At 38.5% G+C, this 288358-nt stretch overlaps 4 protein-coding genes and 1 long non-coding RNA gene across 13 annotated transcripts in view; 4 read left to right on the forward strand and 1 right to left on the reverse strand.

Annotated features, from left to right (window-relative positions):
* The first annotated feature begins 11667 nt into the window (after positions 1-11667).
* Positions 11668-13116, forward strand: LOC100027836 (ribosomal biogenesis protein LAS1L-like). Its single transcript, XM_016425505.2, has one exon. The coding sequence runs from the start codon at positions 11668-11670 to the stop codon at positions 13114-13116; it is 1449 nt and encodes a 482-aa protein (XP_016280991.2).
* Positions 13117-18983: 5867 nt separating this feature from the next.
* Positions 18984-59020, forward strand: GTPBP10 (GTP binding protein 10). Its single transcript, XM_007504992.3, has 10 exons — positions 18984-19370; positions 23158-23351; positions 25369-25460; positions 31543-31687; positions 47964-48037; positions 49663-49715; positions 52526-52633; positions 53458-53535; positions 54150-54273; positions 58548-59020. Exons 1-10 carry the CDS (start codon positions 19338-19340, stop codon positions 58802-58804), a joined length of 1158 nt encoding a protein of 385 aa, XP_007505054.1. The 5' UTR covers positions 18984-19337; the 3' UTR covers positions 58805-59020.
* A 6497-nt stretch (positions 59021-65517) lies between these two features.
* CLDN12 (claudin 12) lies at positions 65518-99148 on the forward strand. 6 transcript variants are annotated; one of them, XR_001625224.2, is made up of 4 exons: positions 65559-66318; positions 69997-70051; positions 72790-72881; positions 94179-95122. XR_001625224.2 is itself a non-coding variant. In XM_016426396.2 (4 exons), exon 4 carries the CDS (start codon positions 80183-80185, stop codon positions 80915-80917), a length of 735 nt encoding a protein of 244 aa, XP_016281882.2. In that variant the 5' UTR covers positions 65672-66318; positions 69997-70051; positions 72790-72881; positions 80137-80182; the 3' UTR covers positions 80918-84574. The 6 variants fall into 6 exon arrangements, 5 of the variants coding, with proteins under 5 accessions (XP_007505055.2, XP_016281885.2, XP_056656158.1 ...); XM_016426396.2 differs by lacking the exon at positions 94179-95122 and adding an exon at positions 80137-84574 and having other exon boundaries at positions 65672-66318; XM_007504993.3 differs by lacking the exons at positions 69997-70051; positions 94179-95122 and adding an exon at positions 80137-84574 and having other exon boundaries at positions 65518-66318.
* On the reverse strand, positions 96160-125844 carry LOC103102010 (uncharacterized). Its single transcript, XR_473498.3, has 3 exons — positions 125632-125844; positions 112068-112213; positions 96160-96582 (listed from the first exon to the last, which is right to left on the reverse strand). It is a non-coding gene; the product is annotated as an uncharacterized LOC103102010 (long non-coding RNA).
* An 87402-nt stretch (positions 125845-213246) lies between these two features.
* The window catches only part of CDK14 (cyclin dependent kinase 14), a 648447-nt gene continuing 573335 nt past the window's right edge, over positions 213247-288358 (forward strand). For all 4 annotated transcript variants that reach the window (XR_008912449.1, XM_056800182.1, XM_056800184.1 and 1 more), the window contains exons 1-2: positions 213247-215208; positions 223311-223342. Coding sequence is in view for 3 of the 4 variants with exons in the window: in XM_056800182.1 (XP_056656160.1) it covers positions 215118-215208; positions 223311-223342 (123 nt within the window). In the remaining variant the exon portion in view is untranslated. The remainder of the gene's footprint in view (positions 215209-223310; positions 223343-288358) is intronic.

Below are 288358 nucleotides of genomic sequence, written 5' to 3' on the forward strand. Positions count from 1 at the left end.
CCATGGTCTTCTGTCTTCTTGGGATTTTCCAAAACTCCTAAGCATAACTTCCTTTAGATTTGTGTTAAGAAAATAAAATCAGTATTTATATAAACTTCGTTCTTTTTCCAATGTAATAGATTCTTTAGGGATATACAGGCAGGGTCTCTTTGTGCCTAATTCTTTGTGCAGGTCCAACATGTTATACATTGACTCAACCTCCATCCCAGGGGAAATTTCTTCTTCTCTAGATTTAGATGTTAAATCATTTGTCTCTCATATTATAGTCATTTAATTAGAAGAGGAAAAAAAACATGATCATCTCAAGAAGTATCAAGAAATAGGTAATATAACAGGATTATCATTTACATTTTAAATGACCAAATCTTCTCCTCTTCCTTCCGAGGCTAGACTCCACTATCTTTCCACACTCTCCACTCCTTTGCTCCAAAATGGACTCCAACATGTTCTCCAGTTCCTACTTCTCCATCTCACAATCTGGAATCTACTTCCTCTCTCCTTGTTCTGTGCTAGAGTAGGTGAACTAGTCAGTCATTCAAAGGAGTCTTTCAGGTAGGTAGGAGACTGTTTGGAATTTCACTGACCATTCTCTGTGTCTCAGATGACCATGGAATCCATGACTACCACACACTGGCTCTTTGAGCTGCATTTATTGTTCTTGTTTGGTGAGACGGGAACAATGCTCTTCCTCCCAGCCCCCAGCTACCATGATGCCTCCTAGTTTTCAGAGAAACAGCACTGCCCTCTCCATCCTTGCTTGATGGAAGAATACTCTATGCAGCCATTATCTTTCTCTATTTCCATATCTTTTTCTTTATGTCCTTATAAAAACCTCTACTACTATCAGTTTATTCATTCAAGAGTTGATGTCCCTTAAGGTGCCAAATATCCCAGGAGGAAAGGGCAAATTAAATTATGTCAAAGTATCGAGGTTCTAGTAAAGTACCAGAATATGCATCTTATTGCCCGAAATAAAAACCAACTAAGCTGTATGAGAAGAAAAACCCTTCATCACAGATATACATTGAAAATATTGAACACTAGCATTACATATGTTATATATACCACAGAATCTGAAATGACTGAAAGATTGAGTGTATGCAGTGTTCTAGTTCCAAGTATCTGACTCTTCCTAAAGGGGAGGTTTTAAAAATGGTGGCCTATGGGAGCAGCTGGGTAGCTCAGTGGATTGAGAGCCAGGCCTAGAGATGGGAGGTCCTAGGTTCAAATCTGACCTCAGACACTTTCCAGCTGTGTGACCCTGGGCAAGTCACTTGACCCCCATTGCCTAGTCCTTACCACTCTTCTGCCTTGGAGCCAATACACAGTATTGACTCCAAGACGGAAGGTAAAGGTTTTAAATTTAAAAAAAAAAAAAATTTTAATGGTGGCCTTCATGAGTCTGGGGCTGCTGTTGGCAGATGGTCTAAAACAAGGGTCCCCAAACTATAGTCCGTGGGTCACATGTGGCTCCCTGAGGCCATTTATCTGGCCCCCACTGCACTTCCAGAAGGGGCACCTCTTTCATCGGTGGTCAGTGAGAGTACAGTACTACTTCCAGTGACATCATCCCCTGTGTATCCTGCTGCCCAGTATAGTGGTGGTGGTGGAGCCTGCGGTAAAAGTGGAGTTCCACCAATATGGCCACTAGTGAGGCTGAAGTAATGTGGACTGGGAAGGCTGCACTGATGAGCAGTGAAGTCTGTATGCCTCTGTGTGGGCAAAACTATTGTTGGTATGTTGTTTTTGTAGGGTTGTATATAGATAGATAGGTATTGCTATTTCACTAATAGCCATTTGGAATCCCTAGGGAAACAATGATGTCAAGAGAGAAAAATTGACTCGGATTGTAGAACAGTGGACTTATGATTACTTTTTCATGCAGTACAAGGAAAGAGCTGTGTGTTTGATATGCCAGCAAATATAGTGTCTGTGTTCAAAGAATACAATTTGCATCGACACTATCAAACTCAACATAAAGATAAATATGATTGGTTGGAGATGTGAGAAAAGATAAAATATTAAAACTTAAAAATACATTGACAACTCAGAAAAATAGTTTTGTGAAGCAGAAGCAGCTAAATATTTTGTCACTGTGAGCAAGTTTTCAAGTTGCCAAGCTAAAAGCGTGCACTAGCAGATCATTCATGGAGGGAGAATTTGTTAAAGAGTGCCTTCTTTCTGTTGCCAAAGAGATGTGTCCAGAAAAGGCAGACTTATTTAGTCTTTCAGGATCTACAATTACACAAAGGATTGAAGAAATGGGAGACTATTTGCATCAGCATTTGCAAAACTCCACAAGAAAACTTTTCTATTTTTCCTTGGCACTCAACGAGAGCAATGATGCTCATGATTCTGCACAACTTCTAATTTTTATTTGTGGGATGAATGACAATTTCAAAGTTACAGATGAGCTTGCTGTGCTGCAAAGCATCAAAGAAACAAGAACAGGAGAGGATGTCTATGAAAAGGTTTCCCAAACTGTGAAGAATTTGGAACTGGACTGTGCTAAACTAGCCAGTGTGACAAGTGATGGTGCTCCTAGCATGGTGGGGTCTAAGAAAGGAGCAATTGCTTGCATTAACCAAGAGATGGACAAACGTAACCATTCTCATTCAATAGCCATACACTGCCTCATCCACCAACAAGCAACAATTTCAAGAAAAAGGGAAGCTCATCTGTGATATGCATTTGAAGTAAAATTAGGCCTCCTTATCAAACAAGTAAAGGAGGAAAATTTCTGCCATCTCCCCTTACCTCAAAACCTGTTAGCAGAAAAACCCTTGATTGCATTCCCAAAAGAAACACGTGTGGATTCCCTGGAAAAGTTGCAAAAGGAATTCCAATTCAGATTTTTAAAGTTTCATCTCCATGAACAGGACATACAGCTTTTCCATAACCCATTTTCTATTGACATTGAAAATGTGGGTACAATTTGCCAAATGGCTGAACTGCAGAATTATACCTCAAAGTCAAGCAGCTTGCCTAATTTCTATGAATCTCTCCCCTCTGAGACATATCCTAATCTCAGGAACCATGCACTCAAAATGGCAACCATCTTTGGTAGCACTTATGTCTGTGAACAGACTTTTTCCAGAATGAAACATCTGAAATCTTCAACCAGGTCTAGACTGATGCACACTTGTTATGGCTAGCAGTGACAAATATGGAACTGGACATTGACCATCTCATTAGCCAAAAGCAGGTCTATAGTTCCCATTGAAATACTGGTCAATTTGTTGATTTAAATTTACTTGTTCTTTATTTTAAATATTGTATTTGTTCCCATTTTTTTTTACTTTAAAATAAGATATGTGCCATGTGCATAGGGATTTGTTCACAGTTGTTTTTTTTATAGTCGGCCCTCCAACGGCCTAAGTGACAGTGAACTGGCCCTCTGTGTAAAAAGTTTGGGACCCCCTGGTCTAAAAGGACAATTCAGCATGCTTTATTCCTAAAGGAACCAAAACATCCTGTTTTTATGCTCCATCCAATTCACCTGTAATGCTGCATAGATAACTTCTCAGCAACTTTTTATAGGCTGCCTTTGTAGCCTTTCATGGTAGAGTATTTAAGGATATAAATGTGACAATTAGCCGATGATATCGAAGACCCTATGAATAAGTGCTGGGTGTTCTCACTGATACTTCAATGTACACTTGGGAGTCTGTATGTGCAAGTAATCTGTGACTATTCTGTCTCTTTACCATGTAGTGGGAAAAGGGGGGGAGGGGGGAAGGCTTTCTGGTACTGAGTCAAAATTGGATATGCTTGCAAAAGGCTACATGCCAGGCTGATAGACCTCTCTTTCCAGGCAGTGCTTGAGGCAACGAATGCTGTCTCTTGGTAGTAGTCGTAATAGCATCAGTTTTACTGCTTCTAGCAGCCCATCTCCCCATCGTGCCCTGAACATAACACCTCTTTTGTGAATATACACTGATGATAGAACACACTAGATTATTATTTTGTGAGATCTGGAAATATCTGGGAACTAGAGCCCCCATACCAGAATTTGCACAGCCAAGTCTAGGGAGAAGAGTCCAACAATCTAGATAGCCATGAATTAAATTAGCAGCTTGGATGTCAGTTTTGTAAGCAATAGAATAATTTTATCCATTAACCATGTAGCACTTGAAAGACTACTCATTATGTTTGAACTCATCTTACTGTAGGAACTGGTTGTATAGAGAGAGTACCCCCCCCCCAACCCTTTATAGAGGTAGGAAGTGTTTTTGCTCTACTTTCTCAGTAAAATATCCATTAAAAAAAAAACTTTCTTCCATCTTAGAAGGGATATCAAGTAATAGCAGAAAAGTGATGAGGGCTAGGCAATTGGGGTTAAGTGACTTGCCCAGGTCACATTGCTAAGAAGTGTCTGAGATAATATTTGAACTCAGAACCTCTCTTCTTTATGCCTGACTCTCTATCCACTAAGCCATCTAGCTGTCCCTAAAATATCCATTCATAAAAATCCAATTGAATAAAATGTCAATTGGTTAAATGATCCTGGAACAGTAATAATTGAATTAATAAGTAATAAAGTAAAGTAATAAGTACTTGAAGTACATTGAAAGCAGCATTAATATTTTGATCCTGAAGGATACGTTTACCATATCTATAAGCTTTAATATATATGCTTAACCCCAAAATTTGAGACTATAGAAACCTGCAAGCATTTGTTTAACCTCATGGGACTAATGTGAGTGTCTGATTGCAGAAGAAGGGATTGCAATGGAGACATTGCACTTTGCCAGAAAACCCAAGATCTAGAGAGACCTAAAATCCATAAGAGATGGATAGATGTCACTTGCTAATGTCTTATTGGAGGTAAAAGGAGGCAGTGTTTTGATTCCCTCAAACAGAGGACCGCCTGATACCAAAGTTCCAAACAAATCTTTATGTGACTGGCATCTTGACTTCAATGTTCCTAAGACTGCATAATCAGACTAAGGGAAAGACTTCCCTCTCAACTCAAACTACAGTCCTTTCTTTTGATTTAAAGGTCTGGCAATATCCTACAGTCCTGGCTGAGTATGGGTAAAATGCTATATTAATGCACCTGTCAAACAGGACTGTGGACTGATATCACATTAATTCAGGATCACTTGTGAGTTAAGGTCATTATACACACACACACACACACACACACACACATAATTGGTCTTACATAAACTTTTTAATTTACTTTTGCTATTTGATTTAAAATTCATTTTTTATTTTTCTTTTACTTTTGATATATTTATTGTTGTTTTGTTTAGTTTATAATTCCTTTTTACTATTATACACTCTCATCTTAATTTTTAAACAAAAAGGGGGATATGTAGCATCCCAGGTATATTCTCATTTTGAAAGTATTACTGATGTATTGATTTTGTACCCTAAGGGCTCATATACCAGACACATGGTTACTTATTGGTCATTGTATTTCCAAATCTTCAGTCCAAAGGTCAAAAGAATTCCCAGGCAGGGTGTTAGCTGCCACAGGGTCCTAACCACCTCCTTGTCAGACCACATTCCTTACCAAGTCACATGTTTGATTAACCTCCTCCTCTATGATTACATGATTGTCAATTGAACCAAAGTTAAATCCTATGCCATGTCACATGTTCATTAGCTACATCCCACAATTCTCCAAGAAAAGTTTGGGGACATGTTCAGATCCCTCTCTCTCAATATCATCAGAGGAGCAAGCACCATGGAACCCATGTTTTTTAACTTCTTGTCTCTGAGTCTTTATTCCTTTGTCTCTTTCCCTCTCTCCCCTTTACCCATTTTCCCTCAGTTTCCAATCCCCTTCTCAGGTGTCCACCCACGACTATATTAATAAGTGGTTGCAGGCAACCCCTATGTAATAAGTAATATTAATTATATATATAATATAAATATATATATAAAATATAAAATAACCATAATTGGTCATTAACATATTAGAGAAAACACATCAGAATGGAGCCTTGAGCTAATAGAATTAAAAAGACACTCCCACTGCCCCATCAGAGGAACTCCTAGAACCCTGAAAGGGAGCTAAAGCTAGCCAGTTTAGCTCTGGAGGATCCAGCTTATCAGTATGAGTTTGAGTTGTGACAAGGAATCCCTGAGCTTATAAAGTGGTTTTTACTTTTCCTCCTCTTCTTTTTCTGTAGGTTTTTTTGTGGATAATTTCTAGACACCTCATTTTCTTGATCTGCTTCGGAATAAAGATGACACTGTTTCTTTAAAAAACAAAACACAAAATACCTTTCAAAATGTCTTAGATGGTAAAATGAGTACTACCAAGACAGTTCAAGCCCCAATGTTTCTTTTCTGAGATGACATTTCCTGTCACAAAGAATATTTTCCCTAATGAGGAGATTTAATCATTCTTAGCTGTCAGAGAGACAATTTGCATAGCAGAGCGAAGCAAATGTACTTTGAAATTAATGGCACACAGGAAAAGAGCCTAACACTAAGCTAGAAGCCAATATGGCTTTAATAAAGGGACTAGAACTTATCACAAAAGAAAAAAAAAGATTCTATTTGAGAAAAAACAGGGAAAAGAGCTAGAGGAAACAGTTTGAAAGTAAATCTCCCAGCGATGGAATTAGAATAGTTATAAGAAGAGGAAAAGAAAAAAAAAACTTCATCAATTACCCTTACCTAGAGAGATGCTTATCAAATTAAGTGAACAGAAATTATAGAAGTTTCTGATCATCTAAGGAAGCATCTAACATCAATAGAAAAATAGAAGTTTTTAGGGCAGCTAGAGGATAGTGTGCCCAACCCAGAGTCAGACATTTACTACCCCTGTGACCCTGGGCATGTCACTTAATCCTTACCTGTTTACTCTGCAAAAATGTTTATTTTGTCTGAAGGGGGGTTAAAGAGAGCTACCCTAATTTGCAGGTGTCATTTCTGACCCTGGTGTGAGATCCTTATTGGGATATCCTAATACCCTTATCTTGTCTCTGCTTTCCCTTCCGAAGAGGGTCTCCCACTTAAGCCACAGGATCATCATTTCCATAAGGGTGCCAAATAAAAGATTCTACTACTTCCAGCACTGAATGTCCCATTTAATTCTTCTATGAAACTCTTTCAGTTCCAAAAGACTGTGACAACTAGTTGTCTAACTTTGGGCAAGTATTTTGCCAGGAGATGAGAGCCTCTCTGAGGTTTTCTCTTTATCTTAAAAACCAAGATGGTGAACTATATAATCTCTAAGGAATTCACCAAACATCCTCAGCCTAATATAATCATGTTTTCCAGGTCTATTCTCTCATCTGAGCTCTAGTTCCATATCTTTACTTGCTAATCAGATGTCTCACTTAATTCATATATTAAGAAGTTCATTTTTGGATTTAGCGTTTTCCTTCCAAAACCATTTCCTTCTTTTCTTTCCCCCTATAACTGTCAAATACAATTCCTGCACTTGAAATATTAGTCATTTTTGACTTCTCCTTCATCTTCCCTACCTAATTAATTGGTCACTATCAAGTTCTATCAATTCTTCCCTTTGAAATGTTTCAAAACCCTTACTTTCCACTTAGAATCAATACCATGTATTGGTTCCAAGGCAGAAAAGTGGTAAGGGCTAGGCAATGGTGATTAAGTGACTTGCCCAGGGTCACACAGCTGGGAAGTGTCTGAAGCCAGATTTGAATCTAGGCCCTCCTGTCTCTAGGCCCTGACTCTCTCTATTCACTGAGCCACCCAGCTGCCCACTTCTCTTCCCTTTTTACCATATTACCCTAGTTTGATCTCTTAGCATTACGTATCTATCCATACCCAACAACAACTTTTTTAGTTGGCCTTGATTCTAGTGTCTGCCTCCTTTCATCCAACCTACATACCATATCTAGACAAATATTCCTTAAAATTTGCTTTCATCATATTATGATCCTGCTCAAAATCCTTCAATGTCTCACTGTTTCTTTTGTATTCATATGAAGTTCATCATCTCCATAATTTCATATAGTTTTTCCTATTGGCTAAGATACCTTTCACCTATCCAAAGCTTATCCATCCCAAGACTCAGGTCAAGTTCCATCCCACCATCCTTGACTACTTCCATAGTAGAATTTAAAATGTTAGGACTCAGAGGAACTTTAGAGATCCTCTAGTTCAGAGGTTCTTAATCTAGAAGGGGTGAATGGTTGTAAATTTTTAAGGGTGTAAATTTTTAATACTTCAATAACTATTTCAATGTAACTAATTTCCTTTGTAATCTTAGCTATTTTATGTTTTTCATCTCAAAAGAATATAATAGAAGGGGTCCTTAGGCTTCAACAGGTTGCCAAAGGGTCCATGACAAAAAAAAGGGGGGGGGGCTAAAAACCTACACAGAAGTCAAATTCCCTGATTTTGCAGAAAAGGAAAGAGGTCTGGAAAGAGCAAGTCACTTGCCCCTGGCTCCACAGGTAGCCATTGCCAGAACTGGAATCCACCCCTCTTAATTTCCAATCATCAAATGATTTCCGAACTGTACCAAACTCCTTCATTGATCTTTTCCACCTCTAACATCCCACAGCACTAGCAGCTTTAATTCTCCAGGTCTTTCCCCAGTCTCTGCCCCAGTTGGGGTTTTTCTCCCCCTCCCCAAACCACCTTTTATTTTCCAGTCTATGTACATGTGGCCCTCAGTAAAATGCTCTCTCTGAAGGCAGGCATTTTGTATTTCTCTCTGCATCCCCAGCATCTCAGAGGCATAATGGTGCCTTGCAGTCGTGAACACTTCATATTTCAATGGAGTTTATTTGAATATAGTCTTATTTTGTTTGCTGCTGTTTCACATGTGAAGTGAGAGGATTGGGCTGTATTTCAAAGGAAGAAATTCAAGAGAAGATAAATCTAAGTTCTTATATTTGGGTATAAAAACCTTCATTTCACCAGAACAAGATGGGGGGAGGCATTATTATCAGGTTGGAAAATATCTGGGGTTTTAGAACGCTGAAATCTTGCAGTGAGTCAACATGTGATGTGGCAGTCAGAAAAGCTCCTGTCATCTTGGACTCGGGGCTGTGCTGAGAGGCCCTTTTCAGGGTTGCTAGGCAACGCGCTGAGGCTAGAGCTAGCCTGCAGGCAGGAAGATTTGAGTTCAAATTTTATCTCAGGCACGAGCTGTGGGACTGGACAAGTCCTTTAATCTCAGTTTCCTCAGCTATAAAATGAGAATAGTAGCTTCTAAGGTTATTGTGAGAATAGAAAGATAACATTTGTAAAGCATCTTGCCTTAAAAACACTATACAAATGCTAATTAAAACAATATGCAATCAGGTTGGTAAAAGCCCTAGAGTTCAAGCCAAATGAAAATTAATTAAAGAAGGTGGGTGAGTGTAGCCTGAAGAAGGGAAGATGGGAAGGGGAGTCACAATGGGTACATTCAAAGGGAGAAGGGGCTGTCACCTGGAGCAAAGATTAGCGGGACTTGCTTGGCCAATGGGCGGGGCTGGGGGGGAGGAAGAGTGTGGGGGGAAGCTCACTCAGGCTGCCCAGCCAATCACATGTCTTGCCCCTCCCTTGCCCCACCCCCTCCCGCCCCCTCCCGCCCAACGGAATTACGTGGAGGCGCTTCCGCTCTTTGTCTGACTGCTCTGCAGTGCGGGGTTGGCGGCAGGCTGGATGGTTCTCTCTCAGCTGGCTCCTCGCATTCGGCGGTTCTCGGGCTCCTGACTGACCGTGTTGGACAGAGACAGGCACAGTTCCTGGTGGAGACAGTGGCGTGAAACAGCTGCAGCAGCTGAGGCGGCGGTGGTGGTGTCCCAGCGGTGGTGGCGTTGGCAGCAGCAGTGGGCGGCAGCGTCCCTGAGGCGGTGGCCGGTGTCGGGCGGGGGTCTGCGGCAGAGGCAGCTGGCGAGAAGTGCCGCAGTGTACAGTAAGAGCTCCAACCACAAGGGGGCTCCCGTGTCCTAGTCTTCCCTCCTCCCTCCTCCCAGCCCCGCCCATCGCCCCTCGGGCCTGGTCCAGAGTGTAACCAGCTAGGCCTATCCATCCCTCCCGCTACCGCTTACAGCGGGAGCGGGCTGGGCGCCTTGGGCGGAGGGAGCGGTAACAGCGGCGGCGGGCGGACCCCGGCCAGCGGCAGCCACGGCAGCGGGCGGACGGCCCCGGCAGCGGTGTTTGGAGGCGGCGTTGGCGGAGACGGAGGCGGCTGCAGCCTCCCGGAGCAGGTGGCCGGCAGCGGCGGGCGGACCGCCGGGGCAGCGGCGGCGGTGTTGGCGGAGGCGGCGGCGGCAGTGGCGGCCGCGACCAAACAGCTACCCTGCTAGAGGGATCTGGTACTGGCGGCGGCGGCTGAGGCGGCAGCGGGTGGAGGGCCCGGGCGGTAGTGGCGTGTGGCTTTGGCGGCGGCTGGACGGCCCGGGTAGTGGAGTGTGGCATTGGCGGCGGCGGCGGCCGAGGCGGCTGTGGGCAGACGGCCCGGGTAGCGGAGTGTGGCATTGGCGGCGGCGGCGGAGACGGTCCCCTTTGGCCGGCGGACCTCGGCGGCGGCGGCAGGTGAACAGTCCCCGGCGAGGGAACAGCCCAGGCCCAGGGCGGATGAATAGTCCCGGTGGAGGAGGCGGTGGGGGCAGTGGTGGCGGTGGTGGAGGCCCGCGGCAACTCAACAGTCCTCGGCGGGGGAACAGCCCGGGCAGTAGCAGCAGCGGAGGTGCCGAGGGTGGTGGTGGTGGCAGCAGTAGTGGCAGCAGTGGCTCCCAGCGTGGGAGAGCCAGGCAGCGGCCCCCCACTGTGATGACCAGGGGCTCTAAGGTAGGGCCACGCCCCCGAGCTACAGCAGGTTCTCGGGCTGGGGTTCGCCCCAGGGAGGCAGCAGGTGCAACAGCGACTCGTCCTCGTCCAGCTGCTCGTCCTCGGCCCCCGGTGGTGACAGAAGCAGCTCCTCCGACAGTTCCCCCAGCAGCGGAGACTCCGCTCCCGGTTTCTCCCCAGGTGGCCAGTTCGCCAGTGACCAGTTCAAAGGCCAGCATGGACATAAAAGACGACTTCTGGGCCCAAGCACGCCGCCGCCGGAAGAAGGTGAGGGCACCAGCTCCCACAGCACCAGCCCCTCCTCCGAAAGCCCCACCAGCTCCCTCTCCGGCACTAGCAGAGGCACGGGCACCACCAGCACCTCCAGTACAAAGCCCGGCACCAGCCCCACTGGTACAGTCACAGGTGGCCCCAAAACCTGAACGGTCGCCTACAGTGTCAGTTATCCGGTCAGCCACAGTGTCGGTTATCCGGTCAACTAAACAGACGCCTGCGAACCCCACACCAGCACCAGCACCAACACCAACACCAACACCAACACCAACACCAACACCAACACCAACACCAGCACCAGCACCAGCACCAAGGCCCCAGACTAGGGAGCCTGAGCCTGAGGCCACCAGGAGCCGCAGTGTGGTGCCTTGGCGTAGCAAGGCGGAGTGGGACCAGGTAATGGCCTACTTCTTCTCCTCTGACCCGAAACTGCAACAGCATGCTCTGGACCGAGTGACAGCCTGGAAGAGCCGTTGCGGCAACAACCTTCCCCTGGCTGTGGCCTGCACAGCAGATCTGGTAAGATGCAAAGTCATGGAAGCCAACAACACTGTGGGCTCCCAAGAACTGGTCTTTCTCTATGGCATGGCGCTGGTCCGGTTTGTGAATCTCATAACTGAGCCCAAACAGAAGCTCGTCAATATCCCCTTGAGACGTCTGGCACATGACATGGACATCCCTGAGTGGATCGTGAACCTTCGCCATGACTTCACACACAGGAAACTTCCCAGGCTGAATACTTGTCGAAGAGGCTGTGACTTTGTCTTGGACTGGCTTCGGCGAACCTACTGGTGCCGCCAATTAGGGAATGATCTCTCTGAGCCCTGGGACTCAGAAATGGATTTCCATGAGACAGAGACAGATGGGGAAGAGCGGGCAGAGCCTCACGTGGAGGATCACCTCTCTAAAGAGGCCAGGAGAGAAAGAGAACTTCATGAGAAGATACGGAGGGTGCTAGTATCCTTCGAAGAAGAGCAATTTAGAGTGCTCCGAGAGGTGAGACAGCTGCCCAAGGCCATCAAAGTTTGGGGAAACTCATCCACTGAGGTGGAGTGGATAGTGTCAAAAATGAAGAAGCTGACCCAGGACCACGGGACTGTTGTGGTGGACATTCTGCTCAGTGATGGTTTCCTCATTCCCACAGCAGAGCAGCTGGAAACTTTGCAGATTCAGCAAACAAGAACCGTGAATCTGAACAACCTTACATTGGCCCGGTCCTTTTCCCACTTCTGGCAGCCTCTTTTGAAGGGCTTAGAATCCCAGCCCTTCACCCAAGCTATCTTGGAGAAGATGCTATCATTGCTTCCAGAATCTGGGGACACAGGGATCCGGCCAGCCTACCTCATCAGTTGGATAAATGAACTGCTAATAGTCTATGGCTCCTGTGTAGACCACTTCACTTCTAGCCAGCGTGCCATCAGGAAAACATGGAAGGTTGTATGCCACAACTTCTCCTTGGATTGGTCCCAAGTGCTTGATGTCTGCCTGGATTGTGCCTGCTGGGCTACTCTCCCTATCCTTCAACTGCTCCTCAAAACTATGGAGCCAGCCTTCCCCCTGGAAACTCAGGAGAACCTGCTGTGTCTCTGTACCATCTACACCCAGGGCGGCAACCCCAATACCAACCCCAGGTCCAGGGACGGCTCTTTGCCTATGAGGAGGCCTGTCTACACTTTGGAAGATCTGCAGTGGCAAGTGAGGCAGACTATGCTGGCTGACCGGAGAAGCAGTTGCAAACCAGGGGAAGAGAAGGAGATAGACACTGAGTTGCAAGAGCTTTATTCCAAGACAGACTATGACCCAAAATCGGTACGGAGGTCCCGCATGAGGGAGAGACCTGAGGTTCTAGCTGAAAAGCAGGCTGCATTGAAGGGTTCTGCTTGGCAGCTTTGCACAGATGATGTAGACTGGAGTAAATATCCGCTGGGCAGGGTTCCAGGTCAGACAGATGACCCCAATGAACTCATGCTCAACAACTACACTATGATGTCTGCTGTGAACCAACCTACAGTCCAGGAGAATGACAATCTTAACTCTGCAGCAACCCACAGCAGTGAAAACTTACTGTGGACCCAGGGTGAACTACATCGCATTAAAAACAACATCAAGTTCTTCTAACTTTGGGGCGGGAAGGGTATTGTTCTCCTTTCTGTAAATACCCCCCCTCCCTTCTCCCCATAAGCATTGGAAACAAAGGTACCCCCTCAGTGGCTTTTGGTGTAGCATCACAGATGCTATCTAGTATTTCTGAGCCCTTTCCCACACCTTACCTAGTCTGAGGTCTCCCTTTAGACCCCAGGCAGCAGCCAAAACCTTCACTAGTTTATCCTAGTGTCCCCTTACACCAGGGCAAGTGTTATTCTGGCTCTGGTTGTTAGCACTGAACCATGACTAGTGCCAACCACTTGGATAAAAAATTTAATCTCTGATCCAGAGGAAAAACAAATGAAAAAAGCTTGAAGTCATATGAGTGGCAATGACTGAAAGATGAAACAAATTTTAACTGTCTTATCTAAAAAAAAATTTGTCACTCTAAAAGAATTTTCCAGCCCTTGGAGCCACCATTCTTTTGTTGACCACCCTTCATCCTTGGCTCCCTTCCTTTTTTCATCTTTTAATTGCTTTCTAGTAGCCTTGGCGTAATGCCATCTTCATAATCTCCACCTTTTATCAAAAATTTTAAAATATCATTCTGCCCAAATTCTTATTGCTGTCAATTGCTGACCTCTGGGCAATTGGGGAAGAATTCTCCCAACTTTCTCCATTTCCTTTTTTTTTAACGTTTTAAATTCATTTTTCTTTTCAGTTCTGAATTCTCTCCCTCCATCATCTACCCCTATTCATTAAAAAGGAAAAAAAAAATTGCAAATATATATATAGTCATGCAAAACAAACTCCCACATTAGCCATGTTTAAAAAAAAAGAAAAAAAAAAGAAAATGTGCTTTAGTCTTCACTGTGAGTCCATCAGCTCTTTATCTGGAGATGAATAGCATACTATCATGAGTCATTTGGAACTGTGGCTTTGTTCAAAGTGCTCAAGTCTTTAAAAATTGTTTGTCATTACAATATTGTTATTGTGTAAATTGTTTTAATTTTGCTCACTTCATTTTACCTCAGTTCATAAAGTCTTCTCAGGATTTTCTGAAACTATCCCTTTGATCATTTCCTACACACAAGTGTGCCATCACATTCACCTATCCTAACTTTTCCTCAGCTATTCCCCAGATGATGGTTATCCTCTCAGTTTCCAATGCTTTGCCATTACTGAAAGAGCTACTATACATATTCTTGTATGAATGGGCCTTTAACCTCTTCCTAGTAGAGGAATTGCTGGGTTAAAGGATGTGTAGAGTTTGATACCTTTGGGAGAATAGTTCCATTTTGCTTTGTAGAATATGTAATTGGGCAAGTTCATAACTCCACCAACAATGTATTAGTGTGCTTCTTTTCCTGTAGCCCCTCCAACACATTATTTTTCCCTTTTTTGGTTATCTTAGGCAATCTCATGGGTGTGAGGTGGTACCTCAGAGTTGCCTTAATTTGTATTTCTCTAGTTAGTGATTTAGAGCAGTTTTTTTATATGGCTATTGATAGATCTCTTCTTCTGAAAACTGTATTCATATCTGACCATTATCAATTGGGGAATGGTTCCTTTTCTTGAAAACCTGACAGTTCTATTTTAGAAAAAAAATTTACCAGAAAAACTTGCTACAAAGATCCCCCCCTCCCCCAAATTTTCTTGCTCTTCTAATTTAAATGCACTGGCTTTGTTTGTGCAAAAACTTTAATTTTATATAATCAAAATTTTCCATTTTACCCTCTGTGAACTTCTTGCCTGGTCATGAACTTTTCCCTTTTCCATAGATCTGACAGGTAATTTCCATACTCTACTACTTGCTTATGATATCACTCTATATCCAAATCATATATCCATTTTGTGCTTATCTTGGTATATGATAAGAGATGTTGGTCTGTACCTAGTTTCTGCCATACTGTTTTCCATGTTTTCTAACAATTTTTGTTGAATAGTGAGCCCTTGTCCCAATAGATGTGATCTTTTGATTTATTAAACACCAGGTAATTGTATTCATTTGTATTTTTCCTATATATTATATAATATGTTCCACTGATCAACCCTTTATTTCTTATCCAGTACCAAATTGTTTTGATGATTACATCTTTATTGTGTAGTTTGAGATTTGATACTGGTAGGCCCTTTTCCTTCCCATTTTCTTTGATTCCCTTGATATTCTTAATTTTTTGTTCTTCAAGATAAAGTTTATTATTTTTCCAGCTCTATAAAGTAATTCTTTGGTAGTTTGGTATGGCATTGAATAAGTTAATTTAGGTAATATCATTTTTATCATTTTGGCTCAGCCTACCCTTGAGCAATTAGTATTTTCCCCATTTATTTAGATCTGCCTTTATTTGTGTGAAGAATGTTTTGTAATTGTGTTCACATAGTTCTTGTGTGAGTCTTAATAGGAAGACTCCTAAATATTTATATTGTTATATTAAGTGGAATTTCGTTTTCTATATCTATCTGGATTTTGTTGTAATATGCAGAAATGCTGATGATTTGTGTGTGTATATTTTATATTCTTCAATTTTGTTAAAGTTAATTGTTTCAATTAGCTTTTAGTTGGTTCTCTAGGTAAACCATCAATATCATCTGCAAAGAGTGATAATTTTGTTTCTTCTTTTTGCCTATATGTATTTCTTTAATTTTTTTTCTTGTCTTATTGGTATAGCTAGCATTTCTAGTACAATACTAAAAATAATAACGGTGATAATAGTCATCCTTGCTTCACCCTGATCTTATTGGAAAAGCTTCTAGCTTAACCTTATTACCGATAATGCTGGCTCTTGATTTTAGATAGATTCTATTTATCATTTTAAGGAAGACTCCATTTATTCCTGTGCTTTATAATATTTTTAACAGGAATGTTTTTTTTTTTTGGTCAAACACTTTTTCTGCATCTATTGAAATAAATGTGATTTTTGTTGGTTTTGTTATTAATATGGTCAATTATGCCTATAATTTTCCTAATATTGAACCAGCCCTACATTCCTGGTATAAATCTATACTGGTCATAGTGTATGATCTTTGTGATATATTGATGTAATCTTGCTGGTATTTTATTTAAAAATTTTGTATCACTATTCATTAGGGAAATTGGTCTATAGTTTTCTTTCTCTATTTTGACTCTTTAAGTATTGAGACCATATTTGTATTATAGAAGGAATTTGGTAGAACTCCTTCTTTACCTTTTTTTTTCCAAAAGTATATGTAGTATTGGAATTAATTGTTCTTTAAATGTTTGGTAGAATTCACTTGTAAGTCCATCTGGTCCTGGGGTTTTTGTCTTACGGAGTTCATTTAAGGCTTATTCAATATCTTTTTTCTAAGACAGGATCATTTAAGTATTCTGTTTCCTGTTCTGTTAATCTGGGCAATTTATAATGTTGCAAATATTCGTCTATTTCATTTAGCTGATTTCTAATTGGGCAAAATAATTTCTGATAATAGTGTTTGAAGTCACCTTTTTCATTTTTGATACTGATAATTTGGTTACCTTTTTAAAATCAAATTAGCCAATGACTTATCTGTTTTGTTTTCCAAGAAAACATGTCTTAGTTTTATTTATTAGTTCCATTTTTTTGGTTTTTTACTCTAAATTTTTCTATTTTTGTGTTTAGGCATTTTTCATTTTTGTTTTTGTTCTTAGTTGTATGCCCAATTCCTTAGTCTACTTTTTTCTTTTATTTGAGCATTTACAGATACAAATTTTACCTTAAGTACTGCTTTGACAAAATCTCACAAATTTTGCTGAATTATTTCATTGTTGTCACTTTCTTTAAAGAAATTTTTGTTTCTTTGCTTTGTTCTTTGCCCCACCTATTTTTTAGGATTAAGTTATTGTTTCCAATTAGTTTTCATCTATGCTTCAAAGGTCCTTTATTAAATGTATGTTTATTGCATCATTATCAGAAAAATGTGCATTTATTATTTTTGTTTTTCTCTTGTTTGTGAGGTTTTCATGCCCTAATACAGAGTTATCAAATTCATGGCCTGCAAAACTCCTGAGTACAGCCCTAACCAGACTAAAATGTAATTGGGAAATGTCTTAACAAAATAAATAAAAATACATACAACATAGATAATGTTAATTTGTGATTTTCTAAGTCAATATGCTATTGGAGTTCTGTTTTTATTTTACTTTGACACCACTGCCCAAATATATGATCAAATTTTGGAAGGTCCCATCCACATCTAAGAAACAGGCAGATTTCTTTCTCCTTAACTTGAAAATTAAGGTTCTCCACTTCGAGTTTTATTTTCGATTTCTTCCTATAATTCACATAAGTTTTTCTTTAAGAATCTAGATATTAGGGGCAGCTAGATGGCCGAGTAGATAAAGAGCCAGGCCTGGAGACAGGAGATCTTGGTTTCAAATGTGGCCTCAGACACTATCTAGATTTGTGACTTTGGGCAAGTCACTTGAACCTCATCTAGCCCTTACCACTCTTCTGCCTTGGAACCAGTACACAGTAATGAGTCTAAGATAAGGGTTTCAAACAAACAAGAAGATATCTGAGAGAATTTGGAAATCAGATTCCATGATCCACAGTTTAAAAAGAAAAACAAAAGCATCCTAAGCATCCTTTCTTGCTAGAGTCCTTTGTTCATTTGGCTTCTTGTTACTATGAAGCTGCTAGTTTTTTGTTGATTTGCCCAATCATTGATGTTCCACAATTATTTTGCATTTATTCCCTATCTATCCATAATTGCCTTATCAATAAACAGGTTCTCTCCAGTAGAATGTAAGCTCTTGAAAGCAAGAGTTGTTTTGCTTGTTTGTTTTTGGTCTTTGTAACTCCAGAACCTAGTCTGGTACCCAGCACACAGTCAATGATTACTGATAGATTGATAAATAACTATTAAGAGAGCACACAATATTATAAAAGTGCATTAGAGTTTCAAAAGAAAATGCTTATAAAGGATATCAAGGGAAAAATGTTTTCATCTAAGGGGATCATGGAAGACTTCATGGAGAAAACAGGATCTGACTTGAGCTTTAGAAGATGAAAAGGGGGCAACTAGGTGGCTTAGCGAGTTGAGAATTAGGCCTGGAGACAGGAGGTCATGTGTTCAAATTTGGCCTCATATACTCCCTAGCTCTGTGACCCTAGACAAGTCACATAAACCCAGTTACCTACCCCTGTACTGCTCTTTTGCCCTGGAACTCAATTCTAAGACAAAGTAAGGGTTTAAGGAGGAAGGAAAAAAATCTAGATGCTGTGCCTTTAGTACATGTGCGTACATTCATTGTCTTTGGTACCTTCTAACAAAATTTAGCTCCTCTACCTCTCAATTCTTTTTTTCCATTTGCTTTATCTGAGGTCATGATTGCTACCCCTGCCATTTTTACTTCAGCAGAATCATTTTGCTCTAGCCCCTAATTTTAGCTGTTTCAATCATGTTTCTTATAAAGGACATTTTTGGATTCTAGTTTCTAACCCATTCCCTTATGCCATTTTATGGGTAGGTTCATCCAATTTACATTCACAATTATATTTGCTAACTGTGTATTTACCTCTGTTCTCTAACTTATTCTCATTTTTACTCTTCCCTTGGTAAGAGTACTTTTTGCTTCTCACCACTGCCTCCATTAATTAACCTTTTTTTTTGTAAACCCTTACCTTCCATTTTAGAATTAACACTAAGTTATCAGTTCCAAGGCAGAAGAGCAGTAAAGCCTAGGCAGTTGGAGTTAAAAGACTTGCCCAAGGTCACACAGCCTGGCTATCCATTGAGCCCCTTCCCTCCTTATTCTCATCTCCACTTCCCATTTTTTTCTCTTAACTTTTTTCCAAATCAAAGCGATGGGCAGCCCAAGGTGGGGAATTATGTTGGAACTTAATATCAATATATTCGAATTTTAATAACCTTTCGAATGTTTTTTATGTTTCCAGCATTGGAGACTTTGAGGACACCGGTCCAAAGGGAATCTAGACAAGCACACCCAAGTGGGGTGCGGGGGGGGGAGGAATAGGGAACAAAGGCTCCGCGCAGGAGAGGGTACGGGAAAGAGGACCACGGGGAGGTCACAGGGTCCGCTTCTCACCCGCAAGTTCACCGAGCCCCGCCCGCTGCCAAAGGAGGACACGTGACCCGCACAGATTCTTCCGCGCCTGCGCCATGAAGGCACCAGCCAACCAGGCAGCCGGCCGTAGGAATTTAGGAGAACCGAGTTCCGGGCAAGATTGGACGGGCATCTGCCAGAGCTGAGCTGCGCTTCCCTAGCCCTGGGGACCCCAACCTCCGCCGCCACCATGGTACGCTGCAGCTGCTCCTTCCTGAGGAAGGTAGGTTCCTGGGCCTGACGCTGCCCTCTCCCTCTTCCTTCCCTCAGTTGACTCCCCCACCTCACTTCCGCTCCCCTAGGCAGTCCCTTTCCCCCTCCTTCCATTCCTTTGGACCCTTTCCCCCTCCCTGAACCTCCTAGAGAAACGAAGGATGTCTTCCCAGAACCCTCCTAGTTTGGGTCCTTTTAGTTTAGCGGAAGGGTTATGGTTGTAGAGGGAAAGGTTGGACTTCGACGTATTTGTGACCAAGTGATCTCTCTCCGTGGCTTGAGAGCTCTTTCGTTTTTGTCACTGTGGATACCCACAGGCCTGGCACACGGTGGATGGTTAATGAAATCTTATTGATTGAAAAGCTAGGGGCTAGACATTTCCTACATTAAAACTTTGGAATTTGGCTTTTTAGTACTGTTTTTTTTTTGTTGTTGTTAAATCTTCACTCGCATCTCGATCTTGGTGACACCATTTAGGGTTTTTTGGGCAGAGATACTGGAGTGGTTTGGTATTTCCTTCTCCAGCTCATTTTACAGATAAAGAAACTGAGGCAAACGGTGAAATAACTTGCCCAGCGAAACACTGTTAATAAGTGTCTGAGGTCACCTGGCTGCCCTAATGAGATTTTTACTCCCCTGGAGCAAATGCTCTAGTCTAGGGTAACCCATTAACTGTTATTCCCAGGGTTATCTTGTCTGTGGGATTCTATCCTCCCAATCGTAATTTTAGATTCAACTCTAGGTCAGAGGACTCTAAACATTTTGCTAGTTATTGCTAAAAATGTGCATTCTTAATTCACATAGTAGGTTGATTTGACTATATGAAGAAAAGTAGTCCAGTCTCATTGTTGTATATAGTACAAGATTTAAAAATCACCACAGATTAAATCAGCACTGCTTTAAAAAAATGTGTTGCATTAATGAAGAGACTTGTTTTAAAGATAATTCTGCCTTTTGGAAGTTGGGAGAGCTGAATGCTAATTCTGATTTCTTCTGAGCATGTGATCTGGAGCAAATCTCTTCAACTCTCTAAGCCTCAGTTTACCTCTTCTGTAAAATGAAGTTTTGCAGTAGATTGTCCTTACAATCTCTAAAGTTCTTGCATCATCACCTTTTGAACACTACCTTGACTTTAAGGTCTAGCATAAAAATTTAACTGTTGGTAATGAGTTTTCTAATTCTGAATTTGTTGTACTACACAGACTAGCAAGGGACATATTTTGAATTTAAGGACTTTAAAAGGCAGGCACTTTCTTTACATAGGGCAAGTTGAGATCAATGAATTTGTTAATGTCCCTAGAAGAGATTCTTTTCCCCAAGACTGTATAGCTCAATTTGAATCAACAGAGTAATGTGGTTATCAAAAATCAAGAATTCAGTGTTGTAGAACATTAAAGAAGAAAACCTTTTACTGTCATATTTTTGAATTGCTCTGTCTTCTTACTTATGTCAGTTCCCCCATGAAGGATGCAGATCACAAAGTATCCAGACTGCCTTATTCTGTGATATTCTTATCTGTGTCTTTCTCCCATGAATTCTCCACATTATAAATCCATATATATCACTCAGTTTGTAGATAGGAAGAGTTTTCCTTTAGTTCTCTTGGCATTACACTTTCATCAATGGAGCACTCATACTGTCTGGGGTTATCTTCTGCTCTCTGACCAGCCCATGTACTTTTCTTATCATAAATAGCTCTGAAATTTTTTACAATGACTTTTATGCACAATACTGCTCAAACCCCTCCATTTGCCCTTTGGATGACTGTCAGCTTTAATTAATTTGAAACTGCCATTCCATAATTCAGAACCATGTAGTGTAACTGAAGTTCTTTGGCTTGAGATTAAAGCTTAGTATTGGAGAGAAATGTGACCAGAAAAAGAAGTGTGGTACTTAAAAATAGGCATGATATATATTGAGTCTTAAAGTGAAGGCATAAAGGAAAGCACACCTCCTCCCTCTTTCCTCCCTATACCGGGTGGATCCTCTCTGGAGAATTTATGGGAAACTGTAGGCTTCATAGGAAAAAGCTTCATAACTTATAATACCTATGGAGAAAGTATCCACATTGATGAGATCAGATCCATCAAAGTATTCAGTATGTGTATATCTGTAGTAGGAATTTGGAGGGCATCTTGATATAGCAAGGTGCATCCCCCCTAATCACTCACATAATCAGAGAGGCCAGGAGAAGATGCAGACATATGAGGCTTTATTGTTTATCATGCAAAGGCTGGGGACATTGTGCTTAAGTCAAATAGATACAACCCAAAGATACAAATGAATTCCCCAATTTATAGGAAACTAATACAATACCCTCCACCTATGCAAAAGAGCCCCAATAAAAGGTGTATGTGAAAGACCGGGAAGGGGATGGGTAAAGGGAGATTTAAAAAAAAATAACCTCTACTTGGAGTTTCTATTTCTAGCAAGAAATACATTAAGAATGTGTCAACGTGAATTTTTGGATGACTCATTTTACCCTTATTTTTGAGTAATCTCAGTGCCAAGTACCCCTATTTTGGTATGAATGTTACGTACCTTTTTGTTTTAGAGGCTTCTCTCTTGGATGAAAGTTTTCCTCTCATGAATTCCAGTTTTTTAGACCTTTGCCTTTTAATTTGTTACAGCTGACTGTTCCCTAACACCATAGCTTTTAACTTCAAAGAGGTTTACGCACCTGTTTGTGGTTAGTCACTGTAGGCTTCCCAAAAGGGTATAAAGAGACTCTCAGGTTCAGTATCTCTTTGAAGTTGGCACTAAGAGTTGTGCCTTCTCCCAAAAGGAGAAAACATCTAGTATGTTTTCTCCCAGGGTAGAGTGGGTACTTAGCACTGCTTTTCTCCCAGGGATACAGTTCCCAGAGTCTCAAGGTCTTTGGTTTTGTATGGTGTTTAGAGTTTGACTCTGTGAAGTGACTAAATACTTAAACCATATCCCTAACCCTTATTAAAGAGTGGGTTTTCAGACTACCTGGTAGTTCTGTATTTATTTCCAAGTTATAAAATAATACACTAATGTCACTCCATACATGAATAAGTGGAACTTCTCTGTGAAGATACAGTATTATGGGCATTGGGAGGAAAGGTCAAACCAGGAGATAAGAGATTTGTATACTCATGTCCTCTATAGATTTGTAAAACTATTTATCAAAATGTGCCCACAAATGTTATGATAATACATCATCACCTATGATAACTAATTAAAATTTTTGACTAGCCTCTACCCTCAACACTGTAGATGAGGAAAAGATTTCATTGTGTTGTAATTTACTCCAGGTCCACTTCTTTGAACCTTTGTTAGAAAGAAAACAATCCCTGATACATTGTTATTGGATAGAATTTCTTTGAGAAAGGCTTTTACAAAGATGTATATGCATTAGACTTGAGGTATAATTTGGAAGACAGGAGATGTTAAAAAGAAAGAGAACTTTTATCTTTCCGAATCCAATTTGTTTTTAGCATTCTTGTTTGAAAGGGGGAAAAGATAGTTATCATGCAGGAGCTTACAGATCAGATTATGATTTAGAGTTAGCACTTGGAGCCAGAAGGTGCCTTAGAAATTATCTAATCCAAACTACCTCATTTTATTGATCAGAAAACTAAGGTTCAGAGTGGATAAGTGATGACCCTCAGATCACACTAGCTTTGTTGTTAATTAGCAGAGACCAACCTGAACTGTTATCTTTTGTTCCACTACACTATTATTTCTGTAAATTTGTTTCATATACAAATTTAGTATCCCAATTTGCAAAATCCTTTGTATCCAATAAATCCAAACTTTTTTTTTTAAACTAGTATGGAAACTTCATGGACAACCTAAGACTCTTTACAAAAGGAGGAGCTGGTGGAATGGGTTATCCTCGATTAGGCGGAGAAGGAGGAAAAGGTGGTGATGTCTGGATTGTAGCCAAAAAGAGAGTGAACTTAAAACAAATTAAGGATAAATATCCCCAGAAACGGTTTGTAGCAGGAGATGGAGCAAATAGTCGGTAAGTACTTATTACATGATTTGGACTTGTATAACATTGGACATCTATGCTTTTAACAAAAATGAACCAAGCTTTTTCCCCCCCTCAAAAATTATTTGTAGTTATATAACAAAAATGCTACAGCTTCTGTGTATCTGACTCAGTAGGACTTATCCTAGCAAAATTACACTCCTAGAAGTTTGTTCTCAACCATACTCCTTAGCTTTTCCCCCACCTTGTATGCCTTTCCCCCTCTAGATAGGCCCATCTTCCTTTTCCTGGAGGCCTTAATCTCTTCTGTATCCCCTTCCCCTGAAAATAAGGGAGAATGTTATAACAGTTCTTTACCCTTGAAGACTTACTGAAAACTTATTTATCTAAAGTCTTATTAAAGCCAGTCATTCTCATTTCATTATTCCTATAATTAAATAATGAAAGATTACTTCCTCAACTGAAGCTGAAGAAGCTCTCCCTTTGCTAGCCTCTCCTAAGTCATAGAGTCCACTCTGCTCTAGCACAAATCTGCTACAAGAATATTTGTTCCAACACACTAATAGAGGCCCAGGATTTAGAGAGCTAGAGAGGTTATACCAAATTGTCAAAGGGGTCCATGATACAAAAAAAGGTCAAGGTCATCTCCAAGGGCCTTTCCTGCTCTTTACATTTGTTGTTGATCCTTTGGATCAGTTGTGTCTAGACTCTCTGTGAACCTCATGGGATTTTCATGACAAAGATACTGGAGTAGTTGACCATTTCCTTCTCTCCCACTCATTTGACAGATGAAGAACTTTTTAAAGACCAAGTGCCTAAACTGCAACCCTCAAGACACATGTGAACTCCCTGCTTTACCCCAGATAGGGGAGAAAGTGCTCCTATTAGGCTGCTAGGCAGAGGGGTCCTCGGGTGCCTGTGGAGAGGGGAGCAGCCCCTCTGGCATGTGTGCCAAAGGTTTGCCAACATGGATCTAGCCTATCTTCGTTCAGATCTAAGTGGATGTGTTTTGATCCACCTCCTTGTGGACCCTTCCAGCTTCAGTAGGGCTGGCTGCCTAGACTGGCAAGACTTTGAACCAAGTTGAGTCTTGACTCAAAAGTATTTTTTTCTTATTATACTACAGTGCCATCTCCAAACATATGTTTTCTTTGCTCTTTCTCTCTTCCAGTACCTGGTGAAATTATCTGCGGTGGTGCCCCCCCCCCCCCCCATGTAGATAAGAAAAATGGCAGCTGTTGAGATTTCATTAGAAACTTAAGTTCCTAAAAGAAACCACTGATATCAACCCCTACAATCCTTGAAAATATAGATGTCTCCAATTACTTCATCTTCTCTAATTAAATTAACTTAAGAACCAGAATTTAAGCTAAATATAAAGCTATTTTATTCATTTTTTAAAAATTTTATTTAATTTCTAATAAGTGTATGTATGTGTAACTCATTATATATGTTCGATATTTCAACTATATACATTGGAATGGAATCAAATGACCATCTATAACATTTGTTTCTCTTCAAATTAATTCAACAAACATTAAGTATTTACTGGCTGCAGAGAACTGTTCTGAGAGCTAAGGGCATTCAAAGATGAATAAAGCTATGTATTGCTTTCATGGAACTTACAGCCAGCAAGATTGTGTATTTCTCAAAGGGTAAGGACTGTCTTGTTCTTATCTTTGTATCCCTAGTTCCTGACACATGAGTGGTTAAAGAAATGAGTACTATGACACTAAAAAGAATGAGTGTACAAGAGAGAAACAGTACTCGAAGACCTCAGAAAAGATATTTTTTAGCTTATGGGGAATAGGAATCTAGAGAAAGCTGTTTGCTATAAGGAAATATATTCAGTTCAAATGACTGACTTAAAAAACATGGTAAAAATTGCAGGCATCATTTCAAAAGTGCCTTCAGTAAAAATGAGCCTGAATACATATGCATGATTAAATCTTGTTTGTAAACTAGAATGCCTACTTGAAGTTTAGTTTACTTGATTTGATTTCATTTTTTTTAATTTGGGACATTTATGTCTGTTTTTGCCTTTCAGAATCAGTGCTTTAAAGGGAGAAAAAGGCCTCGATTGTGAAATTTCTGCACCGGTGGGCATCATAGTAACTGACGAGAGAGGCCAAATTATAGGTGATTGTCCTTGTTTAAGTTTTTGTAAATATTTGAGATATGAACATTTCTAGAAATGATTAGGTGTTATTTTTCCCCTCACAGTCTCTGCCTCTCAGGGGAAAAGAATCTAAAAATTTAGATTAGATGCACTGTCAAGGAATAACTCTTCATTGATTTTGTTTGCATGTAGAAATGGGGAACATACACTAACTTCATTATGGCCTCTCTGTTGGATTCTATCTTTAAGTGTATGATATAGGTTCAAGTCAGATGTTGGATTCCTTAACTAAGAATCAACTTATAATGGACATACTCCCTACTATTTTCATCACTAGTCACCTTTTCCATTTGAGAACAAACAATTCCTTGCACCTTCATGCTGCATACTGGATAGCTTGTCCAGTTAATTCATTGATTCTCTTGCCTATTCAATGCACATTTTTCTTGACCTTTTGTATACTTAGGGACAGCTTTCAACCCATCAGCCGGTCTTCTGTGGGTCAATACCAAACATCTGGCAGTCCTTCCCCAGCCATTATTTTCCAGTGGATACTCATCTTAGAATGTGTCTGCTCCCTGAAGGCTCCATCTCTGGAGGGAACACCCATATGAAATCATCTTCATTTTCTTTTATTCCCTTTAGAAGTTACCTAAATTATAGACACAAATATTCTTTTTAAGGCCTTTCCATGACTCAGTACCTAAATAATCTCAGCCTCCTCACCTTTAGTCCTTGAATCTGTAATATAATATGCTCTCTTGGTTTTCATGCAAAATATGGTGTGGAGGGCTCCCAATGGAGCATGCCAAGCATCCCATCATCTAAGAAAGATGCTTTTAACCATTGTTGTGTTATGGACCTCTTTGGCAAACTAGTGAAACCTACATAACCCTTTTTAAGACTAATAGTTTAGGGGTCAGCTGGGTGGTTCAGTGGATTGAAAGCCTAGAGATGGGAGGTCCTAGGTTCAAATCTTGCCTCAGACATTTCCTAGCTGTGTGACCCTGGAAAAGTCACTTAACTCCTCCATTGCCTAGCCCTTACCACTCTTCTGCCTTAGAACCAATACATAGTATTGATTCTAAGGTGGAAGGAAGGGGTTAAAAAAAAGTAATAGTTTAAAGGAATGCAAATTAATATAATTGAGGTTCTGCCTCACATTTATATTGCCTAGTAAGACAAAAAGAAAAATGATAAATTTGGAAGGAATGGGAAAATTGGGACACTGATGCATTATTGATAGACTTATGAACTGATCCAACTATTCTGGAGAACAATTTGGAACTGTGCAAAAGTGCTATAAAACTGCATAACTCTTTGATCCAGCGTTACCTGCTCCAAGATCTTTCTCAAAAAGATTTTTTTTAAAAGGAAAAGGACCCATGTGTACAAAACTAATTTATAATAGCTCTTTGTGGTCACAAAGGATGGAAATTGAGACAATTCCCATCAGCTGGAGAATGACTGAACAAGATGTAGTATATGATTGTGATGGAATACTATTGAGGTATAAAAAACGATGAGCAGGATGTTTCAGAAAAGTGAAGTGAGCAGAACCAGGAGAACATTGTACACAGTTAACAATATTGTACTATGATCAATTATGAGTGATTTAGCTATTTTCAGCAATACAATGATCCAATGCAGTTCCAAAGGACTTAATAAAAAATACTATCCACTCTGAATTCAGATCGAAGCATACTTTTTAAAAAACTTTATTTTTCTCCTTTTTTTAAAATTATTGTTTTTTGCTACAAAATGTTTTGCATGAGTGCACATGTATAATCAAATTGTTTGCCTTCTCAATGTAGGAGAGGAAAGAGGGAAAGAATTGAATTAAGAACTCAAAATTGTTAAAAATTGTTATTACACATAATTGAGGAAAAAAGATTTGGTCCTCTCCCCCAAAATAATATTTTTAAATGCATAAAATACATAGAATTAAAAGTGAAATCAAATACTAGCGAAAGTAAAGATATTATTCTTTTCCCCTATCCAAGTTCCCCTATCCAAGACCCCTTGAAGTCTATCTATGGACTTGTGGAACTGAGGTAAACTATCTCTGGGGATGTCTTAACATTGCATAAATACCAGTAGAACACATGGACTATCCATTACTTATTCCTTTCTCTTGCAACATGACAGACCCTAACTCCTTCTCTGCTCATATACTTCTTTTATAGTATAATTGGTATATTGGTACAGTTCTGCAGCTCACTCATGTTAACTATGTGTCTTCATTGTCCTTTTGGTGATTTGTAATTATAATTCTTTGGAGGTGGTGGTAATCTATGTTTTATAACCATATATCATCAGAAGAAGTAAGTATATTAATGTTAGGAAATGGGCATTTGATTCAAAGATGAGATTAGGATCAAAATCTTCCTCACCTGTCCTTTTTTTTTTTTAACCCTTCTGTCTTGGAATCAGTATTGTGTATTGGCTCTAAGGCAGAAGAGTGGTAAGGGCTGGGCAATGGGGGTCAAGTGACTTGCCCAGGGTCACACAGCTGGGAAGTATCTGAGGCCAGATTTGAACCTAGGACCTCCCATCTCTAGGCCTGGCTCTCAATCCATTGAGCCATCCAGCTGCCCCTCACCTGTCCTTTTTATTTTTTTAATTTTTAAAAAATTTTATTTAGTCAATTTAGAACATTATTCCTTGGTTACAGGAATCATTCCTTCCCTCCCTCCCTTCTCCCCACCTTTCCTGTAGCCAGCGTGAAATTCCACTGGGTATTACATGTGTCTTTGATCAGAACCTATTTCCATGTTGTTGATGCTTTGCATTAGGGTGTTCACTTAGAGTCTAAATCCCCAATCGTATCCCCCTCGATCCATGTAATGGACCAGTTATTTTTCTTCTGTGTTTTTACTCCCACAGTTTTTCCTCTGAATGTGGATAGTGTTCTGTCTTGTAGATCTCTCCAAGTTGTTCAGGGTCATTGCATTGTCACTGATGGAGAAGTTCGTTACATTCAATTGTACAATAGTGTATCAGTCTCTGTGTATAATGTTCTCCTGGTTCTGCTCCTCTCATTCTGCATCACTTCCTGGAGGTTGTTCCAGTCTCCATGGAATTCCTCCACTTTATTATTCCTTTTAGCACAATAGTATTCCATCACCAACAGATACCACAATTTGTTCAGCCATTCCCCAATTGATGGGCATCCCCTCGTTTTCCAATTTTTGGCCACCACAAAGAGCAGCTATGAATATTCTTGTACATGTCTTTTTCCTTATTACCTCTGGGTTACAAACCCAGTAGTGCTATGGCTGGATCAAAAGGCAGACAGTCTTGTAGCGCCCTTTGGGCATAGTTTCAAATTGTCCTCCAGAATGGTTGGATCAGTTCACAACTCCACCAGCAATGAATTAATGTCCCGACTTTGCCACATCCCCTCCAGCATTCATTCTTTCTTGCTGTTATGTTAGCCAATCTGCTAGGTGTGAGGTGATACCTCAGAGTTGTTTTGATTTGCATTTCTCTGATTATAAGAGATTTAGAACACTTTTTCATGTGCTTATTAATAGTTTTGATTTCTTTAACTGAAAATTGCCTATTCATGTCCCTTGCCCATTATCAATTGGAGATTGGCTTGATTTTTGTACAATTGATTTAGCTCTTTATAAATTTGAGTAATTAGACCTTTGTCAGAGGTTTTTATTTTGAAGATTTTTTCCCCAATTTGTTGCTTCCCTTCTAATTTTGGTTGCATTGGTTTTGTTTGTACAAAACCTTTTTAATTTAATGTAATCAAAATTATTTATTTTACATTTTGTGATTTTTTTCTAACTCTTGTTTGGTATTAAAATCTTTCCTTTCCCAAAGATCTGACATGTTTACTATTCTGTGTTCACCTAATTTACTTATAGTTTCTTTCTTTATATTCAAGTTATTCACCCATTCTGAGTTTATCTTGGTGTAGGGTGTGAGATGTTAATCCAAACCTAATCTCTTCATACTGTTTTCCAGTTTTACCAGCAGTTTTTATCAAATTTTTGGTCCCACAAGCTGGGAACTTTGGGCTTATCATAGACTATCTTGCTGAGGTCACTTACCCCAAGTCTATTCCACTGATCCTCCTTTCCTCCTTTCTGTCTCTTAGCCAGTACCAAATTGTTTTGATGACCACTGCTTTATAGTATTGTTTGAGATCTGGGACTGCAAGGCCACCTTCCTTTGCATTTTTTTTTCATTATTTCCCTGGGTATCCTTGATCTTCTGTTCTTCCAAATGAACTTTGTTATGGTTTTTTCGAATTCAGTAAAAAAATTTTTGGTATTTCAATGGGTATAGCACTAAATAAGTAATCACCTATCCTTTTTAAATGATGTGAGTAACATTGGTTACATGGAAAAGAAGAGAACAAATATTTATTAAGCACCTACTATGTGCCAGACACTGTAAAGGACATTTACAAATTTTATCTTGTTTTAAACTCTCAACTCTGAGGTTATATTTTTATTCCCATTTTAGAATTGAGGGCACTGAAGTAAATCAGAGGTGAAGTGACTTGCTGAAGGTCATTCAGCAAAAAGGAGTTTAAACTTGGGTTTGAACCAGGTGTTCCTGACTTCAGGCCTACCTCTATTTTCATTGCTTTTTGCTGCATCAATAAATTTATCCTACCTGTTGCCATAAATTTCATTGACTTCCATATGCATAATCCTTCTAGCATCCCAATTTTGTAATTATTTGACCACAGTTCCATTGACTTGCATTTTTACTTTACTTTTGTCATTCATAAGGACATTATCACCTTAGAAAAGTTCTGTGAACAAAGTTTCATATCTGTTAGTCTAGTTTCAGCCACTCTACTTTTTTTTACTTCTCTACTCGAACTAAATGTTGTCCTAATCTACTAATACATCCCTTTACCTTTGACCTTTCTCTCTCTTATTTCTTACATTTCTTTCGCTGCCAGATTTCTAAAAGGCATTGTCTACAACTTGTTCCTGCAACAGCCTCTTGACCATTTAACTGTTCCTTTTGCATTTTGACTTCTGTTTTCAATTCTCTCTGAAGTCATGAAGACCTTCTAGTCAGTCTTCATTCTTATTGCCCTCACTGCTCTATTTGATATTTTGATTGTGCTCACCTTCAAATTCCTTTCTCTCTTAGCACCCATGCCACTGCAATCTCTTGGTTCTTCTACGTCTACCATGGTAGATCGTTTACAATCTGACTCCACTCTACTTCTTTCAATCACCTGATAAATTTCCATAACTTAAAAATTCTTCTAGGAGCCAAACTTCTAGTAATTTATATCTCCAGATTTGTCTGTATGCTGAGTTTGTCACAACATTCATGCTAGAAGAGTAGCTTTATAGGACTTGTCAAACCTTTGTTATCCACTGGAATAGCCTTCAATACCAATGATTACTGGAGCAAGATTTTTATAGAGATTTTGTTGAACAACATTTAAAATTAAGTATATTCAATTTAGATTATTTAATTCTTTTAATTAAAGCAGCTTCAGATTTCACATGACCTAAGTTCCAGGAGAATTCCTTTTTTTCCTTTAGGTGTTAGTCAAGGGCTTACTAAAGTTTAATTTGGGCCATGTTGGTTTCATTTAATTTTTTTTAGTCTAGGCATATAACTGATATATTTAGATGTGATCAAAATGTATATCAGCTTGGATGGTTTTGTTATTGTAAGATTAAAAAATTAATATCCAAATACCTCAAGTATTACATTCTTATAAGAATTTATTAATTAATAACTTGAAGAAAAATGAAAATGATAGTATTTGCAAAGAGAGAGTTGCCTGGACCACCAAAAGCAGGAAGAGAGCCAGGAGGAGAGCACAGGAAGAAGAGTTAAAGGGTTGGGTTATGTACAATACATAAGGATGCTATGTGGATGAAGGGAAAAGGATTCTGGGAGATGAAGTCCAAGGATTCAAGATCTCTAATTCCACATTATCCATGTTTGTTTTCAAACTCTCCCTAGCAACCATATGCTGATAACAATTCCTTCAGTTCTAGGAATTGAGATTTATAGTTACAGATTTATGATAAATGAAAATGTGTCATTACTAGTAAAACTTAATATTGATCCTGACTATAAAAATATATTTTGTTTTCTTTTTAGGAGAACTCAATAAAGAGGATGACAAAATTTTAATAGCACAAGGAGGACTTGGGGGTAATTTGCTTTCAAATTTCTTGCCATCCAAGGGCCAGAAAAGAATAATTCATCTTGATCTAAAACTTATAGCTGACATAGGCCTAGTAGGGTGAGTAACATCTTTTAAAATATAAACCTGGGGGGAAATTGTGAGAATGAAAAATGAATGATGATTCCTAGTTGGAATTATTGTATTTAGTAGTTTTCCATGACACAGATTGGAGTCTCGCAAAGCATATTCTTATATTGGAAAAGATACCTGAAATTAGAAGGTCATTTGTAGTACAGACCTAGTTTAGGAGAACAGGAGCAAATCCTAATTTAGACTAGATATAGGACCTGTGAATAGTGAATTAGTTTTTTCTTTTGGTGAATAAATCCAGAGTCCAAGGAGAGTCAGGTGAAATGCATAATCATATCAGGCAAGCATAATCGGTAATAAGAGCAAAGAAAGGAGGGAAACAAGCTTGCAGTAAGGTTAGGTCCTGTACTGAGCACTTTACGTATATTATCTCATTTGATTATCACAAGAACCTAGTGAGGCAAATGCTATTATCACCCTTATTTTAAATAGGGAAAAACTGAGACAAATAGGTTATATGACTTGCCCACAGTCACCCAGCTAGTATAAGTATCTGAGGCCAGATTTGAATTCAGATCTTCCTGACTCCAAGCCCAGTGCTGTGTATGATGTTATCTAAGGACACAGTTACAGTTTATTGGAGGGAGATGTGTTGTACATAGAAAAATCAGGTTCAAATTCAGTGTGATAAAAGCAAAGATCCAAAGTTGTTTAGAAAAATTTTAATTTTGGAAGAAATATACACTTCATCTGATTGGAGAAGGCATCAGAGTCCAAAAATGAGAGAGGACCTAGACTGGGCCTTTAAAAGAAGAGAAAGATTTGGGGGAAATTAATTTCAAATGGGTGGCAAAGACCAGAGAGAGATGGTATGGGAAGAGATCAGGGAATAACTAACTAATAACCCAGTTTGTATAGAACACAGACTGCTTGAAAGTTAATAAAAAAAAGGCTAGGAAGGTAAGTTAATCTCAGATTGTGGAAGGTTTTTAATGCCTAGCTAAGGAATTAATATTTTATTCTGCAAATATTATTAGAGGGACTTATTAAAGGTATCATGTGAACATCTAGATGTAAAAATTAAAATTATCTCTTAATAAAAAATATTATATTTTAGGAGGTTTATTAAATGATCATTAGAAATCAAGGAATAAAGAGGATACAAAATAAAAACCACGTGCCCATGGCTGATTAACGATTTCAAAATCCCCACCCCACCTTACCACCATCACCTCTGGCTGCATACCAAAAGAGGAGACAGAGCCTCAATGCCAACTCACTTTAACCCTTGTCTACAGGAAGCATTTAATGACAGGAAGTCAGTGGGCTCTCGGGATATGTAGTTCTTTTTTAGGGTAACAGATTTTCAATTATACATAGAGAAGGAAACAAGGATCCAGAATCATTTTACATGTAAGAACACATCTTACCAGACTAACCTCATTTACTTTTTTTTGATAATAGATTAAATAAATGTCTTGGAGATAGTCTGCCTAGTTTTTTACCAAAGTATTTGACAAAGCCCCATCTGTTGTGCTTATAGAGAGGCATGAACTAGACACTAGTGCGCTATTCAGGAGTGACAGACTTGGCTGCATTCAATGAGGAAGTAGAGGTCTTCTGTGAAGTGCCTTGAGCCCATGGCTCATGTAGAAGGAATGGAGATCAGATATTCTGATGTCACAGAGTCAGGCAGGGTGGCTAACATGCTGAATAAAGGAGTTAGGAGACTGACACTAGAATAGTAGACCAATTTGAGTCATTTGGAATTGTAAGATTTTGTAAAGGGAAAATGGGGGTTAAATTATAAAAAGGTTGGGCTGGATCATTCAAAATTAGGGTCACTAGGAATTTAATTAATTCCAAAGAGATTTCTTTTCAAAATATAGAAAGAGTGAAGTTAGAGAAGTGAGAGAGAAGATAATAGGGTAAGATATCTAGCCTAAGCACTAGATATTTTGCTCCAACCCCTGGCTCAAAACAGGCAGGGGAGTTTAGTCCTTAGCTGGAGAGTCTTCGACCCTTGTAGCCGAGGACATGGGGATACAGGGAGCCTCTCTCAAAAGGATAGGTCTCTCCTGAGGCTAGTCTCTTCAGAAAATTCAGGAAAGGAGTCAGCCTTCTTCACTCACCACATGTCAGTCCAAAGGGGAGAGATTCAAGAACAGTCTCACCACGTACAGGGTTTCAGGTCCATTCAGCAGATTCTTCACCAGCCTCCAACTTGATCTCAGAAGAAGTTGAAGTTTCCGAAGATCTCTCTAAAGATCTCTCGCGATTCTCTTTGAAGATCTTGGGCCAATATCAGATAAATCTCCACAGGAAGTTGTAACTCCCTTTTAAAGACACTTTCTTTTGCATCACTTCCTGTGCCTTCCTCCCATTTTTACATCTACCATTTACTGTTGAAACTTTGCTTTAGGACTGCCCAAGGGGCAGTCAGTTTGATTCTGATTTGTCCCTCGCTATTCCACACATGGGTCACAAACCTTCCACACTCAGATGTAAATGAGGTTTTTACATTTCTGGTGATTAAATCTAAAAATGGGCAGGGAAGTTAATTTCATTTTCACAATCAGGAGAGAGATTTAATCTTCACAATTTCATATTTATGTCTATTCACTTGCCTTCAAAAGTTACATGTACAAATTGGGGGAAGTGCAAGAAATTTGAAAAAGATCTTGAAATTCCAGTGTACTGCAAGTTGAGAATTGTAAAATTTTAATTAATATCAATAACAATAACAACTCCAGGTTCTTATTTTTCCATAGTTTTATTAATAACCACTAAAGATAGAGGAAACAGATTAAAGCCTAATATAACCTAACTGACCACCATCTGGCTCTCATGTTCCCCAGCCATGTTCTGGGAAACAGAGAGGGGGCAGTGCCACACCAAAACTTTTATCCTCTGTCCCTCCACTCACATGCGTTCATGTCCATCCATTCACATAGCATAAGCACACAAATGGGATGCTGGGTAAGAAGAGCTGGGTCAGACAATCTTTGTGGAGAGAATCATATCTACACAACCCCCTCTGTGATTCTTTGGGAGATGACCATGTTGAGATCTCCCAGATTTACATGCCTAGTCTCCCCAATGAATCATTTCACATAACCATTTATATCTCTAAAGATCTCTTACTAGAGGTACATATAATATTGCACTTTCTAAGGGGAAATTATAATTTGGGGATAAAAGGTAAATAAGAGAGAGAGCAAAACCAGTGGTTGGTAGACACATTACAAAAAGCCAATTAAGAATTTACATTTAGAGTAAATATATTCAACCCCCCTTAGTTTAATTTACTGCATCCCAAAGTTCATTCTGGATCTTTTGATGCAGCATGTGGTTTCTTTATAATGCCTTCTCCAAACAGTTTACTTTCTTGATTCAGGGAGTTAGTGAGTTTCTTTTCCTGAAATTACTCTCAAAACAAAAACAAAATTTTTTTATCTTTAATTTGATGAAAATTAAAAAACAAAAAACCCTGAGGAGAGTGTTGACCAACACCCAGATCAACTCAAGATACATGTCTGAGTTACAGGATATATAAATCAATTTTCAAAAGAAAAACCAAAAGCATTTTAAAAAATAGAAAAAAGGGAAAAGAAAAAATATATCAAAATTGTATATTAAAATTCTGAGTAAACAAGAATAAGCATGTAACAGATCCGTGAATCAGGGCCCAATGACATTTATATCCCACAAGCTTGTAGAACAATTGCAACAATTATTCATTTACCCAATCAGCCAGGACTACAGAATATTGCCATTCTATAAAAGAGAAAAAAAGGGACTAGACTTTGAAGTAAAAGGGAAGTATCATTCCCTGGTCTGATTTTTACCTTCACTTTCAAGGAGAAGGGAACCAAAATGGCAGTCAAACTGAGGTACTTGTCAGAAATCTGGCACAAGGGAATCCTGTATCTGACGTCAAACAGCTGCTTTCTCTAACCTCAAACAAGTTCTTTGTCTTGGTGCAGATTCTCATAAATCCCACCAGGATTGGTTGGTCTCCTTGAGCTTATGCTTCTTGGCACTGTACAATAGCTCTTTTGTGATCCCTTTTTCTGAAATCAGACAGTTATTGGTCAAAGTCCCATAATATTTAACAATCAGTGGCAGGTTTCTATAGTCTAAAGCTTTTGGGCATGTTAAGATATTAGGGCTAATAGATATTGTAAACATCCTTCAAAATAAAAAAACATTAATACTGATTCTATGTACTTCAAGTACAAGAAAAAAGATAGGGGGCAATAAAGCATATATCCCATTGCAAATATAAAGAAAAACAATAATAATAAAAAAATCATAAATTCATAGTTCATTCTATGTTACAATGTGTTAGCCAAGCAGAGACACGACACAAAGGTTTCTCACTCAAAAATAAGGTCTGTTTCCCTTTTAATTTGGCCATGATCCACAGTATGATTGTACATAATTTTTTTAAAAACAGTAATACAATAACTAATGCACATTCTCAGAAGTACCAAAATCATAAGAGCCCATTTGATGACAACTGCAGACAAACACACTATCATTAGGATTCACATGAGTCTCTATTGCCACTTGCTGTATGTCATTTAAAAGCCTTTGAAGCTCATGGATATTTTGTCTATTTACATAAGAACAAGAAGACTGATGTCCTGTAGGAAAGAGATGACCGTAGTAGTTTGGATGGCTTGAGCTGTGTCAAGAGCTAATGTTTTTAATAGTCTATTACTGCCATCATTCCAAAATTTGGCAGGAGAGCCCAGAAAAACCTCTGTACTATTGATGAAGGTCTATTGGGTCTAAAATGTCACTAGGAATCTAGATTACCATCTTGGTGGAAGGGTAGAGGAAGCTGAAGAGTTACAAATATAAAACCATCCAGGAACCACTAAGCTCCATGAGAAATCCTCCCTCTGAGAGCCATCCAGGAGTCCCTAAGACCCATGGGAAATCCTTCTCACCTCCAGGATGAGATTGTAACAGCCATAAGAGGCGTAGATTTATATATCCCATACATTGCAAATGAGGAATATAATAGTGCTCTTACATTTCACTGTGTCACCCATGTACTTACCACTTAAATTGATCCTTCTCTTGTTCCACACAAGTCAAAGGTAGGTGAATGATCAGTCAGAGGTAGTGGCACTCCTAGATATCTAAAAATCACTTCTGAAGATGCTTTAAATCAATTGAGATTTTTAGCTCATTAAATTCTTCAAAGGTAACTGATACAGGTTGTAACCAGTTTGCTGGAGTCAATCCATCATCATCTATGTGACAAAGGAACAGAAGGCCATTTAGGCACCATGTGACCTCGATGGATCTAGTGACAAACCCAGAATTCATAAGGACCTACGGCTTTGCCACAGAAGGGTTTGTCCAACTTGTCTATGAACTTTATAATGCTATTTTCTCCAGTCCAGTCATGGGAGGGCACAAATAAAGACAGTGTAACAGAACATATAGCTAATGGCCAAAACATGGTAACTGAAAGTGACAGTGTAATGGAATATAGCAGATTAGGAGGGGCTGGGGCAGGGGAGGAAGAAGAAGCAGGGTAAAGAGAGATCAAGCATGGGTAGAAGAAGAAAGGAGGATGGGGAGAAGGAGCCAGGGACTGGGCCAGCAGGGAAAGGAGGGGGGGGGGGAGTTGAGCAAGGGGGGGAAATGGGGTTGGGTTTGGATCGTGGGCGGTTAAAAGCTGAGCAAGGTGAGAGAAAAGGTGGTCAGGGTAAGGCAGGGGCTAGGTAGGCTTGGATGGAGAGGAATCTCCCTTCTGAATCTTGTTATTACTCAAGCTTTTCTCAAGGCGTTCTGTCTGATCAGGCTAACTTGAGGAGAAATAGAGAAACTGCAATGTATCCTGTTAATGATAGCATACCCAGGAACAGTAATTAAACAAAGCCATTCTGAAACTGTGAGCTGTTTGAACTCAGTAAAGTTCTCCAGGAACAGGAGCTATTTCAGATAGGCAGGAAACTGTTCTTTCAGAGTTTGGGCCATGCCTTTCAGCCCCATACTTAGACATGCCTATTTGTTGTGAGTACAGGCATACCCTACTTAACTGGCTTTTGATTGGAGGGCAGCTAGGCTTAGTTAGACACTAAATTTGGGAGAGAAGGCAAGAAAAAGAAAAAGCTTTCTATTTTAGGCATAATAAAACACACTTTCTTGAAGGTGAAAACCCTCCAGGGTATAGCCAATGTACTGAGTTCAGCTAATACTTTTGGAAGAGTTTTCTTCCTTCCCCTCCCCCTTAGGGGTAATGCTTCTGGGGGGGGGGATAGGCTAGGGGGTGCCTAACTGCCAGACTCTCAATCCATTGAGCTACTTAGACGCCCCCTGCTGTGCTGAGTGGGTTCAGGGTCTAGAAGGTAGCACTGGAGATCACCGGTGTGGGCTAACACCTCAGTCCCCATCCTCACAGCCAGGAGTGTGGAAGCCCCCAGAATTAGTTAAAAATAGGCTTGGAGGCTAGACTTGGGGGAGGGGAGGGCGGTGTGGAAGGAGCCCAGGATCTCCTGCTCACCACTGCTGGTCTAAAAGCTGTCTTAGCTCCAAGCTAGAATTCTGTAGCTCCCTAAAGGGAGGAAGGGGTGAGGACACCAACAAGGGGATCAATCATTGTCTGGTCTGGGGTTAGGTTTCTGGACTCAGCTCTAAGCTGGAAGTTTATAGCTCCCCGCAATGGGGAGGGAACCAGGGACACTGTAGAGCAGCTAGCACACACTTGAGACCCACTTGAGGGTAGTTGTTGGCTTTGGGAAAGGGGTTCAATCTCACCCTCTCCACAGGACTCTCAGGGGATCAGCAGTGCTCTAGAGGCAGTAGCAAAAGCCTCGGGAGGGAAATTGGTGCAGGCAAAGCAGCGGGAGGCTTGTCTTGAAGCTAATCTGCCCTTTTATCTATTACAAAAAGAAAAAAACTGCTCTACGATTTAGAGAGGAGTAAGTTTAGACTCCTGGTCTCCAAAAATGTAAAACTTAATATCAATAACAATAAAATTCCAGGTTCTTATTTTTCCATAGAGTTTTATTAATAATCACTAAAGTGAGCGGGAGCAGATTAAAACCTAATCTAACCTGGCGGCAGCTGGATGGCTCAGTGGAGTGAGAGTTGGGCCCAGAGATGGAAGGTCCTGGGTCCAAATCTGGCCTCAGACACTTCCCAACTGTGTGATCCTGGGCAAGTCACTTGACCCCCATTGCCTAGCCCTTACTACTCTTTTGCCTTGGAGCCAATACACAGCATTGATTCCAAGACAGAAGGTAAGGGTTATTAAAAAAAAAAAGCCTAATCTAACCTAACTGACCACCACCTGACTCTCAGCCAAGCTCCCCAACCACATTCGGGGAAACAGAGAGAGGGGGCAGTGTCACACAAAAACTTTTATCTTCCATTCCCCCCCCCCCCCCGACCCCCGCTCAACAGGTTCATTCAGGCAGGGCTTGCATTATGAGAGAGAGACCTGGGGAGGTCCTGGGCTTTCTTTCTGTCCTACCCTGGGAAGGCCACCTGAGGCACACTTTTAAAGGACATCAATGTGCTAGAGAGAGTCTTGAGGGGCTGGGATCAGAAATATAGAAGCTTTGTTCCCTGCCATATGTGGATTGGTTGAAGGAATTGGAGGTGGTTAGTCCAAAGAAAAGAAGTCTGATGTTAGGGGAATTGTAATAGTTATCAAATATCTGTCATAGAAAAGAGAGACTAGACCTCATCTTGGGCCCAAAGAAGATAACTAGAATCAGTAGGTGAAAGTTTCAGAAGCAAAGTTAAGCTTGACATAATAGTCATGTAAATAGATGACATTTATATAATGCTTTAAAGATGGTACTTTAAATGTATTATCTCAGTTGAGCCTCATAACTCTGTGAGGCAGGTGCTTCAGATAATAATATCCCCATTTTGGAGATAAGGAAAAACTTTCAAAGCAACTAAAGCTAACCCAAAATAGAATGGACATTCTAGGGGCATAGGAATCTCCTTGCTAGAGCTCTTCTGGCAATAGCCATAGTACAGTTTAGAGGGGATGCTTGTTCACAGATGGTTTGGGTGAGAGGACCTTCAAAGGCCCCTCCTTCACTTAGAGTTTCAAACTTGGTGGTAACATGGGCAGACTTGTACCTCAGGTAGAGAAATGTGCCAGCTCTTTGACAGGGACAATCAGGTAATGAGGTCTGAATTAAATCTCTGTGAGTAAAGGTGAAGAATGGGGTGGTATGAGGAGTGACGAAGAAGAAAAGTGAGCAAACACTTTTTGGCTATAACCCTGGGGGAAGAATTGTGCCTCTTAGAGAAAGGAAAAAGTAGGAGACACTAATATGTTGGTAGAACTGTGAACTGATCCAGCTATTTTTTTTTTAAATTTATTTAGTCAATTTAGAACATTATTCCTTGGTTACAATAATTACATTATTTCCCTCCCTCCCCTCCACTCACCCTTCCCACAGCTGACACACAATTTCATTGGGTATTACTTGTGTCCTTGATCAGAACCTATTTCCATGTTGTTGGTGTTTGCATTAGGATGTTCATTTAGAGTCCCCAATCATACCCCCTCTACCCATGTATTCAAGCAATTGTTTTTCTTTTGTGTTTCTACTTCCACAGTTTTTCCTCTGAATGTGGATAATGTTTTCTCATAGATTCCTCCAAGTTGTTTAGGATTAATGCAGTGCCACTAATGGAGAAGTCCATTACATTTGATTGTACCACAGTGTATCAGTCTCTGTGTACAATGTTTTCCTGGTTCTGCTCATCTCACTCTGCATCAATTCCTGGATGTTGTTTCAGTTCCCATGGAATTCCTCCACTTTATTATTCCATCACCAACAGATACCACAGTTTGTTCAGCCATTCCCCAATCAGAGGGCATCCCCTCATTTTCCAATGTTTTGCCACCACAAGAGCACAGCTATGAATATTTTTGTACATGTCTTTTTCCTTATTATCTCTTTGGGTTACAAACCCAGCAGTGCTATGGCTGTGATCCAGCTATTTTGGAGAACAATCTAGAATTATGCTCAAAGAGTTATAAAACCGTATACCTTTTGACTCTGAAGTACTGTAAGATTTAAAATTGGGTTTGACTCAATATGAGAGTGATAAAAGTGAGATTATAGTCACCATTTATAAAATATTAGCCCTTAAATCAAAAATGTTAGCAGCTTTTATTTACAGCAAGGTAGAGATATTGAAAGTGGGAAATGTAGGAAGGAGACAGAGCCTTCTAGCCTACTAGCCTAAGTGCTGCTCTGGTGAAGTCTGGCTCAACCCCCGGCAGAGGCTCCCTCAAGTCCCAATCTCCACGTGGAAGTCTCAGTGGCATCTTCAGCCAGAAATCCACCAACACAAGCCTCTTCTTTCAGCCTGAATCACTTATTCAGCAATCCTCTCCATTGTAGGACAGTGTTAACTGCATCCAAAAAGAATCTCCCTTCGGCTCAGCTCACTGAGGCAGAGTGCATGAATCAGTCCTTGGGCTTGGCCTGTTATACCCTTTTTTCCACATCAGTTCCTTTCTCTCCCTCTCTTTACAGGAACCAATTGCAGTTTCTCAATTTACCTAGTACTGCCCAAGGTGGGGCAGTGCTTGTGGCCTTTGGGGGTGTGAACTAGTAAGTGACTTGTGAGCTCTCTTACCTACTGATGTAAAATTTAAAATTAAATCTCAATAATAAAATATTATATTTTAGGAGATTTATTAATGATCATTATAAATCAAGGAATAAAGAGGATACAAAATAAAGACCCATGTGCCCATGACTAATCAGCCATTTCAAAATCCACTCACCACCATTGTGGTGCCAAGGTGCCAAAGAGGGTGGGACCCTCCATGTCCCTGCCTAATATCCCCTGGCTACAGGAAGTATGTAATGACAGGAAGTCAGTGGGCTCCCAGGAAATGTAATTCTTTTTAGGGTAACAGATTTTCAATTATACAGTGACCTACCACTTGCTAAGTAGGGGCACTTCAAGTTCTTGATTTGATGAACTTAAAATAGATAAAGGGAGGTTAATTCTATCTTCATAGTACCACTATTGGGTTTATATCCCAAGGGGATCAGGGAAAAAGGAAAAGAACCTATATGTTCTAAAATATTTATAGCAGCTCTTTTGTGGTGACAAAGAACTGGGCATTGAAGGAATTCCCATTAATTGGGGAATGACTGAACAAATTGTGGTAAGATTGTGATGGAATATTACTGTGACATAAGTAATGATGAGCAGATTCATTAAAAAACCTGGAAAGACCCATATGAAATTATGAAGAGTGGACTAAGCAGACCCAAGAGAATATTATACACAGCAACAGAAATATTGTTTGAAGAATGGCTTGTGTATGTATGAGGATAAACGAGATAAATTCTTGATGGAGATGGACACATCTTATATGATATGCCCCCATGCCTCTTGGGTGGAAGTGACCAGCAGGGATGGGAAATGGAGCAAACTCAGATGAGAAATCAGGGTAGCAAATTGTTTCTGGAGTCATGTGCAACTGTGGCATGGCCCACTAGGACTGGAGTCAGGAAGACTCGATTTCAGATCTTGCCTCTGATGCTGAGTGGCTGCATGACCCTGGGAAAAACACTTATCCTCTTCTTCAGTTTCCTAATCTGTAAAATGAGAATAATATCATGGGACTGTGGTAAGACTCAAATAAGTTAACATGTAAACCTCTATCCTAGCTACTGTTATTTGTTATTGTTGTGAACACGACAGATTTTAGCAGTTTAGAGAAGAAAATGTAGGATTTTATATCTAGAAGTTTGGTAGTGAATGGGAGAAGAGATGGTAATAAAATATGTCACAAGCTCTACAGAGGAGTTTTTGTTTTGTTTTTCAAAAATAAAGTCCTTACCTATCCTAAAATCAGACCTACATACCCTGGCTTAGGGAGACCTGCTTTATTCAGAGCAAATTAGGAAGGAGCCAGTTTTCAAAAGAAATTGAAGGCTAAAAGAGGTAGGATAGGGATGGATACAATTGATACAGTTAGGTTTGGCAAGAGGTAGGGCCATGCCATTCTTTTAGGTGGGAGATGAAGCTGTTTAGATGGACTCAATAAGTTCTGAGGTTTCAGAAATCATAAACTAGGTAAATTATAAGGACAGGTTTCTGGGGAAAGATAAGTTCCATTTTGGATGTGAAGGAATAAAACATTTATTAAATACTATATGCAGAGTCCTGTGGTAACTGCTGAGGATAGACCCGGCTCCTGAGGATAGACCCGGCTCCCAAGGAGCCGATACATATTCTCTTGGGTAAGGAAGATTTCAACTGCAGGAGTCAGGTGGAAATGACCTGTGGCCCTTGGGATTCAGTGTCAATGCAGAGATTAGTGCTTTTCCTTTAATGTCCTTATTTACGGTCTCTATTCCCAGGGCCAGTGGGGTCAAGTTCTTTTCTGTCCCCATCTATCTGAGGGAAGATGACGGTCAGAGCAGTGGTGGGTGTGCCTGGTGGCCCATGCTGCCTCCTGGGCTTTCCTTGCCACTTTACCTAGGCTGGTTGCTTGCCAGGATGCTGCAGAAAGTACCGATGGCTGACTGCTTCTCCCAGGAGCTGTTTCTGAGGGTGAAGGCATTGAGGAGTGAGCTGGAAGCAGGGCCAGGCGTCTGGGGGTGCTCCCACTCCCAGGGCAGTTGGGCTTCTCTGCCTCTTGGGAGCAGTTGGTGGTGATGCTGATGAGGAAGAGGGGCTCCTTTTCCATGGTTTTTCGCCCTCGGTGATGGCTATGGGGACTGAGCTGAAAGCGAGTCTGCTGGTTTGGGGCCCTGCTGTTCTCAGGCCCTTTGAGTCAGGTCCTAGGCTGCTCTCATGTAAACTTCAGTGATGTTAGAATTTGAGGAAAAGATTCAGAAGGGGGTTAGATGGTGAGGGGCCAGGGCTGGAGACTTAATTCAGCAAACATATATTAAGTTCCTACCGTCTTTAACCCTATCTGGTGCTGACGATAGACACCAAACAATGCCTGTGCTGTAACGATTAAAATTTAGGGAATATGGGGAGGCTGAGGCAGGTAGAAATTAGTTTCTCTCTGCAAGGAGTATTATATTTTTTAGAGGTTTATTAAGGATTAAGGATTAAAGAATATACAAGTAAGAAACATGTGCCTAGACCAGAGGCCTAGACAAAATAACCACACATCATGGAAGAGACGCCTCAGCTCCAAAACGGAAGTCCAAAAGAGAGACCCCAAAAACCTTTGCCACCAGCTTAAATCCTTCCTCAATCTCGGCCCACCTCAGAATTCCCGTGAGATTACAAAGCATTTTGGGGAAGTGGAGCAAAGGCTTGTGGGGATTGTAGTCCTGTATTCGAGTCTATTTTTTACAGTGCTCTTCCCCTGGGAAGACCCAAGATGTGTACCAACATGTACAACATGAGGAAAACAGAGGAGGGACAGAGTGCTAACCAGCAGAGAGAACCAGGAAGGCTTTGTCCAAGAGGCAATTCCTCGAGAAAAACAAGGATCAGGAGAGGCAGGAGGAAACTGATCCTTGTTGTGGGCAAATGCTCAAACTGGTACAAAAGACCAGAATAGAGTGTCCTGAAAACAAGTTGTAGGCCGGTTTGTCTGGAGTGGCAGGATATTAAGAGGAGCGACTGCCAGAGGAGCCTGATGGTCAGAGAGACCTGAGAGTCAATGAGGCCCAGAGGCAGAGATGTCACATGCCTTCTTGGTCTAGCAGTTGTGGAAGGGGAGATATTGAAAGCCAGGAACATGTTAAAGGGGGCAGAAGGTGATGGAAGAAACCACTGCATTAGCAGAAAAGGCAGGCAAGAAGAGAAAAGCAGACCAGAGAGAATGACCTGTGCAGCAGGACTCGCCTCAGGAGCAGAGAAGTAGTGAAGAAAACCAGAAAGGATTTTTTCCAGCCTTCTAGCTCTTCACCTCCTGGGCAGGGCCTCTTCACAGTCCTCCCTGCTCACCCTTACCTCTTAGAACACCCTCCTTTCCTCTAAAGCTCAGCTCAGACTCTTATCTCTTCTGAGGCCTTGACAGATTTTTCCTCAGCTGCTCCTGCTTCCCCCACACAATTCCCTTGTATTTATTCTGGGCACAAGCAACTTGTTATAGTGGATAAGCAACCTTGATGTGAGGCTCTGCCCCCAACATTGCTGATTGTGTGACCCCTTTGATGGTCTAAGACTTTATGGTAAAGAAAGGCCTGTGTTGGTAAAATTCCCTGAGCCCATGAAATCCAGGTTTAGCCCAGCTCTTATTTATTTTTACAAACTTAAACATGTACAGGCCTCCCCACCAAGAGATTTCAGGCTTCTTGAGGGCAAGGACTATTTGCATTTTGTCTTTGATTTGGTGATTATCTTCATAATTGAAGCTATGAAAAGGAAGTAGTTCTTGGAAGAGGACATTAGGAGAGAAAAAAGTGAAAGAAATGAACCTCGGGGTTAATCTTAGGAGACAAAGTGATGGGAGAGCCAGGAGAGTGTGGTAAGACAGGAATGACCCAAAGGGTGTGACCAGTGCTAAACAGTCGTACTAGTGCCAGAGGTTCAGGAGAGAGGACTGGGAAGAGCCATTGGCAATTTGAAAGTCTTTGATCTGTGAGAAAGCAGTTTCAGTAGAAATAGTGGAAACAAGGCAAATTACAAAGGATTGAAAAGTTGAATAAAAAGCAAGTAAGGTAAGAGCCTTTTTGTCAGTCAGTGAGCATTCATTCTGGTTATGCCTGGTTGCCTAGCACTATACTGACAGGAATACAAATACAAAAAAAATGAAATCATCTCAGACCTCAGACATTTAACATTCTGTTGGTGGAGAAATGACCAATACTGGAAATATAAATAAGGGAAATATACAAAGAGAGGAAAAGAAAAGAGAATAAGAATACTATGTACTATGATTACATGTTTGTTTTTTTTAAGCCAAAAAAATCAAGAGAAGAAAGTTTTAAAGTAAAACAAATCCAAAGGAACTTAAAAAGCAGAGAATATTTTTATTAGCACACATATGGAATTCACATATTTTTAAACAAATTGTAAACAGTGTAGAGTTTGTAGTTTTTTATATTTTTTTGCATTTGTTTAAATGTTTTTTGTTGATGATCATTAAGTATATAATGAAATGTTCAAAACAACCTATTGTTGGAAACAACATTTACACAAAAGTATATGCAAGGTAATTTCAGTGGAACTTGAATGGGCCTCACAGAACTGGGAAGGACATGTATGTAACAGTTATAATTAGAGGGCCAAGCTGTGGCAGGTAGAAATTAGTTTCCCTCAAGAAGTATTGTATTTTTAGAGGTTTATTTAAAATAAGGAATTTAGGAAAATACAAGTAAGAAAGGCACGTGCTAGGCCCAGAGAGCCTATTCACCGCGTGTACTCCAAAGCGGAAGTAGTGAAAGTGCCCAGTAGCCTTTACAGCCAGGTTAAATAGAAATTCTTGACCTCACCCAGGTGGAAATCTCAGTGAGATTAGAGGGCATTCTGGGAGCGAGCAAGGACTCCTGGGGATTGGAGTCCTGGATTCAAATCTCCATTTTTACATGTAGTAGTAGTGTTGAGTAGAACTACCACCATGAATACTGGCAGAACTGCCAGTCCTTAAATGATAGAAACATTCTATAGTTAGCAGAATCTTCTGATTCATGAAATCTGACCTATTTCAGCCACTAGTGCTTCAAAGTAGGTAGTTTTCTTTTTTCTCTTTAAAAACCCTTACCTTCCTGATGCAGAGGGAAAGGAGCAGAACCAGGAGAACATTGTATAAATTATGGCACAATCGATTGTAATAGACTTTTCTTCCAGCAGCATTGCAATGACCCAGGACAATCCAGAGGAACTTAGGAGAAAGAATGCTATTCACATCTAGAGAAAGAAGTGTGGACACAAAAATGCATTAGAAAAACATATGATCAATCACATAGTTCAATAGGGATATGATTGGGGTTTTGATGGTAAAAGATCACTCTACTGCAAATGTGAATAACATGGAAATAGGTTTTGAACAATGGTACATGCATAACCCAGTGGATCTGCTTGTCAGCTTGAGGTGGTGGTGGTGGTGGTGGGGATCATGAATCATGTAACCATGGAAAAATATTCTAAATTGAAAAGGCGGGTGGGGGGGGGGGACACCTTTCCTTCCATCTTCAAATTGATGCTAAGTATTGGTTCCATGACAAAAGAGAGATAAGGGCTTGGCAGTTGGGATTAAGTGACCTGCCTGGAGTCACACAGCTAGGAAGTGTAGCCACCTACTTGCCCCCAAACTCCGTAGCTTTCAAACAATTTCTTTCAACTGTCTACCTTGAAAATTTTTTTTCTAAACTTCTTAAAGTTGCAAACTTTAGTTAAAAAACAAACTAATCTGTTCTTTGGACTTAACGGATAGTATTACTTTTGCTTCTCCCTGGGTATGACTTCTTGATCATTGAACATAGAAGAACTTTAATTTTTAAAACTAAAAACCTTGAGTAATAAAGTTATTTTAGAAGTGCTTTAAAGTTAAGCTGTGTACTGTGATATGCAAGAGAAGTTCTGATTCGATCTTCAGCGGTCATTGAGCCTACCATATGACAATGGAATAAAATAATATACTTCTTAGAGGAATAAAAAAGTGGCTTGGAGAAAAATGTTTTTAGTACTTCTACGTTCAACAGAAAAGATTTATTTTCTTCAGGATCGCAGAAAAGTTGAGAAATGGCTAAATTTAAACCTACAGAAATGAACTTTAGGATACCTTTCAGAAATCCAAATTAATATTACCAAAAATGTATAATTTGCTTTTTTTTACTATTTAAAATTCAGGGCGTTTCTAGATTTGAAGTGACTTTTAATTAAGAGGCAGCAAGTGGCTCTAAAGTTTAGAGTTCTGGGTTCGAATTCTGCCTCTGGTGCCTACTCTGTTACCTTGGGCAAATCACTTGACTTTTCTTGGCCTTCATTTAATCATCTCCAAAATGAAGGAATTAAATGAAATGGTGACTCAGACTCTGTCCATTCAAGATCTATGATCCTAGAATTAATTTTGAAGGCCTGAACATTGTAGCTAAATGGTTAGACAAAAAGGTAGGGAGATGATAAAATGTTCGGTTGTTAGTTTGTTTTCTGAATTCCTAAAATTGCAGCATTTTCTAGCATGATTTAGGATAGTCCGTGATTTTTGTTTCATTGTTTTTTATTTTATTACCAACTGTACTGTTATCTAGCTCATGAGTAATGCTCAAGAAGAAAAGCTTTTCTTCTTAAATCACTTGAAATTCAGAATTAAAATAGAATTAATGAAGCTAATATTTACTACACTGGTAATTTTACTTTCCCATTTCAGATTTCCAAATGCTGGAAAATCTTCTTTACTAAGTAAAATTTCCCATGCAAAACCTGACATTGCAGATTATGCATGTAAGTATGTTTTCTTGTTTTTGTTTTTTGGTTTTTTTACTATGTTTGAATTTAAATTTAAAATGAGTTAAAGGTCTGTGGGTCTGATAAATAAGCTGTTGTCATATTTTAATCTTTTCTCTGGGAAGACTTCTTGGGTTTAATTGACAAACTGTCATTAATTGGTTTTTTGCTATCCAACTTCTAGGAAAATTAATTAGCTCAGCTGTAGCTTAAAGGCAGAAGAATTGAGCCAGATAAGAGTACTTATCTCTGACCCCATTGTTTATCTCTAGTCTCCTGGAGTCATCTCTAACTTTGACCAGGAAGTAATCCATCTGGAGAACTTAGAAGATAGTAGAATTCAAGAATAATTACAGGAAAGAGTTAATGGGAAGGAAATTGTTGGAAGAGTAGATAGAGCAGAAGAAATAAAATGGGGATGAAGTGACTGAAAGGGGAATGTAGAATCATCTACAAAAGGTATCCTGTACAATGGACAAAATTTTCTATAGCACAATTAATTTTTTTTAAATAGTAATTTGACCTTGATTGTATGTTAGTTTAAAATGTCATGTTTTCTTATAATAGCCAAATATTTCAGGGCAGACAGGGTACTGCTCTCATTTGGGGACTGCTTCCCAACAGGCTATGTTGAAAATATTCTTTTTTCCCCCAATATTGAATAAGTAGGGCACTGAACTATAGTTAGGAGATAGGAGTAAATTATAAGACTGTAGAAGAAAGCAAAATGGAGTGGAGTCAAGTCAAATATTAAGTCTAACAGTACCAAAGAATAGTCCAGATTCTTTTGTTGAGCTCTTTTTTTATTATATCAAATATTGCTTGATTAAAATGCTTTGGAGCTTGGAGATCTCTTGTACTCTACAGAAATTTTTGTTTTTAATGGGATTAAGATGAGAAAATGGAGATGTATCATTTAGAAAAAGGAAGCAAAATTCAAGTCTCCAAGCAGTTGAACTTTACAGAGAGAAAAAGACCAAAGTGAAGTTGAGGAACACAGAAGAACACCTGGAAATAAGAGAGAATATAAATTGGATTTTGCTGTTCTGAACCTTTATTTTCCTTAATGTTTTTAATTTTTAAATGAAATTGAGATTTGTGGCCATTTGTGCTATTAGACATTCTGCTGAAGGTTTAGCTAATTTATGTAAAGAATGGCATATATAAAACATACATGTTAGATTTACTATTATCCTGTAAGAAAACTAGACCTTCAATTTAGAGTTTACAACAGGTACTCACTCTTTCAACCTACTGTTCCAAAATATTCTTGCTACAGAGACATCTGGGAGTATACTCCATTAAATTGGGTGGAAAATATACCTATTGCTACATAAATTACCAGTAGTCTCATTTGTCTTTGCTCCAAATGTTCATCAAAAAATAAATTATAAGAGTTTGCCTTTAATCAGTTTACAAAGCTCTTTTTACAAAGCTCTTTCCTTGCAGCCCTAAGTTGTATAGTGAAAATAAAATCTTGTGAAATAAAAAACAAGAGTTAACCTGTTCACAGGAAATGCTCTTTCCTTTATTCAAAGACAAGTAAAAGGAAAATTTTCAGAATTACAGAATTAAAGCCGAAAATTCTTATTAATAATTTAAATTTACTTTTTCTTATTTAGTTACAACAATAAGACCTCAGTTGGGAAAGATTATGTATAATGATTTAAAACAGGTGAGTATATATAGAAAGATACATTTAATGATTTTTAAATTACATATTTGGTTACCTATAGTTTCTTTGGGCATTTCCTCTATAAACACAGATCTGTAATTCTAGTAAATAGTATTTGAGAGCTGCTATGACCATAAAAACCTGCCCTCTTTGCTAGGCTGGTCCTTGGATTAAAGACAGTCTGAGCATATAGTAGAAGCCTTTTCAGTTTTATTATAAACTACCACAACTTAAAATTTTTTTTAATAATCCAATGATATTTTCATACCACTAGAAAACATCAGAGTAAGGTGGGATCAATATCTTACATATAATAAAAAATGTAAAACCAAAGGCAGGAGTATCCATGCCTTAGAAGGAAGTGATGTAATCTGAATGCCAATTGAAGCATACCATTCTTCATTTTATTTCCTCCGTGAAATTTTCTCTTATGTGAGTGATATATATCACATGAAATCATATATTGCATGATAGTACATATACAACCTATAACATAATACCTGCTATCTCAGGGAGAAAAGTGGGGTGGGAAGGAGGGAGAGAACATGGATTACAAAATGTTGGAAGGTGATTTTAAAAATTGTATCTACATGTATGTAATCTGGATAAAAAATATTAAAAAACAAAAATTCAGAATATCAAAACAAAAGTCAGCTGGGTGGTGGGCCTGAAGTTGGGAAAACTCATCTTGTTGAAATCTGGCCTTAGACTCTCATTAGCTGCATGTCATTGGGCAAGTCAGTTAACTCTGTTTATCTTAATTTCCTCATCTGAAAATGAGCTGGAGAAGGAAATGCCAAACCACTCCAGAATCTCTGCCAAGGAAAACCAAAAGGAATTCATGAAAAGTTAAACATGACCAAAACGAAAATAACATATGAAAGAATGCTCCCAAATCATGACTAACATGAAAAAATGCTCCCAAATAATTTAATAATGAGAAAATGCAAATTAAAACACTTTCATAGACTTTTTTCCCCTCACATCCATCAGATTGACAAATATGTGAAATAATGAAAATTGTAAATTTTGGAGAGACCATAGAAGACAGGCACACAAATTAACTGTAAGTGGAAATGAGCATTGATCTAATAGCCATTTTAGAAAACAATATGCAGTTCTCTTGAAGTCACTAAACTATTGGACATTCATCCAAAGAAAGGCAAAGACAGATCCTATGTATAAAAAATATTTGTAGTCACCCTTTTTGTAGCAGCAAAGAATTAGAAACAAAATGAATGACCGTTGTTTGGGGACTGAGTGAACAACTTGTGGAATATGGTCATATTGGAATATTACATTAAACAGAGTGACTGAAAATTCAGAGGACCTTGGAAAGGCTTGAATAAACTGATGTGGAACTATAAGAAAAATGTAGGTTATGACCACACTATGTGAGGAAACAGCATTGAAAGAAATCAAAATTCTAATCAGTGAGGTCTTGACTCCAGAGAAATTCTAAGCATCCCTCCCTCTTTTTGACAGAGATGATGGAGTAGAGCTGTGAAATGTCTGCATTGTTGGCATAGCCATTATATTGTTTTGATTTCCATGGTGTTAGCTTCTTTCTTATAGGGGAGAACTGAGAGGTCAGAGAGCGAGCCATTGAACATGACTGTTATGTTTGGAAGAAATAAATATCAATAAAACATGTGTAAAAAGCAGAACCACCTTGAGTAATAATCCGATAAGGGTTATAACTACCCTACTTTATAGGACTGACTATTGTAAAGAACAAATTTTTTGTTATTCAGTCATTTAGTCATGCATGTCCCCATGGACTATCGCTATCAGGGTTTTCTTGGTAAGGATACTGAAATGGTTTGCCATTCTCTTTTCCAGTGGAGCTTTTTTGTCAGGCAATCTGAGGTTAAGTGACTTGCCCAAGATCATAAAGCTAGGGCGTGTCTGAGACCAGATTTGAACTCATCTTTCTGCCTCCAGAATCCAGCACTATCCCAAGAGCTTCTTACATATATACGAACAAAGAAATTCATATATGTATGTAAATATTTTTTAAATTATCAAGCATTATACTAGTATAAATTGTTATTCTCCAAGAATATCTTGAGATAAGGTACTTGAAACCTACATAATAGTAGAAGTCTGTCCCTCAATGAGAATTTCTACTCCAAACACAGTTCATTTTGCATAAAAGTCCAGTTGTTTTGCACAATTTTAATATTAGAGCTCAAAAGAGAATCAGCAAGAGTGCACCTGATCCAGTGCCTGATCTATATTTCTGCCTAACTAAAAAAAGCTTAGCTAAGAATGAGAGCAGGAAGCAGTGCCGACTAGCAGAGAAAACACTGAGTGTGGAGTCAGAGAGTATTAGTCATGCCTCTGCCACTTACTACCTTATCTCCCTGGGCTTCATTTCTCTCATTTGTCAAATGAGGGAATTTAGACTAGATGGCCTCTTGAGCTCCTGTCCAGCTTTCAATCTGGGGTCCTTTGTGAGTCTCCCTCTGGGTGTGCATTTGAAGAGCCAAAGTTACCATCCCATGCACTTAAAGACTATTCTAAATATTTACTCATCCTCCTTTTGTAGCATGGGAAGTGCGTGAGAAGTAAAACCCACTAAGTAGTAACAAATCAGGTTATTATATAGAATGCTTATACTATAGATTTGTATCCAGTAATTAAATCTGTTAAATGAACATATTTTTATTCCTATCAAAAACTATAGAGGTCTGTGGTTTAAACTCTAAATGTTTTAAAGTTAGGTTATGTGAAAGAATTTATGATCATTGAAATAAAAAAAATTAATTCAATAATCAAATTTATAGAATTATTTAAATTTTTATTAGGTATCTGTAGCTGATCTTCCAGGTTTAATAGAAGGAGCACATCTGAACAAAGGAATGGGACATAAATTCCTCAAGCACATAGAAAGAACCAAACAGCTTCTTTTTGTTGTAAGTAGACACCTAACTTTTAACAGGTCATACAAACTTAGTTATCAGGTAATATCTCAGATATGAAATCTTATGAAACTAATCTTCATAGAAATTTCATCATGAGATTTAGGAAGCATTAAATTGCAAGTTAGCAACCATCCTCTTTCTCTACAGATTCTAGATGACTTCTCTTTTTCACTTTGCTAAACTGTTGAAGCTTTAAAGGAATAGTTTTGAAGTTTACTAAATCAGATGTTACCTTGAGATTTCCTTAGATAGAATTCATTAAGACATTTGATACATTCTATTCCATTGAATATTGTTTTTCTTCATTGGTTGCTTTAAGGAACATCTGAGACTTTCTATACTGAAAATTTTGTAAATTATTTTTCTATACTTTTGGTGGTTGTGTGTTGGTTCCTGTCATTTTTTAAGGATTTTACATAACCCTTGCTTTCTGACTTAGAATCAATATTGTGTTTTGGTTTTAAGGCAGAAGAGCAATAAGGACTAAGCAGTGGAGCATAAATGACATGCCTAGGATCACATAGATAGGAAGTGTCTGAGGTCTGATTTGAACCCAGGACCTCCTGTCTCCAGGCTGACTACACTGAGCCATCTCAGTCCCCCATGAAATTATGGGCGGGGGGGGGGGGGAGTGTCATCATATTCTCCTATTCTCCTGTACCCCCAGCCCCCAAAAAAGCAGATATCATTGCATGCTAAAGTTCTCCGTTGAATTCCGGCATTCTTAATTGCACCACACAATAACTTGTTCAAAGAATCAGAGTTCTTCAGAAAGCAAATCTATAATTGTAAATGTCATTCCATTCCTTTTTTAGGTTGATATCACTGGATTTCAGCTTTCTTCAAAAACTAAATTCAGATCTGCCTTTGAAACTGTAATATTGCTTACAAAGGTAAGTTTGCTGTCCTTTCCCTAAATTCTGAAAAGGAATAAAATAAAAAAAAATAAAATAAAACTTACTGTGTGCTAGTTAGGGTTTAGTATGTAAGTATGGTGGAAGACTAACTGAAATTAAGTTGTAGTTATATTTATTACATAAACTACACTAACAAAATTAGTATTCCTGTAGTAAATTGTCCATCTGGACTTCAGAAGTCTTTATGGAGGAATATATAATATAAGTAATAACTAAGAAGAGACCTGGGTATCTTTAGAAGTAGTAATATTGGTTAAATGCCCCAGAATAGTCATGGTCCTTGGCAAGAGAGGCAACATGGAGTAGATGATGGATAGCTCACTAGACTTGGGGTCAGGAAAACTGGGTTTGAAATCCACTCAAGATAATACTTAGTTTTGTGATCCTGAGTGAACACCTTAACCTCTCCCAGCCTCGCTATCTCCATACCTGCCACACTAATTCTTATTCATGTTAATAGATTTAAGCTTATAATATGGTTCATCAATAATTTAACGAGTAATGTCAATGAGAAGATGTAATATATAGCAAATAGGATTTTTCAGAAAAAGTATTTCATAGAAGTAATCTTTCACTTCATTTTTGTAAAGGAACTAGAGCTTTACAAAGAGGATCTTATGATGAAACCTTCACTACTTGCAGTTAATAAAATGGATTTACCAGATGCAAAAGACAAATTCAGTGAACTTGTGAAGCAACTACAGAATCCTAAAGGTAAATTAAGTCAATTCATTATTCATCATGCATTTATTGAAGGCTAATTCCATGCTTTTAAGAGACAAAATAGAAATATAATAAGTAAGACACATTGTCCTTAAAAGACTTAGGAGTTAAGATTTATTCACATGAAACATAAATTATGGAATAAGGCAGTATATAACTAAATAACAAAATGAATGATAGGGGAAAGTACTAATTTGGGGCTGAAAAGTTGTCCTTGGGAGATAGCTGATTCATCCAGGTTTGTAAGAGCACCTTGGGTTTAGACAGATTCCTGACTGCACAGTGAATTATAGCTTGAGGAATGGCAGAGAGGAGAGCTTTCCCAGGGAATCTCTTGCTTATAGATTCAAGAGAGGCCAGACATCCTGAAGATGTTCTCTTTAAACATGCTTTTATCCTTGTCTGTCCTTGAGAGGGAGGAAACAGGAGTTGTATATAGATCTCTTGATTTCTTTTACCCTGGTAATAATGGTTCATTCTGTGTAGTTTGGTCACTACACCCTCATGATGATAGGCCAAGTCCATATATCAGCAGATGGGAATGTTAAGACAGCATACGGTTATGGGCAGGTTGCACAATGGGAAATCTGAGGATCTGTGCCCTATCTAGTGTAAGGGGGAAATGAGGTTAATTTTTAAAGGGGTTGGACTTGATTATTTAAGAGTGTGGTTGCCAGGAATTTAATTCCAGAGAGATTTTATTTACAATTTATTTACAAAATGTAGAAAGAGTGAAGCAAGAAATCAGAGGATAAGGTAAGATATCTAACCTGAGCACTAAGTAATTTACTCCTGGCCCTTCCAGGCAGGAAGAATTAGTTTCAGCTGGCCTTGGCAAAGCCAAGAGACTGGGAAATGTCTCTCAAGAGTAGGTCTCTCCAGAGGATAGTTTTTTGTTTTTTTAAGAAAAATCCAGCAGTTAAGAGGCAGCCTTTCACTCACCATATGTCAGTCCAGTCAGCAGATTCTTCTGCCCCTCTTCACCAGCCTCAACTCAAAAGCATGAAGAATTGAATTCTCACAGGAAGTAACAGCTCTTTTTAAAGACCTTCTTTGGCATCACTTCCTGTGTCTTCCTCTAATTCTACATCTACCAATCATAGTTGATGCTCTGCTCTAGGACTGCGCAGAAGGCAGTCAGCTGATTCTGATTTGTCACCCACTACTGCACACGTGGTTCACAGACCTCCCCCACTCAAGTGTGAATGGGGTATTTGTACCTTTGGTGATAAAATCTAAAATGGGTAGATCTTCATACTTAATTTTTAAGTAGGGTGTTTACACTTTGGGGTATTAAATCTAAAAATAGATTTACAGGGGTTACAATCAGAGGAGAGTTAAGTATTTTCATTGTTATAATCAGGTGAGAGTTAAATTTAATCTTCACACTAGCCTTTGTTTTTGTGGGATGAGGGGTAGGAATCAGAAGCCACTCAGGAGTTCCCTGGTTGTTATAAGGGGTATATGAGAGTACAGAGGACACAGAGATTGATTATTTGGGCCTAAGGTTGTAAGGGTAAAAATTAGGGTTATTGACTAAATATATTATACTAGTGGTTGCTGGGGATTAAATTTCAATCCCAATAAAATACTCAAGTCAGTTTGGGATTTTTATGGTGGTTTAATCACAATAGAAGGAAAAAATTAAGAGAGAGAGGAAAGAGAATTGGACTGCTATGGCAAGTCAGATAGGGGTTAGAGGTCAAGGAAAAGAGGAATCAGCCTAAACCACTCAACAAACACACTAAGAGCTCCCAACACTGAAAAGAGCCCAACATCTCCGCAAGAGTGAGAGAGCAGAGAGAGGAAGTAATGCGAAATATATAAACAGTTCTTTTCTTTACATCACTTCCTGCGTCTCACATGTACCAGTGTAGCTTAAACTTGACTTAGGACAGCCCAGGGGGTCTGTCAGTTGTTTCTTAATTGTCCCTTACTAGCAAATGTTGGTCATAGGCCATCTTCCTCAACACTTAATTCTTAAGTATGGGTGTATACATTCCTGGTTGCTAGAATTCTAAGACTAAGCAGGGTGGAGGAAATCTAAAATTCACAAGGTGGGTCAAAAAAGGCTTCCTAGAAGAAGAGGGAGACCAAAATATAGATCCACATTTTGGAGACAAGAACTCACTATTTGGCAAAAATTGTTGGGACAATTGGAAAGCAGTTTGACAGAAACTAGGTAGAGACCAATATCTTACACCATTCACTAAGAAGCTCAAAATGGATCTATGATCTAGAAATAAAGGGAGATATAAGCAAATTAGAAGAACAAGGAACATATTACCCAACAGATTTATGAATAGAAGAGGGATTTATGAGTAAACAAGAGATGGAGGGAGAGCATTGTCAGATGTAAAATGAATAATTTTTATTAACATTAAGTTTTTATACAAATAAAACTAATGTAGCCAAGATTAGAAATAAAAGCAGAAATTTGGAGGGGAATTTTATGGATAGTTTCTTGGAAAGAGGTCTCATATTTAAAACGTAGAGAGAATTTTGTCCAAATTATTAGAATGAGAGCCATACCCCCCAATTGGTAAAAGGGTAAAAGATAGGAACAATTTTTGGTTGAAGAGGTCAAAGCCATATATATAGGTATGTGAATAAAATGAGTTAAATCACTACTGATTAGAGAAATGCAAATCAAAACAATTCTAAGATATCTCACATATCAGATTGGTTAAAATGACAATTGTTAGAGGAGATGTAGGAAAATGGAGACACCAATACACTGTTGGTGAAACTGAACTGATCCAACCATTTTGGAGAATAATTTGGAATTATTCCCAGAGAACTATGAAACTGTATGTAGGAGATCAGGAAAAAAGGGAAAGAACTTATATGTTCCAGAACATCTATAGCAGCTCTCCTTTTGGTGACAGAAGTGGAAATCAAGGAGATATCCCTCATTTGGGGAATGGTTAAACAAATTGTGATATATAATTGTGATGGAATACTACGCACTATAAGAAACAATAAATAATTTTTTTTAACTAAGAAAGGATTGTATGGCATAATGAAAAGTAAAACAAGTAGAACCAAAAGAACATTACATACAGGTACAGAAATATTGCTTAAAGAATGATTTGTGGATGTCTACTTCCAGAGAAAGAAAAATGAAAACAGAAGCATGAAAGACAATCTTTCTCTCTATATAAAAATCTTTTGTCAGGTGATACCTTCTATGATGTAGGGAGACAAGGAAGGGGCCAAGATATCTGGGAATAAATTCTATTAAATTTTTTAAATGAAGAAGAGGAAGGATTTGAACTCTAGATGGTTAAGCTTTGGCAAAAAAGGAAGAAGGCAACATTGTGATTTGTTACACTTTATCTCCACAGTATCCTGAGCTTCTCATTTTTCCTTTGCTTCCCGTTAATTAGGAAAGATTGAATGGCTATCTCAGATTACATAGAGAGTAAGTAGCAGAATCAAGTTTCAGGCCTAGGCTCTCTGACTCCTTTTTATAGTACCAAACTTCCTTTTCTTAAATCTAGTTCGCAAGGGCAGGAACCTTTAGACTCTCATCCATCACTTCATGGATCAGAGATTTTTCCTTGACCAGTGCAGTGAGAGCCTGTATAAATAAATGTTCATAAATCAGTATATCAGTTAGGATAAAGCTGAAACAATTTATACATAGGGACTGCAGATTTTCTCCTTGTTCTCCCACAAATCTTCTATAGCAGGATGTGTTGGAAACTCCTCTTCAAGGTCTTTTTATATTTTCTGTTCATCTATACTCACATTAAAATGACCATCCTAGATATTTTCCTGATTGTACATTTATTTATTAATACTGTTTCTTATAAGTCTTCATTAAAAATGCACTCTATTCTTACATGTCCCACCCTGTGTTCTTCCATCAGATTAAAGGTCCCATGCAATTCTGATTCATTAAAAGCTGTGGTATTCTAGGAATTACAACCACACAGCATTGTGATTAAGAGATGGCTTTGTGTGTTAGAGAGCAGGGAAACTTACAGTTTTCCAATTCCACCATAAATAATAAGCCAGAAACTCAGGTAATAAAATTTTATATGCTTTTTTGAAGAGTATTGAAAAAGGGATTGAAAACTGCATGTAATTAAAATGGTGTCAATGACATTTTTCCACTATTGTTAGGAAAGTAGAAACTAGCTACTTGGAGGCTCTTTGGGTATATTGAGAAGATTTTAAATGTTTGGTTCTGCAATTAAGTGTTCATAAATCATTGTATCAGTTAGGAACAGTGAAAACAAACTTTTTGTTCATTTCAGATTTTTCACATCTCTTTGGAAAAGATGAAATTCCAGGGAAAAATATGGAGTTTCAGCATATCATCCCAATATCTGCACAAACAGGAGAAGGGATTGAAGAACTAAAGAACTGTCTAAGAATCTCTCTAGATGAACAATCCAATCAGGAAAAGGAAAAGTTCTCTGAAAAACAATTGCTTAATTTACGAAATTCAAATTTGTTATATAGTGATCTATCATCGAAATATGCTAATGTGGAAATAACTGAATTTCATTAAATATAATTAAAACATTATACTATTAGTTATGTTAGATTAAACCGAAGATTCCTTCCCACTCAATATGTGACAATTTTGTGACACCGATTATTTTTATGAATGGCACATGAAAGTGTCTTTCCAATTCTTCTGTTCTTTTCACGTGTCATCTTTAAGAACCTTGCCTTTTATAGCACAATTTGCAATGACAAGAAATAAATTAAGGTATTCAAGAAATGAATCATAATGAAATACAATAAAAACATTAAAGCGCACCATTAGACACTACCAACCTCTCCAGATTGTAAAATCAAATATTTTAAATACTTGTAAATCACATTTTACAGTTTTTATTATATCATTATGTTTACATATTATATTACATTACAGGGTCATCAGTTGTTACTCTCTAGAACGGGAGTTTTTAATCTGGAGTTGTGAACTTAATTTTAAAATATTTTATTAACTATATTTCAGAATAATACTTTGTATTGTATGTCTTTAAAAATGATTATAAGGGCAGCGGGGTGGCTCTGTGAATTGAGAGCCAGACCTAGAGGTGGGAGGTTCCTGGGTTCAAATCTGGCCTCAGATATGTCCTGAGCAAAACACTTAAAATCCCATGTGCCTGGCCCTTACTACTTCTGCCTCAGAACCAATTCACAGTATTGATTCTTCTAAGATATAAGATAAAGGCTTTAAAAAAACTACAACACTTCTGAGAAGGGCCATGTACAAGTTACGAAATCCTATTCTAATTGTATGTAGTCAGCATAACAAGTGTTCCTCCTTGTCCTTGACAACCTTCATAAATCTGGAATTGAACCTTTAAGTCATTGTTGATAAACTTTTATGACCATATCAGAATTCTACTTGGGGGAAATTGAGTTTTTGTTAACAAACAAGTGAATGATCTTAATTCTTAATCGTTTTTTTAGAGCTAAAATTGACCTGAGAAGTTGCTGATTCCAATCCTTTCATTTTATAAATGGGGAAACTAAGTCTCTTTCTTCATGGAGACTAAGTATTGGGTCTCCATGCAGACAAAGTGTGAGGAAAATGGAGAAAAGAATGGAAATGAGGAAGAGTGACCAAGTCTATAGGACAGAGTGGCAGGAGATTGCCATTGACACCTCAAAACAAACAGTCTAACAGGTAGAGAACTTAAAGATGAATGGCTCGGGGCTTCCATCTACCCCAGAATGGTGGGTGGTACCTTCATCATCTATCCGATGTTTCTCTTCCATCAGAATTCTTCAGATGAAGTCCTAAGAAGGGATGTCTCTATGGGTGTCTGTCTGATGACAAAGGCCCTCAAAAGGCCAAATGCAAGGCTATACCATACGCCACTGTTAGGTGGGGCATGTTATTTGAAATACTTGGACTCTAAACCATGATAAAGGCAATGAAGCAAACCTTGTTTCATACAAAAAATTGCATTGATAGTTTTACAAATATCTCATTTGATCCTCCTGAGAACCCTGGGAGGTAGGTGTTAATGTTATCTTTATTGGACAATTGGGGGAACTGAGGTAGAGAGGTTAGTGACCTCCCCTAGTCACACAGCTAGTAAAAGGTCAAATTTGAACTTGGGTCTTTCAAACTTCGAATCCAGCACTCAATCCACTGCACTCCCTAACTTACAACATGATTGCCTTGTGCTATTTTACCAGTCAGGGCATTTGGGTCCCCTGAAAGTTTAAAAGTTTCTATTACATGGGCTATTCCTCCCTCACATGACTAATGGTTTCTGCCAGTGCTTTGTTTATTATTGGAACACTATAATTACTAACACTTCTGTACCAAAACAAAATCGACTTCATTTTCCAGTGGTTGAAAAAACAATCATAGAGCCCAAGACCTACCCTTGGTGTTGCATGTTCACCATGAGCTCCCAGGCAGAAGACCCCGAAGTATGTGTGCAACTAAGGACAAATTGGCCACAAAAGCTTATTGGAATGGAGGGACTGGAGGCATAATGACGGCATGCAACCTCCGGACAACTGACATTTAATGGAATAAGTCCAAGAACTGGAATCTACAAACCTGGTTGCTGAAAACAAATACCTTTCCCTGAACCAAGGCCCTTCTTGGGATGACTTGGTTGGCCCTCCAGGCCTTTGGGGTGGGGGTGGGGGGTAAAAAGCCATCTACAAAGCCCTACTGATGCCCTTAAAACCTCCTCCCAGTGAAATCCAAATCCCAACCCTAGAAAGGGAAATGCCATCTGTGTAAATGTTTTAAAACCACCTGAGTGCAAGCTTAGGGTAGGCCCTTCTGAGGGATTGGTAGGCCAATTCCTTTGTTACGTTATTCCTTAATGCAGTTTGGGGAAGAGGTAGGAGACCCAGAGCAAAAGTCCAGCCTCCTATACTAGGGCTGTGACCCTGGGCAAGTCCTTTTAATTCCAGTTGCCTAATCTTTTACCCTTCTTTGGCCTTAGAATGGAAGGCCACCCCAAGGTAAGGGTTAAAAAAAATTAACTAAAACCACTGAGGGAGAAATGAGTGTGTTTAAGCAGGGGCAGAGCAGTTCCCAGATCAAGCCCCATGGGCCAAGGATAAGTATTGGGAAATTAGAGGAGGTCGGATAAATAGAACTGAACAGCAATCTGAGGGCTGACAAAGCCAGACGGGTTCATTTTCCCTCCATGCATTCATTCTGTGCTGCCACCCACACTGAACTCCACTCAGTGGAACAGCCCACACCTTCCCCAGCCTCACATCTGCCCGGAGCCAGCTCGGATTCCCTTCCAAGACCCCCTCGGGCATCCCCGAAGCTTCCTCTGAGCCTCCCTGGGGTTCCTGCCCTCTCCTTCCAGTTCTGCTCATGCCTATCCTCCAGGAATGGAGTCATGGAATGTGTGGAGCCCCAGCACCGGCCCCATTCTTCCCATTGGTCAACCATGGCCGAATTGCTGTGATTCGGAGAAAAGTGGCCACCTAGGCCATCCCTGGGCGCACACCGGGACCCAGATCGGCTTTTAAAAGGCCCTGTTGGACCCTAAGAAGGAATAACATAACAAAAGAATTGGTCTTTTGTTTTTTTGAGAGGAAGGGTCTGCCTAAGCTCCTCACACTCACATGGTCTTAGAACTCTTTTCCCGTGACATCATTTCCCTTTTTAAAGAGAAATCTTCCCTAAGGTTAGATTGTGGTTGGGACCCATCTGAGATGTGCTGAGCCCCCACGCTATCTGCTCTCTGGGATACAGAAGCAAAACTGATCAAGGAATTAATTGTCCCCTCCCCTGCCCCTTGACCCTAAGAAGGGAGGCTTAAAAACACACATCTACCTTGTCAGAAGTGCTGCCCACTCTTCCTCTCACTCGATTTTAATCTATTTTTAATTTTTTTACATTTTAATTTAATCTCATTTTAGTTTTTGTTAGAAGTAACAATTAATCCACTGGATGCCTTATAAAGCTGCTGCTGGATTTACTGTATGTAAAATAAATCAGTTATAAGTTCCTGACAAACGTTTAAATGGAACTGCAGCCTATTACTAAGGACCTGGCACATACCAATTTAATTTTTAAATTATCTGATGATTCAAAATAATTTAATTCAAAGAGTTAACAAGAGGAAATCCTTGTATTCTTCAATTGGCCAGATTAATAGCCAGTTGGTTTCCTCTAATGAATAACCCAAGGCAAGAGATAAGAAGCTGTGAGCACGGGGCAGCTAGTTAGGGGGTTCAGTGGATTTAGAGACAGGAGGTCCTGGTTTCAAATTTGGCCTCAGACACTTCCTAGCTAAGTGACCCTGGACAAGTCACTTAACCCTTATTGCCTAACCCTCACTGCTCTTCTGCCTTGGAACCAATAATACTCAGTATTCTAAGGCAGAAAATAAGGTTTAAACAAACAAACAATAAACAATCATTTAAAATGGGAAGATAAAAGGACAGGGATCTAATTAATTAAAATTAAGGGACTGGGGGGGTGAAAAGTTAAGGTTAGAGAGAAAGCTACAAATCATCAAGAGAGATGTGTTAATGTGTTAAATAAATTTAAGGGAATAAATGCAGAAAGAGAAATCCTCTTAATGCTTATAACACAGAGGTAGGAAGAAACAGAAAAGATAGCAAAAGAAAGAAATGAAGGAGGAGCAATCAGGAAAATACCAAGGAAGTGAAGAAGGCAAAATAGTCAAATGCCAAATGGAAAGAGGGTTGAGGAAGATACTAAGAAAAAAAACAAAACCCTTTGGATTTAGCCAAAAGAGAGGCATTGATGACCTCTTGAAATTGGTGAAATTGAATAATTGAATATGAAATTGAATAATTTCAATAGAGTTATGGGGGCAGAAGTCAGCAGGAAATATAAATGTATTTTTAAAAGAACTTTAAGATATTCCTTCAGATAATGAGTGACCATATTTATTTGGGGAAAGAAACAAACACACCCCAAACCAGGATCACTGAGGTAGAGCCTAATAGAAAGAACTTTTGAGAATGGCACTGCCCCAAATCTAGCTACCACTTTATGCCCAATAGATATGTTCTAAAATTAAAAGTAGCTAAGTAGCTGAGTGGATAAAGTGTTGGACCTGGAGTTAGGAAGTTCTGAGTTTAAATTCCAGCCTTAGGCACTCACTTAGCTGTGTGACCTTGGGTGAGTCACTTAATCTCTGCCTCAGTTTCCTCATCTGTAAAATGAGCTGGAGAAGGAAATAAACCACTTCAGCATCTTTGCCAAGAAATCCCCATACTGGGTCAGAAAGAGTCAGACCTGGTTGAACAACAAATGTTTTAAGGTTACTCTTCATGATGTGCTAAATTCTGTGCCCTAATTTTGGCATGGAGTCCAAGAGATGAGACTTTAGTGTTTTTAGGTTTGCTGCTAAAGAATCTGCACTTAATTTTTCTAAGTAAAGCTCTATAATTTCTCTCGTAGATGATTTCTCCAAGCAGCGCAACATGGAAAAGGATAGGAAAAGAATGCTTGAATAAATAAAGAGTTTAGAGGAGGAAGAATCAAAGAACCCAAACTCTGCCATCTGAGAGTCATTCATTCATTTAACAGGCTCTTAGAACATGTGAGCTCTGTGTTGAATTCTTAGGATACAAAGACCAAAAAAAAAATCAAATCTCAAACTGTTCCCATCTTTAGGAACTTCTAGTCTCCTCAAGAAGAAACAACCATAAAAAGACCTACATCATCTAGATAACTCACATTATTAGTAAATATATTGTCTTTTATTTTCACCTACTGTAAAAAAATATAATAAATTTTTTATTAAAAAAAGAAGAAACAGACAACTCAATACTATATATATATATATGTATGTATATATATATATATATATATATATATATATAAGTTGTTTGAGGAAGAAGAATATTAACAAATGGACCAGGGAATATGGAAAGGTCTTGTAGGAAGTGAGAAGCCAAGAAGGAAGTTAGACTAAGATTTGGAAGTCGTGGACTTCAGGCATGGGAACAAATCTGAGCAGCTAGAAATGAAATATCACTCGTGATGCAGTGGCAGGAGGTAGCAAGTAGGTCCCTTTGGCTATGACAGAATTCATGAAGGGGAGTAATTTGAAATCATTTTGGAAAGATAGTTTGGAGACGAAAGGGCATTAAATATCAGAGGTATTTAGAATTTCCATATCCTAGAAGTAATAGGGAGCCATTGAAACTTCTAGAGCAAGAGTGTCATGGTCACTGCCAGTTTGGCAGCTAGTTGGAAAACTGGAGAAGGGAAAGATGAGAGACCAATTAGGCTGTTGTCATAGTCCAGGCAAGTGAACATGTTGATTTGAACGAGGGTAGCTGGATGTGAGACTGAAGAGAATGGAATAGGTAGAACAGAAAGAATCCACAGGACTTGGTAACTAATTAGATACTGGAGTGAGGTGGGGTGAAATCAAGGGACTGGAAGAATAGTTATGACCTCAGCAGAAACAGAAAAATGAGGGAAAAGGTGGAATAATAATGAAGTAATCTTTTTTTTAGTCACTGATGCAATATGGAGTAGTGGATCATATACTGAACTTGAAGTCAGACAGAACTGAGTTCAAATCCTGCCTCTGAAACTGGCCAGCTGGGTTACCACCAGCCAGTTACTTACCATCTCTGTGCCTCGATTTCCTCATCTGCAGGTACCAAAGATGGCATGCAGAGTGCTCTCTGTCAGCACTTGGCTGCCTCCCTGCCCCACCCCCCAGTTCCTTACTAGAAAGGCTGAGAGCCCCTGAAGGAGCTGTTCCCCTTCCTCTCTCTACACTGGCTGATGATATTCCTCACCTCACCTGTCTCTTTGCTCAGCAGCCCAATAGGAGCACTTTCTCCCTCCTCTGTGTGGGGTAAGGGGTGGGGGCAGGGTCCACCTGGCATTGGCGGGAGGGGCAAGTCACGTGGCTGGGGTAGGGGCGGGGCAGGACTGGGATGGCACTCCATCTCTAAAAGGTTTGCCATCACTGGCCTAGCCCTTACTGCTCTTTTGCAAATTTTTTTAAACCTTTACTTCCCCCTTAGAACTAAAAAGTAATAAGGACAAAAGCTTTATTCTTTAAACTTGTGAAAAGTCTAGTTCGTGTATGTATGTGTATCCACATACGGCTATGCATATATTGGGTGTGTACATAAATGTATATAGGTACTGTCTGTGTGTGTTTAGTCCTATATGACACTTCAGGACTCCACTGGGGCTTTTGGCAAGGCTATCGGCGGTTTGCCGTTGCCTTCTCGAGCTCATTTTACAAACAGGATTAAATGCCTTGCTCCGAATCACGCAGCTAGTAAGTGTCTGAGTCCGAATTTGAACTCGGGTCTCTTCCTGGCTCCAAGCCCTGCTGTGCCACCGCGGTGCCCTTCATCTGTACTGTGTACCCGTGTACTCAGACATGTGGGTGTTCCTGATCCTGGTCCTCGAATCAACCACCTGTCTGAAAGGGAATTTTAAAATAACAAATGAGAACTAATTCAAATTGGGCCGCTCTGTGTCCCTTCCACCAGTTTAAATGATGCCGTTCTCAGCCTCATTCATTCCGGCTAGGTCCGCTGCTTCCCCATCTTCTTTATTCTTTGCTGACCTCTCGGAGGCACGGAGCTGTGCACGGAACGAGGGGCTGTGCTTTTGGGGCAGGGATACGCTTGGAGACCCCGCAGGCACCAGCCCAGACGCGTTTACCCGGGGAACGAGCGCGCCCCGCGTAACGGAGCTGTCCACTCGACTGATTCCGAACGTGGTGGGAGAAGATCCGAAGGGAAAGCCGAGCCAAAGGAGGTCAGGCTTCTTCCGGGGCATCCTGGGAATTGTAGTCCCCAGTGTGCCAGGGATTCCACGCCCCGGGAAGAACTTGACTACGGTCCCCGAAAGCCTCCAGGCTTTCAGCTGGTGGGAGCAGCACTTCCTGAAACAGCTCGGGCTCAGCGGGAACCGACGCCGCAGCAGCAATCCAGGCAGCCGCGGCAGAAACCGCGGCAGCTGCCCAGGGCGATCTCCTCTCTTTGGGCCACTGCGGGACCCAGGCCGTGGGAGGCCCGTTTGGAGGAGAGCCATTCCGACGCCGCAGATCTTTTGGAGTGAGTCGCTTTAACCCTTTCTCTTCACCCCCGGAGGGGAATGGGGGGGGGGGATTCTCGGCGGGATGTCTCCCTTAGGCTACTGGCCATGCCCTCTGCAGGCTGCCGGACGCCGCGGGATGCGGGCCCCGAGGCAGCCCCCTGAGGAAGCTGGGAAGGCAGGGTATTCGCAGCCCCTGGGGGGTGGGGGTGGGGGACTGAGTTAGCCCCTGGTAGTTCGGTCTGACTGAGCCGGGCGGGTCAGGATGCGCACCCCGCCCCAGGCCACCTCTCTCCATGCCTGGAGGGGACTCGCAGGTGGGCCTCTGCCCCGAGGCTGCAGCTTCCCTCCCTGCCCTGGAGTTTACCTTCTGCTGCGAGTTTATGTGGGGGCGGCTAGCCCTGAAGGCGCCTGGGGTGGAATACCCGGCAGCCTTCGCTCTGGGTGACCCCTTTGGCAAAAAATGGTGCCCATTGTGTTACTTAATTGTGAAATGATCACTGGCTTGTTGGAAGAGAACCACCATGTCTGATAAGCATCTTTTCCAAATGCCATCCTCCTGGCTGGCATGCCGACCCATATCTGGTATCACAACAATCGTGCCATTAATGATAGTCATTTCATCTGAGCACCCTGTAATCTAGGGATCTGGGTGCTTTACAAGCTTTTAATCCCACAATACCCGTTTCTGGTGGGTATTATTTACCTAACAAAAGCCCGAATTGGTCATTGACATGGGAGTACTCCCTTCGCAATCCTCAACTTCCTTGTGTGGCTATAAATTTCTTTTTAAAAAAATGTTTTTTAACTCTTACTTTCTGCTTTAGTAACTCATTAAGTCAAAACAGCCAAGGCTAGGCAGACAGGGTTTAAGTGACTTTTTCCAGGGCCACACTGCTAGGAAGTATCTGGAGTTGGATTTGAACCCAGAACCTTTCCCCTGTGTTTCCTAGCTGCCTCCTGGGGCTATACATTTCTGCATCCTGTTGCAAGCAGTCATGAATGGAGGAAAGAGTCTGGTATCCAAGAACCTGAGCTCAAATGCCACCCCTGATACTTCCTGTGTGACCTTTGGGAAATCATTCAAATCCTTCTGTTTCTCTGTTCCTCATCTGTAAAATGGGAACGTTGGACTAAAAGATATCTGAACTCTGCTCTCTCTTCCAGCCTTAGATCTCTTAGCCTGTCAATTGACTACCTGTGTGACTTTTCACAAGTCAGTTTTTCCAGACCCTGCTGTGATGCAGCCAGGTTACTGGAACACTACTAAGCGTCATGGGAGGTAGTATTTATGGGTGACCAGAGGTCAATGACTCTAAGGGTGCTGGGTGAGTCTTGGGTGGCTAGGCCTGGCTGAGTCACTTAACTCCCATTCTCTAGCCCTTACTGATTTTCTCCCTTGGAACCAATACTTACTCTCCATTCTAAGACAGAAGGAAAGGGTTTGGGTTTTATTATTATTATTATTATTATTATTATTATTATTATTATTATTATTATAAGACCCTTTAAACTTATTGAGAAGTTGTATGGCTTATTGTCAAGAGAAAAATGAGGAACAAGGAACAGTCATTTATTAAGCACCTACTATGTGCTGGGCACTGAGGACATAAAAATTAAAATGAAATATTTCCCTTTTCAAGGAGCCGTGAAGACCTGGGTTCAAACCCTGCCACTGATCCATTCTGGCTTCATGTTACGACCTTCCCTCTATTGATTATCTCCACTTTATCCTGTGTAGAACTTGTCTATACTCAGTTATTTTCACGTTGTCTCTTCTATTAGACTCTAAACCTCTTGAGAGCAGAGATTTGTCTTTTGCCTTTCTTTTTAGGTCCAGCACCCAGTACAATGCCTGACGCATAGTAGATGCTTCATAAATGCTCACTGACTGCCTAGCTGTGTGATCCTGGTTAAGTACTCCCCAGTGCTTTAGATCAGTGGGGTCAAACTGCGATAGAAAGAGAGACCCCAGGGGCAGCTAGGAAGCACATTGGATAAAGTACCAAGTTTGGAGGTCGAGAGGAATTGGATTCAGATCTGTTCTGTTTTACTTCATTTTTATTTACTTTGTTAAATATTTCATTTACAATTTTTAAGTTTTATTTCATTGGACCATGCTTAGCAGGATTTTAATCTGGTTGGGCTTTTCTAGAGGGTGGGGAGTCCAAATCCAGGCTCACTGCTGTGTCTGAGACCCCTGCACTGGGCTTCTCCCCAATCATAGAAAAGATGCTGACCTGCATTCAAAGCAAGAGTTCCCTGGTAGCAATGAAATTACAGGTGTAGTCCCAACACTATGATTTTGGTAACAATCATTGCTACAGTAATTAATTCATAGTAGAGGCTTAATAAATACTTTGGGACCCAATGATTAACCAGCTCTGTGACTCCACCCAAAGTGCTTCAGTATCCTTATCTATTAAATGAAGGGTATCCTTTTCATTATTTTTCTGCTCTTCAGAAGAACCTCTACCCTCACTAGGAAGCAAAGTGGATAGAGCACAGTGCCTGGAATCAGAAAGATCTGAGTTCAAATTTGGCCTCAGACACTTACTAGCTGAGTGACCAGGTTATTTAACCTTGTTTGCCTCAGTTTCCTCATCTGTCAAAGGAGTTGGAGAAGGAAATGGCAAATCACTCTATCTTTTACTAAGAAAACTCCAAATGAAGTCATGACAAGTGGCAGACCACTGAAACGAGTGAACAACAACCATCACTTTTAGTGTATGTTCTCCCTTTTTACTTGGATGAGAAATCTGCCACCATCCACCATGGAATCTACCCTTCTTTTCCTTAGAACCTTGGATTTCTCCTAGGACTGAGCATCTGAGTTAATGCCCTTCTCTTCATTTTGCAGATAAGGAAAGCTAGCCTTCCAAGAATAACTTGCCCAAGGTTATAATAGCAGAGCTTAGACTCCAATCTAAATCCTCTGATTCTAAATCCATTTGCAAGGGTGGGGTTTCAATTCTTTTCCTGCCCCACTTAAAAATCCTTACCTTTGTTAGGTAAGAACAAGGGATCAAATCTGTAAGAATCGCCTGTGAGCTGATCCACTTTCTTGAATCAGTCACAGCCACTGTTTGATTTGGGTGAGATTTGATCTAGGCCTGAAAAATGTGTATAAAAAATCAGGTAGCAATTCCAGTGATTCTTTCTAACTAAAGAGGAAGGCATGGGGTCAAAGGAAACTGAGTCAGAAAGAATTGGCAACTTAGGAGTAAGGAAAGAAAGGAGGAAGAGAAGGTGGTGTTGTGACTTAATACTGTTTTTGACCCATTTGGGATTTTCTTAGCAAAGACACTGGAGTGGTTTGCCATTTCCTTCTCCAGCTCATTTGACAGAAGAGGAAACTGAGGCATACAGGGTTAAGTGACTTGTCCAGGGTCACCTGGCTAGTAAGTGTCTGAGGCCAGATTTGAACTCAGGGAGAGGAGTCTTCTTGGCTTTAGGCTCAACCTGCACCATCTAGCTTCCTTGGTGCTATTCCAAAGATGGGAGATAATAACCAGTGTGCTTACAAGCATCTCAAAGCAGAAGACTCTGGCTGATACCACCTCCCTGATATGCCCACCTACTTAAGGACTAAGGGACGTCCTCCTCCCCCAAAAAAGTCTGTTCTTGCCCCAGCTTCCTCTCTCAGTGTCTGACTTTCCATAGTTACTAATATAATCTGATGCTTTTATTCTTTTCAGAAACCCAAATCTTGCCTCAGCCTCCAAGAAGCTAGATATAGAGATAGATATAAATGTAAGTTATATACCTCTTGCAGTTGTGGGGAGATGTATTTTGAACCAAATAGTCTTTAGAAACAATGATAAAAGATAAAATTAATAACTTTGATTACATGAAGCTGAAAAGCTTCTCCACAGACAAAATTAATGCATCTAGGATAGGGGAAATGATCAAATGGGGGAGGAGGGGAATCTTTGTATCAAATTTCTCTGATAAGAGTTTGGGATGTAAGATATAAAAAGCATTATTACAAACATATATAAAACTAATATCCATTTCCCAATAGATGTAATCCTAGGTTGTGAAAGTTCTCAAAAGAAGAATTATAATGTCAAAAACTGTCCAATAAGACTGGAAATACAGGTTGGAGAAAATTAATATAGTGCTTCTAGAGCTAAATATGGGAGTTTGTATTTTATCCTAAAGATGATAGGAAGTCAGTGGAATTGGCACAATATAGTTGGCACGCAGTCAGATATTTGCTTCAGGAAAAATCACTTTGATAATACTATTTAAAATATATTGTAGTATAGCAAAACTTGAGGCAAAGGACTAATTAGGAGGCTTGCAATAATGTATGCAAGAAGTGATATTAAATTGAAGTTTTAGAAATGAGTTAAATATTTTTAAAATACTATTTCTAAATCTGTTGATATAACCAATAAATACAGTGAAAATTTTGGATTTATTCTTGCAATTCAAATATGTCAACAGCAAAAATAAATTATTAAATTAATAAAGAAATGTATTAAAAATAATTGTACAATATTTACAACCGCATGAAAGAATGCTTAAAATCACCAATAATAAAAGAAATGTAAATTGAAACAATACTAAGTTTTCACCTTATACCTTGAAAATCAGCAGATGACAGAAATTGACAGCAGTCAGTGTTGGAGGGGATAGTGTGGAATGATAGGCACACTAATACATTATTGCTAGAGCTGTGAAATGATACTACCATTTTGGAATTATGGAAGTAAAATGTCTTTAAAATGTCCTTCCTTTTGAACCAGAGACTCCACTACTGGAGTAGCTTAATGGATATTACTTATTTCCCAAGGAAGCTGATGAAAAGAGGAAAATTTATTTTTTGCTCTGAATACTATACATTAATATATTGCATATGCTGTACTCTAAAATATTTATAACAGCACTTTTTGTGATAACAAAGAATTGGCAAAAAAGTGGATGTGCATCAATTGGGGAATGGATAACAAATTGTGGTACATGAGTATAATGGGAACATTACTGTGCTGCAAGAAGTGATATACATATATAATGAATACAGAGAAGAATAGGAAGATTTATATGAACTAATACAGATGAAGTCAGCAGATCCAAGAAACAATGTATTCAATAACTACAACAACATAAAAGGAAACCAAAACCACACACAAGGAAAGAAAAGTGAATAACAATGAAAATCAAGCATGATTTCAATGATTTCAATTTCATGAGAGGCAACCTCAAACCCATTCCTTTGTCCATATGTGTTACATGTTTCATGTGTTTGGGGATTTTTTTCAATGTGTTGATTAGTTGTGCTGATTTTCCCCCCATCTTTAAAAAATGTAGGGTAAAGCTCTCTTAAAAAGGGAACCTAGGGAAAACTATCATGATGTAAAAAACAAGACGCCAACAAAAATTTTTTTTAAAAAAAGAGATAAGATTAAAGGGCAAAGAGTCAAATCTGCCTAAATGTTAGAAATCTTCTAACTAAGGTCTTAGAGCAATTGTACTTTTATTCATTACTTTCTGTCTAAATAAACCTCATCAATCTACAGAGAAGAGAATCACATGGATCTTAGGAGTTATCCTATTACTCTAAGCTTAACTTGATCTAGTTTTTAAACAATGATATATTTTTTTACCAGTTGCATGTAAAAATAATTTTTAACATTCTTTTTTGAAATTTTAGGTTCCAAACACTCTTTCACTCCCTCCCCCCTCACTGAGAAGACAAACAATTTGATATAGATAATATAAGAGCAGTCATGTAAAACATTATTTCTATATTAGTCATGCTGTGGAAGAAAAGAGGAAAAAAGTAAAGAAAGTGAAAAAATAGTCTGCTTCAATCTGCACTCAGACTCTTAAGAGTTCTTTATTTGGAGCTGGATAGTGTTTTTCATCTTGAGTCCTTTAGAGTTACCTTGGATCAGTGGCTCAGTCATTCTCAGATGATCATTGTGCAGAATAGCCATTGCTGTGTGTAGCAGTTAAAATTAATTTCTCTGCTAAAAGTATTATATTTTTAGAGGTTTGTTTAAGATTAAGAATTTAAGAAAATACAAGTAAGAAAGCACGTGCCTAGGAGGGCTGAAAGGCCCATTCAGTTTCACTTACATCATGAGAGATGTGTCTGCTTGGAAGCGAAAGTAAGAAGAGAGCCCAGTAGGCTTTTACAGCCAGTTAAATAGAAATTTTGATCTCACCCAGGTGAGGATCTCAGTGAGATTAGAGGGCATCCTGGGAACTAGAGCAAGGACTTCTGGGGATTGAAGTCTGGGGTTTGAATCTCCATTTTTACATGTATACGGTGTTCTCCTGGTTCTGAAATTGAGCTAATTTTTATATCGATGATACATACCACTCCTTTCATTGTGAAGAAAATTATTTGGAAACTGAAACACCAAATAAATGTGAGCTGCTGATATTAATTACAACTTCACTTTCTGATACGAAACTTTGTTATTATATGTGAAAAAATGAAGTTCCACATAAGGGAAAACAAACTAATTTTTTTTCAGGTCCAGTTCATCTCATCTGTTCATGTAGATTTACTACAATTTCTCCCCATTTGACAAAGGCATTTTTAAACTTCCCAGGCAAACCTCCAACGGTAAGTACCAGACTTCTTTGGTTATCTTTTATTGACCATCGTTTTCTCTCCTAACCTATGTCACACAGTAGTAACCAATGACAGCCATTTTCTTTCTTTTGGAGTAAGAAGTAAATAAGATAGATTTCATTTTTGTGTATAATTCATGCTTGGTTTGTTATTTCTAAAACCAGTCAAATTAAATCAACTGCCTCTGGAAGTTATTACATTCTAAGTGAAGCAGGGGATAGAATGCCAGACCTGAGTTCAAATGTGACCTCACTTGCAGTGATCCTGGAAAATCATTTAACCTGTTTGCCTCAGTCTTCTCATCTGTGAAATGAACTGGAGAGGGAAATGGCAAATCATTCCAATATTGATCTTTGCCAAGAAAATCCTAAATGGAGTCATAGAGTCAAACAGGAGTGGACAAGGACAAAAATCAGTTGCCAAACAGACAACAATGGCTGAATGTCCAGTTTAGTGTTGGGATAGGGTACACCAAGTCTTCAGTGAACTACCCGCCTCACCCAGTACAGTCATTGATGTCTCTAACCCATATTCATGACCACTTGCTACTTCAGTAAATCTTAGGAAGCTTGTTATACTGGAAAAGGCATTAGATTTTGAGTGTGAGGGACTCAGGTTTGAATTCTGACTTTCCTACTGAGCTAACTCGGGAGCAGAGGACAAATAGTACATCAACTTTCTGCACTTTGTTCCTCATCTGAATAATGAAGGGCTCACGAGTCATTAAGGTCCCAGAACTTGAAGTACCAAGTCACTGTGTGGACCTCAGTTTTCTCATCATGTAACATGGCAGTTGAACTCCATGATCTCTAAAATCCCCTTCATCCCCAAGTCCGTGATCCCACCCATGGCTCATGGCATTCACTACAAGTTACATAAGATATGCCATTTTGAAAACTGACTTTTTGATTCAGAATATTTGGTCATCCCTCAACACCTTGGACAATCATCCCAAAACAGACAAAAGATACCGAGACTTAAGTTGTGACAGATTCTTTATTTTGTTTGAGCAATAAGCACTCCAAATAGAGGCATAGTCTTTCAGAGTTGTAGGGCTGTAAGTGGAAATTTAGTTTATTACTGATATTCCATGAGAAAAGATACTTCTATGGAAGACAAGACTGATATAAGCAGCCAAGGCAATTGAAAAAAAAATGTATGTATTCCAGGCAATATCAACCTAAAGTTAGTAGATTTTCCCTTTATTGAAACTTGTTTCCAAACTAATATTTTTACATTTTGGGGCAGGTAGTGTAAAAATAAATTGTCAAGCTATAAAAATAAAATATTTAGATGGAAAAACTGTTCCAATATAGGTTCAAAACTGTTTGGATACTATTGATAGATGTAATCAAAAGTATCCTCAGTGGTGAAGTGAAGCTCAAATGTGAACTGACCTTCAGGGCTGGGCGCAAGGATGCTAAAGAGACTCTTATTATAAACATAAAATGTTTATTGAAATATATAAGGATAAATAAAGGATTTCTAATTCTAAGGGATTCTAAATTCACCCAAATAAACTCCCAAGTTTCTCAAGGAACCGCTTCTTCTGTGTTTCACAGGCTACACTACTCCTCCCTGATCTGACTAGCCCAAATTTATACTATATCTAAATAAAAACTACCACTATTATCCTTAATAGGCCAGGTTTTTCTTTGATCTTCTCAGAGTTAAGCAATCTATAAAAATCACAATAGATAGTCAATAGTGTTTCCCAATTTGGGGAAGGCACACACTGAGCTCCTTCAGATCTTTCCCTCAGACACAGAGAGAGAAGCAAAGATGTTCCCTCCTCCAGCCCTGAGAGAGAGTCTCTGAGAGTGTGTCTCTGCCAACTGCCGGAGACCAACAACCAACTGCCAGAGAGAGTAATTGACATAAAAAACCAATTATAACTGTCACATCTGAAATCAACACACTCTCTCAGCTCTGCTTCAAACTCCAGTTCTTTTTCTCAAGCAGCCACTTTACTTCTTATCCCTAAACTAATAAAACAATACTTATTTTCTAATATGATCCTTATAGTAGGTGGTATAATGGATAAAGCTTTAGGCTTGAAGTCAGGATAACTCATCTCCCTGAATTCAAATCTGATCTCAGATGCTTACTAGCTGTGTGATCCTGGGCAAGTCATTTAACCTTGTTTGCCTCAGTTTCTCCTTGGTCAAATGAGCGAGAGAAGGAAATGGCAAACCACTCCAGTATCTTTTGCTAAGAAATCCCAAACGGGGGCAGGAAGAGTCAGGCGGGACTGAAAATGACTCGACAACAAATAGTTTATTTAAAAATCCCAGGTCAGCAGCTCTTAATGCTCAAAAGGGTATTTCTTTTTTAAAACCCTTACTTTTTGTCTCAGTGACAACACTTAAGACGGAAGGCAAGAGCTAGGCAAATGGGTTTAAGTGACTTGCCCGGGGTCACACAGATAGAAAGTGTCTGACGCCAGAGTTAAACCAAGATCCTCCTGATTTGGCCCGTTTTGAACTTTTAAAGAAAGAGCTTTGAAAACGAAAGCGTGAGCACAAATATAAATGGTTACTTTGCCAAGTAAACCAGCACTACCATTTCCATCTGACAGTCTCATTACTGAAGAGAAGGACCATCGGTTGAACAAACTGCAGGGGAGAAGAGAGGAATTGGCTCGGTCACAATCTCCCGCTTTGCTAATAGCTGTTGGACAACTTCATTCATGATGTTTGTCTGGACAGTCACCTACATGTCGTCATGCCTATACAGGCATCCTTTGCCTAGTCTAAGTTTTAAAAGAGAGACTGAGCTAGTCTTTGAAAGTTGTGAGAGAAAAGGAGGCGTGGGGACAGCCGAGAGGAATCCTGGTTGTGTCAGCAGCCTGGAGCGGTCAGAGCTAGTCAGTGTCCTCCTCGGTGACCCTCGCAATTTCCTGCGACTGCCAGTTACCTGTGATACTGTGTGCTGGGCTCTAGGCCAATCATTTGACAGATAGTCTCGTTTGATCTTCGTGACACTGAGAGGTGGGGGCTGTTATTATCCCCATGTTACAGGTGAGGCAACTGAGGCAAGTAACTTGCCCAGATTACATAGCTAGGAAGAGTCTGAGGGCAGGTTTGAACTCAGGCCTTTCTGACTCTAGGCCAAGTGCTCTATTCGCTGTGCCACTCTGCTGCCTCAGATAGAATTGCTGCAGAACATTTAAACATTGCTTCCAGTTCAAATGAAGATGTTTTGTCCCTCTTTATCACTTTCATTGTTTTCTTACTAAGAATGCAATTACAGATTTGTTCAGGGTTTATAATAAGCCACATTTTTCAAGGGGTAGGAATTAGAGTATCCGGATCAATACAACATTTCTCTCTCCTTCAATCAAAAAAAGGCCCTCGCCCCTCCCTAGAGTGGCATAGCCCATCTATTGATTCATCAGCTCCTAAAAAGGTGCAAGCAGCATTAGGAACAGGGCGTAAGAGCTGCTGTCATTGGGAAGCATTGTCGGAGAACTAGAATAGCATTACCATACAGGGGGTTGGAATTTTCCTAGAGAGCTGAGGTTAACAGCCTTTCTCTTGTGGAAGATGCTTGGGTATCTTGACTTATTCCAAATTTTGTGGTCTGTAGCATCTCAGGGTCTTTTAAATCCCTGGTGCCCAAAAGAAGGATAGTTCTGGAATAACCAAGCCGAAGAAGGATAGAGTGAAAAAAAGGAAGAGAACTTCAAGTATTTGGATCGAGAGTCCTGGGTCTCCAAGAAGGCTCCAATCCCTGGCTCCTTCCTTTCAGACAGATGAATCATTCTGGTTTCATGAATGAGGGGGTAATGTCTAGGGAGGGAAACTTGCCCAAGATGATGTGGCTACAAGTGGGGAGAGTGTGTCAGCCCTGACTGCACCTATTTCTAACTTTAGACAGTGCTGGGAGATTGTGTAAAGAGTAGAACAAGGCCGTGGTTTGTTCTGTTGTTTTGTTTTTAAACCTTTACCTTCTGTCTTAGGATCGATTGATTCCAAAACAGAAGAGTGGTAAAGGCTAGGTAATTGGGATTGAGTGACTTTCAGCCCAGGGTCCCATAGCTAGGAAGTGTCTGAGGCCAGATTGGAACCCAGGACCTCCTATCTCCAGGTTGGTCTATCCACTGAGCCACCCGGCTACCTCTACAATGCCATGTTTTGAGTCATATTAAATTAGCCCAGATTGATTTATTTAGCCTGCTTATTCTTGATGATTCAGGTAAAGTGTACTAAAAAGTAGATTTAGTTAGACCATTCTCAATGGATTTTCACTAAACTAGCCACAGTAGAAAGGTTTACATGGGACTATTTTATGGGAAGTAGGGGTGGAGCAGGACTGACTTCTGTTTGCTTTCATCTAGATTTCTTTCTTCTATAAAAATGAAGGGATTAGAAAAGATTATTGTTTCCTAACCTTTTTTGTTCTCAGGACCTCTTTACACTCTTAAAGATTATTTGTATGGATTTATAGCTATCAGTCTTTATTAGAAACTCGTACATCATAGTATCACTGTGAAAATTGTTTTGACTTCACAGATTCCCCAAAAGCACCTTGGGGGACCCAGGGATCCCTCAACTACTCTTTGAGAATTGCTGGAGTAGATAAATTCTAAAGATATTCCTAACTCCAACAATACTATATTTTGGCATAATCTGTACCTGGAAAAAGTGACTCTTTTTAAGGCTGTGTGGTGTAGAAGACAAGGCATTGGCCTTGTCTGGAAAACCTGGGTTCAAATTCTACTTCAGATGCTTCACTTACTAGTGTGGTGACTGAGTGAGTCACTTGATTTCTCTGTGTTTTACTTGCCATGACTATATAAGGGGTTTGAGATCACCAACCTCCAAAGGCCCTGCCAGCTTTGAGTCTGAGACACTATCTTATTCTCTAACAAGAAAGGTTAAAATACCTGCTAAATATTTGGCCTTTGTTCATTCAGCATTGTTTGTAATCCAGGGGCTTAAGGTTCTGACTAAGCTGTGCACCCATCTTATTTTAGGTATCTTGCCTCCCTGTAGGCACTAATTAGTCATGGAGATATTAATTTATTCTATTTTTTAAATATTCTGAATCCCAGAAATTATCTGTATAGTAGAACATGCATGGGAATTATAAATGAAGCTTACAGTGCAGGCCTTGCTTTGAAAATAGGGAGGAAAAGGGTAAGACAAAGGAGAGCACCAGGCCTGGAATTGGGAGGTCCTGGGTCCAAATTTGGCCTCAGGTACTTTCTAGCTATGTGATCCTGGGCAAATCCCTTAATCCAAATTGCCCAGCCTATACCACCCTTCTGCCTTACTGATATTCAGTAATTCTAAGTCAGAAGGTAAGGGTTTGTTTTTTTTTTTCATTTTTTATTTTTTATTTCATTATTTTTTTAAATTTAATTTAATTTAATTTTTTTGATTACAGTACTCACTTTATTTCCCTCCCTCCCTTCCACCCACCCTTCCCACAGCCGACATGCAATTTCATTGGGTATTACTTGTGTCCTTGATCAGAACCTATTTCCATGTTGTTGTTTGCACTAGGGTGAGGTATGGGTTTTAAAAAGAAAAGAAAAAGCCCTGACATGGTAGTCAAAAGAACTTGTTTTCAAATCCCAGCTCTGAAACTCAGTCATTCTGAGGACAAATTATTTTAGCTTTGGTTTTCTCTTTAGTATCTGAATTTTACAAATAATCAATGTACATTTTTATTGTTGTTTTCTCTATTGCATTTTTTTTTTTGGCAGAGGTAGCTCAAATATTGCTTGGAACTAGAAAGGACAACAAACCCACAGAATCACACTGTTCTCTACCCAGAAATCAAAATATTTTCTCTCTCTATTCTCACATCATGTTCTTGATGGGAGGAAAAAAAAAGGAAATGGACTGGTTGGTCATTTCTGACATGCTTTTCTCTTTCCCTGCTAATTGGTTATCCGAGGTCCATCAGTCATACATTTACTGAGTGCTGGCCATGTAACCACTATTATTGTAACTTGTTATGACAGAGTGCTGTGATGGGCTCAGCAATTAGATTTCCAGGGAATGGGGCCGAGATAAAGATCTTTGGTTTTGTCCTGCCTGTAAATTGCAAGTTCTTTTGAGTAAATCTGTGTTATATGAAGTCCCGGTTCTTTGTTAATGTGTTTTCTATCACAGAAAATGTATTTAATTTGGGACAGGGAGAGGTCTGGAAACTATAGGAACATGTTTTTCTTTTTGTTAGAACATCATTAATATAGCAGTTGGGATTGAAGTGATTGTTTACCACAAAAATGGCTGTTTCACTGATGTGAATGAGTATGATTCATTTTTCCTCGAATTTCGCTTGGAATATCTTGAATCACCCAAGAAGTTATCAGTAGTTGATCATTAGCCTATCAATTCCTTTTTCTTTTTTGTTGTATTTTTTCCAGATTACACGTAGAAACAATTTTAATAATCATTCTATCTTTTTTCCTAATGAATTTAGGAGGAATCAACTTTTGACTGATTGTTGTACATTCCCTCGTTAACCATGCATTGTGTTTTCCCTCTTAAGATATTTTTTTCATTTTCCCTAGTAATACCAGGAGTAACTTCTCAGAGTAACTCCAATGGTTTAGCTGTCCCAATTCTCTTGAGAACCCTTGCCACTCCCCCCATATTTCTACCAACATGATTATTCATCTTGAAGTACAAATTGAATATTTAAAGCTCCGTAATGTACTGCTTTCATTTCCCATCACAAAAAGATAATTCATCAATATGCTATTGCATGTTTTCATTGCACAGTCATTTTTTAAAAAGTAAGAATGTAATTCTTAAGATCATTTGAAGGCAAAGTAATTTCTGCTCTTTCTCGCTAGAATGTAAGGAAATTCCTATGAGAGCATCCCTAGCCAAAAGCTTTGGTTGTCATGGTAATCAGACCTCTGATGTCTGAGAATGTGAATGATCATTTATATGCAGACATATTTAAGTGTGATACTTTCAGAAAGAGCCCTGGGTTTGGAGTCATAGGACCTGGCTCAAGTTCCAGCTCTGGTCCTTACTATTTAGATGACCTTAGGAAAGTCATCCCTCTGGCCTCAGTTTCCCCCTTTGCAAATGAGAGGTTTGGACCAATAAGAACACTAAACAGAAGAGCTGTAAATCTAAGTAACTTACCCTTTTTTTGTATTGTCTCCAGATTTTTATTCTGAAATTCATGCTAGCAATTGTTAATGGGTTTGCCCTTCCTATTCTGCCCTTAAGGTTTATTTCCTAAAGGTTTGTTCTCTCGTATTTTCTGTCTCTAGTATTTTTCTGACCCAGAGTGATTGCTCAGGCCCTCCCCTGCCTGCCATGGGTTGTCGGGATGTCCATGCAGCAACGGTGCTCTCCTTCCTGTGCGGCATCGCCTCCGTGGCGGGGCTCTTTGCCGGGACGATGCTTCCCAACTGGAGGAAACTGAGACTGATCACGTTCAACAAGAATGAGAAGAACCTGACGGTCTACACGGGGCTGTGGGTGAAGTGTGCGCGCTATGACCGGAGCAGCGACTGCCTGATGTATGATACCAAGTGGTATTCGTCCGTGGACCAGTTGGACCTGCGAGTGCTTCAATTCGCCCTCCCTCTGAGCATCCTCATCGCCGTGTCCGCACTCATACTGTGTCTCATTGGGATGTGTAACACGGCCTTCAGGTCATCCGTGCCCAACATCAAGCTGGCCAAGTGTCTGGTCAATAGTGCGGGCTGCCACTTGGTGGCCGGCCTCCTGTTCTTCTCTGCCGGCGTGGTGAGCCTCACCCCGTCCATCTGGGTCATCTTCTATAACCACCACCTGAACAGGAAGTTCGAGCCCGTGTTCACGTACGACTATGCCGTGTACGTCACCGCGGCCAGCTCCGGGGGCCTGTTCCTGACGGCGCTCTTGCTCTTCCTGTGGTACTGTGCATGCAAGGCCCTGCCTTCCCCTCTGTGGCAGCCCCTGTACTCCCACACCCCCAGCATGCACAGCTATTCTCAGCCCTACTCGGCCAGATCTCGCCTCTCAGCCATCGAGATAGACATCCCTGTGGTGAGCCACGCCACCTAATGGGGAACGAGCTTGTTTTTAAGGAAAAAACCTTTACAAAAAGCAGTGTCTGCACCCGCACACGTGTTAGCTTGTCTTCGACCAAGCGGGGTTGCCATGTTTTCACAGATCAGTCCAATGAAGTAACTATGGCTAGGTAATTTTCCTAAAAAGTACATTTTATTTTTTAACTAAAGTTTTTTCTCTTGACTAGCTACATTCCTTTGATAGTCACCCTGGAAATTTCCCCCCCTTCTACAGTGTCGATATTTGGTTCAACACACACACGCACACACACACACACACACACACGCACACACACACACACACACACACACACTCTCTCTCTCTCTCACTGATTTCATGTTGACACGCATTTAAATTGCCCTTCTTTCAGGAAGACCTTACGCAAGGCGCATGGGAACGTGTGTGATCACATACTAGTGTACTTTTCTTTGAGCCACATGGCCTGTTTTACAATGATCTGATCTTCCTACTTGAAGATGTAGAAGCTCTTGTTACTTCTCTCCACTCTATAATCATTGTGTTCTTGTAGGATTAAATGTTTTAAAGATTACATTCAAGAATTCTTTTTATCTATGTTCCATTTCATCTCATGGTTTCTTTAAGGCTAAGATTTCATTTAAGTGATATCAGATAGAATAGGCTTACAATGTTTTTTTTTAAAGAATTGTCAGCCCTAATAATCTGCTTCAGATTTTATTGAAAATTGCTTTGTTGGAATTAACTATGTACAGTTGAAAATATGATGGTCCACATACTCCCATTGGCAACAAGGTTTTTTTCTTCCCTAAGACAGTTAGAAAATAGTATTGCTGACCACAGTATACAAATATATATAGAAAGAGATGGTAGACATGGGTAGTTTATCTTCTTTTTTTTTTAACCCTTCCCTTCCATCTTAGAATCAGTACTGTGTATTGCTTCCAAGGCAGAAGAGCTGTAAAGGTTAGGCAGTGGGGTTAAGTGACTTGCCCAGGATCACACAGCAAGTCTATCTTTTCACAATAATGGTTTTGCTGGGGGCAGGAATCACTATACTGAACTTGTAGACAACAATAAAATATGATCCCTGGGGTCAAGCTCCTGGAATGGGAAAATGGTGAGGGAGGTAAACGTTTCAGCAGCTTCCTATCATGCTCTTCTTTGTCCTGGATTGCTGCTTACCTTTGACACCAAGGTACTGGGGGCCATTAAGCCTCCGCACCAGGGGGGTTACAAGGGACTATGTCGCTTTGCCAGCCATAAAAAGAGGGAGTTAGACGAAGTCATTTCTAACAGGGTTTCTTAGTCTAGGTCTATGAACCTCCTGCCTCTCAAGGAGTCCATGAGTATATTTCAGAAGATCCATGAATTTGGAGGGAAAAAAAATGCATCTTTATTTTTCACTAACATTAGCTGAAATTTAACATTTCCTTCAATTGTTTGAAAACATGATTCTGAGAAGGGGTCCATGGGCTTCACCAGACTACTGAAGGGAGTCCAGGACACAAAAAGATTAAGGACCCATAGTCCATCTCTTTGAGTTCTATGATACCCCCTCTGCTTTCAAAAAAGTTTTGGCTGAACTGCTAGGAGCAGCACAGAAAACTGGGAAATAGCCTGGGTTTATGGATCCCCTTGGCCAGTGAGTCTTAATGATCAGATAATAGTGGTGTCATTACATTAGAAGAGCACCTTACAGATTTTCAAAGCACTTTCATGAATATCTAATTAGATGAAAAGTGATGGAGTGAGAATGTGGTATAAAAGGAATTCAATGGACGTAGAGTCAAAACAACCTGGGTTCCAATCCTGGTTCTGCTCTTTTTACTGTGTGACCTTGGGCAAGAACCACACCTTTCTGGACCTCAGTTTCCTAATCTGTAAAATGAGGGAATTGGATCCAATAATCTCTATGACCCTCTGCCGAGGGACTTGACACCCAAAGCCATTAGTTCATCTAGTTTTAGATAGGCTTAAAATTCTAGTCACTTTCAGTATCTTGGAGACCAGATATTGAAGTCCCACTAAGTGAAGGCTATTACTTCTAGTGACTATTAATAAATCTTATAAAATATAATATTTGAAATTATTGTATATCAATTTAATTTTTACACAGGCCAGATGTGTGTGGAGTGGGGATGGGTTAAAAGTTAATAGAGGAGTTGGAATCCAGTCTTGGAAAAATGGTAAGACACTTAGCAGAGTGAAAAGTTTAAAATCCAAGAGATTCTTGGATACTTTTCTTACAAATCAGCCATGTGATCAAAGTAGAAAAATTCAGGGATGTTGGTTCATTCAGGATGCTTGAATTTGTCACTATGACAAATGACTACTGTATTCAGAAGGAGTTTGTAGTACTACCTATGTCTTATTTCACAGAAAACTAGGTACGGTGTACACAAACAATTATATCTTTGTGAGAATTTGGGTATAATTTTGGCAAGGTTTTTTTTTTTTAAAGCCCAGCTGTATTTTGTATAAATATATATAGTATATAGTAGAGAAATGCAAACATGTAGCTTTTTGAAGTACTGTCATTTAAAAAAACAAAAAAGCATGTTAAGCTGTTGTTCTCAGGTGATAGCGTCTGACTTTCAATTCCACCCCTGTCTGCTCTTTTGGGGAATGGCCAACTCTTAATCATCCATACTGCTGACATTGGTGCAATCAGAATAATTGAAATTTTGAGCTAATTCTAAACTCATTTTGAACACCTTCTTTGTGTCCAACACCTTGCTAGGTTTTGGTGGGGAGGGAGAAGAATGGGTTGCATTGGGGAAAGTTACAGCTAATTGAGGGGACCTGACAAAAATGGCATTTAAGGCAATAGTAGGAGCCCCCAGCTTTTTGGGCATAGATGTAAATTCTTTTACTTTAAGGTCCATGGCACCTTAAATGTGTGCTGAAAGTCCCCTCTGATCTCTTTCTGCATTCTCTGCTGCTGCCTTCCATTGCTGTTTACTCTGGAGCCACAAAGCAGAGGCAGCAGCTGTTTCCCTTGTTGTTTCTTTATTTCTGAATATTCTGAATTTGCCAGTGAATGTTTCCCAAGCCAGGATCATCAATGTCTCTTCTTCCTTGAAGCCATCTCAAAAAAGTGAGCTTTTGGGCAGCTCCTCCCTTCCTCCCTCCCTCCCTCCTTTCCCTCCCTCCTTTCCCTCCTTCCTTCCTTCCTTCCTTCCTTCCTTCCTTCCTTCCTTCCTTCCTTCCTTCCTTCCTTCCTTCCTTCCTTCCTTCCTTCCTTCCTTCCTTCCTTCCTTCCTTCCTTCCTTCCTTCCTCCCTCCCTCCCTCCCTCCCTCCCTTCTTTTTCCTTCCCTCCCTCCTTTCCTTCTTTTCTTCTTCCCTTCTTTCCTTCCTTCTCTTCTGAGAATTCTCATTAGATTATCATTGTGATTTGGAGGAAGGGGGAAGTTATCTTTTTTTCTGTGCTAAAAGCCTATTGATGTTGCTACTGTGCTATCTGTCACAGAAGCCAGCTTGGAAAACTACCTTGAATGTTTCCTACTGTGCCAGGTTTGATTTGTTCTTCTATGGAGAATTTTCTTGCAAATATTTGTAAATGTAAAATAAAAGTGTACTTTTTTCTGTAAACTGTGAGTTGACTTCTAGATACACCTAATCCTGAGCCCTATTTCTGTATGTTTATTAAAAGATGTATTTTTACAATCTTCCGCACTGATTCTAGTTCTTCCTTTACGTTTAAATGTGAATATTTGGGAATATTTAAATAAATATTATCTAAGTCGGCTTGGCCTAATGCAAAAGGGACAGTCTTTCAGATTTTCTACAATGAAAATTGGGAAACTTATCTTTGCTAATATGAATGGATCTCAATCTACTGGTGGGGACCCCAATTATAGATAATGGAAAAGTTTTCTTTAAAAAATTTTTTAGATTCTTATTTTCTGCCTTAGGAACAACACTGACAGAAGAATAGTAAGGGCTAGACAAATAGGGGTTAAGTGGCTTGCTCAGGGTCACATAGCTAGGAAGTGCATGAGGCTACTTTTGAACCCAGGTCCTTCCAACTCCAAGCTTCACTCTCTATCTGCCATACCATCTAGCTATCCTTGAAAAGTTTTCATCACCCAATGACCTGGAAGACTAAGTACCTTGGAGACGCTTACTACTTAGCCTCCCCCATTGCAAAGCTGGTAAAGGTCTAAGCCGGTGATGGTGAACCAATTTTTGATGACATGGGGCCGCATGCCGAGAAGGATGTTTTTTCCCCAAAGTGATTCACTACCCCAGTTATGCTCAGTTTTTTTGGCAAATTTTGACATACCAAGCTCAAAAGGTTGCCCATCACTGATCTAAGCCAAAGCTTTGTCCCATTGACAGCAAATGGTGCTGTTATTGAACACGTTAGCATCTAATTGGCCAGTCATCAGCAGCCATGCAGTGTTTCTCCCTTTTGAAATGGCCTTTGTAATTAATATCCAGGGATGCATTGATAATCCTGGTGCTTAGCACAGTGCCGGACACATAGTAAATGGAGCCAGTAAATGTTCACTCATTCACTCATTCATAGGAGTAGTTAGTTCTCCAGACTCTACAATAGCCTATGTAGAATAGTCTGTAAGATCAACCGCACTCCGATTTCAGGCTTCCCAAACAACCGTCAGTTCTAATTTTGCTTCTCGGGTATCTTGATACGCCATCGGGATTATTCTAGACAAGTGACTTTTTTCTCCCTCTTCACCTATGTCTCACTGACGGCATTACAAAAACAACAAAAAACAAAAACCTTTTTAAGTGACATTTTTCACATCACTATCTCAACTGCCATTGAGATGGAAGCGCGGTGAAAGTTCGGTGAATCTAATCCAGAGTTCTAGTCTCCAATCTGAGGAAGGTGAACCGGCTGCAGGTAGGGCTTGGTTTGAAAGGGGTTGAGAACTGCAGACTGTGGGAGCTGGATCCTTGTTTTCAGCATGCCTCCTCCCCTACATTCAATTGGGAGCTTTTAAAAAAAATCCTTACTTGCCATCTTAGAATCAATAGTGTGTATTGGCAATACACGGAGCTCCCCTAGAGCACGGAGTGTCTTGCCTTTCTACTTTTATCTCTAGGACTGCACATGTAGTAAGCATTTAATAAATGATTTATCATTCATTCAGCACCTACCTATTCTGGACATAAGCTTCCCCATCCTCAAAACTGAACCCTCCCTTGTTCCAAAGAAAAACAATGAAGGAAAAAAAATCAGACAGTGCAATAGTGTCTGACCATTGGTACAATATTCTGCCCTTCCAGCCCTATTTCTGTCCACAGAGAGGGAGACAACATTTGATTTGTTCCTTAGGACATTCTGTTTTTCAGTTAACTCAGTATGATTCACTTTTGGTGATCTTCTCATTTGTGTTTTATTCATTGGACATCTCATTCTTCCATCAGTTCCTCTCACCTTCTACCAGTTCTCCAGGCTCTACAATAGCCTATGTAGAATAGTTCATACAACCTTTCCATCATTCTCCGAATTTATTAGATTCTGCATCTGTTTGTTTTTTGGGTTTTTTTTGGAAGACGTATTGGATGATGGAGCTCTCTGAGGGAATATATAGATAAGACAGGGAATTTCAGGCTGGGTGTCAGGGGAAAGCTGTATCTTTCGGGATCAGCAAGCTCCAAGCTCTTGGATTTGAAGGTTCATATGAAGAAACAAAGCCTGGAAAATCATTACTTCTGTCAAAATGTAAACTAGTTTACAATGAGAAATGCTAACTTCCCAGTGATCTGAATAAATTTGATTCCTTATCACAGTATTTGAGAGACTTGAATTAATAATATTAAGGTTGTTTCATAAGCCTAAAATCAGAATGGAGTTGATCATACAGATTATTTTATGTAGATCCCATTTCCTTTGCTCTTGCCCTTCTGTCTTAGAGTTGCTAACGAGATATAAAGTTATGGTTTTAAAAAAAGAGATAGGAAATTCATTATTATAATATTGGGGGAGCAGGAGGGGAAGGAAATTAGCATGTGGTATTTTCCCTATCTTTGAATAAATAAATATTTATTAAGTACTTGCTATATGTCAAGCTCTATGCTAAGCTTTGGGAATACAAATACAAGCAAGAAAAATTCCTCAAGAAATTTGCTTTCTAATGAGGATCTTAGTGGAAAATAGGTTGCACATATGATGCCATGATTTGAAATGGAGGAGGATTCTAGACGATATAAAATGAAAGTTCATTTATCAGAGACAAGAATCTCAGGGACAGAATCCAAACTCCATTATGAGGAAGAATGTTTTAAAAGTGGACAAGAAAAACTATTAATCTAATACATAGAATATTCATAGCCAGTAGTTTTACAGTTCCTCTTGTCTCCCTGTTATGCTCTTTCTGTAACATACACACAGTGTTGGATAAATACAAGTTTTTACCATCATACTTTTCATTTTTGTTATTTTATCAATAACATGTTCTATATTATTTCATGTTATAGTGTCTAAGCTTATCATTTATTTTCTAGATTTTTTTGGCTTTCTGAGATTTTAGAAAGTCATTTTAACTTTTTTAGTAACACAAACTTTATTTTGAATATGGTTGTTTGTGGAAAGATGCCTACAGGTTGCCAATTTTATCCATTTTTTTAACTTTAAAATTTTTCTTTTAATTACATGTCAAAAATTTTTAACAATTGTTATCTGACATTTTCAGTTTCCTCTGACCACTCCCCTAGGCAGTAAGTATTCTGACATAGGTTATACCAGTGCTTTCATGCAATACACCTTTCTTTTTTTAATTAAAAAAATTTATTATTTTAAAAGTATTTTTCCATTGTTACATGATTCATGTTCTCTCCCTCCCCTCTTTCCTCCCATCTCCCAGACCTGACAAACAATTCCACTGGGTTATACTTGCAATACATCTTTCTATATTCCTCATGTCTCTAAAGGAAGACACCTATCACATATACAAGAAAACACTCATGAAGGAGATAAAGTAAAAATGGAATGCTTTGATCTGCAATCAGATTCCAATAGTTCCTTTTGTGGCTGTGAATAGCATTTTTTAGCATGAGTCCCTTGAGGTTATTATCTTATTCGTTATTTGTAGAGTCTGATACCTTCTGCCTATATTAGGGGTGTAGCTTATATGCCCCTACTTTTGTCATCATTTATGAGATAAGTCAACACTATCCATACTGTAAGATTAAAATTAATATCCAATAACTCCAAGCATTATATTTTATATGTTTTATTAATAATCACTTGAAGTAGAGGAAAAGTATAGCCTGAGTAAAGACAAGTTTACCAGACCACAAAAGCTGGAGAAGAGAGAGAGGGTGGGCTTACAGAAACTTATCTACAAAACTTATGGAAGTAACATGAGGATGAAAGTAGGATTCTGGGAAACAGTCCTGTAGTACAAAATTCTAAATATACAATCCCCCCTGTGATTCCCATGGAAAACGAGCATGTAGAAATCTCCCAGATTTACATGCCTAGTTTCCCTATGGAATCAACACATAACCAACTTAAAGATCTTCAACTAGAGGTACATACAACATTGCATTTTCTAAGGGGAAATTACAATAATTTGGGTATGAGAAGGAAACAAAAGAGAAAAAGAACAAAACCAATGATTGCTACATTGACAAAAAAACAATTTGGGGGCAACTGCCCCTTTGGCATAAGAGTGTACATTTCAAAACAAATACATTCAAACCCCTCCACAGTTCAAATCACCACATCCCAAAGTTCACTCTGGATCTTTTGGTGCAGTGTGTGGTCTCTGCAGGCAAATTCATGGCGCCTTCTCCAAATAGCTCACTTTCTGAATTCGGGGAGTAGGCAATTTTCATATCCTAAAATTACTCTCAAAAGAATTTAAACTTTGCATTATAGGATAATAAAACCCCACTGAGGAGGGTGTTGACTGACACATGGATCATCCAGGGATACATGACGAATCAATTGTCAAAAGAAAATAAAAAACATTTTAAAAATCCAAATAAAAGAGAAAAAATAATTTCTGAGTGAAATATAAAATATCAAAGTCTTATGTGAAAAAATTTGAAATAAGAAAAAATAAACCTCTAACAGGTCCTTGAATCAGGGCCTGATTGAAGTGATTTATGTTCCACAAGCCTATAGTTGCAATTATGCACTTATCTAATCAACAGCCAGGACTACAGAAAATTGCCACACTATGAAAGAGAGAAAAAAGGGACTAGATTTTGAAGCAGATGGGAAATAGCATTCCTTGGTCTTATTTTACCTTTTCTCTCAGGAATGGGGGAGCCAGGATGGTAGCCAAACTTCGTTACTTTTCAGAATATGGCATGGGGAAGACCTGCATCTGACCTATGTCAAACTGCCGCAACCTTGAACCTCAAACAAGTTCAAGTTCTATGTCTTGGCTCAGAATCTCATCAAACCTACCAAGATTGGTTGGTCTCCTTGACCTTGTGCTCCTTGTCACTGTATAGTGGCTCTTTAGTGATCCCTTCTCCTAGAATCAGATACAGTCCTTAATAAAAGTCCCATAATATTTAATAATCAATGTCAGGTTTCCAGAGTAGAAAGTTTTGGGGTATGCATTGACATTAAGGCTAATGGACATTTTAAACTTACCCTAGTGCAAAATAAACCCATTAATACTGTAAAAATGGAGATTTTTACAGGAAAAGAAGGAAGAGACCTTTTCATACAAGAACTTACAAGCATGGGGTATTTAAAAGGATATCTTTTGACTGTTCTGGTAATTTCATTGATTTTACCTGTGTGCCAGGGGAAAAATTTAGCTTCCTGCAACTCTTTAGCTGATTTTGAAATTCCTAAAATCCACTCTTACTATGGGGAGGAAACTCAGTGGCTCAATGAATTGAGAGCCAGGCATAGAGATGGGAGGTCCTGGGTTGGAATCTGGCCTCAGACATTTGCTGGCGGTGTGGCCCTGAGTGGGTTGCTTAAACCCCATTGCCTAGCCCATAACAATCTTCTGCCTTCTGATAATAGGCATCTAAATGGATAAAAACACAAGGAACTTTAAAGAGACTGGAGATTATATTTTTAAGGCATTTCAAGACTCCAATGTTTTATAAAGATCTCTGTATTCTATTGCATTTACTGATTGCTTTGTTTAAGATTTAACTTTGTGATTTTAAGTTCATATATTACTGCATTCAATATTATTATGTTATACTGTTCTTTCATTTTAATGTACTGAGTTTTAACTACTGTTATATTCTGTTGCTTTTCTCCTATAACCATACTGAACAAACAAACATTGAGTAAGCCCATATAAAAAAAAACAACAACAGCTTTTCTATTTTGACTTTGTAAATTGTCACATAGAGAATAGATGGACTCCATCAGAAAAATTGCTATAACAACTTTTGGAAAATTTACTGTGCTGAATATCTCAATTGATTTTAAGGGTTCTTTAGACATGATTTTAGAAATTTTTCTTAACAATCTCTGGTCATTTTTGCCTGCCCCTAACATGAGGTAAGGCCCATTCTAGTAGCTGAAGTGAAATACAATTATAACCCCCAACCTTCCCACATTTCTAAAAATGTGAATGGAAGTTGGGCAGTTAATCCCAGGGCATGTACCCCTAGAAGCCTCTCAAAAGAAAAAAAAAAAGGGAGCATCTCTCATTTATACTCTTCAGCTCATTTTACTTCCACCAGAATGATATCTAGAATTCTTGATGTTCAAAACCAAAAATAAGTTTTACTTTGTTTAAAAATATGTTTACCAAGGTTGACCTGTCTGTGAAAATTGTGACAAATATCCCTCAGTTCATAGGCTTTTAAAAATGCCATACAGCAACTTATGTGAAATATGATAGTGTGTTTGTTTGCTATTGTAATTAATCAGGCTATTGAGAATTTTGGGGATACTGATTCCTAAATATTTGTACTACTGTTCTTTAAAAATGAAAAATGTTACCTTGTTCAATTCATTTGCTTGCACTCACAGTGGATCATGGCCAGATATGAAGAGGAAATGGATCTCATTTTTGGTGAGAAAGCCTTGTGTTCTATATTTTCTTAGCTGACACAGTGTGGCAATGATTATAAGCTATATTTTTGAATTTTAAAACTCTTTTATTATATTTTTCTTGCATGTGCAATATACTATTTCAGTCTTATTTATTTTTTCTCTCCTTTTTATATTTGAAGCACATGTCACCAGTATTAAGATTTTCTTTAACTTTTTGATTTAGCAATAATATAAGTTTAAAATACATTTGCTATAATGCTAATGCATGCCCCCAAAGCTTGAGACTATAAAAATGATGCCACTAATTGTTTTAAAAAAATTATGGGACTTTGCTTAATACTTCTGTCTGATTCCAGGACAAGATATATACAAGAGCCATTGCATAGGGCCAAAGATAAACCAATCCAGGATAGATTGATGCACTTCTAAGCCAATACAAAGGTCTTGAATCTAGTGTGAAGACTCGAGGTTGCTATGTTTAACATTTGTTATGACATAGGCCTTCCTTGTGTCCACCCTCACTCTGAAAATACTTACAGACGAGTATCCCCAAACTTGGCTCCTACTTGGCTCCTATAATCTGGTCCCTTTTCTGTCTTTCATAGTGTGGCAAAACTTTCTGTAGTTCTGGCTACTGACTGGGTAAATGCATCATTGCTTAGATCATTTTAATTGGGCCCTGATTCAAGTACCTGTTATAGATTTATTTTTCTTTTACTTAGAATTTTTACATATAAGACTTTGATAGTCTATATTTTCTTCCAGAAATTATCTTTTTTATTTGGATTTTTCTGATGTCTTTTTAATTTCTCTTGCCAATTGATTCATATACCTCTTAACTCAGCCATGGATCCCTAAGTGATCTTCTATTTTTCCAATCACCCTTTTAAAGGGGAAGTGTAAAAAAAATATTATTATTTTAAATTGCAAAGTTTAAATTCCTTTTGAGAAGAATTTTAGGTAAAGAAACATGATACCTCTCCAAAGGTTGTATACAAGTTGTAACCAGTTTGATGGAGTTCATCCATCATCATCTATGTGACAACAAAAGCAAGAATGAACAAAAGGCCAGTTAGGCAACGTGATCTTGATGGATCTGGTGACAAATCCAGCATCCATCAGGATCTATGGTTTTGCCATGGAAAAGGGTTTGTGCAAGTTGTTTATGGACTTTTACAATGGTGTTTTCTCCAGTCCAGTCATATGGGAAGGCACAAATAAAGACAATGTAGTAGCACATATAGCTAATGACCCAAACACAGTAACTTAAAATCACTTAGTGAAATGGAACATAATAGATTAGATTAATATGTGAACTTAACAAATAAAATGAAATCCTAAAACCATCAGGAAATACAATATATGTGACAAGATATAGGCACTGAATTCAAGAGTACTTTTCCCCAGTTCCAATAGTTGTGTTACAGACTTCTTCACTATTTGGAGGGGAACAAACTCAAACAGTTAACATCAATAAAACAATGGGCTCTGAAAAGGCTTAAAAATTCACCTCCAGAATCTTTAAGGTTCCTTCCCCTCCAGAGTATCATCATCCATTTAGAGTCCTTTGGTCACACCTCTGGTGTTCCCCATACCCACACTGAACATAGTGTGGATGAACCCCATATTGGATGTGTTGCAGAGATTGGGTATAGAGTTTCCCTTCTGCATCTTGAGATTGCTCCAGATATATTTCCTTTTTGGGGGAAGAATGGATAAATTTCAGAGTATCCAATCAGTACCAGTACTCCCAGGAACAGTAGTAAAAAAAGACATCCTAAAGCTGTAATGCATTGCTCTTTCATAGAGTTGTCCATGCTTGCAATCCTACTTATTAAATTGGTTGCAAATCTACTTCCTATCTGTAGGTGATGCTACCCTAGTATGTACTGCCTAAGAGTAAAAGCCTCACAAGGAATGTTTGGGAGAAGAGTTCTATCCCTTACCCTACACAGGGGTAAAACCAGTGGCCATGTGATACCTCAATACCCACCCCCATAGCCAGGAGCATGGAAGCCCTCTTGGGTTAGCCAGGCTGGGGTTGGGGTGAATAGTGTGGATTTGCTGCTCCATGCTGTTTCCCTGCTAAAAAGCAGCTAGCACAGCCTTGAGACCCATGTTGGGTGGGTAGGGATGGGATTTATACTTCACCCTCCATGCAGAATATCAAGGTGCTTCTAAACAGCTCTCAAACCCTTGGGCAATTGGGCATGGACTGTAGTAGTTTTCAGACAGCAGAAGAGGCAAGAAGTGGATTATCTTTTTTGGCCAGAAGCGCCGGTGAAAAAAGGGGGCAAAAAAAACACAGCATGGGGAAAAGCAGCTTATCAGAAAGAGAAAAATTTATCTGCTCCTTATCCTTTACTGAAAAGCTTTCTTTAAAAAAATTGAGAATTCTTTTCCTAACTTCACTGGGTATCATAAATGTAAGATTAAAATATTCAGTATTTCCAATTTTATAAGTTTTATTAATAATCACTTGAAGTAGAGAAAAAGTATAGACTGAGTAAAGACAAGTTTACTGGACTGTGAAAGTGGGAGAAGAGAGAGAGAGAAGGTGGGTTTACAGAAATTTATCCACTGTGAAGATTGGATTTAGCTATCTCCTAATTATAACAATGAAGATACTTAGCTCTTCCTTTATTGGGAAGATTAAATTGTAATCCCCTGATTGTAACAATGAAGGTACTTAGCTCTTCCTTTATTGGGAAGCTTGAATTGTAATCCACAGTCTATTTTTAGATTTTAATCTACAAAAAGGTGGCAATGCAGTATTTGAAGTATATCTATTCATTTTAACTACAAAAAGGTATTAACTAACTATGAAAGGTGAACTAACCAAGAAAGGTGTTAAGTAACCAAAAAAAGGTATAATCTAACCAAAGAAGGTGTGAGCTAAAGAGTGGACAGTCCTGGAGAAAAGCGTCTGCTATGATTGGTAGATGTGAAATTTAGGGGAGGTGTGTAAAATTGAGATTTTAACTCTGGACTTCAATCCCCACAAGCCCTTGCTCCACTTCCCCAAAATGCTTTGTAATCTCATGGAATTCTGAGGTGGGCGAGATCAAGAAGGTATTTAACCTGATTGCAAGGCTTTTGTGCTCTCTTTTTGGACTTCCGTTTTGGAGCAGACGTGGCTCTTTCCATAATGTAGGTGAGGTCTTGTCTAGGCCTCTGGCCTAGGCACATTTTCCTTATCCTGTATTTTCTTTAATCCTTAATCCTTAATAAATCTCTAAAAAAATATAATACCCCTTGCAGAGAGAAACTAATTTCTACCTGCCTCAGTCTCCCCTAAATTTTAATCTTTACAGGTGACACAAGAAAAAAAGATCTTTAAAAAGAGAATCAGAGGCCAGAAGAAGATATATTTGATTCGAAATTTGAGTTGGATGGAGGATTCTCTGACTTGGAGTTGGACTGGAAGAACTGGACCCCTGGAAGAACTCATGCAGGAGATCTCAGACTGCTTTTCCATTTTAGACTGTCACCGCTGGTGAGTGAAAGGCTGATTTAGTGACCCTGCCTTTCTCGAAGGTGTAAAAAAAATTTAACACTCCAAAATGTAAGGACATAATGTGAGGATGAAAGTAGGATTCTGGGAAACATAGTCCTGGGGTACAAAATTCTAATTACACAATATGAATAGTCCATATAGGGGGAAACATACCAGGAACCCCTTAATAAACTGTAATAACTATCAATTATAAATTACTGATATTAAAATAAATAAATATTTACTTTCATTATTTTAAACATATTTCATAAACATCATAAACAGTTTTCAACTTAGTAACCATTGACAAAGTTGGTAAATTGCTGGGACTTAATTTGATCTTCTCCAGATTTTTGCTTGCAAATGAAAATAGATACCTTTTGCCACCATCTTTCTTTGGGCAAACTTGGTTGAAAGTGCTGGAAAAACACAATGATATACATCCTGAGGTAGTGAGATTGGAGGTGATATCATATTTCAACTTCTTGCATAGCCGACCAGGATATCTTCTAAATTTTCGTGGATCCATTTGACAATATTCTAGAAAGTCCAATGTCTTTCAAAGATGCAGGTGGAAGAAAGGAAGGAAAAACCCAACACAAATGCTCGAAAAGGAAAGATGGTATTGCTCAGGAAATTGTACTTACTAGTAAATAAATAAGTTTGGACTGAACTGGTCCCAACGGTTCCCAACACCCATAGTTAGTGTCACAATAAGCATCCAAGTATTTCTACGAGAAGTGTGGGGTAATGGTAAAAGGAAGGTGTTGTTGTTGGGGGGGATAGAGTAGAGGGGGAGGTAAAAGAAAGATAAGGCATGAAAGAATTGACCCAGATATTATGGTATGCAGACGCTTCCACACTCCGTAACATTTGTAGGGGGGCTGTAATTATGCTTTTTCATTGTCCATCAAAATTCTCTACCAAAAATGGAAGCTACATTAATTCTTCAGGGCTTTGCTCTATAGAGAGAAAGCACAACTTAATTAAAGAAAATAGGTTTTGGCACTTCTTCCATCCAAGGTTTTATCCAGTTGCCACTGCTTGAGGCTTTCTGCCAGCAGTTTCATAAAATTCTTATAGGACAGAGTAATAGCAAAAAGAGAAAAATATGTGAAGTGTAATTACATTTCTTAATGATACCATGATGAAGCTATTCTAGGCAATTGGATACAGACATATTTCCCCATTTAACATTCAACAGTTCCTAAAAACCCCGTTAGGATGAAATAGTATTATGGAGAATGGCAGATACTTCATTGGAACAGTATTATCTAGTTTTAAGAAATGTATGGGTTGCATTTGTATAATTCCCCCGAGTTATTTCCTTCAAATAGATAAAGGAGCATCTCCTTAATGTTCAACTCACTAGATCAAGGGCACTTACCCTGGATGTCAGGTTAGATTTCAGGAGATGGGTTAATATGAATGGGGAAAACTGGCATCTTTATTTTTTACCAACCTCTAGCTGAAATATAGCATCTCCTTCCTTTGCGAATTTAAACTTAGTAGAAGTGGAACTTGAACAGGGACCTCTGATTGCTTTTGCCTTTAGACTAGTGTAAGCCATAAAAGAAGAGGCGAATGACTCAGCCTCCAGGTCTGGCGGGGAGCAGTGCCTACATCTTTAGGGTGCTAGCAGTCCCATCTCCTTATACCTCTGTTACAGCTACACCAGATTGCTTCCTCTCCTCCTTACCCAGCTCAAACCCCTTCCCCAAGGGTAAAAGGAAGCTACAGAGGGAAGACTGTTGTTATAAATACATCAAGAATCACCTACAAAATATAATCACCAACAATGATTGTTATCACATTCATAATTGATTATGATTTTTTGCCACAGGTATTTGTAGCTATTACTGACATTTCAGAGGAAGTGGTTTTTGTTTCAAATACCCATTTTGACTGTCCAGCCAAATGGGATAACAATATCATTCTCAGCTGTTGTTCTTTTGTATAGATCATCATGGTCCAGTCAGTTTCAAAGTCAGAGAGTCAGTGCTTAGCCACAGAGAAAATGGCAGCACCCAAAAGGATGATCCTTGCCTCCAAGGTACCAGACTAAGGCCTTATCCAGCTCTAGTGTCCCTGTAATTCCAGGGCTGACCAAAGCAGAGCTCTGAAGTTCTCTCCTCTTCTTGATGTCCGCTGAACTCCATTCACACTTTCCAGCAACATCTCGTTTCGGATGGATGCTTGTTCTCATCTAGCAGTCGAATAATCTGAAGGAAAAACAAAACAAAACCTGGTAAGGTTTAAAAAATACCACTCCCTCCTCCAATTCTGCATTCTCATTTTAACAGAAAAGTCCAGAAAATGGAAGACCCCAACATCTAAAGGGATAAGACTTGAATCAGAGGATTTTTAGACACTATGATAGAAAGTATGAGAAGTTTGGGGCAGTTCTTTCAAGTCCTATTCCCTGAGCAGTCATCTTTGACTCTTTATTAGGCCTCCAGTGCTAAGGCAAAGTGGAAATAGTGGAAAGAATATTAGCTTTTAGAGTCAGAGGGTCTGAGCTCAAAGCGGACTCCATGACCTTGGGCAAGTCAATTAACTTCCCCGAGTCTCATTCTTCAGCTGTAAATGAGCAGGGGGTGGATAGCCTCAAGAGTCTCTAGATCTAGGATTGTAGTCAGAACCGTTGAAATTTAGGACAAAACTGCAAGCAGGCTCACAAGAACTAGTCTTTTCCTGAGGAAAAAAATTGTTTTGGAAGAAATCATTTGGAGATCAGGATTCCTCTTTTGCAAGACTCTCCATAATTAGATTGTTGGTATTGCAGAACAGTCCATTTCAAAAATTTCCCTTAGTGTAGTTACTCCCATCAGCATTTTTAAGCTTCATTAATTAGGAATGAGGACCATTGGGCAAGAGCAGCGGATAAATCCCTTCCAGCTCTAAGGCACTGTGTGGGTCTGTGACCCCCCTGAAGCCTGAAGTTCTATTCTGTGGAATGATGGGGACATCTAACGGCCAATTCAGGTAATTCCAGGGGACTATCCACAGGTCCTTTATTTGAACTACAGGACCATGAATTTAGATCTGGAAAGCATCTTGGAGTCCAATCCATCAAGTCTAAACTTCTCATTTTCACAAATGAAGAAACTGAAACCTAGAGAACGTAAATTATTGGTCCAGCTAAGCATCAGAGGTAGGATCCAAACTCAGCTCTCTGACTTCCAACCCTCTCTCAAACATTAGTTCATCTTTGCCAAAGAGCACTGTTGTTGTTCAATTGGGTCCAACTCTTTGTGACCCTATTTGGAGTTTTCTTGACAAAGATGCTCACATGCTTTGATATTTCCTTCTCCATTATTTTAAAGTTGAGGAAACTGAGGCAGATAGAGTGAAGTGACTTGCCCAGAGTCATAGAGTAAGTTTCTGAGGCCAGATTTCAACTCGAGAATATGAATCTTCCTGATTCCAGGCTCAATATTCTATCTACTGTGCCACCTGATTGCTGCCAAAGAGCAAGGTAAAATGCTTCAGATAGAATTTTCTGTGCTTTTAGTTGGTTTCAGGAATTTTTTGAAAAGTCTGTACTTCCTTCCCCCTTACCTATTGACTCCTCTCCTTTTACCTTTCTTTGATACATAGAAGTTAATTCATTGGACATTATTTTGGAATTAAACCCAATGAAAATTGTATAATTTAGGATAATTCCTGGTAAAACAATTAAAAAGACTTCCAGTTACTTCTGGTCATTCCATTGACTTTCCATGTGATAATAGACCTTAGGTTATTTTTTTCAATGAATGAATGATATGTTATCAATGTTTTATGAGTGTAGTGGAGGTCTGGTAAGTGTATAGACCTCCTTAAGTTTGATAAAATGCTTTGTTATCTACATAGAGACGACTTAGGAGCTGCTCCTGAGAGAATCCTGGGGACTAGAGCCTGCATGTGTATTCTGTCTCAGTGGTTCCCTTTGTCCTACCAGTTGGTGGGAAGGAACCATTTGCCATTGACTGTTTAGCTATAAATGATGGCTTCTTCAAAAGTTATCAAGTTCTATGACTTTGCTCCATTTGTGACTGAAGGGATGAGATGATCTCTTTACTAATGGCTTCCAGTCTGAGAACCAAAGCTGTAAAGTGAAGAGTCCTGAGCTGTCTCTCCCACTCTGCCTTGTGAAGATTGGATTTAGCTATCTCCTTATGGTAACAATGAAGATACTTAGCTCTTTCTTAATAGTGAAGCTAGAATTGTAAGCTATAATCTATTTTTAGATTTTAACTACAAAAAGATGTCAAGTAACTACAAAAGGTGAACTTAACAAAAGAGGATTTAAGTAACCCAAAAAGATAAAATCTAACCAAAGAAGATGAGAATTAAAGAATGGACAGTACTGGAAAAAAATCTAACCAAAGAAGGTGAGAACTAAAGAATGGGCAGTCCTGGAGAAAAGCATCTGCTGTGATTGGTAGATGGGAAAATTTAGAGGAGGTGACACAAGAGAAAAAGGTCTTTAAATAGAGGGGAAAAAGACTGAAGAGGACAATCAGTCAGTCACCCGAGCTTGGAGTAAAGAATGGAGGAGCAACTGGAAGACCTACACTCAGACTTCTTTTAGATTGTCACCCTTGGTGAGTAAAAGTTGATTTAGTGATCCACCTTTCTGGAGGCATGAAGCCTCCAGGTAAGGCTCATCTTCTTGAGACTCTTTTCTCCTGGCTGGGGCTTAGAAATCCTAACTGATATCAGAAGAAGCCAGATTTTTTTTTCTCTCTCTCTCTCATTCCTTAATATCTTCCTTCTATTGTAAATAAACTACCATAAATTCCATTTACTTTAGTAATTCATTTTGGGATTTAGAAATTAAATCTCTGGTGACCACATAATTAATATATTTCAGAGTCCAACCACAATTTAAAATTTAACAGCCTCAGGACATATCAACCTAATGGGCCTGGGCCTTTGACCTTTATGTTCTTTATTTTACATGCTAGGTACAGGGAATGGAGACTGATCTGGGGCAGGAATCTTGAAAACCAGGCTGGGTGATTACAGCTTTGGTGACCTGAGGAGTAAGGGTCCAGCACTCTAGACCCACAGAGGTTGGTGGTGATACTAGCTTTGGATATCAACATGGTGGGACCAATACTATATAGAACAGAACTAAATTGTAAGCCCAATCCCTTCCCAGAGACTGTGGTGGTTTGTGAACTGTGCCCCAGAGATGTTGGGGAAAATGTTTGCATGTTTGTTCCCTTTGTATTTGTGAAGTGACTATCCTTTTGCAAAACCTGGTTGATGATAAATGGTAAAAAGAAACTGGATCACTTGTCACTGACCACTTAACAATAAGAAGAAACCCAGTCATCAGGGGCTCAAATCTATAGCAAACAATAGAAATTCTTTCAAATTTTAGGACAACCTGAAACCCTAGTGGGGAGATGTTGCAAGCCTGACCCTGAGAGAGAATGAGTCAGAGCATACATGTTCATACTTGTGGGTTTTTAAATTAATATTCAATAACTAAAATAGTATATTTTATAAGTTAACAACTAGAGTAAAAGCTACCTAAACCACCCAGTCCACTCATGAAAGAAGAAAGAGAGGAGTGAGGAGCCACAGAACTTATAAAACAATCACATGACCATGCAACCGTGGAGGTACAGGAAAAGGAAAAAGGATTCTAGGTAATACAGAAAGGAATTTTGGGTAATGTAGTTTTAGGGGTTCAGGAATTTCCAACTATACATACTCACGTACCATGAACAATAATCAGGCCAATGTTTTGCTAATATATATTAAAGCTTTGGGGTCCTGAAAGGGAGAGAGTGATGTTGGTTTGCTCAGTCACAAAGCAAGTATGCCTTACAGGAACAACTCAGACCCAGGTCTTCATGACTTTGAAGCCAGCTGCCTCCCATCTCTCCCTTCTTTTCTTTAGACTCTGTATTTGAGCCAGGATCAGAGAACAAGAAATGTTTGGGTAAAAGAAAGAAGTATAGAAATATTATAGTGCCTGCCACTTCCCAGGAATTGAGAAGAAAATTTTGAGAATGATGAGATCTTTTTATTTTATTTTTAAAATGTTTTTTTATTTTAAAAATATTGTTTACGTGATTTATTTCCCCCCCTCTCCTCTTCCCTCCCACTCCCAGAGCCAACATGCAGTTCCACTGGGTTATGCAAATGTTATCACTTGATACCTATTTCCATGGTATTCATTTTTGCAATAGAGCAATCATATACTCATATAAACAAGTGATAAGTCATATGTTTTTCATCTGCATTTCTACTCCCACAGTTCTTTCTCTAGATGTGGATAACATTCTTTTTCATAAGTCCCTCAGGATTGTTCTGGATCATTGCATTGCTACTAGTAACAACGTCCATTACTTTCTGTGTGCAATGCCCTCCTGGTTCTGTTTATTTCACTCTGCATCAGTTCATGAAGGTTCTTTCAGTTCACATAGAAATCCTCCAGTTCATCATTCCTTACAGCACAATAGTATTACATCACCATCATAAACCACACTTTGCTCAGCCATTCCCCAATCAGTGGGCATCCCCTCATTTTGCAGTTTTTTGCCATCACAAAGAGCGCAGCTATGAATTTTTTTTTGAACAACCCTCTTTTATCATCTCTTTGGGGGCACAAACCTAGTACTGGTATTGCTGGATCAAAGGGCATGCATTCTTTTAAAGCCCTTTGGACATAAGAATAGGTCTTTTTAGATATTTCCCTCAGTTCAAGACTTCTTTTCTAAGAGGCCTGAAGAAGACCAATGGCTCATCTTAGGAGCTTCTATCTTTGTTGCAGCTTTGTCTTCCTTTCAGCTTCTCTTTTTGGTTTCTCCTTTCACTTTCTTCTGGTTACCATTGCTTTCTAGTTTGACTTGTTAGGTTCCAGGAAGAGCTAAATTACATGGTTTTCCTGATCCTTCCTCCTGTCTTCCTTCTTAAAAGTTATGTATTCTTCTTTTAAAACTTTCGGCTGAAAGATCACAGCAATTAAAATGGATCTAAGAGCTCCCAGAGATTGTGTATCCCCATGAATTTACAAATCTCAGAATTCCAGTAAGATTTTCAAACACAAGTGAAATAAGAAAAGCCCTACTCCCAATTCTCTAGTTCTGAAGCCATGAATTGTGATCAAATCAATAATGCATTCTTCCTGGAAGGGGCATGTCAATTCCCTTATGGCCTCACTCACCATCCCAATAACTTTTCACACCAAAATGGCCCTCCCTGCCCACTACTTCATTGTACCATTATGAGTGTTGTCCTTTGATTGCAATATAAGCTCTTACAGAGCAGGAACTTATTTTGCTTTTGTATTTGTATTCTTCTTTTTGGTTAGCACAGTGCTTCTTATTTACCAAATGCTTAATAAATACTTTTTCATATACATATTCATTGCAGATGAATGAGAAGAGAAAGATGAGGTAGTAATCGAAAGGGATACAATGGTTAAAGCCTTTGAAAAATATTTAATGTCAAAATAATGTCTCTCCTTTCTCTTTCTCTTTCTTCCTTCTTTCCTTCCTTCCTTCCTTTTTTCTTTCTTTCTTTCTTTCTTTCTTTCTTTCTTTCTTTCTTTCTTTCTTTCTTTCTTTCTTTCTTTCTTTCTTTCTTTCTTCCTTCCTTCCTTCCTTCCTTCCTTCCTTCCTTCCTTCCTTCCTTCCTTCCTTCCTTTCTTTCTTCCTTTCTTCCTTTCTTTCTTTCTTTCTTTCTTTCTTTCTTTCTTTCTTTCTTTCTTTCTTTCTTTCTTTCTTTCTTTCTTTCTTTCTTTCTTTCTTTCTTTCTTTCTTTCTTTCTTTCTTTCTTTCTTTCTTTCTTTCTTTCTTTCTTTCTTTCTCTGGATGATGTTTCTAGGAGAGGCAAGCAAAGAGGGATAGACTAAATATGCATAAGGGATTAGGGAGAAAAGATTAATAAAACAAAGAGCTGGGGAGGAAGCAAAGGAAAGTTTGCAAAACTATTCCCACCTGGAGATTATTTCTACTTTGCTGCTGAATTTACCTAAGTCAAAATAATAGATTTATAAATTAATACAAAAGTGGGAATATTATGAACCACTTATGGGAGGCCTTTTTCAATGTGTGCGGATGTTTGCTCAGATTTGTTTTTTTAGGAAGACAAAGTGTGCCTATAATTTAAAGTCCTAGATTTTCACTTGAAACTGACATTCTTAGTTTATAGTCATCCCTTATAGTCTCTCAGCCCTCAGTAATTAGAATAATAATTTAATTTTTTCATTACATCAAAAATAAGTCTAAATTTGTAGAGCATCTAATTAAGAGGTTTAGGGATTATTTAGATATTTTATCTTGAAAACAATTATATACACACATTTTTAGCATTGATGTTTGATCTGCTCAGTGAGTTCACTCTGATGAAAGAAATTAGCCAAATTTCTCTAATTAAGCAGTTAAATTTCTTTAATTTAACCACTTCCCTTAACTATTTCTCCTGAAAAAAGCAATAGACATCCTGTGCCCCCAAGCAAATATTTGAGAAATTGTCTCTTCTCTCCAACCTTGAAAAGCAACCTTTCTTCTTCTCCCCACTCCCCCCAACTTCTATCCTAACCAAGAGACTGTCAGTACAGCAGCAGCCATAAGGAATAATAGCTTTGACTGCCCTCCACTTTATGACATTCAGTACTGACCTGAACAAGCTCATTTTATGTGGGGCTTTATAGCTTCCAGACCACTTTACATACCTTATTTTATTTTATCCTCACAACAACGCTGTAAGGTAGGTAGTTGCAGGTGTTATTATTCCCTTTTTGGACATAATGAAACTGAAACTCTTTCTAAGTGACTTGGGCAACGTCACACAGATATTAAGTGGCTTGAACCCAGGTGCCCAGACTTCAGATCTAATTATTCTTCCTCTAAGCTAGGCTGCCTCTCCTAGATTAAACTGAAATCTTAATAAGTTTCTAAAATGTTGCTAGAAAGGAATTTTAGTACCAGGCTAAGTATTACGTTAAATAGATTTCCAACATGATACTCTATAAGCAAATGAACATAATTTGGCTTTGATGTATAATCTGCAGCTGTCTTGAAGACACAGAGCTTGGAATTGTTTGGGTTATAGACAAATCCTACTCTTGCTCTGTACCTCCAAGGATTTTCTTTAGTCTTGGGGAATGTCTTGATGGCATTCCAAAATACAGAGTGGGGAAAAGTTTTGAATATTTTTATTTTCCAAAGAGCACATTGATACAATGAGACCTGCTGAAAGGAAACTGATTTCATGAAAATGACTTACAGATGTGAATGAAAGTATAGAAAAAGTTCTTTGCTTTTTTCGTCTTTCAGTAGCCATATATGTCCAACAAAAAAATTACTGAATTTGGAATCAAAAGATCTGGGATCAAGGGATGCCCACCAATTCGGGAATGGCTAAATAAGTTATAGTATATGATTGTGTTGGAACACTACTGCATTGTAAGAAATGATGAGCAGGTTGATTTTAGCAAAACATGGGAAGCAGCAGAGAGGTGTGGATAGAGAGCCAGACATGGAGATAGGAGGACCTGGGTTCAAATGTGACCTCAGACACTTCCTAGTTGTGTGACCTGGGCAAGTCATTTAACCTCCATTGCCTAGCCCTTATCACTCTTCTGCCTTGGAGCCAATACACAGTATTGTATAAATGGAGATTTCGAACCCTAGACTTCATTACAAAAATGTGGCAGAGGAGTCTAAGAAAAAACCAAACGTTTGTACTGTTGATGTTGGGTAAAGTGAGAGATATAATTTAATTTTTACAGTATTGATTCTAAGATAGGAGATAAGGATTTTTTTTAAGAGGAAGAAAAATATGGGACATCTTGCATGAAATAATGAAGATCAAAACATACAGAACCAAGAGAATGTTGTATAGAGCAAAAGGAATACTATTTGAAGAATAACTGTGAATGTCCATCTCCAGAAAAAGAGCTGATAAATAAAAGTATACAGGATATGCTTTATACACACACACACCTTGTCAAATAGCATCTTCTCAAGTGCAGGGGATGGGGGAGAGAGAGACAGCTCATAACTTAAAATGTAACAAAAAATAAAAAATAGAAAAGGCCTGGGTTTGAAGTCTAGCTCTGCCAATATCTTCCTGTATGCCCTTGAGCAAGTTATCTAAAATCTTTCAGCATCAGTTTCTTCATCTGAAAATGAGAAAGCTATACTAGATTGCCTCCAAGATCCCTTTGAGCTCAAAGTCTATGAGTCCAGCAACAGAATTTGCTTCTAAAAAGAAGAAAATGTGGAGGCCTATGAATGATTCAATTTAGTGAACATTTACTAAGCTCTGCATTGTTTTCAAGGAAGCATTCAGTCATTCCAGTTGCATCTGACTCTGTGTCCCTATTGGGATCTTTCTTTTTTTTTTTTAATTTACTAAGTAAAATTTATTGTCTGTATTTTTAAATTTATTTAGTCAATTTAGAACATTATTCCTAAGTTACAATAATCACTTTATTTCCCTCCCTCCCCTCCACCCACCCTTCCTGTAACTGACGCGCAATTTCACTGGGTATTACATGTGTCCTTGATCAAAACCTATTTCCATGCTGTTGATGTTTGCACTAGGATGTTCATTTAGAGTCTACATCCCCAATCATATCCCTATTGTCCCATGTGATCAAGCAGTTGTTTTTCTTCTGTGTTTCTACTCCCACAGTTTTTCCTCTGAATGTGAATAGTGTTTTTTTCTCATAGATCCCTCCCATTTGGAGCTTTCTTGGCAAAGATACTGGAGTGGTTTGCTATTTCCTTCTCCAGCTTATTTTACAGATGAGAAACGGAGGCAAACAGGGTTCAGTGACTTGTCCAGGGTCACACAGCTAGTAAGTGTCTGAGGTCAGATTTGGACTGAGGAAGATGAGCCTTCCCGACTCCAGGATCTGTATGACCTAACTGTCTAAATCTCCTCATATAGTCCCCCTTTCCCTTCAAGCACAGCTCAAATGCCACCTTTTACAAGATAGCCTGATCTGAGCCCTCTAATTATTAGCACCTTCCATTCTAAACTAGTTTGTATTGAACAACCTTGTACTTATTTATTTACTTACATTTTTAATTAAAAAAAAAAAAAAGCTCGGGGACAGCTGGGTAGCTCAGTGGATTGAGAGTCAGACCTAGAGACGGGAAGTCCTAGGTTCAAATCTGGCCTCAGACACTTCCCAGCTGTGTGACCTTGGGCAAGTCACTTGACCCCCATTGCCTAGCCCTTACCCCTCTTCTGCCTTGGAGCCAATATACAGTATTGACTCCAAGACAGAAGGTAAGGGTTTAAAAAAAAAAAAAGCTCTTACTTCTGTCTTTAGAATCTGTAGTTAGTATTATTTCCAAGGCAGAAGAGCAATAAGGGCTAGACTATGGGGGTTAAATGATTTTCCCAAAATCACACAGCTAGGAAGTATCTGAGGTCATATTTGAACCCAGGACCTCCCATCTCCAGGCCTGGCTTTATTTTTAATTTATTCTGTATACACCTATAGATATGAATGTCATCATTCCCAAAAGAATATAAGCTACTTAATAGTAGAGATTATTTCATTTGGAGGCATTCACATCTAGAACAGGGCCTGTCACACAGTAGGATCTTGTTGATTGATTGATTCTTGTTGATTGATTGATCAGGGGGAAAACATTTCTAGGCATCTTCCTGGTCACCTTGAATCCTAGATATATCAAATATAGAGTTTTGCATTTATTTACCTCTGATAGATGGGGATACACCACAGAAGAAACTTCAAGCTCAGCTTTCAGTACTCTCAGGGTACCTCTGTACTTGGGATATTACAATACAAACTCAACCCTCTCTGGGATGTAAAACCAGTAAGAGTATTAAATGGCAAAAACTACTCACTGACAGGGTGAAAATTCTGCCACTGAGTTCTGATTACAGCTATCTTCAGTACACCTGAAAAAAAAATCCCTTTCATCTCAGGCTCTAAAATAATTAGACGGTTATAGCTGCTCTTCAATAATTAAGTATACCATCTGTCCAAGCCCAAATGTTGACCTTTCACCCAGAGCCAGTCCCCCTCTTCTAGAGTTTCCACCATCGGCACATGTGATATCAGAAATCCGTTGCTATTTTTCCTTTGAAATTCTAGAGGTGCTGACTTATAGCAGCTGTTTTTGAGCACCCAGATTTAACTGAAATGTGAGTTTTTAAAAGCACTTGGCCTGTCATTTTGAGTTACCTTGCTTGGATCACAAATTTCAGCATAATATAATTCAACCACAGCCTGAAACTCAATACAGTGAGACATTTGCTGAACAAGGCACTTAGCAATAATCAACTAGTAGGTATGATTTCCACTTGGGGACTCTTTTGCTGAGACAACTAACAGATGACGAACTTCCCTTTTTCTGCAGCATCCAGGCTAATATGGAAAGTTTCCATCTTTCTTTTTCTTCCCCCTGTGAGTATCCCATTTGGGAAAAAAATAGATCCAAGGTAACTTTGACCATTGCCTTAAATTAGGATAGAAACACAGCATTGTAGAGTTAAAAGGGTCCTCAGAGGCAAGTAGTCCACTTCTTTCTTTTGCAGATGACAAACTGGTGCCCAGGGAAGTTCAATGACTTGCCCTAGAGCATCACAGGAAGTGGAATTTGAACAGATGTCATCTGTCTCCCAAGTAAATGATCTTTCTACTATATACCATGATGTATTCCTTAAGTATATTATATTGTAACCATTATTCAGCTCCATTAAAGTAGTGATAGGATTCATCTAATCCAGCTATTAAATGACAACAATAGAAATACAAGCTACAAATGATTCATGCCATTATATTATGGTCCTAATAATCAAGGACGATCAAGAAGCAGCACGGCATAGTGGTTAGAAAACGGACAGAATCTGGAAGACTTAGATTTAAGTCCTTCTTCTATCGGTGGCCATGGACCCAATGGTAACCCATGCAACTCTCTAACAATAATAACATTCATGAAAGTCCAACCATCCAGTAACCCTACTTCTAGATTTGTGTTTAGGAGTTATCAACATCAGACATCAGACAAAGCTAAATCAGTCACTGTCATTCTCTTTTAAATATGGCTTCACCAAAAGATTTCTGGGGAAATGGTAGAGGATGAAGTCACAAGAAAGCCCTAACTCTTTAATCTCTCTCTCTCTCTCTCTCTCTCTCTCTCTCTCTCTCTCTCTCTCTCTCTCTCTCTCTCTCTCTCTCTCTCTCTCTCTCTCTCTCTCTCTCTCTTCTCTCTCTCTCTCTCTCTCTCTCCCTCTCTCTCTCTCTCTCTCCCTCTCTCTCCTTCTCTCTCTCTCTCTCTGTCTCTCTCTCTGTCTCTGTCTCTCTCTGTCTCTGTCTCTGTCTCTCTCTCTCTCACTCTCTCAGAAAAAATTGCAATAAGGAAAGATAACAGAAATCCTAAAAATTGTTGGGAAAGAAAAGCCACTCATACAAATGAGTACAATAAAAATATAGATTAAATGAAAATTTAAAAAGAAACAGAAGCATTAAAGCTAAAACTAGGATTTTTCTCAAGTTTTGGGTTTTTTTAAGGTTAATAGTCACACTGATGGAAATGAAGGAAGAAGAGAGGAATACATTGATTTGGGGTACCTCTGAAAAAGAATGAGAGGAGAAAAAATAGAGAGCAAAAGGGGAAAGGAATTAGCTGTCTTATCTCAAACATGGAAGAAATATGGAAGTTGAATATGGGAAAAATTTATAGGGCTTCTTATTATACCTTATGACTATGTAAACAACAATAATAGCAAAAAACTAAATCATTATATAATAGACAAACAAGTTCAGAATGGGACAGAGAGACTGTGGTAGGAGCAACATTTACTAGTAATCTGGTTATGTCTCATGCTGTTAGGACCTTGTCGAAAAGCTGGGAATTCACTAGGGTTGGAGTAAAAAGCCTGGAGGGTCCCTCCCAAATAGACAGTGAAACAATTCTTGAGATATCATTTAAATAGAAGGCTAAGGCTCAAACCACTAATGTACCTCCACTGTAGCCTAGAGCATAAAAATCCAGCAGGGAAGTAGTCAAGGCTGCTTAGGGCTTCACAGACATCCCAGTTATCCTTTCCATGCTATTGTTGGGTAAATTTCCTTTTGGTAAAGGCTATGGTTTATGAGCATCTCATTTCATTCCATTTCTGAGCTTGTACCACTATATTGGCCTGAGACAGGGCTGGTCGAGAAAAGGGAACAAAAAAGTCATGTAATTACATTTGAAGAAATGATATAAGCAAATGGAACTTAGTGGAAGTTCATAGTTTCTTGCTCATTTTAAGGAATTCTTCTCTTTGTTAGGTTACTAAATTTATAATAAAGGCAAGATAAATTTACGCTACTTCTGTATCTGTATATACACGTGTATGAGTTATTAGATAGTGAAATTCTATCTCAGTGATGAGCAGAGGTATTTAATAATTAAAGCGGACTATTTAATCATTGAAATAAAGCCAAGCTGCTTAGTCATTTAGTGCCAAAATTCAGACTGTTTATATGCATACCGTCTCATGAGTAATTCCCTGCCTGTATGTGGAGAGCATCGAATGACTTTCCGCTTGGTCCCCAGAGTATTCGACTCTGTTGATCACCAGACTATGTGGGTGCTATTGATCAGTTGCAAAAGCATTTTGTAAAAAGCATGAAAACAATGTAAAACAAAAAAGAGGGAGTATGGCCAAGCCATTCTTTGTCCTCCATGCACAAAGGGATGCTTCTCCTTATAGGCTTAAGGGGAAATATAATCAAACTCAGCCTCAACTTTTCAATAATTCATTCAGCATATTGGGAGAGTCACTTCTGAATCTATGACCCTATTGGTAAAAAAAATTGAGGATTCAATGCTATTTGTCTCACAGGCTTTTGTGGCAGCCTTTTCGGGAGGCAGTATATTTGCAAAGCCTCTTTCTTGGCTTAGTTCCAGGACATCAAGATTCCATGGGGACTTCACACACACAGGGACAGGGGGTCAGGGTTTGCAATTTTAATACTTCTACACATAGTCCCCTGTCCATCTCTCTGGTATAACCGTGATCCACAGCTCTTTTCTCCTTTCTTCCTCCCTCCCTCCTTTCCTCCCTTCCTTCCATCCTTCCTTCCTTCCTTCCTTCCTTCCTTCCTTCCTTCCTCCTTCCTTCCTTCCTTCCTTCCTTCCTTCCTTCCTTCCTTCCTTCCTTCCTTCCTTTCTTTCTTTCTTTCTTTCTTTCTCTTCTTTCTTTCTTTCTTTCTTTCTTCTTTCTTTCTTTCTTTCTTTCTTTCTTTCTTTCTTTCTTTCTTTCTTTCTTTCTTTCTTTCTTTCTTTCTTTCTTTCTTTCTTTCTTTCTTTCTTTCTTTCTTTCTTTCTTTCTTTCTTTCTTTCTTCCTCCCTTCCTCCCTTCCTCCCTTCCTCCCTTCCTCCCCTTCCTCCCTTCCTCCCTTCCTCCCTTCCTCCCTTCCTCCCTTCCTCCCTTCCTCCCTTCCTCTCTTTCTTCTTTCTTTCTTTCTTTCTTTCTTTCTTTCTTTCTTTCTTTCTTTCTTTCTTTCTTTCTTTCTTTCTTTCTTTCTTTCTTTCTTTCTTTCTTTCTTTCCTTTCTTTCTTCTTTCTCTTTCTTTTTTTTTTATAAACCCTTACCTTCCATCTTGAAGTCAATACTGTGTATTGGCTCCAAGGCAGAAGAGTGGTAAGGGCTAGGCAATGGGGGTCCAAGTGACTTGCCCAGGGTCACACAGCTGGGAAGTGTTTGAGGCCAGATTTGAACCTAGGACCTCCCATCTCTAGACCTGACTCTCTCATCCCACTGAGCTAACCAGCTGCCCCCCATTCTCTTTCTTTCCTTTCTCTCTCTCTTTTTCTTTCTCGTTCTCTCTCTCTCTCCTCCTCATCACCTTTTCTTCAGTTCTTACTTTGCCAAGAGATATCATGTATTGCCTCTTATACATATGTCACAACTAGATATAAACTGTATCTTTCTTGTGCCCACTCTATTACCTTTGGGCCACCCACAACTTTAATTCTTAGGAGAGTATGGTGGATGTTAAAGGACTTGCAACTCTATCACCACTGGAAGAAAGTGCATGTATGTACATGAATGCGCATGCACATCTGTTAAAATACAGATTTCACAGCCTGGTATTTAAAGCCTTGATAATCTGGCTCCTACCTACCATTCCAGTGGCTTCATATTATATTTCCTTTGTGTACTCCCTTTCTAGTTATATTGGCCTGCTATATGTTCCCCCCCAACCCTCCGCTGACCACCACACAGCAAGCCATCTAGCATCATCTACCATCTCTATGCCCTTTCTTTTCCTCTTCTTCTCTTCCTCCTCTTCCTCCTCCTACTCTTCTTTCTCTTTCTCCCTCTTTCTCCTCCTCTTCTACTTCACCTTCACCTTATCTTCTGTCTTAAACTGCTAAGGTAAGATCTAAAAACAAAGTGATTTATACAAAATAAATTTACCTCTTTAAAAAAAACCAAACATTCCTTCTGTAATCTCGTCTGAGCTTGCTGGGCCTGAGTTTTTGAAACTTTAGAAGTTATTTAGCATAGATTTCATCAAATTAAAAATCAGAGTGACTGGTCATGGGCAATGAGCTACATAGGGAAGGAAGATCCTCTTACCTTGTGCTCTGGGGTGCATATTGTTATTTGTAAAGAATCACCCAAAGGAGCAATGAAGTGGCTCAGTAGATAGAGAGAGAGCTAGGCCTGGAGATGGAAGGTCCTGGGTTCAAATGTGGTCTCAGACACTTCCTAGCTTTGTGATCCTTGGCTAATCACTTATAAGACAGAAGATAAGGTGTTGTTTTTTTTTTTCAAAGAAAAGTTTGGTTTAATGGGCTAAGAGTTTATCATTTGGGACTATTTAAAATAGGGGTATTGCTTTTAATGCAAGAGATCCTGGGCTCATATCCTGAATGAGTTTTTTTTTTAATATTTATTTTTTTACATATATATTTGGAAAAGTGTGTCAATTGTAGTTCTCATTCATTAGTCTACTTTTTAAACAATGATACATTAATATAACTTTCTAAAGGAACACTTACATGGCCATGAGGGTAGATTACAATTTTTGTCCAGATTGTTGAAAAATTGGCTAGTATTATTGATGCCGTTAAAGTCAAGGAGACACAAAATAGGGACACGATGATAACAATGTTTTATATTAACACTGCATTTTTAGCTTTTCAAAGTGGTTTTATACGTATTATCAGATTAAATGAATGTTAAGAAAATGGGACCCAACAAATATCCTGGAAACTTATTGTTTCAAAAATCTTATTTGTTAGACCTTCAACCAAAGGGTTTAGTTAGTGGCATTCCCAATGGAGCTCATTAAGTGGCACTTATATCTGCCAGAAAATCCCACAGCATGGATTCCCAAGGTCTGCTTTATAGCAAGGCACCAGAGGAATTTAATTTCCAAAGAGATTCATGAAAGAAAAGAAGTGAGCTGGAGTAAAGATGGGGGGAGGGCAGCATCATTTATTTTGGCTTCTACTTGTATATACTAACCTCTCTCCTGTCTTCACAGAAACCAGAAGACCCTATAAAGGGCATAGATTCATAGAAGGGACCCTAAAAGCTACCCTGTCCAATCCTCTTATTTTATAGATAAAGAAAATGAAGCCTGTGGAGGTTACGTGACTTGCTCAGTCATACGGGAGATAGGTGTCAGAACCAGGGCAATGTTCTTTCCTCAGTACCATCTTGCTCTTCTATTGCAGTAAGAAAAAATCAGTTAGATTGCTCTCACCTCTTTAGGTCCCTCTGAAAAATCTTCTCCTGTTGTTTCAACCACTCAAGTGAGGATCTTGTAGATATCTCCTGCCCTAATCTTGGTAGAAGATGGTCTCTTCTTTTTCTTACTCCTCAGTTTGCCGGTTCTCTCTCTTTGTGTTCCTTTGGAAATAAGTGGAGAGGGGAATTATTCTGGCTCTAACAGCTCTCTCAAGCACATTTGTAGGACTTGAAGATAAATATATGAGACTTGAACTCAAGAGAGAAAATTCCTAAGAGACATTAAGATCCCAGGAGGGACAGTGGAGAGAGTCAAGTCAGCTTAAAAAAAAAAACACTTATCTTGTCTTAGAATAGATATTAAGTAACAGTTTCAAGGCAGGAGATCAGTAAGGACAGGGTAATTGGGATTAAGTGACTTGCCCAGGGTCCCAGGGATAGGAACAGTGAGACCACATTTGAATCCAGGACCTCCCTTCTCCAGACCTAGCTCTCTATCCACTAAGCCACCTAGCTGCACCTCAAATCATCTTTTTTTTTTTAAACCCTTATCTTCCATCTTGGAATCAATACTGTTTATTGGCTCCAAGGCAGAAGAGTGGTAAGGGCTAGGCAATGAGGGTCAAGTGACTTGCCCAGGGTCACACAGCTGGGAAGTATCTGAGTCAAATCATCTCTTAAATCCACCTGATCCACTAATCTTTCTTGTGTCAGATCTGAAAGAGTATGGTACATCTTTAAGAAAGACAATACAGAGAGCAATGGAAAGGGACCAAGAGTTAGCTTTTACCTTGGTCCCAGGCTGCTTCACCAATTTGGGGTGTATAAAACATATTCTGACATCTAGAGAGCAAGGAAAGAAACAAAAACTCAAAAGCAGAAGCAAAAAACTAAAAAAAAAAAACTTTAAGCAACTTGAGACTATTTAGTGGAAACCTTGAGAGATCTTCATTCCATTACAACACAGAATAATGGTGATAAAGGTGCATAATGATCCTAGAATATCAGAATTTGAAAAGATGTTAGAGATTATCCTGCCCAACCCCCTTAATTTAAAGATAAGGGAACTAAGTTTGAGAATCTAAAAGCTATGTGTACAAGGCCATGTAACTAATGTCAAAGTTGGGACTTTAACACAGATCTCTTGATTCTCCCTCAAATGTTGTTTCTACTATTCCATAAGTCATCAGGAAAATGTATATTCAGTATATTCCAAGAAGACATAGAAGAATGCAATTATTTTAGAAAGATTTCTAGTATGATAGGATAATCAATTGTTACGTGCCAGGCAGTATATGTCACACCAAGGATATGAATAAGAAAAAGAAAGTTCTTGCCCTCATGAAAATTAGGGTACTTGGTGTGGGAGGCCATGATGAAGAAGATAGTAGAGTTGAAACCAAGCAGAGCAACTGGTGGCAAAATTAGTTGTTTTTTTTTTTAATGTTTTGGTGAGCAGAGAGTTAAAACCTCAGCTATCTTGAATACTTGACTATCTAGAATTATTTATTCCTTAAGAATTTTAGAGATGTCCGGTCAAGATGGCAGCTTAGAGAAAAGCTAAAGTTCAGAGCTCCAGAGCTCCAGAAACCCTTCCTTACCGATCTCAAACTGAATGCTCCTAGGGCACCGGAATTCAAAATAAACAACATAATAGACCCTGGGAACACTCCTCTTGGACCTGGATCAAAAGGTACGGCCCCCCTAAAGTCAGAACCCAAGATCACTTGGATCTATCCCAGGACCCATCCCCCCCAACTCAGAGCGCTAAATCCGAGGCAGCAGCAGGAACCTCAGGGCAGGCAAAAGGGCCTCAGGAGCCAGCTATTCTGAAGGCCACATCCTGAAAACAACCTGAGCCAGTCGAGGAAGCACCCAGACAGTAGGGAAACAGAGAGAGATGGGGGAGCCTGTAGCCCCCTGACGAGATCCTTTCATCTGAGTCTCAACAAAGGTCCCTGCCTCAGGGCATACTCAGTCTGAGGTTAACCCTATCACCAGCCCTTGAAGCTCCGGGAAGCCACGGCCTCTCAGAGTACAGGCTCCTCTGGCCAGAAAAGGCATTGAAATACATCTGAAAGTGTCAAGCCAGGCACAGAGCATAGAAGTAAGGCAACAGAGAAGCATCGGGAGGGAACTGAAGAGGGTAGTAACACTGAAACACCAGCAATTCTAGGCTTCCTGGGGAAGACAGACAATTTGCCTGGGGCTAAAGCCACTGAACACCAGACAGATAACAGAAGAGCCAGCCCCCCTCACTCAGATAGAGATAGCAAACAGCACAGAAACAAAAAAAGCCTCAAAACAACAGGAAAAACAAGAAGGGGGCAACTATGGACACATTTTATGGAGCAAAAATACAAAATACAGAGGAGATAGAAGAGGAAACACAAGCAAATGCGCCAAAACCTTCCAAAGGAAATGGAAACTCTCCACAAACTTTTGAAGAATTTGAATTGAAAATGATCAAAAAGATGGAAGCCTTCTGGCAGGAAAAGTGGGAATTAATGTAAAAGAATTTCACGCAACTACAAAACCGGTTTGACCAAACTGAAAAGGAAAACCAGGCTTTAAAGGTCAGAATTAGGCAACTGGAAGACAACGAGCAGGTAAAAGAGCAAGAATCAATAAAGTGAAACCAAAAGATCAAGAAATTAGAAGAGAGCATAAAATATCTCACTGACAAGGTGACAGACTTGGAAAATAGAGGAAGAAGAGATAATTTAAGAATAATTGGACTACCAGAAAATCCAGAAATAAACAGCAAACTCGACATCGTGATATAATCAAAGATATAATCAAAGAAAATTGCCCAGAGATTCTAGAACAAGGGGGCAATACAGCCACTGAAAGAGCTCACAGAACACCCTCTACACTAAATCCCCAAAAGACAACTCCCAGGAATGTAATTGCCAAATTCCAAAGCTCTCAAACAAAAGAAAAAATCTTAAAAGAAGCCAGAAAAAGACAATTTCGGTATAAAGGAATGCCAATCAGGGTCACACAAGACCTTGCAAGTTCCACTCTGAATGATCATAAGGCATGGAACATGATTTTCAGAAAGGCAAGAGAGCTGGGTCTTCAACCAAGAATCAGCTATCCAGCAAAACTGACTATATACTTCCAAGGGAAAGTATGGGCATTCAACAAAATAGAAGATTTCCAACGTTTTGCAAAGAAAAGACCAGAGCTCTGTGGAAAGTTTGATATCGAAAAACAAAGAGCAAGGAATACCTGAAAAGGTAAATATGATGGAAAGGGAAAAGGAGAAATTTGTTATCTTTTCATTTATTCAAACTCTCTTCTATAAGGACTACATTTATATCAATCTATATATATTAATATATGGAAAATGTAATGTGTAAATAGGGGGAAAAGAAAAATCAAACAGAATAATCTTTCTCACACAAAGATTCACACAGGAGGGGGAGGGGAAGAAAATTCCTATAAGAAGGAGACGAAGAGAGTTTTTACTTAAACCTTACTCTCAGGGAAATCAACTCTGAGAGGGAAAAAACATCCAGATCCATTGGGATCTTGAATTCTATCTTACCCAACAAGGGTAGGGAGAAGAGAAAACCAAGGGGGGTAAGGGGGAGGGAACACAAAAAGGGAGGGAAGGAGAGGGGGGGAGGGGGAGGGAACAAAAAGGGAGGGGCTAGAAAGGGAAACATATCAAGGGAGGGGACAAGGGGGACTGATTTAAAGTAAATCACTGGATTAAAAGGTTAGAGCTAAAGAAGAAAGGTTAGAATTAGGGAAGGCTATCAAAATGCCAGAGAATTCACAAGTCACAATCATAACTTTGAACGTGAATGGGTTGAACTCACCCATAAAACGTAGACGAATAGCAGAATGGATTAGAATCCAAAACCCTACCATATGTTGTCTTCAAGAAACACACATGAGGCGGGTAGACACCCACAAGGTCAGAATTAAAGGATGGAGTAAGACCTTCTGGGCCTCAACTGACAGAAAGAAGGCAGGAGTAGTAATCATGATATCTGATAAAGCCAAAGCAAAAATAGACCTGATCAAAAGGGATAGGGAAGGTAATTATATTTTGTTAAAAGGGACTTTAGATAATGAGGAAATATCACTAATCAACATCTATGCACCAAATAATATAGCACCCAAATTTCTAATGGAGAAACTAGGAGAATTGAAGGAAGAAATAGACAGTAAAACCATATTAGTGGGAGACTTAAACCAACCATTATCAAATTTAGATAAATCAAATCAAAAATTAAATAAGAAAGAGGTAAAAGAAGCGAATAAAATCTTAGAAAAATTAGAATTAATAGACATATGGAGAAAAATAAATAGGGATAAAAAGGAATACACCTTCTTCTCAGCACCACATGGCACATTCACGAAGATTGACCATGCATTAGGTCACAGAAACATAGCACACAAATGCAGAAAAGCAGAAATAATAAATGCAGCCTTTTCCGATCACAAGGCAATAAAAATAATAATCAGTAACAGTACGTGGAAAACCAAATCAAAAATTAATTGGAAATTAAACAATATGGTACTCCAAGATCGTTTAGTTAGAGAAGAAATCACAGAAACAATAATTTCATCAAGGAAAATGACAATGGCGAGACATCCTTTCAAACCTTTTGGGATGCAGCCAAAGCAGTAATCAGAGATAAATTCATATCCCTGAGTGCATATATTAACAAACTAGGGAGAGCAGAAATCAATCAATTGGAAATGCAAATAAAAAAACTCAAAAGCGATCAAATTAAAAACCCCCAGCAGAAAACCAAACTAGAAATCCTAAAAATTAAGGAAGAAATTAATAAAATCGAAAGTGATAGAACTATTGAGCTAATAAACATGACTAGAAGCTGGTACTTTGAAAAAACAGACAAAATAGACAAATTACTGGTCAATCTAATTAAAAAAAGGAAAGAAGAAAAGCAAATTAACAGCATCAAAGACAAAAAGGGGGACATCACTTCCAATGAAGAGGAAATCAAGGGAATCATTAAAAATTACTTTGCCCAATTATATGGCAATAAATACATCAATCTAGGTGATATGGATGAGTATATACAAAAATACAAACTGCCTAGACTAACAGAAGAGGAAATAGAATTCTTAAATAATCCCATATCAGAAATTGAAATCCATCAAGCCATCAAAGAACTTCCTAAGAAAAAAGCCCCAAGGCCCAACAGATTCACAAGTGAATTCTATCAAACATTCAGAGAACAGTTAATCCCAATACTATACAAACTATTTGACATAATAAGCAAAGAGGGAATTCTACCAAACTCCTTTTATGACACAAACATGGTACTGATTCCAAAACCAGGCAGATCAAAAACAGAGAAAGAAAATTATAGACCAATCTCCCTAATGAATATAGATGCAAAAATCTTAAATAGGATACTAGCAAAAAGACTCCAGCAAGTGATCAGAAGGGTCATCCACCATGATCAAGTAGGATTTATACCAGGGATGCAGGGCTGGTTCAATATTAGGAAAACTATCCACATAATCGACCATATCAACAAGCAAACCAACAAAAATCACATGATTATTTCACTAGATGCAGAAAAAGCCTTTGATAAAATACAACATCCATTCCTATTGAAAACACTAGAAAGCATAGGAATAGGAGGGTCATTCCTAAAAATAATAAACAGTATATATCTAAAACCATCAGCCAATATCATCTGCAATGGGGATAAACTAAATGCATTCCCAATAAGATCAGGAGTGAAACAAGGATGCCCATTATCACCTCTACTATTTGACATTGTACTAGAAACACTAGCAGTAGCAATTAGAGAAGAAAAAGAAATTGAAGGCATCAAAATAGGCAAGAAGGAGACTAAGCTATCGCTCTTTGCAGATGACATGGTCTACTTAAAGAATCCTAGAGATTCAACCAAAAAGCTAATTGAAATAATCAACAACTTTAGCAAAGTTGCAGGATACAAAATAAACCCGCATAAGTCATCAGCATTTCTATACATCTCCAACATAGTTCAGCAGCAAAAACTAGAAAGAGAAATCCCATTCAAAATCACCTTAGACAAAATAAAATACCTAGGAATCTACCTCCCGAGACAAACACAGGAACTATATGAAGACAACTACAAAACACTCTCCACACAACTAAAAGTAGACTTGAGCAATTGGAAAAAACATTAACTGTTCATGGGTAGGACGAGCCAATATAGTAAAAATGACCATCCTACCCAAACTTATCTATCTATTTAGTGCCATACCCATAGAATTTCCAAAAAATTTCTTTACTGATTTAGAAAAAACCATAACAAAGTTCATTTGGAATAACAAAGGATCAAGGATATCCAGGGAAATAATGAAAAAAAAATACAAAGGAAGGGGGCCTTGCAGTCCCAGATCTCAAACTATATTACAAAGTAGCAGTCATCAAAACAATTTGGTACTGGCTAAGAGACAGAAAGGAGGATCAGTGGAATGGACTTGGGGCAAGTGACCTCAGCAAGACAATATATGATAAACCCAAAGATCCCAGCTTTCGGGTCAAAAATCCACTATTCGATAAAAACTGCTGGGAAAACTGGAAGACAGTGTGGGAGAGATTAGGATTAGATCAACACCTCACACCCTACACCAAGATAAATTCAAAATGAGTGAGTGACTTAAACATAAAGAAGGAAACCATAAGTAAATTGGGTAAACACAGAATAGTATACATGTCAGACCTTTGGGAGGGGAAAGACTTTAAAACCAAGCAAGACATAGAAAGAGTCACAAAATGTAAAATAAATAATTTTGACTACATCAAATTAAAAAACTTTTGTACAAATAAAACCAATGTAACCAAAATCAGAAGGGAAACAACAAATTGGGAAGCAATCTTCATAAAAACCTCTGACAAAGGTTTAATTACTCAAATTTACAAAGAGCTAAATCAATTGTACAAAAAATCAAGTCATTCTCCAATTGATAAATGGGCAAGGGACATGAACAGGCAGTTCTCAGCCAAAAAAATCAAAATTATTAATAAGCACATGAAAAAGTGTTCTAAATCTCTTATAATCAGAGAGATGCAAATCAAAACAACTCTGAGGTATCACCTCACACCTAGCAGATTAGCTAACATGACAGCTATGGAAAGTAGTGAATGCTGGAGGGGATGCGGCCAAGTAGGGACATTAATTCATTGCTGGTGGAGTTGTGGACTGATCCAACCATTCTGGAGGGCAATTTGTAACTATGCCCAAAGGACGATAAAAGATTGTCTGCCCTTTGATCCAGCCATAGCACTGCTGGGTTTGTACCCAAAAAAGATAATAAGGAAAAAGACTTGTACAAGAATATTCATAGCTGCACTCTTTGTGGTGGCCAAAAATTGGAAAACGAGGGGATGCCCTTCAATTGGGAGTGGCTGAACAAATTGTGACATATGTTGGTGATGGAATACTCTTGTGGAAAAAGGAATAATAAAGTGGAGGAATTCCATGGAGACTGGAACAATCTCCAGGAAGTGATGCAGAGTGAAAGGAGCAGAACCAGGAGAACATTGTACACAGAGACGGATACACTGTGGTACAATCGAATGTAATGGACTTCTCCATTAGTGGTGGTGTAATGTCCCTGAACAATCTGCAGGGATCTAAAAAACACCATCCACAAGCAGAGGATAAACTATAGGAGTAAAAACACTGATGAAGAACAACTGCTTGACTACAGGGGTGAGAGGAAATGACTGAGGAGAGACTCTAATTGAACACTGTAGTGCAAATACCAACAACATGGAAATGGGTTCGAACCAAGAACACATGTGAAACCCAGTGGAATTGTGCGCTGGCTATGGGAAAAGTGGTGGGACGGGGAGCGGGGGGAGGAAAAGATAATGATCATTGTTTCCAATGAATAATGTTTGTAAATAACCAAATAAAATAATGTTTAAAAAGTCAAAAAAAAAAGAATTTTAGAACTCTAGACCAAAATTTCATTTTACTTAGAAAAAAAAAATAAACCAAATAGACTTGTCTACTAATGCATATTATATGTCTAGTTCCATATGTGTGTGTTCTAACTGCACAATTAGATGGCAAGTTTCTTCTGGTTAGGGATTATGTCTCATACTTAAAAAAACAACAACCCTTATTTTCTTTCTTAGTAACAACTCTAAGATCAGAAGCCAAAGGCTAGGCAGTTGGGGTTAAGTGATTTGCCCAGGTTCACACAGCTAAGAAGTGTCTAATGACAAATTTGAACCTACGTCCTCTCAGCTCCAGTCCTGACTCTTTTTACTGTGCCATGTAGCTGCCCCTCATACTTTTTAAATATCAGCATAGCACTTAGCCCATTGGTAGGTGTTTAATCCAATAGGCACTCAGAAAATAATTTTTGTTTGATTAATTGATTGGCCAGTTTGGGGGGGGGGTGTTTTAAAAGAAGTTGGAATTTTATTGACCTGAAGGAGGACAATTGAGGCAACACAGCCCCAAGGTTTTGCCAGGGTGGTAATGGTAAAATTATCAGGAGCATGCTATAAAGACTCTATAAGGACAAGTGTGCATAACCCAAGAGCCATCAGGAGGCTCTGATGGGAGAGAAGAGTGCCAGTAGGGTTGTGATTATGAGCCTTTAACAAATAACTCTTGGGGAGAGGGTAGGAAGTTTGAGTTCAAACCTGGCCTCATACACTTCTGCTTTGGGACCAACACACTCTATTGATTCTAAGATGGAAGGTAAGGATTTAACAAAAAGAATTCTTGGAAAAACTGGGCATGGCACACTTTTCAATGTAGTACCAACATTTTCTTCTTTGCTTTCTTAAATCTAGACAGCCAATAAAACAAAAAAATCAATTGGCAATTTGTAGAATATTGATTGCTGAAGTGCAAATGCTCACACTCAAAATTTAACAATCGGCTCCCATTTGAACTGCCTTCAGTCTACCCTTAGATATCAGTCAAGGAACTGGGAGGAGATAATGGGAATTTGAACTGGAACAAAAGTCAGAAATCATCTAGTGCCTCAGATTCCTCAAAGAGGAAGTTGAGACCCAAAGATTAAAGGGATTTGTTCAAAGTCAAAACAGAGGCAGAAAAGCTTCAGGTAGACAATTGGTCCCTTAGCTGAGGAAGATGAGCTTTGTTCCCCTGGGTCTCTCCCAATACTAAATTGACCTTTTAAAAGTCGTTTCCATCTGGAACATCATGTTTTGCTTCTCCAGTCTTTTTTTCATTAATATTATACTATCACTCCGGATGGCTTTTGGAGCAAAAATCCTATAAAAATATAATTTAAATATTTTCTTATTAAGCTTTATTATGTTAATCTATTGTATTTTAAATAAGTAACAACTTGATAATTGAGTTTTTCATGGAAAGGGAAAAAAGTGTAAATGAAAAGAAAAGCCTTGAATAAGAACACTCAATAGAATTTGAACAAATGTTTCATAAGTTGTTTTTTTTTTTTTGCATAGAATCAGTGCAGAAGACAGAAGGAACTTGAATAAGACATCATCTGTGCCCTTTAAGGAGCAAGGAAATAAGCAGAAAAGCAAATAATTATAATATATAAATGCTGTGTGGAGGGGCCAGAGTACAAGATGAGGAAGGGAGAATGTCATTCCTCAATGTCAAAAGATAGTAATAATAAGTTAACATTTATGTAGTGCTTACGATGTACCAAGAATTGTGCTAAGCACTTTATAATTATTATCTCATAACAGCCCTGGGAGGTAAGGTACTCTTATTATCCCCATTTTACAAATGAGGAAACCGAGGTAAATGGAGGTTAAATGACTTGCCCATAGTCACAAAGCTAAAAAGTGTCTGAGCAGATTTGAACTTGGGTTTTCTTGACTCCAGTGCTCTATCCACTGGGAAACCTAGCTGTATTTTTTCTAGATACCTATAGATAGAAAATATGATTTCCATTTGTAAAAAATAGGTAGGATTCAATTCAATAAACATTTATTAAGTGCCTACTTTGGGGCAGCTAGGTGGCACAGTAGATAGAGCTCAACTTTGTGAGTTCAAATCTGGCCCCAGGACATTTATTAGCTATTAGACAAGTCCCTTAACTCTGTTTGCCTCAGTTTCCTCATCTATAAAATGAACTGGATATAGTAGTAGTCTCTCGGTAACCGAGGATGACGATTGTCTTTGTGCGTTTTCATCTATAGTGTATAGATGAGTGTGCACAAAAACACTTGTGCATGAAGGAGATTTAAGTGGAAAAGTCAGTGCACAGAGACAGTCCCACTCTCTCGGCGTTGGAAGCCTGGGTCCAGTGGCACAAAAAATCATTACACCTGGAGACTTCCTCAGCTGCATTGGATGGCCGTGTTGTCCTTTGTGCTCCAACACACCCTAAGCACTCCCCAGTGCTTTGCTGTGTTGCCCTCTCAGCCATTGAACCTTCTTATTGGTTTCTTCCGTCTGTTCAGCCAAAGCAGTCTTCACATGCTGGGTTTGACCATTTATCCATTGGGGAATGACTTGGATTCTTATAAATTTTACTTAGTTCTTTATATACTTGAGAAATGAGACCTTTAGTAGATAAATTTGTTATAAAATTTTTTCTCAGTTTGTTGCTCTCCCTCTAATCGTAATTGCATTGGTTTTGTTTGTACAAAAACCTTTTAATATAATCAAATTTATTCATTTTACATCTTGCAATGTTCTCTGTCTCTTGTTTGGTCACAAATTCTTCCCTTATCCATATATCTGACAGGTAAACTTCTACATTCCATTAATTTACTCATGATATCATTCTTTATGTTTAAATTATATACCGATTTTGACCTTATTTTGGTATAGGGTGTGAGATGTTGATCTAAACCTAACCTTTGTCATATTTTTTTCAAATTTCCCCAGCAGTTTCTGTCAAATAGTGGATTTTTATCCCCAAAACTGGGATCCTTGAGTTCATCAAACTCTAGATTGCTGAGATCATTTACCCCTACTCTAGTCTATTGATCCACCCTTCTATTTCTTAGCCAGTATTAGATTGTTTTGATGATTACTGCATTATAGTACAGTTTAATATCTAATACTGCTAGGCCACTATCCTTCACATTTTTTATTAGTGTCCTTGATATTTTTGACATTTTTTTCCAGATGAATTTTGTTATTATTTTTCCTAGATCTATAAAATAGTATTTTTGGTAGCTTGATAGGCATGGCACTGGAGAAATTAATTTAGGTAGGACCATCATTATTATTATTACATTAACTTCACCTACCCATGAGCAATTAATGTTTTTCCAGTTATTTAGATCTAATTTTATTTGGGTGAAAAGTATTTTGTAATTTGCCAGTGTTTGTCTTGGCAAATAGATTCCCAACATTAATGATTTTTGAGAATACTTTTTATATGACTGATAATAGTTTCCAATTCTTCTTTTGAAAACTACTTTTTCATCTCCTTTGACTTCTTATCTCTTGGGGAACGGCTTTGACCTTAAATATTTTTGTTAATTATTATAATGGTTAAATTGGAATTTTGACTAAATAAGAGAGTTATAAAAAGTGGTTGCCAATTATTATCACTTAAGTCTGGAAAACTGTTAGCAGCTTTTAACAATTTTGTTTACTTTGAATATTAGTAAAAATAGGGAAATGTGGAAGGGAATGAGGTAAAGAGACTGCCTAGCCTACCCTAAATGCTGATCTGGTGAAATGAAGCTCACTTCCTGACAGAGTTCCAGTCTTTACGTGGTCACTAGTGGTCACTAGTCACTCACCAGCAAGCTGGGCAGGATCCAAGCAAGGTCCCAATGCAGAAAAAACCCTCATGAGCTAAGTTCACCAAGGCAGCAGTGAATCTAACAAGAAAGTCCCCAACTCCAAGAAGCTCCAAAGCTGAAAGTTGAAGTCCCAAAGCCAAAAATTCCAGTTGAAAGGCACAAAACTCCAAGTTGAAGTTAAAGTCTAAAAGCCCCAAGGAGCCTTCCTCCAAAGAAAAAGATCCAAGGAGCAGAGACTCCAAAGACAAACCTCAAAGGAGAAGTCCTGAGGACAGGAAGTTCTGGACTTTTTATAGTCCTTTTCCCACATCACTTCCTCTCCCTTCCCCTCTTCACAGGTGCCAATCACAGCTTTCAAAATACCCAGGGGGGCTGTATCTGTGGGATCCACCCCTCGTCCTCTGAGGGTATAAACACTTATCAAAGGATTCACAAGTTTCTGACTGATTGAGTTAAAAGGGTGGAGCTCTCTAAGTAAATGACTTGTGAATTCTCTTACTTGATGGCTAACAGTGTTAAGTAGGGGTTTCTGAATTGATTAACTCAAAATAGACAAAGAGAATAAAGAATTCCCTTTCACAATCCCCTCTGTGATTCTTTGGGAGACTAGTCTCCCCAATGAATCATTTAACATAACCAAGTTATACCTCTAAAGATCTTCTAGCTAAAAGTGCATACAATATTGCAATTTCTAAAAGGAAATTATAATAGTTGAAGATAAGAGGGAAATAAGAGAGACAGAACAAAATCAATGATTTGTAGGTACATTGACAAAAAGCCAATTAGGAGGCAATCTATGGACATGGCAAACCACTCTAGCATCTCTGCCAAGAAAGCCCCAAATGGGGTCAGGGAGAGTTGGATACAACTGAAAAATTATTAAATAAAATTAAAATTATTTTTAAAAATTAAATTATTAAATCAAATAATAAAAATTAAATAATTAAATTGTTAAATAGTAGAATATTAAATGATTAAATAATTGTAAATAAACCTTTGGACTGGGCACTGGTGTTACAAACAAACAAACAAATGAATAAATGAGTAAACAAACAAATAAATAAGTAAGTAAATAAAAGACAGTCCCTGCCCTCAAGGATCTTGATGGGGAAAGATGACTCACAAAAGGAAACTGGAAAGGGTATAAGGAATATTACATGGCTGTTCCATCTTGTGTCATAGAGTCAAAACCGGATAGAGCAGCAAATGGAGAGTGGAGTGACTTGGACGTCCAATTTCTGCCCTCTATAAAGAAAAAATTTGGGAAGGGTTTAGCCCTCCATCCTCCAGCCCTCCATTCAGAAGGGAGTGGAGGCTGAACAAGGTGATCTCCAAGTCTTGAGTTAGCAGTATGATGATGAGGGAGGCTGGGAGGTCCTCTAGAACAAGCATTATTTTTGTTCTGTTTGTGCATCCACAGCAGAAAGCCTAGAGTGCAACTGGCACTTAGTAATACCTGACTAGATGTCGGACTGATCGACAAATATAATTGAAGACAACATATATTTTGTTCAAGAAGGAATTTAACTTTTACTAAATGTTTTGAAATGTAAGTTAACCCAACATGTGAATTTATTCTTAAAAAATAGAGTTTTTGGTCAATCGTTTCTTTTTCTCTTTTTTTAAATTATGGGCTTAACAGATAGTAATATTTTCCATAAAATTTGACCTCTCTCCCATCTGTTCATACTTCTGGGGCATTAAGTTGTTCATGTAACTGCCCTCTGATACTTATAGGATAATGATAGAGATTGCATTTGCCTGGTTTTTGGATACAGGTAGGAGCAGAAGGTAGGAACAGAGACATCAGAGGGATGTGCTAGAATAATCAAAGAGTGCTTAAAAGAAGAGAAAATGGCACCTTGTTTATAAGAGCCAGCAGCTTCCTTCTTCTGATTGCATTGGCAAAACAGTGATAGCCAGGCGGTTTATTCCCAGTGGGGAAATTCTCTTCAGATGTGCCCAGTTTGAAAGGAAGAAAAAGGCAATTAAGGTCAGGGAAGTCTATTAAGAAATATAAGTGGAACTGCTGGAAAATGAAACTGCATCTACTGCCAGGTTGCCCTTCCCTTCAGTGAAGACAAGCCTAGAACTCTGAGTTCCTTTATTACATCAAAGAACTGGATGTTCTTCGACTGGAGTTTTTAGCATGAGTTAAAAAAACAAAACCAAAATAAACCTCTTGCCAGCTCCCAATGGGAATGGGTGGCATAGGGAAAAAGAGGATTTAGCTTTCTTTCTTCTCTCTTTTTTCTTCCTTTCTCCCTCCCTCCCTTCCTTTCTTTTTTCTCTCTTTCTTTCTTTGTTCCTCTTTCTTTCTTTCTTTCTTTCTTTCTTTCTTTCTTTCTTTCTTTCTTTCTTTCTTTCTTTCTTTCTTTCTTTCTTTCTTTCTTTCTTTCTTTCTTTCTTTCTTTCTTTCTTTCTTTCTTTCTTTCTTTCTTTCTTTCTTTCTTTCTTTCTTTCTTTCTTTCTTTCTTTCTTTCTCTCTCCCTTCCTTCCTTTCTTTTTCTTCCTTCCTCTCTCTCTCTCTCTGTCTCTGTCTGTCTGTCTGTCTGTCTGTCTCTCTCTATCTCTTCTTTTTTTTTATCTGCTGAAGTGGGGTTTGATGCGTGACCTTAAAAACATTAGGGCAGGGATAAGGTTCAATCCTTAAAACATACATCTGGTGAGATAATGAATGAGAAGAAGCTGAGAACCAAGATTTTATTGGATAATCTGTACAAAAGTGATATTATCCACAAAGGACCATAGTTAAGGACTGTAGTTTTTGAGAGCTAGGGAGAGTTCACCAGCCTCTGCTGTTGGGTATTATGCGTGACAATTTTGAATGAATGGCTGTTACTTGGCCTTTACTACTAAATAAAGGTACAAATAATAGATTATATGTCTAAGTCTATCACCAGTCTGGGTAAGTTCTGGTAGGACCATCCATCACCAGATTGGTTACAGAATAACACTTTGTTTTGCCATCCAAGGTTCTGAAAATTGTCTACAGTTATTAGAAAATAATGAAATTGTAGCTCCCTAAAATACTGACTTGGAGAACAGAAGGTAGCCACTAAGACTCTACTTAGGGAAAAGCTAGATGGCTCAGTGTTATAGAGGCTGGCACTAGAGAAAAAGTGCCAGACTGAAGAGTATGTGAAATATGTGAAATTGATCACCTCGATCGGGGGGGGGGGGGGGCAGGGATGAATTTTCTGAGAAGAGAAGACTGGCTGGAGAGCAGTGAGGGTCTCTCCATCTTGAGACATTGAAGAGAGAAGGTGGATAAAGACTTTCTCCTGAGGGTTACCCACTTTTCCTGCTAGTGACTGGAAATCTTTCTCCCCAACACTTCCCAATTAAAGGGACTTTTGAAGAGAAACCTGAGCAGACTACCTCAGCTCCTGTTGCCCAGGGGTGAGTCAACCTGACTTTCTTGGGGGGGGGGGAGTCAGGCTGCCAAAGCCTGACTCCCCCCCAAACTCGAGGAAGGAGGGAAAGGGTTTAGATAGAGACAGGGACCCCCTTTTCCCACTTTCCTTTTCCCATTCTTCCATGCCTGTTATTTCCCTTTGTAGTACCTGATTGGGTTAACATTGAAAAGTTATCTGTTCCCCAAGCTGAATGTGAGTGAATGGATCAAGGAGAGACCTTTTGGGTCTCAAGTAGTGGAGGGGGGACAAGAGGGACAAGAGCAAATTGGGGAGAGCAGCTTTAGCTAAGGAGGGAAGGCAGAAGAGGGAAAATCTTCAAACCCCCATTCTTCTCTCTGAGCTAACCCGTTATATCTGCTGTCTCCCCTGAACCCCGCTTTGCAGAAAGTAGAGAGTTTTCTCTCTCTTTCCTTCTCCCACTCCATACCTCAGGGTCCAAGTCCCTCGTCAGAGTACATCCCTTCCCTCTTTTCTATTTTTTTAAAACACAGTTGGCACCCCAGATTAATAAGGACCCCATTTATTTAAGAAATAATAACCTTTAGTGACTAACTGTCACCAACTGCCATTAACTGTCAGTTGTGAAGTTGTTGTCAATTATAACTCCTGAGGCAAGCCGCCTTTGTCACTGACTCTGCCTAGCAGTTTCCATATAAGATCAAAAGCATCTTGATTCCTTGTAGGGGGGAGAATAAGTCAGTTACCAACTGCCGCTCTGGTCAGTTACAAAACTCAGAGAGAGTCTATTGTAAAAGGGCAACTGTACTATCTAGGTAGATGCAAAGCTTGTGGGGCCAACAACCATTTTCTAACTATGAACTCCTGGCAGCTAGAGCCTAAAAAAAATCTAATGGGGAACATGTTGCAACTAATACTTTGGTGGACTGTGCTAGGAATAATTACCATTTATTGGGGCTACTGTATCATTTATAACACAGTGGCAGGGATGATAGACAATGTTCTGGAGACATTAACCAGTATGACTATGGGATGGACACAGTTGCCAATGAATTATGTAGATGTAAATTACCTCTGGCATATCATACCCCAAGTCTATGTTGTGTTCATGGCAGGGACAAACATCTTAAAAGAATATCAAAGCTTTTGCCACCCTGATCTTCCCAAAGAAAACTGTACATGCTCTAGTCATTGATAATAGATTAGAGACATTGCTTGGTCAGATCCCTATTATAATTGAAATATACCAGGATTATATGCAGAGAAAACAAAGCATGGGTAAGGGAAACGATGAGGAGACTGGGGACGTGATGGGACAGACCAATAAGGACGAAGTAGTTACTAATACTAATACTGGGGACACCATTAGGTGCATTAGGGGGAAATGACCTTGCCAATAACATACAGGCACCAGTTAATGCATCTGCTAATAATCTTGCAAATGCATCAAAGGCTCAAAAGATTATGCCTTTGCATGATGTAGCTAAGGTCACTGATAACTCTGACATTTTACATGCAAAGGTTCATAAGTCATTCACCACCCATGACTTAGAGTCTTTACGTAAATGTATGTCTAAATTTTTATTAGAGCCGCATCTCACAATTAAAGAACTTAAAAAAGCATTTCGCCTATATGAACCAGATTTTGAGGATGTAGAAATTCTTATATCTGAACTTTTTATGTCCCAGTAACATAAAAATTTTATTGAGCAAACTAGAAAAGATTCTTCACTCACAAGCTGGCTGGAAGTTTTTGAAGATCTGGATTTTTCTAATCCAAGATCAATGGCTTATCTAAGAAAATGCCACAAGGATCTATTGCAGGGAATGAAGCAATTGTCAGAAAGACCCAATGCATGGGGAAAATTTGACAGATTATCCCAAGAAAAAAATGAACACCCAAGTACATTTATCAATCTCCTTATTGAAAAAAGTGAGGGACTGTTTGGTTTTAGCCCTGATTCAAAAGAAGCAGAAGTACACATGAGGAGGCAATTTCTCAAGGGCTGTGATAAGCACTTGAGGGATTTCTTCAGGAATTATTGCCCTAAATTTAACACCACCTCACTTAATTAACTTAGAGACATTGACACCTATCTTCATGATAATGAGGTAGATCAAGAAAGAGAAAATAATGATCTAAAGAAAAATCTCTGAGACCTCCAAAATATTAAGGCCGAAAGTGTTATAGGAGGTTAAAAACCTGGCTACAATTAAGACATTTAACAAATGAACTACACAGTACAAACACCCCAAAGTCAATAGAGGGTGCAAAGAGATACTAGGACTTGCTTTCTGTGTTCTCGTCAAGGACACATAGTAAGAAACTGCCCGATGAAACATCGCTATGAACAGGGCCAAAATAAGAGAGATGGGAAAGGTTGATATGCATATTATCAGGGAAAAGTATATAACAAAAACTATGGGAGACAGAACTCTAATAGCAAGCAGTGTTGCTCTCACTGCAGACTTAGAGAACAGGAGACCCCAGACCTGAAATCGATGGAAGCAGCAATAGTTTCTGGAGCAAAACCCCATTATTCAGAAGTTGTAGTGAGAAATAAGCATTATACTGCAGGATGCCGGGCTCTAGCATTATCTAGTAAAACAGAGATGAATTTGGAAGGTACATGAGGGAGGAAACATGAGGGCATAAGCATAAAGGGAAAAAAGGGAGATGGTAAAAAGGAAAATGAAAACTTTAAAATATTAGTGAATATTTTCCCCCTTCTGCCTTCCCTCCTTAGCTAAAGCTGCTCTCCCCAATTCGCTCTTGTCCCTCTTGTCCCCCCTCCACTACTTGAGACCCAAAAGGTCTCTCCTTGATCCATTCACTCACACTCAGCTTGAGGAACAGATAACTTTTTAATGTTAACCCAACCAGGTACTACAAAAGGAAATAACAGGCAGGGAAGAATGGGAAAAGGAAAGTATTAGAAAATAATGAAATTGTAGCTCCCTAAAATGCTGACTTGTAGAACAGAAGGAAGCCACTAAGACTCTACTTAGGGAAAAGCTAGATGGCTCAGTGAATTGAAAGCCTTGCCTAGAGGTGGGAAATCTTGGATTCAAATCTGACCTCAGACATTTTCTAGCTGGGTGAACCTGCCCAAGTCACTTAACCCTCACTGTCCAGCCCTTATCACTCTTCTGACTTGGAACCAGTACATGGTATTGACTCTAAGGTGGAAGGTTAGAGTTAAAAAAAAAGAGATTCCTCTCAAATAATGAGTCTCCCTCTGATATATTTAGTGATATAGAACTTTTTTTGACAAATTAGACTTGGATGAAAACTTTTGTTCAATGATGCTCACTGAGTATTGACAACAAAGAAAGCATTAAGAGAGAGATGTCTCCTGAAGCATTTGCCGGCGCCATGTAAGCTATACCATGGAGAACCCATACAAAGTGTTTTCTTGCTGTGAGAGTTGCCACATTCTGTCCCTGCCTGCAAGAAGCTTACAATATTAGCGGGGGAAGAAGATACACAAAAGGACACTGGGAGAGACACTAGGAGAGTACTGCAGAACTATTTTGTCTTGTTCCAGGGAGTCCAATTTCTGCCCTTTGGGGAGGGTTTAGCCCTTCAGCCTCCAGCCCTCCATTCAGAAGGGAGAGGAGGCTGAGCGAGGTTGTCTCCAAGGCTCGAGTTAGCAGTGAGGTGATGCTGTCCAATGGGAAGTAAGTGAAGACATTCCCTGCCTGATTTCAGTTCTTAGTGACCATGTGGATGACTCAGGAATTGTATTATGTGAGGAACACATCTTCTGATTGGCTGCAGATCCAAAAGAACTGAGGACTCTGGGGTTGCTGCTCCTAAAATCAGGAGGTAGAAAGGGGTGGCCTGCTCAATAGCTCTCCCTTTATTTGTAGCTGGAAGCTAGGCAGGGCTCCTTTGAACTTGTCCTGAGAGTCAGGCTAGGGAAAGCAGCTGAGTGCACATCACCATCTCCTTGCGTTTATTCATTTTTTAAGGTCAACCCTAACTTTCTGACTTAGAATCTAAGGATTGATTTTAAGGTAGAAGAGCAGTCAGGGGTAGGCAATGAGGGTTAAGTGACTTGACCAGAGTCACACAGCTAGGAGATGTCAGACAAGAGATTTGAACTCAGATTTTTTGGGTTTCCAAAGTCAGCACACTGGCCATTCCACCATGTAGCCTCTCCATATTTGTATTATGTTCCATAAATGTGTTTACAATTTTGACTTTGAATACTTCACGTTGGCCAGGGATCATTTGGTAATTGCAGAGACTGAGTTGTTCAGAGGGTTTTTACAAAGTTCAATATTCCTTTAAAAGCAAATTTTGCCTTCCTTTTGTAGCAAACAACCGAAATGATTTGAGGAGCTTAATCATATTAAGGAAAGAAACTAAGAACCAAAGCATGCAGTCATAGCCATTAGATTGTAGCTTCCTCCCTTGGGTTCTGCTATGATGTAGGAAACAACGCAGCCCTTGACAAAGAGAGACAAATCGTTCAGACAAGGAATATAAAGGTGAAGTTAGAAGAACATAACCAAACTGTATTCCCATTTCTCTTGTGAAATATAATTTACATTTTATTCACTTTCTTGTTGTAAAATACACATCTTTTAGACCCGATGTACTCATACTTTCCTAAAAACACAGTCATCTGCTGAGGCAGAACAGCCCAGAGTTTGCTGTCCAGCAATAGAGTTGATTATTAATTTTTAAAAAACCTTATCTTCCATCTCAGACTCAATATTGTGTATGTGTTCCAAGGCAAAAGAGCAATAAGGGCTCGGCAATGGGGCTAAGGGACTCACCCAGGGTTACATAACTAGCACCCAGAACTTCCCACCTCTAGGTCTGGCTCTCTATTGTAAAAATGGAGATTTGAACCCCCGACTCCAATCCCTAGAAGTCCTTGGTATTTCCCAGAATTCCCTATAATCTCACCTGAGTCTCCACCTGGGCGAGATCACAATTTAGTATTTAAGGGGTTCTCTGCCTCCCAAGAGCCTCTTCCTCTACTGGGAAATTGCAACATGGAGTAAATAGACTGTGAATGGGCTAATCAGCCCTAGGCACGTGGTTTATTATTTTGTATCCTTGATTTCTAATAATCTTCATAATAAACTTCATAAAATATAATACTTTTATTACTAGAAACTAATTTAATTTTTACACTATCCACTGAGCCCCGATAATTTTTTAAAACGTGGTTGTGTTGATGCTGCTTGTTTTTTCATCACAGGTATTTCCAAATATTATTACCACCCCATCCCCACTCTGACTTCCCATTCTCTGGAATGGAGCCTTCCTTTGTAACCAAGAAAAACAGTTGAGTAAAAGCAATCAGCCTAGGGACCCAATCTGATGATGTTTGCCACATCTCGTCCCTGGATTCTCCATATCTTTGACCAAAAAAAAAGGGGTGTGTGTGTGATATATTATGTTATAGTGTTATTTGGGACCATGAGTGGTTACTAAAATTACTCAGAGCTCAGAGTCTTTTTGCACTTTTTTCATTCACATTATTGTCTTTCAGTGATTTTTACATAATATGCCTGAAAGACATAACCAATGACAAAGAAGGCAGTGGGAAATACTGTTTAAGCCTTTGAAAAACACTGGTGTCAGAATCAATGGGATTCCTTACCTAATTTACCCAATTATCAGTTCATATTTTGACCTTTGCACTTTTTTCTACAACTCTAAAATGGCGATAGTGCTGATTTTTTGTACTCCAAAACTTAGAGCTCCTTTCATGAGAAATTTGCTCAGGTGTAGGATTTGTTGATTATTCAGTACTCTTTCAACCTACCAGCTTTCTTAGTATACAGGTTCCTGGTCAAAAAAATTGACAGAGATGTCTCCATTAGGTAGGAGTGTGGACGAGAGAACCTGCAAGGCTCCTTCCACCTTAGAGACTCAGCGATGAATAGAAATTTATTTCTAAATCACATTAATTCCAAAAATTGTAGGTGTCAGAACAATTGAACAATGAGCAATTCAAAGCCGATTTTATTTCTCTCCACTGCTTTCTGATAGACATAGGCTTTTAAACTGCATATTAAGCAGACCAGAGCCTAATAAGAAAATTGCTACAGAAAATTATGGAGAGGGGAGATTTAACCTGCTGCTTCCTTCTGACAGAAGAGAGTCACACTGAAGGAGGAGAGGGTGAGTGGCAGAATGACAATGGCTTTGTTAACCTGGCTCTGTAGATTCAATGATCATGCCTGAAATGTCATCCCTGGTTGGCTTGAACGAAATGCCTTTTTCTCATTTCAGGCACCAGCTTTTCTCTCTCCATTTAAATGGTAATTACACATTTATAATGCATTGCATCTCTCTCTCTCTCTCTCTCTCTCTCTCTCTCTCTCTCTCTCCCCTCTTTTTTTCTCCGTCTCTTCCCTTTGGGAATACCAGAAGATGCCATTGTAATAATAATAATAATAATATACTCATTTTGAATTGTTTCTTTAATTGGGGAATATTCTCAAAACTCTTATATTTATGTAAGAAAACCCTGTGGTTCCCCTTAAGTCATACATGTTACTGGAAATTTTCATAATGTACTTGGGAGAAATTTGAGCCATATAGATATTAACATATAGGTATTAACAGTGACTGCAGTTTTGAACACTTGGTGTGGAAAGTCCCTCCGGAGATGCAGATAGGCAACTCTTCTGTAGCTTGAATCCCAAGAGTTTCCTGGGACATGGGACATAAATGAAAGATTAAATCTCAGTCAGAGTGAGTACTCAAACTCAGGTCCTCTTGACATTGAGGCTGGCCCTCTCTCCATTTTCTCACATTATCTCTTGGGTTGCAGTTATGCATGGAATCACAATCATCGCTTCAAAAACTCTTATCCAAGAGAATAACTGAATCTTCACATTTTTACTTCCAAAGAGAAGGATTCTGAGAAATGCATTGGAGATTATATCTTAGAGCTCCATTCAGGTCTAAGAATGAATTTCCCTATGATATCCTCTCATTTTCCCCATTCGTTTTTATATATGGTATTTAGTTAATATTCATCTCCCCTATCAGTAACTACTCACTCTGCTCAATGGAGAAGATTCATCCTGACCTTTAAAATTATTTGAGAGCAGGGCATTTCTGTCTCTTATCAACTGATTCAGTTTAAGTTGGTAATGACATATTTTTGAAGTTGCTGAAGGAAGAAATAAGAAATTCATATTTTTTCCTGTAATAGAAACACTACACAAAGCTTAAAAATCCATCTGGACAAATTCATGTTATATGACAAATAAGAACCCCAAATTCCTCATGTAGAATGGTTGGGTCCACATATGTCTCTAGTGCAAAATCCGGACATTTGTCTTGTTTGAAGTATTGATCAACTCAAATTAGAGTAGTTAAAGGCTGGGATCCCTCCTGGATGGATGAAAATCCAGCATCTGAGGCAAAATAAGCATCAGGAACGCACCCAGGTGTGTTTACATTTTTGAATTTTGAAATATGCTGATGTAATCATAATGGCTCACATTTATGTGCTGTTTCGATTCCCAGTTCACAATGAGATTTCTTCCCGAGCTACCTATGAGGCAAGTGGTTTATGTATTATTGTCCTCTAGTTTACATCTGAGGGCATTGAGGGAAATAAGACTGGAGCATGTAAATGGAAGAGTCCTATCCCAAACCCATCCAGCTGATGTTCTTTTCATTACATCACTCCACGAAGTCATCCCAGAGAAGCAATATTTATCATGAAGGTAGTTAGAATTGATTTTACGAAGGACAAGAGTTGGCCATTAGTCAATGTAGGCATAAATTTCTGTTAGAGAGGTGATAAGATTTCACTCTTCTCAAAGTGTCTTAAGTGGGGTACCGCTGGATAAAGAGTGTTTTGAGCAGAACATCAGATCGTCTTGTAAGAGAGAAATCTGGAAACTTTGGGAATAAACCTGGAAGAGCTGCAAGAACCCTGCAAGCAGTGAAAGGGGATGGGCAGAAAGGAACTTGGAACCTTAGAGAGAGAGAGAAAAAAAACTGATCCAGGCAATTGGAAACTGAGTCCTGGCCGAGACTACCTGAGCAGAGGGTTTGGATTCTGACTGAATCTCAAAGTCAGTGACTTTTCTCTCCCTGAATTCCTGATCCCAGATCCTCCCAAACCCCAGCCAGTGGACAAAGACTTTGAGAGACAAGCAGTCCACAAAGAAGATCTTTACAACTCCCTTTGAACCTTGAACTTGGGAACATTTGCTGTGCCAACAAAGAAATCAGGGTTGCTCTACTCTGAACCCCTCAGGGGTTCAGGTCATCAGACCTGAGCTGGCTAACTTGGGGGGGAAGAGTGTTAATTAGATAAGGACCCCCCCTCTCTCTTTCCCTCCTGAATCTCTATCCTTACCCTTCATCAGCCCTGTCCCTTTTTTGCTTCCCTTGAATAAACTCAGTTATTGATACCCAGTACTGATTCCAGCTTTATTAGAAGACAGCCTGAATTGAGGGGGAAGAGAAGTGGTCTCTCTCTCTCTCCAGGAGAAAGAGGCTCAACACCTGAAACCTCTTTCAATAAAGATCCCAGAGAGCCTGGCAGTAGGAGTTGAAGGCAGCCATAGTGAGGGGGTCTAGTCAGAGAGGGCTGAGGTGGGGGGAGACAAAATCCATCCTTCTTCTCTTTGCTGGCTAACAACAACACCTCTTCTCACTCTGTCCTTGCCTAGAAGAAAGATCTTTTCTTCCTTTATTATAAATCTCTCCCCTTTTCCCCCTTTTATTACACTCTCCAACTTACAGGAATTTTTGAGCCATATTCTCCCTCTTTTTGAAATATATCTACATATACCATTCTAGAATGTTCGAATTTAGAAATCATCTAGTCTAGTCAGTTTTTATAAAAACTTCCAAATGGATCCCCTTATTTTTTATTATACTGTCCCTGTTCTCTAGCCCATCTTTCCCACTTGGGTATCACTTGTGGAAAGGAAAACTGTGAATCAAGCTTTTGCATTTCTGCCCACTGAGGTTCAAATTCATCTTTGATTCCATAGTTGACTAATTTGTACATTTATTAGAATTCCTAGCCTCTTGGACCTTTAGTAAATAAAGGTAAACTGGGAAGTCCTTTTATAATTAGAAAAATTTGGACTCCATCTCCTAGAATTCTTTTCTTGTCCCAAGAATCCATTTCTGTTTATGTGTGTTCTTGCATTGTTGTATATAAGTTTTTGTAACTGCTCCCTCCCTCCCTCTCTCCTCTCTCTCTCTCTCTCTCTCTCTCTCTCTCTCTCTCTCTCTCTCTCCACGTGCAAGGCTGGTGAGCTCTCTCTGTTTCTCTAGCCTTTATTTTTCCTTTTGCTTCAAGTTTTATTATTAATAAATCTTATAAATCTAATATTTGGAGTATAGGGTATTCATTTTTAAAGTCTACATCCTCCTCCTCCTGCAGTAAGCCCTACCACCTAAATTCTCAAGGATCACTGGAGGTCATTGAACATGAATGGCTTGGTTTCATTCACTACAAATGTACACATTTAACTTCAGTTGGACCCTCGCTACTGCCCAATACTCCCGTTCTTCCCTTAGTGTCCCCTTTTGTGTTCTGCAGTATCCATTTGAAACCTATTCTTCTCTCCTTATATCCCAAGTGATGCTCTGACCTTCCCATTCCATACTTAAAGCAAATGTCTTTATTTTTTACTTCACTGAGAAAATTGTGGCCATTCACCTTGAGGTCCTTTAACCTATTTTTTTATTCTTCGAACTTCTCAACTTCATCACTGTTTCTTCCTTACACAGGGTTCCAGAAGAGTGGGTATCTTGATGGAGTCTGAATGCAGACTGAGACATGCTACATTTCACTTTACTTCTTTACTTTTTTTTTTTTGGTTTGAGTTCTTTTTCACAAAACTATTACTGTGGAAAGATGTTTTACACTATTACACATGTAAAAATCTATTGATTGCTTTCCATCTCAGGGAGGGGAGAGGAGAAGAAAGGGAGGAGGGAGGGTGAGAATTTGGCTCAAAGTTTTTTTAAAAATTAAGGATAAATTTTTTTTTCATGTAATTGAGCAAAAAAAAAAGACAGAAAACAAAAGAATATGTATCCCTTCTTTTCAATAAGGCTAATAGCTTCACCTACATTCTTGACCTTTATTTCTTCCCTTAACCTCTAGGACCTTGTTCTCATGACTGTAAGGATAAAAATTCCCAAGACTGTTAAGGGCAAATTTAGGGTTGAGACTGAATATAAATTTTAGTTAGTTGCCAGGGATTTAAATTCTAAATCTCAATGAAATACTCAAGTCAGAATGGAATTTTATGGTTACAATAGAAGGAAGAAATTAAGAATGAGAGAGAAAGAGGAAAGGGAATTAAAACTGCTCCAGCCCAGCTGAGCCAGGCAGGAGTTCAGAGGCCTCAGCCAAGGGGCCTCTCCAGAAAGCCAAGGGAAAGGGGAGTCAATCTAATCACTCACCATGTGTCCATCTAAAAAGAAGCAGTCTGAGGAGCTCCTCCAGGCTCTCCAGGGTTTCCACCAAAGCTCTCTCCTCACAGGAAGTGACTTGAAATATAAAGACAGTTCTTTACATCACTTCCTGTGTCTCAGATGTGCCAACGGTGGCTTAAGCTTGGCTTAGGACAGCCCAGGGGGTCAGTCAGTTGTTTCTGATTTGTCACTTGCTAGCACATGCAGGCCACAGACCTTCCTCCCCAACACTTAACCCTTAAGTGGGGGGTGTATACATTCCTGGTTGCTAGAATTCTAAAAACTAAGCAGGGTTAAGTAAAGCTAAAATTCACATAATCATCCTTTGGATTTTATGTATCTTCCCTCCCTTTCCACTGTGCTCTCATCTGCCCACAAGTACTTCAGGTCTCCTTAATCCTTTAAAAAATATTTCAGGGTGGGAAGCGGATAGATGACAGAAAAAAACAAGTGCTTATTAATGGGGGGGGGGGGAGGAATTAGCTTAAAAAAAACAGGGTTTTATTTACTTAAAAACTATTCCAGCCCCTGTCTTATTTCTTATCTTTCACAGTTAAGCTTCTTGAAAAAAGTAATTCTTACCTTCCACCTTAGAATCAATACTGTGTATTGGTTCTAAGGCAGAAGAGTAGTAAGGGCTAAACAATGGGGATTAAGTGACTTTCCCAGGGTCACACAGTTAGGAAGTAACTGAGGCTAGATTTGAAACTAGGACCTCTCTTCTCTAACTGAGCTATCCAACTACCCCCCAAAAGTAATTTTTTTTAATATATTTTATTTGATCATTTCCAAGCATTATTCGTTAAAGACATAGATCATTTTCTTTTCCTCCCCCCTACCCCCCATAGCCGACGCGTAAGTCCACTGGGCATTAGATGTTTTCTTGATTTGAACCCATTGCTTTGTTGATAGTATTTGCATTAGAGTGTTCATTTAGAGTCTGTCCTCTGTCATGTCCCCTCAACCTCTGTATTCAGGCAGTTGCTTTTTCTCGGTGTTTCTACTCCCACAGTTTATCCTTTGCTTATGAATGGTGTTTTTTTCTCCTGGATCCCTGCAAGTTGTTCAGGGACATTACACCGCCACTAATGGAGAAGTCCATTACGTTCGATTATACCACAGTGTATTAGTCTCTGTGTACAATGTTCTCCTGGTTCTGCTCCTCTCGCTCTGCATCACTGCCTGGAGGTTGTTCCAGTCTCCATGGAACTTCTCCACTTTATTATTCCTTTTAGCACAATAGTACTCCATCACCAACATATACCACAGTTTGTTCAGCCATTCCCCAATTGATGGGCATCCCCTCGTTTTCCAGTTTTGGGCCACCACAAAGAGCGCAGCTATGAATATTTTTGTACAAGTCTTTGTGTCCATTATCTCTTTGGGGTACAGACCCAGCAGTGCTATGGCTGGGTCAAAGGGTAGATATTCTCCAAAAGTAATTTTTATATTAAAAAAAAAGAGTCTAAGTAAGATGCTGTCTTTACTTCCTTATAACCTGGCTTCTATTCCAGCTACTTTATTGAAACTCAAAAGTCACTAATGAGTTTTCATTGGTTGGCCACTCATTTTCATGTCCAAGAGAATAGTAGTGTCTTTAGCCAAAATAGGAAAGTGGGGAAGGCTATGTGGTTTATTTGTAGATATATTAAATGTGAGATGACGATGTGGGGAGAGAACCTGAATAAGGACTGGTCTTGTGATTCCATTGATGTAGAGAACTCCCAGATGAGTAGTCACATCAGTCACCACCTTGCCCCCTCTGCAACTTATATTTTTAGAGAGAGGAAGATGGGGCATCCAGATAGAAAGATCTCCAATATGTAATTAAGATTATGGAGATTGGAGGCAGGCATGAGCCTGTAGTGTGAGAGTCATCCACTTAGAATGATGAGTGGAAGTAAAGATGCTGAAATCTTTAACAAGTCTATTATACTTTTTTTAAAAGTGCGCCTGATAAATCTTATATAAAACAAATGTAGATCAATAAAAGGAACTCTTCATTATGGCTCTCTTGGGCAGTTTAGATATCTTTGTTGCTGTTCCATGGCAGCAGGGTGCAGAGGAGAGCTATTGAGAAATTCTGAGTAGTAAAAAACAAAAAGCATCAATAATCCTTTAAAATGGAAAACTTGATAGTGAATCCTTTGATATATCCTTAGGGCTCCTGGGCCTTGCTGCTTCATTCTTTGATAACTTTAGTTACCCTGAGTTGAACTTTCTTTTATGTGTTCTTCCTCAATTAGAGTATGAAATCCTGGTGACCAGGACAGTTTTTAATTTACTCTTTGTATCCCCAGAAATGAGCATAGCACTTGACACATAGAAAGCACTTAATAAATGCTTTTATTTTCTTTCTTAAAATGTCATTTCATTCTATATTGAGGGTGTTTTTTTTTTAAGTGGGGCTTATCTGAATAAGAATACATATAACTGTGGAATACTCAACTAAAAGGTCTTTGGGAATCCTGCTCTCCTTATCCCAGGCTGTATCTATTTGCTGGCTATTTATGCTGTTTTTGCTGGGCTTTGTCATCCTTGGGAGATTCTGTTCTATATCATAGCCACTGCACCAATCCAATCAATTCAACACAATTGTTTGTAGAGCTAAGATTGAGCCAACCTAATCTTCAAGAAAAGCATTGTTAGAGTGGGACATAGTCTAGAAATGTTCCTCTTTATTGGATATCCTGGTCTTGGAACAGTTGTTGGTCAATGCTTTTGTTTCTCGGCATAACATTAACTTTCTTCCTAAGGAAGAAATAAATCTTATTCTGGGATCAAGGGTTATTGAAAAACTCCAACTGGAAGAGACGAGTCCCTTTTCATTTCTCATTTGCCACAGTATATGCAGCCTGACTATTAGAATAACCCATGTATAATTTTTTAAGGGTTGGGACAGAAGTGAAAAGTATTAAATTTCAGGGAAATTGACTTAATAGGTCTCAGACTTGAACTTTTCCATCAAAACATGAAAGATGGAAATGAATGTTAGATTAAATTGCTAATGACTGTAATATCTTTTTATTCTTCTAGGCCTCTTGGAATTCTGATCCTTCTTACAGCCTCTTTGAGAATGATTGGAGAAGGATGAAATATTCTCAAACGCTGAAATTTTAAAATCTACTGATCCTTTTTTATTTCAATAATTTTTTTAGATTACAACTTGTATTTTGAGATCATGAGTTAAAAAAATCTTTTAACATGGCTTTTATGATTGAATTTAAGGAAAAAATATTTCATCGTGGGCTTTAGAATTCTCGCTTTTCTAACTATTCACACAATCTTGTCATGTTTTTTTTCAATTATTAAATAGAGTAGCGTAAATATACAACTTTTATTTGATATAAAGACTTCAGGCTGTTCCCTTAATTCTATGTCAATATCATCTTTTATCATTGATAGTAATTACCAAGAAAATATGTTTATGACCATTTAAATTTTTCTAAGAAAGGTTTATCCTTTTGTTGTCATAATCCTTAATACAGAATCTTTGCTAAAATATTAAAGAAGAAATGTATGTCATTATGTCAACATATGTGGATAAAATATTATATCAGTGTTCGTTTTTCTTTCAAAATTGCATTTATTTCATTTTCATTATTGGGTGAGGTATCTGTAAAACTTTACCCCTAGGGGAAAAAGTTAACTGTGGCTTATGCAAGAAAAAACAAGCATGCAATACTATTCCAGCCTGTTATTAGCATAATGTGTCTTCAGTTTCTTTTATAGAGTTCAGAAAAGTAATAGTCAAGACAAAGATTGAGAGCCCAAAGTGCCTTTTAGATATCATGGAGTTCAACTTTCTGTTTACAAGTCAAAGGAGGAGACTGATGGCCAGAAAGTTGAAGGCATTTGCCCAAGTCAGATGGATACCAAACATTTCAACTGGGAAGACTGGATTTAGCTAGCTCCTGATTGTAACAATAAAGGAAGAGCTAAGTACCTTCATTGTTACAATCTGGAGATACCTAAATCCAATCTTCACACAACCAAGAGCTCTTCTTTTACAAATAGCACCTAGCATTGACCAACATAAAGTGAATCCATCTGTTTTGGGAGAGTAGATAAAGATCTTTTCTGTTTCTAACTCTTAATTAATGTACTCTGCTACAAAGCCTTTATAGCTATAGGGAAGGCAAGAAGCATGGGCAGAAACCACTGCAGAGATGGGTAAAGTTATTAGTGATGAGTTTAGCTGTGTATGGTTTGTTTTCAAAGCATTTATTTCTCCTGATCTGCCATGGCTGCCTGTTAATGTCCAGAGACTACAAATTCACTAAAAAAATCTTTACTTTTTATCTTAGTAACAACTCTAAGACAGAAGGACAAGGGCTTGGCAAGCGTGGTTAAGTTTGGTCACCCAATTCTATACACTGCGCCTCCTAGCTGTCCCCCCCCCCCCATTCATTCTTTATTAGACAAAGAAACCATTTGTCTACCAGTAGCTGAGAAGAATGCCAGATTTCTTGAGAAGCTCACCAATTAGCCAAAGATAATCTAGTACTTTGAAGGAGATTTGTGATTCCCTCCCTTGTTTCTTTTAGCCATTGCCAAGAAGCTGGGATACCAGGCTCTGATAGGTGAGCTTTATGCCTTCTCTTGTCTAAAAGCAGACTTCCCTCTCTGACTTCTCTTGGTCATCTCTACACCATGCTTCTTACACTCCAGCCATCATCCTCATTTCCCCCTGAACAGAAACTTAAAAGGGAACTCTGGACTCTGATAGGGGCACTTTTACATTCCCAGCCATCTCATGGCATACTCTTTTGCCTCTTTCTAGTTTCCCTATATACATTGTCTTCCTCCATTAGAAGGTAAGATCCTTATGGGCTAGGATTGCCTTATTTGTATTTGTATCTGTGACCTTTAATGTAGTGTTTGACACATCATTCTTAATAAATATATTGTCTGCTAATCTCTCTCCCTCCCTCCCTCTCTTACACTCTCTCCCCCATCAAAATCGTTATCCATCCATCCATCCATCCATCCATCCATCCATCCATCCATCCATCCATCTTTCCAGCCACCCTTCTGTCTAGCCATCTAACTACTAGCTATCTAACTTTCTATCATTTATTTTCCACCCCAAGCATACCACCTTCAGTCGAGGGGCTCTGCAATTGGGCAAATAAGACATCAGCTTAGAGAGAGGTGATATTTGTCCTCTTTGCTTTAGTAGGATCTGAAGTCTTCCTTTCTACTCATCTAGATCTCAATTCTGTCTTGCCTCACCTTTCAGTCCTGAGTTATTTCTCTCCATCTTCATCCGGATGATCCAACTTCCTAATTATTCTGGAATTTTATGACTCATTTTTGGAGTTCTACTCTGGAAAGGCATTTTTCTTGAGGAACTTCAAGAGCTTTTTTGGTGTCTGTTCTACAAAAAAACTTTTTTGGTTTGAAAGCTATCTTTTTTTGCTGTTTTTGTGGAAATTTTTTATGTGTATACATGAAATGGGATGGACAGGATAGCTGTGAAACAACTCATCAGTGACAGTTGTAATTAAATGTGGTTACATTTTTAAAAATTTAACTTAAAATTTTTTTCATCAATTCTGGCTCAAGTTTGTATCAGTAAAAGGAAATGTTAGATAAAAATAGAAATTATTCTTCATTAAGTATTAAGAAGAATAGTTGCCAGGTTTAAGAATTGTATTTCTTAGTCCCTTTTATCAGAAAAACATAGGGGGTGGCTCAGTGGATTGAGAGCCAGGCCTAGATATGGGAGGTCCTGGGTTCAAATCTAGCCTCAGACACTTCCTAGCTGTGTAACCCTGGGCAAGTCACTTGACCTCCATTGCCTAGTCCTTACCACTCTTCTACCTTGGAACCAATACATAGCATTGATTCTAAGATAAAAGGCAAAGGTTTCTTTAAAAAAAAAAAAAGAACCCATCTTATACCTCAAAAGTATGCCCCCATTTTCATGCTATTAAAAACAAAAACTTCCTTCCAGTTCTGTTCCTCACACATACTCAGGTGTGTATAGATGTATATATACATGTTCACATCCTCAACCACCATTTAAAATATCATGGATTTAAATGGAAAGAAATCACTTTGTTCTTGGGAAGATGAACCTCCTTTCCCCCCAGATCTCATTTAACAATTTTCAATTTGGGAAAAATTCAGTGGCACATGTGTTGTCTCGATAGAATTTTAATTACCTCCATAAGTTAAAGAAAATCATTCTTTCTATGATACAGGATAGCTTTTAGTTTGTAATGTTCTAAGAAATTTCTCAGTCAGTACTAAAGGGAGCAAAATATTATGGTTTGATAACAAATTTGCTTTTTATTTTAGTTTCAGGACTGGCTATATCTTTCCTACTTGGAAGGTGACCCTAATTCCCAGGTTTTATTTTATAATCCACATACCGGTTTGTGGTCTCTAGCTTTTATTTTCTTTTAGAATCAGAAGTTATTATAGCTTGTCAGATTAAACAGCTGTAATCCATCTTAATTCCAGTATGCTTACATTTAGTGCCTTGGGAATTGTGTACTATTAAAAGAAATTATTAATAACTTTGCTCTTAGTAGCATCAGTAATCCCAAAGAGTAAGGTACAACTCAGTGGGAGGCTTTTGAAGAATAACGATTTGTGATAAGAGTAAGTTGATAGTGCCTAACTAAGACCTAGAGATGGCTTCCCCAGGAGATGCTTTATGTAAAAATTATGGAGGTCTGCCCATCACAGCACAATGAATACTGACATTTTTGACTTAATAGGAAAACATTTATCTTTTGCACCTGCTACAATATATGAATAGATGTCATGTACTCTAACAAGAGGGGGGAAATGCTGTCAGACTGATTTAGAAAATATGCAGGGGCTTAAGAAGCAGCAAAATATTGTGAGGGGTTCAAACTGTTTTTCTTCCTATACCATACCCGGATTCTAAATGCCAATAGTTCAATTTAAGTCAATGATAGTCAAAAATATATGTTAAATAAGAGGGTTTTTTAAAAATTAAATTCATCAGTTTGGGATTCAACATTAAGGTAAGTTAATTCAAGTGAATGTGTTTGCATTAATTATTCTTCAGTATTTCTGTGTATCCATGTTTTCATCAATGCAGCCATTCACTCAAATAGTACAGATTGCTACCTATCCAAAAAACATGGGTAGGTTGTATCTTATTCCTTTATAACCTCTCAAGGCCAGGGGCTGATTTCTTTTTTGTCTCTCTATTTCTGGCACAATCTGAAATATTTGTTGAATTGATTTCTCATCCTATGCAATTCTTACCTATAATCTCCCATAAATTCACTAGAAGTATACACGTGTCCAGTGAGTCTTCTTTGAGTTCTTTTAATACTTGTAGTTACCAGTGTAACACTCAAGCTACTCATCCACAATCCCCTGCTGACTGCATGATTAAAGTACTTTTCTCAATCAATCACTTCTTGGTCCCAATAATTTATGCCACTTATTTAATGTAATTAATCTGTAGCCTCTGACTCTCCATTGTGCTTTGGGCCAGTTATGACTGATTTTCTGGATCTGTCCAAATTTGTAGCCATATGCCATCACTAGAAGAATATAAGCATTAAAAACAGATGAGCTTGGTGTCAGGGAGAGACCTGGGATCATTTAAAAGTGATGCTCCTCAATGCAATGATCCAGGACAATTCTGAGGGACTTACAAGAAGAAAGAATGCTATCCACATCCAGAGAAAGAACTGTGGGAGTAGAAATGCAGAAGAAAAACATATAATTGATGACATGGTTTGATGAGGATATGATTGGGGATGTAGACTCTAAATGATCACTTTATTGCAAATATTAATAATATGGAAATAGGTTTTGAACAATGATACATGTAAAACCCAGTGGAATTGCTTGTCAGCTCTGGGAAGGGGGAGGGAAGAGGGGTGGAAAAAGTCATGCATCATTTAACTTTGGAAAAATATTATAATTTAATTAATTAAATAAATAAATTTTAAAAAAAGTTTAAGTGATGCTCCTTTTCCCAAATGCCACCCCGTTCTCTCTTCCTATTCAGTTCTGGGCCCAGTTGTCTATTTGCAGTGCCCATTCAAAAAACATACTATTGGGCTAATCCAATGAGCTACCCATCCAGCCTCATGCCATCATTTGAACAATAAGGATATCAGTTATGACCTCAACACTTACTTTGGAAAATGCTCTTTCATTTGGACTCTCTGGAGGACATCCTCCGTGACAGAGGCAGTTTTGGTGAGCCTAGAGCATAAATTCATTGAGGGTAGAGACTGGTATTTTTGTTTTCAGATACCTGGTGACTTGCACAGAGTAGGCGCTTAAATGTTTGTGGACTCAAACACACCTCCCTACTTTGTTTATATTTTGCTATATACTTCATACTGATAATCAGACATCTTTTGAACAAAGTTACCTAAAGTGGCATCTTTCAAGGAATCCAGTATGCCTTAACATATGCATGGGAGAATTTTTGCTAGAAGAGAGCATTTGATATTACAATTTGGGAATCAAATACTTTTAAATAAGAAAAAAATTGTATTTTCTAAAATTTTGCAACTATAGTTTTTATGGAAAATACTGTATAAGAGCCTGAATATGAATGTGATACTGGGACAAAGTGAAATATTAGTTATTTTATGAGACTATTAAACCCATTGTTGAATATAAAAAGAGAAATACCCTCAATAAAATTAAAATGCAACTTTAAGGCTATTTCAGTGAAATATCAATGAAACACCAAATGGAAATTTTGTAAAATTAAACTTGTAAAATTTAAGCGCTGAATAGGATCAGTAAAAGGTTCACCTCCATTTCATAGATAAGAAAATTGATCTGACTGGCATCATTAATAAATAGAAGATGTGCATAAAAAAAACCCGAAATTCAATTCAACAAACATAGTGTCTACCATGGGAACACAAACATTATAATGTAACAGTGCCTGCCCTCAAGGAGATTATGTTCCTTTAAAAAAAAAAAAAAACCTTTACCTTCTGCTCTAGAATTGATATTAAATATCAGTTCTAAGATGGATTGCTGGAGCTCGCATTCTAATGGAGGAAACTTCATACTAGAATCTGGAATTCCCAACAATGGGATAGAAATGAGCAAAGCAAAGAGAGATTTCCAATATTCCCTTGTTAGGATGGTAACTATGTCTCCAGGACCATCCAAAGGGTTAAGAAATCTCTGCAATAATACAGCCCTTTCCTCCAGTACTGCATTCCCCCACATTACCTGCTTTATTGGGTAAAATTATGCTGAGATCTTGTCAGCTCTCTTTTATATTTATGTATTCACCGCAGTTGTTTTGTATCCTGGCATTTTACATACTGATTTCCCCTCAGCTGCAGACTCCCGCAGCCACCATCCCCCCACCCCAATCTTTGCCTTCCTCTAAGCTTTCTGAAAGAGACATTGCACAGGAAATGGAGATGTGGACATAATATACAGCTGTTCCAAAAGTCCAAGTATGGCTTAAGCTTTAAGTTTTATATTTTAAAATTTATTCAAGATCAAACAATCAATAAGCATAAAACACCTACGTACCAGACACTGTGCAAAGAACCGCACAGAGACTTTTGGGACACCCCATATAATTGATACATATATGTGTGTGTATATGTATATATACATATGTTATATATATGTTATATATGTGTATATATACATATACACACATATATATGTTATATATGTGTATATATACATATACACACATACCCATATATATGCATATATAAAACATCAATATATGACACAAATATGTTATACAGTGTCCAAAAAGTCTTCATGCTGTTTGGATGTGTGGATGGATGGATAGATAGATAGATAGATAGATAGATAGATAGATAGATAGATAGATGGATGGATGGATAGAGAGAGGGAGAGAGAGAGAGATGTAGACATATCAGAATTAGAAGAGAAGCAATTAATGGGGGAAATATTTATAGAAAATTTCTCTAATACAGATTAGATTTCCCACATAGATGTGGAATTAACACAAATAGAGCAACAAGAGTCATTCCCCAATAGATAAATAGTCAAAGAAAATGCATAGGTATTTCTCAAGGGCAGAAGTCCAAGCTATTGGTAACCTTATTCGTGAAATGATCCAAATCATACTTAGAAAGGAAAAGCAAATTAAAATAATTCTAAGGATCCACTTTTCACCTGCCAGATTGTGAAAAAAAGAAAATGACAATCGTGAAAGGAGAAGTTCACGAATGCACTAGTGGTGGAGCTATGAAATGGTACAGCCATTCTGGAAAGCAATTTGTAACTCTACTTCAAACTAAACGGTGTCTCTCATCTGAAGTAGAAATACCACTACCCCAAAGAGGTCAAAGAGAGAGGATTCATGAATGCAAAAATATTTATCGCCACCTTTTTTGTTTTTAGCAACAAATTGGATGCTGAACCATAAGGAAATAACTGGACAAGTCTTGGTGTATGAAGGTAATGGAATTTTATAGTTCTGTGAGTAACGGCAGAGGAGGAAGATAGATTCAGAGAAATTCAGGAAGGTTTTTGTGAGATCACAACATTGTAAAGGAAGACTTAGAAATTCAGTTGTTATTGTACAGTAATGTCCAAGTCTCTGTGACCCTATTTGGGGTTTTCTTTTTTTTAATTGAAATTTTTTATTTAATTAATTAATTTAGAATATTTTTCCATGGTTACATGACTCAGGTTCTTTCCCTTCCCTCCTCTCACCCCCCACCCCCCGCCACCATAGCTGACACGCAATTCCATTGGGTTTTACATGTGTCACTGACCAAGACCTATTTCCATATTATTGATATTTGCACTAGGGTGATTGCTTAGAGTCTACATCCCCAATCATAGCCCCATGTGATCAAGCAGTTGTTTTTCTTCTGCATTTCTACTCCCACAGTTCTTCCTCTGAATGTGGATGGCATTCTTTCGCATAAGCCTTGGGGTTTTCTTGACAGACTGACTGGAGTGGTTTGCCATTTTCTTCTCCAGCTAATTTGACAGATGAGGAACTGAAGTAAACAGGGTTAAGTGTCTTTGTAAAACTTAGACATCTTAACAATGCAATCATAGACTTGATGAAACATGCTTCCCAACTCTTGGTGAAGAGGTGAGGGATCGTGGATGAAGAATGAGACATAAATTTACAGACAATCATAGCACAAATATGTGTTTCTTGCCTGCATTTGTTATAAAGAAGGATTTTTTTTTTTGGAGGAGTAGATGTAGCAGAGGACAGAGTGCCAGGCTTGGAGTCAGGCACTTTGACTGACTCCATCTTTGTGATGAGTCTCAAAAACTAGCAGTGTGACCTTGGGCAAGTCATTTAACCCTGTTTGCTTGAGTTTCCTCATCTGTCAAATGAACTGGAGGAGAAACTACTCTAGTTATCTCTGCTAAGATAACCCCAAATGGGATCAAAAGAGTTGAACACTACTGAACAACAACAGCTGAAACAAGGCAGAGAATAGTGATAGTGATTTTAAAAAAATGAAAAGAAAACATCAATAAAATATTTGTGGAATATAAAGTAGAGAGCACCAGGACATTGAAGAGGCAGAGAAGTGGGACAATGTTGACAGTACCACATTAAATTTGCTATATATTTTAAAAGGCAAAGCTATATGTGATAGATGGACTGTTTTATATTCTAAAAGAAAGTTTTAGATTCTATCTAAATCTATCCTGCCAATGTGAAAATATTTGGTTTGTTATTATTTAATTTATTATTTTCAAAACATTATTTTTTTAAATATATTTTATTTGATCATTTCCAAGCATTATTCGTTAAAGACATAGATCATTTTCTTTTCCTCCCCCCCCCCCACCCCCCATAGCCGACGCGTAAGTCCACTGGGCATTAGATGTTTTCTTGATTTGAACCCATTGCTTTGTTGATAGTATTTGCATTAGAGTGTTCATTTAGAGTCTATCCTCTGTCATGTCCCCTAAACCTCTGTATTCAGGCAGTTGCTTTTTCTCGGTGTTTCCACTCCCATAGTTTATCCTTTGCTTATGAATGGTGTTTTTTTCTCCTGGATCCCTGCAAGTTGTTCAGGGACATTACACCGCCACTAATGGAGAAGTCCATTACGTTCGATTATACCACAGTGTATTAGTCTCTGTGTACAATGTTCTCCTGGTTCTGCTCCTCTCGCTCTGCATCACTTCCTGGAGGTTGTTCCAGTCTCCATGGAACTTCTCCACTTTATTATTCCTTTTAGCACAATAGTATTCCATCACCAACATATACCACAGTTTGTTCAGCCATTCCCCAATTGATGGGCATCCCCTCCTTTTCCAGTTCAAAACATTATTTTTAAAGACGACAATTTCTCAAACATTTGCTGGTCTACTTTGGTAGATGGAATGTTCCTTGGAAAGTTTCCTTTTCCAATGAAATCACAGGTCCAATTTGAAAAAACAACCAAAACACTTCTTAAACCACTATTTATATTTAAATTAATTTCAACGAAAAAAGTTTCCTAACATTTTTTAGTCTCTCTTGATCATCAAGATACTTTGCTCATTCATTCTCATTCACTTTCCTTAGCGATAATTTTTTGGAACTTCTGTAGAAATTGCTTTCGAATTCTGTAGCATTTTTTTAAAGTGACTTTGATGATGGAAAATCATTATGCTTTATAGAATTAAATTTTGGGAGTAGCTGAGGAAAAAGCAGCATATTATATAGTAAGTAGAGAGCTGGCTTCAGAGTCAGAAAGATCTGGATCCAAGTCTTGCCTCTGACTTACCTGCTGTGGGACTGAGCAAATCCCTTACCAGTGCCTCAATTAACTTTCTGAGACTAGAAATACAGAACTGGGGCAGATCTATGGTAATAGATGTTCATCACTGGGAGCTCCATAAGTGAATAAAAGCCTAGTGAGGATTGGGCTGAACCCCTGAATTCTACTTTGCAGTTGAAGTGGAGAGAGAGATTGAACCTGTAAGTTCATTGGAATAAGAAACTCCAAGGTGGGAAAATTCCCTCTACTAATGTAGGTTGTAGGTTGATGTCTCTGTGTCTTAGTAAGTGGATAATTGTGTTTTACTTGTAGCCTGCAAGTCCCAAGCAGCTGGCCAAACTCCTGAGCAACTTGGGAACCAGATTAAAATGTAATTGAGAAATGTTTAACAAAACAAAAATACCATACAACATAGACAATGCTAATTTGTAGTTTTCTATGTCAATGTGTGGCCAACAGAGACTGTTTCTATTTGATTGTGAATACATTGGAAAGGACATCTAGAGAGGACATTGAGAGAGTCCTTCTACTCACTTGGTCAGTGTACAGCAAAGGTTTTTACATATATACATTAGGGACAGGACTTGAACCCAGGTCTTGCTGGACGAGAAGCTGACTTTCTATTTACTATTCTATATTGACACTTCAGTCAAAAGTAAAGTGAAAATGGATTCAAAGAAGACATAGAAGAAGGCATCCTTTCCCCCCATCTCCACCTGTCTTTGCAGGGGTGGCAGGCTCTGGGTGTGGAATACTTTCTATAATTTCAGACTTTTTTCAATATGTTGGTTACTTTTGCTTCTTTATTCTTTGTTATAAGGTGTTTGGCTGTGTTTGGTAGATGTGGGGTGAGGTACCCTGGGAAAATGTAAATCTAAAAACAAAAGACGTCAATAAAGAAGTTTTTAAAGTACCTATGATTTACTTAAATTGTTTATAATTTAAGTAGAAAGATTAGTTGTGAGGCATATTAACTGACTCAGAATTCTGAGTCATTCTGAAAATTCTGTTTTCTCTATTCTGAACAATTCTGAATTTTTTATTCTGAAATAATTCTGGAAAACTGTTTAGAGAACCAAGAGGTTGTGAGTATCTTCCATAAAATAGTGTAAAGAATTAAAATTTAGGGGAGACTGAGCAGGTAGAAATTAGTTTCTCTCTGCAAGGAGTATTATATTTTTTAGAGGTTTATTAGAGATTAAGGATTAAAGAAAATACAGAATAAGGAAAACGTGCCTAGGCCAGGGAGGCCTAGACAAGACCTCCCCTACATTATGGAAAGAGCCACGTCTGCCCTGAAACGGAAGTCCAAAAGAGAGAGAGAGAGCCTCAAAAGCCTTTGCAATCAGCTTAAGTACCTTCTCGATCTTGCCCACCTCAGAATTCTGTGAGATTACAAAGCATTTTGGGGAAGTGGAGCAAGGGCTTGTGGGGATTGAAGTCCAGAGTTCAAATCTCAATTTTACAATAGTACAGAAGTAGTATAAAGAAGAAGTATAAAGGTAGAAGAGAATGAAAACTTGAGGACGATGGGAATCGGAAAATAAAGCTATTGGGGCAACTAGATGATTCAATGGATAGAGAGCCAGGCCTGGAGAAGGGAGGTCCTGGGTAAAATTCCTATTGACTATGAAGATATGAGATTTATAGATGAGCAGATTATCTTGCCAACTATGCCAAATGTAAGGGGGAAGATGTGTTCTGTACCAATTATCCTCTGAAAGAATATGGAGATAACAAAGAAAGAGCGGTTCATGCTAGCTTGGTGATCAATAGGCTTAGATTTTATTAGGGATAATTAGTTTCACCTGGGTTCATTGGGGGAGCTAAATTCTGCTGGACAGCAGCAGGACAAAGTAACATGGTGGATCTTCATACCAACCCCAGGTCAGATCAACTATTTTCTAGAACGAAGAAGGCACAGCTCCAGAGTCACATGTAATTTTCCCATGGGATAGTTAGAGTTTCTTTTGCTGTTTACATTTGCTCAATGTAGTTTATATTCTCGGTGGAGTCACATTCTCACTCTATCATCTTATAGGAAATCCTCCCAATATGAAGGGCCTCCCTTCCAGCTAGGCAGGCTTTTTTATATCAAAAATTTTGGTCTAGAATCTGAACCTTAATTCCCTAAATCAATCAAATCTCAAGGACAGTTTCATTTTCTTTTAGGAAAAAATTAGCCATAGATGCATAAGAGGAAACATTTGGTCCACCTCACAGTGGTGAGGAAGTAGAACTAAATTCTGGCAGATAATAAGAAGTGTCGACCAAGAAGACGGGATGACTTTCAAGAAGTTCTAAAAAGGGGCATCCTGCATGCAATGAAAATACCAGAACTTCTTAGGAGATGAAGAATCATGACATCATAGAACCTCCTTGTTGTAAAGGACCTCAGATGTCCTCTGGTCCGACTCTAATGGAGATCCTTCTCCAAGTCTGACAGATGATTGATCACCCAACCTTCACTTGAACACTTCCATTAAAGTTGTGAGGAGCTGTAATCCACTTTTGAATTTACTAGGAAATTTTGCTTATAATAAATTGAAATCTACCTCTGAACTTAGCTGAGCCCTTATCCTGGTTCTGCTGTCTGCACCTGAGTAGAAATTGAATCCTCCTCACTTAATTCTTCAAACAGAAAGTTAGGTCCACTTCTAACTTAGAAGTCATAGTATAGAGATTAGCAGGACCCCTGAGCAACTGGCTTCTGGGGAGGGGGGGAGAACAAACACAAAACCCAAGTGTCTAGACCTTGCTTCTAATCTCCAGAGATCTGAAGGTCAAATAGATGAAGGGGACCCAAGTTTCCTATCACCACACAAAGTGAAGAGGGAAGTGTTTGGGATGGATTTGGTCATGGAGAGAAGAAATGTAGGAAATAAGTGGAGAGAGAAGAAACCCAGATTGTATGGGAATGTGATGCCAATGTGTTGGGTAGGAGAAAAGACACTAGACTTGGACAGAGGAAATCTAGTAAATCCGGCCCCAAAACTAACCAGCTCTCTGACATGGGCTATCCACATTTTCTCTGGACTTCATTTTCTTTGTTTGTTAAAATGGAGGGTTGAGGGGCAGGTAGGTGACTCAAAGGATGGAGCGCCATGTCTGGAAACATGAGGTCCTGGGTTCAAATTTGACCTTGGACACTTTCTAGTTATGTGTCCCTGGGCAAATCACTTAACCTCAATTGCCTAGCCCCTACCATTATTCTGCCTTGGAACCAACACTTAGTATTGATTCCAAGACAAAAGATAACTGTTTAGAAAAAATGGTGTGTTGGCCTAGGTGATCTCTAAGGTTTCTTGATTCATTCACAAGTGTTTTTCCCTTCCTTCCTTCCTTCCTTTCTTTCTTTTTCTTCCTTCCTTCCCTCCTTCCCTCCTTCCTCCTTTCTTTCTTTCTTTCTTTCTTTCTTTCTTTCTTTCTTTCTTTCTTTCTTTCTTTCTTTCTTTCTTTCTTTCTTTCTTTCTTTCTTTCTTTCTTTCTTTCTTTCTTTCTTTCTTTCTTTCTTTCTTTCTTTCTTCTTTTTAAAAAAATTGATGCTTACTGATATCTTTTCTTTTTAAATTATCTGGGTTTCCCCTCTATAAAAGAGCCAACCCTCATAACAAGTGCTTTAAAAAAATAAAAAGAAGGAGAGACAAAAATTCAAGAAAACTGACCACTACATTAAAATATTTGATATTATATATAGTGTTCTATACCTATGGTGCCACCCCTATTCCCTGCAAAGGAGTGTAGTGATGTGTCCTTTCATATAGCTTCTTTATTCTTTATAATTTTTCAGGATTCATTGTTGATTTGTGGAGGCGATTCTTTCCATTTACATCACTGTAGTTGTATGAATTGTTTTCTTGGCTTTGCTTACTTCACTTTGCATCAATCCATTTCATATAAATCTTTCCATACTTTTCAGCATTCATCCTATTAGTTGTTTCTTATGGTTCCAGAATGTCACATTTCATTAAGCCATTTCCGAAATGTTGGATATCTTCTTTATTTCTAGTTCTTCGTTCTTCGCTTCCTCCAAAAAAAGTGCTGCTATAAATATTTTGGTAAATATGGAGTAAAAATAGGCTATAGCCAGACCTAAGACCAGCTTCACTGCTCCTGGTCTGATTGGACACTGGAAATATGACCCTAGATTCAGCTACTTCCTTGCAGGGGGTCAGTGTGTTGAGGAACTCTGGAGTCTTCTCAGGACCAGTCATAAAGCTAACACTTTCTGTCCCTGGTCTTCATTTACCAACACTCAGCTGCATTCAGGCTTCCTGAAGCCTTAGCTCATAAGTAGACTCCTGTTTCCAGGGTAGGGCTAGTTTGTTTTTAATTCTTAAACGTATTTTGTAATTTATACTGAATCCTTGTATCACCTTCCCTTTGTTGGCTTCCTCATTTCAGCAGCATTGAAGTCTTGTTCCACTGGCATTAAGGGATCTCAGTAAGAAGAGGGGAAGGGACTGTGCTTCATTTGATATCACATTTTCTCATATCTGAACCCCTGTTGGGTCATGCCATAGTCCTCAACTAATCACTTAATGTTGGTGAACCAACCTTCTTTGGGACCTCATCAGATGAAGGTGTATTTGCTTCAGTGTGTGATTGAAGCACTACCTGACATTAAAGTTTTTGAGTGGTTAAAAAAAAAAGTTTGTATCAATTTAGATCTTTCAATAACAAACTCTTTGGGGTGTGTGTCTAGCAGTGAAATTTCTGGGTCAAGGGATGTAAACAGTTTAGTCTCTTACTTGCATAATTCCAAATTCAAATGTTTATACCAATTCACAGCTCCACCAACAATGCCTAAGAGTGCCAATTTTGCTACCTCTCTTTCCAACATCAAATGTCCTGATCTTTTGTCATCTTTACCAGTTTAGTGAGTATAGAAGGAACATATTAGGGAACCTCAAGGTTGTTTTAATTTGCACTTGTCTTATTAGTGATTTATAGTATTCTTTCAAATAGTTGTATTGTGGCAATTCTTTGGAGAACTATTTGTTCATACATTTTGACCACATTGTAAAATTTCTAAGGTGCAACTGTGACTAAGTTACTCTTGTACATGGAAACCTTGAGTGGTCCCCTATTATCTTTAAAATTCCTCCAACTCCAGTGTTTGCCATTTAAATTCCTCCCTAAGCCGGTGGCTTATTCTACATTACTCCCTGTGCTATGGTTCAGCCAGACTGGCTTACTTGCTCTTCCCCATGCATAACTTGGAACCTCCCATTCTGTGTTTTGCAAAGGCTGGGATGTTCTCATAGACTGTCTGACTACATTTAATTCAGAGATATTTTGTGCTTATTTACAAGTATACATGTTGTTTACTCCCAGTGGAATGTGAATTCTTTGAGAATTGGTTTTGTTTTTATCTACCCAGCACTTAGTACAGTGCTTGGAACATAGTAGGCTTCTTATACTTGCAAATTATTCCAATTTTAACAGCTCTCTTCTTTTTACCCGTAAACTAGTCTAATTCAATCCTTACATCAGTCAGTCAACAATAAATGTTTTAATCCCTTTCTAAGCTCCAGGTTCTGAGTTACTGAATTCTGCCAGGTAATTATTTGAGCAATTAATATCCAAGAAAAGAGATAACTCAAAGGATGCCAAGGTCAGGGACTAAGAGGACTTCCCACATAAATTATAGGAGAGAAAGTTCAAAGTTGCTTTGGCCCAAGTTCTATAAAGATTCCCAGTGGATTCAGAAATATATCAGAATAAAGAATATGAGTAACCTTCTCATTTGAGCTCTTTTTCTTTCTTTTTAAATTGGTGAACAAATGTACCCTGTCTTGAGGCAATGTGGGGAATAATACTGGAGAAGCTGAGAGGTGCTAGTCCTGCCTGGGCCCCATTTCTCCAGACATCCCCTCATCAGCTGCTAGAGAACATCAATCATCCTTGAAAAGCAGAAAAAAAAGGCTTACTCCAGGCAATCTCACTTCCCTCATTTTTCCTTGGAGCCATTACACTTTCATATTAAAGTCTCCTCTAGTGTGGTGATTTTTCTATGGATATAATTTCATTTTTGTCAGTCTTAAAACTAAATGAAACCTAATGGACTTGTCCTTCACCTAAGAAGGTCATAGGCATTGCTTTCCACAATGTCTATCCTTATGGGCTGCTTCATTCCCCCACGCCTATCCACATAATGTACTGTGCAAAGAACCTCACTTGTTTTTATAAATGGTACATTTATAAACTGTATAGTAGGCCCTGAAAAAGAACGTTCTCTGTGCCTAAATATATTGGAGACAAAAGATGGGGAAGTTAATAGAAAGCTAGCTTCTGGGTCAGGAAACCTGCCTTCAAGGGCTGTCTCTGAAAAATACTGGTGGTGACTTTGGGCAAGTCACCAGATCTCTTTTCTCTCTCTCTCTCTCTCACTCTCTCTCTCTCTCTCTTTGTCTCTCTGTCTCTCTCTTTCTCTCTCTCTCTCTGTCTGTCTCTCTGTCTCTCTCTTTCTTTCTCTCTCTCTGTCTGTCTCTCTGTCTCTCTCTGTCTCTGTCTCTACTCTCTCTGTCTGTCTGTCTCTCCCTCCCTCTCTCTCTCCCTCTCCTCCCTTTCTCTCTCCCTCCCTTTCTCTCCCCATTCCTCTCTTCCTCTCTCTCTCCATCCCTCTCTTCCTCTACCTCCCTCTCTCTCTTTCTTCCCTTTCCTTCCTCCCCCTCATCCCTTCTTTCTCTTCTTCTCTCCCTCCATCCTAGCTTATAACATGAATAAAGAAGCAGCAAAGACTGAGAAGGAGTCACTTAGAGAGAGGTAGGAGGAGAACCAGGAAAGAGTAGTGTCACAAAAAAACATAAGCTCACACATCCAAAAAGAAACTCATTATCTTTCCATTAGAAGCCATGTTTATTCAGACGCTCTTTCTCACACAGGTGTTAGCATTCTTGCAAACTTCTCAATTCAGTGTCAATACCTCTCACATCTGTCCCCTTCTTTCCATTCACTCAGTCACCCACTAGCTGAGACTCTCATCACTTTGCTCTTGGCCCTTACCACGTCCTTCTGATTGTTTCTACTCTCTCCCCTTTCTGATCAAGTTTCCATTGATTCTAAGATTATTTCCCAAAGGCACAAGTCTGATCTCGTCAATCCCTTAATCAAAAACCTCTGTGGCTTGGAAAGCTATTGGACCAAGTGGGCCTGGGTGTGAATACTGTTATTACCTACTAATTAGGTGGCAACAGGCAAGTCTGTAAAATGGGGACAGTAACATAGACTACCTCCCTTTTATGCTTTTTAAAGCATCTTTTTGGTGTTTACCTGTTTAGTGTTTCTTTTGTTCCATGTTCCTCTGGTAGAATATTTACTCCTATAGCATAAACTCCAGTCTGTTTTTGTCTTTACATTCCTAGAAGGCTGATGCCTGTGTTATAGAGTTTGACAGCTACCCCATAGGTCTTCATGAGCCTGATTTCTGTGTCTGAAATTCCCCCATTAAAGATTTGTTCCTTTGAGGTATGCCACTGTGTGTGTGTGTGTGTGTGTGTGTGTGTGTGTGTGTGTGTGTTTAATATCCCATCAAGGGGTAAATGTGGTAAGCCTTATCAGCAGCTTAATGCTTAAGCTAATACTTGAGCATTATCTTGAGCTCCATCCCTGGGAATAAGCTCTTACAGATCCATGCTCATGTCCCTGATTCGAAGGACATCAGAGTGGAATAGATAGAAAACTGACCTCAGAACTAGTAGGATCTCGGCTCAAATGTTGCCTTTGACACAGACTGGCCACATAATCCTGGGCTAATTTAACCTCTGAGTGTTCTAGGCAACCCTAAGACTCTAAATTACAGAAAAGGTGCTGATTTCTATTGATAGAAATAATTTCTTCATCCAGGAGGAAATCATGAGTCTAGCCTCTTAGATAGAGTCATATTTCTTTCCAGAATCTTCCCCAAACCCCAAATAATAATAGTTTGAAAAATGGAAAATACACGAACTGATCTCAAAAGAAAGAGGAAACAGAACATAATTTAAATGTCACTGGAATATCAACAAAGAGGCTTCCATATTCTTCCCAATTCTGCCACTAACTAGCTATGCAACCATGCGCAAGACATTTTGAATATCTAGATCTGTTTCCTCATTTGTAAAATGAATGTCTTGAAAAGTTCATAAAACCAAAGATCTCAAGCTCCAATGATAGGAATCCGTTAGATTTTATAATTGAGGAAACCATAGTCTAGTGAGGCTAACTTTCCCAATGGCAGAGCCGAGACTTAATCCAGGTTATCCGAATCCACTTCTATTTCCTTTATTCCACATTATCTCTCCATGGATAACTTTAATAGGACCTTCTGCCTCTAACATCCCCAAAGCAATACTCTGGCTAGAGGCACATTGGGGAATAAGTATAAAGAGGGCAAAGAAGGCGGATGGAAGAAGAAGACCTATACTTGAGAGAAGAAAAGCCTGAAAAGAGGGTATCACAAAGCTATGGACTGCCTTGAAGTGAAGGGAAGGGCAGCATTCAGGTTAAGAAACTTGTATAAATTTGAAGTGAACCATAATTTTGTCCCTACATCTCATTCTCTGTAAGTTCAATTGTTCATTAAAAATTGACATAAGCTTTGAAGTGAGTAATAGTTTTATTAAAAAATTATTCCATATCAATCAATGGCAGAGCAAATGTTTATTGAACTCCTTCTATATGAAAGGCCTGGTACTCAATTTTTTTTAGCTGAGAATTGCTATTTCACACTCTGAAAAATTATGTCAATTACAAGTCAAAATTCTCTTGCAGAAAGTATTCAATAATGTTGGATTGTAGATGTTTATCAACTTGAGTTAGATACTGTGAAAATGGTTATAGGACCTTGAACTAATTTCTTAAAACCTATCTTTGCCTTAATTTTACTCATCAACACAGAATGAATGGATGGATGGATGGATGGATGGATGGATGGATGGATGGATGAGGGGAGAGAGGTACCTTTATTAGGTACCTACTATTAAGTAGCACTTCTAGCACTAGGGTTTGTCCTAAGTGTTTTACAAATATTTCATTTAATCAACATGATGGACAAATGAATGAATGAAAAAAGCATTTGTGATCTTATAATGTGCAAAGGGCTGAGCTAAGGTGGTCTCTTAAAGTGGAACAAAATATTCATGGGAAGCAGCATGATATCATGGAAAATTTGTAGTTAGAAGTCATGGGCTTGAATCCTGGACCTGCTACTTACTCTGTGTGACCTTGATCAAGTAACTTAAATTTTGCATTGCTCAATTTCTTCATCTCAAAAATAAGGAAATTGGGCTTCATTACCTCTGTTTTATTTTATTTTTTACACGTTGATACAATTTTAATGATCATTTAATGACATTTTGCAATCCATGTGTACTCTCTTTCCCATTCCTCCCTTCTCCCCAAGATGGCAGATAATTTGATATATGTTGTACATCTGCTATCATATAATATATATTTTCATGTTTGCCATGTTGTGAAAGAAGACACATATCACTTACAGTAGAGACAAATTCATGGAGGAAATAAAATGGAAAATGGCATGCTTCAATCTCCATTCAGACTCTGTCAGTTCCTTCTAAGACGGTGGATCGTCTTTTTGTCATGAGTCCCTTGGAATTGCCCTAGATCCTTGCATTGCTGAATTGTTGATACTTCAATCACTCACACTTTTTCATCGTATATTATTATTATTTCTAAGAACAATATTCTCCTGGTTCTGCACACTTCACTTCATTTCATTTTCTATGTCTTTCCAGGTTTCTTTTTTGTAATCATCTTGTTCATCTCTTATGGCACAATAGCATTCTATTACAATCACATACCACAATTTGTTTAGGGCTAGATTACCTCTAATCTAATCTCTAAGGCCCTATCCATTTCTAACTCTATTAAGTTGATTAGCGAAAGCTTGTTAAGGGCTCAAGGCTTGCTAAAATGGGGCTAGGCAGCCATGGCATATGGTTTTGGATTTTAGCAGGTCTAATTAGATTTCTTACATCTAACATGAAGTTTGAACAAACTTGAATGCCTATTAATGCCCTAGATAGCACAATTTAATCCAACAGGCACAGAAAGTTTCCTTTCATAAGAACAGACAGCTGATGCTCATTGGGAATGGCTGGCATTGTATTTTGGAAGATGAATGATGGGGAATCTCACCATCCTTACAACAAGTGGTTTTGAACCAATTACTCAGTAAACAGCAAAGTGGACTGAGAATGAGAGTTATCACTATTTTAGATCCAGCCCAAAGTCTCTGATTTCATAAATTATATGCAGACATGAAATAGGGAAAGTAGTGACACAGTGGATAGAGCTCTGGGCCTGCAGTCTAGAAGACTTGAGTTCAAATCCAGTCTCAGATACTAGCTATGTGACACTGGACAAGTCACTTAACCCTGCTTGTCTCACTTTTCTCATCTGTCAAATGAGCTGGAGAAGGAAATGTTAAACCACTCTAGTATCTTTGCTAAGAAAACTAGAAATGGGGTAATGAAAAGTCAGACATGACTAAAATGACTGAACAGTGAAATGTGGGCATGAAATACCAAAAGAAAGATTTACCTTAATAAATTAAATACAGTTTAATATTCCTGACTTTCATGCATTTAGAGTTGGAAGGGATTTTATATTCCATTTACTCCAATGCTCTCATTTTACTGAGGGAAAAAACTGAAACCCAGAGGAACTGAATGACTTGTCCAAGGTCCTCCATGCCAATGACTCACTTGCAGAATCTTCCTCTTCTCCATGTTCTTTGGCTTGATATGAGTTCTCTCTTCTTTATCAAGCTCTGAGAAAGACCCTCTAGAAAATACAGAGTATTTATAGCTATTTTTTCTTTTTCCTTGAGAGAGGATCAGAGATAGAAGTTGAATATTGCTTTAAGGTTACCATTTTAGTTATGTTATCCCACTTGATAGACAGGTGGAGGAACGAGATCTATACTCGGGAGAAGGAAGGCCTGAAAAGGCATGGGGCATGGGGCATGGACTATCTTGGAGAATAAGGAAATGGGCAGTGTCCAATTTAAGAAACTAGTATAAATTTAAAGTGAACTATAATATCATCTCTACCTCTCATTCTCTGAGTTCATATGTTAATTAAAAATTGATATGAACTTTGAAGTAATAGTTCTTTTAAAAAATATTCTGTATCAATTAACTCAGTTAAGGACTATTATTATTCTCACTTTTCAAATGTGGAAACTGAAGCTAAGAGAAGTTAAATGACTGACTCAGGGTCAAACAACTAGTAAGTACCTAAGGTAGAACTTTATCTTACATTTTTCTGACTCCAAATCCGACACTCTAGGTCAATCTGTTTTCAGGTCTCTATAGGGTCATTTGTAGCCTTTAGAGCATTAAGAATTTGCTTCCATCCTAAGAAATTCTGCCCTAAGAATAAAAATTTCCAAGAGATACCTGACTTGCTACATGGCTCACTTGGGGGTTATGACTTGTTGTTAAGTCACTGCCTTGGTATTCTCCTGGTTATTAATCCTACTAATTGTGAATTTTAGATTTACTCCACCCTGCTTAGTCCAACAAAACAGGAATGTCTACACCCCTACTTAAGGATTAAGTATTTAGGAGGATGGCCTATGACAGACATGTGCTAGCAAATGACAAATTAGAAACAACTGACAGACCCCCTGGGCTGTCCTAAGTCAAGCTTAAGCTACCATTGGTACATGCGAGACACAGGAAGTGATGTAAAAGTGGTCTATATATTTTGTGTCACTTCCTCTCTCCATCTCTTTTTTTGCGGGGAGGTGGCTCTGGATCTTGTGGTGGAGAGGTGGCTGGTGGCAGCGTGCTGAGAATCTTGGCATCTTGGCATGGCTGCAGCTATTGTCTGGGTTTGGTGTTGAGTGTCCCTTGATACAGTAACTGGGAGAAGCTTAATATCATATGTCAGATGAGGTGTCTTCTCTGAGCTGGGAGGACCTAGCATACAAACAGAGAAATAAATCCTGGCTAATCTGAGGAGAAGAGAGTATAAAGAACATACATAAATGCCAGGCTAGAGCTAGAAAACTCTACTGAGGGTACCTTTGTTTCTATTGGGCAGCAATCTTTTGACCAGTCTCGTGGTACAATGCTTTGTTGGTAATGTCTGTTCATGCCATCCATGTCCTTCTCTACTGGTCTTCCAAAGGTCCATAAGGTTTTTCATAGGAGGTAACACTGAACTGGAAGCCAAGAATTCTCATGGATGGAGATAAGAAAGGAAAGATGAAACATATAGCCTATGCCAATAGATAAAGTTTGAGGGGGATTGAATATTGAGTGTGGAGAGCACAAATAGTCTAATTTGGCTGAATGGCCCAACAACAACAATTCTTACACATTATAAATCTGGAGAACTAGGACTCCTTAACCTTGAAGACTTTGAAGCCGAAATGTGTTACTTTCATAGACAAGATTATCATAGAAAACAGAAAGGAAAAGAAACAAACAAAAAATAAATCATATGTATTATTTTCACAAGATAGAGTACATTTGAAAGGTTTAAATTTAGGTTTTATACTAAATATGAGAGTTATAAAATAATATTGTGGACGCCAATTTTAAAATATTAGAGCTTATGTCAAGATGATTTTTAGTAGCTTTATTTACAAAGAGGCAGAAAGAGGGAATGTGGAAAAATGTAGATAAAGAGACAGATTCCTAACAAGCCTACCAGCCTTTCTCAGGTGAAGTCCAGCTCAGTCCTGATAGGGGCTTCCCCAAGTCTCTGTCTCCACATGGATTTCCCAGTAATCCTCAGCCAGAAGTCCCAGTGGTGTCTTCAGCCAGAGTTCCTCCAACATAGCCTCCTCCAAAGCCAAGGCAGGAATCTCCTGAACCAATCTCTCTAAGTGCCAGGAAAGGAATGAATGAACAGACCATGCTGGTTTCTTCTTTTTATGCTTCTTTTGCCACCTCATTTCCTGCTTCCACATCACTTCCACATTGCTCCTGCTTCTTGACAGAAACCAATGGCAATCTTTCAATCTGCCTAGGACTGCCCAAGGAGGGTGGGGGTGGGAAGTGGCCTTTGGAGGTGTGAGCTTAGTGTAGTAAGTAATTAGCTAAAAAGAGACAAAGGGAGAGTTAATTCTATCTTCACACATTGAATAGAGTGCCAGACCTGGAGTCAGGAAGACCTAAATTCAAGTTGAACCTTAGACACTTGCTTGCTGCTGGGCAAGTCATTTAATATCAATCTCCTTAAGTTTTTTAATCTATAAAAAGGGGATAATAATAACAGTGCCCATATTCCATGTTGTGAGGATCAAAGGAGATATTATTTATGAAGCAATTAGCCTGGCATACATTAGGAACTTATTAAATGCTGTTTCCTCCCTTCCTTAACTACCTTTATATGATCCAGCCATTTACCTGTTTCAGAAATTTAAAATAACTTGCAGAAATGTTAAATTAGAACAGTGATAAATCATTAGCAAATCACTTATTTAGGGAAAATGTATACTTTTATTATGGAAGCTCATTTATTACTCTTTTGCAGCAGCAATTCTTTGTTGTTGATGATAGCAGCCTGCTAAACACACCGATTAAGTGACTCTCTATGGTCCTTCTAGAGAATCTTTCTTTATTTTTTTTTAAACCCTCACCTTCCATCTTAGAATCAATACTGTGTATTGGTCCTAAGGCAGAAGAGTGGTAAGGGCTGGACAATAAGGGTAAAGTGACTTGCCCAGGGTCACACAGCTAGGAAGTATCTGAGACTAGATTTGAACCAGGATCTCCCATCTCAAGACCCATTCAAGGAATCTTAACTAATTCTTCAGAGACTTGATAATCTAAGACTTGCAAGTCATAAAGCATCACTAGGCTTAAAAAAGATGACTAGGACAAGGTGAGAGAATTGTCACTCAAAGCACTGCACAGTTTCCAAAAGTCAAGCCAGCCCACCAATCTCCTCTTCAATACTGGACTCCGTTCATTGTTCATTTACAATATCTAATCAAGATGTATGTACTGATAAGCCAGTTTTATGAATCATCTGTTCAACTGTACATCATCAAAAACCTGTATTGCCATTAGGAAAAAAAAAAGTTTGCACTTTGTTTTTGTTGATTTGTTTTTTTAATCCTTACTTTCCATCTTGGAATCAATACTGTGTATTGGTTCCAAGGCAGAAGAGTGGTAAGGGCTAGGCAATGGGGATCAAGTGACTTGCCCAGGGTCACACAGCTGGGAAGTGTCTGAGGTCACATTTGAACCCAGGACCTTTCGTCTCTAGACCTGGCTCTCAATCCTCTGAGCCACCCAACTGCCCCCTGATAGTTTTGTTTTTTAATCAAATTGTACTCACTTTATAAGACAACATTTATTTTATGCAGATTCCTCTTTCTTTCCTTCCTTCCTTCCTTCCTTCCTTCCTTCCTTCCTTCCTTCCTTCCTTCCTTCCTTCCTTCCTTCCTTCCTTCCTTCCTTCCTTCCTTCCTTCCTTCCTTCCTTCCTTCCTTCCTTCCTTCCTTCCTTCCTTCCTCCCTCCCTTCCTTCCTTCTCTTCCTTCCTTCCTTCCTTCCTTCCTTCCTTCCTTCCTTCCTTCCTTCCTTCCTTCCTTCCTTCCTTCCTTCCTTCCTTCCTTCCTTCCTTCCTTCCTTCCTTCCTTCCTTCCTTCCTTCCTTCCTTCCTTCCTTCCTTCCTTCCTTTCTCTATAAGAACATGCAGGGGCAGCTGGGTAACTCATTATTATCCAGAAAAATAGCATGTAGTGTTGTGGGATTTACAGGAAAGTATGCAGATAAGGTACACAGTATGAGAAGGAAGAGATGGATTGGAATCTGCATCTTTGGAGGGAATACCCCCATTGATGACATCACAAGTATTTGAGGAGATGGTTTTCTTTCAATACAGCCACCACCAGGGGTCATCAGTAAAAGCAAATGCATTCAGATTGCCCAAGTATGTTTGAATTTTGCCCATCCTCTACTTCACAGGCGGAGCCCTCGTAGTCAGTGCTTTACTCCAATGGGACTCCTTACCATAGCTAGTCAAATTAAGCTAATTAGTCATTATCTTTTACAGTAGAAGTACAATCATTGCTTCATGAATTTGCTAATTCTTCTTCCCTGCTGTGAGACATCAGCCACAAGAATGAGGATGACTGAAGAAGTTAGGAAGTATGTAAGGAGGGAAGAAAAGCTTTAAATTGAATTTCTGGACTAGAAAACAAAAACTTTCCGAGGAGGCACTGCACAGAGATAAAAGGCGGGAGGTTTTGAAGGTTTTGGCTAAATGAGAAACCACCAGAGGGCAGCTTAATACAATGCAACGAGGCAATAGTTAGTAAAACAATGGAGTACATTTGGGGGGGGGGGGGGAATTCATTGTCAGGTCCTATGCAGATCTGCTGCTAATACCAAAGAACCAGAAATAATCCAGTTTTACTGATGAAATATCATGAATTTACTAACATAAACAAATACTACTTAAAAAGCTTAGGAAAGAACTCTGGTCTGGGAATCAAGAGGCTCTGCCTCTGACCTTGGGCAAGCTGCTTCTCCCCTTAGAGTCTCGGTTTCCCCATCTGTAAAAATCAGTCTGTAACAAGGATTCCTCATAGGACCATCAGACATTTGCACCCTATTTTCTATTGAAAGCATTTCCTGAAGTTTACTTAGTGGGACAAAATTCAGTCCATTTTTCTAGTGAAAACTGGAGGAAGCCATGTATTCCACTCAAGAATGTTCATAAAAGAAAACAAGTGGCTCCCCTTCCGTTGGTGCCTAGAAAGTTCCAGTTGCTCTCTCTATCCCGAACAGCATCCTTTCCTGGATGAGAAGAAATCGAAAGCCTTCATGTATTTCTTTCTTATTAAAAAGAATTAACAATGTCCATGAACTTTCTATACCACTAAAATCACAAATCTCTATTCTGCCCCTCACAATGACCAGGAGACTCTGAATGGGCTTTTTGTAGTCAATGGAATTAAGAAGGCAGCTCTGTTGGCAAAATAACTTTAAATATTGAAGAGAAGAGCCTTGCCAGGGAATGTTCCACTTTTTCCAGCTGCCAACAGCAGTCTAGGTTTAATTTGGGAGATAAGTTTCCTAGAAAGGGTCCTTTATTTATTGTTGCTGTGAAAGAGAATTTAAATTCTCTTTTTCTATTTTTAAGTTAATCAATCAAGAACCTGGAGTCCCCCACCTTTCCCACTTAGTTAGTCACTAACACTTAGTTGGTAAGAGCCTTTTACTAGAAAAGGAAGTTCATACCTTAAAAGACCACAAGCACTCCTCCCCTCCCAGGGCACTGCTAGACAAATTGGGAGACTGTGATTGATTCCTGAGATGTGATGAGGAGAGCTGATGGGTGGAGAAAACTGCATCTAAGGGGGAGCCTCTGGGACCCTGGAGTTCTTGTGGAGTCTTTTGCCTAATGGGCGTGAGCTCTGATGAAGTTCTTTTGCAGATTGGGATTTTGGCTTCCTGATCTGGACTTTGGATTCTGGTGAAGATTTGGCTTTCTGCATTGGAGTCTTGGGCTGAAAAGGAATACTTACTTAGGTGAGACTCTTGCCTCCTTGGCATGAAAGCTTCCCTTTACAGCATTTTTTTTTAAATAAAATAGCACAACAAATAATTTATTAGCATAGGAGGAAAAGTGCTAAAGTATGTCCCTTTACATACATTTTCCAGGAAATGGATCAATGGAACAAACTTTCAAACAATACATTAAAAGAATGCACAAAAGTGGTTGTTTTTTAAAAATAAACCATTAAAAAATGAACAGTATGCAAAATCTGGAGTATATTCCTTTTAGTTTAATGCTAAATTCCACTAGCAGAATTTTGGTCTTGAATAAGTTGCCTTTTACAGCTCAGTCTTTGGTTGTTGAAATGCCTGACTGGAAATGCTCTCATGGGCTGGTGAGATTTGCATTTGGATTCGAATTCATAGTCTGGAGGCACTTGGACCTAGACTTACGGTATTTTTAGCTAGGCAATATTTTCTACCTCCTTCCTACATTTCTCTCTCTTACTATCACTATCTTGCTGTAATAAAGCTACTAAAGCTATTAACAGTCTCATGACTTAATATTTAATTATTATAAATGGCGACCACAACTTTTTTAATTCTTATATTTATCAAACCCATTTTAATGATTACATTGCCTACAAAATAAACATCTTGAAGTTTGGGGTAGGGAAGGACTGATTCTTTCCCTAGTTTTCCCCTTGGGATGAATGAATTCTTCAGCAGCACCTTCACTAATGGCTCTCAGAAAAGTAGGGGAAAGGGCTGCCAGACCTTGGCTTCTGTCCCATCAGCCAACTTTGTGATGAGCAGAAAGAGAACTCACTGTTTATGGTACTGGGAATTGGCCGTTAACTACTTTGGACAGGATTGCCTGTTTAAAGGACATCCTAACCCTTCTATAAGATGGATTATTTATCATGTAATAGGTTAAATCAAAGACAAGCAGACTGGCCTAGAGATACAACATTGGCTTCTAGGATTACCAAGCATTAGGTTAGAATCCCACCTCTGGCATTTGGACACTTACTAGCTATGCAACCTTATGGATTACTACAATGCAATGAGGCAATACTTGATACAATAATAGAGGACATTTAGATTAAGAAATGGACCTATGGTAAGGCCCCTCTATCTGCAGGAGATATAATCCAAGACCTACCATGGATGGCTAAAACTGCAGCTAAAAGCAAATACCTGCTGGCACCATATATAAAGCATTTTTCTTGTACATGCATACATTTGCTGAAGTTAACTAATAAGTGAAACACATAGAAAGGCACTACCAACATTAAATACAGTAATAATTAAATACATGCTACATTATTATAAAATACTGTAGAGTAGGTCCCCCTTATGTGCAGGTGTGTATTCCAAGATCTCTCCCAGATACCTGAACCAGCTCACAATTCTCACTTTAACTTTTCACCTTTAGCATCTATATTAGCTGTACCATATAATAATGTGCTCTCTCCTCCCAGTCCTGCACTCCAGATTAGGTGCTCCATGGCCTCTTATTCCTCCACAAAAAAAAATTTTAAACCCCCCAAATGAAAGTATAATTGACACAGTCTGTGGCACGCAGATCACTACTGTGGGTAGACTTCCTATGCAAAAAGTGGAGACCTTTGTTCCACTGTGTTCCCTGTCTGCCTGATTGTAGGATTGCCTGCCCACATATAGGTCTGTCTTCTGTCTGTCTGTGCTCAGTCCAGTCTCCATGTGGCCTTGAACTTTGTGCCTCCTTCCTCCCTCATCCAGTGGCAGCTGTAACCGTGAAAATGTGGGTTTCAAGACTGTGAATTGCCAAACTGTAAAAGATAATTTTTAGTGTCTTGATTTTAATCAAAAATAAGTGGTCGCCAAGGGAAAATTCCCAAATATGAAAAATACCCAAGTCAGCTGGATTTTATGGAGATTTTAATTAATACAAATGAAGGAATTAAGGGAAGAAAGAGAGTAGAGAGATGAGTTTATAGTAGGAAGGGCCTAGGCCAAATGGCCTAGGCCTGAGCCTTAAGAGAGACTAGGCAGTCCTTTATTACTCACCACAAGATTTGTCCCAAGCAAAACTCTAGTCCTTCACTGAAATCCTAAACTCCTGAACTGAGGTCAGAGAGCCAGCTCCTCTAACTAACTCCAAACTCCAACTAAGTTCAGAGAGCCAGCTCCTCCAAACTAACTCCCAAACTCTCCCCTCTAAGTTCAAAGAGCCAGCTCCTTTTAAAGAGAAATTTCTCTTATGTCATCTCCCCTAAATTTTCACATCTACCAATCACAATAGATGTTTTCCCCAGGACTGACCACTCTTAGTTCACATCTTATTTTGTTATCACCTTCTCTGAGTAGACTAAAACTTCACACCTCTTTGCTAAGTTTGCCCTTTGTAAGTTGCTTGACCTTTTAGTGCTTAATTTGACCTTTATAGGTACTTAGCGCCCTTTTGTATTAGATCTAAAAATAGACCTACCTTAAGGTTCTAGCTTCACTATGAGTTAGGAACTTTTCATTGTTCAATCAGGAGTTTTACAACTTTATCTTCCCCTAAGGCACTGTCTGAGCAGGGTGGAGTAATTTTAAAAGTTCTCACATTGTTACAATAGGGGAATTGCTTAACCAAATCTTCTTTTTTTTTTTTTTAATATATTTTATTTGATCATTTCCAAGCATTATTCGTTAAAGACATAGATCATTTTCTTTTCCTCCCCCCCCCACCCCCCATAGCCGACGCGTAAGTCCACTGGGCATTAGATGTTTTCTTGATTTGAACCCATTGCTTTGTTGATAGTATTTGCATTAGAGTGTTCATTTAGAGTCTATCCTCTGTCATGTCCCCTCAACCTCTGTATTCAGGCAGTTGCTTTTTCTCGGTGTTTCCACTCCCATAGTTTATCCTTTGCTTATGAATGGTGTTTTTTTCTCCTGGATCCCTGTAAGTTGTTCAGGGACATTACACCGCCACTAATGGAGAAGTCCATTACGTTTGATTATACCACAGTGTATTAGTCTCTGTGTACAATGTTCTCCTGGTTCTGCTCCTCTCGCTCTGCATCACTTCCTGGAGGTTGTTCCAGTCTCCATGGAACTTCTCCACTTTATTATTCCTTTTAGCACAATAGTACTCCATCACCAACATATACCACAGTTTGTTCAGCCATTCCCCAATTGATGGGCATCCCCTCATTTTCCAGTTTTGGGCCACCACAAAGAGCGCAGCTATGAATATTTTTGTACAAGTCTTTTTGTCCATTATCTCTTTGGGGTACAGACCCAGCAGTGCTATGGCTGGATCAAAGGGTAGATATTCTTTTAGCACCCTTTGGGCATAGTTCCAAATTGCCCTCCAGAATGGTTGGATCAGTTCACAGCTCCACCAGCAATGAATTAATGTCCCTATTTTGCCACACCCCCTCCAGCATTCATTACTTTCCTTTGCTGTTATGTTAGCCAATCTGCTAGGTGTGAGGTGATACCTCAGAGTTTTAACCAAATCTTCTAAGGTACAGTTTGAGCAGTTTTAAGATTCACACAGTCCTTTTCCTGCCTTTCTTCTTCCTCTAGAATGACTAGAATGATTGAGGGTAGCTGAAACCACAGAAAGATGAACCATGGAAAAATATGTAGTCTACTGTATTCCTGTTATTTTTATTACTACTCCTGTGGCTATGATGGTGTTTTGCAGTGGGCAAGTGAGAGGAAGAGAGGTGAAGAGCTTAGGTTATTGAATTGGGGGTTTTATGGTGTAGGAGCTCCTGATGAGAAAATTATCTCAACAATGAAGATTAGAATTTTCTCTGAGAGTCAAATACATACACACATATGTGCACACACATGAGTGTATGAATATGTGTGTATGAGTATATGTGCATTTATATATATATATATATATGTATATATATATATATAAATTTATATCTGTCTATATATGCTTATAGCCACTCTAAGGAACTTGGTGAGGTCCACACAGCTGGTATGGCTGGTATGTGCCACTTTTGATTCTGAAGCCTGTTCTCTCTTTACCCATACTTAATAATTAATTATCATATATTATAATAATTAAAAACAATTAAATATACCATATTATCTCAAAAGTCCTTTTGCACTCTAACATTCTATGAATCTCTTCCAACCTAGATCTTTCCTCCTCTTGAAAATATGATCTTTGACAGTCTGTGCTTTCACTTCTTTTCCTCTAACCCTCTTCAATTAGCTTCTGACCTCATCACTTAACTGAAGCTACTCTCTCCAGTGTTACCAGTGATCTCTTAAATACCAAGTCTAGTAGCCCCTTCTCAATTCATATCCTCTTGACCTTTCTGCAGGTTTTGATGCCATTGATCTTCCTAGAGATTTTTACTTCTCTGGGTTTTGTTATTATTCTCTCTCGTGGTTCTTCTACTTAATTAACTGTTCTTCCTTGTCAATCTTTTTTTTTTTTGGCTTGTTCTTTATCCTAATATTGTGCCCATTAATTGTGAGTTTTCCCCAAGACTCTTTCCTAGATACTCTTCTCTTTTCTCCCAATAGTTTGTATTTTCTCACTTGGGGATCTTATCAGTTACTATAGGCTCAATTATCATGAATCTATAGATGATTCTTGGATCTATATATCCAGCCCAAAACTATTTTCTGATAACTCTAGAGTCATAACACAAACTTTTGGACATTTTGAAGTGGATTGTCCTGCTCAGATTTGCCCAGTAGTTGATTCTTGGTTGAAGTCTTAACTCCTTTCCCATTCAGAATATCATATTCCAGTCCCCCCACTCCTTTAATGTAGAAGCTGCTACATCTTGTGTTATCTTGAATGTGACTCTAGGATATTTAAATTGTTTCTTTTTGGCTGCTTGCTGTATTTTTTCCTTGACTTCAGAGTCCTAGAATTTCCTAGGGGCCTTCCTTTTGGGTTCTCTTTCAAGGAGTGATTGGTAGATCTTTTCTATATCTATTATATCCTCTGGTTCTAGAATATCATGGCAGTTTTACTTGATAATTTCTTGAAAGATGTTGGCTAATTTTTTATCATGGCTTTCAAGTAGTTCAATAATTCTTAGATTATCTCTCTTGGATCTTTTTTCCCTCTTAAATCAGTTGTTTTTCCAATGAGATATTTCACATTTTCTTTCATTTTTTTATTCTTTTGATTTTGTTTGATTGTTTCTTGATGTCTCACTTGCCTAATTCTAATTTTTGGTGAGATTTTGAACTTCCTTTTCTCATTTAGCCAATTCTGCTTTTTTTTTTTTAACAGAGTTCTTTTCTTTGGTAGGTTTTTGTTTCTCTTTTACCAATTGGCCTGTTTTGTTTTAAGGTATTACATTCTTCAGTATTTGTGTGTGTGTGTGTGTGTGTGTGTGTGTGTGTGTGTGTGTGTGTGCCTCCTTTACCAAGCTGTTGACAATTTAAAAATTATTTTCCTATATTGCTCACATTTATTTTCTTCTACCTCTCTTATTTGATTTTAAAAATCTTTTCTGAGCTTCTCCATTGATTCTTTTTGGGCCTGAGACCTATTCATATTTTTCTTGGAGACTTTGGACCCAATAGGATTGACTTTGTTGTCTCCTTCAATTTTGTGTTTTGGTCTTCCCTGTCACCAAAATAGCTTTCTATGTCAAGTAACTTTTTTGTTGTTTACTCATTTTCCAGCCTTTTAACTTAAAAAAACTGTTACATGTAGATTTAGTTCCTGTGGCAAAGGAGGCACTATCCCACACTTCAGGTTCTTTGTGCAGCTGCCTTCAGAGATAGACCTGGAGATCTATAAGTTTTCAGTTCTTCTAAGGTAGTATCATTTAAGGAGAGATGTGTTTAATACTCTCCTGGTCTGTGCTCTGGTTTGTGAGCAATCAATAATAGTATTTTTGACCATGGAACCATGGCCATTGTCTCCTGTTCCCAGGTGGCTGCAAGTGCTGTTGTATGCTAGTGCTTGCTCCTACTCACTCTGAGACTGATACAAGACCACCACTTGCATCAGTGTATGAGCAATATGACAAAAGTCTCGCACCCAGAGCCAGCAAAGGGAACCCTGTGATCTCTTTCTGGGAATTATCTGACCCCATCTTATGATCTGTGGCTGAGAACTATTGCTGATTCAGTCACCACCAAGGCTTCTACTGCTCCACTTGGACCCCAGTGCAATAGATCTTTCATGCCAGCCTTCGAAGTGGTTTTGGGCTGAAAAGTTGTTTTGCTCCATCCTTTTGTGGGTTCTGCTACTCTGGAATTCATTTTAAGATGCTATAATAGAGTTGTTTAGAGAGTAATTTGGTGGTCAGTATCACAGTTTAAAAGTGTTGATTATGTGGGTTCTCATCACCTCTTTCCTATATTATAGAATTGCTATGGGGAGATCCTTGCCTTGAGTGGAACCTAAATGTCATATAAATTCCCCTGTGATTCTGAGGTGGGAGCTTAACAAGTTAGAGATGAGAAAAAAAGGCTTGATTGTCTTTAGAGACCAGGCTGTCCCATGACTGAACCCTTACTAGAGAAGGGAAGGGTGAGTGCATTACTCCCTCTTAGTCTAGAAACTATTCTTGTTGCTACAATAGGAATAAATGTAAAGGTCTGCACTTGAATTTAAAAAATCAGCTGTAGAAGTACAAAATATGGAGACAACTTGACTACAATTTATTTTTATTTCTTCTGGGTTACAGATATATTATCATGAAAAACATATTTCCAAATCATTCATTTTTTGCAAATGAATAATTTTATAAAACCAAAACCCCAAAATATATGCCCAAATAAATAAGTGATAAATTATATGCTTCCATCTGCATTCCTACTCCAACAGTTCTTTCTTTGGGGGTGGACAGCATTCTTTCTCATAAGTCCCTCAGAATTGTTCCAGATCATTGCATTGCTGCTAGTAGCAAAGTCTATCTCATTTGATTGTTCCACAGTATTGTAGTTACTGTGTACAATGATCTCTTGGTTCTGATTATTTTACTCTCCATCAGTTCATGTAGGTCTTTTCAGTTCTTTCTGAAATCATCCTCTTCATCATTCCTTATAGCACAGTAGAATTCTATCACCATCATCTACCACAATTTGTTCAGCCATTCCCCAACTGAGGGACTTCCCTTTAAGTTTCCAATCCTTTACCATCACAAAAAGAATGGCTATAAATATTTTTGTACAAATAGGTCCTTTCCCATTAAAAAAAAAAAAAAACTCTTTGGGCGGGGGGGGGGGGGGGGGCCGCTGGAGGGCTCAGTGGTTGGAAATCCAGGTCTAGAGATGGGAGGTCCTGAGTCCAAATCTGACCTCAGACACTTCCTAGCTGTGTGACCCTGGGCAAGTCACTTAAGCCCCATTGCCTAGCTCTTACCACTCTTCTGCCTTGGAACCAATACAGAGTATTGATTCTAAGATGGAAGGTAAGAGTTAAAAAAAAAAAATCTCTTTGGGATACAGACCCAGTCAGTGGTATTACTGGATCAAAAACTATGCATTATTTTATACCCTTTGGGGTTTAATTCCAATTTGCCCTCCAGAATGAGTGGATCAGTTCATAACTCTATCAGTAATGGATTAATGTCCCAATTTTGCCACATTCCCTCCAACATTTATCATTTTCCTTTGCTGTCATATTGGCCAATATGATGGGTGTGAAGTGGTTCCTCAGAGTTGTTTTCATTTGCATTTCTCTAATCAAGAGGGATTTAGAATATTTTTTCATATAACTATTGATAGCCTCAATTTCTTCATCTGAAAACTGCTTATTCATATCCTTTGACCATTTATCAATTGGGGAATGATTTAGATTCTTATAAATTTGACTTAGTTCTTTATATATTTGAGAAATGAGACCTTTATCAGAGAAATTTGTTATAAAAATTTTCCTCCCAATTTCTTGTTTCCCCTCTAATCTTGGTTGTATTGGTTCTGTTTGTACAAAACCTTTTTAATTTAATGAAATCAAAATTTTTTCTTTTAAATATTGTAATGTTCTTTATCTCTAGACAATAATTTATTTGGAAATTTTTTATAATTTATATATTTATATAATATTTATATTTTATTATATTATATTTATATAAATTTATATAATTTATAATTCATTTGGAAAAAAAAACCTTGAGGTTTTGGTACTTTATAAGCTCAAAACAAGTTAGTAGTATGATGTAGCAGCCAGAAAATCCAATATGACTTTAAGCAACATTAATAAGAGTCTAATGTCCTTAATACGGGAGATAATAATTTTTCTGTATTTTGCTCTGCTCAGCCCATTTTTGGAGTATTGGGTTAATTTCTGCACCTACACTTTGAGACACTGACAAGCTCCAGTGCACCCCTAAGAGGATGTCCAGGATGGTGAGAGGATTAGAAACCATGTCATACAATGATTTGTTAAAGGAACTAAGGTATGTTTAGTCTAGAGAAGATAAGTCTCAGAGAAGAACATGATAAATCTTTTTGAGAATTTGAAGGGCCAAGGCAACTAAGTGGCTCAGTGGATAGAGAGCCAGGCCTGGAAATGGGAAGTCCTGGTTCAAATCTGACCTCAGACACTTCTTAGCTGTGTGACCCTGAGCAAGTCACTTGACCCCCATTGCCTCGCCCTTATCACTCTTCTTCTATGGAACCAATACTTAGTATTGATTCTAAGATGGAAGGCAATGGTTTTGAAAAAGAAAAGAAAAAGAATTTGAAGGGCTATGATATGAAAGAGATTTTAGACTCCTTCTGCTTAGAGAGAAGAGGTTGGAGGAAGACTAGAGGTTACAAAAGTAATTTGGGCTCAATGGAAAGAAAAACTCTCTAACCATTAGAATTGTGCCCAAGTGGAATGGGTTGCCTTGGAGAATAAGAGATTAGAGTTAGTAGAGACCATATTATAGGGCATTAAGAAAGGAATTCTATGAAAAGAAAGTGGAAGCAGTCGGTGAAGACTAAATATTTGAGTTTGATAAGGAAAGAAAAAGGAACTTTGATAATAACTAGATGAGTTCTGTAGGATCCTGGTCTGGGAGAGACCATTAGATGCTCTAGTTAGAGGCTGGGGAAAACGATCTTCTTCCTCAGATCAAATTGAGATCTGTGCCAGTATAATCGAAGGTCATGCTGGGTCAGGACCGGGGTTTCTTCCCAAGACTGAAATCCAAGAATCTGAGATCAGCATGAAAACCTATGACAGATGCCCTCATCCGCTGCCCCTATCCAGGCTCTACTGCGCCTCATTGTCTCACCCATAACAGTAACTGACCAGATCTGCTTACCTAGCTAGCCTGGCCCTATACTATGCCCCTTGGCTTATCTACAACAGTATGGGTTCAGATTTAAACAGAGTAGGTTGTCAACTGACACATGCCTTAAAAAAAAAGATAGTGAAAGGGTCCATGGGTGTGTAATATTGCTGATCAATTTTTAATAAAATTATAAAAGTGATCATTTATAGATTTATGTCTATTGAGTGATTCTGCTGATTTTTAAACCTTCCTCTTAAAAAAGATGATTTGTTATAAGGGATGACTCTCTAAGAAAGAGTAGGAGAGGGATACGGGAAAAAAGAATGTTAAAAATCTATAAAAATCTATTTTTAAAAAGCTAGACTCGACTCCCTGTGAAGGAAGATAAAAAGGACCTTAGCAAGGAGGAACGATGAACAATCAGAGCATGCTTAAGAGAAAGAGGCTGGCTCTGGAAGCAAAGTCACAGAGGAGCGAGGAAATGAGAAGGTCAGTGTACAGGGAGAGATTCAGTACACAGGTTAACTTTAAAGAGGAAGGAAAAACCTCTTGCTCTGAGGCTAGAAGGATGAGAAGAAAAATATATGGACAGTGATTTGTTAAGAAGACCTATGATAAAACCCATCCATGGGGCTCTGTGGAGCCCAGTGAACAAAATGCTGAATGGGTCGTCCCTCACCAAAAAAAAGCCTTTTTGCACTTAAGAAACCAGGTTAAAATGGATAACAAGGGCAGCAGAACCAGGAGAACAATTTCTATAATAACAATGTTACACAAACAAACCAAAGCTTTGAAAGGCTGATCAATGCAATGACCAAAGCTATTGACCTCCGTCCTGATGGATAGATGATAGACTGATATGAGGAATGTGATATACATTTTTGAGGTGGCTAATGTGGGAATGTATTTTGCTTGATAATGCTTTTTATTATATCAGTTTTCTTTTTCTTTCTTTTTTCAGTTGAGGAGAGGTGAGAAAAAAATGCTTAACGGTTGAAAAAATTAAATAAATAATTTATTGATTACTTTTATATAATATAGATTACATATACTTATATTATATATAATTTTATTGATGTATTGATATGATTTATATAATATAATTATTAATAATAAATAAATTAATTAAATGAAAAATAAATACAAGTTAAAAAAAGGTAAGTATCTTTTGACCTTCATCAATTCTGAACCATATTGTACAAACTTTGCTTTCAGTGATGAAGCAAGCTAGATCCTTACAAATACGCTCCATGGAGAAACCACTGTGACACTGTCAAGAATAAGAGAAGGTACTGGGATCTCATCTGACTTTTCGGATGTGCTTCCTATTGTCATCGCCCTCTTTTGTACAAAAGATACAGAGAATGCAAACTACTTGAAAGCTGCTCCAGAAAGAAGAAAAGGGCGAAGAAATGACTGTCTCCTTCAGCATCATGAAAGGCAGTTCTGTGAAAACACTGAGAAGCAACCTCTGTTAAAGAATAAATCTAGGTTTGTATAGAACTGCTCTCATCTTCTGATCATGTAGCTCACACACGTATTATATTTTATACTTGAGCTCTCCTGGTGGGAATGCCTGGATAACATTTTTAAATCTATATTTTATATATAATGTAAATGCATGGTATAACACATTGCTCACAGGTTTATTGACACTAAGACATTTTTAGAGAATTATAGAAGAAGCCTTGAAAATACCATATAACTAATAAAAATACTTTGGTAATTCTAAAAATAAGAAGCTCATCTCTCATCATTCCCTAAAATGGGATTGTATCAAACTGGAGTTGTTCTTAACTATTCTGTGTTTGTGCTTGGTAAGTATTGGGCTAAGTCCTATCTAATTATGGTATGGATGGAACTCTGGGTTTTTGGAGACTGGGAAAGAAGACAACAAGTTTTTAGTGGTTTTTAATGAACCAGAAAAATTTTGAATATATGTGAATAATGTGACTGTTGATTTGTTAAAATTGAATTAGTTTCTCTACTAAAAGTATTATATTTTTAGAGGTTTATTAAAGATTATTAGAATTAAGAAATAAAGAAAATACAGAATAAGAAAAGCATGTGCAACCTACTCACAACATCCTGCCTGCTAGGTAGAGAGACACATGTGCTTAGAAGCGGAATCTCCAGTGAGATTATAGGGAATTCTGGGAACTACCAACCCAACGACTTCTGGGAATTGAAGTCTGGGGTTCAAATCTCCATTTTTACAGATTGAAGGACAAAGAGTCTCATCACAAGAACGTTGGCCTCAAAGTGATAACTGAGTGTTCGGGAGAATTAGAAAGGGAGTATGGCAACTCACAAAATGTACAAAAACACGAAATGGCTTTACTCCTTTGTCAATCCCTTCAACTTTGTGATGATGTTAGTAGAGTATCAGAAAAAGGGAGCAGGCTGTATTAGAGACCACCCTCTTCTTAGACTAGCATTGTCCTGACTGTTGGGACTCTTAATATATGATCTTTTAAAAAAATTTTAATTTATGATTTTAATTTTTTTTTCAATTACATGTAGAAACAATTTAAAACAATTGTTTTCTGACATTTTATGATCCAGATTCTCTCCTTCCACTCTCTGAGACAGTAAATAATCTGCTATAGGTTATTCCAATGCTATTATACAATACATATTTCCATATTCCTCATGCTATGAAAGAAGATATATTTCACACATGCAAGGGAAAAAAATCCATGAAGGAAATGAAGTGAAAAATGGTAACATATGATCTTTGTCCAGTGTAAACATGTTGACCCTGTACCGAAGGAACAACCACACCCATGTTGACATTCTTGCTATAAATGAAGCCAGAAGACATAAAGAAATTGCATGTAAATGGAATGCAGCTTCTCCTGGCAGAAACAGAACAAAAGAATTAATGGAGTTGGTAGATCCTGTACCGGAAAACAGCGAAGTCTGATTTCACAGAACAAGTGGCTAGCTTTGCAGTACTGAAAATCACCAACAGCAAACAGACAACCAAGAGAATCCTGGTTTAGAAACCAACAATGTTCTTGGTAGGGGGTGAAGAAGTCAATAGAGAGATTCTTTGGGGAATTTGGTAGGATTCCCCAGACTGAGTCAACATACACCTATTTGCTTATACTCTTTGTGAGTACTGCAAAAAGAAATAGCCAAATGTCCCAGGAAATAATGCTTCTTCTTATCCTTCGGTACAGGGTGAAACCAGCTTAATGGTTCTATTGGAGGACAATCTTCATTCCATTTTACATCACAGAATTGGGCTAATTTCTTGAAGAAAGATTCACAAATTCCTGAATTCCTACGTCCCCCTCACTGGATAAAGAATCACAATTTTTTTAACATTTTCATCTTTAGTAAGCATTGACTTACTCTCTAAACTTCATAGGCACACTAACAGGTTGTGTCTTCAAAATTTGGCTAAGTCCATGCTTTTTCAGTTCTAGAGGTACCTTGGAGGGGTTATGAGATTCATTGAGAACTAATGCCTCGAGTTCCCATCTGATGCACTCCTTCAATACTATATTGAGTGATTGGCATGTCCATATCATTTGCTAGCACCAGTTATCTCCCTACTGTCTTTTAAATAAGTGGTAGCTTCTCAAAATTATCAACAAATGATTAACATCAATTGACTTTTTACAAAAGATTATTTCATGAAAAAACAAAAAAATCAAATCTAGGACAAGAACTATGGAAACATTCCTCCCTGAACTGAGGCTCTGCTCCTTCATCCACATTATTTGGGAATGATGGGTTCAAATTTAGAGTGGTGACTGACAAATGTTCTTCCCATCCCTGAGTTCACTAGGTGCAGTAGAGCTGACAACATCGCAGCTGCTGAGTCAATCCATAGCTGCACTGGGTCAAGCAAGTTGCTGTTCAGTGTTGCTCCATCCTAAGTTCCACTCCTGTACTTCTCATGGTTCCTCTGATCTTCAGAATTCCCAGAGTCCTGGGGTCTTCTGAAATACGACTGAGATAGTAAAACAAGAGTCATGTGTTCAGAGCCACATGGTAGCCAGGTAAGGGCTTTAGGCATTTTTTATTTCTCACTCAAATAAAGTCAGGGAGAAACAATTCAAATTCCTAGCTGAAATCTTTGCACATTTTCTGAGTTGTAGCTCAACAATCAATTCAAAGACTTTTCTTCACCGGGCATTAAGTGAAACAATCATAGAATATATGTCAATGCTTTAAATTGGGAGCAAGTCTCCTCCATTATATACCATCATGCACTTAGAGAATCATGCTTATGAGGGGCATCAGCAGGGATTGCTCCCTGAATGCTCTGAGTGCCAGACTCCCATTGGCCAATTCCCCTTCTTCTACCTCAAATCAACTCTAATGTTTATTTATTTTTTGTCAACAGAAGCAATTTCACTGCTCTTTGGTAGGCTTTTTCTGGTTTTTCTCTTTTTTAAAAAATATTTTTGTTGATGCTTTTTTTTTTAGCATCACAAACATTTCCCTCTCTCCAACTGAACCATATCTTATAACAAATACAGTTGAGCAAGTCAAATTAAACAAACCCTTTGGCTATGTCTGGCACTACATATGTCACTCTCTATCTCTAGTCCATTGTTTCCAATGAGGGAGGAACAGATGTGTTACCAACAATTTTCTGAAGTCACCATTGGTCACTACATTGATCAGAGTTCTGATGGCTTTCATTATTGATAATCATTCCCATTTAATATTGCTTAATTATTATTCCTATGTGTTCATTCTTAAATATATAATTGTTAAATTTAATGACTTTTATTTAGTAGTTCATTGTTAATTTTGTTTAGTATCATTTAAATTGTTCTGGTATTGCTTTCTTTGCTATGCATCAAGTCATAAAAATTTTTCTAGGACTTCTGGTCAAGATGGCGGCTTAGAGAAAGCTCAGATCTCCGGAAACCCTTCCCTACCGAACTCAAACTATATGATCCTAAGGCACCGAAATTCAAAACAAACAACAACATAGACCCCGGGAATCCTCCTCCTGGACCTGGACCTGGATCAAAAGGTATGCCCCCCCCCAAAGCCAGAACCCGAGATCACTCGGCCCTAAGGGGTAGGCAGAAGGAAGGTCCCAGGACTCATCCCCCCAACCCAGAGCACTGAGTCTGAGACAGCAGAGGGAACCTCAGAGCCTCAGGGCCGGCTATCCTGAAGGCCTCTTCCTGAAACAAACCTGACCCAGTCGAGGGGGCACCCAGACAGCAGGGAAACGGGGGGGGGGAAGCCTGTAACCCCCTGGCTGGATCCTTCCATCCAAGTCTCAGGGAAGGTCCCTGCCTGAGGGCATACTCAGTTCAACCCAGGGAAAGCTAATCCTATCAGGATCCCTCAGAGCTCCAGGTAGCCTCAGCCCCTCCCCCCTCAGAGTGCTGGCTTTTCTGGCCAGCTAAGGCACAGAAACAAACACCCCATGGAAAGGGCCAAGCCAGGCTCAGAGCGTGGAAATAAGGCAACGGAGAAGCATCAGAAGGGAACTGAGGAGGGCAGTAACACGGAAACACCAGCAATTCCTGACTTCCCTGGGAAGCCAGAACAACAACTGCATAGAATGGACAATCTGCCTAGGGCTAAAACCTCTGAACACCAGACAGAGATAAGAAAAGCCAGTCCTCTCCACTCAGATAGAGATGGCAAACTCCACAGAAGCACAAAAGCCCCAAAATTCCAAGAAAAACAAGAAGAAGGGGGCGACTTTGGACACATTTTATGGAGCAAAAATACAAAATACAGAGGAGATAGAAGAGGAAATACAAGCAAATGCTCTGAAACCTTCCAAAGGAAATGGAAACTCTCCACAAACCCATGAAGAATTTGAATCAGAAATGATCAAAAAGATGGAAGCCTTCTGGGAGGAAAAGTGGGAAATAATGCAAAAGAAATTCACGCATCTACAAAACCAGTTTGACCAAAGTGAAAAGGAAAACCAGGCTTTAAAAGTCAGAATCAGGCAACTCGAAGACAATGAGCAAGAATTAATAAAGCAAAGCCAAAAGACCAAGAAATTAGAAGAGAACATAAAATATCTCACTGACAAGGTGACAGACTTGGAAAATAGAGGAAGAAGAGATAATTTAAGAATAATTGGATTCCAGAAAAGCCAGAAATAAACAGCAAACTCGACATCGTCATACAAGATATAATCAAAGAAAATTGTCCAGAGATTCTAGAACAAGAGGACAATACAGCCACTGAAAGAGCTCACAGAACACCCTCTACACTAAATCCCCAAAAGACAACTCCCAAGAATGTAATTGCCAAATTCCAAAGCTATCAAACAAAAGAAAAAATCCTACAAGAAGCCAGAAAAAGACAATTTAGATATAAAGGAATGCCAATCAGGGTCACACAAGACCTTGCAAGTTCTACTCTGAATGATTGTAAGGCATGGAACATGATCTTCAGAAAGGCAAGAGAGCTGGATCTTCAACCAAGAATCAGCTATCCAGCAAAACTGACTATATACTTCCAAGGGAAAGTATGGTCATTCAACAAAATAGAAGGTTTCCAACTTTTTGCAATGAAAAGACCAGAGCTCTGTGGAAAGTTCGATATCGAAAATCAAAGAGCATGGAATACCTGAAAAGGTAAATATGAAGGAAAGGGAAAAGGAAAAAATGTTATTTTCTTCTTTTACTCAAACTCTCTTCTATAAGGACTACATTTATATCAATCTATGTATACTAACACGTGGGGAAAATGTAATGTGTAAATAGGGGAAAAGAAAGACCAGATAGAATAATCTTTCTCACACAAAGATTCACATGGGAAGGGGAGGGGAAGAAAACTCCTATAAGAAGGAGAGGAAGAGAATTTTTACTTAAACCTTACTCTCAGGGAAATCAACTCTGAGAGGAAAAAACATCCAGATCCATTGGGATCTTGAATTCTATCTTACCCAACTAGGGTAGGGAGAAGGGAAAACCAAGGGGGGGGGAACAAAAGGTGAGGGAAAGAGAGGGGGGAAGGGGAGGGAACAAAAAGAGAGGGACTAAAAAGGGAAACATATCAAGAGGGGGACAAGGGGGACCAATTTAAAGTAAATCACTGGACTAAAAGGTAGAGCCGAAGAAGAAAAGGTTAGAACTAGGGAAGGATATCAAAATGCCAGGGAGTCCACAAATGACAATCATAACTTTGAACGTGAATGGGATGAACTCACCCATAAAACGTAGACAAATAGCAGAATGGATTAGAATCCAAAACCCTACCATATGTTGTCCTCAAGAAACACACATGAGGCGGTTTGACACCCACAAGGTCAGAATTAAAGGATGGAGTAAGACCTTCTGGGCCTCAACTGATAGAAAGAAGGCAGGAGTGGTAATCATGATATCTGATAAAGCCAAAGCAAAAATAGACCTGATCAAAAGGGATAGGGAAGGTAATTATATTTTGTTAAAAGGGACTTTAGATAATGAGGAAATATCACTAATCAACATGTATGCACCAAATAATATAGCACCCAAATTTCTAATGGAGAAACTAGGAGAATTGAAGGAAGAAATAGACAGTAAAACCATATTAGTGGGAGACTTAAACCAACCATTATCAAATTTAGATAAATCAAATCAAAAAATAAATAAGAAAGAGGTAAAAGAAGCGAATGAAATCTTAGAAAAATTAGAATTAATAGACATATGGAGAAAAATAAATAGGGATAAAAAGGAAGACACTTTCTTCTCAGCATCACATGGCACATTCACAAAGATTGACCATACATTAGGTCACAGAAACCCGGCACACAAATGCGGAAATGCAGAAATAATAAATGCAGCCTTTTCAGATCACAAGACAATAAAAATAATGATCAGTAATGGTACATGGAAAACCAAATCAAAAACTAATTGGAAATTAAACAATATGATATTCCAAAATCGTTTAGTAAGAGAAGAAATCACAGAAACAATTAATAATTTCACCGAGGAAAGTGACAATGGTGAGACATCCTTTCAAACCTTTTGGGATGCAGCCAAAGCGGTAATCAGAGGTAAATTCATATCCCTGAGTGCATATATTAACAAACTAGGGAGAGCAGAGATCAATCAATTGGAAATGCAAATAAAAAAACTCGAAAGCAATCAAATTAAAAACCCCCAGCAGAAAACCAAGCTAGAAATCCTAAAAATTAAGGGAGAAATTAATAAAATCGAAAGTGATAGAAGTATTAAGCTAATAAACAAGACTAGAAGCTGGTACTTTGAAAAAACAAACAAAATAGACAAAGTACTGGTCGATCTAATTTAAAAAAGGAAAGAAGAAAAGCAAATTAACAGCATCAAAGAGGAAAAGGGGGACATCACCTCCAATGAAGAGGAAATTAAGGCAATCATTAAAAATTACTTTGCCCAATTATATGGCAATAAATACACCAATTTAGGTGATATGGATGAATATATACAAAAATACAAACTGCCTAGACTAACAGAAGAAGAAATAGAATTCTTAAATAATCCCGTATCAGAAAATGAAATCCAACAAGCCATCAAAGAACTTCCTAAGAAAAAATACCCAGGACCTGATGGATTCACCAGTGAATTCTATCAAACATTCAGAGAACAGTTAACCCCAATACTATACAAACTATTTGACATAATAAGCAAAGAGGGAGTTCTACCAAACTTCTTTTATGACACAAACATGGTACTGATTCCAAAACCAGGCAGGTCAAAAACAGAGAAAGAAAACTATAGAACAATCTCCCTAATGAATATAGATGCAAAAATCTTAAATAGGATACTAGCAAAAAGACTCCAGCAAGTGATCAGAAGGGTCATCCACCATGATCAAGTAGGATTTATACCAGGGATGTAGGGCTGCTTCAATATTAGGAAAACCATCCACATAATTGACCACATCAACAAGCAAACCAACAAGAACCACATAATTATCTCAATAGATGCAGAAAAATCCTTTGATAAAATACAACACCCATTCCTATTAAAAACACTAGAAAGCATAGGAATAGAAGGGTCGTATCTAAAAACAATAAACAGTATATATCTAAAACCATCAGCCAATATCATCTGCAATGGGGATAAACTAGATGCATTCCCAATAAGATCAGGAGTGAAACAAGGATGCCCATTATCACCTCTACTATTTGACATTGTACTAGAAACACTAGCAATAGCAATTAGAGAAGAAAAAGAAATTGAAGGCATCAAAATAGGAAAGGAAGAGACCAAGTTATCACTCTTTGCAGATGACATGATGGTCTACTTAAAGAATCCTAGAGATTCAACCAAAAAGCTAATTGAAATAATCAACAACTTTAGCAAAGTTGCAGGATACAAAATAAACCCACATAAGTCATCAGCATTTCTATATATCTCCAACACAGCTCAACAGCAAAAACTAGAAAGAGAAATCCCATTCAAAATCACCTTAGACAAAATAAAATACCTAGGAATCTATCTCCCAAGACAAACACAGGAACTATATGAACACAACTACAAAACACTCTCCACACAACTAAAACTAGACTTGAGCAATTGGAAAAACATTAACTGCTCATGAATAGGACGAGCCAATATAATAAAAATAACCATCCTACCCAAACTTATCTATCTATTTAGTGCCATACCCATAGAACTTCCAAAAAATTTCTTTACTGATTTAGAAAAAAACATAACAAAGTTCATTTGGAATAACAAAAGATCAAGGATATCCAGGGAAATAATGAAAAAAAAAAACACAAATGATGGGGACCTTGCAGTCCCAGACCTTAAACTATATTACAAAGCAGCAGTCATCAAAACAATTTGGTACTGGATAAGAGACAGAAAGGAAGATCAATGGAATAGACTGGGGGCAAGCGACCTCAGCAAGACAGTATACGATAAACCCAAAGATCCCAGCTTTTGGGACAAAAATCCGCTATTTGATGAAAACTGCTGGGAAAATTGGAAGACAGTGTGGGAGAGATTAGGAATTGATCAACACCTCACATCCTACACCAAGATAAATTCAGAATGGGTGAATGACTTAAACATAAAGAAGGAAACCATAAGTAAATTGGGTAAACACAGAATAGTATACATGTCAGACCTTTGGGAAGGGAAAGACTTTAAAACCAAGCAAGATACAGAAAGAGTCACAAAATGTAAAATAAATAATTTCGACTACATCAAATTAAAAAGCTTTTGTACAAACAAAACCAATGTAACTAAAATCAGAAGGGAAACAACAAATTGGGAAAAAATCTTCATAGAAACCTCTGACAAAGGTTTAATTACTCAAATTTATAAAGAGCTAAATCAATTGTACAAAAATCCAAGCCATTCTCCAATTGATAAATGGGCAAGGGACATGGATAGGCAGTTTTCAGATAAAGAAATCAAAACTATTAATAAGCACATGAAAAAGTGTTCTAAATCTCTTATAATCAGAGAGATGCAAATCAAAGCAACTCTGAGGTATCACCTCACACCTAGCAGACTGGCCAACATGACAGCAGAGGAAAGCCGTGAATGCTGGAGGGGATGTGGCAAAGTGGGCCATTAATTCATTGCTGGTGGAGTTGTGAACTGATCTGGAGGGTAATTTGGAACTATGCCCAAAGGGTAACAAAAGAATATCTACCCTTTGATCCAGCCATAGCACTGCTGGGTCTGTACCCCAAAGAGATAATGGACAAAAAGACTTGTACAAAAATATTCATAGCTGCGCTCTTTGTGGTGGCCAAGAATTGGACAACGAGGGGATGCCCATCAATTGGGGAATGGCTGAACAAATTATGGTATATGTTGGTGATGGAATACTATTGTGCTAAAAGGAATAATAAAGTGGAGGAGTTCCATGGAGACTGGAACAACCTCCAGGAAGTGATGTAGAGCGAGAGGAGCAGAACCAGGAGAACATTGTACACAGAGACTGATACACTGTGGTACAATCGAAGATAATGGACTTCTCCATTGGTGGCGGTGTAATGTCCCTGAACAATCTGCAGGGATCTAGGAGAAAAAACACTATTCATAAGCAGAGGACAAACTGTGGGAGTAGAAACACGGAGGAAAAGCAACAGCCTGACTACAGCGGTTGAGGGGACATGACAGAGGAAAGACTCTAAAGGAACACTCTAATACAAATACTAACAACATGGCAATGGGTTCGAATCAAGAATACATGTGATACCCAGTGGAATCACGCATCGGCTATGGGGGGTTTGGGGGAAGGAAAAGAAAATGATCTTTGTCTTTAACGAATAATGCTTGGAAATGATCAAATAAAATATTATAAAATTTAAAAAAATATTTTTTTCTAGTTTCTCTTAAATCTTAAAAATTATCCTTTCTCAAGATACAATATTATTCCATTCCATCACATTCCAATCTATAGAGCACAATTTGTTCAACCGGCCCCCAAAGATTGGGTACCCACGTTGCTTTCAGTCCTTTACTACTATAAAAAGTGTTGGTTTAAATAGATTTGTATGGGACCTTTGCATCTGTCTTTGACAAATTGGGGGGCATTTTCTTATCAGTGGCACTGACTCAAAGGAAATACAAAGTGTCCCAAAAGTCTTAGTTCAGGTGGAAACTTTAGTAACTTTTCTAGCATAAAATTAAGACTTCTGGGATACCGTGTATATCCTCTTGGTCTTTCCAAATCCTTTTGGAAGAATGCCCCAACCTCAACCTGACAACATGCATTGTAGGGATGGTACTGAGATTGGACCTGTGATTTTAGTGGTCCTAGAAGTTTCTAGGTAAGAAAAGTCCCTATTTTAATTCAAGTTAATGGCTTCTCTGCAATTTATAGTTTTAGCACATTGCCTTGGTCACTGAGAGATGGACCTAAGGCCACCCAGTTAGTATACTGCAAAGTATACTAACACACCTGTCTTCTACCTCTGAGACCAGTATTTTATCTGCTAGTGAATGCGTTATAGATCTATCTATAGTAAATAAACTATTTTTTACATATATATTTTATATATATATATACATACATATATACATATATTTTTACATGATATAAATGAAGCAATTTGTTGTTGTTTGGTTAAGGCCATCTCTTCCTGACCCCATGGACTAGAAGTTCTTTGCAAAGATACTCGAGTGGTTTGCCTCTTCTTTCTCCATGGATAAGGCAAACAGATATATAAGTGACTTGCTCAGAGTTGCCTAACTAACTAGTAAATGTCTGAGGCTAGATTTGAACTCAGGTCTTCCTAACTCCAGGCTCAGCATTCTATTTATTGAGCCATCCAGATACCTAGAAAATGAAGCTACTTGTAAATGTTAATTTATAAAGGCTCAATGGGCAACCATGTTGGGGTAAACCAGCTAATCAAATACTTGCTATGAATTACTGAGACATATATTATTTTTTAAAGGTTGCAAAATACTTTGCATGCATAATTTTATTTGACCTTCTCAACAACCCTGCGTAGCTTTGGAAGACTTAAGAACCCTTAAGAACCAGGGTCCTGGAGGACCACTGTTGAAGCGTGCCGTCCACCTTCGAGCAGAGAAATGATCGATAGGCTCAAGATGCAAAATGAGGTTGATGTCTTTGGATCTGGTCAACGTGGGAATTTGTTTTGTTTAACTAGATTTATTTGTTACTAGAGGGATATTTGGTCAGTGCATGTGTGTGTGTGTGTGTGAGAGAGAGAGAGAGAGAAAGAGAGAGAGAATGATAGAGGGAAATGTAGGAGGGAAAGAAAATACAATTTTATTAATTGGAAAAATTAATTATAAATGCAGAAGGTAGTTTCTATAGATGGGACACGAAGGGCCTAGAGGAACTCAGTGATTGGCCTCTGAACACACACCTGGATTCAAACCCAGAAAGACCTAAAATTAGTACAATATTGCCTCTAAGAAGGAGCAGCTGGAAGATCTGTAGGAAATTCTCTCCATGCACAGTTTCCATTACAATGACAAAAATCCAAAGATATGCTGGTAAATGTTTAACAACCAGCTCTCTAGAGAAAAAATATGTAGCAGGACACACTTTTAAGTTTAATGTTCATTTTTAACATTTTTATTCATCACTTTCTTAAGTCTAGACAATCAACAAAATAATAAATGATGCTCTAATTTGTAGGGTTTCTTGATTTCTGAAATGCTCACACTAAAAATTTAACAATCGCCTCTAAAAAGCTGGTTTACTTTGGTGAGCATATACCTCTCTATTTTGTGCCTCAGCTGTTAATTAAATTCAGAGAATAGTTGAAAAAAATTCTCTTGGAATTTGGATCTTATAATTGCAGAAAACATGTTGAAAATTGTTATTACATGTAATCTGGAAAATAAAACATCTTTGAATAAAAAAGAAAAGAAAAAATTCTCTTGGCATCAATGGGCATAGGAGACACTTGGAAGAGAAGTTTTCAGAAAATGTTTTGCTCTGTAGTCACTAGCAAACACAAAGGACATTGGATCTTATATTTTTTGTAATAGCTGTATTTACTGTTAACAATGTGGTCTGCTGTAGCACATCCTGTGTGAAAGCTTTCTTGTTTCTTTCTCACACCTTCATCACATCCTGGATATATATGAAGGTTTTTCTCATAATATTCTATACATATAGGAAAATAGGCATCTGGCTCCATTGCTCACCATACCTTTTCAAACCCTTTCTTCATTCGTGATATTTATTGCCTAGGTAAAGATATTTATTCAAGCATTTGTTATCCTTCCTCTTTCAGCTCTTGAGAAAAAAAAATCCCTCAATCCCTTCAAAATTAGATTGCCTTGGGGGCAGCGGGGTAGGCCTAGAGATGGGAGGTCCTAGGTTCAAATTTGACCTCAGACACTTTCCAGCTGTGTGACCCTGGGCAAGTCACTTAACCCCCATTGCCTAGCCCTTACCACTCTTCTGCCTTGGAGCCAATACACAGCATTGACTCCAAGATGGAAGGTAAGGGTTTAAAAAAAAAATTAGGTTTCCTTTAGCACTGACTCCCTCTGTTTATAGTTTAGTTGGTCTAGTCCAGATCATTTCCCCATTTTTGGTTTCTTTAATGCCATTTCTACTTCCTTATACAATACATTAGGGATGGTGATATTGGTGTCCAAAGGTCGGGATTCCTCTGTTGCTGATGGAAAGAATAGTTTGTTAGAGTATGGTCCAGTATCCTAGTTAAGAAATACTTCTTGGTTCCTTTGAAGTACCAAGTGAGAGATCATGAAAAAGCCAACCTTCTTCATTCTTATTTATGTGGATAAACATATCTCCAAATATATAATATGTACACCCTCCTCCCACCTACATACTATATACAAAGAGGATGAAGAAAAAAGAAAAGAAACAAAGAAACTGCCCCCAAAGAACAGCTTTTCATATAAGGAATAAACAAACAGAAGTAGGGAAGTGGAAAGAAAAAAGAAAACTCCAGTGGGATGAACAAATATTATGTAATTATGTAATAATTGAACAAATATTATATAAATAGGTAGTAATCATAATGTAATAAAAATAAATAATCTAATTAAAAATTTGAAAGAGAAGTCACCAGAAGGGGGAAAAAACGAACAAATTAGCTTTAACAATAGCCAAAGAAATGTAGCTAGGTCTAGCATGGGACCCCTCAAAGTATATATATAAAATCTCAGGAAAGTAAAAGAAGCAGAATCAATTGTTGGTAAAGAGGGGGCAGCAAACTGATTTCAGTAGATTGAAAGCCAGGTCTAGACACTGGAGTTTCTGGGTTCAAATCTTGCTCAGATACTTCCTAGCTGTGTGACTCTGGCCAAGTCACTTCACCCTCATTGCCTAGCCCTTACCACTCTTCTGCCTTGGATTCAATACACAGTATTCATTTTAAACTGGAAGGTAAGGGTTTAAAATAATTTTTTAAAAAGACAGTTGATAAAGGATGATAAGGTGCATGTAATGCAAGATCTTTCACCAATAAAAATGGAACCAGACCCAATATAACAAATATCAACAACATGGAGGAAATGGGACCCAGTTTGAATCAGTGGGAGGTAACATCATTAGGCTAGAAAGAAAATGAACTGAACCTGCAGAAGAGGCAACCAAATAGGATTAAAGGTCAACCCAACTAGAAAGGGGCTTGAAAGTTTTATTAACAAAGTTGATAGAGCTAGAGTGGATGGAGATGATTTAAAGGGATTTCATGGACTGTGGCATGTGGAAATGAAGCCAAAGAATGCATTGCTGGGTCACCTGAAGTAATAACCTATTAAGACAAGCCACCTGTTGTTATATGGTTTGTAGAAATTTATAACAATAGACATATCTTTATTTAATGACCCTTTGAACATAAATATCAAATAAGCTGTAACGTAGGGAGAATGTATTTAACAGTGTTTGCTACTATCACAAAGACTATATTGGAAACAGTGTACATAGAATAATGTTTCCTTATAGATGGTGAAGTCCACAAGAAGTTCCATTCTTTAGATGGTAGCATGCTGATTACATTAATCTTCAGAACATTTTGGACTCTCCTAAATGAGATACATAATCACTAAAAAGAATTTAATTTAACTATTCATGTTGGAAAAACTAAGTGGATGAGAATAATTGAATAAATATTAAATTGACTCAAATTAAGTTTATAGTCCATTAAAAGCATCATATCTTTTTTTTTGCAAACTTGTATTTAACTATGTTTCCTTGATATGATCATTGTAAAGTGACATTTTGAACTTAAATGTAAGACTTTCTGTAAATCTTCATTCGATATGACCTTCTTAGATTTAGCACCTATATCTAGCCTGTTGAGATGACCCTTACTTTGACATCTGATGTTTTAGCGCTGTGTCCTCTCCAAATTGGATAAGCAATACAGCTATACCTTTATTCATTATATTAATTAGAGTGTAAAATCCTCGATTGTAGGGACTTTTCACTTTTTGTATTTGCATCTGAATACCTAACAAAGCACTAGGCATATAGTAGGCATTCTACAAATGTTTTTTGATTGATTTATCCAAAATACTGATAGAAATATTAAATGCACAGTGACAAGCAAAGATTCCTGAGAAGCTCCCTATGCTTACTCCAGCTTATGAAAGTTCTAAATTCAACTGCATTAACACCCAGATGTTACCCTTGTTACAAGGGAATCACTTTAAAAGACTGATATATATTAATTTAAGGTCGCCAAGGAATCAGCTATGTAATTCCTAAATGAAAAACTCAAGTCAGCCGTCAGCCTTTTTTGGAGTTTAATTACAATAGGAGCAAGAAAGGAATTAGAGATATATATAGAGAGAGAGAAAGGGGAGAGAAGGGAATAGGGCTTAAATACCCCTTCTGTTTAGGCTGGGCCAAAAGGCCCAAGCCCTTAGATAGCTGGGGCAAAGAAAAGAGATCAGTCCCTATTACTCACGTGTCCAAAATGGAGAAACAGTCTCAGAGGCCCCCACCTTCAGCTTCCTTCAGAGCAAGCTCCTCAGAGCCCAGGAACCACACCGACCAAAAAACTCAATCTTCCCCTTCAGTCTCCAGACCCTCCTATCTTTAAGGACACCATCCAAGTTGCCTCCCCTCAGTCCTCACATCTACCAATCACTCTTCATCAATTTCCCTGTCAATGGAGGCTCTCGCTTAACCCAGGACCGCCCAGAGGTTTCTGGCTTTTTGCACATGTCTGTTGAAGGTCATATTTTCCAATGATTAAATCTATACTCCTTTGCTACAGCCCTTTCTAAATCCTGTTAACTTGAGTATGGTAGAGATTGGAATAATTAAATTTTGATCTAGGCTGCAGCCCTTACTCAATCCTATTAGGACTGAATAGGGTGGAGATTTATTCCAAGTATCTCCATTGTATCAATTCTAAATCAATCAAGACTCAAAGAAATTCCTGTTCTATGCTTAAGCATAGGTCAAAGTCCTTTCCATTGTTCAGCAAAGGGTTTCTGTCCTAAAGTAATCTTAAGAAGGGAAGAGAAGGAACCTCCCATGCCAATGGAGTTCCCATTCCAATAGACTATCAGTAAGAAATTTTCCAAGTATGAAATATCCCAATGGTGAAATTTCCAACATTTATAAGTCTAAGGAATTTTGAGGTTTACAATCCCCCCTGATGATCATTGGGAGACTAGTCTCCCCATTGATCATTTAACATAATCATTTTGTAGTTCTAAATTCACTTCTAACTAAAGATATACACAATATTCAATTTTCTAAGAGAAATTAGAATAGTGAGAGAGGAAATAGAAAAGAAAAGAAAGCAAAACCAATGTTTGCTAGGCGCATTGACAGAAAGCCAAATTAGGGGCAGTCCCTTTTGGCATAAATGTTACAATAAATGTTCAATCAAAAGTTCAGTCCAATCAATCACATCCAAAGTTCATTCTTGATCTTCTTGATGAAGTGTAGGTTTTTGGCATCTTTCTGCAACAGTTCATTCTCTGGATATAAAAGTTTCAAGCTTCTTTCCTGAAGATCTTTTCTCAAACAAAATCAAAGTCTTTGAATTTTTTTTTTTAAAAGTAAAATCTTAAACAAAAGTCTTGGATTTTTATAAAAATAAAATCTCAAACAAAAAAAAATTCAAAAATTCTTAGATTTTAAATTAAAATACAATCCCCCCTGAAGTAAGTATTTAAAAAAATATATCAAGTTTAGCTCAGAATGCAATGTTCAGTTATGGGGGTATATGTGTCAATTATCAAAAGAATAGAAAAATAATCAAAAACATAAGAAAAATTCAAAATAGGCCTTGTATAGGTCCAGTTTAAAGTAATTTCTATCCCACAAGTATGTAGGACAGAATACAGTAATATTTCACTTAGCCATTTGTAGCCAAGACTACAGGAAGTTGCCATAATATAAGAAGGAAAGAATTAGAATTCTATTTTGATGGGGAAATGTCATTCCCTTGTCTGATTTTTTTTCCTTCAGAGATATAGGGAGCCAGCATGATAGTCAAGCTTTGTACTTGTTTGAGTACTTCGAAAGGAGTGTAGATACAAGGAAGTCCTACGACTTAAACATAAGTTAAGCGTCGCAACCTTGAGTCTCACTTTAATATTTCATGTGTGCTCTATTGGCACTATTCAGGTTTAGTCTGTGCTCCTTGTTTTTATCCCTTTTCCTGGAATCAGACACAAACATTAATCACAGTCCTATAATATTTTATCAATAAATGGCAGGTTCCCATAGTTTAAAGCTTTTAGGCATATATTGATATTATAGCAAGAGTATATATATTAACTTGTATTACTGCAGGGAAAAAAATAATATTAATATTAATTATGTGTACCTTCAGTACAAAAAAATGAGAAAAAAATCAAATATTCTGATCAAAAAATAAAAAGAAATAAGAAAAAATAAGGAAAAAAAAATCAGTAATTCAATATATTCTTGAAAAAAAAAACATCCATTTGTCTATGGATTATTATCTCCAATTCATATGATAAGATAGAGTCACAATTCATATGATAGGATAGAGTCAATCAGTCTCAGCAGAAGATGCTTTCTTCACATGTGAGCAGTGAATCCAAGACTCTCTTTCTCCAATCTTTATAGATGTTGGAGTAGTTAATAATATTTGGAATGGTCCTTCCCAGGAAGGTTCAGTTGCTCCAGTTCGCTTGAAATTCTTGATATAAACTTTATCTCCTGGGTTCAGGTCATGCAGAGAAAAGTCTAATGGTCCAGCTTGTACTGCAGCTCCAGATTCATGAAGTTCACGTAGTTTGTGCTGTAACTCCTGTATATAGGAAGCAATAGTAATATCTCCCCCTAATAGCGATGTATAAGCCGGGGAGAAAGGCTTAGCCTGTATAGGCGGATGTCCAAAAAGCATCTCAAATGGTGAAATATGTAAGTCTCCTCTAGGCCTGCTTCTAAGATAAAATAGGGCCAGAGGGAGAATTTCAGGCCATTTTAAATGGGTCTCAGTGCATAATTTGCCAATCATAGTCTTAAGTTCTTTATTCATCCTCTCCACTTGGCCTGAGCTCTGGGGGTGATATGGAACATGGAATTTTGGAGTTATCCCCAAGCAAGAATATATTTGATTTAAGACAGAATCGGTAAAATGACTCCCTCTATCGGAGTCAATACGTGCTGGTAGGCCAAAACGAGGAATAATTTCTTTTAAAAGTATCTTTGCAACAAAATCTGCTGTGGCTCGGGTCGTAGGAAATGCTTCCGGCCATCTGGTTAGTTGATCTACAATTACTAGACAAAATTTATAACGTCCAGCTTTTGGCATTGTAATAAAATCTATCTGTAGATGTTCAAAAGGTGTGTAAGCCAGAGGACGTCCCCCAAAGGCTTTTCCACGATATGCATGTTGGTTATATGCCTGGCAAATAGGGCAGGCTGAACATACTTTAGAGGCTACAGTAGTTATACCAGGGGCTATCCATACTCTCTTGACAGAGTCCACAATGCCCTGGGTGCCAAAATGACCATTTTTATGAATAGATTGGCAAATTTGGTTATAGAAACTTCTAGGGAGCAGGGGTTTTCCTTCAGGTGACACCCATACTCCATTAATTTGTTTTGCTTTAAATTTTTGTTTCCATTTTTCCACTTCCTTTTCATTATAGGAGAGTGATAAATTTAAATTATCAGTGGTTGTTAATGTTAAAATTAATCCAGGTCCTTCTATGGCTGCTAGTTTTGCAGCGGCATCTGCTCGGTCATTTCCTCTAGAGACAGGGTCAGAGCCACCTGTATGGGCAGAGCAATGAACTACAGCTAGGGCTTTAGGCAGTTTGAGAGCAGAAAGAACTTCATTAATAATTTCTGCATTAGCTATGGATTTTCCAGCTGAGGTTAAAAATCCTCTTTGGAGCCATAGCATCCCGACTGAGTGACAAATGCCGAAAGCATATCTAGAATCCGTATAAATTGTTGCCTTTTTATCCTTGGCAATTATACAAGCTTGTTTTAGAGCTATGAGTTCTGCTCCTTGAGCGCTAATGTTAGAAGGTAGTGAAGCTGACCATTCAGTGGCAAATTCTGAGACTACGGCAGCTCCAGTGTAACGTATGCCATCCCTCATAAAAGAGGAACCATCGGTAAATAAAATCAGATCTGCATTGTCTAAGGGAGTGTCCAAGAGATTATCTCGAGGCTTTTCTGCCATGGACACTAATGTTTCACAGTTATGTAGTGGTTCTCCTGAAGTGGGTAAATCTGGAAGCAAGGTGGCAGGGTTAAGAGTTGAACAGCGTTTCAAGGTAATATTTTCACTATTTAATAAGGTTATTTCATACCTTGTAATTCTCTGATCCGAGAATGCCTGTGTTCTATGTTTTACCAATAATGCTTCAATCTCATGTGGGCACATTATTGTTAATGGACATCCCAATACTAAATCAACGGTTTTTGTTACTAGTAAGGCTGTAGCAGCTACTCCTCTAAGGCATGGTGGTGCTCCTGCTGCTACTGGGTCTAGTTGGGCAGAATAATAAGCAATTGGGCGCTGAGAAGGTCCCAAAGTCTGAGTTAACACACCAGAGGCTACTCCTCTTCGCTCATGCACATATAAAGTAAATGGCTTGTTGTAATCTGGGATGCCTAGAGCAGGGGCAGACATGATAGCCTTTTTCAGATCTGTTAGAGCTGACAAGTGTTCAGGCTCTAATTTGAGGGGTTCAGGAACTGAATCCTTTGTTAATGCTATAAGGGGTTTAGTGATTTCCCCATAGCAAGGAATCCATTGTCTACAAAACCCTGTTGCTCCTAAAATTGCTCTCAGCTGTTTCTTAGTGGTAGGAGCACTCAATTTTTGAATGTTCTCAATTCGTTTTGGAGAAATATAACGAGCACCCGCAGTCAAGATGAATCCCAAATATTCTACTTTTTGGAGACACCATTGAACTTTATCCTTAGAGATTTTATGTCCTCTTTTGTGCAATTCCAAAAGAAGGTGTTTGCTATCTTCTTGACATGTTTCTGCATCTGTTGAAGCCAAGAGTAGATCATCTACATATTTGATTAATTTGCTATTTTTAAATGTTATATTGTCTGTGTCTTGGCTCAAAATTTGCTCAAATAAGCTCGGACTTTCGACATAACCCTGTGGCAGCCGACACCAGGTATATTGTGAGCCCTTCCAGGTGAAAGCAAAAATATGCCTGGAGTTTTCATGTATTGGTATGGAAAAGAAAGCTGAACACAAGTCTACTACTGTAAAGTATGTAGCTGTGCTAGGAATAGATGAAATAATAGTATGTATGTTAGAAACTACGGAGTGTCTCTTTATAACATGATTATTCACTGCCCTTAGATCCTGTACGAATCTATAGATGTGCTTGCCATCGGGTCCTTTTTTTGGTTTTTTAATTGGCAGGATGGGCGTGTTGTATTCAGATTTGCAAGGGATTATTATTCCCTGTTCTATTAATGAGTTAATAACTGGTGTAATACCCTCAATTGCCTCCTTTGAGAGGGGATACTGAGGGATAGAAGGAGGTGGGCTAGATTTAGTTTTTATCTGCACAGGAACAGCAGATTTAAGTAAGCCTACATCAGAAGAAGATGTGGCCCAAAGGGACTCCGGTATATCTTTAGGTATTTCAAAAATGGAAGGTTCTTTTGCCTCCTGGTTTTCCGAGAGAAGTACAGGGAGTAAATTTAAAGATTCCTCTGGTACTTCTAATGATAATGAGCCATCTGGGGAGCAGGTTATTGTGGCTCTGAGTTTGCATAGAAGGTCCCTCCCCAGCAAATTTAAAGGGGAGTCAGGCATCAAAAGGAAGGAGTGTTGTACCTCTAGGGGTCCTACAGACACCATTCTAGGAGGAAGTCTTTTAACTCTTTGGGTTATTCCTGATACTCCCATTACATTCTCTGAGCCAATAGAATAACATTGTAAATCAGGTGTTCTCTTTAATACAGACCAGGAAGCTCCGGTGTCTAATAGACAATCATAATAGGTGTTACCCACTTTTAAGGTAACATGGGGTTCATTAGTATGGGGAGGGCAGTGGATAGGGACAACGGGTAGTAGGACATCAGGGTCTGGGAAATCAAAGGTTGTATCCTCTGATTCCTGTGCCCCAGCCCCCCCCGGGCACCATCATTGTGTTTGGGATATTCCTTGGGCACCCCCCTGAAGGGCACCTCTCTGAGGGTCATTAGTACCTCGAGTAATTTTTGGACGAGCGCCATTTCTCATATATTGTTGAGTATTATCATTAAAATTTTCTTCAATTTGAGCATTGTCATTAAATTCCCAATTCCTATTTCTATAATTCTGGTTTCTAAAGTTCTTATTTCTATATTCATTATAGTTATTTCCATAGTCATTATTATAATTTCTAGAATTCTGGTTTCTATAACCATTATCATAATTTCTATAGTTATTATTTCTAAAACCATTATTAAACTGTGTATTCCTTCCAAACATCTTAAGAAAGGTTCTACATTCCATCATTTTGTGGCCCTTCTTCTCACAGAAGTGGCAAGTAATGGATTGATAATTGGATTTCTGGAGAGGGGCAATTGTCGTTGGTTCATTATCATGCCCACTTTCTAATTTAGTTATCCTATCTATTACACATCTCATTTTTTTCTTCATTTCCTCCATGTCATCATTATTCTCTTTCTCCTTTTCTTCGTTTCCCTTAAAAACATATATAGCTGTTTTTCGCAATTCTTCAAGGTCCATATCTGACCATCTTGGGCATTGTGTTTTAAAATAATTTTTAATTACTTTGCAAGAATTATTTACAAAGATTCTTCTAACTTGTCTTAAACTATTCTCTTTATTTAAGTCCCAATCTAAGTATCTGTCCCCAAACTCGATAATTCTGTCCATAAATCTGGAGGGTGTTTCGTTTTCCTTTTGCTTAATTTTTTCCAGTTCCATCCACTTATCTGTACTGTCCGCACATTCCTTCATGGCTGTGAGGATGGCCTCTCTACAACGGTATAGTTGTAGATAGTCCTCAGGATTATTATAGTCCCATTCGGGATCCTGAGATGGCCAATGTGCTGCATTACGCCCCCGGGTTTTGTTGACATGAGCAATTATTTTATTTTTTTCACGTTCACTTAAAAAAGCCTGTAGTAAGCTCTCAACGTCCTTGTAAGACGGATTATATTGAAAAAATATGTCTCCCATCTTTTTTGTTACTAGAAAAGGATCTTGTTCATATGTGGGGATATTTCGTGTAAATTCATTTATTTCTTGGGGAGTAAACGGTATCCTATGTCTTAAAGTCACCACATCCCCATTTCGTCCTATTTCAGGTACTTCTCTTAGAGGAAACAGGCCTCTAGTTGAATTTTGCACCTGTGGGTCAGTTTGACAAGGACAGGTTTCTCTAGGAGGACAAGATCTCCCTTGCATTGGAATTTGGTTTTCTGTAGGAGAAGGAACATGAGAAGCTGGGATTGCAGGGGAAGGGTTTTGGGGATTAAATTCAGACAAGATTTGCACTGCACGAGAGAAGCAGTCTGTTAACTGGGCTATAGGGAAGGTGTTTTCCATCTCTATTTCAGGGAAGGAAATTTCCTCATTCAAAGGTTCAGAAACAGGTCTGTTTCTGGTAGAGTGGGTGTTTGCCCATTGATCCTGTAAGAAACATTTTAGATCTTCTAATTGGGCTTGCATTTTATCCTCAATTTTTCCTATTTTATCTTCCATATCTCCCATTTTATCCTCAATATTTCCTATTTTATTCTCAATATTTCCTATTTTATCCTCAAGTTTTTCTATTTTATTCTCAATATTTCCTATTTTATCCTCAATTTTTTCTATTGTATCCTCAATTTTTTCTATTGTATCCTCAATTTTTTCTATTTTATCCTCAATATTTTCTATTTTATCCTCAATATTTTCTATTTTATCCTCATTTTTTTCTATTTTATCCTCAACATTTTTTATTTTTTCATCTCTAAATATAGTATTGAGGAGTACAAAAATGACAGTTCCTATTAATATAAAAATTTGGAGGTATCCTTCATTCCTCAATGCCCCTACTTCTTCAGCTGCCATATAATTGTCAAAGAATGTAGTACTCATTTTTATATGTATATTTTGTAATTTCACAAAACACGTGGGGAGCAGGGCAAAGCAACAAACTTTCCACAGGGTTTTTTTTTTTTTAATCCAGGAAGTTGTTCCTTAAGGGAAAGGATATTTAGAAACAGTTCTTCCAGCCAGGACTTTAGAGTCCTGTTGCTGAGATTTAAAAACAGCTGTTTTCTGTCTATCAGAGTCACACAGCTGGGAAGTATCTGAGGTCCGATTTGAACCCAGGACCTTCTGCCTCTAGGGCTGGCTCTCAATCCGCTGAGCTACCCAGCTGTCCCTTAAGATTAAAGGGAAGAAAAAGAAAAAACTGCTGATTCCAATTTAACTTAAGGAGAAAAGAGAAAAAGTTTTTTATACTCACGTGTTCTAGCAGCTGTGTCTTTAAGCCAAGTTTTTTTTTTTTTAAAAAAAGGACTAAGTGGTGAAACAGTATAGTAAAAAGGCAAGGAAAAAGTTTTATTGAGAGGATTCTTTAGACTCCCGTGTGGTCAGCCACAATGTTACAAGGGAATCACTTTAAAAGACTGATATATATTAATTTAAGGTCGCCAAGGAATCAGCTATGTAATTCCTAAATGAAAAACTCAAGTCAGCCGTCAGCCTTTTTTGGAGTTTAATTACAATAGGAGCAAGAAAGGAATTAGAGATATATATAGAGAGAGAGAAAGGGGAGAGAAGGGAATAGGGCTTAAATACCCCTTCTGTTTAGGCTGGGCCAAAAGGCCCAAGCCCTTAGATAGCTGGGGCAAAGAAAAGAGATCAGTCCCTATTACTCACGTGTCCAAAATGGAGAAACAGTCTCAGAGGCCCCCACCTTCAGCTTCCTTCAGAGCAAGCTCCTCAGAGCCCAGGAACCACACCGACCAAAAAACTCAATCTTCCCCTTCAGTCTCCAGACCCTCCTATCTTTAAGGACACCATCCAAGTTGCCTCCCCTCAGTCCTCACATCTACCAATCACTCTTCATCAATTTCCCTGTCAATGGAGGCTCTCGCTTAACCCAGGACCGCCCAGAGGTTTCTGGCTTTTTGCACATGTCTGTTGAAGGTCATATTTTCCAATGATTAAATCTATACTCCTTTGCTACAGCCCTTTCTAAATCCTGTTAACTTGAGTATGGTAGAGATTGGAATAATTAAATTTTGATCTAGGCTGCAGCCCTTACTCAATCCTATTAGGACTGAATAGGGTGGAGATTTATTCCAAGTATCTCCATTGTATCAATTCTAAATCAATCAAGACTCAAAGAAATTCCTGTTCTATGCTTAAGCATAGGTCAAAGTCCTTTCCATTGTTCAGCAAAGGGTTTCTGTCCTAAAGTAATCTTAAGAAGGGAAGAGAAGGAACCTCCCATGCCAATGGAGTTCCCATTCCAATAGACTATCAGTAAGAAATTTTCCAAGTATGAAATATCCCAATGGTGAAATTTCCAACATTTATAAGTCTAAGGAATTTTGAGGTTTACACCCTTCATCTTTAATATGAGAAATTTTACCAAGTACTTTGTTGAAATCTAGGCAAAGCATATCAACAATATTCTTCTAACCTATCCTGCTGAAAAATAAGGTCACTTTGGGGCACCTCCTCTCTTCTGTACATCCTTCAGAGACTTCTGACAGTTAGCTGCATGGCAATCATATTTTCCAGTTCTTTCAAAAGTCTGGAATGTCATTCATCTGGGTCTAGTGACTTGAATTTAATTTAGGGCAGCTGTTTCTCTTACATAATTATGTTGCTATTCAATTCACTATTAGTCATTTTCATTTTTCCCTTTCCAATTCAATGACCCTTCTCCTCAGTAGAGAAAATGATGCAAGTGTTGAGTAGTTCTGCCTTCTCTTTAGACAGATGGTGGGGTGTCATGCATAGAACACTGGATCTGGAGTCAGGAAGACCTGAGTTCAAATTGGTCCTCATATACTGACTGGTATGTGACCCAAATCACTTGCCTTCAGTTTCTTCAAATGTAAAATAGGGATAGTAGCATCTATCTCCCATGGATCAAATGAGATAAAATTTGTTAAGTGCTTACTAGGTTGCATATGTTTGAAAATTATTTTTTAATTTAATTTTTATTTATTTTATTTATTATTATTATTAAATAATATAATATAAATATTATATTATTATATAATATATATTATATTATATATTATATATAAAATAAAATAATATAAATAATAAAATAAATAAAATATTATTAAAATAAATATTTTATTTATGAATTTAATGAACCCCCAACATTTCCTTACTCAAAATAAAACAGAAAAAGAAAATTATATGTAAAACCATAAATATATGTCTAGCTTGATTTTTTTGAGTATATAATACATTAAATATGTTACCCATGAAGTTGTTTTATTTATCTATGATCCCTCTGTTCTCTTCTGTGTAATTTTTAAAAGTACTTCAATGACCTCTGTTCTTCCCTTTCTTTTATTTTTGGACAACAGCTCCAGTCCCAGACCTCTATTCACAGCATCACCTAGCTACCTAATTCTCTACCTTGAAATTCACCACCTCTCTTTCAGGAGGCTACAACAAAAAGAGCTGTTATAAATATTTTTGTACATTTTGCCTTTTCCTCTTTCCTTGATTTCTTTGGGGGTATAGGCTTAATAGTGGGATCAGCCCTGAGGCAAAGGACAGGCACAATTTAATGACTTATCAGAGTGACTATTAATTTACAACTTCACTAAAAGGGCATTGATGTAATTGTTTTCTCAAAGCTCCTCAAAATTTTCCTTTTTTGTCATCTTTACTAGTTTCACAGACATGAGGTGAAACCTGAGTTGTTTTAGTTTGTATTTTTCATGTGGCTGTTGATGACTTGAATTTCCTTCTTTGAGAAATGTCTGCTTATACCTTTTGACCATTTGAATCAATTCTTTCTAAATCTTGAATATTGTGTCTATATCAGAGAAACGTGTCCCAAAGATTTTTTCAGTTAACTGTTTGCCTTCTAATTTTAACTGCATTGATTTTATTTGTGTAAAACATTTTAAATTTATATAATAAAAACTATCCATTTTATTTTTCATGATCTCTTTTCTTTGTCTGGTTAGGAACTCTTCCCCTATATATAACTGGGAAAGATATTTTTTTCCTCTGCTCCTCCAATTTATTTCTGATGCTTTTAATATCTAGGTCTTATTTGAAGCTTATTGTCATATATAATGTGAGGTTTTATTCTAAACCTAATTTCTGCCAGACTACTTTCCATTTTCCCCTCCATTTTTGTCAAATAATAAAATCATCCTTTAGCAGTTTTGGTCTTTTGGTTTTATTGAATCTTCTGTAACCTAGTTTGTTTGCTTCTGTATGTTGTGTGCTTTAATGGGTTCCACTGTTTGACTTCCATTTTTTAGCCAATACCAAATAGTTTTATTACTGCTTTTTACTATAAAGTGAGATATGTTATTGTTAGGTCTCCTATACACACACTCATGCAACATATGTATAAATACATACATCCATACATCCACATTTTCCCTTGCCAAGCTAGACATTTTATTTTTCTAGATTAATTTTATTATTACTTTTAATTCTCTAAGCAATTCTTTCTCACACTGATTGGTATGATACCAAATAAATAGAATAATGAAGGTAATATTTTAATTTTATTTTATTGGCATATATTGAGGAAAGTTCAATGAATGGAAAACTTGGCCTGGATTCAGAAAGATCTGATTTCAAATTCAGCCTCAGACACTTGCTAGTTGTGTTACTCTGGGCTAGTCTGTTGTCTCTGTTTGCCTGTTTCCTCATCTGTAAAATGGGGATAATAATAGCAGAATTGTTGTGTAAATCAGATGAGATAATACTTGTAGAGTTCCTGGCACAAAGAGAACTCGATATCAATGTTTATTTCCCTTGGTATGGTCCAACCACCAGCAATTAATATCTTTCCACTTATTTATATCTGTCTTTATTTCTTTAAAGAGCATATTGAATTGATATTCATTTTGTTCCCAAGTGATAATACATACTCTTAACTATGAGCCTGGCTTTTGAATCAATGATGCTCTTTCCTTTGACATACAAAGGAGCTTTGTTAGACTCTTCATCTGAGTTATTTTTCCAGGAAGAGTGATGTCTTCTTTCCCCAGTGAAAGGTGTTTTGAGGCTGTTGGCTGGGTTTAGGGGGCACCATCTCTGCCAATGGGAAAACAGCAAATCTGAGCAACAGGAATGTGTCTGATTGAGTGATCCTTCCCCAATGATCTTTCCATTGAGATTCCATTTCTTCTTTTTCCTTCCTCGCTGTCCGCACATCACTCTTCTTACTTCTGCTGCTCTGGCTATTTCTATATTTATTTCTTCTCTGCTTTCCCCCCATCTTCTGTATTTCTTCCTGTGTCTTCCTAACTCTGATTCACCCATAACAGAAAGCAAGCTCATAGAAAGGCAAAGAAGAATTTCTCATTTCCCTTTCATAAGAACAGCTTGGAACCTTTTTGTGGTCTCAGCCTGTGATTTCATTAGTTTATAAATGATTGAATCACCCTACTAGAAGCCTTTCAAGCACTTCTTGTACCTTTGGACAGAGATAAAACATAGATGATTTCTCTCCAAAAGTATAATTTTTTCATAAAATTATGGGCAGGTGAAAACAAGCAACTCTAAAGGAAGTTGTCACAGAGCCCTAACTATTACCTTCATGACCACGAATGCTATAATTTGAATCCATTTCGATTGTATGGGTCTCACCATGGAAAGGTATTGGGGCATGACTGGGAAGCGTTCCCAGATTACAACTAGAAATCTTTTCTCCTTAGTGTTAAATAGAGTAGGTTATCAACTTGATTTTTTTGGGGGGGGGTTCTCTGTAGTTTTAAGATAGATCATCCCAATTTCCTTCCCTTCCTCCCTTATATAAATAAACAATTATTTTAGTTATATATGTATAATATAAAAAATAATAAAATAATAGATATAATATAATAATATTGTATATTATTTCATTAGGAAAGTAGCATGGAGCCTTCTTTCATTTGAATTTGACACGTTAGAGGGAGGCTATGTATCTTTTGTTGGGGGTAGGGGCAGAAACCCCAGGAAACCAGGACAAAGTCATTGCTAAGAAGGCTGTCAGACAGTAGAGATGGGGGTGGAAGCAGGGCAGGGCAAGAGAGGAGCAGACCTCAGTGTACCTTCTGTTGGGTCCCTATACTAACCTGGAGGTAAATTCTGATATTTCTATATTGATGGAGTAAAGTTACTTTTTTTTTTAAATAAAAATTTCCCTCTTCTATGAATGACCTTAAAAACCAATGCTCTTTGAGTCTGAAGCTCTGTAAATCTAGCACCCTCAGACAAAGCCCCAGTTTCTCTGTCCTAGTTATTGTTCTGGTTGACCCCTCAAGGGTAAGCTAGCATAATTATGCCCTACCTTTTCAGGGTAGACAGAAGGCTCTCCCTTACTTCAATTTGGTCAGTTCTGAGTACCTATACAATGAGGGGGGTTGGACCATCTGATTTTTAAAGTCTATATTCTAAATTCAAGACATTATATATCTCTAGGAATCCCATCTGACCTCTGACTCCCTGAATTGTCCCTTATAACAAAGATATTAAAAAAAAAAGGGGAAAAGTTCAGCAAAACCAACCTATCCATTGTCCTCTACTTTTTTTTTAACTCCTTATCTTCCATCTTGGAGTCAATATTGTGTATTGGTTCCAAGGCAGAAGAGTGGTAAGGGCTAGGCAATGGGGGTCAAGTGACTTGCCCAGGGTCACACAGCTAGGAAGTGCCTGAGGGCAGAGTTGAACCCAGGACCATCTCTAGGCCTGCCTCTCAATCCACTGAGCTACCCAGCTGCCTCCCTTGTCTTCTACTTCTGCAGAGCTATGGAAGTTGTATTTCTATTTTTTATTTTTACTTTTTCTGGATCCAGGCTTGGTCATGATTATAGTCTTGTATGAAGTGTGGGCCAGCACATCCCTCCATGCTCTCTCCTTTTCTATTGTCAGTGCAGTGACAACCTGTCACACTGTTTTCCTTCCCATTTAAGTTGTAGTCACAGGGACTCTTGTTTTCTCAGCTCTGTTTATTTCACTCTGCGTCAGTTTCACAAGCCTTCCCAGGTTTCTCTGTCTTTGTCCCTTTCTCCAGAGCTGTAGGAAGTATCCACCGAGATTTATCAGGGCACTTAGGGCTCCCAAGTCATCTTTCTGGAATCTCTGAGCCACGGTGGCTTTCAGATTCAAAGGAAGGATGGTCAGGATTGTTCCTACATAAGCCAGATGAATCCATCACGAGACATTACTGTTTAGATGGTATCCACCATCTAGGACTCACGCACTATATTCCAGGCTCAGAATCTGTTTCCTTAGTTCTATGTCAAGGAAGCTCATCCCCATCTGGGTAGAATAATATTATTTTTAATTATTACAGTTAACAGATCATAAAGGGCCAGCCAGGTGGCAAAATGGGTAGAGAGCCAGGCTTGGGGTTGGGAGGACTTGGGTTCGAATCTGTTGTAGACATTTCCATAGTTGTATGACTGGTTAAGTCACTTAACCCCAACTTCCTACTCCTTGCCATTCTGTCTTAAGACAGAAGGTAAGGTTTTTAAAAAGCCAAACAAACAGATTATATTGTCCTAACTTCTTTAAAGGTGTTCATGGTCATGCTAATTCCTCATTTCCCTTTACTAAAATCTAATCATTAGGAAAGTGGTACAGTGTATTGGAAAGAATACTAATTGTGGAGTCAGATGATGTAGTTCTGAATCTCAACTCTGTTCCTTAAGATATGTGTGACCTTGGAGGAGTCATTATCTAGTCCTCGGTTGTAGTTTTTTCTCAGTATTATGTGGAGTTTAGACTAGTGGATCCCTGAAGTCCCTCTTAGTTGCAAATTCAGGATCCTTTGAATGACACATTTTCTTCCAGAGAGGTCAGGACTCCATTCTGTTTCTCTGACATCTTTCAGGAGCAATGCCTTGATCATTTTCATTCAGCAAAGGCAATCAAAGATGCTTCTTTCATATGTACAGGTATATTGTGCTATGATGCATAGCCAAGAAACTAGGAATCCTTTCCCTAGGGGCAAATTCAATCCTTTAGGTCTCTCCACCCTCCTACTTCTTTTTAGGCCATAGAATAGTCTGGGTGGGGTAGCAACACATAAAATGGGGTGGGGTGAGCTTAGCTCTAAGATCCTTTGCAGAGTAGTGTGGAGCTACTTCTGGAAGAGGCCAGTGCTTCCATAGACCAGGAGCTGTCTGTCCATAGAGAGATCTGGACCCTCTAGGGAAATAGGTTGGGCCACTTAGGGAAATTGTTGTACTTCTGTGGACCCATAAGGGGCCCTGGCAACTTTAGCAATGATCAGTTTTATTGGGAAGAAGAAACTGCATCTCTTGAGTAAAGGTATTGCTTGAGGAGTTAAAAGAATGAGAGACTTAAATATTAACATTAAAAACATGAAATCAAAAATTAATTTTAAATTAAAAATTTAAAAATTAAATTAAAAACATTAACAAAAAATTAAACAATAAAAACATTAAAAATTTTTAAAAAATGTTAGTCCTAAAAAAAAATGAGACTTTAATTGACACCTGTTCAGGAAAAATAAGATCCTTTGGGTGCTACATCCCTCACCATTACTTTTCTCCAACAGGAAGTTAGTATAGGAGAGAGATAACCAGGGATAATTCCTCCCTTCCTCTATTGGCCTGAAAGCCAGGTCCTTCCCTTCGGATTTTTTTTTTCTGGGTTCCCATCCTACAGGGATGGATTGTAATCTCTAGACCATTGAGGGTAAGAAGTGCCAGATATTGGAGCCTGATGCAAAGCCACGTCTTCCTTATCCTAGTTACAGTTTGGCATATGGCATACTTTCTATTTCTTCTTAGGATAGAGCATAATTGAATAAAAGAATAAGATTCAAATTTCAGAAATCTATTTTAATCACTATGTGAATTAGGTAAGTAATTTTCCCAGAAAAATAAGGATTATATATCCCCTCCCCACCCCATTCCCATTATATTCATGGGAAATAATGGAATGAGAGAATGATGGGGAAGTTTTATGTAAACTCATGCTATTAAGCAAAAAAATAAAATTCAGGTAACCTGGAGAGTAGGTGAGAAGTAAACTGATCACACCCTGTCATTTTCCCTCTAAGCCTTCTCCCTGACTTGTAAATACTAAGGCTAACTTATTCACCTCTGCAGATGAACTGGCAAAGGTTTAGATTAGGTAAAACAAAACTGGCATATTGGAGTGAGAAGAGACCCAATCTCTGGAATTAATTGCTCCAAACAGAGCCTGACCAGCTTGACCTTCAGGCATATGGTTTCAGATCACTGCAGCTCCTGGGTGATTTCATATCAACATGTGGTGTTCAATTACACAAAGGATGCCTGAAGCTTAATTTTGATGGATGCCACCCGATAAATTGAAATGGATGACAATCATCTATTAGAATTACTCCACTCACACTACATCCACATCACACATACCTTTCGTTTAGCAAATACCAATTAACAAATTATTTGGCATATCAGTCACACTAAGGGGTATAACTTAGCCAGTGGATTGCATAAAAAAACAAACAAACAAACAAACAAACCAAACACAACAACTCTGGGGTAGTGTAGCCATTTTCTGTTATTCATTTTTGTACTTTAAATGACAGAGCTTGACAAAAAAGCATTACTTCTTCGCTATTCGAAGTTTTGAGGACCATTTAAGTAGAGGATTGAAGGTAAGAAATGATGAATGCATGCTTTGAATCAGTCATTTATTTTCTTCAAAATTATTCCTGGATTCTCATACTTAATATCATGTGGATTTTTTTTGAACAACATCTGTGTTTTCCACATCATGTCTTTTGCAAGTGAAGCCAGATTCTCTCAGCTTATAAGCAATAAGCATTATGAAATGCATTATAGAAAAAGAAATCTTATTGATTTAATTAAAATAACCAGACAATGGTAGACTCCATTCCTGAATGTGCCTAGAGGCTTGAAAGTGTGAACAGTGTTTTATGGGTAGCCTGTTAAATAGCAATATAGTTATATCTCTCTATTATCTCTTTCTCCTTCCCTCTTCTCTCTCTCTCTTTCTCTCCCCCCCCAACCCCCCCCATCTCTCCATCAACTCAGCAAATATAGTGGTTGGACTCAGTTGATCAGGTGCTGGTGATTGTTGTGGGTTTGCAAAGGGAAGGGATTTAGAGAAATACTACATGCATCTGAAATACTTGGAACTTTTTTTCATCTCTGTTCTCTCAACTTGTTATGATTTCAGTTTTCTCCTTTATGATCTTTTGCTCTTTTATTTCAACTTTCACCTTTTCTCTTCTATGGTCTCTAAGACGGAGCAAGTTTAATGAAGGATTCCATTTCCCAGTTTCCCAACTGACTCAGGGTGACCTTAGTGAGTCATCACTCAGTCCTGTGGTAATTTAGTGCACGGTGTCCTACCTATGTGGCAAGGATATAGTAGTGATTAACTAGATGCCTATAAAGATCTTTAAGATTATATCTAATTACACATATTTCCACACCTTCAATGACTCTACTCTAATGATATGTGTCTTTATTACAAAATAAGAAAACCTTGGCTTCATTTCAACTTCAGGTCAAAGGACCTCAGAGGACATTTAATTCAATGCCCTCCTTGGACAGATGAGCAGAAAAAGACCTAAGAAAGTTGCCCAAGGCCATATAGGCAGTAAATTGCAGTGATAGGATTCTAACTCCAAATCTCATGTTCTGCTCACTGCCCGGTGTTAACCATTCATAGCACTAAATGCTTCTTGAATATCTGCATACATCTAATCATTCCCCTTTCGCTTCATTTTTTCCTTGTCTATGGCATCTTTCTCCATTTTTCTCTTTCCCAATGGTACTTTTATATGCTTCTTACTTCAGAAAATCTGTCTCCTGTGTACTTTGCTACTGCCTTAACTTCACCTCAGGACAAATCATCTCATCTCCTTTTTTGCATTATTATAATTCTCTTTCCAAAATTCTAACTCTCCTGGCTTATTCTAAGCTATTTTTTGCTTCTTTCAACCCAACTATATCCTGCAGTATTTTGTAGCCCAGATCCCTCCAGTCCCCCCCCCCCCAAACAACAGCATAACAGACTGTTAGAGGCATTGAGGAGGGCAGCTAGATGGCTCAGTGAAGGAACAGCCTAGGTGACTCAGTAGATTGAGAATCTGGCCCAGAGAAGGGAGGTCTTGGGTTCATAACTGACCTCAGATGTTTCCTAGCTGTGGGATCCTGAACAAGTCACTTAACCTCCCCATTGCCTAGCCCTTACCACTCTTTTGCCTTGGAAGTAATACAGTGCTGATTCGAAGGTGGAAGGTAAAGGTTTAAAAAAAGAGGGGCATTGCTGAAATCGAGGTAAACTATACCCAAAACATGTCTGTGCTCTACAAGCTTAATGGCCCTATTAAAAAAAAAAAATTATACCTGTAGATCAGATGGATAGTTTGCTTAGATCTCAGCAATGTAATTAAAAAGTCTCATACTATTCTTTTATGAGATAGAGAAAAGTGAGCTGCAAAATAGTATAATCATAGGGCAGCTATGGGGCACAGTGGATAGACCAGTGAAATCTAAGCAAACTGTCCATCTGATCTACAGGTGTAATCATTAAAAAAAAAATAAGGCTATTAAACTTGTAGAGCAATGGCTAGGAAATTGGGGTTAAGGATTTGCCCTGGTTTACACAGGTAGGAAGCATTTGAGATCAGATTCTATCCTAGGTCCTCCCAACTCTTGCCCTTCCATCTTTGAATTGTTACTAGGACAAAAAGTAAGAGGTTTTAAAAAATAATATAATCTTGGGATGGGAAACTGGTCAAATGGCTGATTCAAAAGATCATCATTCATTGCTTCATGTTGGCCTGAATGGAAGGCTCCAATGGAGTGCCTCCTGTATCTGTGCTTGGTCCTGTGCTGTTTAACCTGTTTATTGAGGACTTAAATAAAGGTTTAGTTGGCACAATTATCACATTTTTAGATGACACAGAACTAGGAGCAATAGGTAACATGCCGGATGTTAAAATTATTGGCAAAGATGCTGGAGGGGTTTGCCATTTCTTTCTCCAGATTATTTTACAAATGAGGAAGTAGGCAAATGAAGTAGCATAACTTGCCTACAGTCACATAGCTAGTAAATATCTGAGGCCATATTTGAACTCAGGAAGATGAGCCTTCTTGACTTTAGGTCCAACACTTTGTCAGGGGTGCCACCATAGAATTATAACTCACTAAAAATGAATGATAACATACCAGAAGCCTGTTTTAGTTATGGGAACAGCTGGATGATACTATTTCACATTTTCTGCAGAATTTATTGAGTATGGGAGCATTTAAATATTTAGTGGTCCCTCGTTGCTTATATTAGTTAGTTAGAACCCTGGTGTAAACAATGTCACGGGTTCAATTCCTTAGCCAGATGGTAACATCACCCATTTCCAATTATAGGCTGAACTCTCAGTTCCTGCAAGATGTTTTAACATTTTATCTTTCTATTAAAATCCTTACCTTCTGTCTTAGTATCAGTTCTAAGACAGAAGAATGGTAAAGGCTAGTTTGGGTTAAGAAGTTAAGTGACTTGCTCAGGGTCACACAGCTAGGAAATATGGAAGCCACATTTGAACTTGGGTCTTCCTGACTCGAGGTCAGGTGCTCTATCCATTCTTTGTTACCTAGCTGCCCTCTCCACCAAAATCCATTAAATAGAAAATGCAAATTCTAAGATGAGAGGGGCCTTTCTGTCTTTATCCTCAGTACAATAGTTAGTCATTTAGTCAGCCAATATTTATTAAGTTCCTACTATGTCCCAGGTACTGTGTTGGGCACTGGGGATGTCAAGAAAGCTAACAAATAGTTTCTGCACTTAAGGAACTATAGTCAAATAGAGCCAACAACATGTAAACCAATATTGAGGAGATAAAAGATAGTCATCTATGAGGGGCTGCCCTGAGATAGAGGACAGGGAAAAGCTTCCTGCACCAAGTAGGACTTTAGATGAGACTTGAAGGAAGCCAGGGAAGCAAAGAGATAGAGATGGAGGAAAAGAGTTCCAGGTCAGAGGGACAGCCAGTGGAAATGCCTGGAATTGCTAGTTGGGAATATTATGTTCTAGGATTAACAGAGACCAGTGTCATTGGATAGAAGAGAAGATTCAAGTGTTAAAGGTGTAATAAGGGGCCAGGTAATACAGGACTTGAAGGGCACATAGTAGTTGTTTAGTGAACTGAATTTAATTTCAAGAGAAATTGGGTAATTGTAACAACAACCCAATTTAGCTGCTGCTTCAAATGAGAATTCACTCTTGTATGTCTCCATTCTTTTCTTTTACAATGTCATCATCAAGCTAAGGGATTATCTATGGTAATGGATAACCAAAAAGGGGAGAGAGATGACATGGATGAGACATCCATCCAAAGTTTCATTTTAGTCAAGTTACAACCATCTTTTCTGCCAGAACTGAAAAAGATGAAATTGAGCTAAGCCTTTTCCCCTCTTATATTAATTTAAAAAATAATTGGAGAGGTAAAAGAGGAGCAAAGTATATATATATTTTTAATTTAAAGCAAGTCATTGGCAGAACTGTTAAGAGCATCTGGACTTGCTTTGTGGCTGCTGGGATAATGCATGGGCATCCCGAGATGAGATGCTGGTTGGGAAGCTTTGTTCCGTCCCTCACACATGTGTTGCTGACAACTTTCTCTCTGAGTCACATAAGGAAATGACAAAAAGAAAACTTTTCCTGAATTGGACCACACAGGATGCTTTCTGTGATACCTAGATGAGGGCATAGCATCAGAATGCCTGCTGATTTATTTATGGTTTATAGCTTTTATCCAGATTGTATCTGTGAGTAATTCTTTTCTCAATCACTATTCACTACTGGACTTCCTGGAAATCATTGGTTGGTTTTTTCCCCTCCTTCTTTGTCCCGCTTGACTAAGATTTATCAAACACCTTGAATGCACTCAGCACAAATGCGAATAAATCAAAGGCAAAGTCCCCGTTCTTCAACGTACAATCTAAGGAAGGAGGGGGGTAGTTTTTGTTGCAAGATAAAAATCTTTGAACAAAACACATATTCTCTCAAGCTTCCTTTCAAGCAAACAGCATTGTCACACCCTTACAAGTTCTCTCCCGGCTCACATAGTCAGATGACTCAAGATTACTAACATTTCTATTCATAAGAAGTGCTGGTGTCCAGCAACAACCCATTCTAGCCCTCCCCCACTTTCCTTTACTCTCCCTTTGGGGATTGGCTATTCGCTGCTGGGATGCAGCCCGTTTTATTAGGATCCAGACGATGTCTGTCTGAAAATTGTACAACTGCAAACTCTCACCAGGGATTTTTTATTTTAAGTCCAGTCGTTAGAGGTGGAGGAGTTGGGGCGGAGCTTCTTTCTGTATCCGTTTAGGCAGAATGATTGTAGTGAGTACTCCGGGCCAGTGTATTTTGTTGGAAAGAAAGCGTTTCCAAGTCAGGAGCAGAGCCAAACTTCGGCTCGAAAATGGGACAACCTTAGTTCAACTCCCGACTCTGCTGCCTAATACTTGTGTGACTTTGGACAAGTCAATTCACTTTTCTGGGCTCCAGTTTCTTCTAATGCAAAATGAAAGGCTTGGGGAAGATGGTCTTTGCTGTCCCGTGTAGCTCTAAATCCTGGATCTTATGTCTTGGGTTCAAATTTTGACTCGGTCATTTCCTGGCTGTGTCATTTCCCAGAGTTACTTGGAGTTAAAGTAAAAGTGAGACTAGTGAAAATAAACCTGAAGGCCGTATACCTGCAAGTAGGTGTAGGAGATTGGATGCTTTATAGCAATTAGCTGTGAGACACTGGGCCAGTGACCCTTTCTCTGGGCTTCCGTATACTTATCGGTAAAAAGAGGAGGCGGAATGAACTCCATGACCTCAGAGGTTCCTTGCAGCTCTAAATTTATGGTTTCTTCCTTTTCCTTCAGGTCCTTCACCTGCGTAGTTTACTAGGCAATGGAAGGACTGACCCTAGCCTCTGGCATATTTAATCGCCCTTTCCAGGGGTTAGAAATTGGGACTCAGCGCCCTTTCCCTTCTTTTCAATTTCACACACAGTTAATTTCTGGGAGGAAAAACACCGCGGATCAAAACGATAAACTTCTCCGTCCCCCACTTAAAAGGGCTCCGCTGTATGCCCCTCTCCTGGCCAACCCTGCTCTCCCGGGTTTGCTCTCAGCTCTGCCTCAGCCTGTCACTCACCACCCGTGTCCCCCTCCCCGTGCAGCCCAGTTTGGCCCCGAGGCTCGGCTGGGGGAGTCCCTAGACACGGACACTTCTTGGGCAGCACTAGCCCGGAGCGCGCGCGCGTCTGGGTGGATGGGAAGGAGGAGGGGGCCGGGGGCGGAGCGAGGGGGCGGCGTGGGCCGTCCGGGGGCTGCTCCCTCTCGGAGGCAGGGGGAGAGGAGGGGAGGGAGATGACGCGGCCTGGGAGCCGGGGAGCCCAGGCTGCTGCCGCTGCCGCTGCCGCTGCCGCCGCCGCCTTCGCTGCCTGCTGCTGCGGCTGCTGTTCCGCGCCCCGCGCCGCTGCCTCCGAGACTCGCACTGCCAGCCGGCCGTTCGCCGCCGCCTAGATAATCCGGGGCCGCTCTTGGCCCTAGTCCCTTGTCTCGGCTCCAGCGCCGGCCACTCGAGAACTTCTCCTCCGCCCTCCCTCCCACCCCAGCGCCGCCCTCTCGGAGGCTCCTCGTCTCTTTCTCTCCTGGCAGACCCACCGCCCGCAGCCCCCGGCCCGGCCCACCCGCAGTTTCTCAGGTCCCCTGGGGGGGACAGGGGGTGCAATGCGCCAGGCTGCGGGGAGCTCCGCGGCGGCGGCAGCCGCTGCCCGGGGCACCACGTAGAAACTCTCGGCGTCCGCCGCCCCCTCCGTGATCTGGGAGCAGCTGGAGCAGCGGCATCTGCGGCATCTGCAGAACGCTGGGACCCTCTTCCCCACGCATCCTCAGCCCAGGCCCGCCGGGCTCCGGAGTTCCTCTGCTCCCGCTCGGAGCTCGCTCGCCTCGCCTGCTTAGCCCAAGGCTGAGCCTCCTCCTCCTTCTCCTCCTCCTCCTCCACCACTACCACCACCTCCTCCTCCTTCTTCTCCTCCTCCTAGCCTGCCCGCCCTCCCCTCTCGGTCTCTGTTGTCTTCTTCGTCTCCGGACTAGTGTCGGGAAGTTTCCCGGGCTCTGCGGAGTCCAGATGTGTGACCTGATTGAGTCCCAGCCGGCGGAGAAGATGAGCAAGATGAAGAAGTTGCGCCGAACTTTGTCAGAGAGTTTCAGTCGCATAGGTGAGTCCCTTGGGACGGCCGGCCGAGCCCTCTTCGCATCCCCTGCTGCTCATCTCTCAATTCCTCCCCCTCTATCCTCCCGTAACCCCCTGAGTGCTTTTCTTTTGCTTCCTTCTGCTAGCACTCAGTTGTGTGCAGCCACGCGGGTCGTACCCACTCTGGGGGGCTGTAAATCCTGGGATGGGTGTCTGGTTTGTATGTCGTACTCCAGGGGCTGCACTTGGCCCGGAACCTGGGGAGGGTGGGGTCAGGAGAGAGACGTTCCTCCCCGGCTCGCTCCCGGACCCCAGAGAGCACTTTGTGGAGATTTCAGCCAGTTATCTGCATTTCTCCACCCCTCCTTTTTTCGTTCTCCCTTTCCCTACCACCCAAAGGCAGTTTGCCCTGCCCTCTTCCATCACCTTCCCCCACCACCCGCCCCCCAAAGCTTGGCCCCAAGGCATCGGTGTCTCTGGTTGCTTCCTTCACACCCGAGTTGGTTGGTTTGATTAGTTTTTGAGATTCTTGAAAAGGTGGGACCGAAACTCTGGGTGCTGTTTTCGAACACATGTAACCCAAGAGGAAGTGGCACTTCTACAGTGGGACCTTTTGTTTGGCAGTTAAGGCTCCCCAAGAATACTGGGTTGGATGGAAACGAGAGGCTCAGGCTATCTGGAGGCAACAAACAGATCCACATTTTCTGGAATGGGTTCTAGCACTATTAATTATAAGAGTTGATCTCAACTTCATCCATTGTTAATGACTAGGAATAACTGGCTTCATTCTTTTTTTTAATGAAAAAACCCAACGACCTTTTTTAGGAACTTTAGGTGAAGAATACCACTTCATAGGTAGAGTGAATAAAAAGTGTGCTGAATTTCAAGTACTGACAACAGAAATTGCTCCTGAAACTTAGCAAGCTTGGGAAGGTAGCATCATGGTAACTGGGGTCACTTTCATCTGAGAGGTGGGCAAATCACAGGAAAATTCTGAGCCATACATAGTGTCCTTTAGGAATAAATCAGGTGTTTAATGCCTATGTTAATGGAAGTGTTAATAAAAATAAAGCAGAGAGGAGTCTAATTCCATTCCTCTCACACCAAAAAGAAAAATATCTGAAGCTTTGCAGATATTACCTATACCCAGTATGTGTGTGTGTATATACAGTTTGGGACAAATACTGCATTTGTGCTAAATTAACTTTTAGCAATTAACAAAAATATTCTTAAATGCTCAGATATTCCCTATCTTTACCAACTAAAAGGCAGTCTTGAGGATATGAATTAAGCCCTGGTGTCTTTGTTTTCCTTTGACTTAGGAATAGACAAATCAATTGGTATTAGAAGGCCTGATCACCCTTTAGATTCTTATATTCAGGCTTAGGATGAATAATAATATTCAAATTTTCCTTGCATATAATGGCATATTTGTAAGGTTTCCCATCAGAGTTAGAAATGCTTGGGAAATAGTTTTAAGAATAAGAGCAGCAGCAGTTGAAAGAAATACTTGGTGCTCAACCAATGTTTATTATTAATAATACTGGTAATTCAGACTCTAATCCAAATGATCATATAGGCTTCTGCTCTTGAAGTCCATTAGCCTAATGCTTTAAAAACATTTTACTTTGTATTTTCTAATATTAATGACTCTGTTGGAGTCAAGCCAGTTTTGTATTAAATAATTAATTTCAGTTGCCTTGGTAAGAAAATAAGAAATGAATACAAAAGATAAATTTAATATTAACTTTGTGTATATTTAAATAATTGTGAAGTTTTGGCTTTTATTTCCCTGCTGTAAAACCTGGATTAACTCAATTGCTAGGAAAGTCGAATATTGGGGGTAACTGAAATTTCAGGCTAATTGAGGGTTAATGATGAGAGGTTGTTTTTTATTTCAACCCTTGTTGAAAAAAGTTTTCAAATATGAGTGAATTTTCCTGATTTATAGTATAGTGAATATGATTGATTGCTTCTTGGAGTTCCTGAGGGCCCTCATTCTGAACATTGCATATTATCATAGAATACTGTAAATATAGATTTACAAAGTCTAGGAGATTGGGTTAAAGGTACACTGGGGTTGGTTTTTGGATAGGTCCTTGCTATCCATTTATTTTCTTGTAATTTTTTTTTACCTAAAAGTAAAGCGATGGTGTTTGAAGTTTTTTTAAAAAGATATTTGGGTATTAAATAATTGGAACTTTATTGTTCTAGGATTAAATTTTAAAAGATTATGCCGTTGGAATAGTTGAGAAAGAATTTAGGAAGAAAGCACTGTGAAATGAAGGGAAAAGTGACAGACAACTTTGAATCTTCTGGCTTTCTTCATATTTCAGTTATCTTCTCTCTGTGTCTTGGTAGTTCATGGTGAGATCAAATAGCTGATACTTTTCCTGGTTCTGCAATTTGACACGCCAGTACCCATATCCTTCCTAGCCAAACTCAGATGGAATTATTGCAGAATGCCTGCTGGAAATAGCATACTTTCTTACTGGCTTAGTTCTGCTCTTTGGTTTATTTTGTGTGTAATTCCTAAGGGTAGTTTAAAATATCTTGTGATACACGGTGGCATTGTTTAATTGTAAGAAATGACAAATTGTCCAACTAGGAAACCTTAGTTAACAATGAAGAACAATGTCTGAAAGTACTTGCTGTTCAATCAGTGTTTATAACACAGACCACAACAATTTAGAGTGGCAACTTGAAGGCCTTATTTACTCCTCTGTTAAATTGATCCTGCAAGCTTTCTTCCCCTCCTTCAGTAACCATGGACAAGCTGAGATTACTGCCTATAAAAGGACCTATAAAACACATTGATTTTCAAGCGACAGAGTCCTAATTTGTGAGGTCTGCCAGAGAGTGACTGTGATATCAGCTGGTGCTCCCTTGTAAGACTTGTATAATTGAATCTTAAAGTCACCCATTGATTTTAGGTGGGTGTATTTGTAGTTTATAACTAAATAGTGTCAGCAGACCCTTTTAATTAGGAATTATTGTTGTTGTCCAACACATATCTTTGTTTTTATTTGACACCAATAAAACAAAATAAAGAGTAATCCACTATACATTATTCAAATGATTTAAATGTATCCTTATAGATGTTTTTGGAGGGCGAGGAAGTTAGGACACATTCTCTAGACAACTCAGTAGGTGGCTGATAAAAGCAAACTAAATTTCTTTACATTCCCTTCTGACATTTGAAACTTTGCTGTTGAAACAATGTATTAGAACAGAGAGTGGGAATCTGGTGGTTTAGATAATACTTATACATATCATTTCTTTTTTAGATTTAGCTTGTCCCAGCTCCCACTCTAGTAGGAAGACCCAGAATTACTGCATTTGTTCCCTTGTACAGTAAATATATAACTCGAAATTCTAGTACATTGTATCTATTAGAATATGACAATTAGGACACTTACTGATTTCAACAACATGGGCCAAAATGGTTACATATAGAAACATTTGGAAACAATCTCAATAAACTGGCCAAGGATTTTAATCTGGAAACAAGGGATATTCTAATTCTTGGATTTATTTCTATTAAGCTGTTTTAGAAAAGAATATCTATCTATCTATCTGTCTATCTATATGTATGTATACACACACACACACATATGTAATCATCAAGAGCACAATTTGGTTTGGAGTGCCACAAAGTGAAGAACTTTCCTAATTGGAGAAAATGCACAGTTTCCCTAGATGTGTTAATAAATAGCACTCCATTAAACTAGAAGAATGTAGGCAGTTTGCTTTTCATTCCTATAGTTGAAGAAAATTGTGGGTTAACATTCACATGAATGATTAATGACATTCACTGTGTATTCAATAAAGAGATGTTATGTGAATGTTTAGGTCAGAATGTATTCATTCAAGAAACCTTTAATTTTCATGGTCCTTATCCCTGTAAAAACTGTCAGAGTAGATGGTTCATTATTTAGAAGATTTAAAAAAATTTTTTATGAATGCAAATCTTGTAGTAAAGTATTTAAAAATAACTTAGCCTTATAGTGCTATTATGGTACTTAAAGAAGAGCTATTTGGCCCTGTGGGTCCTGGGGCAACATTTGACAGCAGGTATTTCCATAGCTCTTTGGGCAACTTTTACATAGGCTTCTCCTCTTCTCAGATTTTTTTCCCCCTGCTTGCCTTCTTTTTCCTTATCACCTTTGTCCTTTTCCATCTGCCTCACCTCCTGATCACCTTCTCTTTTAAATCTTAAAATAACACATGAGTAAGAGGGAGATGGGTGAAAGCAGTTTTGGGATGGAAGGTGGTATAGATATTCCACCGTCCACCTTAATTTGTGGTTTCATAGAGATAGGTATCCCTTTTGTCAAGGCTGCTGTCAACAATGCCCTGCTCTCTCATCCTCTGAGTCTCTGTCTCTGTGTCTGTCTGTCTATCTGTCTGTCTCTCTCTCTGACTCTCCCTCCCTCCCCCTCTGTCTCTTTCTGTTTCTGTCTCTGCCTCTCTCTTGCCAGTTAATATCCTTTTCTGATCATCTATATTATCAATAATGTTAAAAATCAGAATTTCAGCCTCAGAAGGGACTTCAGAAGCCCTCTAGTTTAAACCATATTTGAAAGAATGCTTTCTCCAACAGAGATGTCAAACATAGGCCACCATACTCTTAAGGGCAGCTGAACTAGAGGAAAAATGTAATTGAGAAATATTTAACAAAAGAAATAAAAATATATCAGACTATAGTTAATAGTACTTTTGAAAAATGAAGGTCAATATGTGACTTGCCCCATCCCCCAGTTTCCTTTTGAGTGTGATGCCATTGCTCTATCCCTCTTCCAGTGAAGTGCTCAGGCTTGCCCTTTGCTTGAAGACTGTCCATTTTACTTTTGGCTAGCTCTTATCATTTATAACAACAATTAGAGTTTGTATTGCACCCACTATCAGAGCATTTACAAATCTTATCTTGTTTGATCCTGGGAGCAAAGCTGGGAGGTAGGTGCTATTATTTTGCAGTTGGGGAAACTGAGGCAAACATCTGTTAAGTGACTGGCTTAAAGTCACACAGCTAGCAAATATTTGAGGCTAGACTTGAATTTCTTTTGAAATTTGAATAGTCAGAATTTCCTGGCTCCAGGGCTAGTGCTTAATCCACTTTTCTGAACTACAAAACTAAATGTGCATATCTGCAGTGTCTTCCCATTTATCCTTGTATGACTTTCTGGAGCCAAATTAGCAAGCCATCTTCCACTGGCCACCCTTCTCAGTCTTTGCATCTTTTGTATTTCCTATAATTCTCTCTTTCACCCTAATTGTCCAAATGATCTTTACATGGATGCTATAGAATCATGGAACTGGAACCTGCATCTTCCTGACTACAGGTCTAAAATGCTGTCTGTTATACCACATTGCCTTTAGCGTGATGTCATCCGCAAAAAAATAGGAACAGTGGAGGAACTTCACTATTTATAAGGAAGTTTTCTTTTGTTTGGATCTCATACAAGCCATCTTCCAAGATCTTGTTGTTAGTACAGTACAGCAGTGTTGACCTTAGGGTCAGGAAGACTTTGAGTCCATATCTTGCCTGAGACATTTACTAGCTGTATGGCCCTAGGCAAGCCACTTCATTTTGCTCAGCCTCAGTTTCCTCATTTATAAAATGGGGATAATTACAGCACCTACTCCACTCACATTATTGTGAAGATAAAAGGAGATAACTTATGTAAAGTACTTTGTAAATCTTAAAATGCTATATGAATGCTATTAAAAATTGCTAGTGAATTATGATTATTATTATTGCTGTTAGTACTACTACTATTTACTACTATTGCTACTACTACTATTATTGTGAATTATTGTTTACAACTGTAAACATCCCCAAAAGACATTATCTGTCACAGTTTTTGGATACTATTTTATTCCTTGTTTTTGGAAGGGAGAGGTGGAATGATTATCATGGAAGATAACTTGATTTCAACTGTCATACAATTTAATATACAGAGCAAATAGCTAAAATATTTGTGAAACTGGATTACAGCATTCTTGGGGGTCAGAGATTATATTCTATAGATCAATATACCTTCTATGATGAAAATTTTGTTGAATAAACTGAATATACTGAAGTACGCTTATATAGCTATAGAATGTATTTTTTGTTTGTTTAGCTTAGTGTATTAGCATATACCTCATTACAACAGTCATGATAAATGAATTGACTGGAAATGAATGCTGTATTTTTACTCTAAGATCTCACCTTCTGGGTTTTTATAGAGAACCATTTCTTTTGGCTTGGGTAAATCATTAAGAGTTTACAGTGAATTGGTTAACAGTTGGGGCTGGAGAAAAGAATTTTTTGGAGTCAGCATCTCTGTGCATGGAAACTCTCCACCCGACCCAGATGTGCAGCAACTTGGTAATTTAGTGCTCTGTTGAGTGGTTGGGGACACCAAGAGGTTATAGGATTTACCTGTGGCTGACCAACCACTTTGTGTTTGTGGCAGGGCTTTAAACTTAGGTATTTCTGACTCTAAGGTCATCCCTAAGGCTATCTGTGCTGCTGCTCAGAGAGTGTGGACTAGTGATCCTATTGGCTAGTTTAACAAAGCATCTTGAAAACTTGCCTCTTTAAATTCTTTTGAGGATTTTATTTTCTTATGATAACAATCTGGGCAGGAGTTATATCATTTTTCTGCCAAAGAATTTTTTTAGGATTTAATTTTTTTTCAAAGAAAGATCTTCACTCTCTTCCCAACTCCTCTCTCCATTGAGAAATCAAGAAAAACAAAACCCCTATCAGAATTTTTTAATGTGTGCATTTTAGATTTTAGAAATGGTTATGGCAATAGATTAAGCTGATAGTACAAGTAAATTGAAAGTGAGTTTAGGATACTGAGATTGTCACCAAGTACAGGCTTTTAAAAATTTTTATTTTTCATTCTTTAAAAATCATTCCCTGTCATAAAAAAGGAACCCAAGTCAATTTCATAAAGGGGGTGGAGAATAAGGATGAAGGATTCTGGAGAATATGCATCCTTTTTTCTTTTTTGTTTCTTTAGAAAGGTATAAATTAGTGAGTGAGAGAATTTTTCAAGGGCTGCTGAACTTCTCTGTAAAAGCTTTGATTTGACAACTCTTAATTTTAAGGATATTGCTAACAGGACAATCGTCCGCATCATTTTGGCTTTTGTAGGCACAATTTTAACATGGTGGATTTGGGGTGTTATTCACATGCTTTGTTGTGGTGCCAAACTACTTTGAATTCTATATTGCTATATTATGCTGCACTAATTAAAATAGTTCAGCAACCTATCCACTTTAGATTTATCAGCCAATGCATACATCTTCCTTAAAAGATACATATGTTTTTCAGTGATGGTGGGATTTAATCCCCTAGAGATAAGACCCTAGCACATGAAAAATTAAATGATTCTTGTACTCATCAGTGACAATATTGCAGTCTTGCAGATGGGCAGTTTATTTGAATTTCAATTCAAGGCTCAAGTAGCTTCCAGGAAACCTTTCAAACTAATTATCCTCTTAAATAGTGGGTTTGCTTGCTGAAATAGCCATACAAAAAAATGGTCAACCTCTATTTCTTTTGGATGTTGCTGTTTTGACACCCTTTTCTCCATATCACTTAAACTTCTCCAGTCACTTGACTGGATGGTCCAGATGAATGCTCTGCAGAGGGAGGTTGTGTCATTGGAACAATCCACAGGGAATGATGACTGTTTGTAATACACAGCATGCCCTAATTCCTGCATAAAATCTTTGGGTGCATGCAACAAAGGAATGTTAAAAAGGGACATATTACTTTTCAATTCTGGATTGGTGTACTTTCCTCGAAATGTTTTCATAGTGAATAAGACCAGTAGAGATATGTTGTGAACTCCATTTTTCCTTACCTGAAAGGATAGTTTGATTTACATATTTATGAAAAACATCTCACAAAGATGCATGCTGTGCAATTCCATATCTCATTTTCACTTTCTTATTTTGATCATAAAATTGTTATTCAGGCTGGTGTAGTCTTTGCTTTCTGAAATAAGACTATGGTACTCCATCGCTCTCTGTCCCACCCCCACTGTCTAAGATAGTTACTTTTGCTAATTTTTTTTTTTCAAAATTCATGATGATAACTGTTTCCTTTTCTTTTTTATTTTAAAGCTTTGAAGAAAGAGGACAGCAGCTTTGATGAGGTAGGTTCAATTTCTTTATCTTACATCGGATGTATTTAATTACTGCCAGGAATATTCAGTTGCTGCCAACTTCTCACTTGGAAACAGAAAGAATGTTTGGGTGTTCTCTTTTTGTCAGCAAGTGTTTACTATTTTCTCACTCGTGTGAAGTGGTGATTCCCATAACAATCAGACTTCATTTTATGGGGATTTTGAACTTTCACATTAATTTCTTGGTACTGAACAGAGAAAAAAAAATGCCTTTTTATGTATTTAAAAAGAAAGTAACCTTGCCCTTTGTATTGTTGTTACCATTTTTTTTTGGCTAATGGATTTTGTGTCTTTGCTGCTAAGGAAAACATTCCAGAAGCCAGATGTGACTGCTGTGGTTGAGTTGTCTCCAGTCTGAAGTTGGGCAGATGCGCCATTTTGTAGACCCCAAACTGGATCTGGGATTTGTTGAGGTGTCTATACCACACCCTCACGTCCAGTCTCCCAAAGGACAGGTTGACTTTTCATGTGCCAGGTTTCTTATTCTCTGTATATCAGATCCACCATCCAACTTTTTTGTGTCTTTGCTACCCAGTGGCATGTAACCTTTTATACCATAGTGGAGAGTATTTATGAATCTGCAAAACTAGCTTTTCAATCAGTTGAATCACCAAGCATTTATTAAACACCTACTCTGTGTGAGGCACTATTATCTTCAATGTAGTTTTAAAATTTTCCTTGACTGGAGGCAATGAGGTAGCTCATTAGACTGGGAGCCAGGCTTAGAGATGGGAGATCCTGAGTTCAACTGTGACTTCAGACACACTTCCTAGCTGTGGGACCCTAGGAAAGTCACTTAACCCTCATTGCTTAGCCCTTACTACTCTTCTGCCTTGGAACCACTACATAGTAGAGATAGAAGGTAAGGGCTATTTTTAAAAAATAGATAAAAGGTAAGGGTTATTTAAAAAAATTTACTTGGTTTCCAGATTTTTAAAAACAACTAGTAATATCAATAGTGTCTCCTAGGATTTGAGAATCATTTGAAAAGAGTGTCTCTAAATAGATTCCATGATGCCATCATAATGCAATCCACTCAGAGACACGGTGAAGGAGTTTGTATTCTTCTCTGTGTTAAAAATGCTTTACCAAAAATATTATCACTTCTGTCTTGTCCATTTAAAATGGGTTTATGTGATCTCAACCATCTGGCTAGCCCTAGATGCTGGATTCCAGGACTTTCAGCCCTGCCTTCCTCCCAACCCCACCAGTTTCCCCCTGCCTCATGCTAGAATTGTGTGTGGATTTCAGTAGTTATCATTTGGCTCCCATGCTCTGTTGATTTCCAAGCTATCCCTGTTCAGATTTCCTGCAATGAATTATATATAGTTATAGTCTCTGTTCCCCAAATGCCCTTTCCCAGCATCTCCATAACATCGTTTTAAATTGTGTTACCCTTGGCCCGGGAGAATCAGAAGTGTCTAATAACCCGCTTTCAGAAATCATCAATGGTTCTGGTGTTTTGTATTTGTGCCATATTTTGGTTCAGGCTCTTTGGGACTATTTCCTTCTGTTTTAGGGATAAAAAATTACAAGCCTTTTGTTGTAACCCTGTGATTTTTTTTATAAGCCTTTACCTTTCATCTTGGAATCAACCCTGTGTATCGATTCCAAGGCAGAAGAGCAATAAGGGCTAGGCAATGAGAGTTAAGTGACTTGCCCAGGGTCACACATCGAGGAAGTATCTGAGACCAGATTTGAACCTAGAACCTCTCCTGTCTCATTTTTAATGAGTTCCTGCACTTTGGAGCTCTTTCTCCCCCTCCTTCCATATCCATTCTCTTCCTTCCTCTTCATACACAAAACAAACACATCCATATCCACACACAACTTGAGTTTTGCTGAAAAGAAAGGATATAAAAGTACAGACATCATTTAAAAGAATTTCTTCCTTCTGTTTGACTACTCTGATACGCTCCTTCTTGAAGTTAACAAAAAACATCAAACATTAGTCAAGAATTGTGTTTAAGTGTTGGAGAGAGAACCTGAAACTGGCTACTCAAGACCTTGAGCAGATTTGCAGTTGTGAGCAAAATATTTGGCATTTCTGCGAGGCCCTGGAGATTTGGAGTTAGATAGCTGAGCTTGAGCACACATTCCTGGTTGGCATTTGAGATTTTTTATTCAGAGTCTTTGTTCTATACCCCCCTCCCATTTCTGTTAAACCCTTCCTTCTTCCTTTTGGCATAGCCCCTCGTGGACTCCAGTGCTGACATTTTTGTGCCCTTGTTTCCCTATCTAATGTTGAGTTTGGAGGTTCAAAACTTTGATACAGGAGCCCAAAGTTAACATTTGTTTAGTTTGTCCCTAGGCTTATTATGGCACACAGTCATGGTGCCAGCTGTTTTATTAGTGGTTTTCCTTCCCTCAGTTCAAAACTTGAGTTAAAGCATCTTGGTCCAGGTCCATTTGGTCCAGGCTCCTACTCTGTTCCTTGCGGAGAGAGTTTGAATTTGGGCATTAGAGGCAAAGAGCACTGACTCTGTGGATCGAGAGCCAGGCCAAGAGATGGGAGGTCTTGGGTTCAAATTTGCTCTCAGACACCTCCTAGCTGGGTGATCCTGGGTAAGTCATTTACCCCCATTGCTTATACCCTACCATTCTTCTCCCTTGGCTCCAATATACAATATGGACTCTAAAATGGAAGGTAAGGGTTAAAAAAAGAAAAGAGTAATCCTTTGGATGATTATATGTAAAACAACCCGTGATGGAAACCAAAAAGAAAATTCCAGGAGAACTCAAAGCATTACGGGAGAATTCCCTGATTGGAAGAGCGATCCTATATTAAAAAGGAAAAATAGTCCAAAAAACTCCCAAACCCACCAATCCTCTTCTTTGATTTATTTGGAAAACCATGGTTTTATTATTATCATTAATGAAAAATTTAAAGCCTTAGCCTTTACCTTAGAATCAGTACTGTGTTTTAGTTCTAAGGCAGAAGAGTGGTAAGAAGAGCTAGGTAGTGGAGGTTAGGTGACTTGCCCAGGGTCACACAGCTAGCCAGAGTCTGAGACCAGATTTGATCTCAGATCCTCTCAACTCTAGGCTAGGTGCTCTATCCACTGAGCCCCCCCCCAGCTGCCCCATTGTTTGTTCCATTTTGAGTTCTCCATTGTCTCTTTCCCCTGAAATCTCGAAGTAGAGGCCAGCCTTTGACTTAGAGATTTATGTGGAATTGTAGGATACTCCCATATATCAGCTGTTTGTCTAGAGGTGGTTAGCATTTTCCTTCATAAGTCCTTCATGGTTGATTTGAATGATCATATTACTTAGAATAGCTTAGCTTTCGTAATTACTCTTCGAATAATATTGCTGTTACCATATACAGGGATCTCTTGGCCCTGCTCATTTTGCTCTGCATTATTTCAGGTGCATTTTCCCATGTTTTTCTAAAAACATCTTTTGGTCATTTTTTACAGCATAAAAGTATTCTATCACAATCATATATTATACCTTGTTCAGACATTTTCCAATTGATGGGCATCCCTTCACTTTCTGATTCTTTGCCATCACAAAGAAGTCTGCTCCAAAATATTTTAAATTTGGGTTCTTTTCCTTTTTCCCTGATCACATTGGGAAATAGACCAAATAGTGGTATTACTGATTCAAAAAGTATATACAGTTTTATGACTAAGTTTTTGTAATTTTTTCCCCTGAAAAACAATGACTTTGTGGAAGAGGATTATAATTTTATAGACATAGTTCTGTTTTGGTTTTTTTTTTAAACCCTTATCTTCTATCTTGGAATCAATACTGTGTATTGGCTCCAAGGCAGAAGAGTGGTGAGGGCTAGGCAATAGAAGTCAAGTGACTTATACAGATTTGAACCTAGGACCTCCCATCTCTAGGCCTGGCTCTCAATCCACTGAACTCCCCAACTGCCCCCTGATAGTTCTGTTTTTTAATCAAATTGTACTCACTTTATAAGACAATATTCATTTTCTTTTCCTTCTTTCTTTCTCTCTCTCTTTCTCTCTCTCTTTCTCTCTCTCTTTCTCTCTTTCTCTCTTTCTTTCTTTCTCTCTTTCTTTCTCTCTTTCTTTCTTTCTTTCTTTCTTTCTCTCTTTCTTTCTTTCTTTCTCTCTTTCTTTCTCTCTTTCTTTCCTTCTTTCTTTCTTTCTTTCTTTCTTTCTTTCTTTCTTTCTTTCTTTCTTTCTTTCTTTCTTCCTTCCTTCCTTCCTTCCTTCCTTCCTTCCTTCCTTCCTTCCTTCCTTCCTTCCTTCCTTCCTTCCTTCCTTCCTTCCTTCCTTCCTTCCTTCCTTCCTTCCTTCCTTCCTTCCTTCCTTCCTTCCTTCCTTCCTTCCTTCCTTTCTCCCTCCCTCCCTCCCTCCCTCCCTCTCTCTCTCTCTCTCTTACCTTCCATCTAGACGGAAGGTAAAGGGTTTAAAAAAAAGGAAATACTGTGTATTGATTCTAAGGCAGAAGAGTGGTAAGGGCTAAAAATGGGGGTTAAGTGACTTGCCCAGGGTCACATAGCTAGGAAGTATCTGAGGCCATATTTGAACCCAGGATCTCCCATCTGTGAGCCTGTCTCTCAATTCACTAAGCCACCTAGCTGCCCCCTGATTCTTTCTTAATGGAATAGGATTTTTGATTTGGCAGAAGATGTAAGCCATGATTTTAACTTCCTGATAAAGAAAGGTCTAAGTGGGTGGCTTTTTGGGCAAGTCACTCCATATCCCTGGGTCTTATTTTCCACATCTGTAAAATGAGAGCATATGACAGAAAGATACCTAAGGACCATTCTTTAATAGCTGTAGAGATTCTTGTTTAGTTGGAGGCTGTTCAGGATGCTCATGTATAAGCTCTCATTAAGATAAATGAGAAGTAAAAATAAGACTGTACCAAAAACTTACATTAGCAAAATGTCCAGAAATGGTTTATTTAGTTCTTAAGAGAGCTCTAAGAAATGGCATAAATGCACATAAGGGTTTCCAAGGACAATTTTCCAGATGCACAGTTTTTCTTAGACCACTGATGCTAGAAAAATCCTGTCCATGTACAGTGAGGAGATCCCTGGTGCAATTATAAGAATACTGAGTCTGGAACCAGGGCTCAGGTTCCAATTTCTTCTCTGATGCTGTGTTACCTTGGACTTTTTGTGTGTGTTTGCTTTCACTGTCCCCTTTTGTGTCTGTACCTTGCTCTTTGTCTCCATAAGAATTCTTTAGAGTTAGGTGCTTTTTTGTTTATCTGCCCATTTTTCCTATCTACTTATAGGTAGGCTCTGTTTTCAGGGAAGTTGAGGTACCCTTTTAAACTTCAGTCTTCTTTCCTCAATATTATTCACAGCTTATTTTCTGGGAGGATGATGTCTGCTGTGTTAACTTGGACATGTCCCTGTCTTGGTTTCATTTCCCTCACCTGGTAAATGAGAAGGTTGAACTAAAAACCTCTAATATCCTTTCTTGCTCTACATGTCTAGTCCTTTTCAAGGCTCTGTTGGTAGGGTCTCTAGGGCAGCAGATGCACTTGTGTCCAAAGGCTCCTTGTTTAATGTTATTTCTCTTGTGAACTAATGATTCACATTAAATACTGCAGTACTTAAAATAAGGTGAAATGAACATAAGTTCTGCAGCAATTTCCAGCAGCAGAGATGTAAATATGTGGCTGTGATGTCTCAAATGGACAGTCTCAGAATCAGGTTCAGAGTTTGCCTCTGTTGGGTCATGCCAGTGTCATCCTGGCCAAATCACTGAATCTCTGAATGGCCATAGCAGCTCTTTAAGACTGCAAGCCCAGAACAGGTACCAGTGGACATGGGTAGAAATAATTTCTCCTCTGTGCTCCTTACACTAGGGCAATCTCAGGTCTAGTCCACACGACTTAGATAGGATTAATCCCTATAGAGAATTGTCATCTTTGGAAGAGGAGAGCTATGGGCAAATGTAAATCTCTGTATAGCCACAAAAGGAACACTTACCAAATAATACTTGGCTTTTAAGGGCTGTATATGTTTAGTGGAAATCCTGCTTGGTACCATTAATATTTATTTATCTCATATGCATTTAATGACCCAGCTTACCTCCTTGAGGTGAATTATCAGGCTTTTGAAACAGAAATATGCCTCCGAAATGCATTTGTTCCAGGCACTTCCTGAAGATAAGCAAGTAGATGCTTATTTGTCTGAAGTACAAATGGGATGATTCATGAGTTTGCTAATTATTCTTCCTTGCTGGAGATGTTACCGCTTTGCTTTTCATGATGGTAGTTAATGCTTTCGGTGATGGATTTGTGGCTGACTGAATGTTTTTCAGCCCTTCTTTTTTCCCTTTGGATTTTTGTCAGAGGTATATGGGACCAAAAAAATAGACTTTCAACATTTTCCGTTTATTCGATCATTTTAAGTTTTTGCATCACCTTTCAACCAAAGAGCTTGAAATGCTGCTTCTATACATTGAGAAAAAATTTCTGTGAGGGAACAATTTAGAAGGGATTAGAATGTGAGAGGGACCATCATAATAGCACACAGAAAGCGCTTAATAAATGTCCTTTCATTGTAATGGAGAGAGTATAGACTTGGAATTCAGAGATTGAAGTTCAAGTCCTGGCACTGCCTACAAAGAGCTGGTTGTGTGACTTTAGGCCAATCTCTGAACCTCTCTGGGTCTCAGTTTTTTCCTTGAGAAAATAAGGAAATTAGACTCTCTGATCTTGAATATCAACTCTTCGCTAATTTCTTATAATCGCTATATTGTCCATCTAGCCCTCCAGTTCCCTTCTTTCTCCGTTATTCATTATACTAATGGAACTTGGGCTACTCAGTGATGATTTGTATGAGAGTGAGAACTGTGAGCTTTATCCCTAGCTCTGAGATATTAGGAAGCAAATGCAGTAACTTGAGAAGGAAATGAATTTTCAGTTTCTGGAGGGCAAATACTTTGGTTTTTATCTATTGTCCCCCATGTTTAATGGAGATTTTAGTAATTATTAATAGGCAGAATATTCCCATTCCTTTATACTTTTCACATTTCCAAAGTTTTCCCACAATAATCTATGAAGTGAGCCATCCAAATATTAGTGTCTGGGTTTTACAGATGGAACAACTAAGATTCAGAGGAGGTGATATGTTCAGTTTCATATAGCAAGTAAATACTGGGCTTGCAATTTAGATTCAGGAGATTCTAGACTAGATTGAGGGCTATGATAAGCACATGCCCTGGAGCTCTTAACCAGCTTCCATTTGTATTAACATAATCATTTTCTTGGGGTGTGGCCACTGTCCTCCCAGGACTCTAGTCTTAATCATGAGGGACTGGGTATGTCAATCTCATAAGCCCCCACTGGTATGCTTCTTCCACAATTATCAGTTAACATCAATTAGTCAGCCAGAATGAATAGCTTTTTGTAAGAGGTATTTAAAGATGTGATATTATCAAACATCCTTCCCAGCATTTCCCACTAGTTCTAGAGTCTAGGGGAAAATGAGCTCAAAATTAAGAGTCTGGGTGCCAATCTCTTGATTGATGCCAGATTTTCTTATCCCTTCCTGGGGAGGGGATGGTATATACATGAAGTTCCCCTCAGGCATGTTTTACCTTCTCTACTAGGCTCCTTATAGAGTTTTAAAGCTGCCTTTCTGTCTGTATGTCTAGCTTGTTCTCAGTTCCCAGTAGTAACACCAAGCCATCAATTCCAGGGAATGATGTTAAAATCTCTTTCTTGTACAGACACTGGAATGTTTGGATTATAAAGGAGCCATGGGGTGGGACCAAATCCCCTCAATCAATCCAAATATATTTCCTGTGGAAAGTCAATTTAGTTCATCCAGCCAGCTTTCAGGGACTTCTAAATTGGTCAGACTTTTCACACTTAGGCTTTAGCCTTTGATTGATTGTTTCAGTAGAGGTATTTAGACTTTCTTTATACCTGGTATAAACTCGCATTACTCAGTGGTGGTGTGTTCACTTGAAAACTCTATCAAGGCTGAGGATCTTGTGTCTTTCTTTTTAAGAGTAATTCATTTGAATCACTCAGCTGACCTTTTCTCTTTCCAATTGCACTGTACTACTTATTTGAAAGAGACAAGGGTGTATAGTGGATAAGACACTAGAATTTAAGTCAGGAAGATATGGATTCAAATCTCATCTCATACATTTATATGATGTATGATCCTAATCCAGCAATTGAGCTCTTTTGAGCTCATTTTCTTATTTGCAAAATGAGGTAGGAAGAGCATCTTCTTCATGGGGGTTATTCTGAGAATCAAAAGAGATGGGCCAAAGTGCTTTGCAAATCTTCAAACCAACATAAATGTGAGCTATTCTTGTCCCCTTATAAATCCCATTTTTTTTTCTGAATGTCTAAAACTCTACTTATTATCTTCCCTTTTTTCCCCCTTTTCCTCTTTTTTCTGGCTTCTCTCTTTCTGTTACTGATACCACTATTCTCCCAATCTTGAATCTTCAGAATTTATTTATTCTTTTTTAAAACCTTCATCTTCTGTCTTAGTGTCAGTTATAAGACAGAATTGTGACAAGTGTCAGGCAATCAGGGGTTAAATGATTTGCCTAGGGCCACACATCCAGGAAGTATCTGGAGTCAGATTTGAACCCAAGTTCTTCCTACACCAGGCCTGAGTCTCTCTCTACTGTACTACTTAGCTGTCCTGTAAATTCTACAGCTAAATTCTAAATCTAAGGCTGAATTTACTTCTATCTTCTCCTTTGTTCTCTTTCTCTGTTTCATCATTAAATCATACTGATTTTTCTTTTTGAAATACATGTGGGGAAAATCTAAGTGTTGTAATAACAAAGGAAGTAATGAAATCTATTTTAAAAAAAGAAATTGGAAAAGTATTTCATTTCCGTCCCCTCATTTCTATCCCCATTGTTGCCGTACCATTTTGATGATAATTTGTAGTGGCTTCCAAGTATTCCAAGGGAAAACCCTATCTATAACCTCATATTACTAGGTCAGTTTTCTTTAAATGCCATTTTGATGACATATTTCCCTTACTCAGAAACTCTTAGTGGCTCTCCATTGCCAAAGGATAAATTACAAACTCCTTAGCTTGACATCAGAGATTCGCTGCATTTTGGCTCTCGTCTGTCTCTTGACAGAAGCAATCATTTGAAATAGTGAGTATATCTTTGGTTCTACTGGGTCTTTGTTTCCATGGTGTCTAAGATCCTGAAAATATCCCACATATATTAGGCTATGAGAAAACTCGTTGGGAGGCAGCAGTTGGAGAGAGTGAGAAGGCTTTGTTCAAGTCACCTGCTGTCTTTGAGCCTCAGTTTCCCCTATCTGTAGAAGGATGGATTGGGATAAATTGATTAATGAGGTACTGTATAGTCCTGGAGAAACTGGAATAGAGCCCTGGGCTTGGAATCAGGAAGACTACATGATTGCCAATTTGACCTCAGACATTTACTAGCTTTATGTCCCTGGGCAAGTCCCTTAACCCTGTCTGCCTCAGTTTCCTCATCTGTCAATGAGCTGGAGAAAGAAATGGCAAACCCTGCCAGGGTCTTTGTCAAGAAAATCCCAAATGGGATCACAGAAATTCTGACACAACTAAAACCAGTTGAACAATTTATTGCCCCCGGGTTCTTTGAGTGTATCTCTGTCACCTATGAATGAGATTTTGGGGGCATATTTATCTTTTCCTTCTCTTATAATGAATGGTTCACTAGCAATCTTCTCTGTGTTGGCTTTTATTTTTTCCTTTTTTTTGGTTTCTTTTTGTAGTTAATTGGCATTCTGTGTCTGAAGTCTGTCTTTCCCTCATGGCTTGAGCAATCTTAAGTATTTACAATAGGTTTCAGTTTAGTACAAAATGGTATGCTCTACAGGGAGTACATTATACCTTTTTGCTTTTGAATGCAAGTTGAGCTATTGACTTAAATCTATAAATCTGTAAATTGCTTGGTTACCATTGAAAACCCCTTTTCACTCTGTACCAACCTGACAATTGACATCTCCCCAGTTCCAGGAACTAGAGCTAGGGTAGTTTGATTATGGATCTTATCCATCTCATCTTCTCATCTGTCAGGCTACCATTTTGCAGCTCAGATCATGGGCTAAGGCTTATCTTTCTCAATTCAGAGTAACTGCCATTTACTAAGTGCTTACCAAGCGCCAAGCACTGTGCTAGGTGTTGGGGATAATAAGGCAAAACAAACAAGAAAAAGGGATCTTATGTACTGGGGAAAGACAGAATCCCAAGGTCAGAGAGGAGCTGGAAAAAGAAAGGGCAAACCACTCCAGCATCTCTCTGCCAAGAAAATCCCATCTGTAGCCCTGGGGCTCCCCAGCCAGTGTACCTTTCTATTCTACTTTGCTCTAGATGTACTCCAAGGTAGCTGGTTTAAACCTGTTGTTGACATGTTGAGATTTTGTTGAATATCTTTTCAGCAAATACTTTAAAATTTTATGTGATCTTTAGGGTATTTTCCAAAAGGGAATAATTCCATTCACTGAGGCAACTAGGTGGCATATTAGATAGAACACATTTAAATCTTTTCTAAAGGCTGAGGCTGCCCTGAAATTCAGAACTTAAATAATTGTGAGTCGGGTTGTTATAGGGGAGCCGAGATGAATAATAATAATAATAATAATAACTTGCATTTCTATAAGGCTTTAAGTTTTCGTAAAGCACTTCTTATGGGTTATCTCATTGGATCCTGTCGATGACTCTTTTTTTTTTAAACTCTTACCTTCCATCTTGGAGTCAATACTGCATTTTGGTTCCAAGGCAGAAGAGTGGTAAGGGCTAGGAAATGGGGGTTAAGTGACTTACCCAGGGTCACATAACTAGGAAGTGTCTGAGGCTAGATATGAACCTAGGACCTTCCATTTCTAGGCCTGGCTCTCAATCCACTGAGCTACCAGCTGCCCCCTCAATGATTCTTGTGAGGTATTATGATCCCCATTTTGGGGGGACAATTTTTATTTAATGAATTAATTTAGAAGGTTTTCCCATGATTTCCATACAAGATTCATGTTCTTTCCCTCCTCTCCTCCCACCCCCCTTCCTGTAGCCAACAAGCAATTTCACTGGGTTTTTACATGTGTCATTGATGACCCTCATTTTGTAAGGAAGGAAGCAAACAGATTGTGGGTTAAGTGGCTTGATCAGAGTCACTCACATAGCTGTTTGAGACAGGATTCAAGCTTAGGTCTTCTTGACTCCAAGTCCTGTGATAGACCCACAGCCATCACTTAGCTACTCCTGGATAGAACACCAAAAAAGAAAAAATATGAAAGAAGAAAAACAATTTTCACCTGGAAATTGGATAAATGGGTACAGGTCAGCTCTACTTGCAAACATCTGTGTTTCTATGGTCTTCCTGATGATGGACATTCTTTTCTCTCCAATGGCTCACATCTCATCCATGTCTTCTCCTTTTATGCCCATTCTCATTCTTAGGCTCCTAGAACCTGTCTCCAGGTGTTTTAACATTCTGGTACAAACTCCCAGCTTTTGGGGCTATCTTTTGCTTTTACTACGTAATTGGTCCATCTCCATTTCCCTTTGAATATCTAGAGTTGGAGGGGCCCCCAGAGGCCATCTAGTCCACTTCCCTCCTTAGACAGATATGGAGACTGAGATCTTGAGAAGTCAAGTGACTTGCACAAGGTTGGTTGTTGCAAAATGACCTCTACATTGGGGTCCTTGAACAGCGTGTCTGACTTAACAGACCAGTATGATGACCAGAAAGCTCTAGTACAGTTGGGACACAAGTAGCGACTGTGAATATTTGGGATGAAGATGTCCCTAAAATTGTGTATCTCATGTTTCTTTGTAGCGATTGCAATTTTGTTTTGTTTATAAAGCTTGGCGTTTTCTTTGATATGGGCTGCCATTTTGGATGGTTCTGTGCTTGGTCTCCCATGTCTCACAATCGCTACTAAAGTTCTTCAGAGAGACCTTGAGAGTGTCCTTGTATCACTTCTTTGGCCCTCTGTGGGAGTGTTTGCCTTGTGTGAGTTCTCCATAGAAGAGTCTTTTTGACAAATGCAATTTTTCCAAGTTACACAAGTAGTATCAGCAGTGGAATTTGAACCCAAGCTTTCTGATTCCAGAGACAATGCTCTTTCCACTCTATCATCATCATCATCATCAAATTCCTTGATTATGTTCTTCACACAATCTCTTTCATGTAAATCATCACTGATAAGTAAGCTACAGCCTATTTACACCCAATGGGATTTTCCATTGCTCCCTGGGTTATGGGAATTTGATTCTTTAGGGAGCACGATGTTGCTTGATTTTTATCCAGACAGCGTATACATTTTTATCCTTTTCTTTTTTTTTCCTGCCAAGGAAGACTTGATTTATTTTTTTTTAAAAGTCATAAAGTAGATTTGCTGCTCATTTTCATGTTGGACGAAATCAGAAAATACATGGCTCATTTCTTTTATCCTTTGAGGGAAAAAAGTGACAAAAATATGATATCAAATATGGCAGGCACGTGTAATATAATTTCTTCCAGTAGTATATGAAATTCATCCTTCTAGTAAATTAAGACCAAGGAAATCAACAGCCAAGTGATAAGTGAGTTATGAAGGTTTTATTTTATAAGGGAATTAAATTTCCAATCTTGGATGCAATGAATGTGCATTCCAGTTACACATTTCTCATAGAATAGCTTTTTTAATAAGTAGTTTTTCACCATTTAAAGGTTGTGGTTGAAGTAAAATAATCTATAAATCCACAGAATCCGAGTTTTATTTTCTGTGTATAATATTAACTTTGGATATTGTCAAGTGTATTAGCTTTTTGACTGACTTTTCTTCAAAAAATGATAAAACTTCATTACTTTTTTCCCCTTTTTTTCAGAAAAGTTTACTTATTTTCTTCTATAACTAGAAAAGTTGGTCAGGAATAGCTATTCCTACCAGGTCAAGGGACCTGGGTTCCAGTTCTACCTCAAAGCTTGTCCTTGTTACTGTTTATCCTTCATTTCCAAAGAGGGACAATGACCTCATGAGGTGATATATTAATTTGTGTGTGAGTTGGATTTAAATGAGGCAGAGTTACACAAAGTCTTCAGCCTCATTCTCTTCCTCAGAGTCTTCAAAGTTGTATAAGGAATTTAATTAAGGATTTGACTAAAATATATAAGAATTCTAAGATACTACTGTGTCCCATCTTCACAGTTGCTACTAGCTAGTATGACTTGAGTTCAAATCCTGCTTCATAATGTCCCAGGACTGGTACATTAAGTCCTTCCTATGTAGGGATAACTTGTGAGTGAGCAGGATTCTGTTTCAAGATTCTGGTCTCCACATGAGCCACAGCGAAATAAAGGATATGCAAGTACAGGTGAAAATCCTGTAAGTTGAACCTTGACTTGACTTTTTAGCCATGCCTCTGCTTGTTTATAAGTTGACAAATCATAATCAAGGGGCTGAAAGGACTTTGAAAAGTCATCTAGTCTCCAGGCAGGATTGGACCTGAAGGATCCCAGGTATTTCAAAAGAAATCCAAGGAAGGAAGTTCTGTATCATTTCTTGGCAATCTCGGTACCTGCTAGATAGTTGTCGGGATTTGGATGTCCTTTGTGTGCTCGAGATGATTTTCTTTCGCTTGGTTTTCATTTGAAATGAACAGTAGTAGGTCGTCATCATTTAATATATTGGAAGCTGAAATCTTGGTTGCCATAACTAGCAATTTATAATAATTTATGATTCTGTAGCACTAGAAGGTTTTGCAAATCACTTGTCTTATCACAGTCGTAGGAGTTCAGTGATGCTTATATTTTCATCCCTGTTTTACAAATGTGGAAACTGAGACCCAGATGCCCAAGATTGCTTTTCTCATCGTCTTCCCTATTATGAAGTAAAAATAGAAAAATTATAATGTACAATAATAGCAGGACAGAGACCTCCCCTAGGATCATTTCTGTCTAATTCTATTGACTATAGAATAAGAAGAATGGGAATAAAAATAACAGTAACTAGTAAATGTAATATAATAAATAGTAATAATAACTAATATTTACATAGCTCTATGAATTTCATAAGATACTTTCTTCAAAGGAAACTTATAAAAGTGGTATTATTGGCATTATTAAACTCATTTTAGATATGACAAAATTCAAACTCACAAAATATAAGTGATTTACTTATGGTTACACATTTATAACCAACAACGTAGGGTTCAAAGCCAGGATTTCCAGCCTCTGAGCCTCTCCTCTTTCCTCCAGCTCCAGTGGTAGGTAGTTATCCAACACTCAGCCTGGCTGCTCTCCTTTGCCTTCTGTCGCTCCGTCTTGCTGACCGGTGTTGGCACGATCATAGATCTCTTTCGTGTATTTACTCGCCACGAATCTCAAAGTGGATCTTCAAAGTCATTCCAGATATTGGCATGAATTAAAAACCTAAAGAATTTTTATTGGAAAACATCATCCTCCGGAATGTAGGTTTTCAGCTGAGAACAAGGGCTCAGTTAGCAGAATGGCAGAAGAGGACCCGATGATCCAAGTTCCATTTTACTCACGGCTGTTTGTCAACCTTTAATGGACTGTTTTCTGAGAGATGGAAGAGGCAAATGTGTACGTTAATAGGAGTAATTGATAGCCTTTATGGTTAGCCTGCATGTGTTAAGAACGTCAATTTCTCTTAGATCTCCAGCCTTCTGGCTGGCCAGGTAGTTTCCGTGTGAGTGCGATGGGCTCCGTGCTGTTGTGGGGTCTTGGTGGATTGTATTCTTTTTACACGAAAGAACATTTATGTTTATAAATGAGTGCCACGGGGTTGTTCTACACAGGGGTTCAGGTGTGCAGAAGGCTCGAGAGCATATGGCCTGTCCTGAGAAATCCCAATTTAGCACAGACTTTCCCCCCAGAGGTCTGCCTTGTTTTATTTAAATGATCTTATTAAAACCAACCTCTTTATCCCAGGTGCAGTGGGAAGAGGTGCCTTTAGGAAGGGGGAAAAAAAAGAAGCTAATTTTCTTCTCCATCAAACAGAGATTTCTGATTTGTCTCAATATGTCAGGCTATATACATATGCAAAATAAATCCTGCAAAACTCACAGCAGAGCAGAATAGCATTGAGATGGAGCTGGAGGGATCTCAAAATATTTAGCCCAGGGATTCTTATCCAGAGGGTCTCGTTTTTTTTTAAAAAATATTTTGACAATTGCATTTCAATATAATTGATTTTCTTTGTAACTGCATTTTGGTTTTTGCACGTAAAAACATTATTCTGTGAAGGGTCCCCTGTCAAAGGGGTCTGTGGTATAAGAGAGATTAAGAACTGTTTTAGGGACAGCTAGGTGGTACAGTGGATAGACAGCCAGGCCTGGAGTCAGGAGGACCTGGGTTCAAATCCAGCCTTGGACATTTCCTAGTTGCTTAAACTCAATTGCCTAACCCTTACCATTCTTCTGTCTTCAGAATGTAAGGATTAAAAAAAATGGTTTAATCCCAACTTTCTAATTTTGCAGAAGAGGAAACCGAGGCCCTGGCTGGTTAAGAAGCTTAAAGTTAGATAGGTAGTAAAACCAGAGAGACAGGATTTGAACCCCAAACTGGGGCCTTCTGACTGCACTAAAACCAGATTAAAATATAATTGGGAAATAGTTAATAAAATAAAAATACAACAAAACATACATAATATTAATCTTTTTTTTTTAAACCCTTACCTTTCATCTTAGAATTAATAATGTATATTGGTTTCAGGGCAGAAGACAGGTAAGGGTTAGGCAATAGGGATTAAGTGACTTGCCCAGGATCACACATCTAGGAAGTATCTGAGGCCAGATTTGATCTCTAGATCTGGCTCTCAACCCACTGAGCCACCCAGCTATCCTCCCCCCATAATAAACATATTTAAAATATGTTTTAAACATATTGAAATATGTTTAAAATAAACATTTAAAAACATTTGTTTAACATATTAAAATATGTAAACATTTTAAAACAAAGTTAAAAGGCACTTCCTAGGAATCCTTTTGTGTATGGACACAGTTTCTATTTGAGTTGGACACCTTTGCTCCAGGTGACCCCTGCAAGCAGTTTACCTAATAACAATCTTGACATCTTTTTTGTTCCACTTAAGTATCCACTTGTACTTTGTTTGGTTTGCTGTCCTGCATTTTGGTGTCTGGAGAGAGACAGGTGAGGCATCCCCTGCCCAGGGAGACACTTTCCAGAGGGTCTCTGGGAGCCAAAATCTTTTCTTCTAAAAGTCCCTTGTTCGTCTCTCCTCGGAGGAGGAGATACTACCAGGACAAGCATTTCATTTAACTCTTTCTGGGCATTTGAGAGAAATTATTCTGCCACTTGGAATTGTTTCCATGATGGGCTCTTTGGGAAGCTGGGCTGTTACAAAGGGCATCATTGCCTGTTCAAATTCTGACTTAAGATGCTAATTTATAGGTTCTAGAGAATTTGGGGTTAACTAGTGTTTAGAAGGATGAAGGAGAGTAATGAAAAAGGCACCTCTGCCTGTCTATACGCTATGCTATGTAGGCTGGCAGAGACATTCACTCTCAGGAGCTTTTAGGTGGTGTTGCCCAACTGCTCTGGGACAGTGTACTTTGTAGGGGGTTTGTTTGGGGGTTTCTTGAGCTGTGTCCATTGGGTTCAAACAGAAGGCACCAAAAAGAAAAAAATTCAAGGGGAAAATTGAACTTAAGGAGAATAAAAAGGAGGAAACACTCTTAAAGCTTTATCATGTTAAAGACCCAATCTATGGGGAGGGGAGAAGAAATAATAACTCACATTTCTAGGGCACTTAAATGTTTATGAAGTGCTTTTCTTATACATAACCTGTGCTGTGGATAGTACAATTATTATTATTATTATTCCTATTTTATAGATGAAAAAAAACTGGAGGCATAGGATGGGCTTCTTTTGACTTACCTAAAGGAGACCCTAAAACAAATCTTATCAGGACTTGGAGGAGAAACAGATAAAGCCAATCTTTCCCTGGGTCATTAAGGAAAGGAATCCTTTGTGGAATGGAAAGACCCCCAGACTCATCTGGAAAGACAGACTTTTAAAAATCCCTAACCACTTTCCTGGTCTTGAGTTTTCTTATTTATAAAACAAAGAGATGCCTGACTAGTTGGTTTCAAATACCTCTCACACAAATTCCTCTTCTTACTTCCTCTTCCCTTAATTTTGCTCCATGGGAAGATCCTTTGGTCTCCTAAATCAGTCGCTTGTCTTATTTGCCCTTTCTTATCCCCTAACTATGGCCTGGATCAGTCCCTTGAGCCTTTTATAAATGGTAGAATGTTTAAGTTTATAAATATCCTAGAGTGAAACATATCCCCTTCCTGTCTTTTAACAAATGATAAGTCACTGAAGTATAAAGTTTTGAGTACTTAGTCACAGGCATTCTTTGCTACTGTTTCACTTCACAGTTTTGGGGAAATTACACATGTTGGAAGATTAAATTATGACCTTTATTTGGGTTTATAGGATATGTTAGAAAAATTGATGTATTATTAATTATTTTTATGTTTATATTTTAGTTTCATATTTTACATATTATAAAATATATTTTATTATTATTAAAAATTAATGTCATGCATAGAGTTATTTCTAGTAGGAGACTCCCCAACTCCTAGAAATTCTCAGTCATCAGAGTAAAGGGTCAGAGACTTGGGATTCATTGGACGGTTAGTACTGTTTTATTTATATATATATATACACACACCTACCTAATGAGAAATGCAAGAGCAGAATTCAGGTCTCAACAAAAGTGTCAGAAACCTTCCTGTACTATTCTTAGTACCATTATATGGTATAATTATGGTGTTATATCATATATCAGTATATAGCTCATATATAGGTATGCATTTATATGTGTGTTATATATATATATGCTATATAAATTCTGATTTACTTTGTCTTTCACTTGGCACTGGGTTTGGTTGATTGTGCATCTATTGACATGGCTGTTAGGAAAGAGCGAGCAATCTCTGAATTATCTTTGGATGGTTACAGTGAAAGAGGTAATGGAAATACTTATGCGGCTACTGTTCTGTTTTATTGTTACGTTGTATATATCCGTATGACGGTTGGGTTGATTGGAACTTGTTAGATTAGTAGATTTGCGGCTGAAAGAAAATAGGTGTGTATGTGTGTAAACTTTGGGAAGAAAATAATCAAGTCACCAAGCCCAGACTGATGTGGGTATCCCTTTGTGGTCTAGATGGTACACGTCAGTTTCATGGCATCCCATCAGTCTCCCACAAGAGATGAGCTCAACGTTCTGGGAGCCCGGCTCCAATTCTTGCCCGTGTGCTGTCCGGTGGCATTAGAGAACCATTGATGAAAATCCTAGCTTAAATTTCTATGCGGCTTCCAGGTTTTTAATCAGGCGTTCCATTAATTGGCAAGCATTTATTAAATGCCTACTCTGTGGGCTGCACTGGGGAGTGTGGTAGGCTGGTCATTTGCTTGATGTCTTTGATCAAAAGGGCGATAGGGAGTTTGTGGAGCGGGGAGTGGACACACTTTAAGAAAATTACTTCGGATTGGATGGGTTGGAATGGGAAGAAACTCCAGACAGAAACACTTACTAAGAAAGTGATGCAAAAGTTCACATAACAGTTGTTGAAAGCTTGAACTGGGGTTATGGCTGTGTTAGAGAAAGGGAGGCATATTCAAAAGATGATAGAGGATTGGAATTTACAGAGCAAAAATGCTTTACTTCATTTGATCCTCAAAACAATCCTACAAGATAGGGAGGTAGGTAGTATTATTTTCCCCATTTTACATTTGAGAAAACTGAGGATAAGTGTCTTGTCCGCTGCCACAGAGCTAGTAAATGTCTAGGAATCTAGATAACAGAGAGTTTAGATGAGAAAAGGGAGTAGAGGCACTTTAAGATACATCTTTAGCATCATTTTTTTTATGGGAAGCTTTTTCTGACCCCTCCAGCTATTAGTGTCCTCCCTTCCAAACCACTTTATATTTAACTACTTTGTATATATTTGCTTTTGTTGACTTATTATTCATGCTGTGTATTTTGTATATAACAACAACATGGTTGACTCCTTCAGTGTGAGTAGACATTGTTTTGATTTTGGTATTTATATCTCTAATATTTAATATAATATCTGGAACAATAGATGCTTAATAAATACTTCTCAACCTTCCTGTTGTCATTTATCTAGTCATTGTCTGAGGCAGGATTTGAATGTAGGTCTTTGGGTTCCTAAGTCCAAGCTTCTCTCCAGTGTCATCGAATCCAACCCCTTCCATTGGCCATTGAAAGGAGAATAAAACCAAAGGGTAAGTGTCTTTCTTGCCTAAGGTCACCCTGGTACCCAGGGGCAGATCCAACATTCATCCCCTGGTCCTCTAACATCAAATTCAGTGATTTCTTTATTGTAGCCTTTTGCCTTTAATAAACCAGTCCACCTTTTCCATCCTTCATTTCTAAAACCTGCATGCAAATAATATGTTCAAAAACAAATTAAATTTATTTATTTTGTTACATTTTAAGTTATGAGCTCCCTCCCTCCCTCTCCACCCTGTACTAGAGAGGGTCACCATTTGACACAGGCACACACATAAATCATATCATGCGTAAAATAAAGCAGATTTTAAAATTAATTGTATTGCCAGTTCTTATATTTTTAAATCTGGGAAGTGCAGACCTTTCCTTTGATAGACTTCAGCTGTTTTTCCTACATACTGATCTCAGTTTTACTGCTGGTTCCTTTTGCTTTTAACTTACTTTTATCTTGAGAAACACAGGGAGAAAAGAAAGTTCATTTTGTTGAATCTTGCTCTGTGTATAGAGCACAAGTTTGATTAAATGACATTTAACATTCCTTTTTCTGTTAAACTGATCCCTAATAGCCTTAATTGTCTCATATGCAGGTATTAGGGGGGAAAGCTAATAAGAGAACTGGAAGGTGTATTTCCCTTTGGATCCATCTCAAACTCAATATTTTTGACAGCTTTTTCCCCCCCGAGGAGTTATATCCTGCCTTTACTCACCTTCTATTTGCTTTCTTTCTAGTCTGAAGTTGTTGTTGTTGTTCCTGTGGGACTCAAATAATATTCTCAAGAATAAATCCCAATGATCATTAAAAAGCTGATTGTTTCAGCTTCTCAGGCTATTTTCTATCTGTTGACCCATTGACTATTATGTAGGGGGAAAACCCCAAATTTTTGTGGTAAATTTTTTAGGACTCTCTAAAATGTATAGTATGTGGGAGAGAGTACCCATTTGTCTTTCATTATTTTAGTGAACTTTGGGAGGTTTCTTCCCCCTATTTTTGGTGAGAAAGAAAGAAATACATTTATCTTATAACCACCCATTTATCTTCCTGGCATCCCTTTGTGCTTTTTTTTTTTAAGACTGCATTGAATGTTTCTGTAATAAAAACCACAAGTAGAGTGCACAGCTCTGCAGTTTGTGCATGATATTTTTGCCAAGACCAGGAACCAGGGAAAGTGTTGAAGAATTTTTAGTTTGCAGCTTTTCAAGATTTGGGGGACAATACGAAGGCCAAAGGCAAAGCAAAGAATCATCAGAGCTGCCATTTGTATAGCACTTGAGGTTTTCAAAACGATTTCTACATATTGTATTAGGACCCTGGAATCATAAATTGAGAGTGGATCTTAAGAGGCCATTTAATCCAACACTCTCATTTTACTGTTGAGGAATATGAGGCTCAGGAGAGGGGAGGTGACTTAATCATGGCTCTCCGGTTGGAGTCAGAGGTGGGGTTTGAACCTGGCCTTCTTCATTCCAATTCCAGTGGAATATCAAATATGGCGCACTTCATCTTGTAAGACCATCTTGCACTGCTTCTACAAAGATATTTATCTGAACTCAGTAAATGCAGCAAAGGGCAAGGAGGTGTGCTAGAGTGTCAGTCATTGAAAAGTATCTGAGAGATGCCAGCACATGAACTGTATGTGGGTTACAACTCCATTGGAATTGTAAACAACTCTGAGCTGTAAATTAACAAGTTAGATTACATTAGGACGTCCAGTTGCAGAGGGACTAATTAGATTCAAAGGCACAAAGTAAAGGTAGTTAAATGTTTTTTTTTCTCCTTATCCAGATTTCATTGACTTAGTTAGCCCAGTGGTTTGAGTCCTAAGGATTTGCCCCTCAAACTCAATATGTACCAAACTGAAACCCTCTGCATTCCCTAAGGAAAAAAAAAAAACTATCTTTCTTCCCAATTTCTTTCTTTTGGCTAATAGCATTCGTGCTGCTTCACTCAGTTTCAGAATTTGGTAATTAAAAAAAAATTTTTTTATTGTTATATCTTTTCATTACATTTACAAATGAAGTGTCTTATGACAAAGTAAAACAGTTAAATGAATATAATAATGCAATGATTTCATCTGAAAGTGCCTGCAACATTTCATATCTATAACACCCCCCATCCTGACCTATTTTAAAAAATAACTAAAAGTCAATTTTCTCTCCCTTCCATCCCCAACCCATCAAGGAGAAAAAAATGTAACAAACATGCATAGTCAAGAAAGACAAATTCCCTCAGTGGCTGAACACAAAAATACATGTTTCATTCTGCACCCTCAGTCCCTCCTGTCCCTATAATGGATGGCATGTTTTATTGTGAGTGGTCATTGTATTGATCGGGGTTTTTGCAGCTTTCATGGTTGTTTTTACAGTATGGTTGTTACTGTATGAACTATCCTATTTCATTTTTCATCAGTTTGCAACAGCCCTTAAAATTGTCCGTTTTTACATAATATCGATGTTATAATATAAATTCTTCTAATTCTGCGTATTTCACTCTGCATCGGTTCATCTAAATCTTCCCTTTTGGAAGTCATCTGTTTCCTCATGTCTTATGGCCCAGTAGTATGCCATCCCATTCACATACCACAGTTTATACAAGTATCCCTCATACTTTCCCTTTTTTTTTTGCTATCCCCAAAAGAGCTGTGACAAATATTTTTGTACATGTGGAATCTTCCTTTTTAATTTTCAAAAATTCTTTTACTCATTTCTCCATTTTCCCTTTTTCTTTCCCATTCTAATAAAAAGCTATTGGTTTCCATACACTTTTTCTTTTTTGTAAATTTCGCAAGTTGATGCCTTAGTTCATGCCTTTGCTAACTTTGCCTAAACTATTATAATAGTTACATCTTTTTTAAAAAATAATAATTAGGCATCTTTATTTCACTCAGCCTGGAAGTCCAGGGTCTCCGAAATGGTATAGCCATTCTATATAGCATGACCTAATTGAATGGTTTAACACTGCAGCTCAAAACCCCAGAATTTAAGAGACCAGCCAGCTTCAGCTCCCAAGGGAAACTGGGATTGGGTATGGATCACAACGCCTGGATATAAGGGCTTCTTAACTAGTCTCCATGCTTCTCAAATTCAATCTTTCATCCATCACACAGAAGAGGAAAAACAGTGTCGCATTAAAGTCCTGCCATCATTTGGCTCCTACCTACCCTTGAAGCCTTATTACTCTTTTTCATACTCTTTGTAACCATTTAAACTGGAGTACTAACTGTTCTGGATTTGCCCAGAAGCTTTCACCTTTGTGCTTTTGTAAGGGCCATTATTCCCTATTTGTAATTCTCTTCTTTTAAACCCAGCTCAAATGACACTTTTTCCAGGCAATTTTCTCTGATATCTCCCACCTCAAAGTGGTTTCCTCTTTCAATTTTTTTCTAGGACTTTTTTTCTGGATATCTTCTTTGGAACTTGGGCAAAGTCTACTTTGTTTCATACTTATCTATATCCATATATTCTTTCTTCCATAAGACTGTAAGCAATTTGAGGGCAAGTACTCTCATTTTTCATATTGTATCTTTTACTTTTTTTTTTCTTTTGATGGTGGTAGGAGAGAGGCTCTAACCTGTCATTTTCATTTGTAGAGAAACTCTCTTTACCAATGCAGATTTAAACTGTTACAGTTCTTAAGAGAATCTTTCTTGGGGGACTGACTGGTTAAGTAAATAGACTAATCAGTATGTGATAGAGGTGGAATTTGAACCCAGGTCTTCCTGATTCCAGATATTGGTTCTCTATACATTTTTTTTTGAGTCCCCTATTACTGTGTTTAAGGGACAAAATAAATCACAACAAAGCAAACAGTTTGCAGAAATATCTATCCATTCTTGTATCCTGACTCTTATGCCTAGCATTGGCACAGAGTAGGTGCTTAGTGAGATTTGGTGAATTCAGTTGAATTGAGGACAACACTAAGGCAGCTGTTGTATAATGAATAATTCATTTTTCATATTATGGTTCCTACAGCTTGCTGAGAACCCTAATTTAGAATAATCTGGGGAACATTTTCCTCTAGTCTTCCTTTATATTATATGGGGTCTTGGGCATCATTTGTGCTTAATAAACGTCTTCATCAGCAGGAGTGTTTTGTGCATGAATCTTGTAAGACATCAGAGGAAATCTTCAGTTGGAAGATTAGTTTTTTTCCTCTTTGAGTAACTGATGATCTAATGTGGTTTCCCAGGATTCTTTGGCTTCTGGGTAGAGAAAGCACAAACATGAAGTCAATAGGCAGAATATTTTTGACTTGATTCACTTTGTATCTGGGATTTTAAGTCATTGGGCACAAATTGTACAAAAGCAGTATTGAATTTGGGGCTAGCACAATTTCCCCACTAAGGCAATCTGAAAGATTCTGTAAGGAAATCAAAGAGAGCCTTGGACTCATATTTGAGGAACATATCCTTTTCTGGGAAAAATTGAATTAGCTGTGAATCTCATTAGGTAACTTTAGAAAAATTTAATAAAAAACTCTCATTCTTACCTCCGACTTACTCTGTAGCCTTGTTTTCTGGCTGAAAGCTCTTCTTGTGATCTTGGTTGAGTTTATGCTACTTATTTATTTACCTTGGAGTAAGGAAATTCCTTCCTTAGGGCCCCATCTTATCTTAGATCTGAGTTTCCCTGCTGCTCAGAGACCCTTTCTTATATGGTAGTTTAGACTGTGATCCTGCATTTTCTTTTCTTAAAGTTTATTGATTTTTAAAGATATTTTCTCTAAAATTTTATCATAGCCATGAACTCCTCTCTGACCATAATTTCATTCTTTCCCAAGTTGTGAATGTTCCATCAGGAACAGTCTTAAATTCCACTGTTAATAGGATCCCATTTCTCAGGCTGATGTTTTTTTTAATGCCAGTTTATTTATTAGGTTGCCTTTTCTTCCCCCCTCCTAAGTTCTTTTTTGCATAAGTATGTAACTGTTAGATCAGGATGCCAGAAGCCTTTCGTCATGTATCTGTAAGGACATTTGACCTTCTGAGGGAAGAGGTTGACCATATCAATCCTAGATAGCAGCCTTCTTTTATGTGTTTTAAAGGACTGGCAATGAGGTGGCTCAGTAGAGATGGGGAGTTCTAGATTCAAATGGGATCTCAGACACTTCCTAGCTGTGTGACCCTGGGTAAGTCACTCAACTCCCATTGCCTAGCCCTTATCTCTCTTCTGCCTTGGAACAAATACACAAGTATTGATTCTAAGATAGAAAGTAAGGGTTAAAAAAAAAAGGCAGCTTTCCTGCTGCTTGAGCCTCTCTCATTTTTGGTGTAATTGGTGAATCTACCCATATTTATGGTGCTCCCAGCTGAGTTGTTAAAGTTCCTTCACTGGAATGGTGATTTGCCAGGTTTGGGAAAGGAGAATTAATTACAATTAATTAATTAGAATTAAATTAGAAGATTTATGAATATTACATTTTGATTGCCTGTTTCTTGAGTTTCTTCAAATTTGAAAATGGAAGGGGAGTTAGTTGTTGAGTTAGATGTAATTATACTTATTTTTAAACTGTCAGTGGTAAGTTTTCTACCCATCTTGTACTGGCTTACAAAATCTAGTAATTGATTCCCCCAGTTTGTTGTCCAGAGATATCCTAGAGACATTATGGAGCCATAGAAGGTATTTGGAGCCTGGAATCAGGAGGGCTTGGGCTCAGACCAATGTGTGACATTAGACAATTTGCTCTACATTTCTGAACCATCAAATCTGGTCTCAGCCACTAATACTGTGTGATCCTAGGCACAAGTCACCTAGCTTCAGTTTGCTTCAATTTTCTTAGCTGTAAAATAGAGATAATAATAGAGCCTCCTCATAGGGCTATTGAGAGGGTAAAATAAGGTAATTTATATTTGTAAAGTGCTTTGCAATCTTTAAAGTGTCATGTAAGTGCTAACTATTATTATTATTTTTGAAATGGTGGTAATTAAACTTGCTCCTCATTTCATTGGGTTGTGAGGAGAGTGCTTTGGAGAACTTGAAGCAACATGGGAATAATGAATTATTATTAATAATAATAAGATGGGAAGCTAGTAGGTGCTTTTTTCTATTTTTGTTTTCTTGGATTTTTAGAAGCCTTATTTAGTTCCAGATGAATTTTGTAATCAGAATGCTTGGATTCAAGATTCTCTCTACCAATTATAAGATCATAGCATTAGATATGGAAAAGATTAGAGTCCATCAAGTCCAAATTCATCATTTTAAAGATAAGAAAATCAAGGCACAGAGCAATTGAAATGATGAAGGTGGTAAAGAGAAGAAGCAGGATTTGAACCCTGATTTTAGAGCCACATATCCTATACTTAGCATACTCTGATAGGTTCCACAGTGGAAGGTAGTATATGACATGGAGGAGAATTAAAAAAAAACTGATTGTTTTCCCCCTTCTTCAGTTCTGCAGCTGTCAATGACAAAGTATGGCTACAAAGACAGCAAACATCATTTAGAAAGATAATGAAAAAAATGTGAAGGATGGGGGCCTAGCAGTACCAGATCTTAAACTTTACTATAAAGCAGTGGTCATCAAACCAACATGGTACAGGTTAAGAGACAAAAGAGAGGATCAGTGGAATAGACCTAGGGTAAGGGTAAGTGACCTCAGCAGGACAATCTGTGATAAATCCAAAGATCCCAGCTTTTGAGACAAAAATCCACTATTTGAAAATAACTGCTGGGAAAATTGGAAGTCAATATGGGAGAGATTGGGTTTGGATCAACATGTCATACCCTACATCAAGATAAACTCAGAATGGGTGAATGACTTGAATATAAAGAAAGAAACTATAAGTACATTAGGTGTACACAGAATAGTAAAATATAAAATAAATAATTTTGATTACATTAAATTAAAAAGGTTTTGTACATACAAAACCAATGTGACCAAACTTAGAAGGGAAGCAACAAATTGGGAAACAATCTTTATAACAAAAACCTCTGACAAAGGTCTAATTACTCAAATATATAAGGAGCTAAAATCAATTGTATAAAAAAATCAAGCCATTCCCCAATTGATAAATGGGCAAGGGACATGAACAGGCAGTTTTCAGCCAAAGAAATCAAAACTATTAATAAGCACATGAAAAAGTGTTCTAGATCTCTTATAATCAGAGAGATGCAAATCAAAACAACTCTGAGGTACCACTTTACACCTAGCAAATTGGCTAACATGACAGCAAAGGAAAGTAATAAATATTTTAGGGGATGTGGCAAAATAGGGACATTAATGCATTGCTGGTAGAATTGTGAATTGATCCAACCATTATGGAGGGCAATTTAGAAAGATAAAATATTTAGGATTTAAGGACCTTGTGCTAATTGCTGACACAGATCAGGAGTGACATAGCTTAGTAAAAAATGATGCATGCCAATATTAGAATGGAAGATTCTTGGACTTAAGAGAAGCAAGGAATTAACCATGACTTTCTTTACTTAGGAGAAATGAAGAACCTTTGCCCATTGGATAGAGGGGCTGAGCCTGGAGTCAGGAAGATGAGTTCAAATCTATTCTCAGATGCTTATTAATCGTGTGACCCTGGGTGAACCACTTAATCTTGTCTGTATCAGTGGGTATTATTAAATGGGATTTAAATGGGTATAATACAAGCATGCACCTCATAGGTTGTTTCTTGAGGGTCAAATGAGGTCATATTTGTAAAATGCTTCTGGCGCATAGTAGGCACTATATAAATACTTATTCCCTTTCTACTTCCTCTTCTCCTTTTAATCATGTTAACATAATTTGGCAAGAAAGTGAGGTTTAGTGAAAAATATACAAAGTGTTCTTTGTGAAGGTGTTGACATTAAACTCAATAAATAAAAGTGATGTCCAACTACTGTGGTTCACTCTTGGAATCTTTGAAGATATTGGTATCATCGGTGGCCCCTGACAACCTTGAAGATTCTTTTAAAATAGGCTCTACCTTTCACGTGATTAATCACATAAAAAAATTGTAGGGTGTCTCATCTAGGAAAAAGGAATATAAGCCATTGGAAGAAAGAGACTTCGCTGATGTGGGCCAGCTGCCAGGATGTTTCACACCCTCCCCCTCCCCCATCAGGCTGCTGGGAAGCAGCTTTTTGGCAGAAGTCCAGTTTTACAGGGTGCTGGGAATGTACCAGGGGAGAAGAATGAGAGGAATCTGCCTGATTTGGAGATGGACTATGGGGAAATACCCTTGGGAGGCAGGGGAAAGCTTCCATAGTTGAACCCTGAAAACCAAATCCCAAACGTTCTTTCTCAAGTTACTCCCCAATCCTGTCTGATTTGGGAGGGTCCCTTGGTTCCCCCTCTGACTTTGAGCTGGATGTGTGAGCCCTCTTTCTCTTAATTAAAATGAGACAGGGTTGAACGTGGTGAAAGTGAGGAAAATCTTTGTTCCCTTGTAAATAGAAAAATAATTCTCTTCCTTTTTGTCTTACTTTGTCTTATATTTTCTCCTTGACAAAATTCCCCAGTAATGCTTTTAAACCTTGACTGTGTTCCTGGGCCAAGACTTTGTTTCTTTCCTATACTGTTTTGGGAAACAAAATTAACTTCATCAATCTGAAGAAACACCTTAAATTCTTCATATAGATTAGTTTGATGTAGGAAAGACTTTAGAGATCATTATCTTATTTTACAAGTAGGGAAACTGAGGCTAGAGGTGAGTCACCTACCGAGTGATGCAAGGCTGGCTTTCCTTTGTTGCCCCACTATTTGACTTTCTGTGTAGTCAGGATTTGGCTGCAATTTAGCTGTGGAATGCCCAATATTGTACAACTCTGATACTAAACAAATAGTTTACCTTCCTCTTTTTACTTAGCTATTCCTAGGATTTTTAGAAGTCACTAGGTCAGTTCAAGTCAATTCTATTGTTGTTTTCAGTCATTGGAGACTGTTGTTTAGTCCTTCAGCTTCCCCTGCATTCCTTAGACTTCTTGCTGACAGAAGGTCATCAATCTTTGGAGGGGGATAAATTTCTGTTAATGCTTCAGCTCCAAATACCCAGCCTCTCTTAACATTTCTAAATTAATTATTGCTTTCTGGTGGCATAGGTCTAAGTAAAAATATCTGAGAGGACTCTCTGCTAATTGTAAGATAAAGAGATCTCCAGTAGAATCAGCTCCCTTTTTTCTCTCTCTCTACCTGTCTCCCCCCTCCCCCCTTTTGCTGCCACCTGTGTTGCAGAACACCTGTGCTACTCTTAATTCCAGGTTTGGTGAATTCAAGGGTTTGGCTCATGTTGGGAATGTTTGGGGATTCTTTTAAGCTTGGAGGGATATTTAATCCTGGTTCCAACACTCAGCCTTCAATTCACCCATTGTTTTAAAAAAGGGAATGGCTTTTCTGCTCTGGCCATTATTTCTGTTATTAGATTGGCCCAGAAAAGAAGCAGGGGTGCAATTCATGACCTTTCACATAATTGCAACATCTTTGGAGATATGTAGGTCTGTATAAAAATGAATTGTCTTATAGGATTTATCAAAAAGCAAATTCAGCTGAACCTGAATAAATGGCCACTTTTCTGGTTTTTGTTTATTTGTTTGTGTTTTTGGTTAGGAGGTGGAAGGGAGGGGTTGGGTGATAGTTCTAGTGGTAGGAATTTGCTGGTAAGTTCTGTATCCAATATGAAATCACTAGATATGGTCTGGCAATTTAAAACTTACGAACTATGATGCTGCTGGAGAATAGTCCAAAACTGTTCTTGTTTTTTGTCCCTGTCTCTCATGAACACATTGCAATGTTTGCATTCACTGCCAAAACGACAAAGTTTAGAGCCAGAAAAAAGATGCCCAATTCTGATAAGCTCCTGAAGTTTTCCTTCATGCTTTGGCGAGCTCCCTGATCTGCCCTGGTACCCCTCAGTACTCTCCTTAAAGTTGGAAACTACATTCAAAAGGCCATATGTTTATGGGTTAAGGCTTAAGTCCCTACATTAGCTAATATAAGACCATTGAGTAGAATGTAAGTTTTATGAGAACAGAACAGTTTCTGTTCTTGTCCCTTATGTTTCCAGTATCCATTACGATGTCAGGAACATAATACTTAGATTATTATAATACATAATACAAAGATACTTAATAAGTGTATTGAATTTCCTTCAGTTAGGAGTAAGTATGGGGTTGGTTCTCTGGAGAGCTGGGTTCTAGGTTGGGGTCAGATATAGCTATCTATCTATCTATCTATCTATCTATCTATCTATCTATCTATCTATCTATCTATCTATCTATCCATCCATTTATCTATCTATCCATTTATCCATCTACCTATCATCTACCTCTATCTATCTATCTATCTATCTATCTATCTATCTATCTATCTATCTATCTATCTATCTATCTATCTATCTATCTATCTATCTATCTATCTATCTATCTACCTATCTATCCATTTATCCATCCATCTATCTCTATCATCTATCTATCCATCTATCTATCTACCTATCTATCCATCCATCTATCATCTATCTATCTATCTATCTATCTATCTATCTATCTATCTATCTATCTATCCATTTATCCATCTATCTATCTATCTATCTATCTATCTATCTATCTATCCATTTATCCATCTATCTATCATCTATCCATTTATCTATCCATCTATCTCTATCATCTATCTATCTATCTATCTATCTATCTATCTATCTATCTATCTATCTATCCATTTATCCATCTATCTATCATCTATCCATTTATCTATCCATCTATCTATCATCTATCTATCCATCTATCTATCTATCTATCTATCTATCTATCTATCTATCTATCTACCTATCTATCTGTCTATCTATCCACCCCTCTCTCCAACTCTCTCCATCTCTATCTATCTAATAATAGCTAGCATTTATAAAAATGTTAGGGTTTGCAAAGCTACTTAGAAATATTGCCTTATTTCTATCCTCACAACAATGGTGGGACATAAATGCTGTCATTTACCCCATTTTTACAGATGTGGAAACTGAGGCAGACCGAGGTTAAGTGACTTGCCCAGATTCACAAAGTCAGTAAGTGTCTGAGGTTGGATTTGAACTCAGGGCTTCTTGATACTACTTCTGAAAATGCCCTTAGGCAAGCCATTTAGTCTTCAGTAAAATGAGAGTACCTTTAAAATTCCTTACATATCCAATTCCTGGGATGTTGTTATCGTGTTGAATTGTTATACTGAGAATTTACTAATATATAATTGCTATAATGAGTATTTACAAATTGAAATTAGATTGGTGCATCTCATAAGCTTACAGTGAGGCTAATTGCTTGGTATTTGATACTATCACAAATTTTTGTTCTTCCAAGATTTAATATTAACTTTTTTTTAAACTAGCTAATACTGATATTAACAAGAGTTTGATACAGCTAGAGTATCTTTTTAAAAAACATTAGTCTGTAAAATATTTCTCAAAATGTTGGATTCTGGCTGTATTTTGTTAAAGAAGTTTAAAAAAGAGAACATTTAGTTCATTGAAATTAGTTAAAAAAAGTTTTTTTTAACCTATATAGTTTGGCAGCTGTTCAGAGATCTTTTCCTACAATATTGTGGGCAATTATAAACCAAGAAAAAAAGGAGAGACCTTGTAAATTATGAATATTCTGAAAACAATGAGGCACATCCTTCTGCTGCAAAGATAACCCTGAAGTTAATGGCAGTTCCATCTGCCTAGGGCTGATGGTGTGAAGATGAGCATTTAGTTTGTCAAAGTGACATTTAGCCGAGTGTAAGCAATATTAATCCAATCATAAGCTGTTGTCAAGTTTCATGCTGATTTTAAAAGCAGTTGTCTTGGGATTATTTGTAAATCAATGTCTAGTGCACCAGGTGAGTGATTGAAACCATCTACTTTTAGGAAGAGAATATAAAATTATACTCTGGTAATTATCATTTGGATTCGTTCTCCCCACCTGCAAACCCTCCCGCCTCATTTGGATTGGCTTAGATTCTCCTCCTTTCATTGCCTATTTCATAATGTTATACATATTGAGGGAATGAACATTCCTACTGCAAAGGACACACGCATTGTCTAAAGAATGAGAAAAGACTTTAGCAAAGGTATAATGTATATATGAAATATATATTTATATATATATATTCCCCCCTTTCAATTTGGATCAGACTTATATTTTCATTGGTTTAGGAAGTTCTTGGTGAGGAAACATTTAAAGCTCTTCATAATCTGGCTTCAACCTGACTTTCTACTTGCTTATTCTTCTTCATTGCCATCTTGTGGAACCCCAAGCTCCCTTTAAAGTCCATGTCCTTCTAGAGGACACCCCTGCTTATTAATCACTCTCCCTCCCTGCTCACTTTGTATTTATTTTGACTCTTTCTAGCCTTTACTCCTTTGGGAACATGCTGTAGCTTTCATAGAATGGAAGACCTCTCAGGGTAGATTCATCATCAATCCCTAACACTAGCACTATGCCTGGCAGGTGCTCAATAGTCTTGTTCATTGATTGGTCAATGAATTCCTCACCCTCTATTTATATCATGTTGCCTCTTGATAGCAATAAAAATAATTCACTCTCATGTTTATTTAGGGATAATCACTTGGCTTCATCAATTCAATAATCATTAAAAACTCATGCCAGATTGATTTCATCTTCTGATTTCTGTTGTGTTAAGGACTTTGAACCCAATCCCTCTTACTCTAAACTTGTTACCTTAGAAGGAGAGTTTATGGAACAATCACTTCTAGAAAATCCTTGATAAAAGGCTACCCAAGCTCTGTTTGAACACTTAAAACCCTCTGAAAAGTACATTTTATTTCTTAGAAATTTCTTTTCTTACCTGGAAAAGACTTATATGAACTGATGTAAAGTGAAGCGAGCAGAACCAAAACAATATATATAGTGACAGAAATATCATACGATGATCAACTGGGAAGGACCAAACCATTATTAGCCAAGCAAGTTTCCAAGATAACTACATGGGACTCATGATGAAAAATGCTATTCATAGCCAAAGAAGGCATTGTTGGAGTCTGATTGCAGATCAAAACATTCCATTTTCCACTATATTTCCTTCATGACTTTTTTATTGTGTGTGTGATATGTGTCTTCTATTACAACATGAGCAATATGAAAATATATATTGCATGAAAACACTGGTTTAACTTATTTCAGCCAATTTACTGCCTGGGGAGGTGTGGGAAAGGGAGGGAGAGAGAGAATCTGTATCATAAATTTCAGGAAAACAGATGTGTCAAAAAATTGTTTCTAACCATGATTAAAAAAATGATAAAAAACAAATTTCTTTTATTGGACAAAAATCTGTATCTTTATTATGTCTACCCATTGGAGCATGTTGATGTTTCCTTGATCTTTCTGAATATAACTAGTTCTTAGAAGTTCCTTATAGAAGGAATAAGGACATCCTGACCTCTCACTATTTCTTTTTACTTCCTTCAAGTACACTCTAGAATGTCATTTTCCCTTAAAACGTGACACCTAGGAATATGTAAACATAGTAATAAAGATGCCTTCTGTTAGGTGAATATTCTTACTTCCTTTGATATAGCCACTTATTGTTCAGTTTGCTTCAGTCATGACTGATTCTTCTAGTCCATTTAAGGCTTTCTTGGTAGATAGTGGAGTGGTTAGGCATTTCCTTCTTAAGCTCCATTTTCCAGATGAAGAAACTGAGGCAAAGGTTGTTAAGTGACTTGTCTAGTTTCTGAGGCTCAATTTGAACTCAGGTCTTCCTGGCTCCCGGTCATGTGCTCTATGCACTGTACCACCTAACTGTCCAATATAGACACTATAGATAGAGTCACTATATTGCTATTAATATTGATCACGATGCATCAAACCAGAATTCTCTTTGTGTGTGTGTGTGTGTGTGTGTGTGTGTGTGTGTGTGTGTGTGTGTGTGTGTCTCAGTAGAGAACTATATTTATCTCTATTTAATTCTATATTCTTAGTTTGGTCCATATTTCTAGCTTAATGGTTCTCAAACTTTCTGATTGAATGATCCCTTAGACTTAAAAATTATTCTAGACTCTTTTGGTTTTTGTAGACTATTTATATTGATATTTGCCATATTAAAAATGGAACAATTTTAGTATTATTGTGAAATTTGACCTGGCAAAGACCTTTTTAGTGAATTTTAGAATCATTATTCTGGTCTTTTAAAATCTTTCTGAATCATGATTCTGTCACTTGATGAATTCTTTTCAGTTTTTGTCATTTGCACATTAACAGTCATGCCTTGTGCCATTGCTTAGGATGGAACAGGCACAGAGTCAGAATGAGTAATGTAGCAAAAATCATTCTGTGGGCAAAAACTTTATTTCACTACATCTGACGTAGCTGAGACCTAGAAAGAGTTCGATGACTTGCCCAGGATTACAGATGTAAGACTATGAATTAGGATTTGAACTCAAGTTTTCCTGTCTCCAAAGCCAGAGCTCAGTCCATTATATCACCCACTTCCAGTCTTTCCAGCCTTGGCATGTTTTTTTTTTTGTCTCTGTCCTTCAGTATTAGTTGAAAAAAGATGCTTTCAGCCCACGTTTCCCTCTTTTAGGTGAGGGAAAAGGGTGTCTGCACAAAAATCTCTTATATGCAGAATTTCATGAAAATTGGAAATTTTATTTAAAATTTGAAAAAACAAAACAAAACAAGTCCAGTGCAGGTCAGGCAGCATTTATTAATTGTTTTACTAATGCAGAGCTAGACGATGCAATGGACAGAGTGCCAGGTCTGGAGTCAAGAAGAACCAAGTTCAAATGTGGCCTCAGGCACTAGCGATGTGGCCCTGAGAAAGTCGCTTAAGCCTGTTTGCCTCAGTTTCCTCATCTGTAAAATGAGCTGGAGAAGGAAATGGCAAATCACTCCAGGATCTTTGCCAAGAAAAACCCAAATGGAGCCATGAAGAGTCAGACAGGGCTGAAATAACTGAACAACTGCTCAAAATGCACCAGGAGACAAAATGGAAAGTATTTGAGTACTATTGGGATCTTCTTTAAGAAAGATGGAATAGTGGGGGATAGTGATGGTGATGGTGGTGGTGGTGATGGTGATGGTGGTTTGGGGGTGGGATTATTTGCTTTACAAAACCCTTCCTTGGTCCTCCTTAATTATTGTTTACAGCCCTGTTAACTACTGGGTGGGGCAGCTGGAGGGAGGCTGGGATTGACTTGGAGCTGGGGCTATGGAAGAGATGGAAAAGACCCGGAGATAAGGCTTTTGGAAACGATTATGTAAGTTCTTGGGAAGGTAATAGGATTAGTACTATTAGATTTCTGGTCCACTTTTCCTAAGAGCACTCTGTGATGCTCTGGGTAGAAGAACAGTTAGAAACTTGCTACTTACTATCAGTTGTTTATGAAGAACTCAGGACCCCCAAAATAGTGTTTATTTGCCTGGAGATCCATTTGCAGTAGTATTCTGTTTGGCTATTTTCAGTGATTTTTGTAGCTGTAGGTTGCAAAAGGGTATGGGGGATAGGGATGATCTCATGTATTTAGTATGTAAGTAGAATTTTTTTGTGTCTCCACATAATTCTGAAAAATTGAGTTGGATTTTTGCCTTGACACCTCGCACCCACCCACCCAAATTAGGCAGTTTGCCGAAAGCCCTGTGGTTAAAAGCTTTGCTTTTCTGTCTAATCATCTTTGTATGAAAAGAAAACAGCTGTTAAGATGTCAACAACAATGAGATTTTTTTTAAGTATAAAGATTAATTATTGCACAGTGTTTCTTTAAAAATGTTTATGTAAATTCCTTGGAATAATGTACAGTAGAAGGCTTTTAGCAGTAACAGTACATGGGGCTGTCAGCATTTCCTTGATAAGTCACTCTTTTCAGGGGTTAATAATTTCATTGTGGAAACTAGCTTTGGGCAGAAGCTTGCTTTATAAAGCTTCAGTCTGGAACGGAATTTTATTTTTGTTTACACGTATGAAAAAAAATCTATTGGTTAAAGATCTGAAACTGTCAGAAAATCTAGAAGGGAAACAAAAGATACTGATTCCAGGTATGTTTTTTACCTCCTTTCCTTTTTAGAATTAAAACTAAAAGCAGCTTGATTCTCTCTGACAGGAACGGAGTTAAAATAAATAGGAATTACTTGGATATTTTGAAAATAAGAGGAGGATTTTTTTGGGGGGAAAGTGGTTAGATAATTTCCCAGTGACTTTAAGCACTCAGAGGATAATTGATTCATCTAAGTGAGTTTTCTGTGAAGCTCTATCCATCTTGTATAAATGATAGAAAAAGAAAAATTTAAATGTTTATCTACCCATATGCTGTGTTGTGCTTAGGGTAGTGCCTGGCAAATAGTAGGTGATTAATAGATGCTTGTTGACTTGTATAAAACTGCCTTTGTCAGTCCTCATCTGGAGTATTCTGTTTACCACTGGGAACTGCTGTTTTGGATGCTGAAAAGCTGGAGGGTGTCCAGAGAAAGACCAGAAAAACTCAGAGGGGCTGTGAGTTCCTAACATGAGGTTCCTGAAGGCTCTGGGGGGATGTGATAGCTTTATTCTGGGATTTGAAGGGTAGTCTTGTAGGGGGCAGCTGGGTGTCATAGTGGATAGAGTGTCAGGACTGGAGTCAGGAAGACTCATCTTCTTGAGTTCAAATCTGGCCACAGATACTTCCTAGCTGTGTAACCCAGGTCACTTCACCTTGTTTGCCTCAGTTTCCTCAAATGAAAATGAGCTAGAGATGTAAATGGAAAACCACTCCAGTGTCTTTGCCAGGAAAATCTCAAATGGGATCATGAAGAGTCAGATTTGACTAAAACGATTGAAAACAACTCATAGAGGAGGTATTAGACATGCTCTGTCCAGTGTGGCAAGAGCCAAGAAGCACTGGGTAGGTGCTAAGTAGCAAATTTAGCCTTGGATTCCAAGAAAAGTGGAGTCATCTCAGAGATGGCTTGCCCCAAGAGGTGTGAGTTCCTTCTCTTTGGAGATCTTCAAACAAAGACTGGACAACCACTTTAGGGTATGTTTTAATAGGATTCCTTTAGGTATAAGTTTGGATTTAACATGATGCTGAAGGCTCCTCCAGCTCTGCACATTCTGTGATTCTCTAATAATGATGATCTAATGACTAGTGTTATAAACCAGTTAATTTCATGAACAGTAATTAAAGGTCTATATGTGCTAGGCTCTATGATAAGAACTAGTGATAACAAGATCAAACAAAAGTCTTTGCCTTCAAGGAGCTTCCATTTGGCTGTTAGGGTATAGAACCATTTCCTTTCAAAGCCTGACCTTTCCAATTCTCTAATAGTTCATGATTCAGTAAATTGTCAAAAAAATGTAGTAACATGAGGAAACAGAGGGTGTTAGTTTTTTTGAAATCTGCCTCATCTGATTTTAATTTCCCTTCTCTGACACACATCCTGAAAATAATTAACAACCACTTACTGTGCTTCTTTTAAGTAGATCACTGATCTGGGAAAGTGCTCTTTTAGTCTTAAAATGGTACAGAGAACAGAGAAGAAAATCCTGATGGATATTTATTTAGAGAGTCAGTGAACTGGGGCAACCTAGCTCAATGACGAGAGTTATGTCCAAGGCACACTCTCACCCATTAGTGGAATGAATGCTGATGTTTCTGTTTCTTTAACCTTTTTTGAATTTGTCTCATCATCTAAAGGAAGGTAATTCCACTATGTTGAGAACTTAGGGAAGCTCCTGTTTTATGGAAACACCCAGTATCTTTGAGTTGGCCATTTAATATTAAAAGGAAGGATCTGTATTTCTTAATGAGAGAGGCTTTGACAGTGTGAAGGACCTTCCCCCTCTAGAGAGTTTTCCAGATAAATGTAGGTTCTGAAGTTGGATGATTCCAAAGCTACCCACAGGCTTGAATGGCCCATCTGCCATTTTTAATGAGACAAAAGATTAAATGTGAAGGGATGAATTCAATGAATGATATTTATTTTTTGAGTGTGGATAAAAGTGTGAAGTCTTTAAAAACTTTTCTCTTGTGACTTCTTTGGAAATTTTCATCATGGCACAGCTTCAGGGGTATCTACCCCATTTCCTGCCTGACAGCTTCCTTTAGTTTTGTGTCTTACTCTATTAGATTGTAAGCTCCTTGATAGTAGGGACACTCTTTGTTTTTATTTGTATTTGTATCCCTAGTACTTAGCTTATCCCTCCCTCCCTCTCTCCCTCCCTCCCTCTCTCCTTCCCTCCCTCCCTCCCTCCCTCCCTCCCTCCCTCCCTCCCTCCCTCCCTCCCTCCCTCCCTCCCTTTCTTCCTTCCTTCCTTCCTTCCTTCCTTCCTTCCTTCCTTCCTTCCTTCCTTCCTTCCTTCCTTCCTTCCTTCCTTCCTTCCTTCCTTCCTTCCTTCCTTCCTTCCTTCCTTCCTTCCTTCCTTCCTTCCTTCCTTCCTTCCTTCCTTCCTTCCTTCCTTCCTTCCTTCCTTCCTTCTTCCCTCCCCTTGCCTTCTCCTTGCCTGCCTGCCATATTGTTTATACAGTTCTCCATAAAACTTAAATGACTTGTAGAGTTCCCAACTTGCACATTAAGATTACAGGTAAAGGTGGATTGAAGAGACAAGATTCAGAATATTTGTGATCTGGGACAAGTGGAAGGTGGAGTTCCTGGCAGATTCGTGGGCCTAGTATTGGGAGAACCTTTCTAAGAACCGTCAATAAATCCTACATGGCAAATGGCATTCTAGACTCTAGAGATTCTAATTTATTCTGCTATATATCTTTGCACATAGTTTGTTGCCTTCCCTATTAATCTGTGAGCTCCCCAAAGGCATGGGCTTGCTTTTTACATATACCCAGCACTTCTAAGCACAGAGCTCCTTTTGACTTGGGAATAGCAGCCAAATGCCCCTTGATAAAAAAAGACAGGGGCTGTGGATAAACCAGATTTGTCAGTAAAAAGAAGGAAAGGGGGCACAAAATGTGGCAATGGAACAATGTGGATATGAATTCAGGCAATCAGTTTTTTAAAAACCCAGCGCTGCCTTGTCCAATTTCCCTCTTCCTTTGGCCCCAAGTGATTCTCCTAGGATGAAGGTGTTGGGCCAGCCTTATTTATGTGTAGAAGAGTCTGAAACAGTTGCTGTAGCTGGATTCCGGAAACATGGGGGGCTTTTTGTCAAGCTGTTCTCTAGAGGCGACTCTCTCTGTTAAGGGCTGAACAGAGGCTAAAAAATGCTGTGCCAGGGAAGAATAATTAGCAAGATGATGAATCCAGGCTCTGTTTACAGGTCTCTTGTGAAAGACAATCATTTGTTATCTTAAAGAAGGCATATATTATAGAGAAGAGTTATCAGCGTCAGTCTGAGGGGTTAGGGGAATATTGTAGCAAAGGCAGGATGCTGATAGCAGGGAGTTGTAAGACTTCTACACCAAGAATCTAGAATACATGCCAAACTCAGAAGCTTTAATTTTTTTTTTTAAAGAACCAAATGGGTGCAAAGACACTCAGGAAAAAGACACTCACTGCAAAGGGCCCTGAGTTAGTCTGAATGACAGTTTGAGAAAGCTTCAATTGTCAGCAGGTTGAAAGGCAGTTTCAAAGTCAACTGGGCTGCTCAGCCCATGTTTAAAACAGGTCACTTTCTCCTGGGTTTGGGTTGGTTAAATGTTCCAAGTCCCATGAAGGGGCAGGTGGGTGGCTCATGGAATAGAGAATCAATCGGGTCCAGATCTGGGAGATCCTGGGTTCAAGTCTGGCCTCAGACACTTCCTAGTGTAAGGGGAAATTTTAGGGTTGTGACTTAATCTAAATTTAATTGGTTGCCAGGGAAAATCCCAAATAAAACCAGTGACCCTGGGCAAGTCACTAAACCCCCATTGCTTAGCCTTTACTGCTCGTGGAACCAAGGCACATTTTTTTCCCAACAATTTTTGGGAAACATATTTTATTTCTCCTATATCCATCAATAAAATGCTGCTTTCAAAAAAAAAAAAACAGGCTCTAAGATGGAAAGTATGAATTAAAAAAAATGTCAAAAGACCTCCCAAAGCTTGAATTCTGGGCATGAGAATCAGCAGCCTGGGGAGAACAGTGTAAGGATATATTAAGTACAAAATCATTTTAGAATAGCTGCTTTTTGTTTATTATGTGTGAGTGGGAAAGACAAGCACAAACAGGGAGAAGCGGTGGTCCAGCACGCTAGCCACGAAGGCTATTAATAGCATCCATTTATTTATGATCTCTTTCTGTCTATCTGCCATCTACCAAAGTCCAATAAATGTCAATAAAAAGAGAACCAGGGACAAGACGGGAAGATTAATCTGCTGACCTGGCTTCGGAGCCCTGCCTCGGCCACAAACCGATTATCCAAATCCCTGGAGCGGTCAGTGCTGGCCCTCCCCACTCTCTAAGATGGTGTGTTGAAAACCACTTGTACGAGATTCAGGAACTTCTTTACCTGCCTTTGTTACCCCGTCCCTCCATGCCGTCCAAAAAGAGAACAGAGTGTAGCATCTAACGTGGGAATAATCATCCAAATAACAACAGCTAGCATCTGAGGTTTGAAAAGTAATTTAGCTGGATTATCTGTTCATCCTGGAGGCTCCCTCCTCTCCTGGACGTCACCTCTTGGAAATACTTTACGTTCCTGTCCCCGAGACTTTTCCCTCTGATTGGCTGGGTCATCCCAGAGCCTCCGTGGTAAGAATGACGTCCAAGGGACAGCAAGGTGACCCAGGCGGGGAGATGGGACGTCCTGAGTTCAAATGACACAGAAAAGTCATTTAACTCCAATCGTCTAGCCCTTACTGCCCTTCTCCCTTGGAACTGATACCTAGTATGGATTCCAAGAGGGAAGGAGAGGGCTTAAAAAACAACTACCGCCCCCCCCCCCCCCAATAAAAAAACAACAACCAAACAGTCAGAAAAAGAAGGGCGCCCAAGCTAGTCCTGTCTTCCTTCTGGTCAGGCTGCTCCCTTTAGCCTGAACTCTCTCATTTTCTCCTTCCCTGGCACTTTCCCAGCTTTCTTTTATGATTTGTTTCCCCCATTAGACTCTGAACTCCTTGAGGGCAGGAACCGCTTTTCTGGTTTCATTTGTGATTCCCACCACTGAGAACAGCGACTTCAGGAAACATTGATTTAGTCTTACTTAGGCAAACAAATATGTACAAACACACTCTCTGTGGGATCCACAAGAAATAACCACCTGAGGCAAGTCGCTACAATCAAGGAGGATGGGGAAAGGCTTCTTAGAGAAGGCGAGATTTTAGCCAGAGAAGCCCAGACCTGGAGAGGAGGAGGGAGAGACAGCCAGAGAAAATGCCTGCAGTTGGGGGATCGAGTGTGACAGCCAGGATGGCTGTGCCCCTGGATCCCAGAGGATGCGGGATGGTGAGGGGTGGGGAGTGGGACACACTGGCGGCTTCTGTTTGATTCTGGAATTAGGTACCCGCCAAATGCTTGTTGACTTGAGCTGGCCACTCATCTGATTCTCCAGGCAATCCTGTGAGGTAGTAGATGTTATTATCCTTTTTGTCAGGGCACATGGTTCTTATTTTGTTACCTTTTTATTCCTTTATTTCTAATGATCATTAATAAATCTCTTAACTTTTTATTTATTTATTTTCATTTTCATTTTTTCATTATTTGACATTAATTTTAATTTGTACTCCATTCAAATATTTTGAGATTAATTTTAATTTTTGATATCAATTTTTAATTTTTAACATTAACATTAATATTAATTTTAAATTTATTTAATTTTTTTATTATTTGAGATTAATTTTAATTAATTTATTTAAATTTTTTAGTATTTGAGATGAATTTTAAATTTTATACTGGGGAATGATGAGGGTGATGATGATGATGCATTGTTATAACCCATTCTCTATGCTAGGCACTTGTGCTAAGCCCTTTACAATTGTTATCTGTGCCTCACTACAAACCTCTCAGGTAGGTGCTCTTATTATTTTACAGATGAGGAAACTGAGGCAGACAGGGTAAGTGACTTGCCCAGGGCCACATAACAATTGTTTGAAGCAGGCTTTGAATTTTGGAATAGGTCTGTCCAATTGATTGCAAGATTAACCTTCTATCCATTATGCCAAGTTAGCTCTTCTTTTATATTAAGATGTTATTTTCCAAAAACTTTGTAATTACCCAGTCTATTTCCTTTGATTAAATGTCCCTACAGAAAATGACAGGAAAAGGTCCGAGGTAAGATGATACGCATATAGTCAAACGGATGTATGGAAAAAGCTTTGGACTTGGAGTCAGGCTCATAGATGCGGAAGGGAACAGAATAAGTATTTGCATGGTGCCCAGTTTGTGCCTGGCATAGTGCTCAGCCCTTTTGGCAAATCTTCCAGAGCTGGCAGAGACCTTAGAGGCCTCCTAGTCCAACTTCTTCATTTTACAGATGAAGAATTGAGGGTGAGACTGGCAAAGCATCCACAAGGATGAAGGCTTGGAGGCAAGATTGACCCCAAATCTTCTGGTTTCTTAGTCTAATCTTTCCTTTGTACTTCATTGCAGTCCTTTCTCTGTCCCTTGGCTAGCCCGTGACAAGTCATTTAAACTCAGACTAAGTTTTCATGCCTGTAAAATAGACATAAAGATACACGACTTGCCCACTTTTCTGGGTTGTTTGAGGATCCATTAAATTTAAAACTTAAAATTAAAATTAAATAGAAATAAAATGAAATAAAAAAATTAAAACACCCCACATCTGGCTGAGGGCTTTGTAAACCATTTCCCATTTTCTGACTTCTCCATCATACTTCCAAGCCAGCAACTCCTCCAGCCTCCATTTTTCAGCTGCCTTTTATGCGTTGTCTTCCCCTGTTTCATTTCCTTTATTTTTCATTTGTTTCTAGTAACCATATTGAATATTGGCATGAAATGCTACAGTAAAAAAGTCATAGCCCTGAGCATAATGATTTTTTTGTTGGGCAGCTAGGTAGCCCAGTGGATAGAGTAAGGAAGACATCTTGGGTTCAATTTCTGGCCTTAGATACTTCCTCGATGTATGATCTGCAGCAAATCACTTAATCCCATTTTGCTCAAGTTCTTCATCTGTCAAATGAGCTGGAGGAGGAAATGGCCAACCACTCTAGCCTCTTTGCCAAGAAAACCCCAAATGGGGTCACCAAGAGTCAAACATGATTGAAATGACTGAACCACAACAAAATGATTTTGTTTGCTTTAGTCCTAGCATCCCTCTTGTAAGGGTAGAAATTCCTCCTTGGTTCTTCCTGGTTCTTCCCCTTTAACTTTCTGCCCCCAAATGCCCTTCAGCATTGGTCTTCTCCCTTTGGAAACCTTCTGCTGGCATCAGGGTGCAAGTATACGGTCATCATTGGGCTTTGAGGGAATATTTATGCTTAGTGCACATAGGAGAAGGGGCTGTGTGTGGTTTGGATGACCTTTTTGAACTTTTTCTTTTACCTCTTCTTCAAGTGCTGAACACACACATGCCACTGTGTCTTTTACTGTTCAAATAGTTGCATGAGAGTTTGTTTGCATTGGCCTTTGGTAAAACTGTGAAGTAAGTGAAGTTGGTCTTGGGTTGTTTCCCACCTTCCCTTGCAACACCCGTCCTGGTGTTTCACCAAACTAAATAAGTAATAAATAAATAAAACTCAAACCAACTCTCCCTCTATAAACCCAACAGAAACCACCCCAACCCCCGCCTCCCCCACAACAAAAAGGCAAAACCAACAACCCCACTGGAATCCTTTTCTCTCCAAGTCTTGCTTTTCTTTCCAGGTATTCCTTTTCTCTGATGATCTGCTCCCCGTGGTTTTATGTTATTTTGACCAGGGTTGACTGGTCTTTTCTGAGCTTTGGGCCTCCATTTCAGCCAGCTTCTGGTTTTCTTCCTCCGAATTTTACAGTATCTACTCAAGTGCAACATTTCTAAAATGGCGCTCTCTTTTGCAACAGAAGTCTCCTGACTTCTCAGTTTTTGGAAGAGCCCCCCTCTTTTCAGACAACCAGACTTAAGAGCTGGAAGGAATCTCATCCAACTTGACCACTGTGCCTGTAAAGGAATGGAGAGATGGAAAAGAGTTGGAATTTGAACCCAGATCCAGAGTCAGTTCTTTTTCTGCTATACAGTATTTTATCTTAAACCTTTTGAATCATCTTTGACTCTGCTTTCTCTCACATTGCCCATCCAGTTAGCCATTATATCTTATTATTTCTACCTTTTTAATTTGTTGTTCAGTCAGGTCTGATTCTTCAGGACCCCATTTGGGGTTTTCTTGGTAAAGATATTGGAGTGGTTTTCCATTTCCTTCTCCAGATCATTTTACAGATGAGAAAAATAAAGCTAACAACAGACTGGAGTGATCTGCCCAGAGTCACTGGATTTGAACTCAGGAAGATGAGTCTTCCTGTCCTCAGTTCTGGCACTCTGTCCACTGTGCCACCATAATAACAGCTTTCAAAAATCCATTCCCCTTGTCTCCATGCCCACTAACACTACCTTAGTTCAGGGTTCAGATCAGTGCAGAATCAGAGGACCTGGGTTTGAATCATGACTTTAGGAATTCTTCCTTGTATAATCTTGTTCTACTCCCCCTATCTCTGGTATGCTTAGTTTCCTCATCTCTAAAATGAAGAGACCAGATTAGATGGGTCTTCCAGCTATGAATTTATGATTCTATACTCTTATGGTCTATCACTAAGCCTGTTGAGGCTTCCTTTAAAATATCTTTATCCCATAGGAATTTGCCTAAATAAACATTTGAATTCTCCTAAGTATGAAAGAAGTGGAGTTTCCTGTGAAAGAATATTCTTCTAGTCTATTTATGATCAACTTTTTCTGTAAGATTGAAGGAGGAAGAGGAGGAGGAGGAACAAATGAGCAATTATATGTTATTTTAAGGTTTGCAAGTGCTTTATATAGATTATCTCAATTCCTATTATTGTTATTGTTATAATTTTCTTGGAGTTCACTGTGTGCTTTGTTTTGGCCAGGAAAGTAAGAGAGAAAATAACCAGAGAACTATGGTCATTTAGTAGGAAACCAAAGTAAGAATGTGGCCATCCTTTTTTTTTTTCCCTTCCTCCACATAGATTTCTAAGACATTAGTCTGATCATACTTGCTCCAGAACTTTCAGTCTCTCCCTATTGCCTCCAGCATGAAAATTTGTGCAAGAAAATTTAAAGCATTTTTCTAATGGAGAGTGCTTGTAATTGGTTGTGCCTAGCACATAGTAGGTGCTTAATAAATATTTATTGACTGACTGGGGGGGTGGGGATCAGGTGTGGTATTATTTGCTTTGAAGGAAAAGGGAAGACTGTCTGAGGTCAAGGTGAGGAGGGAGCATATTTGGACCTGGAGGACCATTTATGCAAAAGCTTGGCCATAGGAGAGGGAACGTTATGAATGGGGAACAGCAGTGGGTCATTTTGACTAGAACCCCAGAGTGAGTCCATGAGTGAGACTGGAATGATAGAAAGGGGAAGGGCTTAAAGGACTGATTGAGGAGCTTGTAAGTTATTCTAGGTGCATTTAGGAAGGATGTTAGAGGTGTCTGTGCGTGGGTAATTGATGGAAAGCTTTGAGCATTAACCAGAGGATCCAATCAATAAGCATTTATCTTTAAGCTTTTGCTCTGGGTCTTGGTTTAGGGAAATAGGGCAAGCACTGGGCTAGGTGCTGAGAAAAGGAAGGGAACAGTTCATGTGCTGAGGGAGCTCCCTTTCTAACAGAGGGGAGACAACGTGTGTGCTGTGTACTTTCCTAAGCCATAAGGAAAAACGTGTGCGTAATTTATACAAAATAAGGATGTTTTCAAAGGGAAAACTGTAGCCTGGATGTGGGGTCAGGAAAGACCATGCTCAGTAGCTACGTATTCAAAGGAATTCAGGGACTCCCAGGGGCAAACATAGGCAGTAAATCTTAAGATAGGCAGCGCCAGTGGACAGAGTGCCAAGAAGACTCATCTTCCTGAGTTCAATTCCAGTCTCAGATACTTACTCCTTATGTGGCCTTGAACAAGTCACTTAATCCTGTTTGCCTCAGTTTCCTCATCTGTAAAATGAGTTGGAGATTGAAATGGTAAATGACTCTAGTATCTTACCTAGGTGACCCTGAGCAAGTCAATTAACCCAGTTTGCCTCAGTTTCCTCATCTGTAAAATGAGCTAGATAAGGAAATGGCAAACCACTCTAATACTTTGACAAAAAACAAAACCCCAAATGGGATCACAAATGAATAAGCAACAGGTCCAGAAAGGGAGGACTGGATTTTCATTAATCAGGGATGCTAGAGAAGGAATTTCCCATCAGATATACATAGGTAGAACCTTTGAGGTCCTTTTCAAGTCAGATTCTTGTCAACGTTCTTGTAGAGAGATATTTGAGCCTGTGACCCAAAGATATTTCCTAAGTGTGACTTTATGTGAAATTCAAACATCATCAAGATTTATTATCTCTTCCTCCCCCCCTCCCCCTGTACATTAGTGGTATGGGGTCTTGAGTCTTCTCTCCATTTTTTTTCCCAGCCACTTTTTGGACCATGTTTCGTTCTAGGGATAGGAATGTTTATTTTTGTTTACTTAATGACAATAATAAAAGCAGGGAGGAGTTGGAATTCTTTCCATTATAAAATATTTAACCAGGCAATCCTAGAGCTAATTCATTTTTCTGAGCTTCCTTCTCTCTGATCTCTTTATTTTTGTTGATATTCAGATAATTGCTCATCAAAGTTTGGAGTTCTGGAGAGATGATCCTTTAAATTCAAAACTGGATTGGTGTTCACTGGTGAAGATGAACACAACATTCCGATGAGCCCATCTAGCTATTGTTGTAGGGCCAGGAAAAAGTAGTTTATACTTATCCTTCTGTTCCCAGTCCCTGCCCTACATAATGGTTTTAGCTATTAGATTAGCCTCAGGGCAAGAAAGTAGCCTCCAGGGACATAACAGGAAAAGGAAGTATCCTGCCAGTTTTTTGATGTTTAAGTAAGTCTCTCTGGCTCCTCCTGCTAGGATTTTTTTTTTTTAATTGGCTCTGTCATTCAATGATTAGTAACTTAGGCTTGCAGCCCCCACTTTCTCTTTAATTAATCTAGTCACCCATGAGTATGATTTTAGCATTAGAGATGAAATACAGATTAAGGATCTGGTAAGAAAAAGGAGTAAAAATTCTCAAGTATGTTGTCATTTTATATGAACATAGTTTGACCAGTGAAATTTATTTCAAATCAAGGAAGGCTTTTATTTGCCTCTAGAGACTAGTGTTTCCCCTTACCCATGACCTTGCATCTATTTATTTATTTATTGGTTTATTAATTTATTTGCTTATTTGTTTATTCATTCATTCATCTGTTCATTGCTTTATTTATTTATTCATTCATTTATTTGTTTATTTATTTGTCTCCCCTCCTTCCCACCTCTCCCTTCACTCTTGCCCTCCTCAAATGCTTCCATTTTGTCTTGGCTACCTTTTTCCCTTTTAAACCCTTATTTTCTGTCTTAGTAAAAACCTTTAGACAGAAGGGGAAAAGCAAGGCAAATGAGCTTGAGTGCCTTGCCTAGGGTCATCCATCCAGAAAGTATCTGAGGTCAGATTTGAACCTGGGCTTTTTTAATATACTTTGACATTTTATTAACAAATTACATGACCTCTCCCCCCCTCCCCCCTTGAATCAAGTGGACTGTGGCATGATAGTCTGCAGTACTTTACTGAATTCAATAGTATTGAAAAAGTACACTACAGAGCCAGAAAATTTACAATATTTTTTCTTTACAATGTGTTTTGTTATCACCACCTCTGTTATCTGCCCTCTTCAAATCAAACTATAATTGCATTGATTAATGTTCACTTATACATTCCTGTAAAAAATGATGATTTTTGTGTTTAAACCAATAAAAAGTTGTACTTTGTTAAAAAAACAACAACATGCCAGGCCCATAATCACAGTGTTTATTTTTTCTGTTCTTTCTGTTGATATCATTATAGCTGTTACATATATAATTTATAGCTGTTATAATTTATTATAAATATAATTTATATTTATTATATAATTTATATTTATAGCTGTTATAATTTATTATAAATATTATTTATGTTTATATTATTTATATTTATTTATTCTATTTATATTTATAGCTGTTATAATTTATTACAAATATTGTTTATGTTTATATTATTTATATTTATTTATTCTATTTATATTTATAGCTGTTATAATTTGTTATAAATATTGTTTATATTTATATTATTTATATTTATTTATTATATTATTTCTATTTATAGCTATTATAATTTATTATAAATATTATTTATATTTATATTTTGTTATATAATTTCTATTTATAGCTATTATGATTTATTATAAATATTATTTATATTTATATTTATATTATTATATTTATTTATTATATTATTTATATTTATAGTTATTATAATTTATTATATGTTACATATAATTTATAGCTGTTACATATATAATTTTCCCCCTGGTTCTTCTTACTTCACTCTGTATCGGTTCACACGAATCTTTTCAGGTTTCTCTGCTCGGTTAGGATGCTGTAATTTTCTGCTCCATTCACTTACCATGATTTATGTTAGCCAGTTCCCAGTCACTGGGTGTCTGCTTCACTTCCAGATCTTTGTTGCCTCACCAGAAGCTGCTGCTGGCATTTTGTACTAATGGGATCTTTTGGTTTTGGATATCTTTCGGGAATGTGCCTTGGGAACTCTGGGTTAAAAGGTCTGGACATTTTAGTTTCTTTTCTCTTTGCTGACATTTTTCAAGTACTTAAAACTCCCTTCAGGAAAGGGCTATTTAATTCTAGTCAGTTTATGGAGCATATTCCAGGTAGACGAGAGTGGCTAAATTCATTTTCACCTTTATGAGTAAGCAATTCTGCTTCTTCCAGAGATTCCATTTGGCTTCCTAAAAGAAGTGATTTATTTTATATGTGAAAGTATTTTGCTTCTGAGGGGAATATTTTAATTACTACTCACTGTTTCATCATGGGATTGATCCCATTATGACTTTTGGCATTAATATACTAAATGCATCAGACAGTGGCCCAGAAGTCTTCTTTATGTTGAATTAGAATGGACAGGGGATGCCCCATTTTGTTTTTGAAGAGCTTTTGAAAGCATCAAGATTGCAAATTGTGTCTGCCCAATGGAAGCATTCCAGTCTTCTCAAAGCACTTTCTACATAATTCATGCCTTCCAGGGTATGTATTAAAGGTGAGAGGAAAAATGGAGAGCATGACTGGCTTTTGATTTTTTTTTTGACTGATAATCATAATGTAAGGAGTTTATAGGGCAGTGAGGTGGTGCCACGGATGGAATGCCAAGTCTGGAGTCAACAGGGAAACAAGTACTGGAGCTCCGGTGTAGGGTACTTTTCTAGCATTCTCCAGATGGGTTTCCAATCTGTGGGTAAAACCCACTTATAGTGAGATAGTGGAAAGGGCACTGATTGAGGGCCCAAGCTCAGATGTTTCCCTCAAACTTTCTTGGCCTTATTTTCCTCAATTGTCCAATCTTTAGGCTAAAAATCTTTAGGGTCTCTTCCATCCCGCCAGAACAAAGTGCTCATTAATGGGGGCAGTGAGATTCTTACATCCTGTATAACAAAAAGAGGGGCACTTCCATGGAATAACAAGGATGCAGGACAATGCCTGGCTGTGTCTGTTGTATTTACTATGGCATCAACAGAAAAATATTTAATAGAGTCAGAAGGATAATAGTTCTAAATTAGCCTATTTTGGGACACATTGAGTTGAAGTGTGATGGGACATTTAGGCAGCGATAGCCTCTTTTGGCCATTGGTTTCCTTATCTGTAACCTTGAGATGATGGCCTCAGTTTCCTTTGAACCCTAGAGGTGTGATTCAGCATTGGCTTCTGAAGATGTGGGTCTGGAGTGTAGGAGAGTGGTGAGAACTGGAGATAGAAACTTGGGTCTTCTGAATAGAGAACCTTTGGGAATGAATGAGATGGCCAGTGGAGAAGATATAGGTGGACTACCTTCAAATCAATATTATTGGTTCCAAGGCAGAAGAGTGGTGTTTTTTTTCCCTTTTTATACCTTATAATTTTATCATTCAAGGTCTACACAATGGAGGTTAAGTGACTTGCTCGGGGTACACAGCTAGGAAACATCGGAGATCAGATTTGAACCCAGGACCTTCTATCTCCAAGCCTGATTCTCAATCCACTGAGCCATCTCGCTGCCCCTTCAAGACTTGAGTAACAAATACCTACTTTAAGGTATTTATTAAAGGTTTATTTATTTAAGGTATATGATTAAAAGGCTGCCGAGGCATGCCGAAGGTTAGAGAGGTTAGGGGAAGAACCAAAGGAAGAGAAAAGAAGGTAGAATATTCCTTAGTAGTGTATAAGTGGAGATTTTGAACCTTTGGCTTCATTCCCCAGAAGTCCTTAGTATTTCCCAGAATTCCCTATAATCTCTCCTGGCTCTCCATGTTGGTGGGATCACGTTATTGGTGTTTAACTGGTGGTAACTTCTCCCATGTCCTCTTTTTTTGGGCAACAATCAGCAGTGATGGTGGTGAGTGGGGATGGCTGAAAATGGCTAACCCAGCCATGGGCATGTGGTTTTTATTTTGTATCCTCTTTATTTCTTGATTTCACATGATCTTTAATAAACCGTATAATATTTTATTATAATTATATTAATATAATTTAATTATTAGCATTAATAATTAATCCATATTAATATATAATAATATAATTCTATTAATATAATATTTTTATTATTAGAGATATAATTTAATTTTTACAGCAGGTAGAGGGACCAATATGATGCAAGCTTGGGAGAAGTCAAGGAAGATGAAGTGATATTAAGTGGTGATTTCTGGTGCTATTTACAGAGTATTTTTTACCAGAATGGTAGGAGCCCCCAGTTGCATGGCAATGGGCTCTGATGAGAGTAAGGCAGTGAAGGCATGGAATTTAGAATTCATTTTCAAGACTTTTAGCAGCAAAGGGGAGGACAAAGATTGGGGCAGAAGCTGGTGGGGTGGAAGGATCCAGGCAAAGCCTTTTTAAAAGAAGAATTGACTTGACTTGAGCATGTTTATAGGAAGATGGGAAGGAGATAATAAAGAGGGACAAATAGAAAAGGCATGAGTGTAGGCAGGATCAAAGGAACAGTTCCAGAGCTTAGTCTTAGGGAGGAGTCATTGGGATGATAAGGAAGGAGAAAGAAGGGGATAAATTGCTTCTCCTTAGCCCGGTGACCCTCACTCATGCTCCTGCTGAGTGCTCCTTGGTAGGATTGGGAGATAGGCTTTCCCTTAGCTGGTGATGGAAGATGAGACTTGAAAACACTGTTGGTTCAGGGTGAAAAGGTATCTGTTTAGCTCCTTTGAAATGTGTCTGGGTGATAGAAAAATGGAGCTGAGGCACTGATAACTATCTATCTATGGGAGGCAAGTGAACTTTACCCAGATTCCTTACCTGGAGGATGATAGACAAGACAAAAGAAGGTGAGGGGGGAGAGGAGTGGCCAACTTTTGGCCACTGGAATTTCTTTTAGTGAAGGGGAAGACAATGAAGTAGGAATTTAGGGTCTGAGGTTTGAATGCTGGCTCCAGTTATGTTGTTGATGAAGTGATACCAGGGACAGTTTTCACTAGGAGACTTTCTGAAATTGCAACTTCCCTTATTTGTTATTTTAATCCTCTGCCTGCATGATTGCCTGCAATAAAAACACTTTTAAAAACTCAAAAAGTATGCTTGTTACAGGTCTGTAGAAGTGGCAAGGAATTTTGCCTTATAACTTGCCATTCTCTTGTAGAAAATCAGAAGATTTAGTGTTGGAAAGAACCTTGGAGGTCAGTGAGTCCAGGCTCCTCATTTTACAGATGAGGAAACTGAGGCTTAGGGTTAATTTTTTTTTCCCCTAATAAGAAGCTTTGGGTACCATGATAGGTTCTCAAGTAGAGCATCACAAGTGCAAAGCTGGAAGGGGACTTAGAAGTCATCTAATTTAACTTTCCTCTTTTTTTTTTTAAACTCTTACCTTCTGTCTTGGAGTCAATACTGTGTATTGGTTCCAAGGCAGAAAAGTGGTAAGGACTAGGCAATGGGGGTCAAGTGACTTGCCCAGGGTCACAGAGTTAGAAAGTGTCCGAGGCCAGACTTGAACCTAGAATCTCCTGGCTCTAAGCCTGGCACTCTGTGTTTGCCCTTTTGATGTTAATTCCAGATGATCTATTAAAAGCAATATTATGTAGTTGGGCCAGGATGGTAATATGCTGATAATTTAAAGTGTCATTAAATAAAAACCTGATAAGTGTTAAAATACTGAAAAAAATGACAGCTTATCTTCTTCTTGCACAAATCTCTGCATGGGTGACCTAACAGCTCATATTTTTATAGCAGTGGATACTACATAGAATAGGAATAGATACTGAGTAGACTTAGGAATGTCTGAGTTCAAATCTTGCCTCTAATAGAATTTGTCTGATTTCACTCTATTGCAAACTGGACCATCTTAGCCCATTGTAGCTTGGTTTGAGAGATTCTCCAGCCGCCAGCTCCCCTGAGTAGCAGGCATCATCAGCTTGTGTGCACTCCCACCTCCCCTGCCTGCCCCCCAGCAAAAATTTTAACTTAAAGAGCCTCCAGTATGCCAAATGTCTCTAAATATCTTTCCCTGGGAGCATAGCTTTTCACTTAAGATGCTTTTTATTGAAAACCAGCCAACATGGAAATGGACAACTTCCACTTTAACTTTGGGAAAAGACAGCCCTTTTTTCCCTTTTTTTTCCCCTTAAAGTGATTTTCTTTACTATTTCTTGCTCTTGTGTTTATTTGATTCAATGTAGTTGTTATTACCATTTGGGTAAGAAAACCACTTAGCTTCTCTCTGATATCTCTACGGAATGACTTATGCCTGGATGAACATTCCACTCCAATTGTGAGAGGCGTAGAGATTCTCTAAACATGCACAATTTAGGAGAGAGGCAGCTCCAAAAACTGCACATCCTGTTTGATGAAGCTGCTTTTTGTTAAGATTACCCAATGGCAGTTTAGAGAAACCAATCATTCTGATTCCTTCCTAACCATCCAATAGTACTATGGAAGGAAGGGGCTTCTGCTTTCAAAAAATAGAATATTCACTTATCTGCAAACTGTTTCCCCTCAAAAGTCATATACTTTTACAGAGCATTTCCCACGCCCACCCCAGTTTTCCCATATTTTTCTTTCCAAGGTAGTTGAATTATCGGCTTAAGATTTTTAACTCCAGTTTTCTCATATTATTCTTTCCAGAATAGTTGAATTATTGGCTAAGATTTTTAACTCAGTTTAAAGGTATATTATAAACTGAAAAGGCTAAGTCAAAGGGGTTTTTATATCATTGTTTGAATTTGTTTAATTATTAAATTGACTTTAGAAACCAGATTAATTTTTAAAAAGTAATTTTGAACAAGTATTCATAGTTTTTTGTTTGAAATATTCCTTCCTTTGTTCTTAATAATAACTAGATAACTAGGGGACCTTAAAATAGGTATGGAAGTAGACATACTAAATAATATTTTCCAGAACAGAGTTGTCAGCAGTGAGCCCCAGTAGGGAATTTGTTTATGGTTTTCGCATGATAGACACTATTTGCTCTTGACTCTAGTTCAGACTGGAAGGGTCTGGATAATATTTAGCTTCAATTCTTTATAGAATACAGTTGATTAAAAAACATATTTACTTTACTTTTTAGAAGTGATACTAAATATTAGTTCTAATACAGAAGAATGGAAAGGACTAGGAAATTGTGATTAAATAGTTAAGTGACTTGCACAAGGCCACATAGATAGGACACGTCTGAGGTCAGATTGGATTTCAGAACCATTGAGCCATCTAACTGGCCTGAACGTGATTGATTTAAAATATTTTAATACCTAGTGAAATAAACCTATAAAGTTGGGGATAATATCTAGAACATAGGAATCTCTGTCCTTATCAAAATATAGTATGAAATGAGCAAATGTGGAAAATTTCTTGCATACCCTCCCTCTCCTTGTTGTAATCTTCACGAAAGGTTGTTGATTTTAGGACAAATATTTTATAACAATAAATTAGCTATAAAAGAGTGCTGCCTGTTTAGATGAATAAATATTAAACACTGCCTCTGGGGTTGATGTTGCACTTTTTCTTTAAAAAAATGAAAACTTGAATTTTTGTTTTTAAAATTTGTGGGTCACTCAGCAAATTCATCCATTTGTCAATTCCTAATAAATATTACTTTTTGAAAAAAAATCATTGATGTCTTTTATTTTTACATTACCAATATTTGAGTTACACTTAAAGATATTTCAATGATGAGATACAACAATTTGACATTTGTAAGAATTAAATTTTAGTGGTTTGACTAAAATATATGAAAATTATAAATAATAATGGTGGTCAGAGATTCAAAGTATTATTGCTCAAAGTTGAAATGACTTCACTAGTTTTTATTTACTAAAGAGGTGGAAAGAGTGAAAGCAGAGAAATACAAAAGGGTAGAGAAGACATTAGCCTATCTAACTAAATATTGCCCTGGTGCTTGACTCAGCCAGGACTCGTTGACCTTCAACCAGAATTAAACTCTCTCCAGAAGATAGGAAGGGAAAACCAGCTATCTACTCACCCAAGTTCCTTCCAAGAGGCAGGTCAGGACCATGACTCGAGCTGAAGGTGACTCCTGAGGCCAACTTTCTTCCTTGAGGGGACTTTCTTCTTGAAGCTGACTTACTTCTTGGAGTCGACTTCCCTAGTCCCAGAAATTCAGGGCCTTTTATAGTGGCTTCTTGTCCCCTCCTCTCTTCACAGGGGCTAATCACAGCTTCCAAATTGCCCAGTACTGCCCAGGGGGCGGTGTTTGTGGGATCCACTTCTCACCTGCTGGAAGTGTGAATACTTATCAAAAGGGTTTACAGTTTCCTGGTTGATTGAGTTTCTGAGGGTATGAATTCACTAAGTGGTTTGTGAGCTCCTCTACCTAGTGCTAAGTAGGGTGTTCCAACTTTTGTTGATTCAATTCAAAAGTAGACAATGGAAAGCTAATCCTGTCTTTACAATCTGGTGAGGTACTAAGTAGGGGTACTTAAGTTATTGTTAATCAAATGTTAACTCAAAATAGACAAAGGAAATAAAGGATTCCCTTTCACAAGTGTAAACTCAGAATAGACAAAGAGAACAAAGAATTCCCTTTTACACATTGATATAAATTGTTATTGCAAATATAAAGCTTTAGCTATTTACCAGTGACCATAGGCAACTTCTGAAGAGTCTTAGTTTTCAGATTTAGAAATTAATAATAATACTCCTTACTAATTACCATGCAGGGTTGTTGTAATGTAAAGGAAAGCAGAAAATCCATAAGGAGTAGTGAATATACTTCTGAAAATAAAATTTACCATGGGAATTGGTAGCATGTCTTCAAACGTTGTTTAAATTTTTTTTTTTTAAAGAGAGGTACTGCCAAGTGGTACAGTGGATAGAGGGCCAGGCTTGGAGTGGGGAATATGTGGGTTTAAATCTGGCCTTAGACACTGCTAGATGTGTGACCTTGGCTATGTTATTTAACCCCAGTTGCCTAGCTTTTTCCCTTCTGTCTTAGGATTGCTACTAAGACAGAAAGTAAAGGTTAAATTAAAAAAAGGAAAAGAAAAGAAAAATCTCATGATCCTTAGAGTATAGCAAAGGAGGTGTTAATGCCTTATTTCCCCTGAGAAAAACATCAGTTTTTTATATTGAGCCATTTGATAGTGTTAAGGATGCTGAGGACAATGAGGACAAGAATTTTTCTTTCTGGTCTTCAGTAGCACTTACTGTTGAACCTGCAGGAATAGGATGCATCTCTATAGGAGGCTGATTCCCAGGATCATGACTGCAGAAAGTAGGCTAGATGGGGCAGCTGGGTGGCTCAGTGGACTGAGGGCCAGGCCTGGAGATGGGAGGTCCTGGGTTCAATTCTTGCCTCAGATACTTCCTAGCTGTGTGACCCTGGGCAAGTCACTTAACCCCTATTACCTAGGCCTAACTGTTCTTCTGCCTTGGAAACAATACACAGTATTGACTCCAAGATGGAAGGTTAGAGTTTTTTTTTTTTAATTTAAAGAAAGTAATAAAGAAAATAGGCTAGAAGCATTGCTGTTCCCAAGGCTCTTGGGTTCAGGGTTTTGGACCTTCTCCATCTTGGTCTAAGGGGAGATAGCAGTCATGGTGGTTTGTCTTGCCTGGTCCATTCTGCCTCCTGGCTCTTCTTCAGGGGGCTTTCCTGTCCCAGCTAAGGCTGATTTGGCCACTCTGTGTATTATGTACATTTAGATGTTTAATCCATTGATTCATTAGTGCATGTTCTTAAAAGTTACAATTTTTTTTTAAATCAGCATAGAGTTGAGGGATTTTTTTTTCTTTCATAAAGTGAAGGGCCATCTTCCCCTGTCTTTCTTAAATTTCTAAATTCTTCAGAATTTTTAGTTGTTTGACAATGGAAAGACAGAATGTGCGTGTTAAGCCTGAATTCACCAACCAGAAGGCATGGGCTCTTATTCTTTGCATGTTTTCATTTGGCCAGCTGCAGAGCATTACATTATTCAGCCTTTGAGTGCATGGGGAGCGAATGGTAAGCAGCAAAACAGCTGCATTAGGTGAACTCAGCCGTGACTATCATGAAGCTTAGAGATGGAAAAGACATTAGTCATCCAGTCAATTTCCAAGTGGTGTGGAATTAGTCCCCATGGCACATTTTCGGTTGCCTTTTCTTGTCTGGTTTGCAGGGACAAATGCATAGAGCTCTTTAACTTTTGAGACTTCACATCAATAGAACTAGTTACAGAGAACAGAAGAGAAACAGAAAACAGATTCTTCCTTTGGATATGACCCTTGGCTCCAGCATTAAGACCCAAACTTGAAGTCTGAAAAGTCAGACAAAGAAATTTGAAAGCTGCTCTCCCCACAACCATCCTGTGCGATGGAGAGATCAGGTATCATCTCCATTTTTGACATGTTGGCACTGTCAGAGAAATTTATCCAAAGTCACATAGAGCTAGTAAGTACCAGTTCCAAGACTTGGAAACTTCTGTTTCTAATTGAGACATTCTTTCAACATTGTAGCCATATCTCTTGTGCTCTGGCTTTTTTCCTCTATCTACCAGAAGTGGGACTCCCACCCTTGGAGCCCTTAGGCTCAGATTGGTGAGATTTCACCTTGTCTACTGTTAGTCTCCAGCCTTCCGGGTCATCCCAAAGCCATGTGCTGATGGCTTCTAGTTCCTGATTCTGTGTTGTCTTCTTTTATTAGAATGTAAACTCCCTGAGTGCCAGAACAATGTTGCTTATTTTTGTTTCCTTAAGTGCATAGTAAGTGCTCATTCATTCAGTTCTCTGCTTTGTATCCATAAAGAATCAACTCTTTCATCATCATCATCATCATGATGGTACCAACAGCAACAGCAACTTAAGGTTTTGTAAAGGGTCAGCAATAACCCTGGGTGCTTTGACAGATGAGGAAACAGGCTTGGAATGCTTAAGTGTATTGTTGCTGGGGATCTTGAGATGATATCTTTGGTCCAGAACCAGAATTACTCTTGAAACTTCATTAGGGCTAATTTTCCATACTTGGGTAAAGTAAAGATAGATCAATATTCATTTTTAACTTAATGAGTATTAACTGCTATTCTCACCACCAGATTCTTGTTCATATCATCATGTTAGTTCTGCTAACCAGTGTTCAGGATAGGTGATAGTTCCAACCACAGGTATGAGCCCTCTTGGACGCTAACCAAGAGACACTCTTTTTTAAAAAAAATTTTTTTTCTCCTTCTGTTTTAGAATCAATATTATGTATTGGTTCCAAGGCAGAAGAGCGATAAAGGCTAGACAATGGGGTGTAAGTGATGTGCCTTCAGTCACACAGTTAGGACCTATCTGAGCCCAAATTTGAACCCAGGACCTCCCATCACTAGGTCTGTCTCTCTATCCACAGAGCTGCTCCTGACATGGTTTCTTTTCATCAGATTACTTCTAATATTTGTTTCCAAGGAAATGTAACTTATTAGGACATCACAAATATCAGAGATCAAGAACTAGAAGGAGGCTCAGAGGCCAAATAGCCCTACCAAGAAACTGAGACCTCGCTAAGGAACTTGATCAAAATCATACAGGGAGCAAAAGGCAGTTCATGAGATATATGGTGAGATTTGAAGGTCTCCACCAAAGACACTGCTATGCCCCCAAATATCTGCTTCTATTAGCTTGCCATGGAATTGTCTGGAAGTGACTTTTCCATTTCTCTAATATTGCTGCCATTTGAGTCACTGACCCCTTTGGATTTCTTCACAGAAGACGGAGATCTCCTTAGAAGGTTCTTGTGAAAAAAATAGGTTGTCCCCAAAGACGTAGTGCAGTGGTTTGAAGCTACTCCTTTTGGGGAACTCATTGTACAATATATTCTCTAGTAGGGGAGGGAAGATTTGAGCAGTTGGCTCACCTGTTTTTGTGAACCAATTTAGGAATTTATCTGGTTTAATGAGCAGATTAGCTACTTGCAATTTTGGAAAGGGGAGAAGGCGGTACCTTGAGGTGTTTGCACGGTAGGTTAGCTTTGATTAGTGGGTAAAGACCCAATTGTTGCATGTTATTTGAGGAAGGAACACTTAGCCAGTCACTGTGGGACAACTCAGCAAAAGGACAATAGACACCTGGGGATAGGCAGCTAGGTAGGGAGCGATCTCACTTAAATTGAACAGTTTTTTTTTCTGTTTTGATTCTTAAGATTTAGGAAAGAGAAATTAAGAAAGTTGAATTTTTTAAAAAAGATTTTATTTGACCAATTACGTGAAATAACATATTTCCATGTTTTTTTTTGCAAAGATATTTTATTTTCATCAATTACATTTAATAACTTTCCACATTCTCTTTTTTTGTAAAGGTATTTCATTTTCTTAATTATATGTAATAAATTTTTGTGTAAATTTCCCGAAGTTATGTGATCCAAACTGTCTCACTTCCTCCCAAACCTGTCACTTCTTGGAGCTGGCAATCAATTTGTTTTGGGTTATACATCCATATAAGTTTTCTAAAGTTACATGATCCAAATTATCTTCTTCCTTCCCTTCCTTCTCCTTTTCTGGGGATGGTAATCAATTTGGTCTGGATTATACATATATTATCATGCAAAAATATTTCCATATTATTTTTGTAAGAGAATAATTATATAAAACCAAAACCCCCAAATAAAAACCCAAATAAATTAAAGTGGGAAATAGTATGCTTTGATCTGCATTTGACTCCAACAGTTCTCTTTCTGGCGGTGGATAGCATTCTTTGTCATATGTCCCTCAGAATTGTTCTGTATCATTGTATTGCTGAGAATAGCTAAATCTTTCACAGTTGATCATTCCATAACACTGCTGTTATGGTACTACAAGAAAAGAGCCACTATAAATATTTTTGTGCAAGTAGGTCCTTCCCCCTCCCCCCAAACTTTTTTTTTAAAATCCATTTGAGATATAGACCTAGTAGTGATATTAGTGGATCACTATTTTATAGTCCTTTGGACATAGTTTGAAATTGTCATCAAGAATGGTTGGTTTAGTTCACAACTCCACCAACAATGCAGTAGTGTCCCAATTTTGCCACATCTAACCCAACATTTATCACTTAACTGTCATATTGGCCAATGTGATAGGTGTGAGGTAGTACCTCTGAGTTGTTTAAATGTGCATTTCTGTAATCAAGAGTGATCTGGAACATTTTTTCATATGATTATTGATTGCTCTGACTTCTTCATCCAAAAACTGTTTATATCTTTTGATCATTTGTAAAATGGAGAATGGTTTATATTCTTATAAATTTGACTTAGCTCTCTATATATTTGAAAAATGAGACCTTTATCAAAAATCAGTTATACATTTTTTCTCAATTTGTTGTTTCCCCTCAAATCTTGGTTACATTGGCTTTGTTGGTATGTTTAAAATAGTCAAATTATCTGTTTTACATCTTATAATATTCTCTATCTCTTGTTTGGTCATAAATTCTTCCCTTATCCATAGATCTGACAGGTAAACTATTCTGTGTTCCCCTAATTTATTTATAGCATCCCTCTAAACCATATACCCATTTTGGCCATATTTTGGTATAAGGTATGAGATTTTGGTCAATACCTAATTTCTGCCATACTGTTTTCCCATCATTTTTTGTCATGTAGTCAGTACTTATCCCCAAAGCTAGAATCCTTGGGTTTATCAAACACTAGATTGCTAAGGTCTTTTACGTCTAATCTATACTGTCGATCCAACCTTCTGTTTCTATGTACTGTTTTGTAGTACTGTTTGAGATCTGGTACTGCTAAGCCACTGTCCACAGAGAAAGTTGAATTATTATTTTTTTTGGACATTTTTTTAAACATTATTTGGTCATTTTCATACATTATTCATTGGAAACAGAAATCATTTTCTTTTCCTCCCAGAAAGTGGAATTCTTAATGGATCCCTTACTCCGCTTTTTAATTGAGTTCCCAAACGATAAGAAGAAAACAGTTTAGTTTTGTTTCTTGTTGCAGGGTATTATGCAGCCCATAAGATAAATCCTGAGTGTGAGCCCTACTTTGACTTTTGGCCTTTGTTCTCTTTTTAGAGTGTGCTCCTTTTGGCCAGCAGTTAAGGATTTTCTTTCTAAATCCTGCTTTCCTTTTGGCTCATACTCTGATCTTCCATCATATAGATGAAATCATCTTTACAGTGAGGGGACCAGGTAGTACCCTTCCTTTCAGTGTCTTGCCAGCACATTTTCTGTGATGTTGCCTTCAAGAATTCCAATTTTTTATTCTTCAGACCTTAGGGCACCCTGACATGTAGCAGATTGTATCATTTTCTCATTTCCTATTTAGTGCAAAGTCACCCAGTAATAGTTGTAAAAGAATTCTAAACCTTTTCTTTGTTGTCTTCAAATACTATTTCTTGATTGTTTAAACTGGAGACAACATGATGTAGTGGGTAGAGCCCTGGACTTGGGGTCAGGAGAGATCTGTGTTCAAATGACACCTATTTTGATGTGTGACCCATCTGAATCATTTGAGAAAAGTGCTTTGTAAAACCATACTTTTGAAAATGTAACTTGTTCACATCCTCCCTCCTAATTTATTTGTTCTGTCCCTTTTTCTCCCATTTCTTCCTCCATCATCCTGCTTTGAGAATTTTTGTGTCTTCCTCCTGGTGTTTTCCATATAAGTGGCAAAATTGTAAATGAGAATGGAAAAAGCTTTCACTGGAAGAAGTGGGGAGATAACTTAAAATAGGGGTTCTTCTACTGGGATAGGTGGATTCTCTGTGGATGGATTTCAGGGGTCCATGATTTACATATATATTTCACTTGCCTCTATATAAATTGTAGCACTTCAGTGCATTGTGAATGTGGGCTACCAACCTTTTTGAGAAAGGGGTCCCTGGGTTTCCCCAGTTGGCCAAAGGGGACCGTGGCACAAAAAAGGTTAAGAACCTCTTGTCTTAAAGCAGGAAGCCAGCAAGAGTTTACAGATATACAGCTGCTCTGGTCCTGACGTGTAGAGGGTGTCTAGAGCAGCTGTCTTGGCTGACCAGTGGGGTTGCCAGTTCTTTTGCTCTGCATTGCAGAGAATTAAAAATATGCTGCTCGTTAGACCTGTGTTTAGTAGCATCTTAAAACTGAGCTGAGCAGATCTTCAGAGTTCATCGACACTCTGCCCTTAGGCTATGAAGCAAAACTGTGGGTCTACAAAATTAAAAAAGGGAATGCTCGCATGTGGCCCTCTGTGGTCACATTTCTCTGGGAGATCGCTGTATTTGGAATGGAAACTTTAACGTGTTCTTAATTTTAACCATCTAAAATAAATGGGCACTTTGTTGGAGCTAGTTTGAGTTTGTCAGTTCTGACATCATTACTTAAACTGCTTTATATGTGATCTCAGTGGGGTGGGCATTTCCTCCAGCTGTCCCAATTACCACCCCCCACCCAGCCCCCCCCAATCCATGTTCCAGGGAAATCCAGCAAGTGTTTATGAAATGCCTACTATGAGCTAGGTGCCGGGGATTTAAAAACGAGCAAACAAGGCAAAACCCAAACCAAAAAGGAATTTCTGCTTTCACAGATGAACTACTGTGAATCTTCCTAGGAAGAGACAACGTTAAATGGATACATATTTGAATGGTGATTTGAGGCACAAGGGGAAAGCAAGAACAGCTAAGGGGTTTAGGATAAGCTTCTAAGGAATTCGACATGAGCTGAGCTTTGAGGGAAGGGAGAGATTCAGTCAATCAACAAGCATTTACCAGGTAATAGGGATGACAAGACGGACATTAAACAGTCCTTGCTGTCACAGAGCTTATGTTTTATTGGGGGAGGGAGACAAATTGTACATTAAACTATACAAAATAAATGCAATGGGTTTTTTTGGTGGGGGAGAGGGGTACATAGCTTCTTGAAACTAGGAGGGGTGGGAAAGGCTTCATGTAGATTGTAGTGTGTAAATTTTGGAGATTCTAAGAGCTGACACTGAAGACATATTGCATGATAAGCATATAACCTGTACTGAGGCTTGGAGGTAAAGGATGGAGTATCCTGTGTCAAGATGGCAAGAAGGCCATGGTGGCTGGACCAGGAAAGGAATCATGGATAATAAAATTTGAAAAGGAGGCAGCTAGAGAAAAGTCTCAGTAGATAGCCAGAAGATCATATTTGAACCCAGGACCTCCCATTTGGTTAAAATATGAGCTCAGACACTAGCTTGTGACACTGGGTAAGTCACTAAACCCCAAATGCCTAGCCTTTATTCCTCTTCTGCCTTGGAATCAATACTCTGTATTGATTTTAAGTTGGAAATTAAAGTATTTTTAAAAATGCATGGTGTTGGGTGATGGCCAGTGCCATTGCCCCATAGAGTGGATGGAGGGGAGTAAGAACATACTGCAGTACTCTACAGACAGAAGGTAAGAGTTTAAAAAATAGAATAAAACTGGAAAAGAATTAGACAAGTTGTGAATGAGTTTAAATGTCAAACAGAGAAGTTTGTATTTAGTTCTAAAAATAATAGGGAATCATCAACATTTATTGAATAGGCAAGTAACATGGCCAGACCTGAAAATTACTTTATCAAATGTGTGGAGGATGGGTTGGAGAGGAGGAGAGACACCAGACAGGGAAATCAGGATGCTCTTGAAATAATACGGATGAAAAAGGTTGTGCCATTGTGGATAGAGAGAAGAGGGATGGATCATCATAAGGTAGAAGCAGTAGATTTTGTCAGCTGACTGGCTATGTGGGGCAAAAGAAAGTGAGGACCTTAGAAATGGCTCTGAATTTCCAAACCTGGAAGATTGGGTGACTAAGTAGTGCCCTTGACAGTGATAGGGAAGTTCTGAGGAGGGTTTGGGGATGAAAAGTACAAATTCCATGTTGGATGTGTTGAGTTTGAGATGCCCAAGGGAAATATACAATAACTTCAAATATTATATTTTATAACATTTATTAATAATCACTAGAAGCAACAAAAGAAAAAGGTATCAAAATAAATAAAACCACGTGCCCATGGCTAATCTACCTGTTCAAACAGCTCACTCTACCAATGTCCTGACCCAGGAAGAAAAGAGAGCTAGCCATGGAAGACCACCCTATTTATCCCCTGTCTGTATCAGCAAGGACAGGAAGTCAGTGGGCTCCTGGGAAATGTAGTTCAAAGGCACAAGATTTTCAATTACACAGACATCAGTTCACCCCACCCAGTTAGTTGATGGTGGGGACTAGAGCTCAAGAAAGAGTCTGGGGTAGGATATTTAGCTCTTGGGGATATTTACATAGAGATGACAATTAAATTTGTGGAAGCTGATGAGGGAAAGGTGAGGAGAATGTACATTCAAGGCAAAGCTAAATTTGTACAAATTCATGGAGGCAGGAGATAGACTTAGTTCCAATAACAGACAGGAAGCTAGTTTTGTCTTTCCAAAGAAGTGGATGCAAAGTAAATGCCCAAAGTTATGGCTAGAAGATTCATAGAAGTAAGTATAATGGAATAACAGACAAGTATGAAGAATTTTGAGACGCATAGGAAGACTTATGGAAACTGATGCTGAATGAAACAAGCAAAACTGGGAAAATGCAGTGGCGACTAGGTAAATAGAACAAAACCAATGGAAACTGAATTATAATGATCAAGCCCTAGAGAATAAAGAAAAAGCTTTTATTAAGTGCTTATTATGTGCTTAGCACATTACAATTATTTTTTTCCTGGAAGGTAAGTGCTATTGTTATACATTCTACAATTGAGGGAACTGAGGCAGAGGTTAGATGACTTACCCAGCATCACTCAACTAGTGAGTGCCTAAGACTATAGCATTTGAACTCAAGTTTTCCCAACTCCTTGTCCAGTGTGTATATAATGTGCTATCTAAATGCAGAAAAATACACCTGCCTCCTCTGTTTACAGAGAGGTAGAGGATTTTGGGTGAGAAATACTTCTTATACTCCCAGACAATTAATTCGTTTTCCTTTATAGTGGTTCTATTTTTCTTTCTCTTTAAATTTTTTGTTGTAAGGGATGTCTCTTTGGGTTGGGGTAAGGCAGGGATATATATTTGGAAATGAAAATATAAAAATAATAGACATTAAAAAAAAAACCTAAGGTAAAATTAAGGGAAAAAAAGACCTTTCACAATCTGCCTTACTTGGCTTTCTTCTTACTCCTCCTCCTACACTTTGTCATCCAGAATACTCTGACTGCTATTCTCCTTAAAGGATAATTTGTCTCCCATCTCTGTGCCTCTGGAACCTGGGAAGTCCCACCTCTTACAAGAGGACATCTGGGCTCCTCCTTCCCCCAGATATCCTTGTTAGTGCCTCTCTCTTCCCCCAGGTGTTTGTATTCACAAATGGGTATTACACAAATCCATGAGTTTTCTCCTCGGGTGGAATGTTAGGTCCTTGAAGTCAGAGATTGATCCATTTTTGTCACTAGCTCTCAGCCCCTGGTACAATATCCTGGCCAGGAAGATTGATCCTGATTGATTTCAGGGTTATCTAATAACACCCTCTCTCTGCTAAATCCATGAATCCCACATCTTCAACATCTCCATAGAAAAGGGAATTCACAACCCCATAAGGCAACTCTTCTTTGTTAGGCATCTGTCCTTGTTAGAAACTTATTAATGCTGAACTGAAATCTTTGGAACTATAACTGCCTGTCAGCAGTTTTCTCCCCATTGGAATCAGATCAGGCAGATCTTTTGAAGAGGATTCCAAAGGCCCCCATAAGCCATCTTCTGTTAAGTCACTCTATAGCTCATGTCAGAAGTGAGATTAAAACCTCTTGGAGTAAGGACTTTCTTACTCAAATTTGGGGCTGTTTCCACTGCCTTTCCTTGACTACCAGGCATGATGAAATAGGAAGCAGGAAATTTTGTGCTGGTTCTGTTTATTGCTCATGTAGCTTTGACCACAATTGAATTGAATTGCTTATTATCTCTTTATCTGTGAACTGGGAGCTTTATGCCTTTTATCACTGTCTCAATGTTTGTAAAACGCATTGAGATTCCTTAATATAAATAAAATTTGGGGCCCCAGGTCACCATTTACATTAAAAAAAAATGCAAACCTAAATCTTTTCTGTAGAAGATAGTCACATAAAAAATTTTTGGTCTATAGCATGCCACACATGCCATTATTTATTCAGATTATTTCCCTGGCCTAGAGGATCCTTAATGTTCCTACACTCTTCCAGACCCAGATGAAATCTCTAGCCTTTTATAAACCTTTCCCTGATGATTCTGCCCCTCTTGATATCCAGCTGTAAACTCCTACAGGACTTCACCTGATATAGAGCAGCATTTCACAATTTGGGATTCTGTGATATAACTACTTGCTTGACGTGTTTTAGTTTTGTCTGAC

Source organism: Monodelphis domestica, chromosome 5 (genome assembly GCF_027887165.1).
Source record: "Monodelphis domestica isolate mMonDom1 chromosome 5, mMonDom1.pri, whole genome shotgun sequence".
Taxonomy (NCBI): Eukaryota; Metazoa; Chordata; class Mammalia; order Didelphimorphia; family Didelphidae; genus Monodelphis; species Monodelphis domestica.

Bases quoted from the DNA above. Each gene is read 5' to 3' on its own strand.
- LOC100027836 (XM_016425505.2), top strand. From the start codon at position 11,668: ATGGACATCCCTGAGTGGATCGTGAACCTTCGCCATGACTTCACACAC.
- GTPBP10 (XM_007504992.3), top strand. From the start codon at position 19,338: ATGGTACGCTGCAGCTGCTCCTTCCTGAGGAAG. The intron at 53,536-54,149 runs GTAAGTTTGCTG...ATTTTTGTAAAG, and splicing joins CTGTAATATTGCTTACAAAG to GAACTAGAGCTTTACAAAGA. The intron at 54,274-58,547 runs GTAAATTAAGTC...TGTTCATTTCAG, and splicing joins GCAACTACAGAATCCTAAAG to ATTTTTCACATCTCTTTGGA.
- CLDN12 (XM_056800180.1), top strand. From the start codon at position 65,754: ATGATGCCGTTCTCAGCCTCATTCATTCCGGCTAGGTCCGCTGCTTCC. The intron at 66,319-72,789 runs GTGAGTCGCTTT...ATTTTTTTTCAG, and splicing joins GACGCCGCAGATCTTTTGGA to GTCCAGTTCATCTCATCTGT. The intron at 72,882-94,178 runs GTAAGTACCAGA...TAATCTTTACAG, and splicing joins TCCCAGGCAAACCTCCAACG to GTGACACAAGAAAAAAAGAT.